This window comes from Pezoporus occidentalis, unplaced genomic scaffold, assembly GCF_034315485.1.
Source record: "Pezoporus occidentalis ecotype Australia unplaced genomic scaffold, CSIRO_AGI_Poc_V1 ctg74, whole genome shotgun sequence".
In the NCBI taxonomy this organism is placed as follows: Eukaryota; Metazoa; Chordata; class Aves; order Psittaciformes; family Psittacidae; genus Pezoporus; species Pezoporus occidentalis.
Genome location: NW_026916093.1, coordinates 3,292,266 through 3,580,623, shown reverse-complemented (window position 1 = coordinate 3,580,623; position 288,358 = coordinate 3,292,266). Strand labels below are relative to the sequence as shown.

The window sequence follows — 288,358 nt, the reverse complement described above, 5'->3', positions numbered from 1 at the left end:
GCCTGGGCTAAGGTTCTTGTTTCACTCTACTTCATGGTAATGACTTGTAATACAGTAGGGTCATTGATCATTAAACTGGGCTGGATGTTCAAAGGCAGGGTCTCCCTTACACATCATGCAGCCAATGCTACGTGGATTAAGTGGTCCGCACTAATTACACAAGGAGCTCAAATAGGAAATCCCAGTCCTCCAGGAATTCCAGAAGTCATCATGGCCTAGTGAGAGGGCAAAGATTTTGGAATGTCACCAGAAGAGGAGGTGCTGTGTGCTGAAGAGGCCTCACCACGTAATGAACTGTCAGAAAGGGAAAAGCAACGTGCCCTGTTTACTGATGGGTCCTGCTGTGGTGTGGGAAAGTATTGGAGATGGAAGGCTGCTGTATGGAGTCCCCCGCAACAATTTGCAGAAACTGTTGAAGGAGAGGGTGAATGGAGCCAGTTTGTAGAGGTGAAAGCCATCCAGCTGGCCTTGGACATTGCTGAACAAGAAAAATGGCTCTTTACAACACAGGAGTTTTTTTCAGCTGAACTGTTTCTTAGCTGGGTGTGTATATATGTCTGTATATGGATTAGATAAAAAGCGGTGGTACATTTTAAACTATGTGATCTGAGCATGACCTGAATGGTATGGAATAAGGGGTCGATACTGTCCTGGGTTCAGCAGTAGCAGTCATTTTACTCCTTAGTAGCTGGTGCAGTGCTGTGTTCTGCCTTTACTCTGAGAACAATGCTGATAACACTCCCATGCTTTCTAGGTTAGGTAAAAGCTTGTCATTTGAACTCACCTACAGACAGTTATTGTGATGGGGACTTTAATACTCAGATATTGAGTTACTACTTGCTTTGCTTTCATTCATGTGTATTAGAACTTCATTACAATTCTTGTGGAATTTTTTAATTAATAATTTTACTTTTCCGCCAAGTGGTACTAAAACCCCAACTCTGTGCATCCCACTAGCATTCTATCATCTATTTTATTGCTTGGTAATCACAAAGGAAATTATTGGACTTGTTTTCAAGGGAGTAAATGCAGCATTTTCTGTGGTTCTTTGTAGATCTATTTCCTCTGTGTGCAAATTATATAAGCACACTCATTGCATGATTTTGAGGGATGGAATAAAGAGTATTGCTGAGTAAGTATAAAAATGCAGGCTTCACATCTGTATGATTAAGTGGGAAAACCTGTTTCTGAAGCTATGAGTATGAATCCTCTGCCATCTTCTACAATATGCCCAGAAAGCTTTATTGATTTGGAAGCAAAGTGCAGGTCAGGAAATCTCAAAAAGAAAAAAAAAAACACTGTTGCATTTGTTATTACTCTTCTCTTTCCTTCATCTTCTCAATATATTACTGAAAATTGAAAATAAGCTTCTAATATGTAGAGCAAAAGGAAACTTATTTTCTATATGGTGAATGATAGCAGGACAACATTTACTGTGTTATTCCTCTGTAAAGTTTTTAAGGCAAGAATACTGTAAAGCTAATAAATACTGAGCTATATGTCTCTGTTCATAAAAAATCTGGAAATTCCAAATTTAAGATTCCTGCCATGATATCAATTGGCTATGATTTTACATTTCCTTGAAAGATGCTTAGGATGTGCTTACAATTATTTAGGAGTAACCAAACCATTATTACCATTAGATTTGAAACAGAAAAAAAAATATGTATATTATTTGAGCTCAGAAAAATGGCAATAACAGCTGATGCGAAACCATATTGCTCCAATACTTGCATAAAAAATTGGGTATATTTTTCCGTTGTTTTCAAAACAAATTACCCTTGATTTGAATAAAAACAGTTTACATTAAATGACGGGCTGATAATACTGATAGCAATAGTAACAAACACTAGCAAAACACTCCTTTAGGGATAGTATCGTTCTCATGAAGAGATGTAAAAATGTGTTAGGAAGGAAGAGGAGGTGAAAGGAACAACGGAAGAGATATGTAAAATAAAAGCACATTTACGCATTTGAAAATGACAGCTACCTTTTTGAATGAAGCCATGAGTAAGAGGTGATACGAACAAAATTTTCCCGATGAAAGATTACTGCCGGAAAAAGAGTCTTCATGTAGCACAAGCTCCCTATAGTGTACATTTGTTATCCTACAGTATGTCTATAGCAATGTGTCTGCAATAATTTCACTAATAGATTTTTGTTTCCTGGAGTGACTGAAGATGTCTTAGCAGGAATTAGGCAAGACAGTGTGTTCAAGGGCACTGCTGTGACCCTTTCCATGTTGCCGGTGCACAGCCTTCCACTGGGAAGGAGTAAACAGGCCATGAGGCTCTGGTGGGTCTGTAGGTCTGGGCAGGAACTCCCTGTGGACTTAATTTCCAAGTAATTAAATCTGCCAGTTTAGGATGACTTTGCCCTATTGTTTCAGGAATTCAAAAATTATTGTGCTACTGTGAAACTATTTTAATATTTTATCAATAATTAATGCATATTAGGCCTTAAATAGAAAATATTTATAAGGAATAAATGGTGTTAAATTAAGAATCATAATTTCCAGTAATTTCTCCTTTTTATTAATATTTAGAGGATTTCTTCTCTAATCCTTTTTAATAGATTATTCTGCTTGGGGCTGCTGTTTCAATAGTGCTCCATTCTTGGCCTTGTCATTTTAGTTCCTCATTTAATTTATATATTAAAAATTCAGTAGGTTTAATGCTCTAGTTTCTCATTGTTTTAATTAAAATGGAAAATGTGTCCCTTTGTATACCACTTCGAGTCCTGAATATCCAAGACATTTCAGGCAGCCTTAAAGAAATCTTTTTATAAGACTTTCTTTTTTCTGTGTTGCTCCTTAAGATAAAGGCTAAGACAGGTATGCTGATAAACTTTCTTGGACTGAATGTTGAATCTGTTAGAAGTGTAATGATCAATAATAAACAAACCGCTTTACCAAAGCATCTCCAAGTTTTCATTTCCTCTTAAATTAACCCAACCCACTGATTTCAGTGGATTTTTTGAACAGATCTTCAAATTTGCTTGCATTTTTTATGGCACAGATTGCAGGTTACAGAGTTTAAAAAGTCTCTGCATTCCAAAGTTGTTCCTAATGCTGTTGAGCTATATGAAACCCTCCATTTCTGGTAGCGGTATTACGTCTTCACAGCGCCTGCTGCCTCCAGGTGGGAAGCCCTGGTTTAAGTCCAGTAAAATCAAAAGAAAGAGCGATGTTAGATTTCTGGAGACTCAGGTCAGAACCTGTGGGACCAGCAAATCTGTTTGCCTGTGGAGTGCTCAGAAAACCCTGTCACAGAGGCTGGTTGCAGTTTTTATTTCCATTCAAACCTTTAACAAATCAAGTCTGAAAGGCAGAAACTACTTCCAATTCAAAGAGGTACTAAAATGATCAACTTCAGTCAGGTAATCTAGCACTAGGTCAAAAGCCCTCAGGGAAATATTTACATTTTGCCAGTTTACTCCTCAGAAGAATGGCTTTAGAGATATGCTTTGTATATATATAAGATGAAATATATATATATTTAACTGAAGGAAACACTGATGCAGGAGCTGAAGCTAAGGATTTAATCAGAGCATTGCTAGAGGCTGCAGTGCCCAATCTGCTCAGAAATCAGTATCTATACTCTCAGTTATATTAGAAAAATGTTTACTTCTTCACCTGACCAAGTTATTAATTTATATATGCTGTATTGTCTGATTTTTTTTAAGTTAATGATTTGTGGGGAGGGTAGCCTAATTTACTTTGAAATCCCTTAATGCTGCACAATTTTGCCGTTACTGATTATTTTGTGTGTATATAGTACCACTCACATACATCAAGATGCTCGCCACAGAGGATTTAATATGCCCTGTACATAGGAGAGCGATGCACTTCTTTGCTAAAACACAGCCATCAGCAGGGCAGCGTGTAGTAGCAACCTTTGATTGCTGGTGCTACTGATTTCAGATCAAGAGGTGAACAGGAGAATTCACCTGGGGTATCAGGTGAATTTAAGTAGGTGAAATGCAATCATCCGTGTAGAAATATGATCAGGATACCAGCATTAAACCCCAGTCTGGTGAAAAGCACTGTAGGATTTCTAACGACCATGAGTCAGATAATGTTTTCTTATTCCGAGGACAAAACCTCTATTAGCAGAGTGCCTCCTGCCACTTGTTGCAACGTTAGTTTAGTACAGACCCGTAGGGAGGAGTGTCATCTCCTGTGGTGTCACCATCACCACAGCTGCTGCCTGCTCAGAGAGGGGAAGTGTGTGGCAGGAGACATGGCTCATGGGATGGAGGGGGGCTGCTGCCATGTGTCTTCCTTAATGGATGAACATGTTTCCTGGTGGGAGCATGCTAGAGCATCCAGCTGTCCCCAGAGGTCTCCCATCCACAGATTGACCCGCCTCTGCTTCATTTGCCTAATGAGAACTGATGAGATCGTGGCTCAAGGTGGTTGGCTACAAAACACACATTAAACATGTCACTGCAGGTGATTCTTCCACTATATAAATTGACAGTGTAAGATTAGCTGGTGTTGTGTTGGAAATGTATTAACATTTGAAGCAGTTTGCTCGAATTAGAAGTCTTGAGAGGATTACAATTACTTTCCTTCTTCTCTGTGAGGTTTGCTGCTACCTTTTGTGCCTTGTAATGAGAAGACTTATAAACTAAAGGAAGATGTTGTCCAGAATCTTATGGGGAGCCATATTCCTCTTTTAGGTTTACAAGCCTGTATGGGTAAGGGAGAAGCAGCAAATGGGGGGGGGAATAGAAACCCACTGTCTTTTCAAGTTTGACAGCATACACTGAAGCACAGAAGTGGGTTAGTGGGGAGGCATAAAGGTCACGGCCCTGGGAACTGACACGCATCGGCAATGCTCAGAATTACACAGGACTTGGGTAAGAGTCTTTTGTTTCCTATTCACTCAGTGAAAGGTGATGCAGATAGAATAACAATAGAAGGCATCATCTCAATCAGGGAGTTGGAAGCATGTAACCTTTTCTGATTTGGATTCTGTGTCCTTCTGGGTGCAAGCTGGCAGTCAGGAAAGAACAATGTGTGCTAGTGCAACAGGTTGAGGATACGCACCTTTTTCTTCATAACTGCATCTACTACATTAGGAACCTGCAGTCTGTCTCATTCCTCACATAAATGACTCTCAGACAGCCTTATAATAGTAAAGAGTTACTAGTTAGTTTTAACATGATGTGTGTGGAGTGGTACCAGAATTGGCGCAGAATTAAGGGAGGTGAAGGTGAGATTGAGTATGCCCTCAGCAAGTTTGCCAATGACACCAAGCTGTGTGGTTTGGTTGATAGACTGGAGGGAATGCCATCCAGAGGGACCTTGACACACTTGTGAGGTGGGCTGATGCCAACCTCACAACGTTTAACCATGCCAAGTGCAAGGTCCTACACCTGGTTCGGAGCAATCTCAGGCACAGCTACAGGTTGGGCAGAGAAGAGATTCAGAGCAGCCTTGCGGAGAAGTACTTGGGGGTGTTGGTTGATGAGAAAATGAACATGAGCCGGCTTCAGTGTGCGCTTGTTGCCCAGAAAGCCAACTGCATCCTGGGCTGCATCAAAAGGAGCGTGACCAGCAGGTCGAAGGAGGTGATCCTGCCCCTCTACTCTGCTCTTGTGAGACCTCACCTGGAGTATTGTGTGCAGTGCTGGTGTCCTCAACATAAAAAGGACATGGAACTGTTGGAACAAGTCCAGAGAAGGGCCATGAGGATGATCAGGGAGCACCTCCCGCATGAAGACAGGCTGAGAAAGTTGGGGCTGTTCAGCCTGTAGAAGAGAAGGCTGCTTGGAGACCTCATAGCTGCCTTCCAGTATCTGAAGGGGGCCTATAGGGATGCTGGAGAGGGACTCTTCATTAGAGACCGTAGTGATAGGGCAAGGGGTAATGGGTTAAAACTTAAACAGGGGAAGTTTAGATTGGATATAAGGTGGAAATTCTTTCCTGTTAGGGTGGTGAGGCACTGAAATGGGTTGCCCAGGGAGGTTGTGAATGCTCCATCCCTGGCAGTGTTCAAGACAGGTTGGACGAGGCCTTGGGTGATGTGGTTTAGTGTGAGGCATCCTTGCCCATGGCAGGGGGGTTGGAACTTGGTGATCTTAAGGTCCTTTCCAACCCTAACTATTCTATGATTCTATGATTCTATTCTAAGGCAGAAAATCAGGAGGTGGACAAGTGAAGCCCCCTGGATGGTGAGTTTAGGACAGAAAACTGGGAGGCAGTTAAGCAGCCACAAAAAGGCAAAATGGAAGGGAGAAAATAATGACTAATACCACCTGGGGAAAACTAAGTGGTCTATTAGGAAGTAACCCTTGGGCCTTTCAGCCCAGGAGAGAAGGGTGATATAAAGGAGGTGATCTGTAGATTAAGTGTGAGCAGCAAGGAAATCAGAAGGAACTGAGAACTAGGCTCAGGAGTCTGATCTGGAAACAGTGAAGTAAAATGCAGATTATGCAAGGATCTTGCCTGCTGTGTGGAAGCAGATATACCATTGCATATTTTTCTCCAGATCAGAGGCTGCTTTAAATTAAAGGTGTCAGAAGACAGCCTGCTCCTGACAGATCCATCCTTGAGTTATACCAGCATAAGAGTAATCTTTTATCTAAATAAGAAAAAATGGACCCATTCCCATTAGGACTCTTTGTAGCCTCTGGTCAGTTTGTGGACCTTACTTCTGGCAGACAGCATGACATTTCACCTGATCTTCACCCTCTTCTCCCGCAATGTCTAGCTTGCCTGTATTTCTAATCCTTTAGCTCCTTTAGGTAACACTGGCTGCATAAAAGCTTCCAACAGGTACTCATTCGAGGGTGTCCAATATATATGTGCCACATCTGAACCCAGTTATTTTGGTTCACAATTATTTTATCTAAGTGACAGTTCACCTGCTAACAATGTCTACAGTTTCAAAGCTCCTGTAGTTCATTGCTTAAGGGCTACATTTCCTGTAGTTGATAAAGAAGGAAAAGCATCTATGAGATCAAAATACAGGATCAACATTTACTGAATATAGCGCAGGTATGACAAAAGGAGAATTTGATAATTTTGGAAGTTATAATGTATCCTCACTGGTGGGGGGATTTAGTTACCAATGGCAATAACCTACCCAAAGTGCTCAGGGAACTAATATTTACCAATCACTAATAATTTGGTTTTATAAATATGTTGGGTTTTGATTTTTCTCACCCATCAATAAATTGAACTAGACATTACTAAAAATATGTTAATCCAGTCCTGAAATAATTTCATTTAATTACAAGCAATAACTCTATTACATTATGTGACATTATTAAATTTATGTTGATCTTTTAGTGTTGATCTTTTGTCATTTTTTAATCTATATAACAACAAAAAAGTTTTAATGTTAATTTATGTGGTCTATCACTAAATATATAAAATAAACCCTGTAGTCCACAAAGGTCATATTGTCAAATATCCTGTAATGTGCTTTATGGTAACCTCTAAGAAAAAAGCAATTAAAGCCAGTTCATGAAACAGGAGCAGTTCAGAGAGAAACATTTCCTAAAAGTAGGAACGCTAAGTCTACTATAACAACCTAGAACTTTTGAGGAAGGATGGGAAGCAATTTTGTTCAAGTTTATAATAAAATCCAGAGCAGAAAGACAATGTCAGAGACAGATAACATTTCTAAGCAAGAAACTCCTGTGAACAAGTCAATATTTGTACTATATAATCAAAATGGAGTGAAGCACTTTCTATGCACAGGTCTGAGCAGATAAATGGCTCAAAATTAGGATCAAAGGAAGTATTCCTCATTTTAATCATGCATGAGCTTGGAAACTAGCTGTACTTATTTAAACAGACGTTCCTTACAATTATCTCTTTTTTAGTATAAAACTGATTTGAGTTTGAGGTTGTTGTTGCTGGGTTTTGGCTTTGGGGTTCTTTTTTAGAAATCAGTTTAGCTGTTTTAATATTGTAAGTAAAAATGCCTTAATAACATTGGATAAACCAAAAGAAGTAGCATAATGAGACGCCTCTATTTCCATTACAGGTTACAAATAGATGGAATGCTTCCAAGCATGGATGAATGGAACAAATGATTTATCAACTAGATAATATAACTTGCTGTATCTAAAACCAGAAACATGTGAAGGGAGAGCAATATTTTCAGGCAATATTTTCCTTTTTTGTTATTTTTCTTCCCTCACTTGCCTTTAGTACAGCTTGCAGTACTAAATACTGCTGTATATAAAAAAGATCCTCTACATATTTCCCTGACCAACTGGCAGACAATTTGCAAGCCATTTTCTATCTATGACTTATCTTCATGCCTACAAAAGAGATATCCCCAGGACATGATCTGGCATATAGACTCTGCTTTATGCAGCTATACCCTGTAGACTCTAAGATACATCAATGTCCTGGTGAACTCACCTGTAATAATTGGGTAAGTCTGATAAATATAGAAGAACCAGGGTGAGGAAAATCAGTGCCCAGGTGACACTCTAGAGTGACGTGCGTGTGTGATCAGTGCTCTATTACTCTTTTTCTCTCTCTCTTTTGAACTATTTTATAATAGAATGTCTTGAGTTAGTCCACAGCATCTTATAACCCCTCTCACTTTCCTCCAATGATTAAGACATTCTTCCTCATCTTTTGGTAGCCGTCTGACCTCTACATTCCTTTATCAGTCAAAATCATTAAGTCTTCATTATCATGGCTAGTCAGAAAAAGACCCTATTTGAATTAATGAGGTTGCCCAAGAACAAGCAACACAGAGGTAGCAGAAAAGGAATTTATTCAGTTCCATCCACTACCCTTGCTGTGTGAAAATAGGTTTCTGCTGTTTTATGATATTCAGGCCTTCTCAGAGCAGCTCTTTGGTGAAATACCAGGGTATACTTGAGCAATATGTGGCTCAGATTCTAATTTTCATTGCAAATTGTAGCACTGGCCACATGGAAATTTCCTTTGTCTGTTCCTTCCCGGAACAGGACAGCATGAAGACATCTTGACTTTCTTGCCCTGGGAATGGAATACTTTTCACTACATATCATAGTGAGTGATTCCATCTCCCCTAACAGTAAGATGAATGAAGGAGGCCTCATGTTATAAACATTTAAGCCAACTTCTTCCCATAAGAAGTTTGGGCTGAAGAAACAAAAAATTAGTTTTTCTTTCCCTCCCCTGAAGTTTTGTGGAAGATGACAGAAATTCAGTCATCTCTCAGATTGCCTGGGGACTACCTTGTTTCTAAAAATCAGAAAGGACTGAGAAAATCATGACCAGAACTGACAGAGAAGGAACCTTAACATATAAAAAGTGCTTTCTTATTCCTGGAAACTATAACTGTATATGTACAGTTATTTATACATATACGATCCTTTGGCTTAAAAAAAGGCATAAGCTTCTCCACTGCAATGAACATTATGCCTGTAATCATTCCTGCCTGTCATCCTCTTGAAATACTGTGCAAGTGCCCTTTTTTTCCCATAAATGTCAAGGATATATATCCTGTATCTGTGTGTTCAGGTTGGAATTTTCCATCCTGGCTGGAAGGTAATGCACGTGCAACTGTTACACCAAAATGTAATGTGGTACCTGACTTCTGCTTGGTGCAGGAGCTGTAGCACGTTGTTCAGTCTTCTCTCCTCATGCAATACAAATGTCATATTCAGGCTGAGGGGTTTGGAAGTAAGGGAACATGGAGATTTCAGCCTTTTTGAGCATAAGGTTGGCAAAAAATGTCATGTTCTTTTTCTCACTTTAAGACTTGAGCAAGTGAATAACTTCCATGCTTTGAAACATGAGATCCACCTTTGCTAGAGAAGAGAATTTGATGCTTTATACCTAACATGCAGTATTTGTTTGCTCTATAGAAAACCAGGTTTACTTCTAAATTCTTGAAAAAAACAAAATGGTTGCAATGAACAAAATTCAGCAAAATTAATGAGACTTTGCAGCTGTTTCCAGATTTTGAAGCCATCATTAGGGAACAGCTACTACCCTGCTTTTGTCATTTATCTCTGGAGTTCCACCTCTGGGTTGCTGACAAATATTCAACCAGCGATGGACATCAAAGCAAGGAAGAAAACTGTCCTTCCTGTGTTTCCCTTAACTTTAAACCGTACTGACAGCTCCAAGGAGAGATGCTGGCTGGTCTGAATACTGTAAGGGTAACACCTGAAGGACACAGGGCCAAGAATTTGGGAAGCTGACTAGACAGAAAGAAAAAACTTGTAGGTGTGAGGGAGACTACAGATCTATAGGCAGGAAGACTGATGCTACCATCAGGCAAAGGAAACTATGGGGACACCAACAGCAGGTGAGGAAACACAGGAATGGGAAACTGATTTTGCCTTGTACTTCAGGGGGTAAACAGATATGGCATGATGGGAAACCTGGATTTAGGTGAACAAAACAACTGTGCTCAGGAGCCACTTGACAATCTGTTTTGTCCTTTTCCATCTTTTCACTGTTGCACAAATGATTGTGTTGTTTGCTTCCCACCATTCTCTCTCCCTCTTTCAGAAATTAAAATGTGGAATTTTTTGTTTTAGGAATAAACTATTTTTTTAAAGGAAGGTTAGCAAGCATTATGTATTTCAGTGTCATTTATGTGGGTAATTTGGAACAGGTATTGTGAAAAGGTTTGTATTTGCAGGACTCCCGTTCTGAAGTAATTGAATGGTGCCAGGGAGAATGCACTTCTCTTTCTCCCTTTCTCACGGAGTCCTTGTGTGATGCTAATCAGAGCAGATTTAGAGAGCGCATAGTAAATAAAGCCTGAACAAAGAGACATATCCTGAGAAGAGGTAAAGAAAGTATTGACTAGTTGCTATGAAGAGTAAAGCGTTTATTGTGTATTCTGAATGGCACAAGTATTGTAGGGAAAATGAAAATCATAGGATTAAAGCCAGTCTTCGAGCAGAGATGTAGCATGACGATTTAAAGCTTCTGGGGCAACTGCAAATGGTGTTTTCCTACGATTTTTTGAAAGCTTGATTTTGAAGCATTAATATTCTCTGAACAGGGGATTTTTGTTTTCACACTATAATCATGTCTATGCTGGCTCAGAAGACACCTTTCTGATGGTAACAGTTCACTCTTCAGATCTTACAGGAAATTGTCCTGGCAGAGAGATCCGAGGTTAATGACTGGTATGAAGCTGTTCCCATCTTCACAGATGAATAAGGAATTAATATTTTTCCACTAGTTGATTTGCTGTCAGATAGATCCCTTTGGTTTAGGAATTTTCTATTTAAGCAATCTTGGAGCGATTTGTTTCTAGCTAAGCCTTAACAGTAAATGCATAAGATACAATATTTGTGCACAGAAACCAGACATTTCAGTTGCTCGAATTGCCGAGGTGAGCAGCTCCAGAGAGGAGCCTTCAAAACCGGAGCGGGGGGAAACACCGCGTCCTACACCCTTAGCTCCGACCAGCGCCTGCCACCGAGGCAGTCCTGAAGCTCTCGCTAGGCTTTTACCGGCAGCCGGCAGCTCCGCGGAGGCGAGCACGGACTCAAAAGGGGCGGGGCCAGGAGGGGTGGCCCAGGGCTAGGGCGCGGCCTGGGAGCTCTGCTCTGGCTGCCCCGGCGGTGGCAAAGCCGGCACCGGACAGAGCCCATGAGAGGGGAGGCTGCAGCGCAGGGCTCGGGGTGCAGAAAGTGCCTGCACCGGTCTGGTGAGGGGAGGGTGCACAGGGGCAGGGCTGCACTCGGTGAGCACTGCTGGAGGCCCTCCTGCAGCAGGGGCTGAGCTGCGGGGCGCTGTCAGAAGCTAAAAAGTGTCGGGGAAGCAGGGCTGCTTGCTGCAGGCTCCAACTGTGCGGGGCCTCAGTCCTCCATCGCAGCTCATGGAGGAAAGAGGAGGGCGTTAACCCAGGAAACTGGGAACAAATAAATAACAACAAAGGAAGGACGAAGAGGACAATTAAAAGCAAGGGGCTTCCTCCTAAACCTGATCACCCCCCCCAGAACGGCTTCAGCTCTGCAGGGGGCTAATGATGAAACTCACACCTGGCCACATGACCAGCCAGCCGATGCACTGGTAAAGAAGATCACTACTGGTGCTGCCAGGAAAAAGCACCGGTTATTGTGGTAGGGGACTCTGCTTTGAAGGGCACAGAGGCACCCATCTGTTGGCCTGACCCAGTCTCAAGGGAGGTGTGTTGCCTACCAGGGGCTCGGATCAGGGATGTTGCAGAGAAGCTGCCTGCTCTACTAAGTTCCACTGACTATTACCCACTTCTAGTGATCCATGTGGGTGTAGGGATATAGACAGCAGTAGTCCAGTGAACATTAAGAAGGCCTACAGAGCCCTGGGAGAGGTGGTTACGGGCTCTGGAGCTCAGATTGTCTTTTCATCAATTCTCCAGGATAAAGGGGAGGACCTTAAAAAGGCTAGGCAGATTTGCCAGCTTAAATGGTTAGAGCAGTGGTGCTGTAGCCAGGGGTTTGGGTATTTTAGATCATGGGACTGAATTTGGGAGGCTAGGTCTACTGGGGGCTGGTGGAGCTGTTTTGGTAGGAGGCTTGCCAGACTGGTCAGGGATGCTTTAAACTAGATCTGTTGGGGGATGGGGTCATCATTCCATCCCAAAACTCCCAGTCAGTTGCCAGCACCTATAATAAATGCTCAGAGCAATGCAGGGTTATTTCAGCCGCTCAGCCAATGAGCTGGCATCATTTGGAGCTCGGCTCAGATGCCTCTATACAAATGCCTGTAGTATGTGTCATGGTGGATCAAACATGGCTGTATTTCTTAAAATACAGCAGTTGAGGGGTTATCTAGCAGTTATCAGAAGGGCATGGAGCTTTTGAAGCAAGTCCATAGGAGGGCTACCAGGGGATGATAAGGAGGCTTGAGCACCTCCCATATGAAGACAGGCTGAGAAAGCTGGGGCTGTTCAGCCTGGAGAAGGCTGCATGGAGACCTCATAGCAGCCTTCCTGTATCTGAAGGAGGCTTATAAGGATGCTGGGGAGGGAATCTCCATTAGGGACTGTAATGATAAGACAAGGGGTGTTGGGTTCAAACTTAAACAGGGGATGTTTAGCTTGGATATAAAGAAGTTCTTTACTGTGAGGGTGATGAAGCACTGGAACAGGTTGCCCAGAGAAGTTGTGAATGCTCCATCCCTGGTGGTGTTCAAGGCAAGGTTGGACAGAGCCTTTGGCAACATGGTCTAGTGTGAGGTGTTCCTGCTCGTGGCAGGGTGTTGGAACTAGATGATCTTAAGGTCCTTTCCAGCCCTAACCATTCTATGATTCTGTGACTCTTAACAGAGCCCTGGACATGGTCTCCCATAGTAGTATTTCAGCTGCCAAAGTGGTAAAAATAGTGTGGACACCTGGAAAACTTGCTGGGCTGCCAAAAGATTATGATCAGTGGTGTGAAGTCCTACTGACAAGTGATTACTAGTGGCATTCCTCAGCAGTTGGTACAGGGGCAAATACTGATTAATGTCTCTATTAATGACCTGAGTGGTGGGAATGATAAATTCTCCTCACGTTTGCAGATGCAAGGACCAATCAATACACTGGAGGTAAGTACTGTCATTCAGAGATATTTCAGTAATCTAGAGAAATGGGCTGACAGAAATATCACAGAGCTCAGTAGTGGCAGACTGAAGAACATAAGGTTATGTGATGATCTAAATGTCACTTTCAACTTCTTTAAATGGATTTATAGAGATGATTGAGCTGGACTTTTGTCAGAGGTTCACAGCAAAAGGGCAAGAGGTAATGAAGAGAGGCTGCAGCAAGGAAAATTGTAATTAGATCTGAGAAGAAAAAAGCTCTTCACTGTGAGGATGGTTAAACACTGGACCAGGTTGCCCGGAATGTTTTGGATTCTCTATTTCCAGAGATAGCTTAAATTTAACTTACTGAAATGGGAGTTGGATGCAGGTGACTCCCAGAGCCTTCCAACCTCATGTATTTAATGATACTGTGAAGAAGAAACAGGTGATCACAGAATTCTAGGACCCAAATTTATAATGTTAGACAAGGCCTGTTAGATGGTCAAATGTGTCAGCTCCCAAGAAGAAAAAGAAGTTATTTCTTGATACATACATAGAGGAGGTGTTAGGTGGACTTTGTTTGTGTGAATGTAGGCCAGAGCTACCACAGTTACTGTCCTCCACAAACTATAGACAGTCTCTTGATCTTTGAAAGACAAATTGTGGCAAAGTAGCACACCACACACACAGTTTAGCTTTATTTGTGAAATATCTTGAGAATGGAGCTCATTCATTATGTCCTGCTGATAAAATAGAATCTGGATCTTTTGAAGGACTTCAGTAGGGAGTGTTAGTAATTCTGACTGAAAATTACATAAATTTGATTGACTTCTGTCCCAGATACTTCTCAAATCTTCTCACTTGGAATATTGTCAAATGTTCCAAAATATTTTCTTTGAAGCATTGCAGTCATTAGAGCAGTTTTTTTCTACGTAGTACATAACCAATATGTAGTCATAATCATTAAGGTAAAACGTAGCCAATTTCTTACATTTGACTATTTTAGTTTTGACTACTGCATGATGGTAATCTTCCACACAGCTGATTTCCTGTATGCTATTCCTATCATTAATGTACAGACAGTTTTGTTGCCATAGACAGGTATAGGAAATTGGACTTTTGAGGTGTTAGTAAAACTATGGTCATCCTAAGGGAAAAGGAAAGAATTCAATCATTTTGAAGAATTTAGGGTGCATTTGTGAGTACGCTGATAATTTTGTTTCATGCTTTGATGTACTCCCTAAGGATTACTGTGATTTTTGCATGCTTCCCATTACCTAACTGTATGTGAGAGCATTTATGGTTATCACAGTCACCAAATCTTTTCCTATTTTAACTGTTGCGATACCAGTTCTCAGGCCAATACATGTAACTGAAATGTGTATGTAGGTATTTGAGAGAATGTTCTGGCAGGTGAGCACATTTTCAGGAGCCCAAGAATCCTATTATAGACTCGCCTCATCCCGTGCTAAGGGGTGGTTTGTGGTATGGAACCTTGTTTACTTTGCTATCACTGTTACTTTCTGTGTTCTCTATGGACATGCAAATGTCAGTTTGAGACACCAAATGTTACCTCCTGCACTTAATCTGGTTAATCGACTCCTTGACTCCCTGAGGGTTGAAACTCCCCTGCTGATTAATGTTAGTGTGCATTTGGCAGTATACAACTGTTTTTATATGTCTGTACCTTAACAAACAAACACAATACTGTTGTCAAGTTGGAATAAACACATGTAGCTTTTTACAGGCTCTGAAGCAAAACCAGACAGGAAGCTAATAGATGGTAACTTTGCAGTAGAGTATTATGGTGACTTGTCCCTCTGCATCACTTTTGGAGTATGCCATGAGACATAAATATTGAGGTAAACTTGCAAAATAAGTTCATTTAAAAGGCATTATATTAATGAAAAAGATCTTGTTTATGCCAATACTATAGTCTGATAGGTCAGTATTACATAAAACCATTGGCTGTCTGTACACTATAAAATGAAGTTGGAGTTAAATATACTCTTCCTAATTTGCTTTGAGAAATGCTATTTGCTTTGAGAAATAGGAAACTATTTGAATAGTTTTCCAGAAAATTCAGCACATGATGCCTTTGATTCTACTCACTGCATAGCTGGAAACCGTTGCTCTAAACATTTTTTTTAAAGAAAGGATGTTTCACTGTGATAATCATTAAAATTACTGAAGAAAGAGGGTTTATGTTCAAAGTTTCTTTTTCAAAGTCAGTCATGACCACAGGAAACTTAACTGATTGTTCAGTTTGTACACGTTAGATGGGCACTGAAAGAAGACTCTTAATTGTCTAATATTTTGTTAGGAACATTGAGATCTATTCTCTCCAAGAGGGATGCAGGACACTACATGGCTCAGGAAACTGGTAATGCAACATCGAGCCTATTATTACACAGTTCACAGCCTCAGATTCAGACATGGTGATGACTGAAAGTCATTACTGTCTGATAACTGCTCCATAAATTTACATCAGAGAGAATGATGATTCCAGTCTGGCTTGTTAAGGGCATCTGTCCACTTAATAAAATCATCTCTGTTATTGGTTTAGATTCCAAAGACTAAGCAGGAATAGAAAACGACCATTCAAGAAAAGATTTGAGAGTGCAGTGGGGCTGTGCAAATAAATACTCACTGCCCTCCTGCCTCCTGGAAGCTTTCTGGAATCCTTAATTGATTCACAGACCTTGGGCACACTTGAAAGCTAAACAAACAAAAGGCAGTTTGCTTAGCTGTTTTCCTTGAGAGAGTCCATGATATTTTCTCACAAACATGAAGATGTTGCATTCAATCACTGATTCCCCATGTGGGGTTGAAATGGGGATCCGTCTCTCCCAGAAGCAATAATTTTCTGATCTAAAACTTAAACATTTCCTGAATCTCACGAGAAAATTTTTCAATCCCACGCTTCCACTGCAGCAGTTTAATGCTTATAGGATTACACCTTCAGTGTGAGACAGTGGTTAGTTCTCTGTTTCAGAGGAAAACAGGACATTTGACAAGATGTCACCGCCATATATTTTAGTACATCTTGTCTTTTGTTCTCTGAATAAGCAGCATGAATGTGATGATTGTATAGATGTGAGCATAAAAAAACTCTCTTATGCAACTATGCTAAAGATAGGTATGAAATTCAGGAATTTAGGTCAGATAATTTTCCATGTATAGAACTAAATTTATGTTAATGGAAAATGAAACAAAATACGCTTTTGTTTTTTTCAGTCAATCATATGCTGTGTGTCTATGGCTATTTCATAAAGTAATCTTTTTTGGTTTGGCAAATGACATGAAGATCTTCTTTATTGTGAAATCAGGTTTGATTTTTTTTCCTCCTTTGCACTGCGTTTCCAAATGAGATTAGACCTCTTATAAACCGATTGTATTCAAAAGTCATTTCATGTAGCAGCTACAGTGAGTATTTTTTTTCACCAATCCTAACAGGTGTGCAAATGGTTGTTGTAATACTAAGTTGCACCTTCTTAAGTTAGTTTCTCTGCTGGTGTAAACTGATGTTGCCCTGTGAAATTCAAAGGTTATGTATGAATTTAGTTACAGGTGTATTAGATCAGAATAGTTCCTTCTGACTGTGCATTATAGGCATAGTCAAACCATTGTAATCAAAAGCTGAGGCAAGAACTAAATAGGAAGGCTACAGTCTAGCACCTTCTTAAGTGAGGAAAGAAATGGTAAATGCAGAATTCAAAAATATATAGTGCTATTTTGGGATTCCTAAGTGTGCGAGTAGTAAAACTGAATTTAGGTACTTGATTTTCCTTGTCCTTACCCTCATATGCCCCCATTTTCCTGTTGCCATGCACACAAACACCCTCAGTTTTGTTATGATGCCTTTTTATAGGACCATTCTTTCAGCCTAATCAAGGAATTGATTTGGGCTAATAAAAAGGCAGTCAGGAAAGGCTTTTGTCATTTTTAAGAGAGAATCCTAATCAGAGCTCTGGCACAGGCTAGCAAACGATTGTGCTAGCACAGTAGGAAGCAAAATGCACCATGAGACAGGGAAAGGAATAATTTAAGCTGCTATTGCCACTAACCACTTCACACTTGAAATGGTAGTTTTAGAGGAGTTCCAGTAAACTGTGTAAGTAAAGTACTGTGGTGTGTTTTCAAGAAGATGCTAAAAGCTGCCCAGCAAAGATTCCAGCAAGTGTAAAAGGAAAAGACAGGTGGATTAATTTATCAGAGATTCAGGTTAAATGGGAAAACTGGTTTGATAGCAGATGTGTACCTTTACTTGGAAACCAGCTACCTGATATTTCCAAGATGCTGTTTCTAAGCTTTAGTGTGTGAGTGAAGAAACTTGACTCATAACCTGACACAAAATAAAAAGCAAAGGATCTGAGAAAGTGGAAGACCAGAGGGATCAGATTTGCTGGCTTTTACCTTGATAGCTTTTTTTGGCAGGTGATAAAGGTGACCTCTGAATTTAAGCAGCCAAGGGGGTGCGCAACCTGAACTAGGGTCAATATCACAGGAGGAAATAAAAGACATGCTCTGCCCCGAGTCTTAACACATAAAATTGAATAAGCCATCAGTTTTATGTAACTGTTTACTCTAGGGTGGAAATTAGTAGTTACCTTAGCAACACTAGTATCACCTGAGACATAGCCATACTGACTCTTGATTTACAGAGATGCATTTACTTTGACAATGTATTAAGTAACCTTTCTGAATGTTTTACTGTGTTCTTATGACAAATGGGATATATTGCAGCCAAGAAAAATGGTTTCTCCAGATTTCAAAACACTGTATGCTGGTCAGAGCCTTACCTGCCATAAATCCAAAAGACTTCATTGCCAATGGAGTAACACTGATTTATTACAATGGAAGAACCAGCTCATCATTTTGAACAGTGCTGTGGTTTATTACCAGTCACTCTTTTTACTTATCAGGTGTGAGGGGATTTGATTTACTTCCCATGTTATTTGCAATATTATGGTCATGAAAATGAGAATGGTTAACAGCTCTTGGTGTTGCCATATCTACTGGGGTAATTGAAATGTGCCTTTACCACTAAATTCAGGATTGGCTTACATTCTCTTCTGTTACTGTATTAAGGACACAACAAAGAAGTTATTACTGAAGGACTGAAAGTTCTGAATTTGGCCCCGCAATACAGCATGGTTCACACTACAAGCTAGTTGAATTATTTAATCCAGTAAGGTTGCCACCAGTCCCAGCTTGCTCACATATATACAACACAGCCATCTTCAAAAGATACATTAAAGTATATTTGATCCTGTTTAAATACTCCAAGGAAGAGCAAGTCTGTCATCTTCCAAGCTAAACTGTTACTGGCTCTCAATACATGGAAACTGCACTTTAATTGGATAGTGAATTTATTGAATTTTTAGCTATTTCAGCTCATGTTGTGGGTGAATTCTATTACTGCAAATATGCGTGTTAGTTTAAGTATAGATACTCTGCAGACACTGGGATGGTTTATACTTAATTCTTCTCCATAGTAAACTAAACAGACTGAATTTAGGTCAATGCCTTTCTCAGTCATTTGGGGGACCTTTCTTAGAACTTTAGTAAAATCTCTCCTTGGAGTGCCGGCACCAAATGGTTTTCATTTTGCCACTTGTAGGTAGCTTGCCCTTAGAGGCAAAAAGACTTTTCTAATTTAGTTTCATCTTCTCATGCCTCCCGGGTCTACAGTTCACTGGGTGCGAGGAGGCTTTGTGCTGAGTTTTATTTTGTTTCTCTGGTATATATATTCTTTTCCAACCTGGAAATCCTGTCCTGGCAAATTTTGAGAACTTGTTCTTTGGCCAGGATTTGCAGGCATGTGTCAGCTGTGTTCTAAATGGAGGATTTTAGCCATACTGGAAATGGCTGAAAGGTACATGCAGAAAGCAGTAACAGCTACCATGTGTTAAAAAATACGAGCATGAGCATGCTGTGGATGGCAAAATAGTACAGAGTAACCCTATTGCTTTCTAAGAATATGAGAATTCTGTGTATAGACTACAAAGGTACAAGACACACACTTGTAAATAGTGGTATGCTGTGAAGTTTCCAAAAAGTGCTGGATTCACTGTGCATTAATTAGGCAATTCCCAAACAATCCACTTGTGCTGCAGTCTTCCCTGAAATTTCAAATTAGCATGATAGGTGTATTCCCATTTTATATAACCAAGGAACAGCTAATCCATTTAACTGCATCAGTGGCACAAGAGCTCATGTCCAAGTTGTTCCCTGCAGTGACTCAGTAGACTTTGATTGGTGTGTTCTGGAACAAACTCTACTACCCTGCAGGGTAAAATCTTCATTCTTTATTACCGAGTACATTTCCTTGTGTTCTGCCATACTAATATGCACTGTTGCTTTGGCAGCATCTGAACCAGTCAATTCACACCTTTCTGTAGAAGAAAATTGGTTTTATTTTTACTTACTATATTTTAAACTTCAATGGATCTGCAGGTATCACTAGGCATCACCTAGACTGCTGATAAAATTACTGAGTAATTTTGGATGACAGATTGATCTCTACTGGACTTTTCCAATAACGTATATATGTCCTATAACCAAATATGATTTTTGGAGATCTACCAGTGATTGAACTCTTCCTCCATCTGTTGTTCCCTGTTATTATTTTTTGTTGTTGTTGTTGTTAAAAATTTTGCCGAGATGAAAGTGGAAAGAAATTAAATGCTTTTAAGAAATGCTGGTTTATTCCATCAATGACATTGTCATATGTGCTAGAGATGTAATCATGCCCAGAAAGAGATAACAGAACTGTATCTTCTAACAAGACCCATTTTTCAGAACTAGCATCAGTTGTATTTTTAACCTGAATTTCTGTTGTTGATGATATAGAATCTTGAGTGATGTGGTTTTTATTTTTGTGTAAGGTTTGAATCAAGACAATGTTTGTTTAGTTTCCCCAGCAATCTCTTTATTAAAACCCTTTCCTAAGATCAAAACTTGATGTTGACTTTCTAAATCCTTTAAAACTTTCTCAGATTGATTCAGACCTTTGACTGAAGCCGAGGTCCTTTCCTTCTGAGGATGAACTCTTCAGCTATTTTCCTTGAAAACATTTACTCCAGTCAGGTCAAAACATACTGTTTTTGAAGGGTGATAGATTCTGCTAGTGCATCATATTCTCCTGGTATGTTAATTATAATTCGTTTTTTCCATCCCTCTATTAAACTTGCTGGTTTTTCCATAGCATTTTATTCCATGTGGAAATTTCCTCTTGCTTTGTACCAGTTATGATTGCAATTGGCAGGAGAATGTTTATTTACCACTACTTTTGATTTTTCTATCAATGGTTAATAACGGTCTGTTTCCTTATCTGATGTTCTTTTTGCTTCCTAATATGCAAAAGATATATATTTTTCTTTCTTTCATACTGGGTACAGGTTTTGGTTTGAGTTTTGATTTTTTACATAAGGCTGTAATCTTGTGTATTGTTGTCTTCTAGAATTAATGTTTTAAAATTAACTTTATGTTAAAATAATGTCAATTCATTCGCAGGCAAATACAAAGATTGATCAAATATTTACTATCTGTATTTTCAGTGGGAATGAGAGGGTTTCGTTCATTAAAATTTTAATAGAATTAATCTGTTGAGTTTGGGGCAATAGAGGGTGTTAGTCATTTCCGGGTCTTGGCTGATTTTTTGGTGTGGGAAAATAGTTTCTATTTCAAAATTAGATTTCTTTTTTTCTTACTGAATTATAGCTATCTTATATTTCTTCTTTCTCTTTTCAGTTTATTTTGCATATGCTGACATAATTTCAGATAAGATCAGTGGTTTTTTTTAGCTTTTATTTATTCTTCATATTTCAATTCTAGAGAATAACTTGTAATACTGAGGTCCTTTGTGATGTATGGAATTTCTGTGATTTGTGGTTTTTTAATAGATGCTCAGAAGATTATTAATGATACAGCATAACCCTGGAGAAATGGTGGGAGCAGGTGAATATCCATTCTCTTGTTTTGGTAAACATATGGAAGACGATTATTTAAATGTGGCTGCTTGGGAGCTGGCTCCCTCTGTTAGAGATCTGACTTGTATTCTTCTCATCGTAAGCTATTTGGACTGGTTTTGAAATGCATGGAATAGATTAATTCCTGTATTTGTTACTGAAGCACTGAGCAAGATGTCTGGTACTGATAATTCTGGCTCTCCTTTAGTTCACATCCTTGGGCCTTCTGGGTAAGTATAGTAGTGTTCTTCACTTTTAATTTCCAGTTAAGATTCATACTGGATGACCATTTACCATATGTTTTTCTTGTACTCTTCATGCTTTCTACTGCACTCAGGTGTTCAACCCACAAATGAGTTTTTATAGCCCTTACACTACAAGATGATACAGCGTGGTGCAGAATTGAGTATATCATTGCTTGAAGCAGATCTTAATGAAGGCCACTTACTTGTTTACATTTCAGAAAATTAAGTGTGCAGAAGTCTTAACAGATGCACATAGAGTAGAAGTTCTCTTGTTCTGAAACATTTCAACTTAGGAACAGTCTTCAGGGCTCACAACTGAACACTGTGCTCTTGAGCTATGGTTCTTGCAGTACCAAGCAGACCCGCATAGGTGCGAAGACTGGAAACTTTCACTTTGAGGTGAAAGTATTGTAGTTTGTAAAAATTATCTTTTCTAGTAAGCTATACTACAGAGCAGCTACCGTGTATTAAAGGTGTCAGGTGTTCAGAGATTAATTCCTGAAACCACAATGAGCTTGCAAATAAACATTGGAGGGGAAAAGCATTCAGTTTAAATGACAGATGAAACACTTTTTTAATTGCCTTGAGAGCAGCAGAAAGTGTCTAGAGAATGGATGATAATGTGAATTCTAGTGCATCTAGCCCTGTAGTGTAGCAAGGGCACAATATAAGTACATGAAATAAGGAAGGTAATGGGTATAATAGAGATATAGAAAAATAAGAAACTAGAAATTTGTTTTTCTAATTGTAAACACATGGATAACAGTAAGAAATCCACATCTGAAAGTAAAGGTTAAAAACTCCTTAGGTGCAGAGGAAGAAAAGCAAACATTTTTTGCATACATTTCAGGACCCTGTGGGTTTTCCCCGTAACAGTTCCCTTTGAATCGCTTCTTCCCTGATAGGAGGAACTAATCTTTATGTTCAGGAGCAGTGCCTGAAGAAATCATTAGGGCAATGAATATTTCAGAAAGAGCATGGGGAGCACTTCAGGGAGAAAGGCATATCAGCAGAAAACCTGTTCTGAGGAAGTTTATGGCAGTTTAAATCATTTCCTGGCCTCTTTTTTCGCATGTGAGAAGATCATTCTATTGGCAGCATACATGCATCAGTTTTGAAAGCTGGATTTTGCCCTCCTGCAAGGGAGAGGGTTTCTGATAGCTGTGCAAGAAATGTATTTCTTACCGTATTTGCTGCAGTAATGCTTGGATTCTGCTTTTGGTTTTGTGACTGGGGTGATGAATGTCCAAAGGGTCAGCATAAAAAGCTAGACCTTGACAATCTGGGGATAAGTAGGGTAAAAATATCCTACAGAGCTGAAAGTTGGTATCTTCCTGCTGATCACATGCTTGTTCTCTTTGCAATTGCATGCTTCTGGAAGGGACACCAGCTCCTTCTCTGCTGAGTACTTATAGAAGTGAAATAAGTTGTTTTCACAGAAAAAAATGTGCACTCTCTCTATGCAAGGTTGGGGCTCAGAGTTCTTGCTGTTTATTCTCTTTGGCCTTGGGACAAAGCTAAAAGGAAAAGGACTATACAATTTTTTTTTCTTCCTGGTCCTTCCTAGTCAGTAAGGAAAACAAGAGGGAGAAGAGGATATAGTCACAGTTTTGCCTGGGGGCTGTCTACTCCATGCAGTCATCAATAGCAGGCTTTGTTTCAGCTCAGTCAGCCCTAAGTGCTGTGCCTGCTGTGGTGGACAAGGCCTCATAAACAGACCTCCAAGTCTCATGTGACTGACAGTGACAATGAAGAGAGTGCTTATTTGATGTTTTGTGTTGTACTATAGCCAAGCTTTCCTTCCTCATGATTTGTGAGCAGTAATTCCCAGTAGGGTTCTCAGTCAGACTGTGGCTGGTATTTTGTAGTCTAGCCAGCAGCTCTGCCCTGCCTGTTTGCAGCTCATGTGTGCATCATAGCACATGGCTCTGTTGTGCACCTTTGTTCCTGGGTAGTAATGAAGATAGGTAAAGGAGGGAGGAAATACAGGTTGGGTGGAGAAGTGATCCATAGCAGCCCTGAGAAGAAGGACTTGAGGGTGTTGAGGTGAGCTGTAAGGAAGAAGTTCTTTGCTGTGAGGGTGGTGTGGCTCTGGGACAGGTTGGCCAAGGAGGTTGTGAATGCTCCATCCATGGCGGTGTTCAAGGCCAGTTTGAATGCGCCTTGGAGCAACCTGGTCTAGTGTGAGGTGTCCCTGCCCATGGCAGGGTGTTGGAACTGGATCATCTTAAGGTGCTTTCCAACCCAAACCATTCTATGATTCTATGAAATAACCAAGCTAATCCTAAATCTGATGGAATATCTTGATCTGGATAAAAACTGTTGTGAGTCAAGCCTGGTGCAATGGTATCCCTGGCTTTAGCCTTTTGGGGCAGAACTGAAGTATGAAATTTCTTCTTCGTGCTAAAATGTCCTCACAAAGATGTACAACTGTACTGGGTTGACCTTGGGCTAGCTGCCAGTCACCCACCCAACTTCTTTCTCATTCCTCCTACTCAACAGGGCAGGGAGAGAAAAATAGGGGGGGATAAAACCTCATAGGCTAAGATAAAGGCAGAGAGATCACTTACCAATTATTGTCACAGGCAAAACAGACTTAATTAATGGGGAAATATTAGTTAATGGGGAAAATTAATTTATTGCCAATTATATTACAGTTAGATAGTGAGAAACAAAGACAAAAGCTAAAGCATCTTTCTTTCACCCCATCCCTTCTTCCCAGGCTCAATCTCATTCCTTCATTCCGCACTCCTCTATCTTTTCCCTCTTCCAAAGCAGTATCACAGTATGCTAGAGATTGGAAGGGACCTCAAAAGATCATCTAGTCCAATCCCCCTGCCGGAGCAGGAACACCTAGATAAGGTTACACAGGAATGTGTCCAGGCGGGTTTTGAATGTCTCCAGGGAAGGAGACTCCACAACCTCCCTGGGCAGCCTGTTCCAGTGTTCCGTCACCCTCACTGAGAAGAAGTTTCTTCTCAAGTTTAAGTGGAACCTCTTGTGTTCCAGTTTGTACCCATTACCCCTTGTCCTATCATTGTTTGCCACTGAGTAGAGCCTGGCTCCACCCTCGTGACACTCCCCCTTTATATATTTATAGACACCAATAAGGTCACCCCTCAGTCTCCTCCAAACTATAGAGACCCAGCTCCCTCAGTCTTTCCTCATAAGGGAGATGCTCCACTCCCTTAATCATCTTCGTTGCCCTGCGCTGGACTCTCTCCAGCAGCTCCCTGTCCTTCTTGAGCTGAGGGGCCCAGAACTGGACACAATATTCCAGATGCGGTCTCACCAGGGCAGAGTAGAGGGGAAGGAGGACCTCTCTCGACCTACTAACCACTCCCCTTCTAATACACCCCAGGATGACATTGGCCTTCTTGGCCACAAGGGCACAGTGTTGGCTCATGGTCATCCTGTCGTCCACTAGGACCCCCAGGTCCCTCTCCCCTACACTGCTCTCTAACAGGTCATTCCCCAACCTATACTGGAACCTGGGGTTGTTCCTGCCCAGATGCAGGACTCTACAGTTTCCCTTGTTATATTTCATCCAGTTATTCCCTGCCCAACTCTCCAGCCTGTCCAGGTCTCGCTGGATGGCAGCACAGCCTTCCGGCGTGTCAGCCACTCCTCCCAGCTTAGTGTCATCAGCAAACTTGCTGATAGTACACTCAATTCCCTCATCTAAATCGTTGATGAATATATTAAATAATACTGGTCCCAGTACTGACCCTTGAGGCACTCCACTAGTTACAGGCCTCCAACTAGACTCCACCCCATAGACCACAACTCTCTGGCTTCTCTCCTTCAGTCAGTTCACAGTCCACCTCACTACTTGATCATCCAGACCACACTTCCTCAATTTAGCTGTGAGGATGCTGTGGGAGACTGTGTCAAATGCTTTGCTGAAGTCAAGGTAGACCACATCCACTGCTCTGCCATCATCCATCCACCGTGTTATTTCCTCATAAAAGGCTAAGAGATTGGTCAAGCATGATTTCCCCCTGGTGAAGCCATGCTGACTGCCCCTCACAACCCTCTTATCCTTGATATGCCTTAAGATGGCACCAAGGATAAGGTGTTCCATCACTTTCCCAGGGATGGAGGTGAGGCTGACCGGTCTATCGTTGCCCGAGTCCTCCTTGCCTTTTGAAGACTGGAGTGACATTTGCTTTCCTCCAGTTCTCAGGCACCTCTCCCGTTTCCCAAGACTTGGTAAAGATGAAGGCGAGTGGTCTAGCAATGACTTCCGCCAGTTCCTTCAGCACCCACGGGTGCATCCCATCTGGACCCATGGATTTATGGATGTCCAGATTGCTCAACTGGTCTCTAACCCATTCCTCATCGACTAAGGCAAACCGCTCCGTTGACCTGACTTCATCTGAGGTCTCAGGGTACAGGGCTCTTCAGGACTGCCTGCAGCAGAGTAGACAGAGACAAAGAAGGCATTCAGTAACTCTGCCATCTCTGTATCTTCTGTCACCAGGGCACCCATCCCGTTCATCAGTGGGCCTACATTGCCTCTGGTGTTAGTTTTATCTGCCATGTATTTGAAAAAGCTCTTTCTGCTGTCCTTGACCCCTCTTGCCAGATTTAATTCTAAGGAGGCCTTAGTCATCCTAGCTGCCTTCCTACATCCTCTAGCAGCAGCCTTATATTCCTCCCAAGTGGAGCCCCTCCTTCCATCACCTGTAAACTCTCCTCTTCCACTTGAGCATACCCAGCAATTCCCTATTTAGCCACGCAGGTTTCCTGGCCCTCTTCCTTGACTTCCTACGTGTCGGGATGCTCCGATCTTGAGCTCGGAAAAAGCAATCCTTGAATGCCAGCCAACTATCTTGGGCCCCTTTACCTTCAAACAGCCTTGCCCATGGGATTTCCCCTAGCAATTGCTTGAAAAGGCCAAAGTTTGCCCTGCTAAAGTCCAGGGTTGCAATTCTACTTGCTATTCTACTGGTGCTACCGCACAAGATCCTGAACTCCACCATCTCGTGGTCGCTGCAACCAAGGCAGCCCTCAACCCTTACTGCTTCGACCAGATCCTCCTCGTTAGTGAGGATGAGATCCAGCAGTGCTCTTCTCACAGTCCAGGAGGAAGTTATCATCCATACACTAGAAGAACCTCCTGGACTGTGGCTGGGTTGCTGAGTGGTCCTTCCAGCAAACATCAGGGAAGTTAAAATCCCCTACGACAACCATGGCCTGTGACTGTGAGGCCGCTCTCAGCTGCCTGTAGAAGGCCTCGTCAACTTCCTCACCCTGATCTGGTGGTCTGTAACAGACACCTACAACAGTATCGCCCCTGCCAGCCTGCCCCTTAATTCTCACCCACAGACTCTCAACTCGCTCATCATCTGTTCCTGGACAGAACTCGGTGCATTGTAGCTGCTCTTGCACATAAAGAGCAACCCCACCACCCCGCCTGGCTGGCCTGTCTTTCCTGAAAAGGACATAGCCCTCCATGACTATATTCCAGTCATGTGAGCTGTCCCACCACGTCTCTGTAATTGCCACCAGATCATAGTCTCCTGACTTAACACAGGTTTCCAACTCCTCCTGCTTATTTCCCATGCTGCGCGCATTGGTGTACAGACATTCCAGGGAGCGAGCTGAGCACACCGATTTCACCCTAGGATTATAGGAGGCCTCCCAATCTTCATCAATTCTGGAGTGCTGCCCCACTGGGGCAAGCCCAGCTACAACCCCATCCCCCTTCGAATCTAGTTTAAAGCTCTCCAAATGAGCCCTGCTGATTTGTGCCCCAGCATCCTTTTGCCTCTGTGAGATAAACCCTTCCCCGCACAGACAGGGCAGCCCCAACCTCCTCTGACATCTGGGAGTTGCTGTCTTCCACACAAGTGTACCATGCCTGCTTGGGATGGAATTAGTTTTCTCCATAGCAGCCTGTATAGTGCTTTATTTATGGAACTGTTTTTATCTTCACCCATGAGTTTTCAGCATTTGTTCTTTGATTCTTCCTCCCATCATACTGAAAGTGTGGGAATGAGTGACTGACTGGTCAGGAGCTTAACTGCTGGCCAGGGTTCTCACCACAGAAAGCCAAGAGCTCACCAAATAGGTGGCCACAGGAGGACAGCAGCTCCCAGCTTCTGCTGAGTTAGAAACTTCTGCTTCATGTATAGATAATGTGCTTGTCACAGCTCAAGGCAGCTTGTGTCACAGATCAGGAGCTCCACAGCCAAAGGCACCTCTCATTACAGGGGAGGGGGAGAGAAGCTGTCTTGAGATGAAACCTCACTAAAAAGGTTTTAAAAGAAATTTAAGCAATGAATAGGAATAAATTGCCAGGGCCAGATGTCATTCACCCATGAATATGAAACTGGTGAACTGCTAACTGTGGTTTGCAGTATATTCTTTGCATCATCCTCGGTACTCAAGGAAAGAAAAGTGGCAAGTATGACAAAAACTTTAAAGAACTGCTCCAGAGCAATACTGGTTATTATAAACAAGTAAATCACATTTCCGTGAGAATAAACTTAGTAGGAGCTATGAAATAAAGAGAATTAATTAGAAGACCCATGAATAAATATGATGCATTGAATGAAAGTCAATAGGTTTTTTGTAAGAGGAAGCCTTTTCTACTCTGTGTGACAGATACAGATGATACAGTCAATGTCATTTACCTAGTTATGAAAAAAAGCCCTGAAAGACAGGGCTTTCTGAAAAATAGGAAATTATCATTAGGAGGTGTCTTTGTTGGCTGATAAATAATTAAGAAGATAGGTTTTATAATGGAAATTCATTATCGGTGAGGTCCCAGATCCTGTGTCTGAGACATATGGTGCTTAATATGCAAGTGTATTTTGAACTTGGAGAAAGGGATGAATTGTGAAGTTAAAGATGATGATACCAAGCCAGCTGTAAGGATGCATTCTGTTCTGAGAAATTAAACAATGCAGTGTCAGGAAGCAGTGTCAATGCCTGCTAAGTAGTAGCTATTTCAAGTTTTATGTATGTTTCTGTATAGGTATGTATATTTACATTTGCAGCCCTGATAAACTCTAGGAGATACCTTAGGTTACTATGAAACTCATAGATTTCTGAGAAGTCAAAAAGCTGCAAGTTACACTACTATGTGTATTTCTAGTATACCAAGAGTTTGAGTGCTGTGAGACATGGCACTTGCCCCATCTCAGAAAGGGAGCATTAGAACTTAAAACAGGATAGGGAGAACAATAAGGCTAATATGGCTTCTACATGAGAAAAGATTTAAAAGACTAAGATTCTTTGTCATGGAAAATAAGTACCTGAAGTAGAGGTATGGTCTAAAAAGTCATTAATTAATGGGGGGGGAAAGATACAGGTAACAATATCTAGTTGTTTTACAAGAAGTAGTGGACATCCATTGAAATTACTTGAAAATAAGATTAAAGCAAGTGACTTTTTTTTCATTAAGCATAACCTGTGGTGAACATCATTGCCACATTTTCTGTGGATGTCTGCATACAAATGAGTTCAAAAAGGACGGGGCACTGATAAATGTTTAACTTTGGGGGTCTGCATTTACCTGTTGTCTTAGAAAATCTATATGCCATAGTCTGCCAGATCTGAATAAATATATCAGCATAAGTATCATAAAGACCAATATAACACTACCTAAACATTTCTTCATAATCTGTCATCTTACAGTCCCTGTCATGATGGAGAAATTCAGAGTTTCTACATTAATTAGTTATTTCTGGTTTTCTGTTTCTATTATTTTAGAGCAAATAAATGAAAATGCAACCCCCATGCAACACACACTGGAACTCCTCAGAGATTAATGCCAAACTTAGTGGAGAATTAAGGAGGAAGCGGAAGAAATAAAATTTAAACCATTTTTTTGTTCAAACTTGTATTAATACAAATATGTCAATCTTTCATTCTTAGTAAATTTTAAACTATTTTGTCTTCAAAGGAATTGATTAAACATTTAAAAACAAATTGCCAGATTAACTAAAACTTTGGTTTCCAATGAAACAATATTTCATCTCGAAAACAGAAAAAAAAAAACCTGTGCTTTTGGTATTTCCTGAATGTTAGATCAGCAAGCACGTCAGTAATCAGTACGAAGACTTGGATGGTTACAGACGTTAAATTTGTCATGTCTACATGCATCTCCAGTTAGTGGTTGGAAGTGTTGAGATGTGGGAAAGAACATTATGGCGTTTCCTTTAGCTGTAACCATCTCTATGAGAAAAGGAAGGTTTGTCTTGAAACATTTTGCCGTATATAATCATTTTGTGTATATAATCCTAATATTATCTATGTATTACATATTATTTTACTACAGTGTATATAATCTTTTTAAAAAAAAAGCAAACCACAAACAAAAAAACAACCAACCCAATTGCTTTATTTAATGGCACATTAATATATTAGTCTTGGGAATGGGAAGAGAATGGGTGAATGTTTCCAAACTAATATAGAAAAGGATAGGATTTCTCACCTGCAAGAAAGACTTGCTGAAGAAGCAACCTAAAGAGGATCTCCCTAGGCAGTAATTACACATCTGTCTGCTTTGCTGTGGTGCCAGGCACCTACAAGAAATCATGTTGAGAGGCTGTATGCTCAGCACTCTTCAGAGCAAACAAGTGCCTAAATACAGCCTTTGGGAACAGAGGTTGATGCAGCTATATTTAAGATTCCTGCCCAAAACGCAGCAGCCTTTGTTAGAAGTTTCTAGCAACATTTGGTCCTGGTGGTGTCTCTCCTGATTATGACTGGGGAAAAGATGTTATATTTTGAAACTTCTGAAAATGAAAATTTTACATTTTCTGAAAAATCTCATTTGTGAAATTGTCATGTCATCTTCCTCTATCTCTCTTTCTGTCTTAGAAACACTTCTCAACCTTTAAGGGCCAAGTGTCTCTACCTTGTGAAGTGTACTTTCAATGTTGCTACTCAAAGTTTAGATCAAGCAGTGCTGCCAAGATACATCTTTCTGCAGCAAGTTCACAGGTCCCAGTGCATTGGAGAATCCAAAAGCTTTGTCTTATGACAGTGTAACTTCAGCAGTATTTTCCTGAATTGAGGATTAAGTTTGCTGAAGCAAAAAAATACTGATCTGTCTGATCTGTTTCAACAGTATCACCAGATGTAAAGATGATTCATCAGTGTTCCTTTCTAATAGTAAATATCTCAAGTGGGCAGTAAAGGATGACCAAATAGAGTATCAGATGGAAAAGAGCAGAAGTTGGAAGGATATTTGCCTTGCTCACTTTGTACTTGACTGTGTGTCTGTGCATTCTAGTCTAGAGTTGCAGGGGTTGCTCGAGCATTTAATTACTTGAATCCCAATGAGCTGAAACTGCTTGGTTCAGGAGATAACATAATAAAAGTATTCTCCTGGGGTGTCTATATCATTTCTTAAGCTCTAGTGACGAGCTAGAAATAGTCACAGATTTTAAGTGTTGCTAATGATTATATTCAAAAAGCATGGAAAACATGCGTCTACGTTTTCTGCTACACCCATGTTCCTCTGGGAACCGCAAAGGAAGGGACTATGGTCTTCCTAGGGAGCTGCTTAATTATCTGGCTGACTAGTCACCAGCTTTGGCCTTAAAGTCCCAAAAGGGGGCAGTCTGGGGCTAAGCCCTCCCATTCCTGTATCGCTGTGTAACTAGGTCAAGAAATGGAAACTGAGTAGCTTCATGTTAGCTCATATTATTCAATGCCTGAAGTAAGAACACAGACTATGGGTGTCTTACCAATACCAAGAAGGATCAGAGTAGCCAAGAGATACTGGGAAAGGGGAAATGTAAAAATAGTACACACTTGGACTGTGTATTTCCTATATATTTGAGGAAAGAGGATGCCTTTCAGCTTGGTGTATGAATGGTGTCACTGGGATATCCTGGTATCCAAGTAAACATGCAGATACCATGTGTCAGTAATTATGAATTACATAAGTCTTACTCAGCTTTGCTATTAAACAGTAATTGTGTCGGGTTTTTGAGTTGTTTCTGTTATTTTTAAACTATTGCTTCCCATGCAGCTTGTGTGAGAAAGTGAGGGTTTTCCATGTAGCAGAAGAAAAAGTGCATGGACTTTGGCTACACATCCAACTAGAGAAAAACATCTCTAAATCCAGATAGTCAGTGACTCATGCAAAATACATCTTGACATTTGAGCATGCAAGATGATTTGTGGGTTGTGGCTTAAACAACTCCCAATTTTCTGTGTCTCTTTATAGAGAAGCCTGTCAAATCTGGAATAGAGTGTGTGATTTGTTTTTATTTCAGTGTAGAAATAGTCTTTTTGATTTTCAGTATGCAGTAGATGAGCACTTGCCAGTGCACATTTGTACACAGCCAAAAAAAGAGAGCATAGTTGGGCCAAATATGAGCAGAACTAGAGTTACAGGCCCTGATTTTTCTCTGCAGCATGACTTATATTGATGTGTTCATGCTGTTAAATGGCATAACTTCATATTTTTACACTAGTTTGAGTAAGCAAAGGTCATACTGTTGGAACCCATATGTTCTGACATAGGTTAGTAGAATAGGAATAAGAATTTTCCCCTAATATATAACTAACTCTCCTCGGGCTTCTACTTAATTATATTCTATGGACTATATAAATACGATCCTTTTGCCAGCTGGGAGATCTTCTGAGCTGCAGCTTGTCAAGCCTTATTTATAGCACAGAATTCTGTCTTTTTAAGTGTTCCATTTTCTGGGATTACCTTCTGCTTAAGATGAAATATGTTTTCAGTGGATTTGCACCTGAAAAGGAAGTGCCTGATAATCAGTGCTAAGTTTGAAGAATGGTAATAAATAACAAAGTAAGCTCTGAATTTTCCTCATGTTGCTTAATTTCTTCTGGGGAGGGAGGGTGGGTAAAAGAAAGCATAATAGGCCCTAGAAGGTTTGGCTGATACTTAATCATATGGCTAAATATCATAATCACACAGAAATGTACTCTTATTCAAGTCATGACACAAATTGTGTCCAGCCATGTGAGAGGAGCTGTTACTGCCTCCCTCCTTTTTCTGCTCCTTAAGTTTTAATTCTAATCAGGATAGGGTCAGGCAGAAAGCAGAGGTTCCCCTTTGCATCCATAAACCATCTGTAGGTTTAGCTGGCTCCACTGAAGGCTGCAACAGAGCTGCCATTGGATGGTACACATATCAATACTCTTACAAGCACTGATTGCTATGTGCAATAGGCACCACAGCTCAAGGAGGCCACCTATTGCCCCTAACCAGTCTCAGACTGGTGCTCCCGGTCTCATATTTTTTCATCAGTTTACAATGCAAATGTCTCAAGTACCAGGAAGTGAGATTATACCCCTCATGCTTCTGATTTTTGGAGTTCTTGGACAAAACTTGTTTCAGACTCTTTGTGTTACAGCACGTATAAGCCGATCCACCAGGTTTTGTACAAGCACGTAGTAAATCACTGTCAGAAGCAGAAAGAAAAAGTTGTGATAAGCCCTACATATTCTGGTTATAATTGCCTCCTAGAGTCAATCCTCTACTGGTAAGTTTTATGTGCTGTTTCTTACTCTGTGTTTAAATTCCTAGGATAACCATGGGTGCCTTTATTTTGGGTAACCCAGTGATTTGATTGTGCTAGTAGCATTGTTTTACTGTCATAGAAGTCTACATGGAGAGTGAGTGGGAGGTCATAATACTGTGCAGTGCAACTTTGCTTTGCGTAATACTTGCCTGTTTCCTTAATATATTCACTTTCATTTCTAGTACTGTTTTAGAAAGACAAATGTCATAATCCATGGATAAGTAAAAGGCTAGACTAATTCTTCATTTCAGTGCTTTCTTAATCTGCACCTTCGTTTAGAGCAGATTGGAGAACTGTTACAGCTGTTACAGCTGTTACAGCTTATCATGTCATAAAGTTACGATTTTAATGGCCATTTATAACTTAAAATATTTTGCAAGGAGTATGTGCTGGTTTTGGCTGAGATAGAGTTATTTTTTTTAAGAGTAGCTTGTATGGAGCTATGTTTTGGATTTGTGCTGTGTTGGTAACACAGCAATGTTTTGTTACTGGTGAGCAGTGTTTACAGAGCCAATGCCTTCTCTACTTTTCACACCACTCCACCAGTGAGTAAGCATAGGAAGTTGGGAGGAGGGCAAAGCCAGGACAGCTGACCCCAAATGACCCAAAGGGTTATTCCATGCCATATGGCATCATGCTCAGCATATAAATACTGAGAGAAGAATAAAAAGGAAGGGGGTATTAGGAGTGATGGGGTTTGTCTTTCTAGGCCACTGTTATGTATGATGGAGCCCTGCTTTCCTGGAGATTGCTGAACCCCTGCCTGCTGGTGGGAAGTGGTGAGTGAATTCCTTGTTTTGCTTTGCTTGCTCGTGTGACTTTTGCGTTACCTGTTGAACTGTCTTTGTCTTAATCCATGAGTTTTCTGTCACTCTGCCAATTCTCTTCCCAGTCCCCCAGAGTGGGGAGTGAGCAGGTGACTGCATGGTGCTTAATTGCAAGCTGGGGTTAAACCTCAACAGAGTAGAAAGAGTGGGTTTGGAATGAAAGAATCCAAAAGTATATTTTAGCACAAGAGAAACTGAAAATGCCCATTTGTCAGGATATTGTTTGTATTGACTCACTTCTCTTTTGGAGAGTCACTAAAAGGAAATATTTTCTTAAAGTTTTCTACTAAAACTTTGACTACTATAATGCCTTTCTGAATGTGTGTATATATATATATATATATATACACACACACACAAAATCCATATACTCTGCTGGGTTTGCGTAAAAAAGTGAGAACTATATTCTTAAGAACCTTCTGCAACTTAGAGTTGCACAGTGAGTAGCACTGTAAATATTAGTAACTCAACACAAAGTCAGCCCATTAATTAGAGAACCCACAAGTTGTTTGCTCTTTATTTCAAGATCAGTTATAGTCACAAATGTTTTGGTATAGTTGTTGGCAACAGCCAGTGTGTAGGACTAGTTTAAACTTGGAATTCACGTTGTGTAACCAACCCTGACTTGCAAAACATGCCTTGCACCTCATAAGAACATGCTTTGATCACAGGCTGATTGTGTGTTGCTAATGAGATTTTATGAAATAAACCCACAATGATTCTATGATGATACCTCAAGAAGTATCAGGAAAAGACTGAAACTTTAATTACAAAATAGCATCAGCAAGTATGGCCAAGTTCTATGTTTATCTCTGCCCCAAAATATATTTGAATGATTAGCAGTAGCTTTAAAAGGTGTTCTCATTTCATGGTCTTGTTAATTCTTTTCTACCAGTTTAGATTTTTTTCTCTGGAACAGAACAATATATTTCTAAAGCACTTGATTTGTATGTACCTGTGATGATGCCAGGTGGTTTTAAACACAAATCGAACTGCAACCTTGACTATGGAAGGTTATGACTGGTTTTGTACTTAGTCTTTGCTTACAGCATCAGCAAATAGCACACCATGGACAGTGCCTGTTCTCTTTTGAATCTGCTTTGGCAAAAAAGGTCTTCACAAAGCATCTGTATTCTCACTTGGTATATTCTGTCAAGAGCTGTATTTAATTTTTTAAGTTGAAGTAATTTTTGCTCTGATTTTAAGACATAAGGCCAAATTTATCCTGAGTGAAATGCCTGTTAAATTTGTTTTACAGTGGATAAGTTTATTTTCTTGTGTCAGGTTTCAGCCTAAAGCAATTGCTTCTGAAAATGTATTTTGTGATGTCTTATATGTGTTTGCAGAAATGTTTCCCCCCTTAAATAATACCAAACAGCTGTGGTACAGCACATACAGTACAATACCTTTAAAACATAGGCTCTGTGGTCTGGAAATATCAATGAACAGTTAATGACAGAACAGTGGAAAAGATGAATTTAGCTCAAAGAATATAATGCTATTCTTCATGTCTCAGACTCACACAAAGTACCGAATCAAATTTTTCCATTATTAGCACTATAAACTTTATACTGATAATATGCACAAAATGATCTTCTTTAATACGCATCAGTCACAGATGTTGTAAACTGAGAAATGGTAGTGCTAATTTTTTTGTGGAGAAAAAGGCTAGTACTTGCTAAGCTGCATTCTTTAATTTCATTTAAGAACGTGGGGTGTTTTTATCCTTTAGGTTTTGTTCTTAAGCTATTTAAAGGGGGGGGACGAAATAGGAAGAAGAAAAGATAGAAATTATTGTACTCCTATCAGATGCTAGGCTAAAAAAATCTCTCAGCTAATTGTTTATAAGATGGACTGCCTACAGGGCTGTAAACTAATTAGAATACAAATCACACCATGTGACAGCATACTTACGACAAAAAGTTGTATCTAACCTTTATTACTAAATGTATTCTGCACTACAGATCAAAATTAACATTTAAATTCGGCCTGCTAACTCGCCTGCCAAAAGCCCAGTTCTTTCTTTTCCAGAACTTTGCACATTCTTATTAAAATGAGAGTTTTTAACACTTTTTCTCCTTTGCTTTCTTCCACTTTTATAATTCTGAGAACTGTTTCTCTTTCATTTAGATGCCAATTACCGTTCTCCTGCTGGTTTAGATGGGATGCAGATAGAATCCTATTATCAAGCATCTACTGATTCTTCATGAATGGCTTTTAACCTGTGTGTTATCCATTCTTATTAGTGCATTCCTCTTAGAGTTTATGTGTAGGGTAGTGAAAGTTATTTATCATGCACCAAAGTCCACAGCTGCAGTTCAGTTTGTGTGCAGACATAGCACTGGGATGATCCTTGTCCTGAGAAACTTACCCTTATTTACTAGAAACTGGTACCTGAATCAAGCAGGTGGTGTATGTGCTTGTAGCCTGGTGCTGCTGTAGCAGGTGACATCCACAGTACAGTTGTGATTAAAAAAAGCTATGTCAGGAAACCCTGATGGAAGACAAAGAATATTAAGGTAGGAGCAATCAAGTGATACTGGTCGAAATCATGGTCATTTCTTTAAAAGTAGTTGTGAGATTTCATTCTTAAGATATCCACTGCCAATTGAGATGCCATAGGTATTCTGCCTCATATAGGCCTGTGGCTTGGAAGGAGTGATGTAGGTGAAAATATGAACCAAGAAAGTAACATCTAGGCTGAGACACCAAGATGACCCAATCAAAGATGTTTTTGTGGCTATAACTCTAGTGACAATGACAGTGGTGTAGGACCCACTCATATTGAGGATGAGATGGATCCACCTACAGAAGGGCCAGATGGCCTTCAGTCTCACTTATGCCATGAGAGTTGCTGTGTATCTATCTTTGAAATCTTTTAAAAGATCAGAGTGTACCAAAGGACTATCCTGAGCTTTGTAACATGTTAGGCTGGCTAAACTTCAGTAATTTTTAAGCGTTGCCAGTCTTTATAGCCAGTGGCCTGTCCTGCTCAGATCTGACTCTTCAACCCAAATAATCAGGTGAGCATTAGAATTTGGATTTGTAGACATACACCCTAGAAAGCTGGCTGCTTTACCTGTGTAAAAAATTAATAGAATTTACATTTTCACTTCTTGTTTTAAAGTTGGGTGGGTTTTTTTGTTTGTTTTTTTTTGAGAGACGACAAAGCAGTGTAAAGATTTTTTTAAACTAAGTGAATATTAACAATGTCCATTTAACCCAGAGGTTAAAGTACTGCATCAGTAGTATGATAGTTGTCATGGTAACATTTGGTTTGTTATTGATTACTTGAGTAAATAGCCTCCAAAATCCTGTTGACAATTTCAGACTGCAAAATAAACCATTTTACTTTGTAGTTCTTATCACATGTATTCATTTATATTGTTCAGTAATTAACAAACTATCAGCCTTTATTTGTAATATTAGAGGTGGTGTTATTGTTTAATCTTGTTAACAATGTGAGAGGAGATCAGTATTCAAAAGTAAGAATGTAATCCACACTGGAGTGATGTCTTTTTATCCTGTTAAAACCATAAATGTAAGCAATGCCCTCAGTATGTCTGTCTTTACCTTGTGCACCCTCAGAGTTATCCACCACATCTCACTGGGCATTCTGGGCTTGGAGTAGTTAAACCTTTTATCCTCCTGGTGGTGATGAAGCTTTTTTCCTTACTATTCTGAGATTTCCTTTTTAAGCTAAAGCTGTTGTGGAAGTTGACATTGAATTGTGTTCATGTTTCACATCTGTTGTGTTCAGTTTGTCCTCGTTCCTAAGACTTGCAGAAGATAGAGTACCTTCTCTCTAATTTATTTTATGGACCTTCCAGTTCTAGACAAGTTCCTCATTGTTGTGTTCCAGAAATATCTCTGAAGGAGAGGAGGTAATGGAAATTGTTATTATTGTGTCAGTGCTCGTCATGCTTCTGCGGCCAAAAATATTTCAAGTTTCTGAAGAACATTTGTTGTAAAAGGCCATCTTATGCCTAATGTCACTATTATGGCACCTATCATTCTGTCATTTTCTGCGTAAGTACAAAGACTTGATGTTTCCAACAGTATTCCTGGAATATGAACAGGCATGCATTTCTTTTGCCTTTTTAAACAAAACCATGTATTTCTGTTGCTGATTAATTTCATCAGCAAAATGAATGTCATTCAAATGGGTTTTGCCACTGAAATGTCTAGTTGCCATTTATGATTATCTTCCTCTTGATTCAAACGATAAATAATGCAAACAGTATCGGGGCATAACAAAGCTTTGCTTTACTCTTTAGCTTCCTCTGCTAATTCTTGGATGCTGATCACCACCTCTGTGTAATCAGTATGATCGTAAAGGACTTGGAGTGTTTTGATTATGTTGCCCTAGCATTTCCTAGATGGGTTTTGGAGGTTTTTATGTTGTTGTGTTTGGTTGGAGTTTTATTTCAGAAAGCTATTTCTCAGAGTGTGATTTGGATAGCAGCAACTTCTGTCATAAAAATTATTTAGATTCTACAGTTTATAAAGAGATTTATTATGTAGATTTTGGGGGTATTTTTGAGGATTACGGGTTGAGAGAAACGAGACACAAATAGAGAACTCTCAACTATTTTATTAATATAGGAAAATACAGAGATACTAACAGATAAAGGATATTTCTGAAGAGTGGATATCTTACCAACCCCAAGGACTCTGTGAGGATGATCAGGAAATCAGCTCTGAGAATCATCAGTGCAGTGCAGGGAGGCAGGCTCTACCATAGCGGGTGTCCCTGCGGAGGCAATGTTGACCTGGATGGCATGAAGTTCTGCTTCCTCACATCGCATGAGGCTCCGTCTTTCATACTGACAAAAATGCACACTCATTCTGATGCAAGGGGCCAGCCTACGTCAGGAGAAGTGGCCAGCAATATCCAAGGGTTGAGACTTTTCTGGGGAGTTCTAAAGTGGACCTTTCCATGTAGGAACCAAACCTGGACTTTTCCCAGGAGCAGCCAAAGCAGGACTCGCCGGGGGAGTAGCCATCATGGACCATTACCTCACGTGTTAGGCTCGCCTAACACAATCAGCTAGTTGGAAAGAAAAATTACACAGAGACATAATTACTAGATATTTGTAAAATGGAGAAGAGACACCTCTACAGTAAGTTGCATTATCACTGTATTAAGTGAATACGACTGGAAATTCTCCCCCCAAAACCTGCATGTGGACATCTATAATGTTTGTTCTCCCATCTGCTATCACTGCAGTTGTCAGAGTCACAAAATGCATACAATATCTCCAGCAATGTCATACCGCTGGCCTACATGTTTGACTTTGTTCTCTTCAGGGTACCTGTCATCTACGAATCAGGCAGCCTGCAGCTTTCACAATCTGGCCGGTTTTGGATCTTGGCAGAACAGTGTGAGAGCAACTTATGCACAGGGGCTACTTGTCATCATCAGCAATGCATAATCTATTATATTTTCAAAGCATCGCAGGTAAGAACAGAATTCATTAATCGATACTTTGAAATGGACATTAAGATACACTTTGGGAGTGTTTCACACAGTACCTTCTATATCTGGACGTATCTGGGAAAAAAACAACCAGCTGACTTCTAGCTCTTCCTAGTTTTTCTCATTAAACCTCAGCATCAATTTTTCGTGGCTAGCAGAAAAGATACTACTTTCAAGCCTTAAGCAAGTCAAGCCCAATTGAAAAATGCAGGACAATGCTACAAAGGACAGGATTTCCTAGTAAATTTCATAAAAGCCAACACTAGTATTATTTGAAAAAAATATTGAAAACCAGCAGCTACTTGTGATTTTGGAAAATGTGTTGCAATTTCGTAAGTAATTCCTACTGTAGATGGGATACGGATATACTGTAGATGGGATATTTCCTACATAAAAAGTATTTAGGTCTAATGCGTAGTTTATATTGTATTAATATTACTGTCAAAGCTTGAAATATATTTACTGCATTTGATAAGGTAATACCAGGCAGTTTGGAACGCATTGGCAAAGCTGGTTAGACAAGTCACAAATATATGTGTAAAGTGAAATAGCTTCCATTTTTTTCCTCTGTGTGAAAGTCTTCATGATGTCAGGATGTAACAAAACTACAAACCAGACTTTATGTAACCCCTTCTTTGACCAAGTGAATCTCCAAATACATAAAGTATGTGTCAGCTCAAGACAAGTTTCCAGCCTTATCTTAGAGCTGCAGTTCTGACTCAGGTACCTGAAACTCTGTGAGCCCAGAATTATTTAATTAACAATGGGTGGAATTAATGCTGCTAAACACTAAGTATGAACAGTTTTAAAATACAAAACCTGAAGGGTTTTGTACAATAAAAATGTTACATGCTTTTTAGGCCACTGTGGTTTGGGTACCTCATTTGTGGGAAAAATTGTATCATTATAAATATGCTTAATACCAGTATAGTTAGTTATTTCAGTGTGGAAATGAGCTTTACTAGTACAAGCTTCTTTGTAACAATTTCATAGCAATTAGAAAATTGAGGAACCCTTTTAATAATACAGATTTGAAAGGCACAGCTTTTTCCAAGCATGCTTGTGAAAAGAACTTTATACAGAAACTGCAGTGAGACTTTTCCTGTACATCACATCAGCCATATACAGAGGTCTGTAGAAAGATTAATTCAGATTCCCTAAGGAATTTAAGTATATAATGATTCCGATGAACATCAGCTGAGATTTTCAAGGATCTTTAACAAGTTAGGTACTTATCTCTCATTGGCTTTATCTATTGAGGGGGGAAACTATTAGACTGTTCTGAGCAGATTTAGCTGCTTAAAAACTCATTGGAATCTGCTTAAAAACTCATTGGAATATTTGCCTTATTTACAGTTAGTGATTGTTATTTGTTTTAAATATATAACAAAAAAACCTATAAAATTGCTGTTAATGACTGCACTAATGCAGTGTTTTTCTAGAAAAATACTTTTCAAAAGTAGCAGTAGCCTGCTACAGCTCATAAGATCGATTTATATGCTTTAAGGAATATCACAGTTATGAAATCATATATGCATTTAATCATTTAATAAATTAAAATATGTAATTAAAAAGAACTGTAGGAGGCATCATCAAAGGTGGGGGCTTGTCTCTGAAACTTGGGCTAAAGTTTTCTATAACACTGAACAAAACAAGCCAGTCTGAGTATGATACTTTTATCTCCAGCATGGAGACTTTGCAAGTAAAAATGGTTTATGTCATGCAGTGATTTAGCTTAGTTCAAAGACCCCCACATTTAGGTTTCTTGCAGAGCTCTACTGCAACCAGAGACTGACAGATGAAACAAGTCTTTTCATTTTTGCTTTATTACCTGCCACAGTAGTCAGTTATACCTGATCATATGAAAACATATCATAATTTTTATTAAAGCCCCTAATTTAATGTCAAGAACTTAACCTTTCCCCATATTATTATTTCCTTCTTTTAGTTTTCTAAGCATATGGTTCTTAACTGTTCCAGTTAAACCTCTCATGTTTTGACTGCAGTTGCCCAGAATAAAATTGACATTTCTCATAAAGATTACATTCATTTATACCTTTTTGAAAAGCTTCTTGAACTTTAGAACTGCCCTCAGCTTTCTGCTATAGATGATTGGTTTCACTTATTTTTGTACTTTTCATTTCTAAGTTTCAAGGCTACAATTAAGTTAGTTTGTTTTACCTTTCTACCAGTCAGAAGCAAACAGGTAACTCATAAAAGATGAGCCAGTCTAATGTATTTATAAACTCTGCAAAAAGCCTGGTATTTGCATTTTATAGATGGAGTCCAATATTTTGATAGATTAAACTTCACCAGACAGCTATAAATGTTGAAGAGGTTAAAGAGAAGAAATCTGAGACCGTTTTCCAGCATGCTTTGTTTAAATATGACAAAAATAATGTCTGCAGACTATATTTGGCTTTCATTTATAACAGTGGGAACCCAGTCACTACTTTTACATGAAGGCAATGAAGATGGAAAATGAAAGGAAAATCACGCATTATATTAAGACCCAATTTGTACACATCAGAATATCCATATGGGTTCCTTTCTTGTCAATCCTTTATCTGTAATTTGCTCCTCATTCATACTTTCAGATTACTCTGTATTTTCCACTTTCAGTGAGCAGGCTTTTTAATTTAATAAGTTAAACTTCCAATTTAACAACTTGCTGCAATAAATTTTGTTAGAGGTAAGAAAAGCAGTTTGCTCGACCAAAAGTCTCCAACTGTTAAAAAAAAAAAGGCCCTACCAATATTTTATGATACTGGCTACAATTCAACTGGTACTTACGGTGAATATAGTCAAGCCTGTTACATGATACTCTCAGTATTTTTCTTATACATATAATCATTAATGCTGTTGGTACATAAGTAAGTCTCACTGGATAGTGATAATCTTCTCTAAATAAGGCAAGATGATGTCTTAAAGCCCACAAAGAATAGTATTTAACATTTTTATCCTCCCAAGGCTATGCAGAGAACAGAAATTTGCGTGTGCTCTCAGACAAATTGTATTAAACCAAATGGGATCTTGAATAAAAATAACATTATTTAAGTTATAAAATGTTCTACTTGAAAATGTGTAATCCAAATGACTTACATTTAGCACTGCCAAGAACAATATCTGCAACTACATTACTGAAATTCTGTTTAAAACTGAATAAAAAACATCAGCACTACTGCATTTATAGAGATCGCATGTTAACTTGTGTGTGTGTGTGTGTGTATGTATGGTTTGTATATATGTATTGTATTCTCATTCTGATGCACAGGACTTTATATGCATAAGAAGCATGGACAAGTAGGACTTCGAGAAGTATTTAAGAAGACGAGAACATGCCAGTTATTTCCAGCAGGAGGTAATAGACTGACATGAGACGTGATTAATAGCTGATACACAGGGTCTGTGGCATACAGCATGCCACATCCATGGGGGGTTTTATTCAAGATTTTATACCAGGTTTTTACTGAAAAATAAAAATATGGCTTTTTTTAGCAATTTGAAAGACTTTTACAAATGTAAAAGAAGATAGAGTTAAGCCAAAGAAGAGTATACAATGAACAGGAGCAGGGATTGTCACAAGGTTGAAATAGGGATATCTCACAAGTTTTGAAATCAGTGGCATCATTTTAATGGAGTTGTATACTTCATGAATTAAACATTATTTCAAAAGTGGTCATTAGTGAACAGCAGTATAAAAGCAAAGAATAAATGAAACTTGTAATATGTATATTTAATATATTGCATAGACATATTCTGTCCTATGTTTCTCACCTATAGCATTACTAAATGCAAACCCATGCAGAATGTAGTTCTCTGGTTACATTTTCTGGGAATTAGAGCCCTGTTTAATGTCAGGTAATGTACAATAAAATTTTTGCAGTGTGTGGCCTTCTAACTTGGCAAGATTCTAGCTGGGTTAAATGAATATCCGAGTATCTTTTCCTGAGCAGCTTCATGGAAGAATTTCAGCATCATTCTTACTCTGCGCATTACCCAGAATTGTTCTGGAAATAGATGTTGATCATTTGAGAAAAGTGTTTTTTAACTGCTACCAATACTAAGGCAATTTCAATAGCTGAATTGCCTCAAATGATACCACACATTCATTTCTATTCATTTTAATTTCTTATCATCAGTCATCTCAGTTATTTTCCAGACAAAAAATATTTTCTTAGATTACTTATTTAAAGCTTTGCAAAGAATCATGGAAAATATCTGCAGCATAAATAACTTAGTGATCATAAGTTTTATAATTAGATAAACTTTTTTCCTTCATTGTGTCCTTTTTCAGGCAATCTGGACCATCTTTAGGACATCAAGTTTCACAGATTGGTTCATGTGTTGCTTCAATGTTCATTTTAATTTTATCATTAATTTGAGACAGTGTAAAAAACATGAGGGGAAAGTGATTACACAATACATTGGTTGTTTCCTTTACAATTTGTCTCTATCTCTTGAAAGAATGGCAAGAATGTATACACAAAATCTCCATACTGTTTTCCAGTCAAGAAATTCTACTTAGTAAATAAATTCACTGGTTTCTACAGGTTATTTTTTATTGTTGTGGTGCTGTTTTAATTGACTTAATGCACAAAATGTCTGGAGGATCAAGGTTTCTGGCTTTAAGCTAGATGTAGCAGAGTAGGAAAGGGCAGGGGACTTTTACATATTAACAAATGATTTGGGCAGTACAGATAGCTTGTCTGCTTATTAGTCATTCTCTGACAAGTCAGAGGTCAAAACTGGAACAAATTTTAAGTGGGGATTTGAATATTTTCCTTAAAATACTGCAAACATTATTTATTGAAAAAATGAGAAATGTGGCAAGGATAAATGCAAGATTGCTATTGGAAGCGAGTACTGTGACTCATTAGCATCATGTAAATTTATTACTTATAGGAACAATGAGTGTAGAGAATCATAGAATCAGAATAGTTAGGGTTGGAAAGGACCTTAAGATCATCTAGTTCCAACCGCTCTGCCATGGGCAGGGACACCTCACACTAAACCATGTCACCCAAGGCTCTGTCCAACCTGGCCTTAAACACCACCAGGGATGGAGCATTCACAACTTCCTTGAGCAACCCATTCCAGTGCCTCATCACCCTCACAGTAAAGAACTTCTTCCTTATATCTAATATATCTTCCCCTGTTTAGGTTTAACCCAGTACCCCTTGTGCTATTGCTACAGTCCCTAATGAAGACTCCCTCCCTAGCATCCTTATAGGTCCCCTTCAGATACTGGAAAGCTGCTATGAGGTCTCCACGCAGCCTTCTCTTCTCCAGGCTGAACAGCTTCAACTTCCTCAGCCTGTCTTCATACAGGAGGTGCTCCAGTCCCCTGATCATCCTCATGGCCCTCTTCCGGACTTGTTCCAACAGTTCCATGTCCTTTTCATGTTGAGGACACCAGAACTGCACACAATACTCCAAGTGAGGTCTCACGAGAGCAGAGTAGAGGGGCAGGATCACCTCCTTTGACCTGCTGGTCACACTCCTTTTGATGCAGCCCAGGATACGGTTGGCTTTCTGGGCTGCAAGCGCACACTGAAGCCAGCTCATGTTCATTTTCTCATCGACCAACACCCCCAAGTCCTTCTCCACAGGCCTGCTCTGAATCTCTTCTCTGCCCTACCTGTAGCTGTGTCTGGGATTGCTCCGACCCAGGTGTAGGACCTTGCACTTGGCATGGTTAAACGTTGTGAGGTTGGCATCAGCCCACCTCACAAGTGTGTCAAGGTCCCTCTGGATGGCATTCCTTCCCTCCAGCGTATCAACTGAACCACACAGCTTGGTGTCATTGGCAAACTTGCTGAGGGCGCACTCAATCCCACTGTCCATGTCAGCGACAAAGATGTTAAACAAGACCGGTCCCAACACCGATCCCTGAGGGACACCACTCGTTACTGGTCTCCAGCTGGACATTGAGCCATTGACCACAACTCTTTGCGTGCGGCCATCCAGACAGTTCTTTACCCACCGAGTGGTCCATCCATCAAATTGATGTCTCTCCAATTTAGAGACAAGGATGTCATGCGGGACAGTGTCAAACACTTTGCACAAGTCCAGGTAGATGACATCAACTGCTCTACCCCTGTCCATCATTTCTGTAGCCCCATCATAGAAGGCCACCAAATTGGTCAGGGAGGATTTCCCCTTAGTGAAGCCATGCTGTCTGTCACCAAGCACCTTGTTGATTTTCATGTGCCTTAGCATGCCTTCCAGGAGAATCTGCTCCAAGATTTTGCCAGGCACAGAGGTGAGACTGACTGGTCTGTAATTCCCTGGGTCATCCATTTTCCCCTTCTTGAAAATGGGGGTTATATTTCCCTTTTTCCAGTCATCGGGAACTTCACCTGACTGCCACGATTTTTCAAATATGATGGCCAGTGGCTTAGCAACTTCATTTGCCAGCTCCTTCAGGACCCACGGATGGATTTCATCAGGTCCCATGGACTTGTGCACGTTCAGATTTTTAAGATGGTCTCAAACCAGATCCTCTCCTACAGTGGGCGCAAGGTCTTCATTCTCACAGTCCCTGCATCTGCCTTCCAAGACTTGGGTGGTGGGGTCAGAGCATTTGCCAGTGAAGACTGAGGCAAAGAAGTCATTGGGAACCTCAGCCTTCTCCAAATCCAGGGTAGCCAGTTCTCCTGAGAGCTTCCGGAGGGCCCACATTGTCCGTAGTCTGTCTTTATTCACAGTGTATCTATAGAATCCCTTCCTGTTATCTTTCACATCCCTTGCCAAGTTTAATTCTAACTGAGCCATAGCTTTCCTAACCTGGTCCCTAGCTTCCTATGTACTTCCTAGGCTGCCTGTCCTTGCTTCCACCTTTTATAAGCTGCTTTTTATCCCTGTAAGTTTCCTCAGGAGCTCCTTATCCATCCAAGGAGGTCTCCTGGCCCTCCTGCTGCACTTCCTTCTGGTTGGGATGCAAAACTCCTGAGCTTGTAGCAGGTGATCCTTGAATATCAACCAAGAGTCTTGGGCCCCCCTGCCCTCTAGGGCTGTATCCCATGGAACCTTCCTAAGCAGGTTCCTGAAGAGCCCAAAGTCTGCTCTTTTGAAGTCCAGGGCAGTGAGCTTGCTGCACGCTCTTCTCACTGTCCTGAGCATCTCGAACACGAGCATCTCATGGTCACTGCAACAAAGGCTGCCCTGGAGCATCACATTTCCAATGAGCCCTTCCCTGTTGGTGAGCACGAGCTCAAGCATGGCACCTCTCCTTGTCAGCTCCTCTATTACTTGCAGAAGGAAGTTGTCTTCCGCACAATCGAGGAACCTCCTGGATTGCTTGTGCTGGGCTGTGCCATCCCTCCAACAGATACCTGGATGGTTGAAGTCACCCATGAGGACAAGGGCCTGTGAGTATGAGGCTGTTCCTCTCTGTCTATGGAGTGCTTCATCCACAGAGTCCTCTTGATCAGGCGGTCTGTAACAGATTCCTACAGTAATGACTCCCATCGCTGTTCTCCCTTTAACCCTGACCCACAAACTCTCTATTGACTGCTCACCTATCCCCAGACAGAGTTCCATACTCTCCAGCCTATCCCTAACATAAAGGGCAACTCCCCGATTTACTGGGCCTGCCTTTTCTAAAGGGCCTGTAACCTTCCATTCCAACACTCCAGTCATAGGAGCCATCCCACCACGTTTTTGTGATACCAGTGATATCATATCCCCATAGACGTGCACACTTCTCTAACTCTTTTTGTTTGTTCCCCATACTACGGGCATTTGTATAGAGGCATCTGAGTCGAGCTCCAAATGAAGCCAGCTCATTGGCTGGAGCAGCTGGAGTATCTCTAGATTGCTCCGAGCATTTATTGTAGGTGCTGGCAACTGACTGGGTGTGTTGGGATGGAATGATGACCCCTTCCCCAACATACCTAGTTTAAAGCTTTCTTTAAACTAGATGATTTGTTTTTTACTTGATGATATGTTTTGTAAACTAGGTGATATGTTTTGGGATTTTTTTGAGATGATATCTTTTTACCTTTCTTAAACTTAAGGTAGTCAACAGTTGATACCTTTTTATTTCCATTAGGAAAATGCATTATGGATCAGTTATCTTCTGATATAATTGAGTGGAATTCATGAAGATGAAGCTGAACATAGTAGGAACAAATCTCAGGCTTTTCTATTGCATTGTCTGTTCCAGCATCTCCTTTCCCCTCTCCCTTCTCCTCTCTTTCCCCCTTCCCTTTGCAGAACTTATTGCTGCTTGTCTCAGTTTCTGCTTTCCTCCTTATTTCTGGATATTTTTGCATACATCTGTTAATGCAGTTGTAAGTATTTGTATGTTGACTTCTGTATGTGTAAACTATCCTAAAATAGTTCCTTGGTCTTCAGTTTTAACTTCTAAGAAACTTTCAGCCTCAAATGTTAGCCTTCTGTTCTTAAAGCTACTATTATAAGAACTGGAATTACCTCAGCTTACTTAAGCTTGAATGAAAGGGTATAGCATGCTGATTGAATTTAAGTAAATCTGCGATGGAAGGAATACCTACACGGAAGGAAAATCAAGGAGAAAAATCTCAACAGTACAGAAACATTCTTGGGAATTAAATTGTAATGTAGTTTTGCTTCAAAATGACTGTTTCAGTTGTTTGTTTTCCATTTTTCAGAATAAATGGTACAATGGTTAAACCACAGAATCCATCAGTTTTGAAGTAATGACAAAATTTAAACTGTCTCATGAAGTAGCTTGCTTTATTGAGTAATTTTGAACTTAGAGTGGCAATTTATAAATTATGCTAAACGTCATGTTGTCAGAACTGCCTTTTCCAAAGTTCCACCAGTATCTTTCTCTCTTGAGAATATCCTCAGGAGAAAATTTAGTCTTAACTTTTTATCTCTTTCTCTTGGCATTGAAACTTCAAACCAATTCATGACTTAGAATCATTTCATTGCCAAAGAGGGATCTTGTAAAATACATTTTGAAAACTCTGAATAGACAGAAGGCTAATTAAATTATCTTTACAATACTAATTCTAAGAATTTCTGCCTTATCTTCCATGAGATTCCTTATGTGATCCTAAAGATGTCAGTCTGGATTAATGCTGTTGCTGTGTGTTCTTCACATTCAGAATTTATGTAGATATTCCACGACTTTAAAAAAGTAGATATTCCACTCTTGTATTATGTAGATATTCCACTCTTGTAAAACCGAGTTGTTTATTGTGGTGGGATGACGTTGGCTAAGGGCAGACACCCACCCAGACACTCTCATTCTCCTTCCTCAACAGGACAGAGAGGAAGAGAGGATGGAAAAGCTCGTGGTTCAAGGTAAGGACAGGACGCACTGATGAGTCACAGGTGAAACATATGAAACTTGGGGAATTTTATTTTTTCATTTCCAGTTAAATTTGAGTTGGATGGTGAGAAATAAGGACAACACAGATACCTTCCCCCTACCCCACCTCTTCTTCCCAGGTTCAACTTCATTTCTTTGATCCCCTCTCCCTACCTTTCCTGCTGAGCAGTACAGAGGGGATAGGGAACTGGGGCTGTGGTTAGTCCGCAAGAGCTCCTCTCTGCTGCTCCTTCCTCCTCACACTTTTCCTCTCCTCCAGCGTAGGCCCTTTCCAAGGCCTGCAGTGCTTCAGGATAAACCTGCTCCAGCTTGGGCTTTCTATGGGCCACAGCTCCTTCAGGGCATGTCCATACATGGGGTCTTCCATGGGTGCAGTGTGGGCATGTGCTCTGTTGGGGTACTCTCCACAGGCTGCTCCAGCACCTGGAGCACTTTCTCCCACTCCTCCTCTCACCTTGGTTGTTTTTCACACTTTTGTTCCTTTCTCTCTCTGTCCAACATTTTCTTCCCTTCCTTAACTATGTTTTCCCAGATGTGCCACCGTGCTCAGCTGTGTCCTGTGGCAGGTCCATTGCGGAGCTGGCTGTGTCTAGGACAGGGCAGCCACTGAACTCTTCTCAGAGAGGCCACTCTGCAGCCCCCCTGCTTCCAGCACCTTGACAGCAAAACACTCAATACATCTGTACATCATCCCTCATCTGTTGCAGCACTCTCAAGGTTTTAAAAATAGGGCCAGCTTCCCCACTTCAAACCTCCTCTTTATTTGCAATCCATCAATAATTTAAAACTGAATCTTAGTGATTAAGCTGGAAATGTGCTCTCTGAAGCTTGTACTCATGGGAAGAGTGGGATTTGCTCCATATGTGACAATCTGGATGAGCTGCATAATATCATTTGCTGTCCCTAACTGGTAGAGGTAACTCCTTATTCTCCTTACTCTGGAAAAAAAACCCAGACATTTATAAGCCTTGTTTTGACCAGCACTCATCACCATTATTTTAAGTGTAATGAAGCTTTTGAGAGTTTATTGGTTGGGCTTTGGGTTCGGTTTTTCTTTTTTGTTTGTTTGGTTTTGTTCTTTATTTGGTTTTGGTTTCATTTAATAAACCCAGCAATGATTGACTTAGCCTTTGATACCCATGAACTCTTATGCTGGACATATGGTAATGAAAATTACATTGTTTTTGTGAATGCTGCATGTCATGCTCTGCTTACTGCTTTTATTCAGCTACTATTTAATGTGGCACCTCCTAGTACAGGCAGCCCAAACTGCGCTCTGAGTATAGGACTGGGCAGGGGAGAGAGGCACATTACAAATAGTATTCCACTGTTGTGCACTGGTGCATAAAGCTTAGTGAGAGTTACAGTAGAGTAATGTCACCTCTCATCCAGGCTTTTGAGAAAGAACTTTGCCTCAACTTGGGGTTGAGAGCTGCTGCCATCTCCAGGGGAAGGAGAATGCACTCTTAAGGGTGAAAGAAGTGGTGTCTGGGCTTTATGCAGCATACCTGTTTTGTTTGGAAATGCATAAGGAAAACTCCATTTACAGGTGAGATTTTGAGTCCCAAAGAGCATAAATGATTTGTGCAAAGTCACACAGCTGAAAGCAGCCACTGTATCTGTAGTCTGTAAAAAACCCCACAGAAACAAAATGAAAACAAAACTAAAAGTGCATTTGCTATTGCAGGATGAATATTACAAACCTGTCCAGCTTTGGACTTAATTTCCATGGTTATTTAAATGTCCTAACACAAGTTTAGACAGTCATTAAACATACAGTTTTGTTTGAATAGGTGTTAAAGTAGGATGAAGTTCAGTGGTGGTTGTTTCCCTGCATTTTGACCCAGACTTGTTTCTAATTGATGAACCCTAGTATTTAAGCAATTTAAAAGCTAATGTTGTTTATATATGTTGGATGCTAATAATTCTGTTCTGTTGTATAAATATATATTTACACTGGGGAATCTTTATGAAGCTGAATTAAAGTCATATGTAAATCATGTCATCGGGGTTAATTTTTGCACATTTTCAAGCTCGTATCAGAAGGGAAGAGTAAAATTGATCATTATGGGTACATAGTGATGAAAAATGGCTAGACACAATAAAGGATAATTTCTTTGGTTTTCAGAGCATAATGGAGTATGAATCATATTTAAAATTAATGGCTGAGAAGACAGATCATGATTTGAATGTCATCAGCAGCTATTTTACTCCTCCCTAGAGCAGCAGCAAGGCTTTTATGAGAGATGAGTTCCTACAAACAAGCCCTTCTAAGCTATCTGAAAGCTCCTTATTTATAACAGAGCTTTAGAAAATGTTTTATTTTTGCTATTTTTCAGTGCTTGGAGTAGGGGGAGCAGACTGGGAGCACTAACTCACTGTCCAACAAGTAACATGCAATCAGTTGTTTGCCAGTAACTTTTTACTGTAACTTTCGGGGGGTGTACTGTTGGCAGCACGTCCTCATTCTCAGATGGTGTGTGGTCCTTCTTTATCCTTTTCTAACTCTGAAATGAAGTTGAAATTACTTTAGCGACTTCTGATATTTTCACTTTTGGGCAGTGCTGTGTTCTTGAGCCTTCATCTGAAGCATGAAACCAGTACTGATGTTCAGCACCCCTGAGGACAGCCCGGACACATCCTGCCTCACCTGTAAGAGCTGCTCTCAGACACATCCTGCCTGCCTGCTCTGCAGGACTTTCTGCCTACCATCCAGACCTAACGTTTGTGCAGTCTGTATACCCTGAAGCCTTTGGGCAGCAGTAGGGCAATGCCTAATGTGAGTGCTTATTATAGCACCACTCTGTTGAGCATTTCTTAATATTTTATTCTTGTATACAGGGAATGCATCACAATGACACTTGTTCAAAATAGCACAATTGGTCAGGGTGGCTTCTGCTCATTAGTGGGAAAGGAAAAAGAGTGGGAAAGGCAATATGCAGTGTCTGTCTGCAGAAAAAAATGGTGCTTGCCCTCAGCATTTTACCCACAAAACAAATGGACCTTGGAGTATGTGCCAGTACTCGTTTTAGTCATTGGAGAAATAGCACAGTGGAGGGGGACATTGTTTCTATTTAATTGAACCTTTAATTTCTGTTATTGTGTACATGTGGTGGGCAGTAAGTGAAGACAAAGTCAACAATGAGTCTTTTTCTACATATATGTAAAATAATTAATGCTTTTTCATTTTCATCATCAGGAACAGTCCAATATTGAAAGTGTCTGCTCTTGGAGATCATGCTTTTAATAAAAGATGAAGCATGCCTTTTGTTTGAAAGGACTCTAGGTAAAAAGACCTTTCCTGACATTCAAACTTCGTGTTTACTAAAGCTGCTACGTACTTTCAGTTCACAGGCTGTCCTTAAGGTGTTGGAGTTATTATAGTGGTGTATTACCTTTCATTCCACCAAATCTCTCATGGCTCATTTGCCGTGCACGATGATATTCTGTGAGATTGTTTTCATTTTTTCAGTAACTTATATCACAGAGTATCCCAGATTTAGCCATATTTCACTGGCAGGCTCCTCTCTCCTTTTCCTTTTGGAATTGCCTCTTAAGGAAGCACTCGTAAAGCATAGCCAGTTAGGATCTCAGTTTAAAGAGCCTGCCAAATTATACTGTTTCAAATCAGCACGAAGGCAGGACCACAGACTGAAAGCAGTCATTGGGATGGCTCATACTTACAAACGGAGATAGGCTCATACTTACAAACGGAGATAGACCAGAAGGGAAACTGTTATGTATAATACCTAAAATAATACTCTGACTTCTGGTTTAGGGCATCATTCTTCATGCTGCACTGTCCAGTTTATAGTCTTGTAATGCCAGAAAAACACTTTCTATTGTATTTGGGAGCTCCTATTCTTTAGCAATATCTAAAAGGCACAGAAGCTATTCTGCTAAAGGTAGATGAAATTTTGTTGAAGAATGTTTCCCTCCTTGTCGTTATGGTATACTGTTTTGCAGGAGCTGAAATTGGTACAGTGAAAGGTAAAGACTCTAATGATCTGTAGCCTGGCAACTACAGCAGTGACCTCAGATTTGGAAAGCACATCCATGCTCAAGTTCTCACTCTGGTAAAAGATTTTTGGGGAGATATATAGATACACATGTGTGTGCACATATGTATATATTTTATATATAGAAAAAAGAACAACAGCAACAAAGTAAAATTAGTCACTCTGTGAGGTATTTTTGTAATCCTAGGACATGGTATCCTGATTACCATGTGGCAGGCTTCTGTCCTCTTAATACTTTCTAAACGAAAAATATTTGAATAGCCCCCTCCCTAAAGTTTTGTGTCATTGCCTCATTGCAAAGAGACTTGATGTGCTTATTTCTGATTTCAATGTGATGAAAGGCTAAATGTCAAAACACTGGAATTTAAAAAGTGTGATTGCTCTCTCTTGATCAGTTATAATGGGTCATTATCCAGTCACTCTACCAGATAGGTTTGTGAAAATGTAGAGTAACTCTCTGTTCCTGATGACTTCTCAGTTATCAGAGCACAAGGACTACAGGAAAATAATTCTCTTTCATATATGGAAGATTAGAAGGGATGGCAATAGTGGGAAGTTCATGGGGGCATGAATAAATGGAAGGCATCCTCTGATGTGGGAAGACAACCAATGGAAGTTGTAATGTATGTAGTCTAAACTGCTGCCTCTAAAAATTGCCTCTAAGCATTGCTGTGTTGTACTTCTCATTTTGTGTAAGATGTACCTGCTACAGCCTTATGCTGTGTAGGAGTGGATCCGATGGTTTAGAGAGGCAACCCAAATTAAGTATGAACAGTTAGTTCCAGTGCTCATGGAAATACATTAGGAAAACATTACACAGAAGCAATAAATTGAGATCCCAGACACGTTTTCCCCCCATTAATGATATTTTAAAATGCAGAAAGCACTTCTGTGAAGCATAAAGGATGGTCAGGGTTAGCTAATGAGGCTGATAGGTACAATGGCTGCATGCTTGATCTGTCTTGGATCCTAATGCTCATTTGGAGATGTCTTATTATTGTGTGGGTGTTAAGTCTGTCCGAGCTCATAATCAATAGATATATGGTCATTCATACTGTTTATGCCTCTGTCTTAGAAAGCTGGAACGGAGTGATCAGGATGTCGTTTGCTAGGTTCATACAGAAAATTTCTCATAGAAAATCTGAGCAAACTAATTGCTGGCATTAACGTGGGAGTTATATGAGCTGTGATAATGATATGGATAATGAAACACTTGCTTCTGGCCATCACTTTATCACCTATGGGGTCAGCAAAGAATTTATTCAACCCTGAGCTGCATTTTATAATTGGCTATTTGTATCTGGGAAGATGTTGGTACTGTATGGTATCTTCAGATATCATTCATTGACTATAAAAAGGCCTCAGTGCATCAGAAGAAACAATGGCGGGGACCCACTGACAAAGTGTGTTGGAAAACAGGGAGTCAAACACCTGTAATTTTCAGTTTCAAAGACACAGAACTCTAAGATTTGGAGGAAGTAGCCTGAACTGGCAGCTTAGCAATAACTTAACAGTTTTATAAAACTGTATCTGCCACATGATGATAACATGACATTGCGTGAGCATCCTGAACTGAGTGGGGTACTGCTTTGCTAATGTAGGGGGTTTTTGGTGACATGACTTCTGGGTATCATGATCCCATTCACATCCCATTAATGAAATTCCCCCTGATGACAGGATGTTAATGAGTCAAGGTCTCATAACTACCTGAAGGTTAATAGAAGGATATTTTTCAGTTATTTGTGAAAAGCTGAATTCAACATGAGACACAGCCACAATTCATTCAGCTTGTGTTTAGATGCCTAGTGAAGCACAGAATTTGGGATTACAATTTTTTGAACTATAGCATATGCAGCAAAAGAGGCACTGTTAGGAATCAGCTCATGCCTTATATTCATCCAGAAAGCAATTGGGCCTGCAGTTCTTTCTCTGTTAGCTGTATAAAAAAATCCCAGGGAGAATATGATTTTAATTTAGCTGGTGTCCTGGTTTTGGCTGGGATAGAGTTAATTTTCATCCTGGTAGCTGGTGCAGTGCTGTGTTTTGGCTTTAGCCTGAGAACAGTGCTGATAACACGCTGATGTTTTTACTTGTTGCTGAGTAACGTTTACCCCAATCAAAGACTTTTCAGTCTCATGCTCTGCCAGGGAGGAGAGGCACGGGAAGCAGGGAGGAAGCAGCGACAGGACACCTGACCCAAACTAGCCAAAGGGGTATTCCATACCACAGCATGTCATGCCCAGTATAGAAACTGTGGGGGGTCACCCGAAGGGACCAGTCGGGTCAGGCTGGGTATCAGTGAGTGAGTGGTGAGCAATTGTACTGTGCACCACTTGTCTGTCTTGGGGTTTATGCCTCTCTGTCTGATAACTCCCTTTTCCTTACTAATATTAGTATTAGTAGCATATTTTACTTTATTTAAATTATTAAACTGTTCTTATCCCAACCTGTGAGGTTACACCTTTTTCCAGTTCTTCTCCCCATTCCCACCAGTGAAGTGCTGCCTGGTACTTAGTTGCCGGCTGGGGTTAAACCTTAATGGCTGGTTTTGTGAAGACTGTTTGACTTGGGCTTAGGTATTCTGAATTTACTATCTCATGGTCATAGGTATCTGGCAGTATCAGTAAGTTAAAATGATGCCCACAGCAAAGAATTTGGCAAATGTCTCCAGTCTCCGGTGCAAGTTATGGCTTAGGAAGACCCAAATCCCTCTTCTTTGGAAAAGGGACAGAAGACCTTTTGTGTAGCTGACTGTAGCCTTTGAGCTGACAAGGGGTATGTTTATCTGCTGTTTCACAACTACAGAGTGCTAGTTCCATTCACAAAAACACATTCCAACAGCCAGTCACCTATAAATGGTGGAAATAAGATACTAATAGCCAAGAAGTGACCACAAATAGCTATACATCATATTGCACTCCTTGTTCAAACAAGAAAGAGGAGCTTACTGGGACTCGTTCATGGTTGACTACCAGCCCCAAGTATTACCATATTTTCACTAAGGCATTTCAGTAGTTCTGGTTCGATGCTTCAGCTATAAGAAAATTACTCAGAATTTTCATCATCTAGACCTAAAATGTGATCAGAAATCTCCCACTCCCTGGTTGCCTATAGTGACATTGCTTTTAGTTGCAAAATCTTCAGTTATCAATTCTTCTCCTGGGCTTACTCCTGGGAGCAGCTATGTTAGTAGCTTCAGTGAAAATAAGGTCAAGATCCAGGTAATGTCCACCCTGGCAAAAAACTCTGGATGCTCAGCAAGCACTCACAGGATTAGATTAGATAGCTGTGGCTACCCTCTTCACTATAGTATTTGTCCTGGACACAGGAGAATGAAGAGATCTTTCATCATTAAGGAAAATTTCATTGCGAAAGGACATATCAGCTTAGGTACAGAAGCAATAAATCAAATCAGGTTTAAGCTATTCCAACTGTTTTTGTTTTTTTTTTTTACCTTAGTTAAAAAAAAAACCAAACAAAACTCAACCAAAACCAACCAATCAAAAACCCCAAACACACAAACCCACTAAAAACCTCAAACCCATAACAGTTATGATTTCTACTTGTGCTTCTTAACATATTGTTGAGAAGCATCCATAGAAATAATAAATTTAAAGAATTCATTTAAATTTAACCTTTCAAATTATTTCTGGCTCCAAAATCACAAGTAAAATTTGGTGAATTATTGTTAAGTTTTTCACTGAAATAGTGAAAAGCAGCAGCATTTTTTTTCCACCCCAAGCTTCTTGAACCAGCAATTTCCCATCATGTTTTAACTTAATAATCTGAAAAGCATTCATCTGCTCTGTTTTTAATCAAGTAAAAAAACTTCAGGGCAGAAACTGTAGCTGCAGCATAACACAGCAGAGGGATATTTGGGTCATTTCTGCTTATAATGACAGCAGAATCACATCTGAAGATCTGTGTAAATGCTAGTCATAGGGTGCGGACCATAACTTTGCTAGGGCTGTGCCATACTACACATGCTGTGTTTTTGTACATTCCTGCAGAACATCCCATACATATTGCATTTCCCTAGTTTCCCCAGGAGCAGATGCACCATCCCACTATGGTTTTTACCTAGGAAAGCAGTATCCAGCGCCAGCCTGCCTTGGCAGAGAGCTGCAGTTCGCTCACTGCCTCCTCCTGGGCACATTTTAAGACAGGGTCACAGCATTCTTATACATGTTGAAGGATTTGCAGTAAACTGGAACTGACACTCCGAGGGGTTGAAACATAAATTTAAACTCAATGACCAGGTGATGAGGCATTCGAAGAAGGAAAGAAAAAACAAGAAGGTTGCTGTAGGTTTGTCCTTCTGTGTGCCGGCTGTCAGACCTCATGGGAATTCTAGGTTAAATTTACTGCCTGAGTCCTTGCTAGGACTGGAGGGAGCAGCATCAGGCAGCTTTTACAATCATGGCTGCTGCACTGATACATTAAAAATATAGGGTTTTTTCTCCTTGTACTTTTGACCTGCAAGACAGGAAACTTCCTGGTCTGGGAATTAAAGCAGCAACGCAGTTTAGATTTCAGTTGTGAGAAATGGGGAATTCTTGATAAGACAAGTGCTGGGTTAAGTATTTGTTTAAAACTAAAACCAACTCGTGAGTATCATCGGCAGCTAAATTGCACCATCTGGAGCAAGAGGCAGATGTAAACATCCTTATTTAAGAATCAGTTTATAAAAAAATAATACAAATGTGTGGAATTAACTTGTTCCTTTTCTGTAGGTGGCAACTTTCATAGGAAATAGATTTGTTAGTTCATAGTATACCTATGTAGCACGTGAAGCTTTGCATAGGGATCTGGAATAGGTATTTCTTTATCATTTTAGATAATAAATCCAGAATAGCTGCTAATGATTAATGGGTGACATTGCTTAAGGACGTCAGACTACCTGACAGGCTGGACAAAGCACAGGCAGATGCTTTAGGCAGGCTGTAAGTAAGACCAGGAATTACAAGCAAGGCAGAGAGGTGACCTTTTCTTGTGGCAGGAACTGCAAGTGTCATCATACACCGCAGTACCACGCATTGCACAAATTAGACTGATCCATAGACAATCTGGTATTCTGGGCCTTTCAGTTGGGCATTCAGAAACTGGGGCACATAAAATTATCAGTCATCTTCTAAATCTTATAGAGAAAGTGGTGTTTTAATGAGAATACAGTCATTTTGTTTTCACAATAGTCATTTGTTGTCTATGATTAATGAAATGGTAATAATCCTTTTTACTGAAAATTGCAGGGCTTGATTCACAAAATGACTGTTATTCATTCAATATTTACAGATGGAAGGAAAGGAGCATATGAAAAACAATTATACATGATCCTCAAAAACTTTTTAAGCTTCATCTAAGGTCGTTCAAAGTGAATATATAAATCTAAACATAAAATATGGCAGTAATCTATGGATATTCATGCAGAAACAGACTAAGATTTAGAGCCTTTTAGGATAAAAAAATAATGAATGAACAAGACTGGTTAATTAAAACTTAACATAAGTTGTGCACTTTTAAAAAGGTCCATCTAATTCACTGCAATTTATTTCCAGATGGAAGGCAGGCATAGGGAAGATTATACACACAGAGAAAAGCTTTAGTGAGACCAAGGCAACCATTAATAGAGCAACCATTAGCAGCACATTTATAGAGCTTCGATGAGGGAAGATCTGTGAAAAGAGGGTGTTTTAAAGAAGCTGCCCACGAAAGAAATAGAGAAAAGTTTAGATTTTGACTATATGGCTGTTTCCTCATGTTACGAACTCTGATTTATTTCCAGAGATATTTTATGGTCTGTACAATTAAAATATAAATGTTCATTATCGTGCCAATCCAAAGCAACCTGCTAGCTTAATTCTTGTGATGTGAGCTAACATGCCAAGAAAGGACAAAATGACTTGTTCTTCAGTGGATCTTTGTCCCTCTTGAACAGCTAGGCAGCATCAGGAAGCGGGATTTGTCACAGACTCTAAAAGTTAGGCCCTGGTAATTCTGCTTGGTGAAATTTAATTTAGATTTAATTAGAGATGGGCTGGAGTCAAGCTACAGGTCTTCAATCAGCTGTTGGTAATACACAAGGGCTAAAAGTAATCTGTTTTATTGGACCTCCCACTTGATAGTGACCCCTGAGAATGTGGGGTTTGGGTTAGCTGCCTCTTGTCACCATGGGCTCTCAAACCAGTGCCTGGGGCAGAATTAGTGCCCCTATCAGCTGGGTGACAAGCATTCATGTGTATGTGAGAAATAGGGGCTGGTGGTCTCCCAGTGCCAGCACTGCTTATGAAAACCCCATGCTTTGGTTTATTTCTCCTAGGTGGGAATGAAACTGGAGGTGAATAACATCCTGTTTGCTCACAGCACTTGTCCAGCTCTTCTCTTGCCTGGATCAGATGCTCCCAGCCTGCACAACCCTGTCACCATGTTTCTAAAACCTCCTGATTGTGGTACCCCTGGCTCAGGGTACTGCCTTGGCATGGCATGCCTGAGGTCTGTGTCCTGCGATCGGGTACTTGGGAGTGGGTACCCACATGCTTGGACAGAGAATTTCAGGTATCAGTGACACCTCTACTTTGGACATAGGTTGTATGCATACCGAACTCCTTTCAGGACCAGCATCTCCATCTACCTTTAGGAATTACATTATCAGCAGTAATACTGAGCAGCTAGAGCCCTGGTCCTGTTTCTAAACTTGGTTTATTACCTAATCCAGCTGCATTTCACTTGGATTTGTGGTAATTATCTTCACACGTCTGAGAATAGAGCCTTTCTCTATTGAGCACCACTAACTCTTTTATTTTTCTTTTCTAACGATTATATTTCTTAGGCTGAGAAAGTTGGGGCTGTTCAGCCTGGAGAAGAGAAGGCTGCGTGGAGACCTCAGAGCAGCTTCCAGTATCTCAAGGGGGCTAGAAGGATGCTGGGGAGGGACTTCATTAGGGACTGTAGTGATAGGACAAGGGGTAATGTGTTCAAACTTAAACAGGGGAAGTTCAGGTTCAAGATAAGGAAGAAGTTCTTCCCTGTGAGGGTGCTGAGGCGCTGGCGCAGGGTGCCCAGAGAAGCTGTGGGTGCCCCAGCCCTGGCAGTACTGAAGGCCAGGTTGAGCACAGGGGCTTGGAGCAACCTGCTGTAGTGGAAGGTGTCCCTGCCCGTGGCAGGGGGATGGAACTGTATGAGCTTTAAGGTCCCTTCCAACCCAAACCATTCTATGAATCTATATTTCATTAAAAATATCATTCTTAAAAAAAAATCTGTGTATTTTCTTACTGTCAGGAAAAAAGCTAAAATTCCTGTAATGAATCAAACCAAAACCGATCAAAATCTGAGGGAAAGAAAAGCTATCAGCTGGGTTAAGAAGGTGGCTTATTTTCAGAATGTTATAAATTACTATTTTTTGCAAACATAAAGTGTCCAGTGCAGCATATCAATAACCTGAAACCTTCTTCTCAGTTGAAAAAGAGAAGCTAAGAAATTGATCTTTCCCCTATGATGTGTTGACATGGCATTGTCTGGTGATCTGAGAATCCTGTAATGGCACTGAGCAGCTCAGGAATGACTGAAGAGCACCTCTGAGCCCAGTATTTTTCCCTGTCAGGCAAGGATACTAGGAGTTTTAAAAGGATTGATCTTGCAATGTTGCTTCTTTCAGCAGTGTCCTGGAGCTTGCATATCTGTAGGCTGCTGGTTGACAGTTGCATTGTTACTTGTGACTATACCTTTTTCATTACATTGAAGAGCTTTGCTACAGATGAGCAGTGTACGCTAATGGCTAAGGAAATGAGACTGTATTGAGAGATAGAACACACCAACAAAATGCATGCTAAATTGCAATGCCATGCTTGTGTTGGTAGCATGTGATGTGTTGAGATTCAGTTCCTGACAAGACAATACAAACAAATGCACTTCAGCATACATGCAGTCACCAAAGTCTTTCACAGCTTGGTCCAGGAGACAGGGCAAGAGGGAGGCTTCTGCAAGGCGTTGGGTTCTCTCCTTGTTTTGCAATTGATTTGCTGTGCAATTTTGTAAGAGTAATTTCACCTTTTTTTCTCTCATTTGCATGTGGACATAATGAAGCACGGTGTTACTTACGACATACAGATAAAGTGCTAAAGTAGTAAGTATGACTGCTGAGGCAGAAGGGTCTTCCAACAATTGTTGCATTTATCTTACACAAACTCCTTTTCAAACAAGTATCTAACCAACAAAAACTAGAATCTACAAACAGTAGACTGTCAGTGATCTGTGACCTGCTGTAACCTGGTGCCATGCACACTATTTAATTAGTGCCACTGAGGAGATTCCACTCAGGGAATACAAATCCAGTCTTCTATTCAGTTCAAGGAGTAGCTATTGAGACTGCAGAAGGGAACAGCAGTACCTTAGAGTACCTCTGACACTTTGGCTTTCATGCCTGCACTCCCAAATCACCCATTTTTGCAAGGAAGAGTAAAAGTAATAACGCTAATAATATTCTTGGGTAGTTCACAAGGTTTGAAAAGGGTTTGGTAACATCGTTACTCTGTCTTGGGAGAGATTAAAGAAATTAAATGTTAGATTCCTAGCCAAGGAATACAGATCCAACAGATACAACCTAGCTGGCACCATTTGGAGGATAAAATGAAGCTATAACTGCTCCACTAAGACTGCTCCACTTGAGTCCTTCTACCACTCTCTAAGCTTCCTCTTGCTCTCCCCCAGATGCAGAGAAATACATGTCGTAAAACTAAAGTATGTAAACATCTCCTTTTCCTGCCAGAAACTGCCAGCTAATTAAACCCAGCAGCTTCCATCCACTCAGCCTTCACAAGGTATCTTGACTCTTGGAGTGGAAGTGTATTTTTATGAAAAAACTACATTTTATCTCTTTGTGAAGAGTTTATTCATGTGTTTAACAAAGGGTAGAAGGGAAAAAGTAAAGAGCACTTGTGATGCAAGTAATCAAGAAATTACATTTCTTGGGTACAAGAATTTCCTAGGAAGTACCACTAGATTTAAACCAGAAATAGTTTTAGAAATAAATAGAAAATAGAAAGCCAAAACATTCAATCATCTATGACCTTTAAGGAAATCCAGATCTCTCTGAACTTAACAGGTCGTCTTTCATACCTGTTGTAAAACTTAAATCTACTCCTGGGTGTAAACTTGCCTATTTAGAACAGCTCTGAACCAGAGCTGAACTAGAGTATACTTGGGAGAAAAGAAGAAAATAAAACCTGAAGAACAGTACTTGCATCATCCATAACATATCTCTAAGATATGTGAACTGCAAGTGAGTGCGGATGTTAACATAGCTTTAAAGTAGGTAACTGGCAATTTAGCTTCAGGAGCTCAACATTAACTAGCTCTGGTTATCAAGCCAGATGCAAGGTGAGTTTTGAACCATGCTGATCTTCACGATACCTTTAGCAGTCAGATGGCAGTAGCTACATAAGGTAATTTAATGCTATCTTCAGTATGTGACTTGGTGGCCGTGTACGCATATTTGCGGACTATGCTGTGCTTTTTACTACTGACATATTGTTAGCTGCTTTCTGAAAGATGGAAATCTCTACCTTAATGCTACTAGCAGGAAGCATTTGTACTGTATTTTGCAGAGCAAAAGGACAACGCTAGCATCTGCTCACCGTAGTCAAGGAGCAGAAGGAAAACCAGTTTAATTTGCAGTGAGGATTTTCAGGGTGCACACTGGTTTACTTGATTTTGTTGAGAACAGCAAGCTGGACTAACACAGGATGAGCAGCCTATGGCTTCCAAGGTGTGTGCACTTGACAACCTGAGTGAACTTTCCACTCCAAGGTTCCCCCATGATTGTTTTGCTGTGGGAAGGCCGGGTAAGAAGTAGGGTAGGTAATGTGAACCTCAGGAGCTTTTGACTTATTACCCCCAGCCTAGCTCACATTATCTCCTAGTAAAGAGGTGAGGCCCAGAGAACACCTTTGCCATTTCCTGTTTGTAAGTGCTTTTAAGAACTTCACACTTCCAGTGACTGTGGTACGTGCATTTGCTTTTGGCAGGGATCTGTTAGCATTAATGATTTGTAGAAAATTACTTTTTCTATGCTAGATAGTTTCTAAAAAATAATATCTTCCCATCTCAAAGGGGGATAAAAAAGGGTCTTTGAAATCACTCAGACAGACACCAAGGACTTGATCCCTGTGTGGATCTGACAGTATGGGAAGATGACTGGAGAGGGAGCTGAAACATCCAGCTTGGCATTTTAACTTGTACTTGCTCCCTCATACTCTGTATTCATGCTCCTCTCCCTGACGGCACACCCTTACTTATCGCTTACCTTAAGCGAAACATGTTGTGCTATATTGAGAAATACATTCCAAAGGCGTTGCAGTGCCTCCTTGGGATGTTGGCTCCTGGTAAGAAGATTCTTTTGTTCACTTGGTTGCTCACAAAGCGTTGTCTGTTTACTCGTAATAGATTCTTCTTCTAGGTAAATGTCTTTTAGCAATCAGAATTAGAAACAAATTGTGTTCAGCTATTCAGACCTTTCAAAGAAAGAACTGAGATTATCAGTCTTATGCCTTTGTATCTTTCCCTGTTTGAAAAGTGGGCTGAAGTACAAATGCTGCACATGCCCACTGCTCTCAAGAATGCAGGAATACTATTTATATATTTTATATATATATTTCAATATATGCTGTAATCTGTGTAATACATGTATCATGTTTGCAGATGTTCCAGTGCTATCAAGACAGTAAATTATATGGTGACAGTTTTTTCCATTTAGCCATTAAATCGCATGAGAGGAAACATTATAAACGTAGATGATTTTTTTCAACAGAGAGTGACAGCTCTTCAGTTATATTCTCACTGCCTTTATCGGGGCTACTCTCATCAGTAAAAGTCCTCCAATGTTTTTGCAGTATGGGGATTGTGTGTCTATGCTGTGTATTCACGATTAGCCATGAGTAGACAGCTATGTGCTAAGAAATTCATTTTGCTTTTTAGTATAAAGCAAGGAAGAACAGAACTTTGGGAAAGAGAGTTTCCCTTATTAAATATTTACCATTTCAGCTCCAGAGTCAAGAAAGGTAAGCTCTGAGTCATTACTTTTTATTTTTAGTATCCAATCTACTTGGAAATGAATGGAATGCAATAACCTTCAAATCCCTTTAGGAGCTGTGAGCTACATAGAATAATTTATTTTAAAAGAACCACAGGGAGGGTGTATCGGGTTTGTGTGGCAAGGCTTTGGTAGTGGGGGGACTATAAGAGTGGCTTCTGCAAGAAGCTGCTAGAGGCTTCCCCTATGTCCAACAGAGCCAATGCCAGCTGGATCCAAGACTGACCCACCAGCGCTGGCCAAGGCCAAGCCTTTCAGGCACAGTGGTAGCACCTCTGGGACAACAGATTTAAAAAGGGGGAAATACTGATGTGCGACAGGAGCCAGAGAGAGGAGTGAGAATACGTGAGAGAAGCAGCTCTGCAGACACCAAGGTCAGTGCAGAAGGAGGGAAGAGGTGCTCCAGTGCCAGAGCAGATTCCCCTGCAGCCCGTGGTGCAAACCCATGATGAGGCAGCTGTGCCCTGCAGCCCATGGAGGTCCATGGCGGAGCAGATTCCACCTTCAGCCCATGGAGGAGCCCACACTGGAGCCAGGGGATGCCTGAAGGATGCTGTGACCCCATGGAAAGCCCAAACTGGATCAGCTACTGGCAGGACCTGTTTTCCCGTGGAGAGAGGAGCTTGCGCTGGAGCAGGTTTGCTTCAGGACTGGTGATACTGCAGGGACCCACACTGGAGCAGTCTGTTCCTGAAGGATGCACCCATGGAAGGGACCCACGCTGGAGAAGTTCCTGAAGAACTGTAGCCTGTGGGAAGGACCCGCATTGGAGGAGTTCAGGGAGGACTGTCTCCTGTGGGAAGGACCCCACGCTGGAGGAGGGGGAGAGTGTAAGGATTCCTCCCCTGAGGAGGAAGGAGCAGCAGAGACAATGTATGATCAACTGACCACAACCCCCACTCTCCATCCCCCTGACCTGCTGGAGAGGAGAAGGTAAAGAGAACTATGGGTGAAGTTGAGCCTGGGAAGAAGGGAGGGGTGGGGGGAAGGTGTTTTAAGATTTGGGTTTATTTTCTTATTATTCGACTCATTTGGTTAGTAATCAAACTGATTTCCTCAAGTCCAGTCTGTTTTGCCTGTGGTGGTAACTGGTAAGTGATCTCTCCCTGTCCTGATCTCAACCCACAAACCTTTCATTCTCGTCTCTCCCCTGTTCAGCTGAGGTGGGGGACATGACAGAGCGGCTTTGGTGGGCACCTGGTGTCCAGCCAGGCTCAGCCCAAGACAGGGGAGTTGGTTGGGAAATGTGAGGCACCTTCTCCCTGTAAATATCCATTTTCTGACTCCACTTTTCCCATATTTGGAATTCTGGAGATAAGGATATGAACTGATTTTTGTTATGTCAATTTAGGATGATCAGCTAACGCAGCAGCAATCATTACAGGATTGTTCGTTTGAAACAAAGATAACATACCACTGATCTGACATACCGCCATCATAAGCATCAGAATACATCAGAGATTGTTAAGGCCACAAGGTAGTGTTTCCATCAGCTATCCAGCTTCTAGCACATGAGAAGTGAAGAGAATCTCATGTATAGTTCCTGCACAAAATGTGTTTCTAGACAAACACAAATACTTTGGTTCATAAAGGCTTCTGACAGTGACAATAAGGCTTTCTGCACCAGATTCTACATTCACTATGTAAATGTTCCGAAAACACAGCTTTCAGAAGCTGGATGTTTCATTTCATTATTCACTCTCACTTGAGATATTTATTAAAACAGTGAGTGGATTCTGGAAGTGAATGAAAGAGATAAGTTATCAGAGAACATTTTTGTGAGAAAACTGAGCCAAAACACACGATAAAATGCTGAAGCATCAATGACCCCATACAGCTTTAAGAAGCTGGGTCTTAGAAATTAATCCAAAAAAGGGAAAAATGGCTAAAGGCTTAATCCAGTGAAACACTATAAAGCATGCCTGTGACTCTCGTGATGTGAGGAGTTTTAGCAAAGGCAATGAGACTGTTAAAAGTTTCAGATGACAAGCATAGGCATGCCTCCAAATGCTTTAGTAGATTGGAATCCAAGTACCTGATCAAAATCATTAACTTTGTTTAGCGAGGAGGTAGGACAGAGCTGAGAAGCTCACTGAAATAAATCACAAACCAGAAAGAATCATTAAGAAAACTTCAACAGTCGTGTTCACGGTACTACCTAAGGATCGACCAGAAATGAGGTTCCCCCTGTGCAACGTAATGCACCCCAGAAAACGCAAGATGCTACTTGCTCCACAGAACATGCAAGCTAAAGAGAACACAGTATCATTTTCATGCAAACACTCTCTTCTATTATTTTATTGTCTTTCTTATTACTTCCTCTTATTTAATTATTGATTATATATATTCATTTATGGTTGTTTCTTCTTCCCAACACAGAAGCCTTTGGTTTGCACTGCTTAGCACCCAAAACTACCACTGAAGACACCAGGGCATACCCCAAGTATTGCAGGTAAGATGTACCACAATATAATTTTAAAGACGGAAGTGCTTCTTTCTGAAGAAGCCAGAGTACATAATTGAACAGAGTTGCCATCATTAAAACACAATTAAGGTTGTGAAGCCCTTGAGCATCTTAAATTGTGGCATGATATAGTATTTATCAGGCTTCAGAACACAAAATCACATCTATGACCATCCAGGCATGTTTTGCTTGCTCTCTAGGTAAGAGTAACTCTCTATCAAAGCTTAATGCAGCTAAACTTACCACTTCTGTACATGACACCTTAATAATTCAGAGGTGAAAGAGTAACGACTAAAGTTGCATAGAAGAGCAAGTCAATGAAGTGCCAAGAAAACACACACACTTAAGCGCTTGTTTAGAAAGATGCTTTATTTTTTTGCTGTTAATGAATAATGGAGCTAATATAAAATCCCGACAGGCATAAACCTATTGAAAACTTTCAGTATTGCAATCTACAGGTGACTTGCAAGCAATAAATTGAACTTTAGTTTTAGGCAAGAAATAATCTTTTAAAATCCAGAAAGAAAGGCAAATGTATCATTCATATGACTAATATCTGAGGCATTTTGAAGGTAAGTTCTCACATTTCCTGTGAGTTTGCATGGGTTTTGTTAAAAGAAAAAGTACAAATGACCTTCAGTTAAAAACTTGGCAACTTTTTCAAATTCTCCTTCTAAATTTAACTTGGGACATGTATGCTTATTAAAATATAATTCATTGCCTGGGAGTCTGGTCTGAAGTACCAGTATCTATCATAAATGCTCGGCAATTTTTCAATGTATCTGCTTTCAGACTTTGGCACAGGATCAGCTTCAATGACTAGGTCAAATTCAGGTGTTGGCAAAGGACATCATGGGCTTTAATGACAGGTTTATGAATCTGCTGGTGAATCTGCTGCGGTTCAAAAGATCTGTTTTTCTCTCGCATTTAGAAGTTGAGTCAGAAATATCTTGTGAACTGTACCTAAATAAGAACAAACACTGCCACCCTTACATGTGGATGGCTGTTAAAAGTGCTGTGCCAGTTTCTGTGTTTTGTTTATCCAGACAGGGAAGACTTTTTGGAAGGGAAACAAATTCAGCCACTGCCATAATTTCCTCCCTGTAAACAGAGCAGATTTTTAACATTAGAAACTCAGTATTATTTAACAGATTTTTTGCATGCTATGATGCTAATTGTTATACTTTCATTTGTCATACGTAGCACATGCATCCAGTAAGGTCTCTGTTGCTCATCAGCCAGTTAGGAGATAAAGACAAACACAATCTGTCTAAGACAATGGAGATCAAATCCAGAATTCCTTCCAAATTTAAAAGTAGAAGCTTTAAAATGGAGAAATTGACCCAGTAGCTCAACAGACTGAGGACTGTGGTTGCTACTGCATTTTAGAGCTGAAGACTCAACTTCCAATGCTACCAACGTAACTACCACAATTTCCAAACAGGAGCTACTGTTCGGAATAATAGAACAGAGAATTGTACCTCTTGTACGCAGTCTGGAAATTGAAAATTTGCTTAGTTGGAAAAGGGGAAAAACATCTCTTAAAATGGTGGAAGATCTTTCTAATTTCTTCCTAATCCTGCCCCTGCTGCTTCTTCAGATAGTTGCTCATGTTCACATTGCCCTACGGAGAGGAGCACAAGCCTCTATTTCTTCCCTCACCGTCTGCCTCCTCAAGTTCAGCCACCAATGTGGGAGTTTTCACAGGCTCTCCAGGCAGTGCTTCCCAGCCCTTGGGGTTAATTCAGAAGGCAGACAGAAAAGCTTCCTGTGTTTGAGATGTACTGGGAGCCGTTTTCAGCCATCTTCAAGGAGCAGCTTGATGGGTGGACAAAGTATATGGGCATATGGGGGGTGTGAAGTGGGGAAATGCCATCTAGACTACAAAACTGAGAAGTGATTGTTTCTGAGGGGGTGTGGAATTGATAATACAGATCCCTTTCCTCTGGGACTGCAATGCAGAAGTTTCTTTGTGCAAAGCTTGGTACTGACATTGAAATTGATGTGTGGCCTTTAGGTAAGTCACTTAATCAATGTGTTTGTAAAATGAGGATAATAACATTTATTTGCCTGCCCGAAAAGGATGTGGCATGGACAGACTAGTTAATGCTGTAAAATGCTATTTATTAATAACTGCAAGTACCAACTCCACTTAAACCCCTCCTTGATTGGTAACTGAAATAGCTGAAGAATAGAATAGAAACCTGAAACATAAAGGTGATAGAGGTCTCAGCTGAAGTGGAGGTGGTTAATCCCCTTCCTTTTCATTGAGCTAATTGTGCTTCAGCTGAGGCAATAAATACATTAAAAGTCTTGACCATATACCTGCTTTTACTCAGAAACAGAATAAGGAGGAGTACTGTGGGATTCACACTTGATTCACTGTGTAACACCCCATTGATAATGGGTCAAGGGAGGAGCTGGGTGCAACACAGGAAAATACATGTTCCAGCCTCTGTTCAGGGAGGCAAGTGCACTCAGGTGCCCCTAGAGCAGGAAGAGCACTGCCAGGTAAGACAGAATTAGATGCATCATTACCATTTTCAGCCCAATTAACATCCTTGCTCTTCAGGATTAAATAAGGCCTGTTTCTTGCCTTTACGTAGGGCAGATTTAAAAAAATAACAAGTCCTGAGGGTGACAAGGATGTATATAATTCTGTAGAGCAGCATGAAGTGGATTAGGAAAGGAAGTGCAGTAAACTGGCTGTCGTGGTTTAAACCCAGTCAGGTAATTCGTTCGCTCACTTCCCCCCCCTTTTCTTGCCCTCCCCCTGCTCTTGGAGGGACGGAGAGGAGAATCGAAAAGAATGCAACTCCCACGGGTTGAGATAAGAACAGTTTAGTAACTAAGGTATAACACAGATCACTACTGCTACCACCAATGATAATAATGATAAAGGAAATAACAAGGGAAGAGAATACATCATCTCACCACCAGCCGACCGATAACTTGCCCCCCCAGCCCGACCAAGCTCTGACCGATACCTCCTCCAACCCTGCCGTCTCCCAGCCCTTCCGGCTAACTCCCCGTTACCTCCTCGGCATGACGTGCTGTGGTATGGAATACCTCTTTGGTCAGTTTGGGTCAGGTGTCCTGTCTCTGCTTCCTCCTGGCTCCCCCTCCTCCCTGGCAGAGCATGAGGCTCACAAAGTCCTTGGCCAAACCAAAACATCCTTGTTATCAGCTCTGTTCCCGAGCTGAAAGTCAAAACACTGCACTGCACCAGCTACCAAGAAGGGGAAAAATGACTGCTACTGCTGAACCCAGGACACTGGCTTACCTATGAGATGTGCCTTGAGAACTCTTCTAAGGCCTCAGCCTGCCACTGCTTTTCCCTCAGGTGTTTCTCTCAGAAGGCAGGAACATAAGGTGGATCCCCTAAGGGGCTGAGAGATCAGGTCTTCCAAAAAGAATTCCTTTTTGCCATCTGTAATGCCTCCAAGATTCCAAACCAATCATGTTTAGTTAATTTGATCCTTCCTTACACTGACTGAGAGCTAACCAGTAGGGTAAATACCTCTGACTTTATTAGAACCTGGGGGGATACCTGCTTCAGGAATATGACATGTAGCTCAGTTTAACTGCTTGATATTTTCAAGATGAATTTGCTTGAAATTAATCAAAGAATCAAGAAGCAGCGAAAGAGACTGTGATTGGTGGTATTTCCAAGAACATATCAAGATTATGGAAATAAAAAAGTTGGAATAGTTAGCTCTGGAGTGACCTACTTTGCCTATCTCTGGACTACAGCCTAGGTTTCCCATTTTCAAGATCTATAATCAAAACTGAGCGCAAACGCAGCCTGGGAAGCAGGCAGGTGGCTAGAGCATCTCCAGAGCAGCAGTGAAAAACAGAACGATAGGTAGTTGGCTGGGAACCTGAGACACTGGCAATACTGGTTGGCATACTGGCAGCAAGTCAGCTTACTTCATGTATTGGAGAGGATAAGCTTTACAGTGAAGTACAGATGCAGAAACATTTTGCCATATTTTGTAAAACAGTTCTAGGAGATATTGTGAGTCACTGCACACAGGTCTGCTACCCAGACAGAAGTGTCATGCAGAGGCAAATCGCTGTTTGGCTTAGTGTGTTAATAAGGTTAGAAACAAAGAAGTGTCTCTTTGGGGCTTGGACGAAAAGTGGTAGCTGTAGCACATTCAAAATAGAATGAAACGTACTGAAATCCAGACATTTAATGGATGCACTTCTGAGAAGGAGACTTAAATACAGAAATAAAGAATACAGGATGCTGTAGGCTTATCAGGTTTAAAGGAAAGCCTCTCAGGGGAGCTCTGCTATGGTAATACATGAGCAGAACCCTGTCACTCAGACTGTGCACTGAAGAGATTAGGTACAGGCAAGGTGCAGCAACTGCTGTCCCGTGGGAGACAGTACTACTGGATGTAAAGGCACTGGCTGACAGTCAGTGAATGGTTAAAAATATTTCTGGGAATGCTCTGTAATTTAATGTTCCTTTCGGGTTTTGATTATCACAGCCTTACAGAAATATCAAATTCTAAATGAGAGAAAAGGCATCTGAACTAGCCATGGCAAAACATCTAGCACTAGCAATGTGCTAAGTGTCCACAGCTAACAGGGATATCATGGAAGTGTTCAAGGCCAGGCTGGACGGGACTTTGAGCAACCTGGTTTAGTGCAAAGTGTCTCTGCCCATGGCAAAGGACTGGAACTGGATGAGCCTTAAGGTCCCTTCCAACCATAACTGTTCTATGAAATTCAGTCAAAACAAGCCAGAGGAACTCAAATTTACAGATACAAATCCTAGTCCCAGACTATCCTTGGATTACCTACAGACCAAAAATAATGCACAAACAAGATTTCAAATTCATAAGAAATATTTTAAACAACTGGAGAAAAAGTTTCTAAATGAATGAATGCTTTGTATTTCCCTTCAGTACTGGAGTGAGTCACAGTTAGTGATTTAAATAATTACATCATATTTTTGGTTATGTTTTCTTGAAAAATTGGCCAAGTTCTTCTATACTTCATCACTTTGTGGTGATGATGACCTGGAGATGCCCATTCTATTGGAAAAATTCTACAGATGGATTGCACTTCTTATCAGGAACAGTGGATCCTTAGGTGGATTTCAGACAAGCACTGTAACTATCCAGTGATCAGCAGCTTCTTGTTTGCCTTCCAACTCTGGCAGTTATCCCCAAGTCACACATTTGGCAGTTCATAAAATCTAGACATCCATCTACATACACTTGAGAGAGTATGAGTATCTTATTTTGGCAGCTGAAAGTAAAGTCATGTAAGGATACATTTATTACTAAGTTCTTAGGGATATATTTCACTCACAGTTCACTGAACTCTGGAAGGTGGGTCAAAAATGATTTTAGATTGAAAAGAAGAAGGCATTGTAGTATATATCTTAAACTGTGGTTACGCAGTGATTCTCTTTGTGTTGGGGCAGAGAATATGGGAAAGGGTAAGAGTGCCTCTGGAAACAAAGATACATAAATCTGGTGATGTACATACAGACCTGGTGATGTACATATTTTCTTCTTCTTTACCTAAGAGTTTTGCATGTGTGTTGTAGGAGGAAAGGAGATTCTTGCCTCTGTGTCTAGGCCACAGATGTCCTTGGTGCTGCTCACCTCAAGTTCTAAGGTTCAAGCACATTGGTAAATTTTCTTACTAAAGTGTTTCCTGCCATTGCAGTGACATTGCTGCAAAGCCAGTGATTCAGCAGAGGATTATATGAAGTCCAGAACAACAGTGGATCACATCATCTGAGCTTACTGACTCAAAATTCCTGTGTTCAATTCAAATTCTCTCTAAAAAGAAATAGATGCTGTTTTGCTTAGAACACAGCCGTATATTTTTACAAACTCTTGTTTCACTTTCTGTGTTTTTAAGTCATTAGACCCAGTTATTCCAGGCAAGCAAATTTTAATCAACAAGAAACTCAGTTTTCATTGATACAGCAGTGAGCTATGTCATTCTGCCAGCAAAGACAGATTCACTGAGTGTTATGGTAATTAATATGTACACTGGAAAAGGGGATTTTCCATCCACCTTTAACGAGCTATTCTTAGCACTAGAAGTATTTCCTAACCCGTGACAGGAGCAGGAGATTTAACCTCACCCTGTCAAACTTAACAGACCAAAAGTGTTACAAGAGGGGGAATTCCAAGTCATCTCAATTATACAGCACCACATGAAATAATTATATTTGGCTACGCTTTAGAAGGGTATGTTCTTGAGGGATAACTTTTATGTACTGCTCCTCCAAACATGACTACGTTCTGACTGTGCTGGTTTTGATTTTTAGGTAGCTCACCCAGCTATAACCTCTGCATATTATCTCTAACTATGAATGACAACCTTGTATTTACAAAGAGACCATGCTCTTGGAAGATTCTTTGCTTCCTTATCTATGGAGGTTTACAATGTAAGACAAAAAAAACACAAAAGCTTTTGTTGAATCTTCTCTAACGTGATGGAAAGGTATCAGAGAAGATTTTATACTTTTTACTAATACTAATATATGATGCAAAGGACTTTTTAAAAAGAATTAAGAGAATTAAAACTCATCAAACCTCTTTCAGTTAATATGCAAACTTGCACTCAAAGCAGTATGTGAAGTACATCAACCTGAAAGACACAATGTACCTGATTCAAATCTCTTGAAAAGACTTGTTTTCATGTTCCTGAGTGTTGAATAGGTTGTAAAATTAATGTAATTAACTACAGAAATGCAGCAGAACCCACCTCACTTCCCCATTATTGTGTCACCATCAAAAGAGGTCTTGAAATTTATGAGAAATTAGTCCCCAACATACAAATGAAATCATGTGAACAAGCAACACAAGTGCTAACAGGTGAAATGCTAAACTTCAGTTTATTCTGAAGATGAAAAACTAGGGCAAGACACATGCCTGATGTTCTACGTTCAACTTGAACAATAGTTCTAGATTTAAGAAAAACAGTAGACTCCAGGTGATAGTATTTCTTACTGTTGGCTTGTTTTAAAATACAAGTATCTATACTTCGTTCTATAGAAAGGAAATTAGAAAAACAAGAAAACAGTTACTGTTATTGGCGGTGTTGTTGGGTTTTTCCTTTTTACACATATGAATACCCATGCTTTATTTTACAGAAAAGGAGTAACTCCTTGTGCATCTCCTCACAAAACCAGGGAAATATTCTGATGACACTTGTATTATGTATTCCACAGTCCTGTCCCTCGACCAACATGAAATGAAATCACAGAAAAAACAGAAAGGCTATCTCATCCATTGGCATGGGGCTCAGTTTTCTTCCGTGTCACCTTAAATTCCTTAAGGATATCAATGCAACGCGACTTATTGTAAAAAGAAGAGAAAAAAATCACATTAAATCAAAGAAGAACTGGACAAGTGATAAGGAGAACATAAATATGCAAGCAAATAAAGCAAGGATAAAAGCCCTAAAAAGAGTATTAAGCTGGAAGATTACAAATTTAATAAAGGCAGTATTTATAGAAACAGAGCTTGCATGGAAATTCCTAAAACATGAAAGGAGAAATCAGATGAAAAGTTTTATTTCAAGCAACGTAATACAACTCCAACACACAGTTCTTCAGAAGTCTTCACGTAAATATTATTCAGAACTGCAAGTAACCCAGCAATTTGGATATAAAAAGGAAAGATCATAGTGTTAATGACTTGTAGTAGTGCTAGAGTGGGTTCAACCTACCAGAGTATACATTCTTCGTAAGCACAGAGACAAGATTAAATGCAAGTCTGCTCAGTTAAAAATACAATGAATATGTGTGGTATCCTTTTCCTAAGAAAAGGCTAACTAATAAAAAATTAATCATGCTTTTTCCTCACTTTCAGGATGTCTAATATATGTTCTCATTAGTCAGTCCTTTTAAACGCTAAGTATATTGGATGACTTAAGACAGATGGATATGCACCGTGAATGTCTTTCAGTGGTATGACTGGGATAACAATTTGATGGTTACAGGAGGTTATGTCCTTGGCACTCGAGGTTTCCTGGGTGACAGGAGAAGTAATCACAGTTCACAGAAATTAGATGTATGTACAAAAAACTAAGCATTGAGGTTGTGAGTATATTTTGAAATGACAACTGATTAAAGAAAAAAGGAAACAGAACACAGAATTTAAAGGATAATTCAAGTTTTTGTCATTATGTAAAACATATAATCTGATATGAAGAGAATTTTGGTGGGTACTGCTAAACTATGTACTTTTCAGTTAGACACACAAGTTATTTAAAGCAAGGGAACCTCAAACATCCTATTTAAAATCACATAGGTAATACTTGCCCTTAAGTTCTGCAGAGAAATATTTTGTGTTCAGATGATGATGGTCCTGATTTAGAGGATGACTCAGCTCCCAGGATGGAAACCTTTGTGAGTTTTTCTTGTGCATGTGTTGAAACAGATCACAACACAGGAGTTACGGATGAGACAACTGAAGGGAGAGCATAGGTCAAGCAGCACCAGATAATTCACAAACTGTAAGAGCAATTCAGTATTTTAACTGTGTGTAGCTGAAACAGGAGAAAGAACAAATAATTCTAACAGTCTGGACAATGACCTTATGAATGGAGAAATCTCTTCATTTGCATAAATTAATCCCTTAACCTCAAGTGCTAAAAAAAACAGATAATGACCAACAGCAAAATGTCAGGAAAGGACTTAGTGTGGTTTGCAAGACTATGTTTTAATGGAGGTAAGATGTGAAAGACTTTGAAAGAGGTGCATCACTGATAGAAAAAGTGTTAAATTTATAGAAGGTTGATATTAAAGCAAAAATATCTATAACAGTATTTTGCCTAGAAAACTGTGCTATGAGAGTTAGTGATGACAAAGTAAATTGCACATGGGTTCAGTATACCTTCTAGTCTATGTATTGTCACTTATCCTACTACAATTGCTCATATTTCAGGTTCTTTGAAGAGAAAGAGCTGGAGTAAAACAAGACATAAAAATACTTGTAATTATTCACCAGGACAGAGATTTAGAATACTTAAATATTTCTATGGCATATTGATCTAGGTACAGCTGGTTAATGTAAGAGAATAGTGCACAGTCAACTGATTTGCTCATGGCTCCATCAGTCATGGATGTAAGACTTTTCATAACCTGTGTCAGAATGTTATCATAAATTTGGCAAATTCTGCAAGACCAGAACAAATTGGAAGAGGTACTGGAGTCAAGTTTTTTATATTCTGTATTTGCAAACTACTAAATTGCAGGCAGACTGTAAAATGTGCCTTTGTACTGCAGCATTATAAATGTTTACTTTGTCTCCCATTTATAGGTGCTTTACTCAAGTAGCTAAGTGACAAATCTGAACAATGCACCAACCTCCAGTTTTATACAGCTCTGCTGAATATGTGTTTTCAGCAGAACTACTATGAATCTGAAAAATCCACCACCGCTTTCTGTGTCTCCTGGATTCTCCACTAAGGAATTACAGTTTTATATTGTTGAAACTACTGATTTTAGTAGAGTTACCATTTGTCTAATAGTGGAATAAAATTGCAGAGGATGGCAGGTATCTGCTGAGAGGCCTGGAATAAACATATTGTTTAATATTCAAACTAGCTGGGAATCAATGACAGGGAAGGAGATGGTGTAAGGAAGAGGTTTAAAAATAAAACTAAACCTACCCAGGAGTGAGGAATTAGAAGCCCCAGCATGAACATCATTGTTCTTGTGAACACCACCAGGAAGACTTAAACCTGTCAACCTCAGGACCTGAAGGCACACTGGAAAGGTGACCATACCATCAGAAAGGTGAGGCTCTTCTTTATTAAGCAGATGATTTGGTGGACTGTTAGTATATTTACTCAGCTAACAGTAAATTCTTGGCACTATCTGTATGTATGGTACACCAGATTGTGAGTATAACAGAAACAAATTAGTGGACAATGTGGGCAAACCAAATCCAACCCCTTTCTAGACGTGTGCACTCTGCTCCTAGAAACATCCATCCTGCTCTCCTTTTTAGCACAAACAGCTGAGCTGAGGGAATAGCATATTCAGCAGGGACGTCATCTTTGAGGTATAGAATCTTGCAAATCAGTCAGCTCCAGCAGTAGCAACTGCCTGCTATGAGTGGATGTGTAACACTGTATGAGCTTTAAAAGGAAGACCGGGACTTTCAAGGTCGTATCAATTAAATGATGGCAAGCCAAAAGAAAGCAGAGGTACATTAGAAGCAGAAGACGTTGTCAGGCTCTGTTCCAAGTTTTGTGCACGGCAGAGGTGGGCAAGCCTTGAGCTAGGAGCAGGGTGCATTTAAGGAGCTGTAGGGGATGTCTTGAACACAAAAACGCGTTTAGTTTTAGGGCCTATAGACACTGGCACAGTATGGAATAAGATAGCAACCCATATGAGGGGAAGTGATTTAGGGGACACTAAAAAGAGTTCATGAGAGAGTATGACTTGTAAAAAGTGTTACTTTCATTGGCATTTACTCTCAAATATCCTTTTTTATCAAAAGGGGAAAGGGACTGACAAAGTAAAAAGAAGCAGAAAAGTAGTCCATGAACTTGTGCAGTGGTAGGAGATAATGTAGTAAGGAAATAGTCAGACCTAGCACAAACACACACACACGGAAACAACATGACAAAGCTGGGGAAGAAATGCAGTACTGCAACAGTATTTTCAGTAAGTCCCCTACCAGATCACTAACTGAATACTGGCATAAGGAAAAAGGCAATTGGCTGCTTAAGCCTCTTTACAGACGCCAAAGCACGACCTATCATTGAGGGTGACCTGCTGTCCTGGTGGAACTATGGGACAAGTGGAAAATGAAGAGCCTGGATGTTGCCCAAGAAGATAATACAATGCAAAAAGACTGAATACCTGGCACAAGCTGTCATCTGTGCAGTGCAGAAGGCTATTCTGATTAAGCTGGCAGAGGAAGAGAATGAAGCTCTAACAAACAAAGAAGCTGAATATTCAAGCAGGAGAAACCAGAACTGCTGTGAGAAGCATGACTGCTGATGCATGATGACCTGCTGCAGGAACTGATTGCACAAATGGGAGAAATATCTGCACCGACTGGCTGGTTAAACTAAAATCAGACTGCCCAGTGATATCAACCACTTCCTGAGTAGGATTAGGTGACTGAATCCAACATCCAGGGAGAATTCTGAGAGATAACAAAAGGTTCAAAGAGATAGCAAAATGGAAGGGTGTTTGAGGAACACTGAGAGTCATCAGCCCTTAAACTATTCTAATGGAACTGGGGTCACATTGACTTGGAAAACGAAAAGCTACCTGTATAATACATGATTATAATTAGTACCTGAAGGTGAAAAATTATGTGTAATTGTAAAGATTGCTACTTGAATTAAAATGTTTAACTCTTTGTTACAAAGGAGAGATAGAATCAAAGCAAAACCAGATGGAGGTTTGCTAAAGTTATCTAATAATAGAAAGTCCTCTAAGTGCTCTAAGAAGAAAAGGTGAATCACAGAGGTATAAAACTATTTCCTATGGAAAACAGTATTGCATACCATACAATCACATATGGGAATGGACTGCATACATTTAAGTGTAGCTTATTGGGACTGTGAAGACTGAACCTTCATTTATTGTTCTGGGGGTATTTTAAGACATGTAAAAAATGGTGGAAATCAGGGTCCCTAAACTGATAAGGTATCAAAATGTTACTTATAATACATAACCTTGCATGATTATTCAACTAGAGCTAATCAGGTAACTTTGGAGATCTACAGCTATCACACTTGAGAGATATGCATTGATGAAGATGGATTATTGAACATGATAGGTGTTTTTCATGGTCTCTTTAGGCAGATTCCAGAAAAACAACAGCTCAAGACATGCATTATATATGTAAGAATATTATCATCCTCTCAGTACTTTAAAGGGACCTATAAGAAAGATGGGTAGAGACTTTTTAGCAGGGCCTGCTGCAACAGGACAAGGAGTGATGGTTTTAAACTAAAAGAGGAGAGATTCAGACTGGACTTGAGGAAGAAATAGTTTACAATGAGGGTGGTAAAATACTGGCACAGGTTGCCCAGAGAGGTGGTGGATGCGCCATCCCTGGAAACATTCAAGGCCAGGCTGGATGTGGTTCTGAGCAACTTGATCTAGTTGAAGATATCTCTGCTTGTTGCAAGACTATTCTGTGATTATGAAATTGCTCCAATCATTGTGCTACTCTCTATGTAGAATTCAGTTATGTTCATATACATTCAGAAATCACTGTGGACTATCTTACAGTGTGTAACATGCCCAGTGACAGGCACATATGCAATGCAAAGATGCAAATTACACCAATGCCTTAAAGGTAAGACTGTGGTCTCTGACGAAACCTGAACTTAGCTTAACAGCCTACTGTTGTAATTTTAGTTGTTATACTAGCTTCAGTGATTGTACAATGGTTATACTTCATTATACCCTCAGACCCTTAAGTGTCACAAAAGACCATGCAGGATAAAATTGTAAATTTCAAGAGCATTCATTAACTCCTGTTAAGAAGCCTTGAGTCACAGGAGAGTTTGTAACATCTTTGCTGGAGCTGTGTAACGATTAGCCTATGTTTAGCAGACCATCTATCAAAGTGGGGAATTTTAGCCTGGTACATGTGATTTTTTGCCACTGCCATTGCTTGCCTAGTGCCTGAGTGACTATTGCTAACCCCATCTGAGCCTGTGTCTGCGAGTGCTGCTGGGGGAAAAGATCTGACAGCCCCAAGCATTTCCTGCATGGCCAACAGCATCCTTAATGTCAACTGCATCTGGGAGAGACTGTTGTGCAGTTGTCAGACTTCAGCTGGGTACCTCAAAATTGAGGAGGGTGACATCCCCCATGAACATCAGGCTGTGTGTGACCTCACAAGGCCAGTGCCTTATCATAGCACATATGACCTCACCTGCCTAAGGAAGACTTAAAACTATCAGCCTCAGGACCTAGAGGCACATTGGAAAGAGGGGAATGTCAAGAGAAAATATGTAGGTGCTAGAAAGTTTTCTGTATAACAAGTTAAATTGCACTATTAAATGAGGGTGGTGTGTTTCAGGGAGGAATGTGAGACTATGCAACCAGCCTTCAAGCACCCTCCTAGGTAAGGTTGCTGATCAGGGATTTTAGGAAAGAAGTGGTGTGAAAGCCAAACTGCTCCTGAAGCTGTGGTATTTCATTGTTAATCCTGAGTGTACTGGATATAAACCATACAATATTTGGCTAGTGTTAATAGGCTGCTTGTTTAATAGCAATATATTGTTATAGAAGCCCACTGCAATAACAGCAGGAATGTTCCTCTGGGACAACTATCCTAGAGAGCTCAAGCTACTTACTTCCTAAATGTTAGAGATAAACATACACTGGTAAGACAGAGGTGACAGTTACCAAGTATTGTGGGTATGGCATTTAGGAGAGAGTCCTAAATGTTTTATATTCTTCTCCCAACACATAAACATATACACAAATACAAGGAAATAGCAGTACTGGCAGTTGTAGAATGTTACTACTGGCAGTAATCACTTTTGAGAAATACATACAGAGGGCACAAATATAACAGTATATACATACAATGTTTAAAAATACTCTATTCCTAAAGTTTCCCCGTATTTTGTATCTGTTAAATGTTTCATAAATTCTTACTTGAAACTACAGACTTTCTGCTAAACTAAACCATTTTTTTTAGTGAGACTCATAATCATTTTCACAAATATTGCTCTAAATCTCCTGATATGTTTTAATTGGTATCACATGTTGAAGTGTCTTGATTACTGTGTAAACAATTGTGGAAGATATTTATATTTTCTGATATTCTATTATACAAAATAAGGACACCAAATCATCATAATATTGCAATGCTGGGAAAGCAAGAAGCAGCTATTATCTAGGACTTTCAGGCTGCTGGAATGTGTTTTCATTTTGCTCTGCATGGTAAGTGCAAATGTCCTTCCCATCAACTGCACTTACTGGAATTTGACAACCCTGAAACTGGGTTTTAGTATTTCAGATTGCACATTAATTTTGATCTTTAAAGACATGTTGTTATTCAAAGCTCCTGATACCAGGACAGGGCAGAGGTTAAGACCTCAAAAGATAGTCTCACTGAATACCCTATATTCCTTTAGAGTACAAAACCCAAAGCCAAAATCAAACACTGACCATTTCTTTTCTCCTATGTGTCTCACTCTGGAGAATCCAAAGACAGGGGTAAATAGTTTGTTTAATCCTCATTCCCAATGTTTGAGCTGCCTGAGAAGGCCACCAAGACAAATGATTTTTTTTTTTTTCCTGGGGGGGCATTTGTATTGGATCTGGATGACAACTGTGCCATGAATTTCTTATGGATTCTGGAACAAGTAATAGTGGTGAGTATAGCTAGCCAATGTGGCAAAATAAGCTAGGGTTTTTTCAAACTTTGAACTCCATTTTGTGTTATGTACTGAATGTGCAGAAACCAGCCCAAAGGTGGGAAGCTTCAAAGTATACCATAACATGCTTAGATGCCTGACACCTCCATGATGGACAGAAGGAATCCCTCAAGAATTCAATTCTTCTGGAATAATGAAACACGAATCTTTCTGAACAGCTGGCTCTGTCCATGGGCATCTCTGTCATCTTTTCAAAATCAGTGCAAATATATGTCATTCAACCTGGAAGCACTGCATGGTAAGATTAACCATTTTTCTTTCTTCAATACTTTCCAGATCTTGAATGTTCTTTAATCCAAAACTTTGATTTCTATTTGAACTTTGTGTACTTAAAAAAATCTAAATTGATGTTACAATAACTATACAGTTACTGCTCAGCATTGCTATGCAACATTTTAAAGTGCACGTAACTTAAGCATGAGCATCCTTTGAAAGACTAATTTAGAGTGGCTTGATAAGACTCTAGCCTCAGTGGTAACTGGGTGCCAGACACATGCCTTATACACCACTCTTACATGATTCACTGCAGTTATTGCAAAGTCCTCCACTTCCTATTTCTACAGGCAGAAGCAGCTGCCAGCTTTGTTTCAATCTCTGACAATGTACAAAGATACATTCAGCTGTTCATACAATATTCAGTTTGAACTGCCATTTTGCCTCCAGGTAGAGGAGTGTCCTGGAGCCAACCTTGTGTTGGCTGGCAGTGTCCTAAGAGCCAACCTTGGCCTTTGAGTCTCAGCTAAATCACTGTGTAACAGATGATCACAATAATATATGCCTTAGTATCTTTGAGTGACAAATCAGGCAGATAACATCATGTCCAAGCTGTGAACTGGAACATGAGTAGGTACAAATAGTATGGTGATCAATTTCCCAGTTCACAATGTTAAATATGGCATTTGGGCTTTGTCTATTATGGGAACAGGGGCTATTTGCAGAATTTAACTTCCTGAAGCTAAAGTTTGCTTGGATGTGAGACTGGACACTGTGTCATTTCTACTTAAAATCTTCCAAGTGAAGGTTAAGGGGTTCCTGTCTTCAGGGAGGTAAAAGTCACAGCTATATTCCTACCATTTACACAGATTGCTAATGCTGACTTATAAATCTCTCATGTTTATAATAGGTAATAGTAGTCCTGTGAACTTGCTTGAGCTTCCTGACTTGGCCTGAGTGACTGACACATTGATAATGTGCACAGTATGATGTGGAAGCAAGGATGAGAAAATGAATTGTTAAACTTTGGTTTAGCCCACGCACTGAAATCACTGCCATGCAAAAAAGTTTTGAGAAGCACAGGTAATTTCAGAAACAGTTTTTCAGTCTCCAATGAGGCTGAAGAAGTGGTGGACACTGGGGAAAAAAAGCAATCGTAATCTGTCACAGCTGGATATGGTAGATAGTTCTGCTACAGCATAGATGCTACTTCTTTCCATAACCAAACAAAACCCACTTGGGCCTCTGGCTGGGGCAACTGCTATAACAAACAGCATGAGTACTGCCCCACTTACTCTTAGGACAGGGAATACTTGTTTCAATCCCTAAGGCAAAAAGGACAAAAGTACTTGGATTTTTCCATGTGTGGTCAGAAACTGCTTCAAGGAAGGAAATATAATGTAGTTAAATGCACACTGCTGATGACACAAATCATTACGGAAACTTTCACTGAAGCCAGTTTTGGGTAAAGTAATAAATGAACTGCTAGTGTTTGTTACACACTGTGCTGTTAGCTATCTGGCAGACAAGAAGGGAAAGCAGCAGTAAAATTCAGAGAAAGCCAGGATAGGGGAGATGAGTTACAAACAGAGGAAAATAATTTAGGAGGTGGTTGTGGAAACAAGGTAAGGTATCTAGGAGCTGAAAAGAGTTTATAAAGTTTATAAACGGAGGCTGAAAAGCATTGAAGAGAGAACTCTAAATAAATGTTCTCACTAGATATCTAAACAAAAGAAAATTGCTGGACCTTAAATAAAAGTGCTAAATGCTGGCCTAGAGGCATGGTCAGGCCAGTGATTAGTTGCCTTGGATATTTGGTAGCCTATCCAAAAATGAGACATGCTGGTATTAGGTAAAAAAATTTCCACAGTGATCTACCTGTGGTATTCAGCATTCATAGCTGCGTTAGGATCAGCTGAATTAATCTTACTTTGTTTAGGGATTCTTTATGTGTCTGGTAAAGCGACATTTTGCTGTACAGACGTGGTGTTTATGAGCACTCATGGATGCCCCTGGAGTCTTGTTTTGCTGAGCTTGTCTGTGAGCACGCCAGCACCCTATGAAACAGTAGCGATATTTATGCCAGCACTCACGATGACACCACATATGTTTGGGGGGATTGGTGGGGTTTTGTGCATGTGTGTGTGTGAAACGCAGAGTTCACCCAGAACCACACACACTGAGAAAGGCTTCAAAGGCACTAAGAAAAACTGGGGACCACTGAGGGCCAGCAGAAGCAGACAGCCTGCTCCTGCCCGTGCTGCCCTGATGGGGAGGCTGACTCCGACGAGCAGAGAACATCTTGCTCCTCACCTCGTTGCCTGCCCAGCCCCTTAGCAGAAGGATTTGAGGGCCACGAGGATGACCAGGGACTGGAGCACCTCCCGTATGAAGACAGTTGGGGCTGTTCAGCCTGGAGAAGAGAAGCTGTATGGAGATCCCAGAGCTGCTTCCAGTATCTGAAGGGGGCCTACAAGGATGCTGGAAAGGGCCTCTTCATGAGGGACTGTAGCAACAGGACAAGGAGTGATGGGTTTAAAGTGAAACGGGAAGTTCAGGTTGGATATAAGGAAGAAGTTCTTTACCATGAGGGTTGGTGAGGCCCTGGCACGGGGTGCCCAGAGAAGCTGTGGCTGCCCCATCCCTGGCAGTGTTTAAGGCCAGGATGGACGGGGCTTGGAGCAACCTGGTCTACTGTGAGGTGCCCCTGCCCGTGGCAAGGGGTTGCAAATGGATGATCGTAAGGGCCTTTCCAACCCAAACCATTCCGTCATCTATGCTGTCGCGTCGCCGCTGGAGCAGCAGCACTCCCTTCCCTCGCCTCACGAGCGGCTGCGCCAGGGCAGCAGCCCCGGCCCGGCCCCTGACACCCAGCTCGGTTCTGAGGGGAACGACTCCCCCGCCCCCATCTCGCGATTCCCCCCCCCGTGAGGGCAGAGCGGCGGGGCTACCAAACCCAACCCCTCACTCGTCCGCGGTAACGGGAGCCCCCCAACACCTCTTTCCCTCAGCTACTGTGGCTGCTGGTGCACCCGGAGCCCCGACACTACCACACCGGGGGGGGGTGCTGGAGGGGAAGCGAAGCACGACGGGCGGGGAGGGGCGGCCCTGGCGGGGTGCCCCGGCCGGTGGGCGGTGCCGGGCGGTGAGAGGCAGGGGGTGCTTCGCCCGCCCGCCCCGGCCCCCCTCCCCGGGTGTATATAGCGGCGGCGCGGGGAAGCTCCTCCGGCCGGCAAGATGGCGGCCGCCGTCTGCGAGAAGTCCCTGCTGCCGCCGAAGCTGCCGCAGCTGCTGGAGCGGGACCCTTACCTGGCCCCCTTCGAGACGGACTTCCAGCGCAGGTACCGGCCCGGCCTACCGGCATAGGCCCGCGCCGCGGGGAGGGGAAGGGAGCGCCGCCTCAGCAGGGCGAGGAGCGGCGGGCGAGCAGGCGGCGACCGCCCGCCTCTGGGGGCGTCGGGGCGGGCGGGGGGAGCGACGGGGCGGGTGGTGTCCCCTCCTCCTCTTTCTTTTCCCCTCCCCATCGCGGCGGGGGCTGTCCCTCAGCCAGTGCCGGGGCGGTTTCGCTCCGGGCCGCGGCGGCGGAGCGGGACTGCGGTGGGGTTTAACGCTGGTCGATACGGCGGAGGTGCCTTCACTGGCGGGGCCTCCTGAGCCTAGTGGGGCGCGCCGTCGCGGGGAGGCCTCCAGGGCGGGTCTCTCGGCCGGCCTCTAGCGCTGTGTGCGGCCGGGCCGTCTCTGTCTGCCCCGACCCGACCCCGGCGGCGGGGGTGAGGGGTCGATGACACCCGTTTATGGGCCGGCCTGGCGCTGGGAGCGACGAGGGGAGTTGGTGACAACGGACAGCCGAGCTGTCCTCGCCAAAAAATAATGCTTTTAGTCCAGCTGTGGTAGACTGTAAATAAACTGCTCCTGAGTCTTCTCTTTCTGGAGAATTTTCCTTTACATACGTTGTCCTGCATCCTCGGTTCGTCAGATGCTCGATCGATGAAATCGCAGAGCGAGCGCTGTGTTGCTTTGGGGTTGCCAGTCTGAGCATCCCGTTATTGTTTTGCCCTCTCGCAGGGAACAGCGGCATCAGCCCTCTGGCCAGGACGGGCAGCGGGTCTGGGTGAGAGCCGGCCAGCAGGCAGAGGCGAGCTGCGTCCTGCAGAGCCAAAGGCTGCTATAAAGCCTCGCTGGCCCATTGAAAATAGGAACTGGAAGTTTTATGGTGCAGCTTCTTGTATGTTGTATTTCACTAGTGGTTTAATCAAAACTGTAGAACTGACCAATACCCTATATTCCAAAAGTCTGTGTATGTGGGAGGGGAAATAGGAGGTCATTTGGATTTTTTAATAATTATTCGGCTTTTTTGGCTTTGCTGTATTACACATATGTTGCTTTTGGCTTAACATTACTGGTTGTCCTGTTGAGATCTGGCAGAGAATAGTGGCGGGGCTAGACCTTGTAAAATGGGATTTAGAATGGAGTAAACAACTAGGCTGATTTACAGAGTATTTTCCCAAACTGTGATCTCTTAATGACAGAATAACTGTGTTAAACAGTGAATTTTGACAAGCTTGTGGTAATGTATGCAGTGTTGTAAACCACCTAATTCTTTTGGTGGGGTGCCAGGGTGTAGGAAGTATAAAGTGGGTGGATCCTGGCTCTTAATAAAGCCATTCAGTAAAACATTCGGGATTCCCAAATGTGCCTGCTATCTAAATAGGCACATTGTGAATAATGGTGTCTGTATTGCTGTGGATAATATGCTCTGCTGAACTCAGTGAGTCTGTAGAATTTTTGTGTACGTCTTGGGCTCAATCATCTTGAGCACAGGACTTCAGATGGTCGTGTTTGCGTCTTGCTTCTTCCTGGCTTTTGAACCTCAAACTGGTCACTTAGCATAGAATTATTGTGGAAACATGTAGAGTAATAATTAGCTTAGAAGACTAAAGGAAAATTTTTGTGATAACCTGAATGTCTCATTCTAAGCCCAAATGACAAGTATGTTCTGTCTTTCATCCTGTGGATGACAGAGTGCCAAGGAGGAAAAGTGCAAGCACAGGGAAATACCTGTTGGTGTCTTGATGCAGTGCTCATCACAGCTTCCGTGGTCTGTGATTCAGTCTGCAATAGCTCCAGGTGCATGTTTGTGTCTGGAGGTCTTGCATCAAGAGTGTCCAGAAGAAAGCAGTTTTGCAGCCTAATTGCTGCTTGTGTGAAGAACAAGTTCCTCTGGGGCCTCCAGTATGTGGGTTTCACTTTTCTCCAGTTCTGGTACTGGAGGAGGTGGGGAACAGCCCTGCACAATTCTGTTCACTGTGTCATGAGCAGTGTAGAGCTGCATGATCTTTGTTCTGGGGTGAAGAATTCTGATGTGTTTAACTGGTCATTGTATGAAGAATTCTGATGTGTTTAACTGGGCATTGTATAAAGGTGGTCCACATGACTGATCCTTTGCTGTGTGTTGTGTTTTTCCTGGCCCCCTTTGGGTGGGAGTTAGAACTGAGTACAGTCAGAGCTGAATACTGTGTATTAATGCAACTACTAATGATACGGCACTTGCATAACTTCAAGTGTAAAGCAAAATAAACCTGGCAAGCTGTCTAGAAGCAGAAATGTATTTAAATGTGTTTACCTTTGAAGTTCTAAGCAAATGCGCAGAGTAAATTTGTGCATATTAATCTTAAATCCTACTGACAGTAAGTTCTGGTGCCTCTGGAAAGGTAGCAATTATTTTAAATGGTGGCCTGTCATTAAGTAACCCAGTGGATCAGTTGTATCCCACACATGGTGTAGGAAAGGCTGTGACAAAGCATTCAGGAATATGTGCTGAAAAGCAAATCTGCTTATTAGGAGTTGATCAACTGTCAACTGCTTGCCATGGCCTCATCATAGGTAGGACTGGAGGAGTAATTCTTTATATGCCTGGGTATTAGCAATTCATTTACTCCTGTAGAGTAGAAAATCTGGGTAGACATAATACCACTCAACTTCTGAACAAGTAACAATCTGTCCATTATTCCTTCTGATACTACTGGTTGGCTTTCTTTAACTTTGCTTCTGATACACTTGTCCAGTGGCATGTTTTGCCACTTGAATATTGTTTAAAGAACAAAGATGCAGGTAGTCTGTCAGTTCAGATGGCTGTGTTGTTCCAGAGGGAGGGGACAGGAGGCAGCTGTAGTGCTTGGCACCCTGTAGCACCAAAAGTGTTTTACTTGCTCAGAGTAGGAAGCTTTGGGAAAGAAGTGAATCAGACTTGATGAAATATAATATATGTGGATACTTTTCCTGTAGTAGTCTAAATGTCTTCTGATTTTGCAGCGATATTGACCTTACTTAATATTAAACAAAATAATTAAGAACTGATGGGAATTTTGTAGCTGTTGACTGTCATACTGTGTTTTGCCTAGAGAAATAAAAATCAGGGATTTTGATAGAAGGGTAAGGATGCTTGAGAAACAAAGCTTTTTAAACATTTGTCTGTGGAGATCCTTATACTGTGCCTTGTGCAGAGTCATTTAAAAATAGTGTTCCCTTTGTCTCAGTATGTTCTTCCTTCAGAAGGGAGGACAGATAAAAAATTTAAGGTCTATTCTTGGTGGTGACATCAGCAAGTTGTTGACTCACCTTTTGGGCTTGAGTCTGTCTGCTGTTTTATCCATAACACCATATTAGCACGGGCAGATTATTGCTAGTGGAAAGTGTTATAACTGTTGTTTTATGACTGTTGTAGGATGAACAGTTAACCTGATTATGATGGCTTATTTACATATTTAAAACAGGGCTATTTCTGGTGTTGGATTGGGTTTCCCAGGACCTTGTTGGGTTGTGCTGAGTCTCTGAGGATGTACTTCCACAGCCTCGTTGGGCAGCCTCTCCCTATGTTTGGCTCCCCTCATTGTGAAAATCTTAATTTTAATACTGTAGTTTCCTTTCCTGCAGCTTCATCCATTGTCTCTGGTATTTATTTATTTATTTTTTTCTGGGTACCTTGCAGGAGAGCTTGGGCTTATTCTTTGTTATGGGCACACTCGCCACCTGCCTTTAGATAGCTTAAGACTGGAAGTAGATATTGGGAGCCTCATGCCTCTTCACATTAGCTTTTTCATATCCAGTCTCAAGAAACTTAGCTCTCTCAGTCCCTACCTGCGTGCCATAGGTAGTAGAGCAGAGACCGGAAACAAGAAGCTGCCTTTCTACAGTGGCCTTAGCTTGTCCTTGCTTGCCAATGCCTTGAGCAAGTGCAGAATGATCTTGCTGGAGTTCACATCCACCTCTCCTACCCTTTGGATGCTTTGATGGAAACAAACTGCTTCTTTAAAGAAGCAATGTTTAAAATGCAATGCTAGGACCTAGATAAGTCCGAAGCATGGAGTGTATGGGCTGCCATAGTTACATGAGTGGCTATTGGGAAGAAGGAGACACTTGGTTGCATTTACTCTTCAGTTCTTTGTCATGCATGGGCATATTATTGCAAATGGTGTTCATGGGGGAAAACGGACATCTGTAATTTTGCCTTTCTCTGAATGCGTGAATTTGACGCTGAGCTGGAGTGGGAGGGTGGGGAGTAGGGGTAGGAGGAAGGGAAGGTGAGGTGGGGAGAAATCCTTTCAGTGTATATATAGTGAACCATTCAGCCTTGACCCAAACACACACTATTTGGCACTTGAAACAAGAATCTCCGTAAAAAAAACAAACGACCAACCAAAACAAACCAACAACAACCAACCAAAAAAACCACAACCTGTCAAAGTGATAGTGTTTGAATAGTTGTCCTGGTTTTAGCTGTAACAGGGTTTTTTTTTTAACTTCCTAGTAACTGGTGCAGTGCTGTGTTTTGGCTTTAGTTGAAAATAATGCTGATAACTCACTGATGTTCTAGTTGTTGCTCAGTAGCACTTAACCCTGATCAAGGACTTTCCAGTCTCATGCCAGTTTCAGTGAGGAGGGGCACGGGAAGCCGGGAGGAAGCAGAGACAGGACACCTGACCCAAACTAGCCAAAGGGGTATTCCATGCCACAGCACATCATGCCCAGTATAGAAACTGGGGGTAGTGACCGAGAAGGGACCAGTCACTGTTTTGGTCAGGCTGGGTATTGGTGGATGGTGAGCAGTTGCATTGGGCATCACTTGTGTTTTGAGATCTTTCATTTCTTCTCATGTTTTTCCTACTGTTATTGTTGGTATTCTTTCTATTAGCACTATATTTTAGCTATAAAGTTGTTCTTATCTCAACCCCTGGGGTTTACATTCTTTCTTTCTGCTTGGGGGAAGGGGGGGGAAGGTGTGGGTGAGTGAGCTGCTGCATGGTGCTGAGTTACTGGCTGGGGTTAAACCACAACAATGGGATATCACTGTGCTGCATTGGTTGACCATCTGTACATGTTTTTCCCCAAGTACTTTGTTAACTCCCAAGTGTTATTTAGGCAACAGACTTTGCATAATTTGATCTGTATTTTTAGTCTTTTACCTCTTAGAACATAATTGGTTCAATTAAAGCCATTAATGCCTGTGGTGTAATTGCATTTTATGGAGTTGCAAACTGGTGTTAGAAAGTGCTGCCCATTAGATTTTTCTAGTATAACAATATGCATGGCTTACTATGTTTTACCAGCCCCTGCAACTGCTTCTGTAATCTACTGACTGTGTAGTCCTTAGTAAAAGCTTTTTTTGAATAATTCAATTTATAGAGTAAGTAAAAAATGTACCAATGCACAGCTTCAGTCTTTATCCTGATAAATGTTTCAAACAGGATACTGATTTGTTCAGCTAGACAAAATACTGGCTGTAATGCTTGGACACAGGTATGGGTTGTGAGAGAGAAGATCCCATTTCTTCTTAAGTGTTGGTGAGGTTTTGCTTGAGAAGACTGGAACATCTACTCAGTGGCTTTATAGCTGGATCAGTTGACAAGGTGTCTGTCAGTTGGGTTTCTAGTAGTGTTCTTAGAGCCCTTCGCTTGTAGAAAAGGGGAATACTGGCCATTCTGTATATCTAGTATGAGATCATGCTGCTCTATGGTTTGGTTTGTTAGGGTTTTTTTCCCCTGTTTTAAAAGCTGCACAGTGGTATGTACTTGACTGAGGTACTGAAAATTGAAAGATGACTGAATAGGAAGGCAGCTGCTGTGGTGTAGTAAGTTTGGGAATGGAAATTGAAGAGTGACCCACCAGCAATCCTAGTTTTAGATGATGATGGGGAGGGTGGAAAGGCTGGAGTAAGATCTGTCACAGAATTAACACAACTACTGTAAGTCATCTGCTAACTCAGAAAAACTGGATTTTCCTTTTCTGTTTTGTTTCATACAGGTTTGTGTTGGGTGTACAAAACTAAGTGACCACGAGCCCCAATGTCATACATTGCTGCATTTTTCCTTTGTTTTCTTGGAGGGGGGGAAGGGTGTTAGGGAGTGTGGGAAGGGTTGGCATCCCGTAAGTCCAGGTGAATTAGTCAGAATTATTTTAGACTCCTACAGAAACTAATACCTGTCAGTTTAATGGAATATATTTTTCTGCATTATGGTAGCGTTTAGAATGCTCTTGTGCATTGGGATTACTAACCCTGACTGCATCACTGAGGACCTTGAAGTTTTGAGTCTGCGAGGAAGGCCAGTATACACCTAGTATATGTGTATCTGGTCATAGTCCTCATCAGAGGATTCAAGTTGGCAACTGTCTTAATAGCAGCTAGCTTTACATAAAGGCAGGAAAGTATTAGGATGTGGGTACTGAATTTTTATTAGCAAGGCAGTTGCCTGTGTATACAAATTAAAGCTAAGTACTGTCTGAAAAACTCCCCCAGCTCTGTTATATGGTGTTAACATGACTGAGGATATTGGATGGGCTCTGAGAATTTGCTCAGAATTTCAAAACAATAGGTTATGTGAACAGGAATCTGGTTACTCTCTCATTATCGCTCATCGTAATAGCGAGGAAAAGCTTTGTCTTGCTGGATAATTTAAATTCAAGTAATTATTTCTTTACTACTTGCAAGCTGTAAAGAAGGCTTTCTTACTATGGAAGACTGTCTTAAACTCACATCCTATCCCATGAAGATGATTTTCTTCCTCTGTTTATTTTAAATATTTATGTAAACACTTTTTCTTTCCTCTCAGTCTCCCTGTTACCTTCTGTTTACTCCCATTGTGCCTTCTCATCCCACCTGTTCCTTCGTCTTCTGTCTTCCACGAAAGAAGCTCTTTTTCACTTGTGCAGTGTCAGATCTAAAACTTCTCACTCATGCATCAGTCTGCTTTGTACTTCTGGAGCTTTGCCTCATACAGTTTTTCATTTGTTTAAAAAGAAAATATCTTAAGGCAATGTGTCAAGTGTAACAAGATCAGGTTTTCATATTTAAAATGTTTAAAACATGAGCTTTCCTCTGGAAAAAAATATTCTGCAAAATTTTTTTTTTGCTATAGTATGGCTGCCTTTTCCCCAGGTATCTGACAATTTGACATTCCTGTAGCACCTCACATTATCAAATCGAAGGCCAATTATTAGTGGTGATAGCTGGCCACGTTGTGAGGAATAGACTTTGTTGCTTAGAGCAACAGTCTGTTTTGCTTCATGTTGCTGTTGGAAGCACCTTACCAATGAATGTTATATAGACTTTATTTGCGGTTAAATTCTAGTGTAAGACCTTGATCTCTCAGATGTGTGAAGACCTGTCAAATGACCCAGATCAACTTGTCCACTTAGGTGAACATCATGAAGCTGTTCCATTAATCTGGATATTTCTAATGCTAAATATATTATAACATACTCTCTTGGTATACTTAAAGGGGGGGAGTGGAGGCAGTAGAATAAGCCTTCCTGACAGTTTCTTTAATCATGCAGCTCCGACTCTGTTGACTGATGTTACTTGAAGGTAGAGATGTCTCCAGTGATTTTTATTTCACACTCTTATCTTTGGAGCTGTTGCTCCGGCATAGTATGCTTCTGTTTCCCTCCTATCCTTGCTGTTCTGGTGTGCTGTGTTGCCTAGCTTTGTGCTACTGTATCGGCACTTGTGCTTAGCATTACAGGAAGAAAGTAACTTCACAGTGGGATATTGAAGTTCCAGTAAAGGCTGGACCTGCTCTCTCCACAGTTGGAGTGCTGCTGCTGAAAGGTTGTGCTAAGCTCAAAAAAGGTAGCCTAGATCTGCAAAAGAAATTGAGTGATGCTCCATCACACAAAATTGACTTTTATGCGTATAGTTCATGGAATAGAAAATGTGGGTTTCAGCCTTTGTTACATGAACTAGTCTTCCATTTGTTGTGTGATCTGTCTCAGTTTGTGTGTTACGCAGCCCTTAGAGGTTGGGATCTGTCCTCCCACTTCTAAGTGTCACTGGCATGAGATGCCAAAGTAAGAGAAGAGGTAGGAGTAGAGAAGTAGAGAAATCCTGCTAACATAATACTTCAGGAGAGTGTGGATTTCAAGTTTATCAGTATTTCTTCTTTAATTCTTCCCACTCAAAACCAAAACAAACCCACTCAAACCCAAAACCTTTTTAGTCAAGAAAAGGCTTATAGGAGTGTGGATAAGCTAACATGCACAAACACAGCTGATAGGTCTTGAATGGTGGTTAATTGCCATCACAAAGGTGATGTGTGACTGGAAGAGACTTACTTTTGTATTTCTGGGCAATGTTGACAGTCTGATCTTTATTTACACTCATTTTCTTTAAGAGGGAGCTGATAGAGAAGGCTCCCTGGGAGACATTATATTGGGACAAGTTAAAATTATCTTGTGGTGCTGATACAAATACATGTGGGTAGTTTATTGCAGTTAATGTGTTTGGGGTCCTTTTTTGACAAAACAGTGCATTAGATGGTTGTTAAACTCTGTGCCCAACTGTGTGTGTGGGGTCAGACTTCTGCTTTGAGGGCACTCTCTTTCCCCTAGTGTGTCACTGATAGGCAGGCTACATGCATGTGGAGGATGTGTACCTCCAGGCTTCCCTGTACTCACGCGTGAGTGTGATGGCATCATCAGATGTAAGGTTTTGGATGTATAAGCATTTGATAATATGCTCTGGAGGAAAGGCAGGATGGTCAGGGGAAACTGTCTGAAAGACTCCTATTAAAATAATGCTGAGTTACTGTATGTTTTAAATGAAAACGTGCTGCGCTACCACAACTATTTAGAAATTGTCCATCTAGAATGAATTCATTGCATAAACTTAGGAGTCACCAGGTCATTTTAGCAGCTTTAGGGGGCATCCTGACTGTACTGTACCTGCTATTCCAGCAAAAAACATATTACAAGTTTAATAAATTGTGTTGCATGTGCCAGGCTTAAGCAGATTCGTTGGGTATTTTATGCTAAAATGCCCTTGGAAATCCCTTTTTATGCAGGCAACTCTTGCTGTTCACGTCATTGTTCGATACCTGTTGTGGTAGATACCCATAGTATAAATGTTCCTGGTTTGGCTGGGATTGGTAAACTGTAAATTAACAAATGCTTTCCATTCTAAGATTTATGCAGCTCATTTTGAGATTAGGAATGTTGCATTGCTTTCAGCAAGCTTTAATTCGTCCTGCACAAACAGTTCTTCTTCCAAATGCCACTCCTCTAGGAAACTGCTGAAGTTGAATAGAGATGTGAAGTGTTGCATGCTGCTTTGGTGTGCCAGCGTTTTTGAGAAAATTTGGGCAGCATGCCGGTTGCAAACACTTGCACAATAGCTTTGTATTGTTACACAACCAGTAGCAATGACTCCACACAGAAGCGTTTGTGAAATCATAGACGCAATAGTTTGTGACAGGAGCTGGGACAGGGGCTTTCCGGAGGTTAGAGCTAAAATCTACCTTTTTTGTGAAGTGGAAATTGGAGAGAACCACTGAAAGTATCACAGTCTGTGTACTTGGTACATAGAGGTGAGAACTTGAGGCAAATAAATACTTTTTGTCAGTTATCAAGTCCTTCTTCAGTTTGTATTTTGATTGGATTTGTCATCTGATGTTACCTCCTCTCTGTCCCACTCTTCTGCACTCACTGTCCTCACCTCCCTAAAACCCTTAACATTCTTACAAATAAAGGAGAAATGGGGAAAAAGCCCTCCTTTGTAAGAAGGGAAGGAACAGATGAAAAAAAGTCATGCTTCACAGGTCTAAGGGACTGTTTAGACTACAGGGGTTTATATGTGTATGTTAAAAGAATGGAGAACAAAGTAAAACTTCTGCATGCTGTATGAGCCAGGAGATTCGTGCACTGTCTGAACAAACATTCCCTCTCTCAGTTGGCATGAACTCGCATGTAGTACCAGTAGAAAAATAAACTTTTCACTGACAAACCCCAAAGGGATGGGGGAGAGACTGCAACAGAGCGTAATGTTTAGATTAGCTACTTTGGGCTGTATCCGTTGTCTAAGCAGCTTTTTCCCTTTCTTAAGAAAGCATATCAAAATAGGCCTTACTCTCTTTTGTCAGGCAGTAAGGGAGAAAGCCTGAAGTGATACAGGGTGTCTAAAAAGGCAGTTAAAGTAGCAGTTTGGTAGTGGTGATGGTATCACAATGGTCCCTCTTTTGTCTGGTCCCTGCCCTCCTTCCTTAAAAAGAGGGTGTAAAAAAAGAGGGAATCCCTGAAGCTTTGGAGGGGAAAGCCTGTGCCTGTGTGATGTTGCCAGTTGATCTTCAGGTAGTTTCTTTGCGCAAAATTAAAGATAGGTGGTTGTATTTTGGCCTTGGGGTGTAAAGGTTTTGATTTGAATGCAAAAGCTAGCTTTTCTTTTGCTGTTCAGCTTCCTCTACAACTTTGGGGGAAAATACATGAGATGTTAAAAAGAATTAATAAAGATATTTATTGCAATATATGTATTTAATGCACAAGTATATATACACATTGAGCTTTTTTGATGAATTTATAGCCAGTGTATGTATGGATCTAGCTTCCATTGGGGTTCCCTGGCAAGTTTATCTATGGCTTATGAATTTGTTGTCTGGATTTATGTCATATTTTATATGACTTTTCTAAGAAGATTTCTTTAATGCTTAATTTTCTAAACATCTGAAAGGTTTTTTCACAATATTGGTGCTTTATTTTAATCCTGTTTGCAACAATTGGAGACTATTTAAGAAAAAAAAATCATCAGGCTCCTAGCAGTCTCTTTTTAAATAGCAGCAAACAGATTTTTAATAGTAATGCTATTGCAGTGTAATTTGTATGTGATTATAGTGATTAGTTCTTTCAGAGAGGAAATGATAACTCTAAATGCTAACAAGTATTATTTATTTGCCTAACTTCTTTGGATTTTCTTTGTATCATCAAAAAATTCTGGACAGAAAAATCTTTTCCTACCTTCTTCTCGCTTGTTATTCTAAAATAAAGAAATGCCTTCATAAATCTGATTTTATTACTTGACCTGAACACTCTAAATGAAGTAAAACTGAAGGCTACCCCTTCATCTCCCTCCCCTGCCCTCATGGTTTTAGATGCCACATAATTTTGATGGTAGATATACATAGACCCTTCTTTGAAAGCTCAAGGTACTGATGGGTACAAATTCTGTTAGCTGGCTTGATGCTTTTTTTCTTTTGAGAAAGAGGCCTTTGATTATAATGTCGGTGTATGAAAGCATAATGTATGAAAATACATATTTCTTTCATGTTGCTAAGGTTGAACTTGGATAAAAAGCTCAAGTTTGCAGGAGGATAAGACTGGTGGAGGTTAGAGATGTTAACTGCCAGACTTACTCTTAGAGTGATAATGCCAGGTTATTATGTGGGGGAATTTAGCTGTGTTGCTTGTACATAAATTCCATCCCTGTGTCCCCAGAACTTGCCATGAAGTGAATGCTGATTCATAGCGAGCATCTTTTCTCTATTTTTAAGATTATTTTTGTTTTCAGAGGCAGATGGATGCATCTTATGGCTCAAGATGGCACATAAGCTAGTTTTAAACTTGTTTTGTCCTCACAGACCAGCATGAGCCACTATAGTTGGTTCTCATGCAGTGGCTGGCTATTCATGCTGATATTCAGGCTTCTCAAGCCCTAAGTGTGAGGTCCAGCAGAGCAGATAGGGCCTGTTCAGTGTCACTAGCTCTTAAATTACATTGCCATCTGCAAGGCTCCTAGTATGGTGTGTTTCAACAGGTTTCATGCATGTATTGTTTAAAATTAAACTGCTTATATTAATTTTTTTCAATCAGATAATAAAAAACCCACAAGTTCCTTGATAGTGATTAAGTTCTTAGTGGCAGGAGAAGACTTAATCTGTAAGTTTCACTATTCAAAAATACCCTTTATTTTCTGAGGAAAGCAGTCTGCTTTATCCATGAGCTGATAACAAGATGAAAAGTAGTGTTCATAGTACAGAAGTTAACGTAGTTCTTGACATCTTTAACAAGTAGAAGGTGTCTGTAGGTTTCACAATTGGTAAAATTAAAAGCAGCACAGTCAATTTGTGTATTGAGATACGTGTTTCCACTAAAACTTGTGAATTCTGGGAATGGTGTGTGTGGGGAAAATGGGGGAAATTAGAAACCACCTCCCCCCAGTCCTGCCAAGTTGTATATGTATACAACAGTATATATCTATAGCGCTAAGGTAATCTTAAGGTAAAATGCAGCTGCTACTTTCAGGATGGGATGTGATTGGCATGCTTGGAATCTACCCTGTGATAGTTCCCCAGGCAACTCTGCAACTCTTGGCATGTGCTAAGAGAAACTGGATGGAATGTGGAGTGGAGAGAAAGCCCGGCAGCCAGGCTGTGTTGTACTCTGCAGGAGCAGGAATGTGAAGGCACCATGTACTGATAAACCTCACAGCAGCTGCCAAACAAGCAAACTCTATTTGTATTTTTAAAAGCAAAATGAGAGAATTTTACACCAGTGGGTTACAAAGTGTGTATGACTAGAGTCACTCAAGCTCCATAGGCATAGAGGTAAAAAAAATTGGAATTTGTGTTACTATGGATTATACTATGGTTGTGTATCATTTAAAGCTTGTTTTTGTAGACAGTACCTTAACATTGGCAATCTCTGAACCTTATCCTGTCACAAACTTGTATTTTGTATAAGAAAAGACTTCAGCTGAAGTCCATTTTCTGTAAGTCTCTGGAGACTTGAATATTTGAAATAAGGGATTTGACTTATTGGGGCCTACAGGGATGCTGGGGAGGGACTTTCATTAGGGACTGTAGTGATAGAACAATGGGTAATGGATTCAAACTGATACAGGGGAAGTTTAGATTGGATGTAAGGAAGAAGTTCTTTACTGTGAGGGTGATGAGGCACTGGAATGGGTTGCCCAAGAAGTTGTGAATGCTCCATCCCTGGTGGTGTTCAAGGCCAGGTTGGAATGGAGTCTTGGTGGCATGGTTTAGTGTGAAGAGTCCCTGCCCATGGCAGGGGGATTGGAACTGGATGATCTTAAGGTCCTTTCCAACACTAGCTGTTCTATGATTCTGTTCTATGATTGTATGACTTGGTGATGCTGTCAGTGCATAGGTTGGTCAAATCACCCTTTGATTTGGTGGGCTGTCCAGTAGGGTCCCCATAATGGAATGCAGATGGGCCACAATGGTCTGATCTTTCCTGTGAAACTGTCAGGCTGATCAAATAGAAAGGGTTTGAGGAAACCCCCCGTGTAATGTGACAGTATTGGCATGTGGGACAAATTTGGACAAGAAGGTGCAAGCACTATGCACAGTCCGTAGACATAAACTGTTGACCAAGTCTAGGATTGGGTCCAGCTGTGCCCAGTCCCTGTAATATCCGATGATCAGCAGGAAAGCAGGGGGGTCCTTTCTGAACCTTGTGACTCAACAGGAAGGTATCTCTAACGTGTCTTCTCCACTGGCCTAAGGTGTCCACCCTTTCTGTGGAAAGGTGTGAAAAGCTTTACTAAAAGATTAGGTACCTGTATAGACCTAATGATTATTCTCAGTTGAAACTTAGCAAATTTGACCTAAATAGCGCTTGAATATAAACTATTAGCACAGACAGTAAACCAGGAATGTTGTTACTGCACAATAACAATGACTGGATTAAAATACTTTTGCCTTCTGAATAGGATCTCTTTTGGACCATGAAGTTATGGACTGAGTATTATAAGATAGTAAGTGATGTCTTTGAGTGTGACTATCACCAGTTGTGTATTTTGGTCAAGGTATATGGTTTTTTTGCTTAACAGTAAATAGCAGAAACAATTACATAAGCAATGAATACACTTTAATACCAGAAGCAAAAATTTGACTGAGCTGTGGGCCTTTGAATTGCAGAACAAGAAGTAAGGCATCACCTTCCATAATGTATTGTCATCAAAGTAGGCACCGGAGGCTTCAGTACTGAGCTTTCAGTTACAGCCATATTGAGCTTTCAGTAACATACTGAGGTTTCAGTAACAGCCATGGTCCACTTTAAGTGGTTTCCAACTTAAATGGAGGTAGCTAGAGTGGTAATTATGTCCATTAAGTGTCATTGTAGAACATTTTGACAATAATGACTTCTGACAGAAACATCTCCCAGACCCTGCAGAGGTAGGAAATGCCAGGTCTGTCAAGACTGATGCTTTTCCACATCCCTCTGAACAGCTTGTTCATCTTCACATAGCAGGAATCAGTGTAGTTTGCTGCAAATCCAGTACCTGTCAGTTAATGTTGTTCAGTTATAACAGTGTTTAGCCAGAAATACTTAGTTCTGGGTTGGATAATCATTGCATTGCTTGTCAGGGAGACCAGAAAAGGGAGGTATTGAAGTAGGAAGTTCATAGAAAGTAGAAAATTTGCACAGAAAGACATCACTAGTATAGCATAACATGTTGGTAGAGTGATTGTCCAGTGAATACAGATCATAGGTGCAAGAGTATGCTTTTGATAATACATATTGTTGCTGGTGCCCACTGTAACACAAACAAAACATGTAGTGATAAATTCCTTGGTCGAATGGCATCTGCACTAAGGACACTTGCAGCAAAAAGGATATGGCTCACCAGTAGCATTAGTATAAACCTGGTTTTAGAGCAATAGTCTTCATGTTTTGAAAGCTTGGAGACAGCTTCTAGGTACTTGTGTCCTCTAGATGTTGTTGTGTCTGACTGAAATACAAACTGACACCATGCTTGTGCAACTTGTGGATTTTAGTAAGAGGAAGCAAATTGGGCTTCCGGTATTTGGCTTTACTGATCACTGTGGGTTGTCAATTTCAGAGGCTGCTCTTGATATTGCTGACTTGTCAGCAGCATATGTATGTAGTTGGCTGTTTAACTGTAAAAATGGCACTGAGATTTCTTCACAGATAGTTTTTCTTAATTTGGTTTGTCTAATGCAAGCAACAACATTTATTCTGTGCTAAGGAAAGTAATGGGTCAGTAGTAAACAACAGTGACTTTTCTATTATTTTTTTTTTACATTTTTCCAAACTTAAGTTTCATCTGTCCAGTCCTTCCTTGTTCAAAAAACCCCATATGTGCTGAGAAAGTCAAGATATTGCCCATATTATGTTTTCTAAGTTTTTCTTGGTCATCTTTACTGAACTTTGTTGGTTGTCTGACAGGAACTTTAAGAAATCCAGGGATTTGTCATAGGAGAGAAGGCTTTCAGACTCTAGAACCTTTCATGATATTTGTTCTGTCAATATTACTCCATAATAGCTGTTGGACAACACAGTGCTTACCATCATGCTTGTTACAGTAGTTAATATAAATTAAATATATACACCTTGTGGAGTTGAACAGGTATATGTTTTAGCCTTTGGTATTCCATAAATCAAGGGCCATAGTGATAATGGCTAGTTGAGAAGAGCCAAGACAATAAAAAACAGAAATTGCTTGTGATGTGTTTTGATGTTTGGGGCTTTGTTTGTTTTTTTTTTTTTTTGTAGTGTTACTCTTGGTATTTCCAGTGAGTGCTGCTAGTTGGAACAAGATGGTGAGACAGAACTGTGATAGAGAAACAGTGACATAAAACCTTGAAATTACTAAAGCAGCTGTTTACGACCTTCTTGGAGTAATTGAAAGCTGACACTTGTTTTCTTCTGGCACAGAGATACATCATTTTGGCCTGATGGCTCCAAACCTAGCTTTGATGTTTTTGATGATGCAAAAGCATAAGTGATGACTGGGAGAGAAAAAATAATAAGCTTTTTTTTGTTGGGGGACCTACAGAATCTGTTTTGCTGAAGTTTTTGGTTCTCAAATGTCAATGCAAAGAAAGTACTCGATCCCCTGCAGCTTGTAAATGACTTCTGGCTTTCTAGACCTTTGTGCAGAATAGACTGATCAAGACTGAAGTTTCATGAACAGCTGTATTGGCGAAGATAGTGAGAGGCAGTTAAAGTCCAGAGTGTTCTGAGTCTCACTGTGATTCATTATGGTGGCTGTCCCCTACAGAAGGGAAGAGGCATTGTAGAAACCTCAGAATTCGGAGTGATAAGAGCTTTCAGCTGGTAATATAAAAATCTAATAATCTGCAAGATATAAACAGGCTGTTTATAAAACAGCAGAGATGACAGTAGTGTTGTACATGTGTTTTGGCAATGAAAGCATCATTTGCTAGGTTAGAGGCTCTGGATTAAGATTTTCCTTTCTCCTGTTATTTCTGTTTATACTCTTTCATCAACTGATCCACTTGTAAACCATGAAAGAAACTGTAAGGAAATTGATGTGCATACAAAGAAAGTGAATGCAAGCGTAGGGGAGGTATATGTGATTGTCAGTAATCTAAGATACATTAGAACACTTTGGTATTTGCAGTAGTTGAGTATTTCTGTCATTATCTGCATTGTTGTTCTTATGCATTTTACCATGTACTTTGGGGGTATTTTAAGCAGAGCAAGTTTCAGTAGATGTAAATTACTAAGTATTCACAGAACAATTCGGGATGGATGTGATCTCTGGATGCTATCTGTGTCCGAGACTCCTGCTCAGAACCACCTCAGTTTTGAATTGGGACTGGATTTTGTTCTCTTAGGTGTCAAACTACGGAGATAAAAAGTCTGCACCCTGTCTAGGGCCCTGGTCCTAAGGGATTTTTTCTCTTCTGATAAAAGGGGTGCCAAGTAGACAATTCTTGTATATGTTTTACACTGAAGTGTCTTATCTTATACCAATTCAGATGACAATTGAAAAAGACTTCTAACTGGCATTAGATGCTAATGTACGTGTAGTCTTGTAGAAGCTAAACAGCGAGTTCAAGTTCTCCAGAAGAAGGAAAGGTTAAGTGTGGAATTTTGTGTGTGTGGGGGGTTATATACAGTTTACAGGTTATAGATTTATTTATGGAATACTAAATACACAGGCTACTCTGATGCAATGAACACATTGTGACAAAACCCATACATGTTAATTCTTTGTGTACCTAACAATATATTTTCTTCTTCCGTGACGCCTCAGAAGTCACTACCAGCTTTATTCTTGATGCCTATCTCATAAATGAAGAGGTTAATTTCCTGACAGAATGTGAACACCTAAAGTTGTTTGCTTATAATTTCTCCTCTCTTATTCCCTTGTGCTGGTTTGTATCAAGTTGACCTCAAATAAGGAGGCTATACTGACTGAAGCTTTGGAACTAAACTCCTGTCCTTCTTGGCTTCAGTTTGTAGGCTTTACTTTGGCAACTCTCCAGGCTGAGAGCTGGAGCTAGTACTGTTTTTCTAGGCTTAGTTCCAATTAGAGATACTACTTTCATGTTGTGTGTGTTTCAGGTGAAAGAAGGGAGAATGAGCACCCAGATTTGTAGATAAATGTATAAATACTTTGTTTTTTTTTTAGTCAAGATTATAGTGCACTGCTTTTTCTATGTTGTACTTTAAAGATAGACAGGTACTTTAAAATACAACTTTTCAAGCAGATCATCCAGTGTAAATTGTCTAAATTCATCTATGAAGAGGAAAAAACATACTAAATAGACATAGGAATGTCATAATGAGGGTGAAAAATTACTAAAAAGGGAAGTGCTATCCAACATAGTCCCTTACTATACTGATCAACCTTTTTGCTCTTTGAGGTTATCCATCTGAAGTGACTGCTTAGTAATAGTAATTTTATATACAAAAGGTTCTGTGTAAATAAAGCTTATGTCAAAATTTGGTATGAAAGACTGTCTAACTTTAGTAGTTAATTTAGAAGGTGCATGTAGTCTTAATCAGACAAGATGAATCTGAAATTGCAAAAATGGATTTTCTCCACCCGATAGACAGCTTGTTCATCTTGTAGTTCTTAACATTTGTCTAATACTAGGAGTTAATGTTCCATGGCCTTTGGAGCCTTCCTGTGGTACTTCCTAAGACTAAGGCTGCAGCTGCGCTTGGGTATGATGCATATCAGGATGACTAACCATGGCAATACCAAGTCTTCTTAAATTTGTGGGGGTTTTCTTTCTTCTCTCCCACCCTGTGAATTGCTGCAAGTGGCTTTGTGTATCCCAAGATACCTTGTCACTTCAGATATTTAAAATTCTGATGTAAACTTCACTATCTTGGTAAGTCTTGAATCATTTATCGTAGGTGACTTGTCTTGCATAATAATGCAGTATTAGTCGATACTCTTGCCTTTCTTTTGTTTACAATTTTCTTTAGTCATATAAATTCAAAACTTTAATCATAAGCTTCCTAATGTTGTGAAAGACAAGTCTCATTATAGACAAGAGACTTAACATGTGCTTGGAGGCTGCAAAGTAATGGTGACTTCTGTGATTATCAGGCTGTCCCTGCCAACATCAAATATGGCTACAATACCATCAGAAGGCAGATGTCTTGGAAGCTCTGTCATATAAGTACTTACGAGCTTTAATAACGTGAAAGTGGGTATGTGGTTGGGATGAATCCAGCAACTGCTGAGTAGTGCTCTTTCTGCAGTTAAGTGCTTAGCAAATTTTTGGCATGGAGCAATTCATGTATTTTTAGTCAGATTAAAGATTGTGTCAAGGAGATACAGTAGCTTAATGTTTTGAAAGAATAGCCAGACTATGTAAAATCTGAACTCTTCTGTTTTCTACAGAGGTTTGAATATTTAGTATAATGCCTTTGAGAATTTGATGCTTATGCTTCTCTTTTTTTTTTTTTTATGTTGTGAATTCGTTAACTTATATTTCTCATCTTTGTACTTCTTCTTACTGAAGTCTGGAAAAAGAGCAGATTTTTAGGTTGTACCTTGAAGTTGCTTGGCCAGACAGTGGGCTGCTGCATACGGCTATTCACAGCAGCAGTCAACAACAGTACGTGCTTTTTGCTTGCTCATCTTCTGTGGGACTAGATGTGATTGCATGGGACTAGTGACAGACATTTAAGCACACAAGTTTTAATTACACTTCTGGTATGCTGAAAATAAATGAAATAAACGCTCTGCACTGTGGACTTTATAAATGTTTGAGTACTTGCTTTCCTTGTTGGTCTTTTCTGCAGTGAAAGCAGTTAAGAAGAATTGAATTTAGAGAAGCTTGTGCTGTAAAGCCAGTGTAGCATTTCTGCTAAGGTGCCTGAACCTGGTGTGGTAGTGTAGAAGGTAAAGTACTCAGTGCTGTGCCTCCTCTCACCCCCAAATCCTTCCAGGTCTTATTTTCTAGTCACTGGAGGTAGTGTTTTCTTCCTTGTACCTGTCTTCCAAAAGGGCAAGTTGTCTTTATCAGCATTAGAGGGAACCCAGCTAGCAGACCGTGCATGCTTGTTGAGCTGAATGTGTGGTCTGTATGAACAGCCCGATGCAGCTACTGAGCCTAAATGGAAAACTCCTTGATCAAACCACTGAGCACTGATTCAAACTGGCATAGTGGTCAGCAGCAAAACCAAAAGTACGCTTTCCTTCCTGGCCCATGTTTAATACTTGTTTATCTATCCTCTACATGCAAGAATCTCACACATGCTTTTCTTTCTTGGAATACTGAAAAATTTTGTCACAATAAAATACAGGGAGGTAGTCTTAAAGTGGGTGACAAGTACTTAAAGGCCAGGGAGAAACCTACATTAGGAGTATATTTTTCTGCATGAGAGAGGGGAAGACAAACCACCTTTTTTTAGGTGGTGTATGAATACATGTGCATTCTGAAAGCAAGGTTAAACTTACAGGATTTAGAGAGTTATTTAATTATGTGGGATTCTGTAGGTTTATGGTCACATTAGACGAGAGAAAAACTGTTACAAGGAGAAAGACTTGGTGCAGTAGTAAGGAAGCCAAGTGTTGCTGTAGGTACCTTTCCCCTAGCCATCTTTAACAGCCTTTTGATGTGGCTATTCATTTAAATCTGTTTGGCAAGGAAACAGCCCTGTACTAATGTAAGGGTTTATTTGTTTGCTAATTGTCAGATGGGAAGATTTTTATTTAACTATCTAATGTAAGTTTCAAATAGTGAACTGTTTGAATATACAAGTCACTGATCTGATCCATTAAATAAGGGTGTTTTAAGTTTCTGGAACATATTTGAGAAGGAGGTAAAGTAAAATATATAGAAATTAGTGATGTTGTTGCTAGAACAGTTATAGAGTTTTCTGTTAAAAAAATCATGTAACTATTTTTACTGCAATGTGCCTGCTTAAGTGGGTCAGGTGGCTAAGGCAGTGAGGAATATCTGGTGTTTTGTTTGAAATAGTCAGGAGGGACTTCTGACCTCAAAGCTTTTTCCTGTTTGGTAGACAATGCTTGCAGCATTACTAGGAACATGGAAGTCAAACTAATGAAGCAGACTTGGAATCAAAATTTAGAATCATAGAATAGTTAGGGCTGGAAAGGACCTGAAGATCATCTAGTTCCAACCTCCTGCCATGGGCAGGGAGAAGACGTTTAGAAAGAAACACATGACTGGTTATGTTTAATGCTGTGGCAAGCTAATAAAAATCCACAACATTCAAAATAGCTTTGAACAGCTAAAATTAAATAGTTACCGAAGTTCAAACTGTCTTGTCATCATGTCCAGAACTTTCGCAACCCAGAGGAGGTCTGTGGACTGGTTCTGACCACGCAAATGGTTGCTTTAGAAATGGTACTCACTGACACTTCCCAGTTAGTGAAGACCTGCAAGAGGTAACAACACTTGACCACCAAGAGGCATGCTATAAATTCTTAAGAAATGCTGTGATTTTTCCCCTAGAGCCTCTTGTATACCTACTGCTGTTTGTGTTATGATTCCAACTTTGTACTAGTGCTGTAGGAATCACCAGCTCTTCCCCAACTAGACCTTGGTATCTATTAACACAAAGATAGTCTGTTGGCTGTGGAATCAAATGGGAATTGATATACTGCTATTTAGAGCTTCATTAAAATAATTCTGGTAAATAAAACATTTGAATAGTTTCCAGATTAAGGTGCTTTTAAGTGTATGTTAATATGAGGAGCAGAAACTTTTCTGGAATGTTCCACTAATAAATACGTGCTTCCCAGAGGAAAAATAAACTGCTTTTAATATGGGGAAGCCCTACAGCTTACAGTTAAATAGTACTGAATAATAAGAAGGATTTTTGTATTGAAATTAAAAATGCATTGGTAAATCAGATGAATTTTTGTCTGTATCATGTCCCCATTACAAATTAATAACAACACTGTTCCTGAAGCTTACCTGATAATGTGATTAATGTTCAGTATTGCATATTCTAGTGTGTTTTAGTAATATAAAAACCTGAATGTTTTTAAAAAAAAACACCACAATTTCAAATTAAAGTAATAAATCAGAGTTACTGAAGTAAGGCCTGCAGTATGCCACAGTCATCCATGGGCACTGAGAGTATGGTATTTTGTCCCACATACTTCGACAGCAAAAGCCTCTTTATCAGTTACTATCTTTCCAGTCACGCTTGTGTTCACGTCTTTGCTACATGCTCTGCTGATTACCTTGGAAAAGGGCAATGCTGTAACTGTTCAACTGACCTTTCAGTTTATTTTCTCTTGTGTAATATGAAACATGAGCTAACACAGTCTTAGTCTACTCATTTAAAGAAAGAAATCTGTCTCTGCATTTCTGTAGCTTTCTGCTCAAATATGATGGATTTTCTCTGTAGTTATGTTAATGCAAAAAGAACTCAACTTAGTTCAGATATCGCCGTAAAGAAACAGATTATTGTAGCTAAAAGTGGGGTTTTAGTGTACAATTAATACATAATTTAGACTATTTTGCAGTGGGATAGGGAGACAATGACTATTAAATGCAGAAATCTGATGTATCAGATGTGTAAAACTACATAAATGAATTATACTACTGATAAACTTTTTTCCTTATATACAGAGAAAAAAAACCCATACATAATTCCCATGATTTTGTTATTGCTGTTTTGTTTAGACTTTTCCCTCATGACAGGGAAGCTTGAGTGCTTTGGCAGATAGAGTATCCATAGGTGGGCTGTTCCAGGAAGCTGTTAACACAGCTCAGTATCATAATGGTTTTGAGGGTGGATGTGTTTTTTTGGGGGGTAACTTTTAATTTTAAAGAAGTAACTATATAGATATATATCAGTAGAGGGGAAGAGCTGGCCTTCTTGTAGCGAGTGTTAATAGTTATGTATATTCTCTTTTCACCTCTCTAGGTTCAGTTGATGTCTCTTAAGTAGTTTGCTAGGCTTCTGATGGAAAGAAATTGCCTTTTGCTCCTTCTAAACACTAGTAATTTGTTATACTTATCCTGTAAGGTGCATCCATGTGTTTTTAATAAACTGAAGGAGCTGATACATGAACAAATGTTCTAAATGATAGATATTGTGGGGAAAGGTGGCCTTAGAAAAGGGGTTGGCTTAGATAAATCAGTGGAGCAATTATTACTGAATGATTGTATTAAGTTTATATTTGATACATCTTGTGATCGCTTCTGCATTAGTTCTGAATTGAGGGATGTATGTTAGGATGATGGCAAAAACATTACTGTTGTCAAATGCTGGTGAAGCCACTAAATTATCCTAATGTTTAAAGCAGAGAAGAGGCTTGATTATAGTCCCTTGTATTGTGCGGAAGGCACAGTGCCACAGCTTAAGTCAGCAAAAAATCTTCTTGCTAAAATATTGCTGAAGGGTATTTATATTCATTAGACTTCATAGGTCTTTACACCTCTGTTAGAAATAGCAACCACTGGTAGAATGTCAAGAAAAGCTTTGTAGCTTCCCTTTGTTTTCTTCCAGGTTTATTTTGTCATGCTCCTATGTACTAGACTGCATGTTGTTGTTAGGACTTGACTTACATGTCATTGCACTTCAAATTATGTTGAAAAACATTGACCTGTTACTTGTCCTGTATCATCAACTTGTAACAGAGCAAGTGATCACTCATTCATTGTCCCCAAGCAAGTATTTCTTAAAATAAGATATTGCATTTAGTTTGAGATGCAGAGCAACATGGAGTGTTGCAACTCCATACTGAAATCATGGAACATCCAAAGAGAGTTGGGAGTTACTCGTTATCTGCATAGTAGAGAAAAGGCTTTTGAAGTTTTTGCCTTTCTTGCTTATTCTTATAATTTCTCTGGGTGGTCTTTTTATTAGCTAGTAATAAAGTACTTTTTCAGTACAAGTCAGAAATGGTTTTAACTGTGTTAGTACCTTATTGGAATAACTATCCACAAATTATTTGGATAACAATTTTATTACACCTGAAAGGAACTTAATATCATTGGACAACCCACAGAATCCTTAGTTTTCAGCTGAAAATGTGTGTTTAATTGCCTCTGACTTGGGAGAGAGGCAAAGTTCTTGTGTAGTGAAAAACTTACTAGAGCAGCTAGAACCTATGGGAAATTCAGATTTAGCCAGGCAGACTTCTCAAGACTGTGATGTCAGAAACATGTAACATCTTACTTTTTACATGCATAAAAAGCATTTCTGGATGCCTGTAAACATCAGCCCCTGCTATCTTGTACTCCTAGAGCATAATTCTCACAATTATTCTAACACTTCAAGGTTATATTCATTCTGGTGTTACTTAATCTATATAAATGTACATTAAAAAGATTACCTGAATGCGAGAGGGCTTCTCTATGCAGAATGTGCAAGTCAGTCATCTAAAACTAAAGAGGTGATACAAGTTAAAATACATTAGATCTGCTGTTCTGCTTGAGATTTACTGAGCCTTTACTTACTGTTGTATAATACTCCGAATAGTCAAATCAAAACTGACTAACAGGAGGTGGAAAAAAGAATGAAACAAAATCAAAACAGAAGCCTTGATTTTATTTTTTTTTTTTCACTAATGACAAATGAAGTTGAAGCAACTGCAAGCAGGAATTTGCTTTTGTCCCCGAATTGTAGTTCAGTGTGGTCTGATGCATTTGATTTGTTGGACTGCAGAAATTTGCTTTAGGAAGAGCTTCATCCATCCTACTCCTGTCTTCCTTCAGTCCATTCCCTTAAGCAGCTGAATGATGACTGACTGAGTGGGTAACTAATTACAGAGTAAAGGAGAAGATGAGTATCAAGGACTCTGTAATCTGACCAGGGACTCTGCACTGGCTTTGGTGTTAGTGAAAGTATAACTGCACCTTCCAAGTGATAGCAGCAGTATTAAAGGTGACTTGTGAATGGCCCCATGCTCTTTATTTTGAAATACCTAGAGGTCTTGTATCTTCATTTTCAATTTATATTTTCATCTTTTCTTTTTTTTTTCCTTCTTTCAAGTCGTAAATGTCACAGAAGGAATAGAAATGGGCATTATTAGTGATGATTGATTGTCTGGTTTGATATTGCCACATGTTCTTTCTTTGACTATCTTGAGAGAAATTAATTCTATTGTGGCTTTCCAGGGAATCTTAGAGTACAGCACAGTCTTTGTCAGATACCTTACAGCTGTGCTTCATGAGGTGGCAATTATCACTTCTGAGATTTATGTGTGGTGGTTAAAGATACACATTGCACTTAGTGGACTGTGCTGTGGAGATCAAAAAGCTCCCAGTCCTGATCCAGAGAGCCTGGACCGTGTGGCTCTGTGTAGCTGTATCAGATGAAATTTAGAGGCAGGAATACCTATTTGTAATCAGGCTCTATGAAATGCCATCGTGTGCTGTCTGTTGAATCTGACCTAGTTACTCTGAGGGTTGTGGCAGACCACAGGGGAGTCTGGTTTTGTAACATGGTTCTCTGAGCAGATTTCACTGCTGCAGATGAACATGGCTGACTAGGTGCAAAGTGGTAAGGGCTGCTTAAGTACAGAAATTTGACCAAAGTGTCATTACATCTTAAGGTTCAAACAGTTCTTCCTTTTCTGTAGCTGTTGAGCTTTCTTAAAGATGTGGTTGGTGTTTACATGTTCAGTGTAGACATTTAGAGGGTAGCTGTCACTGCTAGTTGATGATAGCTTTGCAAGATTTTGGACATCATTCTGTAAAGAATGGGTTGCTGGTGATATCAGGGGAACTACAGCTCTTGAGCCTTTCTTGGTATATAATTCAAAACCAGCTGTTAATCTCTTGTCACATTCCTGCAGTAGACTATCAGAACTAAAATGAGCAATTTCCAATTCCTTATCTTCTAAATTTCAAAAACATGGCTTTATTTGAATAATATGTTACTGTAGGAAAATAAACTTTTAAAAATTGTGACTGTTTATTCCTTGTCCTATAGACAGTATAAACAGTATTACATTGGTGAATGTGTGGTACATCTACACTGATTATTATTTTTTGGGGGACATTGGACTAGATCTCCAGAGGTCCCTTCCTACCCTAAGAAATGTGTGATTCTCTGATTCTGTGACTTTGTTTTGATTTTTTTCGTTTTTTTTTTTCCTGACCCTTTTGATTGTTCCTAGGAATTGTAAGCTAGAGCATAGCTACACCTTAACAGGGGATGGTTTGACAGTCTCTCCATATCAGTTGGTGAATATGATTTCCATCCTGCTCCACCTCTGGCTTCCTGCACTGTCACAGTAAGCTTCATTCAACAACTCTGAACATAGCATGCAATCGCAGTGTTGTTTCAGGGATGTGATGGTTTAAATTCTTCTTTTCAGGATGTACAAATGCTTTAAAATCAAAACCCCTCAACTAAAAATGCCCAGAGAGTCAGCAGGGCCCTGTTCTTTACCTCTGAGTACTATAACTGGAAAGCTGAAGGAGAATTTCAGGTCAGTGTAATTTTGGAACAGGGTGATGGTATGTTAGCCCTCAAGGAGAGCCGCTGTGCGGGGATGTTGGGAAGATCCTAAGATTGCAAAGCTCTGTACCAGTTTTCCAGTCATAAGTTGGGGGGGGACCCGAAGCGTTTTTGAAAATGGAGTTCAGAAATCTCACTAAGTTTATGAATAGTGTTGTTCATGATATGTCTGTGATGGCACAAGACAGGATTTGATGGCCTCTTGGCCTCTTCACTTGCCTGTTCGCTGTTTTATTGTAATGTTGATACAGCTGCTTCTGTGGCAGGGAACAGTGGGAGGCTGGCAGTAAGAGGCAGCATTCCCCTAAGAGGCTTTAGGATTAAGCTGATAAGTAGATAAGTGATATCTCAAAATCTAAACCAGTTTTGCTTAAGGCTCGCTGTTTAAATGAGGAAGGGGATAAACCAAACCATTTTCCCCTTTCTGTTATTTTAGTCTTTCCAATGCCTACATTGGAAGAAGTGTAAAAAAACATAATGGATGTAGCTGAGAGTTTTATTTTCGTTGGACTCTGGCTTTATTTTTAACCTTGAAACTACTGTAAATGTTTGTTTAATGCAAAGAGGGAGGATTTGGCCATGGAATACCAAGTATTAGGGGCATTCCTCTTTACATCCTTTTTCCTTTGATACCTGCAGAATTTGGCTTTCATATGGTCAGAGGTACCATTGGCATTAATACTGGGCCAATACTGTAGAACTAAATTATGGCACAAAAGCTGATTTGGACAAAAAAAAAACCTAAGAGATGAATAGCTCCTGAAATCAGTATCATAAGCAGAAAAGGGACTAAAATGAAGAATTTCAGTGCTGACACCACAGGTCTTAAAACAAGCTGGTGGTTCTGTAAACTGCAATAACTAAACTTTATAAAGAGGTATGAGAATGGGCATAAAAATGTCTTGAAATTTTGCAGCTCTCTTTGATTTCAACACTAGACTGATGAAATGAAGGTATCTTGCATGCTTCTAAGGTCTTTGTGGGTATACTAGTTTCTGTTTAAATTCCTGTGATGCTTAAGAAAACTCAAGTTTATCTGGTTAAATCTAAGTTTAAAGTATTAGAATACCTTTTTTTTTTGTTCTACAAAGTGGCCAGGAAGGAGTTAATACCTCTGGTTGCTTGGAAGAATAAAAGACCTGAAGGCTTTATATGAACCCTAATTCAGTATCCTGACCTACCATCATACTTCTTTAGTAGTCTGCCAAAAGCCTTATATCATTAAGGCAGTTGGCTTTGCGGAGGCTTAAATTTCTTTTATCCTCCATACTGAGGCTACTAATTTTACCATATGCCTTAGACGTTTTTTAAGGGGATCAATAGCTGAACAGAGGCAGTGGTTGATAGGAACTGCAGCATCAGGAGAGTTTTTTTTTATATCATGGTTACCAAATAAATAGAACATTCTTTGGGCAAGAGCTGTATGGCTTTGCATTGAACTGAAAGACTTGAGGCCATCTTTTTTCTGATGATTGTATACTTCTACTGTATACGTTTTAGATCTCTAGGTATTCTTAAGACAAAATATTTGAGGGTCTTTTAGTGGTGGAAGTGTGAGGAGTAAGTGCTCACCTGAAATGTCAACCCTTGAAGTGGCTAATGACAGTATTGCGTCTACTCCTTCTCTATGAAGGCTTTTTTATTGGCAAGATACTTTCTGCATAGCCATTATACTAATTCATGTTTGATGTTTTAATCCTCCTACTATGGAAAGTCAGCCAATTCCTACACTTCTGTTGTAAGGCTTTAAACAAAGCTGCATATAAAGCATGGGATTTAAAGCAATGCTGTGTTACAAATTATGAATGTAACAATACGAAAAGCCTGTCATGACCCTGTTTCAAATGATGTTACCAGTACTTCACAATGACATAGTAGTGGAAAAAATGCTGGTGTAAAAGTGCGATTCTGTTACCAAATGTCTTGTTTGAAGCTGGGTGTATGTGTATTTGGGGAAAGGCTTGCTTTCTAGTAAGTCTGAAGAAAACAGCTTCAGTATTTTACTTCTAAAATCCATTGCTCTGTTAACATAGGTAAGGTGAATGGATATGGGACTTGCATCGAAAAGCCTGCTTTTACATAAGAACTCCAGGAGTTAAGGAATACAGTGAAAGCAGGCCCCTTCTGCTGCCCGCACTTGTCACATGTGTGTTGTACCTGCATGTGGTAAGGGACTTAATGTACAACTTTTTCCAGTTACTTGAGACCCCTGTACCTGATGTTACGTGGGTCCTGTTGTTGCTCTATTTTTTTTTGTCTCAGAGGTAATGGTTGTACTTGTTAAGGTACACCTGGCTGTGGTTTTTACCTTGTAATCCTCTTCAGTGTCAACTTTAATGCAGGGAAGTGGAAAAATGTTACGGTTTTGCAGTCATTCATTAAGCTGTGAAGACTTGAAATGTGTGAAAGAAGGCATCAGCCTTTTGTCCTGTCTTGCAGCTCTGGATGCTGTTGCTGACTATGTTCACATGTCCAGAATTTTACAAGGTTGTCTCACTTTTGAAGTGTCCCAAGTGTCCAGGGTCTGTCTGACTATATATATGTCATACAAGTATAGATGCGTAACTGAACATGACATAACTTTCAGTCTTAACAATGTCATGTCTCTGTCTCTTCTTTTAACACTTGCATGCTCTTAGTGAACAATATATATCTTTGGAACAAAAATGTTTTTCCTGTCATTTTACGTGTAATCTTGGAGTTTCAGTCTGGTGGATCAAAAAAGTCTTTCACAGTCTTCAGCAGCATAGAAATGAAAGCTAAAATTGCTGTGAAAGCAAAACCTTAAGTTTCCTAAATCTGATTATGAGCATGCACTCAATTCTTTCCTTTAAAGCAGCAGCAAGATACAGAACTATGCTTCTGCTGTTTTACAAGACCTTCTATGACAGGTAACCTTGTTCTGTGTCCACATGAGTTTCATCTCCTGAGATTAGTTTTCAGAATAGTTTACGGCATAAGTAATTGATCCATTTCAGAAGCTGCTGGGGTTTCTTTTTTTGTGAACTTTGTGCAAACTACAGTTCTATATTTGATAATTTCAGGAGGTGGTTGAAAAACCCCAAACTGATTGACTTCTAGATTATCATTTAAAAACAGCTATGGAGACCCATTGTTGTTTAACAAGTCATGACTTCTGCAACGATAATGCAACAGTAATACCTAAACTAACTTGCTCTATCACTAAGACGTTACTGTAATAATGTTTTACATTCCTGATGAGCAGCTTCTCTAATCTGCTCTCTTCCTTGGCCTCCCCATCCTTCACAATAAATGATTTTTATTGAGCATGTAATTTTGCTCACCACTATTGCGAAGTAAGCAAAAAGAGTAGGTTTGTTTTGTGTTTGTTTTTTTTAACAGTAATACTCATGATGATTTCACATATTAATTATCACGATCTCTGTTTCATGGTCTCAGTGTTTGCTTAAACTTTGAATTTACTGAAAGGCAAAAATTAACCAGTGGATGTACTCTTACTGCTTTTATAACAAGAATCTAGAGCTTACAAGGTGTTTATTACTATCAGTGTTTTTTTTTTTTTGTAAAGACATAAATCACAAAATTGCTTTCTGAAAGTCCATTTTCATCCCTTCCACCCCATAAACACACTCTCAAATCCTGCATTTGTTTGCTGCTTATTTCTTTGGAATGAGATAAATGGGCTTGATTCCCCTTTGCTAGGGAGAACTTGTCGAGGAAAGGCAGTGGGCCATGAACATGTGTGTGCCTCTAGGTTATGTATTTCATCCTTTTTCTTTTCTCTTTAGAGGTTTCAGTTCTCCTCTGTGACCTGCTGTTCCTCTCTGTTAATAAATGTATCATTTCCTTCCTCTGCATCTTTCAGAGATTTGTATGACTAACTTGTGCTTAAGGATGAATTTTACGATTTTGTCCTGAATGTGGGAAATGCCTCATCCAGCCAAAGATGTTCTTAAAACTGTTGAAAATGTCTTTTTAAAAAGTACAGGGAGAAAAAGATTAATTTTAAGTAGATAACCTACTCCAAAACACCTTTATTTTAAGTGTGTCAAACTCAATTGCTTCAGTTAGATCTTCTCAGGAGTTACAACAGCTTCCTACAGTGTACACAGAAGGGTTTCTGCTTCAGCTGCAGTGGAACTAGTTAAAAATAATGCATGTGGCATGCAGCAATTTTGAAACAGCTTATGTATGGCTGAGCAGTATGGATTTGCAGATACTACTGTCAGCTTGTTTGATGTAACCTATATATATTAAAGTAAGGCTTAAAATTTGAAAGCTATACAAATCAAAAAGCTCCCCCCCCCCCGAAGAACTGTTCAAGAATGGAGTAATTTTGCCTTTACCAAATGCCATATACTGAGCTTTTGAGGCTGTTTGTGACTGCTCAGTGTTTCTGTATTTAAACATTATTTATATAAATCTTTCTGTGATTGCAGTTGGTTAAAACTTAAGTCAGTCATCCGGGTTTATGTATATATATAATACTCTTACACTTGGAAATCTGATAAAATACTCTCCCTCAAGCACTATAAATGAAACTGAGCCGTAGTAGTTAGTAATGCACTTCTGAGGACTATACCCATGAGCAAGTTCTAAAGGAATGATGCGGGTGGATGGGCAAGAAGTTGTTAAGTGTATTTGCTATAGTGTATCCTGGGGCATTTTCAAATCTTGATGATTTTAAAGGTGAGCATCAATCTTCCTAATAAAGACTTGCTGGGAAATTAACCTTAAAAGTAGTCATAGTACTTGAAATTAGCATAGGTAGTGTTATTTTACCTTAACCAGTAAATAGGCATTTTAATCTTATACTTTGAACTAATAAAGGGCCAATTCTAAGACATAACTTTAAAACAAATTCGAGTGCAGTGTCCAAGTTCTGACACTGCAAGTGGCTGCCTCCTTTTTACTAAAAAAGCATTATCCCGTAGTGCTGTTTTGCTTCTTTCCTGTAGCTATTTCCTTTTTCAAAATGCAGTAAGTGTAATGAGGCAGGCAAGTTGTCCTTGATGGGATTCTTATTAGTGTTTAACATTTTGGAAGTCTCCTTTCCATTTATGGGGAATATAAACTCATTTCTGATTTACCTTGGGGATGCCTTACTTTAAAACCCCATATGGGCAGCATTAATTAAATGCTTAACTAAAGCTTTTAGCTGTGCTTCTTCACATAGTAGCTCTCATCTTGGGAGACAAAGCTGACCCTCTTGTGTGTATCGTCCACCTGATATGTGTTTCTTGAACTGATGGGAACTTCTTTGTGAAAAACATGGCAAAACATCACGAATTTTACTAGCAAATTTTTACATGAGAGGTTTAAGGCATTTCAGGCCCTACTGGGATAAGTAGGGTATGGTCTCTGTAATTACTTTCATCAAGTGGTAATTTTGTTTTTCAAATCACTGAAGTGTCAGGTGGCTGCAGAGTCTTGCTGATGGCCTCTCTAAAGAGGTTGCATAAGGAGCTGCTTTCTGCAAGTATTAGGCTAGCGTTAGTTTCTCCATCCTTACATGCTGTACTGCAAACTTTTCAGTGTCTTGAGATTGTCTGTTAAAACTGGCTGTGAGAGGTGTAGAAGGCTTATGCAATTCTTCCTAGGAGGTCTTTGTGCTGCATTAATAACATGGAAGAAAAAGTTCTAGGCTGTTCTGAGTGTGAAGTTCTCCTGTTGTGTAGTAATACTATGATTTCTTGACTGCCAATCAGGAGTTGTAGTCTGAGTGTGAACTGTTCCCGTAGAAGAGAGAAAATACAGACAAATGTGATGATTGCAGATTTGCACTGTGTAGCAACCACGGAGAAGTTGTGTGGTTGGTATTTATTACGTTTCTCTAGTTCTGTAGGGGGCAGTGAATCTGATATTGTAGCCTGAAGATATAGTCTGACAGTTTGTCTCACTGAATGTTTCTGGTTTTAATGTTCTTATACTTTTTAATGTAAGATACTAAACTTTCTACAAATGTATTTTTTTCATTGACAGATATTTTCTGTTTTATAATCACTTGAAGAACATTGAGGAAAATGAAGGTGGCCTTGATAAGTTTTCCAAGAGTTACAAAACCTTTGGAGTTAACCAACTGGCAGATGGTGGAATATATTGCAAAGAGTGGGCACCGGGAGCAGAAGCAGTGTTTCTCGCAGGTGACTTCAGTAAGTATTTTTAGGGTTATTTCTTCTCTCCTGCACTATGATTTAGATCAATATCCTCTTGCCTTAAAGACAATTTTGTAGCAATGATGAAATTCTTGTAGTGAAAATGTATGTCATAGCTTAAACTAGTAATATTTCATTTCACATCACAGTAGCCTAAGAATGTACATGTTTGTATTGCGTTGCTTGCATTATGCATATATGTATTTTAATACCCACAAGGCAATTACTTGTATAAAGGATCTAGCCTGATCACACTGCAACTTCAGGCTGTGTCTAAACTACCTGGGGTTCTTCCTGAAGCTCTGCAGTTAGGCTTCTATAAACCTGTGTACCAAGGAGAAATAACAGGAATAATTTGCTTTATCTGCTTTCTGCTTTTACTGGTGCTGTCCAAGGGTCAAGGCCTTTAAGAAATGCCACTCATCATGAGATTGTAGACAAAAGTCCTGCTGAAAAATGGTAACATGTAATCAAACTAAATACTTCTAAAAGAGTATGTGGTGCTCTGTTTTGAGGGGAGGAGGAGGAAGGATGTTGGCAGAACAGGAAGGTGGCAGGATTACATGGAGGAATTTCATTGCTTACTCGGAGAACCAAGAATATGATTCACTGAACTTGAGACAAAAATGTAAATTTACTCCTTATTTTGGAAGTAAATAAGGAGCAATTACACTGCAACAGTGTTCTGCAAATTCTTAAATGGAAGTGACATGCATTTTTCCTCTGAAGTCCTGCAATACCAGTTTCACTCTCTCCTTTTTGTTTGGGGTCATGGGGGATCTAGTTCTGTTTTTCTGTTTGAACTCTCTGTCCCTTCTTTAGGATTAGGTATTAGTCCATCAGGATACTAGGAATTCCATTGCTGACTCTTACTGAACTGAGACATTCTCTGTGAAATAGTTTGGTTCATTTAACTGCATTTCAGAGCTATGCAGTGTTATTTATCCAACTTTTCTTTTGTAGAAATACTGGTCTGGTGTATGTTCAGTCAGTGTATTTATATTACAAAAACTATGAATTGCCAATTTGAGGTAACTAACTTTGTGTTTAAGCAGAAGTATTTAAATGTTGAGTTTTACTTCTTTCTTACCTTGCCTTTGTTTGAGGAAACTATGGAAGAACAAACTCTGTATTTAAGGAAGTAACAAACTTGAAATTGTATGTGCATGTGTAACTTTAAACTGATGAGACTTTTTACGTATGCCATTAGTTGTAGTATCTAGTGGTGTTTTCTAAAGTACCGTAGTTCAGCATCTGTAATACGTGTGCAGTAATAAAGAAACAAATGGGCTATCTTGGCAGTGTGCTTCAGATCCATTAAGATTACTCTCAGTGCTTTGTAACAGTCTGGTTTAATACTGTTTTTCCATAGTCGTAAGATCAATACACTTATAAATGGAATAAGCAAAAGCAAATATTTATATATTCACATTATGCTTCAGTTTTCAGAGTCATAAAATGCATCTATTGTAGTTGCCAGAAAACTGTGTTCTTGCTTTCTGTTGAAGAACTCAGTGGGAGGGTCTGTGTCCACTATTCACTGTGATAATTTGAATTTACAGACTATTATTTTCTAAAAGAGCTTGGGTTTGATGCATGCAGAAGACGAACATAAAAGTTAGTGCACTACTGTTTTCAGCCATGGTCCTGTTTGATAGAGGTAACCTAGTGACCGATCGAGTAGCTTTTCTTGAAATACTTCCTGTCTTTTTATTGAACTAAACATTGATAAAATAGGTTATTGTAGCACTCGAATTTTAATGTGGGGATGAAATGTCCTCTTATTCACAACTGAATAATGAATCATGAGTATAGTTCACCTACTGCTAATAATAATGATTTCAGCCATCACTACTGACTGCAGGACATCTAGATGAGGGTATTTTAATACTTTATATGTGTAAACTACACAGAAAACTCTCGTCCTTATCTTTCTTCTACTTGCTACAACCCCCTCATTGCTCATGGGATTTATGTGGTGGATGTAAGTCTTCAACTTGTGTTGACACTACAAGTGTTGAGTAGTTTAACTTGGAATACATTTATTTTAAATACGTACTTTAATCGATGGCCATTTTAAAACCAGACTTTTAATGACATTATTGTCTAGTATTTTAAAAAGAGGGTATAACTTGCAAATTGACTTAGTAGGTTGGTGGAGGAAGTAAACATATCATAGAATCATAGAATCCCACTGTGGAAGGGACCCCAAGGATTGTGTGGTCCAACCTTTCATGGCAAAGCAAGATTTGGCTGGATGAAAGGGTCTAGATCGCAAGTGTCCAATGTTAGGGAATCCACCACTATGCTGGGGAGACTTTTATAATGGCTGAGTGTTCTTGCTGTGAAAAATTTGTCTTGTGTCCAGTTGGAATCTCCCAAGAATTAATTTGTACGTATTACCCCGTGTCATTTCCATATGACTCCTTGTAAAAAAGGCAGTCTCCATCTTCTTCGTAGCCACCATTTACATACTGGAGTATGGTGATAAGGTCTTCCCTAAAACTTCTTTTCTCAAAGCTGAACAACCCTAGTTCTCTAACTCCTTTCTTACATGGCATGCTTCTCAGTCCTTCCTTTATGGCCCTTCTCTGGACCCACTCCAGCCTTTCCACATCTTTTTTTGAAGAGTGGGGACCAAAACTGAACACAGTATTTCAGGTGTGGCCTGACAAGCGCTGAGTAGAATATCTATACCAGAATACAGTAGCTAAAAACTGGAATGGTTTTCTGAACTCTATTTCCTTTAAAATATTTCATGTAATACATCATATGAAGTAGAAATTTAGGACTAATATCTTAGAGTGGTTGTGTCTGCATGTAATGAAATGTGGCAGTAAGAAGTTAAAAAACCCACTAAAAAGTAGTTCTCTCTAATGTGGAAAACCTGTTTGTCCTGTATCATATTAATCAGTCATAGCAAAGTATTCATTCCCAAAGGGAAAGGTGGCATACTTGGAAAGCCTAGAGGAATTGAAGATTGTCATTCAATTCAGATGAGCTTTAATAATATTCTGATGAGAAATTGGGTCGTAGACTCCTAAGATTCAGATTCAGGTTGCTACAGATATGTTTAATTAAAACTGAATCCCTTTAACCTTTCTTTAAGTATTCAAACAGGTTAAAGTCTGAAGCTAAATTTATGATTGTATTGTATTTAAATTGAATATCAGGATTGATTTTAATAATAATTTTTTCATGAAACTTTTTATAAGGAGAATTGTAATTGGACTATGTGAGGGTAAGATGGGAATTTTAAACAAGGAAACAAACATGGAACTTTAATGACAGCAGATCTTTAGGTTTTAAATTGAAATGTGATGGTATGTAATGTAAAAATAGTCAATTCATGCTTTGTATTTTAGTTCTTTTATAAGGAGATTCAATTTCTCAGTATTTTTGTGCCTCATTCTGCGACACTTTTAATGAATGGCATAGCTCCTAGTTATAGAATAATTGCTAGTATCACTGTGCATTCTGGAAGAAAAGTAGAATCCAGTACAAATCTGTACTTGGATTCAAGAATGAGAAACATCAATTCAGGAAAATCCCAATACTTTCAGAGTTCTTTAACGTCTTTAAAACTCCATAATTGGAGAGAAGAAAGTATTGTATCTGTTTGTGTTCTGGTATGATGCTTTACGCCATCTGAGAAGTGTTAAATGAACATCCAAAACCGTAAAGATTTGTCAGTTAGTACCTTTAGCATCTCGGTGAATCAAGTTTATGAGGCAATTAGCTGAATTTCTGATACTAGAGGCAGTATTAACAGTGTAGCTACCTTAAAATGTCTCAGTAGTAACACACTGAATATTTTACTTGCATGCTGTCTTGCTGAGGAACTTGGTGTCTACTGGCAATTTATTGCTAATTTAAAATCAACTATTCCAAAATAAGTCACTGAACTGCAACTTCTGAGGATAAACCACAGAATTTGTTTGGGAATTAGAATACTTCAAATTGTGTTTAGCTGTGCAGAGACTCAGTAGGTTATCTGTAAGCAATATTATAATTAAAACAGGAAAACCCCCAAACACGCAAAACCCCTCAACACTACTGGCTTTAAGACACTTGAAGGAGTAAAGTATGTACATGCTAATTTGGAGGTCAGTATTTAATACAATACTGTCATATTTGTGGTTTCTGGCCTTTAGTTCTCTTTTTTTCTTTTCTCTGTCTTCCTTTCCCTCCTTCCCAGCTAACAGTAGATCTAAAATATTGAGTACTCTGGAATGTCTGTTTTCTGCTTTCTTTTTCTTGCACTAGTGGGAAAGGCTTCAGCTGAAGGTAGAAGGATGGTGGGCTGGTTGGTTTTGGGAGGAGGTTTATTTATTATTTAAGCTCTGACAGGTTTCTTCACAGTGAAGAAAGGGGAATTTATGCCACCAGCCCTCATAATTTTGGTATCTGACAGCTGACTGGAAACTTTTCATAGTAGGAACTCTCCCTCCCCCAGACTTGACTCAAATTTGTACTGAAATGCAGTCTAGAGGCTAGTGTGATATGATACCAGACTTCTCGCTACTTTCTTCAAAGGTTTGTACAGACAAATACCTAGATTTCATGAGTAAGATCAGACAGTGCTATACTTCTGTGGCTGCAGACTAGTGAAGGCAGTAGGCTGAAGTATAAGCTGCTATTAATGTCCCGGGAGACTTCCAATCTGAGAAGTAATGGCATGTGTTCTTATGTCAGTGTTTGAGCTGTTTAGCCACTTTTTAAGTGGATTATGTTAACAACCCTGCTGTTGAGCTGTTGGCCAGGAGGAAGACATAATTGGCCACTCTGTAGAACAGTATAGTGTCATTAGAGAATCTCTCCGTTTGTGTCCCAAGCAAATGATATAAAGGTATTTTGTGAGGTAGTGGGAGTTTGATGCCTCTCCCCTTGTGTGAACTGCTATTTGTGTGGTATCTTTTTCTCAAGGAAGCTGTGTGAATCCTTGCTGGACTTCATTTTCTGGGCAGTTTTCAGTAGTTACAACATTTACACTGGAACATGTAAATGATCTGGTCATTATGCAAGGAGTATTCCTCCACTGTCTCCCCTGTAAGAAGCAAGAGGAGTGTTAATTTCTGATATGAAACTTTAAGATAGCCATGAGCTTCACAGCTGTACAGCTATAGATTTATCAATGTTAAAACAAAACTAGGCAGTGGAACAAGTCACTTAGTTTGATTAAGCTGAAAGTATTGCATTTGAATTGAGTTTTAATGTTAGGTGGTAGAATCCAAGCCATTATATCTTAAAAGTGAGTTCTAGATTAAAGCTCAATACGTGATTCTCTGGCATGCCAAGGGTGCATTTCCAAGCAACGAGTTCCCTTGTGCCTCATGTTTCTGAGGTAGGATGTTAGGGCCTGAACTTTCATATAGAAGCTTTTTTCTCTGTGTATGGCTTATGGGTTTTCTGTGATGGTGTCCTTGTTTCCAAAAACCTATTGGAGCTGATTACGCTAAAAACCTATTGAAGCTGAACTTCTTCTGCTGGTAATCTTATCAGCCTTTTTCTGTTTGTAGCTACTGACAAAGTTTTTGAAGTCCCTGTTCTCAAGCTGGAGATGCTTTATATTTTCAACTTATGAATAGTCTGCTATTCAGTGTTTGGCTGGTTGGGGATTGTTTTGGTTTGGTTGGGTTTGTGGTTTTTGTTAATTGTGGGGTTTTTTTCCAGTTTTTTTTTTTTGTCTTGCTTGTTTTCTGATTTTGGTTGGTTGGGTTTGTTTTTTTTTTTTCTGAAGGTTTTCTGGCTATCTTTTGCCAAAAACTCTGAAAACCAAGCAGTAAAACAAAAAGAAGCCTAAGCTGCTTCCTCCTTGAAGTCAGCCTTCAGTTGAAGAAGGCTTCTTCAGGGGAAGAAGGTGGAAAGAGCTGGTAGTAATTCACATAAGGAGGGCTTGACTATCATAAACAAGTTCCTTAAAGCAGTCTTCCTGCAACTCAGGATGTCTGTTACTTTTTCATCTTTCTTCTGTTTTCCCATTTTTGCCTGAATTTATTTCAGACGCCTCAGCTGTTTGCAATTTACATTCCCTGAAATGAAATAAATGTAGAATCATAGAAGAGTTTGAATTGGAAGGCGTCTTAAAGTCTCATCTAGTTGCAGTCCCCCTGGCCACAGGCAGGGACACCTTCCACTAGACCAGGTTGCTCAAAGCCCGATCCAACCTGGCCTTGAACACGAGATATTTCTACTGGCTTGTCTAGGATGTGAGGTTTTAAATCTACATTAAGCATTACTTTTCAGCCATTGATTTTTGTACCACCATGTGTTTGTGATATTAAAATCAGCAGTGTTTTTTGGGGAGGAGGATGTTTACTTTGATCAGAGGGGAAGTAGGAATAATTTAATCATGGTGAAATTGGAATTGGAGTATGGTTTCCTAGTGAAAGTCTTACACATTTTATTGAAACTCTCTTAAATGTGTATGGTGATATCAGATATCACAGTGTTTGTGTATGTTCTCACTGAAGTTTATTCTGGGAAAGATGTAACAGTGTTAATACCTTTGAATTGTACTTCGATATATTTTAAGATAAGTACTTAATAATTTTTCTTATACTGCAGATGGCTGGAATCCATTTTCTCATCCGTATAAGAAGATGGAATATGGGAAGTGGGAGTTAATCATTCCACCTGGACAAGATGGTTGTCCTCTTGTGCCCCATGGATCAAGGCTAAAGGTGTTGGTTTTAGACTTATTCTGTCAAATTCTTGTAACCCTTCTTACTCAGTTGTCCTGTTTTCTTTTAAATACTTTAATCACCTTTTAATTGTTCTAAGAAGCAGAATCAGTTTATCTGCTTGTGCAGATTGACCTCGGTGAGTGAAACCATTAACATCTAACTCTTTGTGATGCCTAAGAACAGGCAGAAGTTACTGAAATGTGGATGATCTTTAAAGGTCCCTTCTAACCTAAACCATTCTATGATTCTGTAATTTGTGTAATCGTAGTAATATATTTTCAGGGCTCCCATCAACTAAACTAGCATGCTATAAAAATCCTAATTTTTATGCTGAAAATCAGCTTAGGTAAACAGGAAATTTGCTGAAACAGAGATATGCATAATGCTCTGGAAATGCTTTCTTTTGATATGTATGAAATTATGGGTGAAACTTTGTAGTAATTGTTCAAGGATAAGAGAGCTGTGTTATAGACCAGGAAAGAAGACAGTTGTCTGCAACTCTTAACACAGTGATTATGCAGTAATGTATGAGACTGCAAGATGGTTACTTAATATTTTTTGTTTTTGAGGTGTAAATAGGTTAGATTTTTTGATTGTTGCTAAATTTACCTTTTGTATCTACAAAGCAACTGATCTCACCTACTGTAGGATATTCTCTGTTTAGCATAGAGATAAGAGGTGTGAATGATGAGGAGTAATGATAGTTATAAAGATAATAGCAAAGAGCAGATACTCTTAAACATGTTTGGAATAATTTAAGATGATTTTTTGTGCCTCTTGCTATATAAACACTGGTCATATCTCATAATTTTGAAGCACAGTTCTTATAGTACCTTTACCATTCATTTTCTTTGAAATATAAACTCCATAAAGCAAAGATTCATTGTGCATAATTTGTTCAGTATGCAGAGTTTTCAGCTACTGATCACTCTCGGTACTGATGCACTGGTAAGATGATTTGCTGTGGTTCTGTCGTTGCTCTGAGTCTTCTGAAAAGCCATCAGTCTCCTGCTGGCAGAGCAGAATGTGACTTTGTTTTCCTCTCTTTGACTTATTTTAGTATTTATTATTTAGGCTCTTTCACGCTTTAATTGTGCTTTTACGTGGTCAATTTGAAACAAAGATGTATGTAGTTGTCACTGCCAAACAGACTCATGAAGCTGGACTGTTCTGTTTGCCTGTGAGAGGTTTGCTTATTTATGTAAGTTCAAAGATTTAGAAACTTGATTCCAAGTGTAATGATCATTAATGATTTCATCCGTACGGAACTGCTCCCAAGCCTTTCTTCCCAAGGGCTTCCCAAGCCCTATAACTTCACTAATAAGCTTTCCTGACACTTTGGTTTGTTTCCATGGTGCTTACACAACTGAATCTAACACATTGCAATGTTTAGTTTCAATGTATTTAGATGGTATAACTAATATGGTGAGAACTCTCCAGTTTAAGGTAGATCTAAAATGGTTTATCTGTCACAAAACCTGGAATGAGGTTGCAGTATTCTCATGCAACCTATGCAACCTATTCTCATGCAGTATTCTCATGCTGGAGAGGGATGGTTCACTGGGGACTGTAGTGATGGGACAAGGGGTAATGGGTTAAAACTTAAACAGAGGAAGTTAAGATTGGATATAAGGAAGAAGTTCTTTACTGTAAGGGTGGTGAGGTACCGGAATGGGTTGCCCAGGGAAGTTGTGAATGCTCCATCCCTGGCAGTGTTCAAGGCCAGGTTGGACAGAGCCTTGGGTGACATGGTTTAGTGTGAGGTGTCCCTGCCATGGCAGGGGGGGGTTGGAACTGGATGACCTTAAGGTCCTTTCCAACCCTAACTATTCTATGATTCTATTCCATGTGGTAAGCATGTACATTACCCTCATGCTATGGCTGCTCATTTTTTCCTCTCTCATTCTACTAATGTGTTCAGAAAATTACTGCTTTTTAAGTTTTCCTCAACTGCATGGTTCTGGTGGTTCACAAATGTGTGTACTTTTTTGGCAACACAAGGATTTTGTGGCAGAGCATAGTTTTGTCAAGGTCCCTCTGGATGGCATTCCTTCCCTCCAGCGTATCAACTGAATCACACAGCTTGGTGTCATCGGCAAACTCGCCGAGGGCGCACTCAATCCCACTGTCCATGTCAGCGACAAAGATGTTGAACAAGACCGGTCCCAACACTGATCCCTGAGGGACACCACTCGTTACTGGTCTCCAGCTGGACATTGAGCCATTGACCACAACTCTTTGTGTGCGGCCATCCAGCCAGTTCTTTACCCACCGAGTCGTCCATCCATCAAATTGATGTCTCTCCAATTTAGAGACAAGGATGTCGTGTGGGACAGTGTCAAACACTGTGCACAAGTCCAGGTAGCTGACATCAACTGCTCTGTCCCTGTCCATCAGTTCGGTAGCCCCATCATAGAAGGCCACCAAATTGGTCAGGCAGGATTTCCCCTTAGTGAAGCCATGCTGGCTGTCACCAAGCACCTTGTTGTTTTTCATGTGCCTTAGCATGCCTTCCAGGAGAATCTGCTCCAAGATTTTGCCAGGCACAGAGGTGAGACTGACTGGTCTGTAGTTCCCTGGGTCATCCATTTTCCCCTTCGTGAAAATGGGGGTTATTTTTTCCCCTTTTCCAGTAGTCTGGAAATTCACCTGACCACCATAATTTTTCAAATACGATGGACTTTGTTCATGTAGAAGCTGAGAGTATTTAGTTGTCTGTAGATGGGAATCACTATGCAGATTGTAGACCTAACATTTAAATACAGAGGGGCTGTTGTCTGTAAGCACTAGACTAGGCAACAAAGTATTTCTTTTCAGTAGTGAAGGTAGTCCCCTTTTTGTTTTAATAAGGAATGATATGAAAATAACAGGTTTTAAAGCTGCTTTTTACCAATATTATTCTTAAATATGTAAGTTAAAATAGTCAACTTCAGACATTTATGCAGTGATTTGATTAATCTCCCTGGGGGAAAAAGTCTCCTCCAGAAGGCCCTTATCTTTATCTTCCATCTCCACTGTTTTCATCTTTAGCTCTATGCAAGTGAATGCCAAGTTCTGAAACGGTGACAGGGTCATTCCTTTTAAATAAGTAATTTCTAAGCCAGAATGGGAAATGGATGGAGTGTGTCTGGTGACACTAATTTAGATCAGGTCACAAAATACTTTTGTAGGAAAATGGATGAGGATCAGAGGTCAACCATTCGCCTGTTTTCAATAGTAGTGGACTGTCTACTACAGCTCTTCAGGCAGTCTTCTCATAAGTAAATACAAACATTGAAGAAAGTGAGTAATTAAAAAAGCTGCTATAGATCTTCTGATAACATTTCTCTGTGAAGGAATGGATGCTTATGACAGTTGAATGACTCCCTTGTGAATTATGACATCCATCTATAAGATGTTACCTGCTAGAACAGGGTATTTTATTTTTCTCCCATGGATCAGTTGGAGTTTAGAGTGAGTGAAGTGAAAAAATACAGTTGCTGCTATGACTGTGTAGTGTTTGGTTTTCTTTTTTCTGCCTAAACTTCTGGCAGATGTCCTAAACTGAGTACAGATTAAAAAACAAACACCAAAAAAAAACACACCCCAAACCAGACTTTGTGCTTTTAATGAATTAACTCACTTTACCCCTGTTTCATTATTCTAATGGGTGTAGTTATAATGATGGTTTCTTTAACTGTTAGCATGCTTGTCATTCTAACAGTGATGACAGTTGGGGGTGGGTGTCCTTCTCTCATGGTTGAAAATAACTGAATTCTTCCTTTATTGTCAGAGTATTCTTAATTAGATTTCCACAATATAGAACAAGGTTTTAGGGAAAATTAGCGTGGGTAGGCTTCTTCAGCAAGTCTTGTCATGTGCTGTCATGTGCATACAGGAGCAATGTTCCACTGTTCTTTTACTGTTTATTTAGAAATGAGTTTTACAACTGCTTAAAAATGCCTGCAAATTGAGTTTTCACTGAAGTCCATAACGTGCTAATTTTGAAATGGCATCAGTGGAGTTTAAGTGTGGAGACAGTATGGTAAAAATTGAGATCTTAGTGTCTGCACTGGGGACTTGTTTAATATTCTTGATAGGAATACGAGGGAACAATACAGGAAATGCAGATTAATCATGGTTAGAAACACCTAAAAGTACATTTTGTATCCATGGGGTGCTGGGAAGAGCAAAGTTAGTTATAAAGAATATTATTAAAACTTAATCCTTAGAGTTTTTACTACTCTATCCTGTGCTTCATAGTAGATCTGCATGCTCTGGTGGTAACTCGCAAACCCTGAAAAGGAATCAAATATGGTGAGCAGGTAGGTTAATTAGTGTCAGTGAACCACTGTTAGTAAAATTCATCAGGTGTAATTACTGTCACTGATGAAGTAGATGGTGTTGCAGCTGACCCTACTGATCAGGAAGTCCAGCAGCATAGTATCAGACTGGCTTTGAGTTCAGGTCTCATGCGCTTCAAGCAGTCTGCAGTCAAAACGTGAAGGTGTTTTTTAATGAGAATGCGAAAACCTGGGGAACTTTAATAATGGGATAATAGGATAGCAGTTAAGATTCTAGGTATAGAAGTGTTTCAGTGGCATAAGATGTAAATGGAATCATAAAATGCCTAGTTGGAGGGGAGCTCAAGGATCATCTGGTCCAGTCTTTCTTGGCAAAAGCCATAGGCTAGCCAAGATAGCCCAGCACCCTGTCCACTGAATTTTAAGTGTCCAGTGTTGGGGAATCCACCACTTCCTTGGGACATAATTCCTGTGACTGTTCTCAATATGAAATATGTTATGTGCAGTTAGACAACTTTTATAAAGGGAGCCCCAGGTACCACTAGCAGAGGAATAAAACTTTATTTCAATGGGAAGCTTCCTGAGGAAGTGTTCACTGGTTTCTTATATTAACAAATATAATCACTTTTAATATTTTTTTTTGTCTTCACCTTAGCTGGGGGTTAGGCAGTATCCTTGCTCATAGTCTGTTAACTTCCATGTCACTTAAATTTCATGTCTTAAAACAGTGTACTGGCTGGAAAGAAAAGTAAAAATCACCAGGTGTGCTAAGTTGAACAGGTAATGAAATAAGTGTTCTGCAGCATCATGGTAGGTAACCTGCGTGCAAGAAGAGCAGATGTGTCATTCCTGGCATTTTGAATTTTAGGGAACAGGACTTAAGTCATCTGGCATATACATTTCTAGGTAACGATGGTGCTGAGTAGGAAGTAAAGAACTAGTTAAATCTGTGGCAATACCCTTCATGTTTCATTGCTTGATTGTAAGCCATGACCCTTCAGCACATTACCATAGACTAATCTGGGTTACAGATTAGGTTGGCTAGTAGGAAGAATTGTTATTTTATTGGGAGGTAAATGGTCTCTTGACTTTGCCTGTCTGGATTTGTTAAACAATGTGCAACTACTTGTGGATTCATAGGAGAGGTTGTAGCAGCGATGAAGCATTGTAATGCAGTGGACTTTTGCTCTGGAGACCTTTTCTGCAGACTGAGCTCAGCACTTCAAAATATCCTCATTCAGCTACTTTGGCAGGCTTAGTTCTCTTGTGACTGCAAGATTGCACAAGTCTTTAGTAGACGGTTTTGCTATTTAAAGATACTTTCCTTTGAATTTATCCACACAGAAGACTACTGGCTTCAATTAATAGTTGGTGTCTGTTAAAGCAAAACGTGGGGAGTTTTTGGAGGAAAAGGGAGAGAGATTTTAAAGAAGGGGTCTTGAAAAGGAATTTGAAGTCTTAGAGTGCATATTAAATATATATGAGCATGGCTCTCTTTTTTTAGGGGAATTGTTTTGAAGATAGGCTCCCTTATTAGGTAAAGCCTCTGACACTCTTCGGTGTAACTTACTGGTATGTACTTTCTAATTTTCAGCTGTATGAGTCTGCAATGTTCAGAGAAGATTATAGGTCAAGGAGAAACTGGAAAATAAGCTTTGGATTTTTTCCACACCTTGGATGTCAAGTCTTGTCAGATAGTATCTGTACTGGCAACACAGCCAACATCAGAGCTAAGAAGGAATTCCCTGAGTCATTATGATAAAGCATTCAAGGGATGTTACTTTAGAATGTCACAGAGCAGTTAAGTTAATGACCCTAACAAGATACGGAGAGGGTCAAGTGAGCTCATCCATGGCAGATGACCTCAGGACATAAGGAGCACATACATGATGATTCTCTTCACTTTTTTTTATTCTAATATGTTAGATACTCTTGAGCTGTTGAGCAAGGAGAGTACAGAAGAGGGGGCTGTGGGCTACCCCCATTATAAGAAGACATTATAATGGAGTATGTTAAAGGAAGTGGAGGGTGTTGAGCATAATCTGCCTCATCCCCAAATGACGTTTCACTGTCAGTTTGCAACAGCTGTGAGTGGGAGCATCAAAAAGCAAGCATGCTATTCCATAGCTACCCAAGTGCAAGGTGCATTATGCAGCTGTTGTCCTTTATACAAACACTTAATAGTTGAGGATAAGTAATACTTAATGCTTGGTTGCCCCTATTACATACTTCAGCAGCTTCTTTTCTACTTGACATGGCTTGAAACAACTCTAATAAGTTACACTTATTGTGTGTAATGTGCTTGATTATTATGGTTGCTTTTCAAACCCTAAGCCTCTCAGTTATGTAATACATATATGAATGCTTTTCTATTATGCTTACAAATTTTTATAGTCCTTGAGCTACATCACTGTTATAGTAACTTGATTCTGGTTAAGTCACAATAAGGGGGAAAAGTATTCCTTGAACTCTGTATTTTAGATTCCTTTGACTTACTAATTTGACTTTTAAAACTTTGATCAAAACTTAGCTTCTAGACTGACAGAGAAGCTTGAATGCTATCCTGCAGCATTCAACCTGTGGTGGTTCCCTGTAGTAAAAATAAACTTGTTATCCCTCAATAATGCCACCTTTGTGCAGCTAACACTTATAAAGCCCATTGTTACTTCCTTTGGAAATTAATGCGCTTTTAGGGTAATTAATTGAAATGTTGTCTTTATACTTGTGCCTGTTGAAATCTACTAGGAATGTTTCTGTGTGGTATTGCTTTCATTTTTAACAACCCTCCTATGGTTTCCTGGATTTTAACAGTTTGATTTTACTATTGTATTTTTATCTCTATCTACATAGGTATGTATTTTTGTAATACTAGGCTACTGTCTCCGTTTTCTGATTTTTCTATTTTAATATTCAGATAGATATAATGGATAATATAGTATTTTCTATATTTTTATTAGTGTTTTCTGATTTATGTTAGTTTTCAAAGAGAAGCATGGGAATGGAAAATAGAGCAGAAGGTTTCCTTTTTAATCTGATATAGTAAAGTAGCTAAACACATTCTTAGGTTCTTCACTCCAATTGAAATGCATAATTCGCAAATGGAGCTATGTCTCCCTCTTTTGGAAGATTAAGGCATGACTTCATGCCTTTTGCTGCTTTTATATCTTGATTTTTATCTTTTATTATAGTTTATTTTCTTTCCCGAGGGGAAAGAAGGTGGAATTGTGAACAAATATTACGTGTCCCTAATAAGTTTAGAATCTAAAAGCTGATATTGTGATACATTTACAGCTAAATAATCTGCACAGCAAATAAACCCCTCTCCCAATGGTTTCTGAAGCACACAGATTCCTCCCTTTGTTAAACATATAAACCACCTGAGAAGTATTAGTGTGTCCAGTACCTCAATACTTTTTCAATATTTGATTTGAATGCTTGTCCCTTTAATAGAAATAGATTTCTTTGCCAGAAATTTGCTTGTAAGAAAAAAACAACCAAACAAACTCTACAACTTTGTCTCGGCTGACTTAATTTTGAGAGTAATCTGAATCTCTTGAAGAAATAGAAGATGGAGAAAGGGAGAGTTGGCATAATGTGACTCCAGTGTTCTGTTGCTTTTTCTTTCCAGTTAACCGGTTTGCAGTTTAGGAAGGAGAACAGTTTGGCAGAAGCAGCATACTGTCCATTATTTCAGAAACTTCTTTTCAAGGTTTATACTCAATTAGCTTGTTAGGAAATAAAACCAGTGACTGTAAGCACCTTAATAGATACGCTTGATTTCTTCTGGGTGTTTTGGAGCGGTAGTAATAGAGCATGGTAAAGTCTTTCAGTGGAAGGTAAGTACTGGAAAAATCACCTGTTTTCCATGCTTCACCCTGCACTGATTTAGGTGGAGGGTACTTCCTCCTGGCTATGGGAAGCTGAAGTTTGGAGCAATTTATGATCCCTTTTCCTCCTTGCTGCTTCTTCTGAGCTTTGTTAGGCGGGGCAGTGCAGTAGCAAGCAGAGTAAGGCACTAGTGAAGAAGCAGTGTTTGCTTCTTCATTCTTTACTTCCTATTTCTGAGGCTATTAAAGAGGGAAGTGTTTTGTCTGGTCTCTAAAAATCTGTCAGGTTGAATGAGACGATTCCAGAATAAAGCTCTTGTTTTGGGATAGAATAGCATTGGTTTTGTCAGGCTTTTGTATTTTCACCTAAATCTTTAATGCAAACTGTACCATGCAAAGAAGCCTGAATTCTGATCCTGGGTTCTGCAGCAGGTTGCATTATCTTACTGCAAAGTGTTCTGTTGCAGCAGAACAACATTACCTTTAGACTAGTGCTTCTCTTACAAGCCAGTATGACCTGTAGGAAGAGAATGGTAATAGTTGCAGTGTGGTTTCCTCTGTGTGAGTGGGGGAGACAGGGGTGGTGGGATTATATTTACTTTCATAAATGGGCTCATCTGTCAGTCATCTGCCAGTCATCTCTGGCAAAAGATCATCAGAACTGTGTTTTCTATCCTGGGTGCTAAACTGAGGTATGCTTTGTGGGAGAAAAGTACACAGCTGAGGTGTACAGGAAGAAAGATATTTTCAGCTGATAGTAAAACTTCTCAGTTTCTGTAGCAACTTGAGGTTGAGAAAATGGTGAATGGTTTAAGAAGAAACAGACGTGATCTTGCAGCAGGATTGTTTTGGTGACTTGAATGCAGGAACTGTCTTTGAAGCTGAGCTGCATTTAGGAAATCGAATCTAAGACCAGGTTTTCTTACAGCAGCAATGTGTCCTGAGTGAGCTTTGGACAGATTAATTGGTTCAGCTCCTTTTGTATTCTTGTACATCTGTAGTGCTTTCTCTGGGTTACCTTATATTTGCAAAAGTAAAAAGGTAAACTTTTCTTTGTCTACAGTGTATATTACACCAAAAACCATCTCAGTGTACCAGCAGTTGTTTTCCTTCCCTGTGCACTCCTACAGCTGAGGGGGGGGGAAACACTTTGATGTTTAATTTCTAATAAATTTCATGCAATGGAAAAAAAACCTGGTTTCAGTATTGCAACATCTCACATAAACTTCCTGGACTTGCTAAGGCCTAATCCTGCCATGCTGTTAGGTTTTGGGTTGACCTCTACTTTCAAATCAGATGCATGTTACTGAGATGAGGAGGTGTTTCCACCCATGTTCTTGTGGCTTTTACACTTGGATAATTGTGTTTCAGAAATGAATAACTATGAAGCTAATGAAATACTATAAATTGTAAAATATTGAAATAATAACTTATTGCCCTTATAGAAATAACAAGTCACTGACATTTCCACGTTTTTATTAAAGCTAGTCCACTCTCTCATTATGTTAGCTATTGTTGGTTTGATGGCCAATTTAATTTCATCGTTGTATTAAAAGCCACGTACACCAACAATCATTCCAAGTGCTTTCAAGCTATTAAAGTAATGAAATAATAATACAGTGTTTCAGACCAGTTCATTGGTTTGCTCATATTCGTCAGCTATCTAGTTATCTCCTCCTCATTTTCCTTTTCCCAACCCAAATATAAATGACAAACCACTATGTGACAAATGTCCTAAACTGCAAAAATACCAGTCTTAATTTTTTATTCTTAAAAAAAAAGTCCTGCAGATGCTAGTTTTAAATGAAAATAAAAAAAAAGGAACTATCAAGACAGCATGGCTTCTTTTTGTAATTCTTATTTCTGACCCTGCATCATCATCATCAGTGGAAATAGACCAGACAACTTACAGGAAGACATCATAATTGAATTCAGTGCTCATGCATGGAATTACAGTCTGCTTTAGATGCAGGAATTGAAAGCTAAAAGAGTGGATGCTGAGCAGAGAAACTGTCTGATCTTATATGTAACCGTCATTTGAATTTTTCTTCCACACTGTTCTGAAGATCCGTGTATGTCTGCAGTAGAAAATGAGGTAACCAAATGGAGGTGATGGGAAGAAGAGATGAAAGTAGGCAGACACAAAAAGAAAGGGGATGTTAATAAACATATGAATTTCAACTGTGATATTTTGTGGCCTGTTATTGCTCAGTTTCATCTGTCATAACAATAGCACAACCATCTTAAGCCCTGTTTTACACATGGGTTTGCACTTTGGCCACAAATACAAATTTAAACAAACTTTTACAGTTGTGTAGACTTGCAAAACTTTCAGACTTTTGATTGGTATAGATAACTTATAGTGTGGCTTCTGTCTATAAAAGGCCAAGAAAATTCATTGAGTCACAGTAGGTTGGAAGTTGCCTGAATATAAGTCCCAAGTTTTCCTTTAAATGCCCTGAGGCATCTAGAAGAAGTTGGCAGGTGTGCTGTAGATGACATGGAAGACCCATGCTGTTTTGGAAGGTCAGAAGAGTAGGATACCCAAGAGCCTCAAAAATTGAGGCCTCTGAATCTCGCTTGTCCTGTATTGGAAGAACCATTAAATTAAATTAAACCTGTTTCAGCTTCTGAATTGTTTCAGTGTCTTATTGCCTTTTCTGTATGACACTACACTGCCCTCAGAATGATGGTTGCTCCTTAAATCTTATAAATGGCTTTTGAGAGTTTTAAGCATCATCAAAACAGACCCATAAACACTGTACTTGTTTTTATCCTACAGCTTACTCCCCATTTCATAATTTCCCTTTATTCTAGTGAGAGAGACGTGGAATATATTGTCACTTGATACCAGTGTTTTGCAAGTTTTATGTCCTGCTTTGTCTTCCAGCAGTCCAGCACTTTGAAAATTGGAATGCACTTTTGCACACCAGCTTTTACATGCCTTCAAAGCCAGCCATTGTTGGCTATGTGTTTGCTCTTATCACAGCCACATATTTCGGTTTTCTAGTGATTTCTTTTCAGATCTCAAAATTCCTAATTCGAAACTAATCACTTCAGCAGCATTGATGCCTTAAACCTTGGGTTACCCAGACATGTTTTCACAGTGTTGGGTGTACTCATCTTTGAAATCCACTCACTAATTACAGCTGTTTTGGATGCTAAACTTCAAGTGTGCTTCAGGTAGGAATCTTGAAAATACACCCAACATCCCTATAATGTAAAATGTAGACAAGAGACGTTTCTTACCTTTACATGTAAAAGACAAGCAGCTTGGGTTAAGCTCTTCACTTTGTATTGTTTTACAATAGTACTTACATGAATTGTGTATCTGTGCCATGTCCATTTTTAGAGTAAGTTTTGATGCCAGATTTTGAAGGATGTTTTCATTCTGTCTTTGGCACTTGCTTATTTGCATGTGAGCATTTACTTAGCATAGTGGTTCTTCACTTGGAAGAGAGAATCATGTGACATTCAAAGCTCATCAGTCGTTTTGAGGTTTAATGGACATCATGATTTTATATATGTTCTTTAGAGAAGATTAAGTAGAATAATGTAAACTCTTCTATAAAATGTTAATGAACTAAGTGCTCTTAGTCTGTGCATCATAAGTTTTAAGAATTTGAAATGAGTGGAGAAAAAAAAGGCAAATTTGGAGCAAAAGTACAGTATCTGCTAGATAGACTTAGGTGCTTTGTCAAAAGGGCTATGTAATGACTATACTGAGTACTCTTTATGCATATATAACCTGTAGCAGCAGGTGCACAGTACACATTGCAGCTACTTTTTATATCTGAACACTTCAGAGAAAGGACCACAAGTAATAGTCTGGGGTTAATGGAGCAAGAGTTGTTTACCTTTCTTTCAGTTTTAGGTTTGTGCTTTATGTTACTGCTTTTATTACAGCTTTTATTTATTTGCAATTACTTCAAGAAATGTCAAAGCGAAAACAAGAATGAAAGCTCTTGGACCACTTCCATTATTTATTTTTGTCAGCTGTGGGCTGAATTGCTATTTTTTGGGGTGCCATTCAACTTTTAGCAGGTTTTCTTCTTTTTTTTGCTCATGCCTCAGCTAAGCATGATGGTGTGGGAGTTCTCTCTCAAGGAACATTAGAAAATACTATCTGAAGTCTTTCTGCTAGTAACTTACCTTTTTACAATATCAGGAGAGAGGAATAAGTTGGCTGATTATAGATCTCGATAGTAAGGAAAGATTCAGTAAATGGGATTCACATACAATTAAGAAAAGGTTTTAGAAAGCATAATAAATGAGAATTTGAAATTGTGAGGGATCGCTTGATAGAGGTCTTAAGGAAACTGTTAATTATGCTCATGTAAACCGGAGAAGAACAGGATTCAACTTCACCAGAATTAGTGTAATAATGATACAAATTTAGATTAAGTACCTTATATTTCTTAAAATGTGTATCCCCTCATAAGCCTCTGCAGTATAAATTGCACTAGAATGTTAGTAAAAGAGGAATGGTGACTTGGGTATCTAGGTATGATTATGATATGCAATAATTACCTTATTTGTGCAATGGGTAAATTGGGACAAATTAATAGAACAAGTAATAGCACTATCAGGAGTGTGATATCAGAAAGAAGAGATAAATATTATTATTTTAAGAGTAACTTGCAAATTGTAAATGCTGTCAGCCAGGAGTATCTTCATAATGTTTATGTAATTTGCAGAAATACCCTTTTGGCCAGCTTTGTTAACATAGTGAACAGAATAAATTTTTCATGCAGTTGTACAGTGTTCTAAACAACTTTTTCTCCACTTTTACTAATTAGGTGGTCTGTATTTGTTTTATATATTCTTAGTCCTCTTCTATTATAACCAGTTTTGAGTTGTTAGAGTTATAGTAATATGTACTGAGGGACAGAGCAGTCATACTTCCTTGCGTTACCAACTTCCATTAAACCACTGCATATACATATTTTTATCTTGCATTGTGTGGTTGGGTTAAGGATACAGATAATGAATCAAAATAAAGGAAACCACTTGCCACAGGTGAAAAGACAATTTATTGATAATGGTCTCTTTCTAGAGTAAGTGTTAGGAACGGAGAGCAAAGAAAAGTCACCTTGTTAATAAAAAAGGGGGGGGGGGGGAAGCTTAAATCTGCCCCTTTTCATGTGAAGCTATTCATACATATATATATATATCTCTTCCCCAAACCCCCGACAACCAAACCTGAAAAACAGCCATCAGCTTCTTAACAAAAGGGGAATGAAGAATTTCAGGACTTTACTTGCTTGTACATTTCTTGGGTTTAAATTTGCTAACTTTCTGTGGTTTATGTTAATGACAGCCAAAACACTGGGCAGAACCAGTGTGATGCTGTTCCTTTCACACCGAGGAAGTGGGGAGGTGCAGTGTAGGGAGTTAAGTGAGATGGAGCAGGTTTCTTTCTGCATGTCAACAAGAAAGGACTAACAATGACTGGCTTCATACAATTACTGCATCACTTATAATAGGAGGAATACTGATAATGATTAAGTCACCTTCAAATGTTGGGCAACCTGCATTAGCATGGCATCAGACAGAGGCCTGGTAGATTTTCCCATGGCGTACACGTGTGACAGAACATGTTCACATGGGAATTTCTTACTGGAGTTTTAAGACAAAGGCAAGGCCATATGGGTGATGTAGTTGCTGGTACCAAGGGGGAGCTGCTGCCAGGTCCCTCTGTTATGGCTGAGGTTGTCCTGCACCCAAGGGATATGTGCAGCACAGCATGGACCTGTTGTCACCAGCTTCTAAATGTGCAGCGCTCTCACAGTCAGCAGCACAACCTTTTCCAGCCCTTGATTCTCAGCCCTTTCCCAGAGGTATTTTACAAGTTACAGAATGCATTAATTACTCAGTAGAGCAGCAGCTCCTCAAATACAATGTCTTCTGCAGGGTCCCCATACAACATTAACCTAGAAATTGTTTCAGTTTTCCTCTTGTACAAAGTTACAATATTCCAAAAGTGCTCCTAGGTTTTTGTTTGCTCACTCTTTCTGGTGAAGTTTTATGAGGTTTTTGAAGGAATTGAAAGGAATGGTCCTTGTTAATCTCTCATTATAAAATAGAGAAAACCAAATATGGAAAATAGAACAGCTAACACTATTTTGTCATTAGAACAATGAAGGCATCCAGAGGATCAGGAAGGCAGCAAAACGAAACCCAGCAATTTAAATTTTACTCTCTTCCTTCTTCTTGACCTGAAAAGTGTCCTGTGCTTTTTGTGTTGATCTGCAGTTCTGGTTGATGTGATATTGGTTAAGACTCATAGAAAAGAAGAGGGAATTAAGATACTAAAATTGGTTTACCTGGATTGTTTGCCAAGTAAACAAATCACAGTTCTTATCTTGATGGCATTACACTGTCTATATGGTGCCATATATCTATTTAGATTTATAAGAACTTGGCAGGGAAATAGCAATGACTGCCTAAATTAGGGAACCTAAAAGTAATCCATTTGAGAAGGCTGTTTCTCACATTACTTATGTGAAGCTTATATATATCATCACTTTTCACCTCATGCTCATGAACATCACTCTTGTGTCTGATATGCCTGATTTGCCATCCCTTTGCAAATCATCTGTGAACAGCGTCATTCTTTATTGACTTGAATTGTATTGTATATTTGTGTGTTCTTTAAATTAAATTTCTCTGTACTTTTTCATTCTCTGCTATAGTTTACAAAGGAAGTTTTATATGAATTATGTGTGACTGCATGCATATGTTTGGGTTGTTCTATAGGTGGTGATTCGCGCTCAAAATGGTGATCTCCTTTATCGTATTTCACCTTGGGCAAGATACGTAGTGCGTGATGAAGACAAAGTGAATTACGATTGGGTGCACTGGAATCCACCACAGTCATATATAGTAAGGCTCAATTATTATTTTCAAAAGATGTATAAAACAGTGTATCCTGTCACCTTTGTATCCTTGCCTGGAATAAAAAAGAGTTGTTCCATAAAAAGAAGGTAGCAAACTAATTAAAATAGCTACCTGAGAAGTGAATGGTTGTTGTTCATGCCTTTGACAGAATGAAGTTACTTTAATGAAGGATATTTTGAAGCTACTCTTTCAGTCTTCTGTAGAGTATATAATAAAAATTGTTACCCATTGAAGTGGTTTTTTAAACTTAGCTTTCCATATACTAGGCAAGCTCAATAAGTATTCCAAGACTAGGTGGCCCTTCCTGGTCCAGAGGAGAGCAGGGAATTACTAGAATTGGGTTTGAATTAGTTGCAAATACAAAGTTCAGTACTGCAATAGTAAGTCAATGTTGTATGAAGTCAGGAAAAACTTTCAAAAGTAAGGTGCTCATATTCCAGTCAAATCCTAGTTTCTTCTTATTGGGAAAATCCATTTATTGATTTTTAAAAACTGTCTTAATTCTCATGGACTGCTATAAAGCTGAAACTCTTCACATGATATATGAAAAATATCCTAGGAGAACATTCAGAAACTGTAGACTGCCTACTTTTTTGGTGTTTTTTTCTAAAAAGTGGTATTCAGTGCTCTGTATTAGAGGTGCTGTAGCATCCATTTTGAGTTAAATTTTAGAACCTACCTCAAATTATGAAGCATCTGCTTGACAAAGAAAGGGTAACACACATGGAAAAGCTCTTAAAATCATGATTGCAGTAACTTTCTTATTTAAGTGTATAGTTCATATGACTTAATGACCTACCCTGTATCTATGATGCTCTGTGACACCTGGATCCTCTGTAAGAGAAGAAATGGCAAGGTAATGGGAGATGCAGTGATCTGTAATGGCCTAGAGTGAAAAGGAGGCAAAGACATTTAGGGTGCAGACAATGCCTTACTGAGATAAGTCAGAAAAAACATTGAAGTCTTTTTAATAATAGGAGAGGTGCGCAGTTGATGTAAACTACAGGGAACAAAACCAGAACTTCTTGCTCTTCACATTGTCCTTTTAGTTTCTGTTCCATGTATATGTGTGTTTTTACCGGTTTTGCTCTAACTTTTCAAAATCAAGTGTAAGCTCTTGTTCAAGTGTAAGGAGGAGGTTTTGTGATGAACTTCAGTGGCCTTTGTATTCTTTAAATATTTTTCACCCATTTAGAAATAGTGTGTAGTCACCTACAGACTTTGGGTATGGTCTTGTTTTGTTTTATTTTTCATCCCAAGTAATTGGAACAGAGATGTTTTAGTGCTGTGGAACTGTTTTCTTTAGGGCTAAAATATTTATAAGTTTTATTTGAAAAAGGCAGAGCAACTCTGAGTACCTGCAGAAAGCAAGTATGCTTGAAAAATAACCTATCTGCCTGTTGTTGACTTGTATTTTCAAACAAGCTTCACAGTTATTCAGAAGCACTTTAGCACAATGAGTGCTCTAACTTTGTATACCTCAGTGTAATTTAAGAAGGGTAGAAGAAAAGTATTGAGTCATGAATGTCCAGTTTCTTGTTCGTGAAGAATTTTAATTTGAACTAGACACTTACTTTAACAGTTGAGAATGTGTAATTATTTGTAATGTTTGTGCTCTTAGAAGAAAAAGAAAACAAACCTAAAATTGTTTTTCATCTCATGCAAATTATGATTGTGACAACACTTCCAAGCTGTTCCTAACAACAACTGTTTTCTTTTGCCTTATAGCATAAGCATCCTTCCCCCAAGAGATTAAAAAGCCTAAGAATCTATGAATCTCATGTGGGGATTGCTTCCCCAGAAGGGAAAGTAGCTTCTTATAAAAATTTCACATACAATGTACTACCTAGGATAAAGGATCTTGGTAAGTAATAGCAGACAACGTCCTTTTTATTTTTATTAGAAAATGTATTTGTCAAATGTCTATAGGTTTTTTGCGTTTTCAGATTACATGCTATTGTTGTGGATTAAACCCAGTCAGGCAACTCGTTCACTCACTCCTCCCCTTCTTTCCCTCCCCCTGCTCTCGGAGGGACGGAGAGGAGAATCGAAAAGAATGCAACTCTCACAGGTTGAGATAAAAACAGTTTAGTAACTAAGGTATAACACAAATCACTGCTGCTACCACCAATAATAACAATGATAAAGGAAATAACAAGGGAAGACAATACAACACCTCACCACCAGCCGACCGATAACTTGCCCCCCCCAGCCCGACCAAGCACCGACCCATACCTCCTCCAACCCTGCAGTCTCCCAGCCCTTCTGGGTAACTCCCAGTTACATCCTGGGCATGATGTGCTGTGGTATGGAATACCTCTTTGGCTAGCTGGGGTCAGGTGTCCTGTCTCTGCTTCCTCCCGGCTTCCCCTCCTCCCTGGCAAAGCATGAGGCTCACAAAGTCCTTGGCCAAACCAAACCATCATTGTTATCAGCTCTGTTCCTGAGCCAAAAGTCAAAACACTGCACTGCACCAGCTACCAAGAAAGAGAAAAATGACTGCTACTGCTGAACCCAGGACAACTATACAAACAGATGTTTAAGGCAGCAAAAATTAAAAGCAAGTGAAATGTACAGAGAATAAACAAAGACAGAAATAGGGTATGTGAATCTAAACCCATTACACAGTTTAAGTAAAATATGATTGCGAAAGGCTTGATAAATATTTCAGGGCAGTTTGCTTTTGGCATGGTTTACTTTCAGCTTGAAAAAGGACCCATTTTTTTGGAGACAGTCTTCAGAAAATCCTGTGTTCTTAATTGGTTCTACTAATGTAAATCTTGATTCTAAGGAAAGACAAAGAACTATTCAGATAGAAAGGACTATCCTTTCTGTTGGCTAGAATGAGTGTGCTGGATTTTTTTATCCCTGAACAGCTGCTATGAAACATCAGAACACAGAAACTTTAAATGTGACAAATCCTCTTTTCTAAAAGAACTTCCAGTATATTGGAGGGGGTGTGTGAACCAGCTGGGATGATTATGTCAGGAAGCATAGGAAAGCTGTTTACCTCGATTTCTAATTGGTGATTATTTTTTTCCTGTGGTGTTTTTGCACTGTTTCTGTAATGGACAATATTAGAACTTGCTGTGACGAAATATGCTTTGATACACTCAACTATAAAATAATTGTGACGTCCATAGCTGAGACCTCTGTGGGATGGTAGTTGTGCTTATGTGTAGAATTACTTATTTCTTTACTAGAGTTCCTGAAGAAATCATACCTTTTTCTTGCAGGTTTACATGTTGAGTCAGTGTCTCACAAAATGTGTCTTTCCCTTTCAATAAAGTTGAGCTTGCAGGTGAGATGTAGTTTGCGTGTCTGGAAGCCCTCAACAAAAAGTAGATCTGGATTCCATGTTATGTACCTGTGACCTCTCCCTTACTGCTGAAGAATTTCAGTGGTTCCAGGAGGTTAATAGGTTTAACAGAATTATGAAAGCTTTCTGCTTTATGGGCAGATTTTTCTCTGGGAAGGAGAAATGACATGAAAGGCTGACACACCACTAAAATAAAAGCAGTATCAAATTTAGGTAGGGCGTACAGAGATGATAGATAACATTAATTCTTATTTACATGATGTAAACACTAAGTTTTGGGTGTTTGTGTTTTTAAGATTCTTTTTTGGAATGTTTTACTGGTTAATTCAAGCTTAAAGAGATCAGTATTTAAAACTGATATTAGTTGGTAGAAATATGTGCATGACAAATAGCAAAATAAATAGCAAGCAAATCAAATGAGATTAATTTGATGCTATGTTGCTGTTTATAAAAATGCTGTAAATAACAGTAAGTGCAATGAGCCTGAATTATAAAATAGCAATGAATTTGACACATTGCTGAACTCATGCCAACTGTCTGCTAAGAACTCTTCTGTAGCTGTGAAATTGAAAACCAAAACCAGTAACAATAAAAAAAAACCCCACTGGTATCTTGTCTGAACTAAAGACTGAAGATTTTGGTGAAACTAAAAAAAGAGGAGTGGTGGTGGTGGGAGTTTCAACAGAGACTGTAGATTAAACCTGAAGTTTATCTTTTGCTGATAGTCCTTGCTTGCTAGCTGTCAGGGGCTCTTACTCACTGATATTAAAGATAGCTTTAGTTAAGATGTGTGGGGATTTCTGTGCCTTCACCATTAGCATGTTGGTTTCTCTTTAGATTTCCCTCTCTTAATACTGCACTGAACTCCTAGGTAATACATGAGGCAGCGTGTCCCTGACCCTCTTGCAGTAACTAGGTTCTTTGGTAAAATCGGAACAAAAAGACATGACTTTTTGTGTTTTGTCTTTTCTGAAAGTCTCTTATAGAGGGGGAATATAATCATTAAATTTTGAAAGAAAAGTGTTTCTGAAGTGGTAAAAAAAGATTGCATAAGGTATATCTAGCACATGCAGCCAGTGACTACCCCCATACCCTCTCACTGCAAGTAAAATGGAGGTTCAGCACATGCAGGTGGGCATAGTTAAAATTCTGAGGTTATATTAAGATTGTATTTGAGTATTATTTACTGCTTTCTAAATCTGAGAGATTGAGTACGCTTAGCTATATGTAGACCATTTGACAAATCAACTGTTACATTTGTATTGGAAGATCATGTAGGTATAAACTACTAATTTCTTCTTGAAAGAGACCAAGTTTTAATCATTACAGTTGGAAGCAGCTAAAATGAGAGAAGACTGGAATGGATATGTTACAGGTGTTGAATCCTCTGTTAACCATCCTTAAGGCAGGGATTTGTTTTACTCTATTTCTATAGGATATAACTGTGTCCAGCTGATGGCTATTATGGAACATGCATACTATGCCAGTTTTGGTTATCAGGTCACAAGCTTCTTCGCAGCATCAAGGTAGGTTTAAGTACTTCAGCATCTTCTCTGTTCTTTTAGTTTACATCCTGACTCCATACATCCATCAAAATCAGTATGCTTGTATGTGTGTGTTTACAAGTAAGTATGTAATGGAAAGAGAAAGTAATGACTGAGGTATTTGCTCTAGCTTCCTCTTAAATCTGAATTCAGTTCGCCATAGTGATCAGCTGTTCTGTGAAATACTTCATATAGGGTACAATAGAAAGGCTGTAACTTCATCTGTCCTACCATATTCCAGCTAATCCACCTTCATCAGTCTTTATGCTTGGCTTTTGTGTTGCAATCTTCTTGGCAGTAACAAACACAATATGTAAGTCACTCTTACGATAAAACAGAACTGTACACTATTTGTTAGTGATAGACTTCATTAAAATCATGCCTTTGTGTGTTCTGTGGGAACAGTAGCAGACAGTTCTTAGATTTGAGGCCTAGAGTGAAAATGTATTCAGTTAATTGTTAAGAAAATGATGATAAACCTTGAATGTTGTGATTTTTGTATTAATATATGTGTTCTTGTCCCTTAAGAAGTAAGGAAGTGTCCGACCTTAAATAGAAGCCTTAACTTTTATCAGCTATCTTTTGTACTGTATTTGATGTATTAACAGATTAAAATGGAAGAATAAAACCTTGAAACTATTTCTGCAAAACATTGTGTGCATAACTTTTATAACTAAAAATTGTTTATATACCAGGTTATAATAACTATTACTTAAGAGGCTGAAAAAATAACCTGCATACAACTGGAAACTAGGTGAGGAAGAACTGCTGACCTCGATGCAATTTATAAGTAATGTTCAATATTGTCAGCTTAAGTTCAGATTGAACCACTCATAATATGATGTGTTTTCATGTTGGTAGCCGTTATGGAACTCCAGATGACCTGAAAGAAATGATCGATGTTGCTCACTCAATGGGCATCACTGTTCTGCTCGATGTCGTGCACAGTCATGCATCCAAAAACTCTGAAGACGGTCTCAACAAATTTGATGGTACGGATTCTTGTTTCTTCCATTCCGGTCCTAAAGGAACTCACCAGCTCTGGGACAGCAGGCTCTTTGACTATGCAAAGTAAGTAGAAAATGTCACTTCAGGTGTGCTAGTTGTTACTGTTTCTTACCAGTTCTGTTAAAACTGCACTATTTGCCAAATTGGAGAAGTTATTTGGCTTGTTCAGTAGTTTCTGTATGCTAAGTTAATTTCCTAACTTTGCTAAATACTTAAAACCTAACATAATGTAATAGCATTTAGATTTTTTTTTCTTAATGACTACATACATACATGTTGTATACCATGTGCATTGGATGTATTCTATAATCATATCACTTTAATTGACTTTTGTTTTTTAAAGAGGTTCAATATTTTATGTATAGATATATATTAAATATGAAATGTTCCTACATAAATATTTAATGATATAGTATAAATGAATTTGAATTGCCATATATTTTCATATTTACACTATAGATATAAATATATTTTATATATAAAAAATGAGGTATAAGAAAAGCTGAAAACACTTGTAAGCTCTGGAATTTTATTGTCAAACTGTGAGATTTTTTGAAATGTACCAAAAGTTTTGTCCCAGGGCAACAAACTCCATTCCATAGTTTGGTTAACAGTTAATACAGAGCAGGGGTCATTTCCAGTTGGCAGTTTTAGGGACACGGTGCACAATTAACTAACTAGTGGTGATGGCTTGACTTGGCGAACAAAGGTTTGGGAAGGGCTTTATCCATGCTTACTACAGGCGTGCTGATGATTAAAAAGGCCAAATCTGGTTGCAGAAAGCACAGCAAGAGGTCTCCTTGGGTTGTATAGGTGAGGCACAATTCTTTCTACATTGTCTTTTCTCCTCAAGACTAATTCTGCATGTGTTCTCAAAGGAGACAACAGTGTTATGTATGGTGTGTTTCCAAGTTTCCTGATTGGAGGCCAAGGTGGATCACTGATGGTAGTCAATATGCCCAAGGCTGAGGTACTGTTTCAGGGAGTCCTTATATCTCCTCTTTGGGGCACTTCTCTTGTGGCAGTCCGTGGCGAGTTCACCATAAAACGCAGTCTTAGGGAGTCGGTGATCCTCCATCCTGGAGACGTGCCCTGCCCAGCGCAGCTGCAGTTTCAGCAGTATGGCCTCGACACTAGTGACCCCTGCCTGTTCAAGGACAGTAACATTTGACACATAGTCAGTCCAGTGGATGTTTAGAATTGTATGGAGGCAATGCTGATGGAAGCGTTCAGGAGTCCCAGGTGATGGCAGTAGATAACCCATGATTCAGACCCATATAAAAGAGTAGACAGTACAATGGCTCTGTAGACACTAATGCTTGTACTTTCCTTCAGGTGTTTATTCCAGACTCTTTTATATTAATTAAACCATTAATGTGTTAAACCATGTGTTAATGTCTGGTGATGATTAGCATTTAACATTGTTTACTGTGTATTCTCTGAGGCATTGGGAGTGAGGGGATTTATCTTGTATGCTGAATATTTTGTGGTTTAAATGGAGAAATGGATGCTGGCAACCAGTTTATTTTGGTCTCCTCCCATTTTTCCTACCTTTTCCCACATTTGTTTCTCCCTGAACCACCCTAGATTCCTCCTGTTCCTTGTCTGTGTTTCTTCCACTAAACATCCCACAATAAATTTTACACCACCCCAGAATCTTCTTGAAACTTTTCTTAATAAATTCTGTAGTGTCAGTAATCTCTTATTCCATGATAAATTTGCCTTTCTGCCCCTTGAGATGCATGGTAATCTTCTTTGCCTTTCTTACCAACTACAAAGTTCTGGTTTAACCCTTTCAAGGTTACACTGGAGTGGTTCCTTTGGTAGCTTATCACTCAGCTACTGTAGAGTTCTGGTCTCCTGCTAGTTTCTTTGCAGTGTTAGGTTTTGTGTGCTCTTAAGTTCAATTTACTGGTTTCCCCCTGGTTTTTTTTCTCTCACTTGCACTGAATTGCCATTAACTGGATATGTTTATGTTGCAGATGTCAAACCTTTGTGTATTTATTTAATTGCCAAAAAAGATTTGTCTTCTTGTACTCATAGACTGTGTTCTTGAGGATGACAGTTTCATAGCTTATGGAGGTTGGAACTGTTTAAGAAAGTCACTATTGCAGAAGTAACATGTAGCATAGGTCAACTGTTTAATGGAAACTCTTGCACATAACTCACAAGTCAATTAAACTGAGTGACCAATGTAATAAGTGAGTTACACACTGTTACTTAATAGGATGAGCTGCTCTTTATTTTTATTTGGAACAATTTAACTGATGAATTAAGGGAGCTTTTTTGAATTGTGATTTTAATTATTATAACAAATGTATTTTAGTATGTCTAATGATTTCCTCTTTGAGTTGCTTCCTATTAATCTTTAAGTTCATCTTCAATTGTTTCAGATAATCTTAAAGCTTTAATATAATACAGCGGTATTTCACACTTTATTTCATTTTATGGTTATGTATAATCAACAAGTGTGTAGTACCGACTTCTCTAGTGAGAAAATAAATTGCATGGAATTACGAACTTTTCTCTGTTCCAAGCAGAGAAAGCTTCTTGCTGCTGGGAAGGAAAGTGGTGCTGGTATTGAGTGTTGTGGTAGAATTTAAGTTAAACAGCACACTCCTTTCTAGGTAGTAATGGCAATGTTAAGCATTTACTCAGAACTGAAGAACTTCCTACATGGGTCTGTTCGATCAGTGATCTGTGCCTTGTACTTGTCTGGGAGGGACGCTGCTGCATAATTACTTTTCATCCTATCTGATTGGAATAGATGCCAGACTGAATGCTGGAAAGGAGGTGTGGGAAGAGCTGTGAGGAAGAGAGATTAGGAAATAGCAAAGACCAGAGAAATCGAATCTATGCTCCACTGATGAGTAAAAATAATGGGGTTCCTCGTATGTCATTCCGTATCTCCTGCCCTCTAGTGAAATGCAACAACAAATCTGGGTTTCCTTTTTTAAACTTTTGTGGAAATCTGACCTTCTACTGCAAACACGGGAGGTTGTGCAGTGAACTGGTTTTAGTCATTAAGGGCTTCTTTGGTCATGATACCTGAAACACTAAATAGTCTCTGTCTGATTAGAGACAAAGTTTAAGGCTTAAAAATGTAACAGCCTTGTTTATTCTAAGATGTTCAGAAATGATTTAAAAAATTACCTGATTGTTTGGTTTTTTGTTTGTTGGTTTGGGGTTTTTAACCCCCCTCTTTTTGTGTGTCCAGGTCTCAAACAAAATTGGAAAAGAATCGGAACTGACATTTCATTGAAGATTTTACCTTTTTAGGCTTGATTGACATAGCTGCTAATTTCCATAGCAGTAAACAAGCAGCTCTAGTCAGAAAGAGGGGAGTATTAAAATCTGTGAGAGACTCGAGTTGCTTGCAGAAGTTCAAAGTTTGCTGCAAATATATGATAGCAAACACAGTCTATTGAACGGTATACAGAGAAGCTTGCTTTCTGAGACAAATCTCTTCAGCTTGCACAGCCTTCTTTTCCTGTACAGTGCTTGTACTAAATCCCTTTATTTCTGTAGTGGGAAGAACTGTTAAAGCTACAGGTACTTAAACGTCAAATACAAAGAATGCTCAATTTACTTTGGAATTGAGAAAAACTAATTCTCTGCCATGAAGGAGATTAAGAAACAATTGCTTTATCAGTGTAGTCTGTCTGCGTGTTCTTTGAAAGCCAAGATGCAAGTAAATTTGTCTCACAGCATTTGCAAGATTATTCAGTTGTCTGGGAAGGGGACTGAGTACTCGCTATAACCGAAGGTGGCAAGAGATCTCTATCCACACACACAAAAAAACAGGACTATATCCATGGTGTATTTTGAGTACTGTATTTTTAATAACGTTTATGTAAGGAGAGAGTAGCTCCAAGAAAAGCAATAGTAAACTGTTCCAGGGACAGCTTGGATGGTGTATCTCGCACCATAGTGCAACTTAAGAAGATGAGGCATGTTTTGTGTTATGGACTTCGAGACAACACTTCATGAGCAGTAGAATTTTGTTGGTTTTACCCCATGCTCCTACAAGTGTTGTACAAACAGTGAACTTTCTGGTAAATATTAAAATCGTAAAAAAGTTATACTGTTCAAGGTGGTGTCACAGGAGAATAAAACCTCAATTTCAGTAAAATGAGAATTTGGAGGTAAAAAAATGGATTGCTAAAAAGATATTTTCTGTTTAGCTTCTTTCAAGACAATTACTGTAAACTCTGCTTTAAAGAAAGAGGAAAAACCCAATTCAGAAATAAATTTCACTTTCATAACTTTGGCATGTTTTTCTGTAATCTGGAACTGGGCAGTTTTTTTCCTCAAACTTCTTAATCTGCCAAGTCTTCCTCTCCCTCATGTACCTCCCCTCCTGGTTGTGTCCGTGCCCATCCTTCCTGTCCCCCTCAGCAGCCAACTCAAACACAACCACAAAGCTGGAGTGAGCATTGCAGCTTATTTCAAGAATACTTTTAAAAAACAAACTTTTATATCCTTTCTCTGTATTTCCTATCCCTGAATTCATGAAAGGGAAATGCTCTAAGGTAAAAGGGATGCTCCAGACCTGTAGTCTTGCTGGCACTACCTGGTTAATTCTGTGGTAAATTGAAGTGCCCTCTCTGTACTATAATCCTGTTTAAGATAGCTCACTCAAAGTATGTGTAAGCACATGTAAGTAAGGATTCTGCTTGTAATTAATTTCCCCCAAGCTAAGTATAACAATTTTTCCTTCCTCAAATTGTATTCTAAGACTATTCAGCTGCCAAGTTCATTATAAGTTGTGCTGTAGACCCAGGAGACCAGGTGGGATCACAACTGGAGTGGTTGATTGTGTTTTGATTTAGATTAATTTCTCTACCATAGCAAATGTGTATAACATAATAATTAGCCAAAACAATTTAAAAAGAATTGAGAACAAGATATCACCTATCAAAGATAAGTTGTTGTTTTGCACTACATAATTAAAATCTGTAACTGATGCTGCCTTTCTAGGATTATTGAGATCTGAGAGTATTGTTTTGATTTTTTTTTTTTTTTTTTTAAGGCTCTGTATTCCTCTTTTCTCATTAGGCTTTGTTAGATTCTGTGCTTTCTTGTTCCAGTTCCAAGAGGCAATAAGTAAACTGGTACCTTTCTGTGAGCCTTTATCAATAACAGTAGAAGTAAAACTTGCAGTTTTTAATACTGTGACCCTATTCACATGAGCACTTAGCCAAAATTCGAAGCTGTTGCTCTACTTAAGAGAAAACTTGGGCACAAGAGTCAGAGGCTGCTTTACCTTCCAGTTTTAATTATGAAATCCTGCTTCCTTGAATGCAGCAGTGTGATCAGCAAAAGATGACCTTCATTGCAAGGTTCTGGGGCCATCAAACATCCCTGGCATCTCTTCTGAGGCATCTCTTGAGGCCCTGCCAGTGCGTTTTTTAGGGTGGATTTTGTATGTCCATGCTTGGGTGATTCTGTGGAGGCACCAAATCGTAACTAGTGGGGATTTTTTGGTCTGTCCACCTCTAGATTTTCTCTTGTATGTGTTGGTGATACTTTCTGTTTGGGAAATTAAAGCTTGTAAGTGTGGAAGAGGAAATGAAATTAGAATCATAGAATAGTTAGGCTTAATTCATGAAACTAAGCTGTGTAATGGGAGAAATCTTTTCTTTAGTCTTTTCTTTCTCCTTCAGTTTTATGAAGTCTCCAGTGACATCCATACCAAATGTGCTCTGAAATGCTATAGGTAGTGTTCAGAGTGCAAACATTGTGTGGCACAAGCCACGGTTTATATCAGGGCAACAAATGTCATGCTGGTCATTTGCTGCCTAAGCAGATGTTCTCTCCCTCTTGGTCTTCTGAACTGTTGGTGAAGCAGCTGATTGTAGCTCAGTGTGCTACCTTTATTTCAGTTTCTGTTAAAGTGGGTTATAAACTACTGTAGTTCAGAAACTGCTTTTAGCCCTGCCATCAGTGCAGCAGAAATTGGGAAACTGTCAGGTGCTGAAGCATGTGTTTCAGTTTATGGTTTAGGTGGCCTATCTTCCAGTTTGCCCCTCAGGCCTTAGGTGACCCACACCACTCCGATCTTCCCCATCCTGTTGTCCAGCCTCACATAGATGTCTTGGGCTCTCTCTTGCGACTAAAATGTCACAGTACACCTACGTTAGGATGCTGAGAAGATGGCCTTTTCTGCCACCCAGTGTTTACATCCTGCAGAGATTTAATGTTATTCTGTATGGGGGGAAAAAGGTCCACTAATGTCAATACATAGTAATTCACTACTTTGCGATGTGACTTCTTAAAGGCTGGTTGATCGTCTAACATCTTCAGCAGCCCCTATTAAGGTCAGTATTTATTTTTTCCTTAAACAGCTGCTCTTCACCTGATTTTTTTTGCCATTCTTCTGATTGCTAACTTTCCCAGTCCTTAGCTGCCACTGTTGTAATATATTAGTAGGTGGAATGAATTGGGAAAGACCTCTTTAAGAGGTTAGTGTTTGTTTAGTAGGGTACCTGTCTGGGATCATAATTCCCTTAACATTGCTGTTCAGAGAATGTGTGTGGGGGTGCTTAAGTTGTTTGCAGTGTTTAACGCTAAGTACCTGTGGAAGCAGAAACTTGTTGCCTTATGTGGGAGCTTTGCCATGGTTTGTACCACTTTTCAGGAAGAAATGGATACACTGCTACTCTATAACACTTGCATATTTAGTATTTTAGATTGGTAGAACTTGATGCTTGAGTGCTGTGGTGTTAAAGATTATTGTTCCTTGACTAATGCACTTAAGTTGGCACATCAGTATGAGCTGCAAAATGCAGGTAACTTCTGTGTGTTCTTACTGTCCATTTCGTTGTTTTGTTCACATGTGTTTTACAGAGTGCTAAGAGGGTGTACTTGACTGCAAACCATTGCTTATTAGTTAACACTACACAAAGGATAGGTAGGATTTGAAAACTACTAGTACACTCATAGGTTCCAATAAGACACCTGAAGAGTCGCTGTTGGCCAGGCAAACATTGGTCAGCTGGGAGAAAGGAGGCTGCCAAGACTTGTAACAGACCCTTGATTGGAGCTGGGTTACCCTCTTCAGACTGTGGGTTTCTTCTGGTTTTCTACCTTTCCATGTTCCTCTTTATGAGTCTTTGAGCTGGTAACAAACCTATCTTTGTCTGTAACTTAATCTTTCTTATTTGCATAGCTCTAATCTAAAGACTTTGCAGCTAAGTGGTTTGCTGAGCTGAGCAAACTCAACTAAGCAATTTCCTTAGAGGTTAAAGCTATACAGTTTTTTGGACACAGCTCATCCTCCCATCAGGAGGGAAGGGAGAGGAAAATGTGGCAGGGGAAAATTACCAAAGAATTAATGTATTGTACACAAAGCAGTTGACTTCCCAGAGTGTACTGTTCTTGTCTGCAGCTTCTGAGGATTTAGTCAAGTACAGGTGGTATTCTTGCAACTCCATTTATGCAGTAGTAATGACATCCAGTGGCATCTCATGTTTGTCACAGATATATGTTTGTTGGGGGGATAGATACCTTGCCCATAATTCCAGGTAGATTAAAGGTAATGCAGCGATAGTTGTTAGTGAGCTAGGTTCTCCTTCATTAGAATTTTTGAATTTTGTTGACTCTATGGTAATTACAGCAGCAGCGGGGATGTAAGTTGTTTCATGATGTAAAACCTTCACTTGTGCTGATTTTAATGAATATCCTGCCAGTCTTCCTTCACTACATTATTTTAGGAAGCTCTGTATTTAGAGATCCCCATAATATTCATTGGAATTATTGGAATTGCCTGCCAAAGAGTGTTTTTTTTTTAATGACTGTTGAAAGAAAGCACTTATTGTGATGTAGTAATGAGATGATGAATTGTTTTTTTATGTTTTTAGCAGTCTGCTTTAAATAGACTGGACATTGAGGAAGACTGTAAAGACATAAAATTACTTTATAAAACATTATAGTTTAAGACTTTCAGTGTCTGTGAAAATTCTTGTTTCTTTGGTTTTTCTCTCCTCTTTTTAGTGATCCTTGTGGCTGTTAGCAAGTAAGCACTTCCAAGAATGGGGACGATAAATTGCTTTTCTTGAAGGGAATGAATACTGGAAGCATTGACAGAAGGGATGATATATTGGAATTTACTGCAATATAATCAGAATGACTAAAATAATAATAGTGCAAAAAAAAGTCATATATTATGGATGCAACCTTATAGTAGATGCAGTCTAGGCCTGCTGTGGAATTGCTTAATTTTGTTAATTAAGCATTCATCTAGAAGGTTAATTGTTTTATTGCACTGTGCTTCAGTTGATATAACAGAAGGTGTGGCTTTAAATCCGCAGACACTCTAAAACTCAGAGCTTCAGGTACATCCTGGTTTTGGCTGGGATAGAGTTAAATTTCTTCCTAGTAGCTGGTGCAGTGCTGTGTTTTGGCTGTAGCCTGACAACAGTGCTGATAACACACCAGTGTTTTAGTTGTTGCTGTAGCACTTACCCTAAAGAGTAGGATGGGAAGGGGTGTGTGTGCTGAGTTACTGGCTGGGGTTAAACCACAACTATGTAAGAATATGTGTTAGCACTCTTTTTGAAGTGTCCAGTTTCCCATATTAACCTCCAACGTGGCAATCACAGCTTTGTGTGATTGGCTGCACAAAAAGTGGTATGTATCATAGTAAAGCAATAGATTTATATGTGAAGAAAAGGCACAGAATAAAAATACAGCCAATTGTTCTAAATTTTGTCAGGTAGCGTATTTTGAAATACAGAGGTCACGGCTTGTAGCCAATTAAATTCAATCATATCTTGAGTAGATACAGTCGCTCTTACCTGAAGTTGATTATGGTATTTCAGTAAAGGTCTAAAATCAGAAGAGATTCAACGCACTGTAGGGAATTAATCCCCATCAGTCTAAATGTAATAATAATCTTGCGTTTAGTAATCCACACTCAAACTGACAACTTTCACAGCATTCTTACATGAGGTTTATATAAGTAGTGTATGTTGTAAGTAGAAGATTGTGGGGAAAGGGTTTTAAAGAAACTTTGCAAGTGAAATGGGGAATGTTGCCTTTCTTTTAATAGGGTTTCATCCGAAGAAGTTCTAGGTTGGGAGAAAAGTAGGCATCTTACTGCTTATTGCAGGGAAGGAAGATGGGATCATTAACACAACTGTAGGTTTGGTTTTTTTTTCTGATTCTGTTGTGTATATGTTGTATAATACACAGATTCACTTGAAATCCGTTTTTGGAAAGCTCATTGTAGAGAAGAAAATTGATAACAACAGGGGACAAAATGACTAACAGCCATATCTACAAATTAGAAAACAATAGACTATCAAAATGCTTTATCTATTTCCAGAAGTGAGCAGCATACTTATGGCCAGCAGATCAGAAATGATCTGCAAATAATCATATTGATCTGTTATATTACTTTCAATTTTGAAAGAGATGCCGTATTTTCTTGAGTAGTGTTATTTCATGGGCTAGCATAAAGACTGAGTTTCTGTCCATAGAAGATGGTTGAAACTGAAGATGGAAGTCAACACATCTAACAGAGCAGGCCAGCCTGCTGCTTCAGGTGGTGTCTGTCCTACCAGATTGCTTCCTAGCTGTAGCCATTGGCTGTCATTTTGAATGGGACTGTGTTGGTGAACCTGCATTAAAATTCAGGGAGGATCTATAATACTCACTCAGCTTTATCTGGATGTTCTCTTTAGGGTTATTTAAATGCCAAAATTACTTTGAAACTAATGAGTTGTTAAGATAAATTTCATTTGAGTTCTCACAGAATTAATTCATGCAGTTTTAATGAAGATACTGAAACTGGTTCTGTAGTGATCACATTATAATAGTAATGGATGGATTTGGTGTAGCTTTTGCTGATTTTTCTTCTAGGTTCTGTTCTGACTGATTCAGGACAAGTCTGAAGAACTGAAATAGTGTATCCTGTCAAATATGTCTTAATGAATAAGGAAAATATTGTATGAACAGCTTTATCCTGGGAACAAAGCAAATTGTTCTAAACCAGGTTTGGAAAAAAGAGTTCAACTTTCTTATTTTGAAAAAGCATATTACACTAAATTTGCTTGGTTGCTTTTTTCCATGTGTTTGTTTTGGTCAGTGTCCTGAGTTCAGCTACAACAGTTACTTTTCTCCTTCTTAGTAGCTGGTGCACTGTTGCGTTTTTGACTTTAGTCTGAGAACAATGGGCTTATACCACAACAGTCAGTTCCCTGTAGAAAAGGTGGCTTCGTAGAATTCTGTATAGTTTGCCATGAGAACTGCAGTCGAATCATCTGTTTGTCCTGGTTCCTCCCTGTATCTTCTCTTTAACAAAGAGGCTGACTATTTACCTTATATTTTTATATATGTGTATTACAGTTCCTTGTAATCTCTTGAGAATTTTTATGAAGTTTAGAAACAAATTCATCACCACAGAGAGAATCATTATCAGTTTATCTAAACTGACATAAAAGTTCTTTCTAAGTTGTTCTACACAATTGATTTAGTTTGGAATAAAGGAAGTAAGTGTACAAGTTATACTCTGTAGACCTTACTGTTCTTGTTTTCTTCAATTTAATTATTGTTCAGTAAGTCCTGTCAAATGTAGTTATAGGGATAGCTACATATCAACAGATAAGCACAAGAATGAAAAAGCACATCCGTATAATAAGTCATTGCTATGAACTGTCATAATTTTCTTCTGTAGGAGACATCTCAGTCTGTTCAAGGGAAGAGCTGAGAGTTAAGTTTTCTGGAGAAATGTTAAGTAATAGTGTGGTGGGTTGTATATATGTATAACTAGACATTGCAATAAAGCTATGGGAAAAAACATAAGTTTTTGTTTCATTTATTATGACAACACATTAGAATGGTAAATAATTAGAAAAGATAATAGAATTGTTCATTCAAAAGAAACTTTTACATATACTTCGTTGTTTCATGTACCAAGGTTGTCTAAAAGAATGACCTTTTGCAGTTCTAAAAGTAGTCATAGCTATGAGCCAAAACTAATTCTTATTCTGAATTATGTAATTTAGAATAGATGGATTTCTTTTTTTAAGTTATTTAGTTTGAAATAGATTAAGTTTGGGCATTCAGGAGCAAGGGCTTAAAGTTGGTGTTTAAATTAAGGAAATAAATAGCACAAGTTTGCAAATTGCCAGATGTACAGATGGCGTTATGGAGAACAAGGATAGGTAAAATTCCTCTTTTGTTGTTGAAATTTAGCTCTCAGCATTAGATTCCCTAAATACTTCCTATATTCAAAGGATTGGTGAATCTGAGTAATTGGAGTCAGCCAAACACTGAAGGAGTTTGGGGGGGGTGGACATCCCAAGGATTTCCACTGCTTTTTCTCCCCTGTCTTTGGGTTTGAATGTTTAGTGTTTGTTTCTCTAGATTTTTTGGCTTTTTTCACTCTCCTGTAATCTGAAATTCTGTATTTCTCTTCCTGCAAAATGGAAATAAGTATTTAAACCAAAGCATATGTAGTAGTTGGAGCTTATGACCATTCTGGGGTTGATGCTTAAACCCCAAAGATTATTTACAAAGGGAATGCTTGGAAAAGAAACAAGAAGGCAACTACAAAACACTAAAGCTTGCATTACCGATGTTTTTGGGCTTCCTTTACCACCACCTTTCTGGATGAGTGCACTGGAAAAGATGAAAATTTACTTTGACTATGCTATAAGAAATTCCAAGTTCAGAGGAAACTGAAAGTCTATAAGGAAATTAATAAATGGCAGGAACATTAAGCTGGATGCTATTTCTGATGCCTATCCAATGCTGGTTAGCAAAGCTAGTGGCTTACAGAAAGTAGTAAGAAATAGCATTCTTATAAACTAATCAAGTGTGTACTGGAAAGAATGAATGTTCTGCAAGTTGTATTTACAGTTACTTTTAGCACAGGACCATTATCATTCAGATTTGGAAAAACAGGAAAGATTGATTAGAAAGAATGTCTTCACCAAGTACAAGGTATGAGAACTTGTTAGACTCTGAACTCTCAATATACAGGAGATCAAACTTGTTTTAAAATATTGTGGAGAATCTTTGCTTATCTTTATTTGTGTTTTATCCTGGCCTTGACAACAAAATTTGCTTTTCACAAGGTTATGAGGTTTTGACTTCAGTCTTGCATTTTTATTAGAAGTTGCCATCATTCTGCTACCTTTTAAGCCAGAATCAGTAATAGTTGCACTGAAATATGGTCTGAAATAGATAACTGTAGTAGGAACAGTTGCTTTAATTTTAGTTGAAAACCATGGCATTTCATAGAAAAATCTTGCTGTTAAATACATATTTCCAGAGTATTAATTATACTGGTAGATTAATACATCCAAATGGAGATCAGTAACAAGTGGCATCTCTCAGGATTCCATATTGGGACTGGTACCTTTTAATATCTGTGTTAATGACATAGTGGGATTTGAGTGCACCCTTAGCAAGTTTGCAGATGTCACCAGGCTGAGTGGTGCAGTTGATTTAGTTGAGAAAAGGGATGCCATCCAGAAGGACCTTGACAAGGCTGAGGGAGTGTGCCCATGTGAACCTCAGCAGGTTCAACAAGGCCAAGTTGCAAGGTCCTGCATCTGGGTTGGGGCAATCCCCAGTATCAACACAGGCTGTGGAATGAACTGAGTGCCGCCGTGTGGAGAAAGACTTGGGAATAGTACTGGTGGATGAAGAATTGGACAGGAACTAGCTATGTCCACTTGCAGTCCAGAAAGCCAGTCATATCCTGGGCTGTGTAAAAAGAAACATGAACAGTAGGTTGGGGTAGGTGATTTGCATCTGCCTACTCTGCTCTTGTGATACCCCACCTGGAGTACTTCATCCAGTTCTGAGGTCCCCAGCACTAGATAGACATGGACTTTTTAGAACGGGTCCAGAGGAGGGCCACAAAAATGATCAGAGGGATGGAACAACTCTCCTATGAAGAAAGACTGAGGAAGCTGGGGTTGTTTAGCCTGAAGGAGGCACTGGGGAGACCTTTTTATGGCCTTTCAGTATTTAAAGGGGCTTATAAGGAAGGCAGACCTTAAATAAAAACATAAGTGACAGGATAAAGGGCAGTGGTTTTAAACTGAAGGAGGGTAGACACAGTTCGGATATAACCAAGAAAATCTTAATAAGGATGGTAAGGTGCTGGCACAGGGTGCGCGGAAGTGTTGCAGATGCTCCATCACTGGCAGTGTTTGAGGCCAGGTTGGACCAGGCTTTGAACAACCTGCTGTAGTGAAAGGTGTCCCTGCCCATGGCAGAGGGTTGGAACTGGATGATCTTCAAGGTCCCTTCAACCTAAACCATTCTGTGGTTCCGTTAATGATATACAAGTTATAGCTCGGTAATTGGATGTTTTTCAGCAATGTAAGTTGATTTTAAACTACCATCAAAACATGCTTTTGCCTTGACTTGTGAATTTCCACTTTGACTTGAAAATGTAAATGCAGTACTCAAAGCTTTTTGGGTGTGGAGGAGTGTTTTGTTTTCAAACAGTTCTTCAAATAATCTGTAGACAGTAGTATATACTTTTTATAATTTAATATAAGGACATGATTAATTCTGAGTGTTTTCAAGATACCATATGAAGTGGGACTACAACAGAATATATTTTGGCACAGTATCTTTCCTACGTGTCTTTGGTGGAACTTGTAAACTTGGTGGCTGTAGAAAGACAGTGGGTATGTTAAAACATGTTCAGATCATAAAAGGTTTTAAAATATGTGCTTAATTCTTATAGAATCATAGATAAAGCAAAGTGTAGCTGTGAATGAATAGAAAAATTACATTGTAGCTATTTCGCCATTCCGAGTAATAATCTTGCTACGCATTATACACTAAACAAAGTTACTGTAACAATATATTATAAATGTGCTTATTGTTCTTGTATTAATCTTCATGAAGTGCAAATTATATAGCTGAAACAACAGCATGTACTATGAAATCGAGATTAAAAACAATGTGTCTTTGAACACAAACGTTTTCAGTTTTCTTACATGAAAAAGCATTTTTTTTTTTAACATAGAAAGCAGTACAGTTTCTCAACTCTATTTGGCATAGCATAAGGTAACCTAGTATCTTTCTTTAATTACATTCCTGATGAACGCAACTTTGCGCAGTTCAGCAAATTGAGAAATACTGTACTGTGCTTAAGAATGGATTCTTATTTAGTATGAATCCTGTACTTCAGATCATCTGTGCTGTTCTGTGCGAATGCAACAGCTTTGCATTTTGTGCTTGCTGAAAGATAATAGGGCCTGATGCATGTGTAAATTGGTTTTGCCAGATGGCTGCTTACCTCTGCAGTCATTTTCTGAATCTTGTGCTAGGGATCATACAAGGCAGTCCTTCAGTCTCTGAGCCTTCCACTGGAAATCTCCTTTTTCTGTGAAGGTAATGATTCCTTGTACAAAGTTTTCTGCCCTTCATGTTGATGTCTGTCATTCAACTGAGCAGTCCTGTCCCATGGTTCCAAAAAGAACATTCTGGACTGTATCCAGAACAATTGTTTATGCTGAGTGTAAAATCTGGAAGTGTGAGAGGAAAGTTCAGGATAAAGGTCTGTTTAAGATTGTGAGTCACCTGATATGTAATGGTTTGTTGACTGTTTATACCCTACATTTAGACTTACTTTGAAAGCACCCCCAGTGTTGAATAGGGCTCTGAAATGTTTGAGATCTCAGTTCAATTACTGAAGTCATGAATTGCGTTAAATTGCATGCCGAATCCTGACAGTAAATTTTAAAAGTGGGATTTAGTTGCATGTCATAGAACAATAAATGATGTTTGTTAAATTGCAGGGTTGATTATGTGACTAAACAAATGTAGTGTTTGCCAATAAGTTTATTTTGGGAGAAAAGAAGTTTAAATGTTCTCAAAGATTTTTATTTTATTAGTGTCTAATCTACTTTGGTAGAGCATGAGTGGTATGAGGGCTCATGTTATCCAAAGCATAGCTGGAACCCATGTGGGCTTTGTCAGCACTTTAAAGGGGTTTTGTAACTTTATTTTTGAGACATTCTCCATGTTTAAAATGTGTGTCCTGGAGGCTCTGTTAAAAACTGCAGGTGATTGTCTCCAGTGCTCATATTTCTTTTGTATTTACTTAAGGAAGCCCTCTGAGCAAAAAGCATCAAGAATATTAAAGTTCATTACAGTAAGTACCTATCTGCTTTGCCTCCAAGGATGTTCTTGTATTTTGCAGGACATAGTCTTTACTGAGTAATACTTGAATTATTGCTTCCATTTTTATGGCAAATAACTGAATGCTTTATTTGATAGTATTTCATTTACTCTTGCTGGGTGTAGATAGGACTAGGCTGAAAAAATCTAAGTCTAGAGCACTGCTACTTACTATTGTCCATAGTTTGTTTGAGGAGAAAATTTATCTTTTGTGCCGATTTGATTTCAGTAAAATCATGTGAATATATTATGGATATATTTGCTTTCAGTAAAGATGTGAATAAACACGTTTAATTCATTGGCAAAATTAAGTAGAGCTAATTGCATCTTTCCAAAACATTGATTGTATATCTAAACACTTGAAAACTGGGGAATTCAGAGAAAACAGCTTTCTGACCCATGCAGCTGAATGTTGCCTTTTCTGGGTTGAGCTCAAGTCTGATACGCACCGAGGAAAACTTGCCTTTTTGTGTGCAAGCCTTCTTAACAGTATTCAGGTAGCTCTGACTTATTTGGTGTGTGCTTGTGTCTCTGGGTACACTAGGTATAGCTTTGCTGATCTGGAATTAGTATGGGCAGACAATCAGTGTTCAGTGTTTGCAGTGGAGTTCACACAGTGCATGACTGGGGATGTTCCTATTTGCGTTCACTAGTGCTTGAGAGGAATTGGCTGCTAAGGACACACAGTAGTGTGTCCCTGGGACCAGTCATAGTGACTTTAGGAGAACCAGCAAGGAGAAATAGTTAACCTTCCCACTGCCCCCAAGAAAGTGTTAGGCTGTTTATCACCTTTTACCTAGCACAGGAACCTCCTGAAGGACCTTACTGTATAGTGCTGCTTTGCACCAGCAGCTGAAGCAGAATTTTGAGAGGAAAAAAAAAAGTAACTATTTTGGGGGGGATTTTAGAACAACTGCTTGTATTTGAATAAAGGATATGCCTATTTCTAAGAAATAATTTTCCTGAAGTAATTACTGAATATGAATCCAGTCTGATAAATGCATATTGCTATTATATTGTTTACAGCATAGTGAGTGAAAGTGTGTTTTCTCCCTGCATAATACTGGACTTCTGGGGATTGGGATTAATGTGTCCAGAAGGGGTATTGTGTGGCATGGTACTCTAGAACTGCAATTTTAACTAGAATGGAAAATCCTCTGCATCTTCAAAGATGCTGCTGTTGTTTAGTCCTAAAAAAAAATTAAAAGCTGTAGTTAAATATTTTAACTACTATTAAATTGGGAATTCCTTGTTATTTTATTTTTATTTATTAGTATTTAGAATTTTAGTACTTTGTATTTATTCACTATTAATTCTCAGAGTATCAATGATTATTGGTTATCACAAAATACATGCTATAATAACCAGTATTCTGCTTATTAGAGTTTTTTAAATAGGAAAGTATGTGTGTGTGTATATATATTTTTGTCAGTTGCTTCTGCAGAATTGGAGCTTTGCCTGTGAAAAGGGCACTATAGAAATAATTGGGCACCACAGAAATAATTGTGCAGTCCTACATGCAATTAATGTACCAGTATTAACTTTTATGTTGACTGATAGAAACCAGTGTCATTTAGTTTGGGAAAGGACTTGAGATCTTCACTGAACAGATGCTTCTGAATTTGGAAATAATACTTCTTTGACTGCTCATGACTTGTTCTCTATACTGCTTTAATAATTAAGGGCCTTTTTCCTGAAGGTTGGCCTTGAAATTCTGCAACACTGCTGAGCCTTTCCACTTTAATTCATGGAATAGGATGTTAATGCTTAAGCAAAGATGTATTCTGCAGCAAGTATTGATAAAAGTATCCATTATTTTTAACTGTTACAGGAAACTTTTAGTCTTACAGTGGACTTTTAACAAGTCACATCCACTTTGCATGACATTTTTCAACTCACTGTGACAAGATAAATTGAGAATGATGTATCTTCCTGTAGCTCTTTAAGTCCTTGAGGGCTGGTTAGTTTGGGTTTTTTTTTCTTTTCATTATCTCTTCAGGTAGTGAAACTTTCCATAGGGCCATGGTGTTGGCTGTGAATTCAGGACAGTGTTACAGCAGTGTTTTGCAATCACAGGTCATATTGAGACCCCATCGTAATTACTGATCTAGTGTTTCAGACTTTTGTAAGGACTGCATTCCCTTTTTGCCTCAGGGTAGACTGTGTATCTCAGTTTAAAACACTTGCTGTGTTCTGGTGCAGCCTCTGCTCTTCTCTGAGATTCAGTAAGAGGGAGATTGTCTAGGACAGATGCAAATGGGTTGATGTTTGGCAAGTTGGGCAACTTAGCAGTGCTTCAGGGGAATGTTGTCCCTGTACCTCCTGAGGTTAAGATTTGGTATGCTTTCAAATGTCTGCCTTTTAGTACTCAGCTTTGCTTATCTTTTTTGATTTTAGATACGTGTTCTTCATCCTTATTCATTTACTTCCTTATAGTTCAGATTCTTTCATGTGTTCTTAATGTAGAGCTTTCTTCCCTTACTGATGTCAGTGTACTGTTTGCTCATGCATGAACCTGAGCAGGCAAATAATTTTAAAGTTTTTATTGCATAGCAATTATGATTTGTCAAAGCCTTTTATCCTCCTCCAGTGACCTGTGTGCTTTCTTCTTCAGTAGTCGGTCCTCTTTGTTCCATGGTTGGGTCCTGAGAGTTTGCAATGTCAGTCAGGTTTTCTCAAGTGAGGACTTTTCCTTAGCTGTAAAGGGAGTTGGCCACAAAGTTTTTAACACAAGCTGTCTTAATTGTTGATTGAAACTTTCTTAATGTTTTCACTGTCATCCTGAACCTTAAAGAAAGATAAAACTTGGGGATCTGTAATGCACTGTTACTTGTTATTTAATGCTTTTTTATTCAAAAGGTCATTTAAAAGCTAAAGCTGCTTTGCGGACCAAGGATCAAAGGTTAAAAGTCTTTTCGTTTGGCACTGTCAACATCTTTGCTCTATCTCAGTATGTAAATTATCTACTTTCAGTGTTATGAATTCTATATAGGTAGAAAAGCAAACATAATCTGATCAAGTGAAACAGAAAAGTCATGCTGTGGATCCATTTCTTTTTAAAACAAAACCTCACAATGCAGAGAACAGAGGTAAAGTGATAAGCAGTTGATCGGAAGCAGTAAGTAGGGAAGAAGACAGTGGGGTGGTAATTAAGATATTTGATAAATTTGAGAAAAAAGCTCAGGGAACTAGATGTAAGGCTAATATTTATTTTAAATTCAGAGGCTTCAGTAAAAAAAAAACAAACACTTTCTGTATCCTTGATATGACTGAAAGAAGTTCAGAGAAATCTTTAGTGATCCAAGCTCCCTGTTCACGAAGTCAAGAGCCAGTAGCAGTGGGAGACTTGGGGAATTATCCCCATTAGCTCACCCAAGAAAATGTAGTTATGAATAACATCTTTCCAAGATTTGTCTGTAAAGATATACTGCTATTGCCAGTGTTAATTTCAAGCCTTATTCATGTACCAGATTGTGATGCAGAGCAAGAGGTCTTAAAACTTACTCATCTAGCCTGGAAGTTCTCTCCAGATCACCTCCCCCAGATCACCTTTACAGTGCAGTGGTTTGAACTGCTTAACAAAAGGGATTGTGACCAGTGGGTTGTCTTTTGGGTCAGTTGTTTATAGTGGGGGTGTAAAAAAAAAAAAAATCAATTTAAATCATATTAATTTATTTTAATTATATCCAAAATACTTTGGTGCTGTGAAGAAAAATTCAAGAACACTGCAATAATGTTGCAGCCATTCTGAAAACTTTTACCAGCTAAATTCTCCTGCAGCTGGAAGCTGGAGAGGACTCTGTCCTCAGGAATTTGTCAGTAATCTTCTGTTTGCTTATAATGTTAAATATTCGGTGCATGCTAAACTGAAAGCTTTAGCCTCCTCCTCATTTACTGATATCTACTAATGAGTATAACTTGTTTTCAGAATAAACTTTTTCCTTTAAATGTATTTTGTGTCCAAATATTAACATTGATATTGCGGAAATTGGACAGATTGTTTCTTTTCTGGCTCTATAAGATGCATTCATGCAGTGCACATTCCAAAATGCTAGGTCCAGAAAAAGTAGCACTCTACATCGATGCAGAGACAAAAGGTTGATTCACTGCTTCTGTCTTTTCTTGGGATTGATACAAGAGAATTTGCTGCAGATCTCTTCTGCTCATAGATTATCATATGCCCCAGAAGGATAGCTCTTTTTTTGTTTGTTGCCTGTAAAGTTCATTTTGCAGGCATGATGCAGCTTGGATCACTAAGCAAAAGCTCTTTTGGTCTCTTAATGACTGTCTTGACTTTCTGTTGACTGATAGAGATGTGTATGTTCCCATAGAATGGCATTTGGTGTAATTAGGAGTGTAGGTATCGAGGGCAATCTAGCAATCTCATTCAGGATTGTCCCTTGGTTAAAAAGTGGGAACCTACTGCACTGCTTTGACTTTTCAGTCCCTTATTACTAGAGGTGGCTTTGGGCCTTGGCAATGATATTACCTAGAAGAAGAGAGGAACTACTTCTCTGTGTAAGTAAAGGAGGTTGCAATACAGAGAGTTTATTCTTTTTGTTATTTTCCAAACAGGGGTAAGACTGATTACCGTTTTGTATCACTCTGTTCAGAGTGCATCTAAATAATAGGCAAACTGGTCTATGGTGGTTAACAGCAGTGAAAGAAGCAAACAAAACCATCTCTGTGTTAGGTATGGATGCTAAGTTCATAAAATAACTTGTACCAGATTCACTGGAAGTTAAAGAAACTCGTGCTCAATCTGATAGCTTTATGTTCAACAGTCCATTGGTGGCATTTAAGTCAGATGTTGAAATGTCTGGGGATAATGTGAAATATTACATCTTAGCAATTCAGTGCTGCTACTATGTGTGAAGTTAAACACTCAGAATTGAAAACGGGTAAATCATCATAGACAAGGTCAGCAGTTCCACTCATTTACTATAATACATAATAATAAATGCAGTTCCTTATGATCAACATTGATATGGTTCAAGAATTGCAGCTTCAAACTGCTTTAGGTACAGCCAATATTATTATTTAGCCCATAGTGACAAAAGTAACTGATTTAAATGCATTACTTGCTCACATTTAAGTATTTTGTATTCAACATGGATTGGATTTTAGAATTCTTACAGTAAATTATTATTTTGCTTTTTTTATTAGTATAGGAGGGGAAAAAAGCAAATAATGAGTGTTAGAAGCAATTCACAGAGTTTCTGCTGACCTAGTAAAAGTTGTTAAATTTCTCATCATTTTGTGAAACCAGCTCATCTAGCTAGAAATGCTCATTTTACTTCTTCAAACGAGAAGTCTTTTCTTAATGTGAAAGCCCCAAGGGGGGAAGTTGGCCCCAAAGGGGAGAAATAACAGCAAGACTTCTGTGCAAAGACCTCTTGTTTTGAACAACGTCTGAGTGAATTCTGATTTACTTAAAATTCTTACAGTGTAAGTCTCTCTGTTCCTTAATGATAATACAGCATATATTTTTCCTCTCTTAGATCATTCATGCAGTGAAAGAACTTTCTCAATTTTATGTTATGCAAAAATGTGAGAGAATGTTAGGATATAATTTAAGATATGGCTTTTGCCCAAAAGAAATTACTTTCTTAATGAATGCTATCCTGTTTCCATGTCTGTCTGTAAAATTATGAGAATATACTTCTTTTAGAAATGTTTCTGAATTATTGCTCCTGGGGTGGATGTATTTCAATTACGCTGTGATTTTGGCCTCTACTGGCGTGCTGCAAAGTTGTTTGTTGCTTCTGTCAGCTTCTATTTCTAATGCTGCTGCTTCTGTAAACAAATTGGGTTGGATGAAATCATGAACCTCTGTAAGGTTTGTGTGATTTGCATGTTTCAAAACAACAGTTTTTCTGGCTTGTGTGTCAGAACTGTGGAGTTCTGTCTGTAAAAGTCAGTGTATTTGCTAGTTGACATCCTTCCTAGAAATTATCCTAAACCTGAATTTTACCAAGTTTAGACTAGAATCAGAATTAATATGTTTGTTTATTGATTTATTTACAATCTTCTCTCCCATGTGCAATCAGATGGTTGGAAAACATCTGCTGCTCCTACTCAGGTTTTTGATCTCATCAATTTGCTAACTAATCTTTTCGTTCAACAAATTCATCTTGTTTGTTCGTCACCATCCTCGCTTTTTTGTGTAAAACTCATTACAATTTATTTTCATGCTGGTCCTCCATCTTTTCCAAAGACCAGTCTTCAGTGCCAACAATGGTGGAAAAAATAACATTTGTTACCTATTTTGAGACTCCTATGTGTGTTTTACAAGTGCATAAATCCTCTTCACCGTCTTAAGAACTTTAAGGTTAGGATGTCAAGTAACCTGTAATGAGGAGAAATATCTTTTAAATCTGGCTGGGGCTTGTAGCAATTAATCTACACTTTGTATGTGCATTGTCTTAATTGTGTGAGACTGTAGTTCTATTGCAGTACAGCTGCTGTTTTGACTTCAATCACAGTGTTTAGCTTGCAGCAAATAGTTTCCTGAAACTTTGATGATGGGTCAGAAAGAGATCCAGTGAGTGTTTTCACAAAGTCATGTTTTTGCGACCAGCTTGCCAGTTCATAGGACCTCTCATACCTTTCTGTTCCTTTCAATATCAGAGGATTCTCATTGCAAATCATTTCAGCTGAGAAATCATAAATATATAAAAGGCTCTGTGGACAAGCTTCTGGGATCTTGCTAGTATAGTGTTGTCTTGTAAACTGGGTGATTTGGGGCGAGGTGGGGAAACATGGGGATGGAACAAAAAAATCTTGGCAAGTAATGCATGCCCAGAAAAGGCATTGAATGGAGGCAATTCACATTGAACTGAATTGCATTTCCTAAATTTGGAGGTTTTGATTTGGTAATATTTCTGTCTTTATATGCACACATGGATGTCTGTGTGCAATACATGCAAAGAAAAGGAGAAATACTATAATCCTGTTGGAGTAAAGAAGAATTGGCTATTTGGTGAGATCAGGATTTATCAGCTTTATAGTATGTCCAAAGCATCCCATCTTTTCATGTGATAAAGCATCCCTCATAAGAAAGTATTTTTGGAGGAAGGAAGTAAGGCAGAGACTTTTATTTTATTTTTTGTCAAAATGAGTTTATTCCTTGTGTCATAGTTGACTCATGAGTCTGCTGTCTCCAGCATCTGTTAAGGTGAAACATAGAGAGGGTCTCCTTCACTGCCTTATGCCAACTACATGCATAGGTAAATTGTGAGTGATGCTGACCAATGTGCTTTGTGCTAGGTGTACCCCTTCTGTCTGCCCCACCAGAGAGTGATTGGCGAGACCTTGCATGCAGCTGCATCACTTGAATTCCTCTCTGAACAAAAACTTGGGAGTAAGTGGGGTTGTTTTGTGTTATCTTGGGAAGTTGATCAGAGAGAAATAATATTGGCCGGTGTCGAAGATGACATGGGCAAAAAAAGCTTCACTACCTCTGATTGAGATGGGTGAGCTCTTTGGAGTCAGAGCTTGCAGGAGATGCACCTGAGGCAGCCTGTTCTGAGGGTAGTGGTGCAGAGGAATGAACAGTAGAAACAAGATGTGGGTGTCTTTTGAAGCTCCCGAGACCAATATCCTTGGAGAGGAATTGATGGATAGTTAGAAAACTGTTCCTGAAAGTGTTTTGTTCTTAAATACAAATTTTGTTCATAAATGCCTTCATATGCTTACTCACTTTGGAACCTCTTTTGTAGTTTTGATTTCATGTCTGCGCTTCGTTTGTGTGTGCATTATATCCTATTCCTGTTATTTCAAACTCCTCAATTTCCATAAGTTGGTTTCCTCCTTAAATGTGTAAATTTGCAACACAGTAGGAGATTTGATAAATTACTGTGGATGTGTGATTTGTAAATAACGGGGGGAGGCAGTGGGGGACAACAGCTTTTTAACTTCTGTTATGCCAAGAAAGAGCTGTAAATCCATAAAATCTTGGGGACAAAACTTGCCTATTTATTTTTCTTATCATTTCTATGTCTTTTCTAACAGTATAACCATCTTTAGGGAACCAAAGGAAAAGTAGAGTGGCAAGTGTGAGTATTAGAATATAGCGTAAGTGTTCAAACACTAACGTGTTAGTCTGTATAGATAGTTGTCAATTTCTCCTAATCCCCTATCTGCAATATTGAAATTAGTGCAGTAAAAGATAAAGATTTAAGTAAACTTTTTAGGGAAAGGATAATGAAGAATGGGGAATTCATTAAAATGGTAAAATGTCCAGTACAATTAGTCCAGTACTACCATATGTGCAAGTGGGGAGCCTGGTAATGGTATAAGGAACTCTAGTTGATCCCAAGGTTTCTCAAGCTTATAAAATATATTCATGTTATTTCAGCTGGGAAGTTTTGAGATTCCTTCTATCTAATTTGAGAATGTGGATTGAAGACTATCGCTTTGATGGATTCCGGTTTGATGGTGTTACATCTATGTTGTATCACCATCATGGGATTGGTAAGTAATTTAATCAGCTCTAATCACAGCAGTCCTGTTGCACTTCAGTTGCTGTGGAAATTGTGCTATGAAATTCACTGAATGCACCAAAAATTCCAGATTTGCTAATACCTTGTTGTGCTGCTGTATGGATAGATCTGGAATTATGAACAAAACTGGTGCTTATAAAACTGCATATTGCAAAATATCTATTTTTTTTTTTAAGTGACTGTAGCCTTTAAAACTTCCTGTTTTATTAGGCACAGGATTCAGTGGAGATTACAATGAATATTTTGGCCTACATGTGGATGAAGATGCTTTGTGTTACCTAATGCTGGCCAACCACATGATTAAATTCTTGCATCCAGAATGCATAACCATAGCAGAGGTAAGATCAGAATTTGCCACCCTCAATCATATTAATATTGATTGCTTTGGGCTGTGAATTTCCTGTTAATTATCAAGTCACTATTCAAGGAGTGACATAGGCTGAGAAATTTTAATTAGTGGACAGACTTTGCCTTATGGGGAAAAGCAGCTGGAATATGCACTTTGGGAATATTCTTTGCATTAATGAATCATTAATTAATGTAGGGATTTCTTTTATCTCTTTGAACTTGTAATAAGATTTGTTTTTATTTGTCTGTTGCTTTTGCCTGATTGCCATTTGTCAGTAGTGATTCATGGTACTAAAGATACTAAGTACTAAAGTACTAAGCAGCCTTAGTGTGGTTTTGCCTATTTGGAATTATATTGGCATAATTGACAATTTCCCTCTGAAAGAAATGCAGTAAATTTATACATGTTGAATGTGTACGCTAATTTAAATGTACTATTCAGTTTCTCCAGGTTTCTGAGGGAGTAAATAGACTAATTACTCGAGTTGATTGATATCAGTTAAATTTTTGTGACTGAAAAATATTATTGTTGGCACATGGAATTTTTGATAGTATGAAACAACGAGCAGTGAAGTTCTAAGAATAGGTGCATTTTCACTGATACCTTCTTGATCTAAATGAAAAACCATGTAAACCTTGAGTATTTTTCTGTTACTATGTTTAACTAATCCTTTTTGTTTAAAAGGGAAAGTTGCAGCTGTCTGATGTCATTAGGGTCTGTATGAATGTCTAAAAAAATTTTTTTGTGTGCTTGAGTTCCCTGTTCATCTTCAGAAACCAAAATATTCCTTAACTTAATTTTGTACTTAGGGTAAAGTTTTATATTATAGACAATCACTGCTAAAAGCTTAATGACAAGCTAGCAAAAACATCATCTGATGAACAATCACTAGTAAACTTGAGATGTTTTTGTTGAGCTGTTGGCTTGTTTGAAGTGAAATTTGTTCCATTTTCTAGGTAGTTTTAGATTATGAGCGTTCCTACCAATGGAATTCTGAGTTCAGTCTGCTTGTATTACCTGGGCCAAGAATTCATTTTTAGCAAAATATGACTTCAGTTTCTCTTGCTTGAGTTGGAAACTGCTGCTGTTTCAATACATCATTTTCTGCCTGGGGGAGTCGCTGCATGAAGTACAGAATTGATTAATGTGCTGCATGGTTAAAAGAGAATTTTGGAAGGAGAAAACTATTGACATAATTGAAAATTATAAAAGGCAGTGAAGGATGTCTGCTTGCCTATAATGATGACTGAATGAGTGCCACATGAGAAGAATGCTTTTGTCTAGCCATAACTAATTATAATATATTCCTTAATTAACTGATTTTTTTTTTTACAGCTTGTTAATATTCTGTATATTCACTGTCTTATTAATTTCTAAGTTTTTAGGTATTACTGACTATATGCTTATTTTTCATTTTGGCCTTCAAAATAAAGCTGTGATTAAAGTTTTGTATAATAAGAACTAAAACTGTTAAAACTGCATCATGCCTGAAGTACTGGAAAAACAAAGAGGCAAAAAAACCCTACTGCTGAGCTTTCTGGGTTGTTTTTATATGCATCGCATTTCAAACTAAGGTCTGAGCAAATGCTTAGACATTCACTGTTTACATTTGGTGGAAAATAGACTGAACAAACTACTGCTGATTTATTTATTATTTTTTAATTGCTCAAGTAAAATCTGTAGTTAGGTAAAAATAGTACTAAATTTTGATTTTTACTTCCCAAAAGTCTGACTTTCAAATAATGACTGAAGTAGGGGGGGGCTACTTAAATCTCAGCCTCAGACCTTGTCCAGGTAGACATCATAGCATCACAGAGAAGACCTTTTGTTTCAGATCATCTTGTCCTGAAAGATGGACACCATTAGTCTGTGTTTATCTTTTCTGATTGGTTCAGGAGAGCTACTGAGCTTGCTCTTATAATATCTGAAAGTTGGGAAAGAATTTTTGCTTCATTATTTGGTATCCACAGCATGTGGAATGTGGATGCAGTTTTCTGTGTGATCTAAGGACTGCTGAGTAAAGGGGGATAATAGCCTCCTTTGATCTCCTGGCTTTGCTGTTCATCCTGCCAGTGCTGCTGCTGGCCATCACTGCTGCCAGAGCAGGCTGCTGGCTGTCGCTCAGCTTGCTGCCAGCTCAGAGCCCCAGGGCCTTCCCCACAAAGCTGTTCCCCAGCCTGTATGGGTGCAGGCCTTTGTCTGAGGGGCAGGATTTGAATATTGCCCTTGCTCTGGAATTCCTGAGCTTGCTGTTGATCTATTCCTGCAGCCAGTCAGGGTCCCTCTGGATCCTGTCCCCAAGGTGCCATTCATGAGCTTCATGCAGATGTGGTCAGTCTCCTCACTTACGTCAGTATGAGGTGTCTGTGTCTATATGCATGTATGCATATGTATGTTTAATTTCAAGCACAAACATTTTTTCACTAGTCTAATACAGCAGTTGGGTTGAAAACTGGATTGAATCCAGAAAACCAGAATGAGCTTCCTAATTAAGCCCTATTTCTAGTCAGAATTTAATTCCATAAATCCTCCAGTGTAGGCACAAGAGGTTTATATTCATCCATAAGCATTGTGGTAGCATGGCTTCTCCCTGGCAGAAGTGAATAAAATTGAGCACTGATATATATTTTGTAATTATTGGAGATCTGCATTTTCTCTACAGATAAGCCCACTTCGGAAAAAGGGTGTTATATGCCATAATTAAATGAAAACAATAGTCAAATAACTAATATAATAACTTTTATTTTCAAATTTAAGAATGATCAGCCTCCATCAATGTGAAACTGGAAAATCATGCAGTAAGAGCATGTCATTCTCCAGGGCTAACTGGATCAATAGTTTGGGTTTATGCAGTTAGGAAAACAGGAGAGATTGTATTTTTCTTTCTTACTGAACTGTATATTCATCCTTTTATTTTTATGTCATTCTTTATGCAGAATATCAATAAACAAAATGAAGGTTTAATTTGTCTTTTGTTGACTACATTCGGCTTGCTATTGATTACGTGGAGCTCAAGAGAACTAATTATTTCAAATTCTGCATCTACTGAGGTCTCTTCTCCTTCAAATACCTACTTTATTAAAATACTGTGTAGTAGAGTATTTGGTGAGGAAAGCCATAATGCTTTTCCCTTTAACATTTGCATTCAAACAGCAAATCTGTGTATAGTAATCACTCACTGTTGTGGGGTTTATAACCTTTTTTTCCCCTCCCTTAAACAGGTCGGTCCGTGAAGCTGTTTATAGTTTACAGAGTGTTTGCATAGAAGTATTATTGTATGGTGGAAAATCTGAACTACCAATTGCAATGCTGTGCAAATTATGTTGTGTGGGGTTGTTTTTTTTAAAGGATGTTTCTGGAATGCCAGCTCTTTGTCGTCCTGTTGCAGAGGGAGGAGGGGGTTTTGATTATCGACTAGCCATGGCTATTCCAGATAAGTGGATACAGGTGAGACTCTATCTGTGCGCTACTTCTGGATCCTACTCCCAAATTTTACTCTCTTCTGTTAATGTCCTATTAAAATAAATTCTGACAGGCTTGAGCACAGGTATTACTGGCTGAAATGAGAGCTGTCAAATATCATGTAGGCATTAGAAGATGAGTAAGTTCAGTGGCTGTTCTTTGCATTCTAGCTGATAACTTCTTTGTACAATACACTAGACTCAATTTTGTTTGAAGTAACCTGTATCTCTCAAGAGCTGTACAATGTCGAGTCTATATAGAATGCAAACAGGTAGATAATAAGCTAACTATATGCCTATAAAATACTTTAAAAATAAGCCCACCTTCAAAACATGCAGCAAACCCTCCTGAAACCGGGCATAGTAATTGTATTGAATATAGAGGTGAATGTTTAACCAAAGCAAATGTAAGTGAATTATCCAAACACCACCAATTGGTACAGTGGGGTTACAAAAAGGATAATAAAAAGCTGTAAATGCTCTTGATGGACAATAATATACTTACAAGCAATTACGATAAGGATTTAAACCACCTTTCCCTTAATTCAGGGAATCACAAGAAAACGGATAAATGATCTCAAAAGGCTTTTACTGATGTTTTAGAGAATGTTTTTCAGTCAAGTAGAAGATTGCATCCAAATCCCTCTGGCTATCATGATGATTTGAAAATGATAAACATTTTATATGAGCACTAATGCTTCAATAAATGTAGTGAGTGGCCTAAAATAAAAAGCAAATTAACTTATCTTTAGTGTCTTTCACTTTTCTAACTAGAAGTTGGAGGTCCGATTGAAAAATAATTCTTCTTTTCATTCAGGAGACAAACTTGCCAGCTTCTTCAGCCAGGACAGCATTGTTAAACTTTGGAGTGTGTAATTTATATCCTGGAATGAGGACTAGTAATATGAGGCTCCTGTTTTTGTAGTAGTAAGAAACACCTTGTGGTGATGGCTTTTCACCTTCAACATCCTTACACTTTAGGACAGGCAAAAGTGAACAGTTTTCTAGACAGGCCAAATGCAATTGGGTGAGTTAGTATTACTAAAAAGAAAGACTGTAGGATTTTATAAGGGCAAAAGATGGATAATCTAATTTAGCAATCTCTGATATGGTCTGCTTATTCTAATTTTCAGTACTTGGAGAGGAAATGTACCTGTCCTGCCCAAAGTTCTGTTTTTTCACCAGAGATAAATGTCTTCTGGCCTAAGCATGTACTTAATGTGGGACAGCAGGTGTATGCTGGGCACGCTGATGGGATGTTGAGTGTAAATTCAGCTATGATAGTCTTAGGCTGTTTCCCAGCAGACCCCAGTTATTTAGGAATGTGTTGGTTGTACAAGAGCCTAAGGTGGTGCAGGCAGAAAGCTCCTAGCTAAGGTAACTGTAAATAAGCAACCACAACTGAAGACCTTGAGGGAGAGAAAGAGGTGTAGTTTATTATCACATTTCTTAAGGCAACAATACAACTGAAATTATGGGAATGGAAGATCTTAGAAACAGAGTCTATCAGCTGTTGTCAAACTGTCCTAGACGGATGGCTTTCATTTCCCACCAGCTTTTAAGTATGTACGTGTTAATAGCAAGTTTTCTAGGCAACTTCCTAAAAGCAGTTTTAAATTTGAAGGATCTCCAGGGTTCCATAAACTAATTTTGAGGGATCTGTAAAAGTAAGGTAAGCTGTTCATCATAACAGTGGCTCTATTAGTTCAGATTAAAGGTAGATATTGTGCATATTATGGTGCTGCATAGGGATCTAGGAAAAAAAAAAAGGCTGTTTAGGAGTACCTGGCCAGTTACATTCAGAATGTTAAATTTTACAGCATTGTATCAGCCATCTTGGTGTTACTAACATTTTGCCACTTTGATTTTTATGTCTATATATTTTTGTGTTTGTATTTAAATTGTAGTGATCAGTGGAGATCTATGCAAAAAATAGAAAAAAGAAAGGACTTAACACTGAAATTGAACTGGATTTAGAAGAGGGAGAAAATAGTGTTGTATGAGGCAGAAAATTCCTATTGATGTGATTCGGTTGCTGAAACTCCGGAGCTGGCATGGCAAAAAATGTAAAGCTTGTTGCGTATTACAAAGCTTTGGCATTGAAACTGTGGTTTGGAGCAGACTGAATTCACAGATCCAGGGGAACATGCAAGGTCCCTGTGCTAAGCACCTTCTCATGTTGTGTACTTCATGGCAGTAGTGTAGCTCTGTCTTGGAGTGGTTCATTCTCCACCACAGAGCCCAGTGATTGATCTGTAGTAAGAAGCTGCCATATGCCAGGGTTGCTTGAAATACAAGAACTTCTTCCAATATCATATGTATGCAGGTGTGTGCCACGTATTTCTTCCCAGAGCTTTTTTGCAGCTCCTTGCCTTCCATATCGGAAGATTCACCTAAAAAATGTTGTCCATGCATATATATGGAAGTACAAGATAAACAAAGTGTTCTAGTTAATATATTTATGTAGTGGAATTCAAAAGAAAAAAATCTCTTTAGATGATCAGAGAAAGTTTGTCACTTTAAAACTTGGGAATAGGAGAAGTTAAAGTATTACAGTTTACAATCCCCTGGAAATTTCTGTGCCAAGACAATAAATAATGTGGTTTTAGTTAAAACAGTCCTGAACCCAGGGCACTTTTTGATGACCTTTCCTTTATTTCTACAGATAATTAAGGAGCTGAAAGATGAAGACTGGAATATGGGCAATATTGTGCATACATTAACAAACAGACGGTATGAAGAAAAATACATTGCATATGCAGAGAGTCACGACCAGGTATTTTATCTATTTGTTTATTTATATATATCAAGTAAAATAGAGGTTTAGAGGTTTGGTGGGTTTTGTGTTTTGAAAATGAGGCTAGAGTTGAGGAGGATTGGCAACAATTTCAGAATACATCTTGAGTACTTGGTTTTCGCTGGTTTCTTTTGTGTGTGTTTGTTATGATCCTTATTTTTAATAAAAGAATTCTACTTGGTGGTGGTGGTTTTAGTTTTGTTGTTAAAAACAAGTCCTAACTTCTTGTTTTGCCTGCCTATCATAGGACATAGGAAGGCATATAATCCATACTTCTGAAAATAAAGTAAGCTGGACCACTGTTTGTATAATAAGCACAAAAAATGTCACTGAATCCGTGTTTGTGACTGTTGTCTTCCCCGTCAAGAAAACCCTCTCTGAAAGGATTGCAGACATCTTTTCAGATCTAAATGAAATATTCTCTAACAGTTTGGTTCAACCGTAATTGTAACGGTTCTATATGTGCGACAATGAAAAAACAAAGATGAGTTTGGGTGACACTCATGGTTGTTTCTGGAGAATCAGACATCACATTGGTTGAGAATTTGAAAATTAGGATCTAAAAAAAAAAACAAAAACCATTTTCTAATAAAAAGTTTAAATAACCTACCTTCAGCTCTTTCCTCTACATAAGAGATTTGTATCCTATTTTCTATACCTTCTATAATAAAAGTCAACAGAAATTTCCAAAAGGCCTTTATTTTAAAGAGAGAATTCTGAGTTTATTGGCTTCATTTTATCTACCTATTAAGATTCTTATCTCAGAGATTGTTACACAGTGTTCACTTAAGATGTATGAGAAAAGTCCCAATCCTGGTAAAGGATTTCAGGTAGTACTGGAAATGAATTTTGTCCCATGATTATTTGCTTTTACAAAAGCTCATTCTTCATCCTAAAGCATGACATACAACGTTACTGTTGCTGTTCTTTTATTTCACGCTGGATGTTATCAGTTGAGTTGTTTTCCATATCACTGTGTATTTTTGTTTAGAATCTTGTACATGGGAAGAAATTCTATTTATTTTGAATTAAACAAAGTACACCAGATTGATATGTGAAAAGTAGGGCAGAGAAAAAAAAATGGGAGTGAGGTAAAATTCAGCCTGAAGATACTTAAAGTAATGCATGTGAGGGGCTGAAACAATTCTAGCTTCCTGGCTAGGAGTTAATACCAGTCGGAATACAAGGCCTCATGGTTATGGGAAGTGTGTGAAAATAGCAGCTCAATGCTAATAGCTGTCAAAAAAAACCCAGATACAGTACTGGAATTATTATGAATGGAGTGGAGAGCAAAGCAAATATCAGTATGCTAAGGTAGTCTTTCATGGCCTGTGTGCATCTTGAATGTTGGAGGCAGATTTGGTCCTGTATCTTAAAGGATATACAGCATAACTGGAAAAAATGCTGCGAGAGAGTTGGTGAGGATAATCGCAAGTGTGGCTTGGTTTTCATAAGAAGAAAACTAAGTAGGCCAAGACTCTTCAGGGTTGCAAAGAGATCTTTGAAGGGGGAAGGATGGTGGTTTATGAAGTCATGGCTGGCATACAAAACGTGAATAGGGACATTTACCTTCTCTTCTAGTGGAAAGATTAAGGGCTAACAAATGGCACATTCCTGAGTCCAGAGAAAGGTTGTTCCTTGCAGTCTTAAGTCTTGCCGTTCTCACGTAGGAATATTATTATTTAAGATTATTTTTTTTTTTACTGGTGGGAATCGTCTATATATGCTGTTACGTTGTTAGTCAGAAAACTAAAAGATGATGGTGCTTTTCAGCTAGACCTCTTTACAACTCATCTGTCTCTCTGGAATCTAGTGAGTTTTCATGCTTGAGAATAAAATGAGAATTGGGCTAATGAAACAAAAGTTAGCTATTTAAATACAAACACTCCAAAATGTTTTTAACTGCCTGCATGCTAATATATTTGAAATAATCCTTTCTACATAGCATTTGTGTGGCTTTTCTCAAGTAATGGTAAGCACTAGCTAGTTATCAATTCAGGCATTGATTTTAGACGGAGTTACTAGTTTGTTTTTTCTCTTGTGTGAAGTTAAAGAAAACCACTCACATTCTTGATTGCATGCTAATGAATGCTTCATATTCACTCTCCATCTCTAAATCAGGAGTGTTGTTAGTAATCCCAGGAATGTTCCTTAAAATGTTTGTTTCCTCATTTCCTGTGTTTTCTATAAAAAAATCCACAATGGTTGGTGACTTCTGGCTGATTTGAGTTGACGCTAACATTTCACATTTGATATCTGTAGACGAACAGGTTCTCAGAAGTAATTGTGCAGTTTGATCCCATCAGGTGACATGTAGGATCACAACAGAGGTTATGGTGTTACTAGCTTATTGATCATATACTCACACTCCTGTCGGTGCAGGCAGCCCCAGTAACCATGCAAAGGGTTGCAAAGGGGAAACAGCTGGTTGGGTCTGGCATGCAGGTGAGGCTTAGCTCAGAGATGTACCTGCCTCGGTTCACATACTTGCTCTTTTTGGCAGCAGGTTATCAACCCATGTAATTACACATCACACAATACCAAGTTGCAGTAATCGACTTCTCACTAGTCTTCTGAGTCCTCCCCTTATGATACAGTGTGCCTGTTAGAAACACTTCCAGTATACCTAAGGGTTTTCTTTCTCTTTAAACTGTTACAGGCACTCGTTGGTGATAAGACATTGGCGTTTCGACTGATGGATGCAGAGATGTATACAAACATGAGTGTGCTCTCACCCCTTACTGCAGTTATTGATCGTGGAATACAGCTTCATAAAATGATTCGTCTCATTACTCATGCACTTGGAGGAGAGAGCTATCTGAACTTCATGGGTAAGTAATCTTAGGAACAAGTCTTTCATTTTCTCGTCTACAGAACACTTGGCAGGGAAATAAAATGATCTGTCATCATCTTACATCTACAGTACTTAATCACAATGCTGAAGTTTGGAGCGTAAGTGCTTTTGTGAAGAGTTAGTACAAAAGGTAGTAGCTTTGTTTTTCCGTCTGTAAGATGCATTATAAGACAAGAAAGTAAAATCATTGTGGTTCTTAATTGTAATAGAAATAAATTTTAAAAATACGGTAAGCTGTAGTTCATGTTACTCTGATTTACAACTTGGACTAGTATTTTAATAGCTGTTCTGCAAGTTTGTCAGGTGGCAAGCCTTGCCTCACACAGCTGGGTTGTCTTTCATCTCTATTCTCTGTTCTCCTAAACTTGTAACAGTGAATTTACTAAAGATAGCCCCATGCTTATTTCAGCTATTAATTGTTAGGAATTAATCTATAAATGACTTATATTTCATAGCTTCTCAGTGACGAGCAGGGGCTTAATGAGGTAGGCAAGGGCAAATCATAGAGATAGGAGGCACATTGAAGCATAGAATTAGCAGGAGTTAGCAATACCTTTTCTTATTGTTCATAAGCTGTAAAATACAACTGTTGCATTGCTTGCTAACACTATTACTACAAGAATGTGCAATAGTTGGACTCATTAATCAGCAAGTTATAGTCCCATATAGTCATTTTAAAAGTTGAATGTTTTTCTTAAGTTTTATTCAAAATGCTGAAGCTATTTATGTTCAGTGCTCTTTACCACATTGACATTCCTTAGTTTCTTTGCAAAATAATCCTTACTTGATAGTAAAAATCGCAATTCTGTAATGTGGTGTGACAAGTGTTGTATAGCAGTTTCTTGGGGAAGAAGGGCTGAAAGCATGCAGCAGATAACCATCTTGGTTTTCTGACAATGAAACACCTGAAAATTAGAGATGTTCTTAGCTTAATATTGCCTTCAACTTTTATTGTTAAATGTTTTGTATTATTAAGTTAAAGGGGATTGTTGGATGGATATTGCCTTTCTTGCATAACAGTATATTTTAAAATATAAATAAAAGGAGAACATTAACAAGATGATTGTGGCATTTGATATAAGCATGTCTGTACTGGTACATGTTTTCTTCCTTGGTATTAGAAGAGCATTCAAATATTGTGTTTATGGGTTTTCTTAAAAGGAATTAAAGCAGCTTCAGAACAGAAAAAATCAGTATATGGTATACTAGTAAAACTGTTTGTTTGGTTTTTTTTTCCCCCATAAAATGCAGCCATGCTTCCCAAGAGTAAATAAGAGTTAATGAAATAAATATTTATGAAGTGTGTAGCTGGGCACTAAAATATGCAAGGTCTGATGTATGTGGTTCCATTCAAACTAGTGATGCTACAATAAGAAGCTGGTGTTTAAAGAATACGCCAGCTGAACTGCAGATGTTTCTGCCCCACATTGACTTGTCAAGGTTAGAAAAGTTATCAGTAATTCAGTGTGGCATGTTAAATCCAATGTGTCAATGCAGGTTGGTTGGTTAATTCGTATTATGCATCCTCGAGTACTGCAAATGTTTCTGTAACTGTGTTATAGTTTGCTATATGTAAAAGATTGAAAGCTTGTAAAAATGATGGAGGAGAAAATGTAGGAATTCAGAATGCTTGCAGTCTGGTGTAATTAAAATGCATGTTACAGCGTGCTATGTAGTTAAGCAAATAAAGTAATAAAGTAGTTCTTCAACTTTCAGCTTTGAGTGAGTGCTGAAGATGAGGAAGAAAAGCCTGTGGGTTGAGGGAGGAGTGGAAATCTTCTTTCACAGTACCTAGAGAAGGCACTCCAGGTGCCTCTGTGCTTGCCTATGCTCTTCTATAAATATCTTGTTCTTTATTTTTCTGGAGGGAAAAAGACACCAAAGCAACATGCTGCTTTCTCAGTGCTTTGCTCACCTTGAAGGAAAACAAATCACCCTTCTGATAAGGAAGATACGAGGAGTGCAAATCTGTGTTCTCAAATGTATCTTAGATTTTTCTCTTTGAAGATCTGGAATAATATTTAAATATACCTGTGTCATAGTATCATTTTGTCCTCAATACATGCAAGCAGATTTCTCTCGAGAGAAGTTGTGACACATTGAACACCAAACGCTGATACTGCCTTCCTCTCATCTTTCTCGCTTTTCACACTGGATGGTTCTTTGTCTTTCTTACAGTTATCTGTAAGAAACCACTGCAAAAATCCGGCAAATGTTCTTATTTTTCATGTTTCTGGATGTTTAATTTTCACTGAAGACTTTTATTTTCCTTCCCAATTGCTTATATTCCACTGTAGGCAATCGATGTATTCAAACTTAGGTGTGGATAGGAAAGTTTTGTCATTTCAGTTAATTGATTTCCTTGTAACACAAACCATTAAGAACACTCTTTCCTCTGGTCTGTGTTTCAGTTTTCCATGCGGCTTTGCAGCTAATCTCTGGGGCTTCATGTGCCCATCTAGCATGGAAGACTTAACCTAGAAAGGGGAAAACTCCATGTGCTTGGTTGAAAATGAAAATGATAAACATCATGCTGTAGTGAATGAACACTCTGGAAGGATAGTTTGTTTAATAGCAATTGTAAAAAAATACCAGTTGTTTTGAAACTTGTTCTATGTTTGAAGCCTCTGCTTTCAAAGTAGGTAGGGAGCAACAGTCCTAATGTAGCTGTAGTTTATTTAACCCAACTGCTGTTTTAGACAGAGATTTTAATACTGTGACTGGATGTTACGGGTTAGAAGATGTCGCAGGGCTTCAGGAAATCGCAAAGATTACAGGTTCTTCTACACAGAAGCAGAAGCTATAGTAGGGACACAGCTAGTGCTTCTCTAAGATTCTGCCCCAAGTAGTACACTATTGTCTGAACATAAATGGCACTTAAAGCCCCAAACATTCATAGTGTGTGCCTGTGTTAAATAGTGGAAATAATTTATTTTTTGGTTTACATTGGAAATAGTATGGAAAAGAACCTCAAGTATTTTTGTTTGCAGTGATGGTAATAATACATATCTATTATTTTATATATTATATATTATATATATATTCTAAAACCAGAAATGTACATGGAAAAATATTTGGAGACTTTGATCTTACCCTCTCTAATATGAGGATTTGAAACCAAATCCAAAATAAACCTCTGTATTTGACTAAAATTCTTTAAGGTAGATCTAACCCCCTACAAAATAACAAAAAGGCTTATGATTTTGAGTCTACTTCCTCTATTGCTAAACAAGGCTAATAGAAGTTGTTATAAGGTATCTAGAATACTACAAGAATCTTCCCATCTCACCTTGAGAATGAAGCAGTCACTGTTGTTACCCACTGGATGATAGTTAACTTCAGTGTAAAGACTGTCACGTATTTCCTGAAAACAATAGTTGAACTTACCACTATAAAACTACTCATACTGTACATCCCTTCATTTTCCTTTGGCTTCATTTTTCATCCTGTCCCTGTAGAAAACTGTAATTGTTACTTTCCTTTAAATGTTATTTTTCTATTCTCTTGCTCCTTGCCCTGTTTTCCCTGTACTTTAGGGAAAACCTGCAGAATGCAAGAGCTGTGCCAGTTCTTCAGTGAACTTACTTCCATGTTCTCTGCGTAGTTTGGAAGATACATGTGTTTGTCTAGATTTAGACAAGCAATGGCAGCTGCTTTCTTGCCTAGAATAGATATAATATCCAGTTTGGGGGGCCTTAAATAGCATTTTTGGTCCTTGGCATCCTTCATGGCACATTTACTCGTTTATGCCACTGTAGTATATTGCTTTTCAACTTGCTAACTAACATTTTCTTGCTTTCTTCTTCAATTGAAATTGGCTTAAACTCAAATCTATTGATTTAAATGGAGATTAGTTCCTACATGAACCTCTAGCACTATTTTTCATGACTTTTCAACAGCAAAACAACTCTTAATTAGGCCTCCAGAGACCAAGTCTCTCTCCCTGCAAAACAACTTTTTTTATATATGTAGAAGCTAGAAAGTGATTTGCACTGGAACATTTTTTGCAATCATGACCATTGACTGATGGTGTTACCATGTGGGTTGACATTTACGTCTGTTTCACTAATATCAAATTTATCTGTAAGACTTCATTTTCCTACTTGTTAGTTCATTTACACAGTACTTTAATTTCTCTATGCTCAGGGGTTTTCTGGATGCATTGAAACAGTTTATTTCTCTAATGGTTTGGTAGGATGAGACCTTGTTCTGTCTTTGGCCTTAATAATGACGTAAAATAAAAATGCTCTATATCATCTATTACTTTAAGCATTTCAGAGAGAGAAATATAGGTATTTTTCATTTATTTACTTACTTTTAAACTAAGATTTTGTAACATAAGGCTTTTGACAATATCTTGACAAACAAGGAAAGGAATGGTGAAAAACTATTAGTAGCACCAATATCAAGGTGGGAAATACGCATAGAATTTAAAAACATTTGAAATAAAAATGATACAACATAACTTACAATCTAACTGGTAATGTTACTTAGAATCTGAAATATTACTTTTATTGATACCTATTCTTGATAAAAAAGAAATGTTATTAAACCAAGGATATTTAGCTTAAACCTAAAGGGGTTTTGTTTTCTTGGACATGTAGGAAATGGATCACCCTGAATTTTTAAACTTTCTCATGCTTATTACTTGTTTGCACTGGTTACAGTGTGGCTTTTTAGACAATAACCTAAAAAATGGCCTTGAAGGAGTAAATGCTCTTTAAAGTAGTTCCCTTGAGCCAACTCCTTTTGGTAAACAACCTTGAAGTGCTCAGTTGGTAAAGACTGGAATAGAATAGGTAGTTTGAAATTGTATGATATGCTTACCTAGTATACTTGTCCCATGTGCTTTCTGTGCTGCCAGTTCTGCCAGGTAGTTTAATTTTATGGCAGTCTGACAGTAAAAATTACCTTAATTTTAAGGTAGAAAACAAGAAGTGTATAATCTGAAATCGTACCTGCAGTTTGTTAAGCCTTTTTGTTCTCTAGTAATAGAATGCCTACAGCTCTGTTGTATGCCCCCAATCACAACTTGGGGGAGGCTATTGCAGGATGAAGATAATCAAAATATATAGATTAGGCTCCATTAGTTGCTTCAAGAGTCTCTTCCGGAAGGTCTAGAGGTGCAAATTCTTAATATTTGTTGTTCATTTAGGGCTGATCAAAACGATCTTCATTTCTACCCTACTCAAAACATAGGGGGACTGGGAGAAAAGCAGTTAAAGGGAAAGACCGTCTTATAATTTAAAACTAAACAAGACACATGAACCTGTCTAATCCCACCTTCTCTTCACAAATTAAGTACATCCAAATACTACAAATCACTTGTGAGAGTTGATTGTAATTCCTCTGTCATAGGGTAGGGAAGAAAGCTCCATACATCTGTATATGTCATTTGCATACATAAAGAAAATAGCTGCTAGCAGCAGTCTATGTATGTGATAGTGAGTTGATGTTCACATTATGTGTTCTCAAGTCAGGAATCTGGAAATGTAACTCTTGGTAGTCAACAGCATCCTCAGAACTGCTCAGGAATCAATGGTTGCTCTGTGTTCATGGTAAATCCAAGTAGGATTTTACAGGGTAGGAGAGAGAGTAGTCTGAATTGGGGTAGTTGTTATTTTTTCTTTTGGAGTAATGTTGATGTTTCCTTAGTTTATTCCTAAATCTTAGGTCTGCATGCTGTCTGCATGCTATCAGGTCTGCATTTGGATAACCAAAAAATAATAATCATTTGTCTTTTTCAGAGTAGGCTTGTTTTGTTTTCCCTTTTTTGTACCTTCTTCAATAAATTCATGTAATAACAATGTAGTTTTCATGTAGAATTTAGCTTCTGCCTTGTCACAAAGCAGAGTAATAACGTCTATTTTCTAGTTAAGCAACATTGCTAATGGCATGTTAGTAGTTTTCTGAATGCCAGATGTCTGCAGAAATGCTCTACCTGATTAAATCTGTGCAAGAACTTAGTATGTAAGAGCAGGGAAAAAGGGTAAGAATGCCCCATTCAGACACTGTGGTTAATGTTGTTTATGTTAAAGCTTTTGTCTTCTTTCTCCTGTACTGTTCTGCTGAGTGTAGTTCATACACTTTTGATGCTGATAAATTATAAACATTTGTTTTGTTACTTATTTCTGAAAACCCCCAATGTTGGAAAAAAAGCTTTAGTAGCCTCTTGCTACACCCAGCTGCTTTTTACTTTTGCTCTTTGCAGTCTGTCTGTACGTGGCTGAAAGAAAAATCTTATCTATTTTGTCCCAAACAGTCTACCTGAAAGCAAAAATATTTCTTCCAGATTATACTTTGTAGGCTGGCTTCTAAAGTGAGAGAGAGGGGTGAAATGAACTGTGTTTTCATTTACATCACAGTCAAGTAATTAAGCAACACAAAGCTGTAGTGAGATGGTGTAAGAGCATGCATAAGAATCTGTTAATCAGCAACCCTGCCTTTGGCAGTGTATTGTTCTTTCTGAGACTGCTTTCTGGCAATGCAGAACAAAATAGAATTAAACCCCACATGCTACTCAGTAAGGTTGTTTTGAGACATGGCTGAGTAGGTGACATTTTGTATTAGTAAAGTCTGAATAATAGATCCTTAGGCATACATTCCAATTTGGATTTTAATGTGTGCAGTTGTGGTAATTTGAAATGAGTTCATCTCAGTAGTGTCATTAATTCCCCAAATCAATTTAGTTTAAACTGAGATAACACTTTATGATGACATTGGAATAAAAAGATTTCTTTATGAGATCAAGAACCTATTATTTTCACAAGCACTGTTTGGTAGCTTAAAATCTGCTCAATGTCTTAATTTTCTGAGGCCATCAATCCAATGCTCACTCAGAAAACAACACTTAAAGACCAATGCAAATTCAAGTACAGAGGCAAGATATTTTCTATTCAAGTTTTCAAAAGAAGTGGTAAAGTCTGTGGAGTAAAGCCTATTAAAGCATCATTTATAAATGGTGATCTCCCTTCTTAGAAGTCTTCTGAGGTCTTCAGTTTGAAATTTAAAACTATGCAGGCTTCAAATGTCATTGGAATTTATCACTGCAAGTGATAGGCTACATGATTTGATTTGGAATACATTTCTATTGCAATTTGTTATAACCTTGTTGAGGTCTACAAAAAGAAAATCTGAGAGCTCTCTTAATCCATGTCAAGAGATTTAATGGATAAAAGGCATTTATATAGTAGCAGTCATTGAGAGGCAGCTATGTATTGGTGTTGGAGGGAAGAAACCTGTGCGAGGTAGAAGGCAGACCAGAAGAGTACAAGGGTGAGGAAGGCAGGAAATCAGGTTGGTACTGGAGTGGAGCTGCAGGCTCCATTAACCCACAACAGTCAGTTTATCATTCCCGCTAAAAAGATGCATTCCTGTACATAATTCAGGGTAAATTATTTCTGTAAGCTCATGGAAATCGATAAAACCACAGTGAAAATGAGGTATTTTATGAAGTTTTACTTCAGAGTTAAGTATTATGAGGTTAATCTTGTGTATGAATCTGGAGCTGATTTTAGTAAGCTCCCAAGAAGGGAGAGGAGGAATTTACAGTGGAGTAAATTAGAAAGGGAGTTTAGGAAGAAGATGAAGTTAGTTTTGGCTGAAAAGAAAAGTAATACTGTTAGACTTAATTTTTCTATTCTTTTTTATTTTGTGAATAGTGCTCATACCTTTTGAGTGGGAATGTTGACTATAAAATACTGCTTCTTTCTTAATGTATTTTGTAAAGTTGCAAGCCGGGAAGAATAACAGCACAAGTGACTAACAGCTCAAGGAGAACAAAGGATTATTCACACAACCAAGAGTGCTAGTGCAGCCTTTGTATGGCCAGAAGCCTAGGACTTTTGCTCAATCAGAATAGTTATTTTGATCTCTTTGGAATTCAGAGCAGATCTGGCAAGCAAAGTATCTGCAATGAATAGCTTCTTAAGTAGCATTTTTTAGGAAGGTTATTTAAAAACACTTCAGTAATCCACTCCTGATGTAAGAGTCAGTCTGTGGAGTATGAAACATCTCCCTTAAACTCATTATTATTTCTTTTCAGGCTATTAATACAAAGTGCTTCAGGAAACCCTGGGTCATCTGGATGGTTATATTGTAGGTCAGCTCCTTTTGCAGCCTAATTTCACAATCTTTATCTTCATAATGAAGAAATGTATGTTCTTATTTCAGAATATTAATGCTAAGAAAGAGATCTGAAAGAGAACATTACTCTGTTTTAATGTACAATGTTGGATGGGCACCATGATTGCCACCATTTTTCTTGTACTCCTTACATTTGTGAAAAGTACAAACTTTGTGGCTGTTGTGACCCATACTTTTTACTAATTGATATCCTGAAGTAAGACCACCGTTTTATTTTTCTCTTCCTATAGATTTCTGTATATGTGTCTTTTGTGCATGTGTTCTCCCTAGGAATGGGGGAATACATGTCTATGACTTTTTAAAAACAAATGAACCTTAGCCCAGGCTGAGCTTTTCTTTGATATTTTTTTTTGTGATCGGTTTTTAGTTCACAATGGCTTCCACCATCTTAGAAAGTGAGGAATTCTACATAATATTACTTGAAGGGAAAAGTGCAGGAGGCTGAACATGGATGGACTTCTGTAGCTCAAATGTTTTCTGTAGTTTAAGCAAGCGTAGTGGGAGTGCTAGTATCTATAGATACCAAAATACTATGTAAATATATATTTTATTTTCAAGACTTCTTCAGTTGTCTTATTGTGCTTTTTCCCTCCTTGTGTTCTGTTTATCATAGAATCATAGAATGGTTTGGGTTAGAAATGACCTTAAGATGATCTAGTTCAAACCCCCCTGCCATGGGCAGGGACACCTCACCCTGACCAGTCTGTCTTTGAACACTGCCAGGGATGGAGCATTTACCATTTCTTTGGGCAACCTGTTCCAGTGCCTCACCATCCTCACAGTAAAGAACTTCTTCCTTATGTCTAACCTGAACTTCCCGTTTCAGTTACTGTAACCTAGTAAGCACTTCTGAAACTATGCTGTGTGACAATATTATGTTTGAAATAACAGGTTACCTTTTCTTAAATTTTATCTCTGTGTGGGCCTTACATGCACTTTCTTGCTTTAATGCATGTCATACTTGGTGTTAAAGCATTGATTTACACAGATCAGAGAAATAAAACATGATCTAGAACAAAGTAATTGGAGGTGCTGTTTGGGGTAGTTCTTGTTCCTGCCTGCAGGTGCTTTGCAAAGGAGAAATTGGAAGTTTAGCCGCATCAGTCTCTGTTTTTAAGTTCCATTTTGTTTCTGGCTTTGTCATGAGGGTTGATACATTCTTCCCTTCCCCAGTTTAGTCCTGAGTTTTGGAAGGTTTGCTATAAACTGCTATGCCTTTTTTTGTCAAACTTAATAACAAGTATTCAAAGGCCATAAGTTGATAAGTATGCCAAAATACTGATGTGTTAATTTCAGTAGATGTAGAGAAAACTTACCTTATTTGTGCAGAATTCTCTGGTAATTTGTTTCGTTTGGAGAGGGGAAAAAAAAAAGGCAAAATCAGTAATGCTATACTCTGGTCCCAGTGCTGGCTGTGACTAGACTTAGAAATATAGGAAGCTATTTATTGATATCCTGCCTTCCTAATTATGGGAAGGGGGGGGGGGGCTCTCTTGATTAAAAATGGGCAAGCAGGGAGTCTCTTAGTTTAAAATAGTCTTAATTTCCCAGAGTTTAACGTAGACATAGTTGAAGTTTTCAGAAAAATCGTGAAAGTCCCTTTTTATATTTACTAGTTGCATTTCTGTTTATAGGCCAAAAATATTGTACTTTTAATTTTTCATTTCCTATGAAGGCTATTGCTTGGTTTGAATAAGAACACAGGAATGAATCCATTGCTTATCTCTGAAAACTTAAATGCAGGAAGAGGCCTGTAGAAATAAATAAAATTTATCTTAGTAAAGGAGCTGCCTACATGTTATATACTCTTGGTAAGGTTTTGATTTGCAGTGTCTTCTGTTGTATGACTATGTTGAAAATACTGAGAGACTAGGCATTTTAGAACAAGGCAGAGAAAAAGCATGATCTGTGACTGAAAGCTTATGTTCCACTTGTCCTCAGTGCCTAACTGTAAATGTGGAAATGCTTGTGCTAGAAGTACTTCTGCAAGGAATATATATTGAAAAAGCGTGTAGAAAGCAGTCGTGAGTATATTGGGTTTAGAAGTTGCATGTTTCTTTGGGAAAGAAGATTTTATTTTCATCTCCCGGTTTACAAGGGGATGATGTGAGCTGTATCCAAGATACCAAGAGGCTAGGCTTAGCGACATGAGTTTTTACTAGTCTTGTGGTACAGCCCTGTCTCTCTGTTGGGCCCTCCCACTATTGCAATGCACTATCAGGTTTTCAATGGATGTGTTTTCTGACCAAAAAAAATGTTCCCATTACGATTTAAAAAAGAAAACAAATAATGAAATAAGCTACCATCATAGCATGGCTGTGTGAAAGAATGGAACGAAACAGAAGAGAATGAAGTATAATACTGGAATTTATTTTTTTTTTTTGCAGAAAAGAGTGTATTTCCCTTTGCTTCAGAGGGTTGTTTTCCCTTTTCTTTGTTAAAGAAGATCCATGCAAAGCATTTATCACTTCAGTGAATTTATTTTTTGTTAATAAAAAGGTCAAAGGAACGAAAAATCATTACTGAGTAATATTTCATATGTCCAATTCAAAATGTCTTTGTGCAAGTAATCTCTAATGGTTTCTTGTCTCTGTTTTGTGTTTTGCATTTATCACTTTGCATTTCCATACAGCATTGCCAGAGGGGGAGAAGAGAAATCATCTCAGCGTTTGTACATATTTGGCTTTACTCAAATAGTTGGAACATACTTTTCTGACGTCAAAGTTTACTTTTTCCTTCGATAAAGCATTTTTGTCTTAAAGGCATGAAAAGCATTATGTGCTTCCTAATATGGTTGCAATACATTTTCAGCTTGGAACCTAAGAAAGCTGTATAACTCTTTTGTATCCAGTGCAATGACAGCATGAAACATAGTGCTCTGAATACATACATATTTCAGTGAAATAGAATGCTATTTTTGGAAATAATGTTTTAGAATAATTAATGAATACTTGCATACAAAATAAATTCTAGCAATTAATGTGTTAGAGAAAGGAGCAGTAAATGTTAAGGTGTTCTTTTAGTAAAAGAATCCTCAAGGAAAAGAAGTTGGAGGTGGCTACTTAAATGAGATTGCTTATAATATTTGATACAGCCAGTTTGGAAGGATTTGTTTCAAAACTTGAAAAAAAATTAAAATTTTATCATGTTTTAAGCAGCTGTAATGTAATCTAGAAGTAACTTCGGCTCTGATTCTCATTTATCAGTGTAAATTTATTTTGTGTCTATTAACTTGTTGTCACAAGGAAAACCTAAAATGATTAGTTATGTCTTGAAAGGCTTACAGATTTGTTCTGCTTTCAGCTGATTCAGGTCTTAGGGCTAATTTAAATGTGTTTCAAGCATAAGATGAATACTGTCATGTTTGCATCTGCATAGATAGCAAATTGTTGAATTTCAAACTCCGAAGGGATAGCTGTAATCTGCAAATGAAGAGGCACAATATAATGGAGTGAAGAGAGGGGATAGCTTGCAGCAAATCTGTGTCTTGGAAACCGAATCTCATAGTTTGGCAGTGCTAGACCATTCATTTACAGCTATTTACTTGTTTCCTAACTTCCTTTGGACGGAGCTGATTGAGGAAAATGTGCGTTAAGTTAGACAACTAGTCTTGCTTCATGATAGCTTCCTTTCTTCCGGAAACAACTCTAGACAAAAGTTAGCATTCTGATCTATGAAGACACTTGTTTGGAGTCCATGTAACATTCCCAGTTGCCACATGGATGCACCATCCAAAATACAACTCTTCTCCTACCTGTATCACCAAGCCAAGAAAATGAGCACTGGATCGATTGCCAGTGAATGCTACCAGATGGAGTTGGATAGATTTCTTTTTAGTATTCCAATTTCATCTTTTCTCACATTCAGGAAGTATCTAGAGTTGTAAAAACCGTACTTTTCCATTCCATCGTGTATATGCCAGTCACTTCAGGCAGGTCACTTTGCTCACTCTTAATATCTCAGTTTCTAACCTAACTATATACTCAGAGATCATCTTCTTGTCAATATAAATGCAGCTAAAGATACCAAAATGCATAGCTTTGGCTATCCTGTTGGCTTTGGGTGAAGAATAACATAGACCGAACAGTGTCTTCCTTCATAAAAGTTGGTGCCATGAAGCTCTTCTGAGGCTTTTTTAAATAATAAACAACAAGAAACAAAACAAGAGCCATCACCAGTAGACTGAAGTCTAGCAGGTATCTAGATTGGCATGTGTATTATGCCCATCATCAGGAAATGCTGGAGTACATTAGTGGGTCTTGGACTTCCTACTTATTTGAGCAATTTTCTATACTAAAATCTGAAAATTGGTAGATGAAATACGAAATTGGCAGAAGCTATACCTGATGACACTCTTGAGTACCTCTTAAAAGCTCTTTATCAAAAGACACATTACTAGGCCAAAAATGGCCAAAAATCTCTCTAGTCTTTCTGCCTGTAGTGAGAATGATTACCTGTAGGAAGGGGAACAGAACAATGCCACTTACGCCACTGCATCTTGTGAATCTTCTGATGTCTTAAAACTGTTCCTTTAAGACATTCCTCATTGAGAAGAGGAGGAGAATGTGGAAGATTAACTAAACATGCAGAAAGGGCATTTTCTGCTACAACTGATTTTTCAAAGAAATTCAACTTTCAGGTTCAGTCTGGTTTGCTTCCCTATTTTGTTTTAAATTTCAACACATACCTTGTTTTAAGCCTTTTCTTTCAGTATCACAAGCTTCGGATTGTTTTTTTTTTTTCTCTTGTGTCCCCACATGCAAAGAAAAAATAGGATGAAGTCTTCACTAGGCAGTTATTCTCTAATCTGACAGATTTTGGAGGCTGTATTACAAATTACTTCCTACTTGTAGCGAAGCTGTCACCAGTACCCATTCTCTTAAGTTCTCCTTCTATCTGAGGGGCAAAGTTTTGCTTCAGCTTCCAAAGCTATTGCCTGCTGGGCAATTGCCTACCAGCTTTATTTAAACCTGCTAACTGGTTTTAATTTTTTCCTATATTTTCTCTTTTCCTGTATTTTTTTCCTTTTACCTATTTCCCAGTTGTGTTGACACTGGTTTGACTTACAGGCGAGTCAAGACTATCTTTAATTACCCTTGTAAATCTAATCCATCAATTCATAAGGATACTTCTAACAGGCTGCCCTAGCCTTTGCAGTAGTTGCAGTCTCCACATGCAGGCCCATGCTGGCAACACAGTCCTCAGTTGCTCACACAAGCAACAGCTTCATGAAGTTGCTATGTCTGTGCTGTACAAAATGATTTGATTTGGAGTTTTTATGTCATAGTCTGAATGCATGGCATCAGAAGTACTCAGTGTCTGATGTAATTAATTGTGTAGAGTATAGAGGTAATGCTTTTCAGTGACTTGTTCTTAATGACAGCCTATCTTTATGCTATTCTGGTGTTGTAAACAGTCATTAAATATTTTAATAATATGTAAGCATTATGTTGCTTTATAACTTCCTTTATTCACATTACAGTGTAAAAAGAAAAAGGTGGTTCAAGGATCAAGTTTAAGATACTTTAAAATCAAATTTTGTAACATTTCCATGCATATATATGCATACATGCATAGTATCGTTGTGAAGCAATTGCAAATCTAGGCTAAATTTTGAGAGCTGATGTCGTGAGTGTTCCAAGACTTAATACTTTTGTGGAAGCAGCATATATCAATGATTTTAAATTAATGCTGATGTTTAACATCATGGAGGTGCAGTGACCCATCTGACAGGCTCATTGTGTCCTGCAGAAAGTTCAGAAGACTTTCTGAGAGTGAGACCTGGTCCCTATTTCAGTGAGAGGGAGAGAAAACATCAGGGTAGTTACTGCCTTGAATCAGTCAGAATTACAGCATTGGAGGGCTTTGCTCATTAGTACATATCTTTTGTGCACCTTCATTAGTAGAACTCATTTACAAACAGGCAAGGCATTTCAATCTGCACCATACCTTTTCTGTTCCACAACTGGAAAGTTAATATACTGATTGATAGTCATAAGTAGTTCAGTTGATGATGAGGCAGATGTGGCTCTTCTTAACCTGCCCTTTTGTAGCAGGGCAAAGTAGCAGAGGCTGATTACCTGAGTACTGATTTCTGACTGTTCTTTCTGAACAAAACTTGCAAGTGTCAATATCCATTTCCACAGAGCAAAAAACACCCCGAGCCCCAAAACCAAATGAAACCCCAATACAAATAACCTTGTCTTTAGGCATCCTGGCTATGACTGACTGCAGTGAGCGAAGATCTTGCAACAGATTATGCTGTCACCATACAGTTGTTATGCCAACACTTTGAAATATGCTAAAACTAATAAACTTCACTTAGAAAAATGGCTTTCAAGTGTCTTGTTAAGAGTCTTAAATGAACCAGTCACCTTCTTTCATTTCATATATAACTATCTTAAACCAACAAAAACCACAGAACAACGAAAAAACCCAACACAATAAATATCCCCCACAAAACAAAACCCCCTTAAAGATAACAATGGATAACTTGAAAGGGAGAAAAAGACTCAAACAATGAATACACAAAGTAGATAAATAGATGGGGGATGTCCTTCTGATATCTACTTTAATTATGTTTAGACCAAAATAAATAGTTACCACTGAGGTTGCTACTTTTGAAACATACTATGCAAAGCAGAGGTTCATTCCTTGAAATACCAGTATATTTCACAGCTTTCCAAATTAAGATCAAACATCAAATTCCTGTGAGGTGAAAAAGAAAAGAATTATTTCCATTTGATAGAATTTAAACTGTTTATAGTGATGTTTTAATCGCTTTATTTACTAGTAAGCAGAAGGAAAATGAATCAGAATGTAAATGTACTATTTAATTTGGCATAGTGCAAATGCAAATTTGAACCTCTTTCCTTCTCAGGTTGCTCAGAATACACTCCCACAAGGAAATTTTGGCAGGTTTTTATTTTTCTAGTTTACATTGCCAGGTTTGACTTCTGTTAGTGTCATTCTTTAACCACTTAAATCTGTTGTCTGATTAATGAGAATCCCTATCTGAACTAGTGTTAGATAGGTTTTTTTTTTTTTCAAACAGCAACATGCTTTATCTCGAGTTATTAGATAAAAATTCCTTCTAAGACACCAGAAAATTGTATTGAAACACTGTTGGTGTGAGAGGAAATGCTGTAAGATAATGCCTAAATCTCTGATGTGTTGTGATTTGGGTTTGGCAGTTTTGCTTCGTCTTAAAATAGAGCTAGCATTGAACCAATGTTTGTGTTAGTAACTAGACACAGATCTTTCTGTTCTTTTCCAAGACAATATCTTGTGCAGAGTTGTTCTGTTCAGTGCTTGAAGTGTGACTGTGGGGGACAAATAAGAGCAATGTCACTCTTTTCCCAGTGACATGTTGCAATTTTGTGGGTCAACAGCTGTGCTTGGAGGCCTCGCAGCAGTTTCTGCTGATTGCTGCAGGCAGTCCAAGTGGGCTAGGCTGGACTTATGCAGAGTTACTTATCTCCCTACAAGGCAGCATGGGGCAGCTGATAAGCAATATCTTAAAGCTGTAGGGAGGCAGTGACTGCCGGCTCAGAGTTTCAATTGGATTTTTGCCTCTCAATCCCTGTGACCGGCAGGGTAGTCCAATCTCAGCTAGCCCTAAATTCAGCAGGGGCCTCTACCACTCCTGATGCAGCATCTTGGCCTTTTTTATAACCCATTTTTTTCTGGCTCTGGTTCAGCCTTTACTCTCTCCATTCTTCGCACACTGCTGTTGGGTTAAATAAATTCAGTCACACAACCTAGCTATCCACTGGTAAACTCAAGCATACATATTTGTGATATATTTTGGGCCCTTTTGTCTTTTATAGCTCATGTAGTGTATTGCTGTCTGGAAATGGTTTAGTATGAGTATTTGGAAGTGGCAGTATGACACATTCAGTTTCACTTGTTGCACACACTTGGAGTCCTTTATCTACACATACAATTCTTTTAATGAATCTTCTTATCTGATGTATCCCATCTACTTTAATAGCTGTATAGGAAAGCAGACTGGGCAACTGCGAAATTCTATCTCAGGGTTGTTTTAAACTGTTAGTAAAGCATATGACTCTCAAAATGTGGATTATGTATTTTATTTTTCCCAGCATGTTGGAATTTTACAGATGGCTAATATTTTATTCATCCCCCAGCAGTAGCCCTGAAGCAAAGGGGATCGTTGGCCAATCTTTTTTTAGTGTCAGTAGCTGGCATTTCTTTTCATCTGCTTTGTCTATATTAAAAAAAAAAAAACAAAACAAAGCCACAAAAAAACCACAGCGCAAACAAAACAAGCCCCAACCAATGACAAACAAACCTGATCTAAACTTAAATCCTCAGTGCATGATTATTTAGCATCACCCTCCTACGTTCTTTTGCTGCGAGGTAAAAGTACAATAACAATTTAAGTGTCTTCCTGCTAAGTAGTGGAATTGAAGTAATTGTGCTGAACAGTAGGAATGCTGGATTTTGCCAGGGCTGTGCTTTTTGTCAGCTCACTGAGGCAAGTCTACTTCTTGAAATAAAATATGTTGAGAGAACTCTGTAAAAGAAACCTGGCTTTAAAATGTTTCCAACTCTTCCCATTTTGGAAGGCTTTCTGTATGCTGAAACACTGCTAATATGCAATTCTGGGTTATAACATTTGCCTTTCTTCTCAAAAATGGGCTTGGATTTACGAGCTGTGCACTACGCATTTTCATAGAGTCATAGAATAGTTAGGGTTAGAAAGGACCTTAAGATCATCCAGTTCCAACCCCCCTGCCATGGGCAGGGACACCTCACACTAAGCCATCTCACCCGAGGCTTTGTCCAGCCTGGCCTTGAACACTACCAGGGATGGAGCATTCGCAACTTCCCTGGGCAACCTATTCTAGTGCCTCACCACCCTAATAGGAAAGAACTTCCCATGTTTTAACCTGTTACCCCTCGTCCTATCACTGCAGTCCCTAATGAAGAGTCCCTCCCCAGCATCCCTATTGCCCCCCTTCAGATACTGGAAGGCTGCTATGAGGTCTCCATGCAGCCTTCTCTTTTCCAGGCTGAACAGCCCCAACTTTCTCAGCCTGTCTTCATACAGGAGGTGCTCCAGTCCCCTGATCATCCTCGTGGCCCTTCTCTGGACTTGTTCCAACAGTTCCATGACCTTGACCTTGTTATGCTGAGGACACCAGAACTGCACACAATACTCCAAGTGAGGTCTCTTGAGCAGAGTAAAGGGGCTGGATCACCTCCTTCAACCTGCTGGTCGTACTCCTTTTGATGCAGCCCAGGATACGGTTGGCTTTCTGGGCTGCAAGCGCACACTGCCTGCTCATGTTCATTTTCTCATTGACCAACACCCCCAAGTCCTTCTCTGCAGGGCTGCTCTGAATCTCTTCTCTGCTCAACCTGTAGCTGTGCCTGGGATTGCTCCGACCCAGGTGTAGGACCTTGCACTTGGCATGGTTAAACTTCATAAGGTTGGCATGAGCCCACCTCACAAGCGTGTCAAGGTCCCTCTGGATGGCATTCCTTCCCTCCAGGGTATCAACCGAACCACACAGCTTGGTGTCATCAGCAAACTTGCTGAGGGCGCACTAAATCCCACTGTCCATGTCAGTGACAATGATGTTAAACAAGATTGGTCCCAACACCGATCCCTGAGGGACCCCACTCGTTACTGGCCTCCAGCCGGACATTGAGCCATTGACCACAACTCTTTGTGTGCAGCCATCCAGCCAGTTCTTTATCCACCGAGTGGTCCATCCATCAAATTGATGTCTCTCCTATTTAGAGACAAGGATGTCGTGTGGGACAGTGTCGAACACTTTGCACAAGTCCAGGTAGATGACATCAACTGCTCTACCCCTGTCCATCAGTTCTGTAGCCCCATCATAGAAGGCCACCAAATTGGTCAGGCAGGATTTCCCCTTAGTGAAGCCATGCTGGCTGTCACCAAGCACCTTGTTGATTTTCATGTGCCTTAGCATGCCTTCCAGGAGAACCTGCTCCAAGATTTTGCCAGGCACAGAGGTGAGACTGACTGCTCTGTAATTCCCTGGGTCATCCATTTTCCCCTTCTTGAAAATGGGGGTTATAATAAGGAGCTCCTGAGGAAAATTCAAATGAAAAAAAGAGGCTTATAGTAAGTGGAAGCAAGGGCAGGCAGCCTGGGAAGAGTACACGTGTGTTGTCTGGGAAGCTAGGGACCAGGTTAGGAAAGCAAGGCCCAGTTAGAATTAAACTTGGCTAGGGATATTAAGGATAACAGGAAGGGATTCTGCAGGTGCATAGCAAATAAAAAATTATGTTGGAGTGCTGTTGTCAAACTCCATAGTAGTTAAAACACTGAAAGGGACATTTTGAAAATAGGTCTGTATCTTACTGATCTGTGTTTTTGGAACAGTATGTAGTTGGGAGATGTGATTATGTTCATAAGCCTCTCTGATGTATGTTGCTATAATGTTTAATTGCCAAGTTAGGAACCTGTGAGGATCTTAATGCAAGAAATTTCTTATCAAATATGATATATGCCTTATTTTGGAATCATTTTACTGTTTTTTCCTCAGGTGAAGGTCTCTGCTAACATTAAGATTTTCTGCATGAGTGTGTTGCAAGTTTATATAAAACTCTGTACTCCTCTTATTTCTATAAACTCTTATTTTTAATTTTCTTTTCTCCAAGGATTCAGAAAAGGCCTGTGAGCTTTACAGCTTATCTAAAAGATTAAGCTATGTCCAGACCTAATTATACGGGGGTTGCATTTGCTCACAGCAGATCAGTTAAGTATATGTTCATCAGAACTGAGCTAGACTGTAAAACCTGGGTTGTTTAAGCACAGAAAGTTCATATTGCTGGCATCTATCACAAATACGTCAGATTTTACTCTTGTCCTTTGGGAGCTCTGCGCATCTTCCTTGCTTGTTCCATCTCTCAGAGCAAAGTGTGGCACTAGGACATGTCACATTATATAGAAAGTCCTGCTAAGGACCATGCTCACAAACAGTCTTTTCTGACTCCAGGGTAATTTTGTAAGTAAAGCAGGTCTTTGCAGGAATAGTATCAATGAATACAATCAGAGAATGTAAAGTAAGCTTCTTGAGTAAGGGCTGTCACAACACTGCTGCCTTGTGTTTGAAATGCAGGCCATGGTTTCAGCTTGGCTACCCTCATATTAATTTAGAAGTACCTTTGAAAACAACGGTGATAATCTACCAATCAATGGAGTCTTCTATAGGGAGACTGTTATGAACTGGGAACGATGCAGAACAGGACTAGATCACATGCAGTGCACCTAGCTCTGTAGCTGGTTTTCTGCTGAAGTTAACAATTTTTTCTGTTTGTTCCAACTTAGTCTTAAGCAAATATCCTTGCATATCTGAAGTACTGCTTGAGTTAGGTATTAGTTACACCTAATATTTCAGCTGTTGCGTAGAATTGTGTTTAGAATCAAATAGACAATTTGATTACATTTTTATATCAACTTATTTTTATATATTGTTTATATATAGATTTGCATATATGTAATTTCACAGTGGTGAGACATTACAGTAACAGGTTGCTTTGAAACAGCGCCAAGTCCTGCAAACAGAATACTGCTTGTACCTTCAAAAATCACAAATCACCTAACGTTCAGAATACAAATAGCTGTTTGCTTAAAGACACCAAAACATGCCCAGTATGTGAACTTAGAAATACTTTTGATTGGGTTTTTTTTACGTCAGAAGAGTCTTACATTGGCAGCCACTGCCTTGAGACTAAGTGTATCAGAGGTAAGTCTCTGGGCTCACTCTTTGAGGAAAAGGTGGTGTAGCTAGCAGTATGAGGCTGTGCCTTTTCAAAGACTTGGAATAAGCACATAATTCTGGTTTTGGAAATACTGTAGTAAATGCCCAAGCCCATTGCAAACAACGGCAAATAATACTTAAAATTGTGAAGGTCTTGATGGCTTTCAAAACCAAATGTGTTTTAGGAAGGGTAGGAATACATTGTCAGCATAGCAGTGTTGAACCAGCCTCAGGTAGAGGGCAGGAGACAGCTGGCAGAAGAAAGATTTAATGTAGGCTCAAAGTAGCGATAAATCATTTTAGGAGGAATCTTGCGAATCATAGTAACATAGGTAAGAAGTGGTTCAGAGCTGCAACCAGAGGAATTCTCTGATGGCAGAATTGACCTGTTTCAAGAAAGCAAGACAAGGGGATCTCATTAATACATATAAATATCTCAAAGGCAGGTGCCAGGGGGATGGTGCCAGACTCTTTTCAGTGGTACCCAGTGATAGGATGAGGAGCAGTAGCCATAAACTAAAACACAAGAAGTTTCACCTCAACATGAGGGAGAACTTGTTTATGTTGAAGGTGTCGGACAACTCGAACAGGCTAACCAGGGAGGTTGTGGAGTCTCCCTCTCTAGAGATATTCCAAACCTGCCAGGGTGCGTTCCTGTGTGACCTGCTCTGTGTGGCCCTGCCTTGACAGGGGGTTTGGACTGAATGATCTCCAGAGGTCCTTTCCACCCCAGTCATTCTGTGATTTTCCTTTCTGTTTACTTGTTTGAAATACTGTATAGAATTATGTGAAGACTTAGTGCTGTGTTAGTATTTGTTAATCAAAGTATAAGGCTTTATTTTCTTTGGAAGTGTTACAGCATTTTAAAAGTTGAAGGTTTCACCGTTAGTATCTTTGAATGTGGCTTCATTAATATATATTGAAGAGTCCTAACATCTGTCACTTGGGCTGTTTAGGAAGTTTTCTGTTTCAAATAAATGAGGTATTTAACAGCTCCGTTTGTATTAAGCTAGTATGGAGGAGTTTGGAGAAGTGTCTGACACTGTATAGTCTTGCACAAAACTGTGTTTCCAGGCATCTTTGTTCCTTGCCAGCTTTGACATCTATTGTAGTCCTCTCTGTAGTGTAATAAGCTTCTGGTGAATGCCCAGACTCCAAAGGTGATCTGGTAATTTTCTATTTATTATTATTTTTGTATTTATGATCTGCTTTTTTAAATAGGCCAAACTTTTAATTTCAAATTTTCTTATTTTGTGCTGTTAACAAATGCATAATTAATTTTAAATAGATTTGTTCCTATTGCAAGAACAGAATATTATTAAACTTTCATTTTTGATGTATATCATATGAAAAGCTTTAACTTTTATGTGTATCAAACATTATTCTAGTGGTCTCTCTCTTCAGTTTACATTTTCTTTCTCTTTTAGTAACATAATCCTTTATATACTGTTTCAAAATTAAAGGATGCAATTCTGGACTCACTGACACCAGTAAGAAAAATGCTGTTTATTGAATATATTATGACAAAAGTTTTGCCATCTTCATGTGACCTCATCCTTTTCCAGTTCAGTCCTTGATTCACTTTTTAAGCCCATTATCCTGTCAGTCATGGTACCAGTCTCTGGTCAGTACCCCACACGGAAAGATTTAGCTGCAACTTCTTTCATGACATCTTCTATTTAGGAAAGTTTCCTGTCATAGGTTTTGTATGTCTTAGCTGGGTCTTGTTTTTACTGGGTCTGGTTTTAGTTGTGTCATATTTTTGACATTTTTCTTTTCAACCTTTTCAATGTGCTGTGGAATATTTCTGCTCCTAAATATTTTAGTGAGCTCTTGGAAGCGGTTAAGTAAATAATGTATTCTGTGTATGGACACACAGAGCATAGTAGAAATGTCACAGTATCCACGTCAGTCTCATTTTTACCAAGATGCAGCTAATATGAAACAGCAGAATGGGAATTGTTTCAGTGTTATTGCAATGAAAATAATTCATATTGTTACTCATTTTTTTTGAAAGACTGTCTCTGAGCATGGAGTAAATTTTAAATCTGAAATATATTATTCTACACTGGGGGAGGAGTGTTGAACTGTAAACTTTCAGGACTGAAAGTTTCTAAGAGTAGGTTAGTAAAATAACCCATCCACTCAGGGTCCCTTCTAGCCCAGATAACTGATCATGGTACTCTTTAAGTAAGTATGAACTGCAGAAACTCAAAGTTTCCTCACTAAAGCATCAGAGGGAAAACATTCCTCTGCCCCTAGGAATTGAATACTGTTGTCAGTGACATTGCTAGTATTTCATTGAATACTCTTTTGATGGAACACTACAAATAACAAATGAAGAGAATATTTATTCCAGATAAATGTTTTGTATGTGTAAATACAGTTCTACTAAATATAGACATGCTGGAACAACCATCATGCACTCTGCTTCTGTTGAAAAGTAAATCATAGTAAAGCAGAGCCATGGTTTGCCCAGTTTGTCTGGCTGTTCCTCTGTGTAAGTAAGCTCCTCCACCATCCAGCCTTTCCTAATACAGGTTTAGAGGTTGTGCTTCTGTGAAGAATCACTTATTTTCTTGTTACTTGGCTGGGTTGAGGTTTTGTATGGTGTGATAACTCCAACTTTTTAACATCAGTAGGAAATAAGTGAAGACAGGACAGCTTTGATAGGAAGGGGGAATGAGAAAGAAGCAAGATAACTGGTGTGCTACAACCTGTATTAATTATACTTAATTTCAAATACTTTGAAGAGAGGGCACAACTGTGCTTAAGTGTTAACAAAATTTCACCTGAAACATAAGACAGCAAGAGCTTTGGGGTAACCAAGCTAGCTGCTCTTACGATATGATATGTGAGAATGCATCAGCTGGCTAAGAACTGTTTAAGGGATGTTGTTTAAGATGGAACTATAAGGGAATGTATTGGTTTCAGAATCTATGAGCAAGTACAGACATCTTAACCAGCTCCTGCTTTGCTTTAAATTACAGTAGTTCTCCCCCAGAAGCCTACTAGATAAGCCAGACACAGCCCTTGGAATTACGCAAAGGCAAACTACGGTGTCAGCTGTATCATTTTAATAGCTTATGAATTTAATAGAGATGAAGTAAAATGTATTTCACCAAAGTTTGAGGTGGGGGTTTATTTCTTTCATTTATATTATATTTTACAGCAGTATTTACCTCTTGAATTCAATTGAAATTTTCAGGAATTACTTTTCCAGTTTAAAACGAAGATGTATGAGAGAGAAGAATGTACCATAACTGGGAGAAATGTCTTTTAACAGGATTTCTGTTCCTCCTTTATTTGTTTAATATGATCTGTTAGGAATGGAGTACAATAAATATGATTTGAGGAGAGTATTTTAGAAATACTTACCACTGAACTTTAGAAGAGCTGTGATCAGCTAAATATGTTATAGAAAAAGCTAGTTAAATATTGCAGGTTGCAGTATGTGTACAAAAAAAAAAAGAGATCCTTTGATAGAGAGGAAAAACTTCATGACACTTATTCTCAGGTGAAGATTAGCCCTATCTGGGCTTGACAGCCTGTGTACCAAGCAATAGCGTGATGTGATTTGAAATGGCTGGTATATTAAAATAGGAAAATCAGAGTACTGGACCTTTTAACAGTAATATAAAATTAGTACAGTATCTTGCAAAAGCACAGACTCAGCAAGCATTTGTCGGCTTCTGTAATAAAGAAAGAGAAATTGTGAAGCCTCTTGAATGTAAACAAAGTCTCTATCACAATATTTGCTTTCCTGGGTTATTTGTTCATGTGCCTGTTTGCCTTAATGACTGAAGGAAAAGTAAAGCTAATCTGTTTGCTTTAAAAAAGGTATTTATTGTAAGTGAGGTATATTCCAAAGGTACCTATTTTGGAGGAGAAAAGGTCAGTAAGCAGTAAATGACTTTTTATAAAAGTATAAAAAGTAATAAAATATTAGTGATGAGTACAGCTTCTAAAGTCAACATTTTCCTGCTGAGCAGTGTTGTACAACTTTCTATTGCCAAAAGCTGTGTCATGAATAATGTGTTTATATGCACACCAATTTTCATGGGTTTGTCAATATTTTTTATGCTGTACTTAATTCTTTCTGCTGTGAGAAACTACGTGGTCATTTCTTGGGGAGTAAGAATAGAAACCAATTTTCAGAGTTCTTGAAATGTTTTGAGTTTGATTTGAAGCACTTATAGACATATAAGTAAAGGATGGAGGGTCATTTGCAGAATCTCCAGGATCATCACAAACAAGTCTCAAACTTTTTGAATCCATAAGCGGTTTCTCTGTGACCAGTACTGGGGCTTCTTTTAGTATAGAAGTCTCAAAAGGAGAGATGGAATGTGTATTGTCCCAGTTAAGGTTTTGCCAGAGCTGATATTCCCCAACACACTAATCTTATTTTATGAGATGGTTATGTATAAACTGTCACAACTACCAGTAGTTATCAAAAGGCAAAAAGCTGTGGTTCGTAAATCTAAAGATAACACTGTGTAAAATTCATTTTTGGTTATCTTGAAGAAGGGGTTTATGTGATCTATTTATTTCATTTCTTCATATCTTCTTCCAAAATCTATGATTAATTGTTGAAATTGGAGATAGTATTGCAGTCTGATCCTTAGGATGTTGTGGAGGCCCACCATCATCATTTTCTTCTGGATTTCTCAAGGCAGAGGGGGAGGCTTAAAGCCTCAGCAGGAGAATATCTGCTGTTTAAAAGCTTGGATATTCAGATAATAGGTAGGACATTTGAAAGGGCTAACTACCTAGGCTGACTGTGAAAATGCAGTACAGGCTTCCATGTTAGCTTTAGGAGTATAGTCTGTAAGTGGAGTGGGCATTGTCATGGCCTAAAAAAAATGGAGCCTGTGGACTATATTAAGAGGAAACATTGTTTATGATTCTTGTATTCTTTGGTCCTTTTCTAGGCACTTGTTTTTAGCCACTGTTAGAAAAGGGCAACTGAATAGACATAAAATTCTGATTCAACAGGTTTTACTGGTATATTAAGAAACAGGCCTGGAACATCATACCTACGTAGTGTTAAAGCTATACTTCCAAACGGTTTGCTGTGAGAAGTTGAGATTGAGAAGTACTAAAGAAAAGAGGGGCTGTAAAAGCAGAAAATATTGTTATAATAGAAGCCTTTATTTAGTGCTATTTAAATTAAATCAATATTATTCTGGTGGAAGAAACTACATTTCCAGATAAACTGTAAGATTTCTTCTTGGAGCAACAAGTCAGACATGCCAGGGAATTCGTTGAAATTCTGTCCTGGAGCTTCCCTGGATCTTCTAGTCAGCTGCTGTGGATAGAGTACTGTATCCCTGGTGCGATCTAGGATCATTTTAAGGTCTCAGTACTTTCCTGTCTGGGATAGATTAGAGGTGTGCTTGTGGTTTTTCATGGTTGTTATCACACCAGAGGAGGGGCATTCTTTGATCCTTTAATACAGGCAAGGTTAACCATCCCCTCTCTTCTCCAGTAGAAGATATGGAAGATCAGAGTTTCAAAGCAAACATGGTATTTATTCTGATTTTTGTCTTATCATAGACTGGAAGAAGACAGTATTGAGTATTTTAAAATAATGGGAGAAAATGCTTCTGTCGCAGAGCTGGCTTTGCCAAGATCTCTCGTTTTACCATTACCTCATGCATGAGATTTCCTCTAGCCTGTGTTTTTTGCAAGAAATACAGTAGAATTGTTTGCCTGAATTTGGTTTTGGGTTGTCTTTTTTTTTTTTTTGTCTTTTCAGGACCAACATATCATTGCATACCAGTGCTAGAGAAATTAGAAAAACGTATTTGTTGTACTGATGACAAAATTAAATAAAAGCTTGTAATGAAGATCATCCTCTCGTAATTTAAAGGCAGTATTGCTTCTTACTTGTTTTTAGTAGTATGAATGTTAAGAAGAATATCTGGTACAAACATGAGTAAATACAAAGTATCAAAATTGCTCAATATCCAAAAACTTTCGCAACTAGGGTAAAGGAGGATTAATTCTTTGAAATATTCATATTTTTGAAATAACAAGAAATATGTGCTAGCTAGATCTGACTTAACATTGATTCTGTTTATAATCTGCAGATTATAAACAGATTATATTATTATTTAGGCTGAGAAAGTTGGGGCTGTTCAGCCTGGAGAAGAGGAGGCTGTGTGGAGACCTCAGAGCAGCCTTCCAGGATCTGAAGGGGGCCTATAGGGATGCCTGGGAGGGACTCTTCTTTAGGGACTATAGTGACAGGACAAGGGGTAACAGGTTAAAATTTAAACAGGGAAGTTTAGATTGGATATTAGGAAGAAATTCTGTCCTGCTAGGGTGGTGAAGCACTGGAATGGGTTGCCCAGGGAAGTTGTGAATGCTCCATCCCTGCCAGTGTTCAAGACCAGGTTGGACGAAGCCGTGGGTGAGATGGTTTAGTGTGAGGTGTCCCTCCCCATGGCAGGGGGGTTGAAACTGAATGATCTAAAGGTCCTTTCCAACCTTAACTATTCTGTGATTCTATGATTGTTGCATTGTCATCATTGCTCTCAAAAGTAGTGAAGTTAAATTCAAATCAGTTACAACTCCTGGATGAGTTGGTTATCTGGGTGGTGTAAATTGGTGTAATGTTACTTATTTTGTTAGAAATACGTTAAGGCGGAACTGTTGAAACATTGTCCCAATGTGTCCAGTCCCCAGTCATCAGTGTTAAACAGGGTCTTTTCGTAGTATTTTAGATCATTTAAAAACTTGTTCAGCCTTATACACCAAATTAAACTTCTTACCTTTGATGTATAAAATAAACTACTTGCTTTAACTGCTTTTAAAGTATTTAATGTCATACTTAATTCAAAATGCAAACAGAACAAAATAACAGACATCTCTTGACACTGCCTGCTGCATCTTTTAAATGTGCTTTCAGTTCTGCTTAGCCTAATTTCTTGAGAGAGAATTGCTAGTAGAGATGTCTAAAGAAGAGAGATCAAGAAAACTTTCATGACCTGTGGGGTGCAGCTTCAAAGCTGTCATCATCAGCCTAACTACTTTGCAGTATAAATGCATTTCTAGCCTAATAAACAAGTGTGATGTAAATCTTCATTATAGCAGTAGGAAGTTAATTTATTTGTTGGAATTGTGATCTTCAAATCTTGTACATAGTAAAGTGAAGTTGTCCAATATGTGCCATATGTAGGAAATAACAAACGAGTTAATTCCTAGATAAAATTAGTATGCATTGCACTTCCATGAGTTGTCTTTGTTTTGTTTCTCTGATCAAAATTTCAGTTAATTTCAGCTTTGTTCTCCTCCACATTAGTTCCATTGTCTTGATTTGCATCATTCGTAGCAGCTGGATTCTTGTCAATCTGTAGTTTGGACCTTTACATCAAACAGCAAATTAATTGCAGGAAAAGAAATCCCAATAGTACTACTATGTTTAGAGGCTTTCGCAGTTATCAAGAAACGAATGTTGCTGATTCTTGTCAGAAGTGTGAAGTTGAACATGGGGAAGGAGGCAGCAGATGCTTCATGGGTACCATTAGTTATCTTTTGAAATAAGTGTTGGTCAGCTACTGGTACCTTCCTTTTCCTAGGCCTGCCCCTCAATTGTTGTGAAGTTAGATTAGGAAACAATAGCAATTAAGGGAAAAAAAAATTAGTGACGTGTGGTTTTGTTAAAAGATGCATAGCCTTATGTGTGCAAAGCACACTCTGGAGTTTATCAGAAGGCCTGCTTGCATCCTAAGTCCTAGTTCCTTTTCCCTCTGCCACATCTTAAAAACATAACCAAAGATACCTCCTTAGCTTTGTTCTGTCAGTATTTATGAACTCATCTTTTCCTTTTTTGAAAGAGAAATGAAGGGACCCTTTTAAAATCAAGCAGCACATACAAAAAGCTCATGAGTGTGTTGTGCAGAAGATGCCCGTATAAAGTTGTTTGAAGGCAAGCAGTTGGTGTTTAGACTGTCAACGTGCTTTTTAGACATCAGCAAATAATTTAGTCTTCGATCTACCTGCTGCACTATGTTAAATTCCTTTTTTTTCTTAATGAACAGCAGCAATGGCTAGAACAATAAATTACATTGCTTCTGTGTTTTGCTGCACTTCTGTTGTTCCTTAAAGAGACAGACAAACATCCAACAAAATACAGCATTCAAACAACTGGTGCAGAAACAGGCAAAGCAAGCGGAGACAGGGCAGTTGGTACACGGTATGAACACAAAGGAGATATTATAGAACCATAGAATAGTTAGGGTTGGAAAGGACCTTAAGATCATCTAGTTCCACCCCCCCTGCCATGGACAGGGACACCTAACACTAAGCCATGTCACCCAAGGCTCTGTCCAACCTGACTTTGAACACTGGCAGGGCTGGAGCATTCACAGCTTCCCTGGGCAATCCATTCCAGTGCCTCACCACCCTTACAGTAAAGAACTTCTTCCTTATATCCAGTCTAAACTTCCCCTGTTTAACAGTGAAATACTCTATTGAAATGATGAGCTATTTTAGTCTAATTTATTCACTATCTTGTATTGCTTATTTTCCCTGGTTTTCTGTTTTTCCTACCTAATAAGTACAGTTTCCTTGGCTGTCTTTTTGAGATACATATCTCTGACTTTCTGATGTTTTTTGCTATGTTTAACTGAACTATCTCATGTAGTCTGTCTTTTCAATAGTGTGCAGATCACAAAAGAAAGTATACTTTTCCCAGCTCTTAAAGAGGCTGTTGAATTGGTTAGATACAGTGTCTGTCTGTAGCAGTATCTTCTCTCATTTTCCCTGCTGTATGGTTAGCGCAGTTTAAGAGCTGAAGTCCAGCATTATTCCAAGGTCATTTTCAGAGTCCTGCTGTGACTCTGATTCTTTTATATTTGTTTCTGCTTTTGAGCTGAATATGAAATTTAGTGATTCATCTTTTGAACGGGAAATTTAATTTACAACTTGTCAGGGTGTTTACAAAACGGATACGCTGTGAAGGATTCTCCTGAAAATGGACACTGCTGTGAAGGGTTCTCCTTAATATGTATTCAGCCTTTCTGTTTTGTTCTCTGTTTATTTCTTTGCTCCTGTGAAGCATGGAAATACACAAAAGTCACTTCAAATTCATAGCTGTCGCTGCTGACCATATCCTCCAGGCTTTTCAGGCAGCAAGTCAGCAGGAGGTGGCTGCACATGCAGGGTGTCCATCCAGGAAACAACGCTTGCCTTCTCTCAGCATCCTTGTCCCTTCATCTGCCTGCAAACTCCAGTTTATTGACAAAAATTGAGTAAATGGTCAGAAATGTAGAAATGGTCAGAATCATTTTGTTTTTAAATTAGAAACCCTCTTCAATTTTATCACATTACCTCCCCTACATACTTCCAGGTACAGCGCTTGTTGTCTCTGTTTTACGGTGCATATGTGTTCTGTGTAATCTCTATGTAATGTCTGTGATGAATCAACTATTGCAGGGTTTGAAACGTTTAACTTTCAAGGTACTTAACCCTTTTTAATCCTGTGTAGAATGAATAGCCCAAAATGACTGAGAGTATGTTAAGTGGCATGTTATAGTGCGAGTTATAACCATTAAGCCTGCTTGGATTTGTCTCAAACTGTAATAATGGCAGTATATAAAACAAGACATGTTTAGATGTATGGAAGTAATTTAAAATACTGAGTCCCAAAGGAGGGGGTTCTTTGAATCTGCAGCTTTCACAGCTGAGATTTTCTTCTGTAAGTGAAACTAAGCTTTTTCTTGATTAAATTACATCTTTTTCCCTACTTGTTTTTACTGGAGTGTGATCCAAATCTGAATAAACCTATTCCTTGTCTTAATATGTATTCAGTAGTTGTGTGGGCTAGTATGAGACTGGCAAACTTGTGAAGCATTACAGTTCTATAAAAACCACATTGCAATACAATGGCATCTACAGGCAAGCAAAGGAGCATGAACCTCTGGCCACACAGAGGAACCCTGTGCTCAAAACATGCTTCATCCCAGCCTGAAATGTGTCCCTGATGCTTATGCCACTGAGTATTATGTCTGGGAAAGGAGCTCCCCTTGCAAGGTCGCTGAATTGACATATACTGTTAGATCCCTGGGTTGTCGCACCCTTTAAGTCACTTGTTTTCAGTATCAGTTACTGAATGCATCATCATTAACCATCCTGCTTTACTCTCTGTGATCTAGCCTGCTACTTGAACTAAGATGCCTTTTTGAATTTTTCTCAGAAGTGAAGAACTGAAATTCAAGTAATCCTTTTGAATAGTTATTTTTATGCCATTGGAAACAATGACAATGGCACTTATAGCCAGCATAAAAAGTGATTGAAGTTCAGCCAACTGGTCTTTTGATTGTTTGAAGTTTAATTGATAAAAAGAGAAATTTCTCTGTGAGTGGTAACTCTGGTTCTGTTAAATGCTCAAAACCACTGGGTATCTACTGATAAAGTGATGGTTTTAGGTTTTTTAATGACTCTAAAATTTGTACCTTGGGTGACTCAGTTTCTGCTGCTGTTATTAATGGGTGGGAATGAAAATATTTTTGGCGTGGCATGGTAGCATAGAGGTTCTAATTCATTTACCACTTTTATACTTCCCCTGCAGTCCACGAATATTTTACTGTGGTAGTTTTATTGGCCAAACAAACCTGTTAGCAAGCGTGAAAGTTTAGAGAGATATTTTAATAAAAAAATGACCAATTTATATATCCGGAATTATTCTTTGGAATTTAAAACTTGCAGAAAGAAAATATATTTTCATGTATTTTAATTTTGCAGTTTTAGTGTACTTTTAGCATGTGAATTTATGGATCCTGTATATTTTTAACTGCAGGTAATGAATTTGGACATCCAGAATGGCTTGACTTCCCCAGAATAGGGAACAATGAGAGCTACCACTATGCCAGAAGACAGTTTAATCTTACTGAGGATCATCTTCTTCGCTATAGATTCCTAAATGCATTTGATAGAGATATGAATAAATTGGAGGAAAGGTTTGGATGGCTTGCATCTCCCCCGGTAAGCTATAAATACTAAATGGTAAGTTTTTAGTCACCAGCTACCTACATGTTCAGAATAACAATACCAAATTTGCATGCAGAAATTTTATACAGCACTTTATTATGCACTATGTAATGCCCAACCGTATATTTCAAGTTGTCAAAATATGTAACTGAAATATCTTCCACAGATAATAGAAATCTGAAGCAAGTCTCCTTTTAGCTTCATAGAAGGCTCTTTTCCTATTATTTTTGCTGTTTTTATTTAGTAACTGAGGATCGGATAAAACAGACTATAAATTTGTCTGTAATCCAATCCAGGGATTGCTTTGATAAAGCATAAATTGTTCTGACTATTTGCTTCATATAAATAAATACTCGGTTACTGAGAAAGCACTTTCAGTACAGTGTAACTTACACTCTCTTGGTCTTCAAACTGTCACTTTTGTGTTTCCCTTTTTTGCCCACATGCTGCACTGTACTTTTTATAAAAGCAGCTCAATTATTACAATTTCTCAGTTTAATTATTTCATACTAGTCATAATTCACTTGCAAGAACTTTTTAAATTGATGTCTAGTTATTTGTTAATAGCTTTTGTGAATAGAACAAAGGTGGTATGTGCAGCAGTTTAATGTGGCTTATCAAAGGCATCTCTCACACAGATTTAAAAACCAAACAAAGCCCTCATACCCAGTGCTTCATTTTCTACATTACTAACAGTAGATGTAGTGCAGATCCCCATAACAAGTATATCGGAAGATTCGATATGATAAAAGGAATCCATTTTTTGCTCAAGTGTGATGAAAAGACCACCATACAAATATTGAGCAGGAATTTTTCATGTGCTGTATACTGAACATGCTTCTTCCTCTTTAATTTTACATTACCTTGTAACAAGTAAGCTATAGTTTAGTAATCAAAAATATTATGTGACATTACATAGGTAAACAATTTCAGTTTGCATGTTAATGCCTTTATGTTGCTTGAATCTTTGTTTTACTTGAAGTATAGAAATAGTGGTGGTGTTTTTTTCCTTATTAATTCAGTTAGAAATTAACTATTTTATAAAGTTGATTTTTATTTTTATTTTTCTTTCCTAGGCCTATGTGAGTGAAAAACATGAAGCCAACAAAGTCATAGCATTTGAGAGAGCTGGTCTCCTATTTGTTTTCAACTTCCATCCCTATCAAAGTTACGTGGACTACAGAGTGGGTATTGCAGATCCAGGAAAATATCCTTTTCCTTATTGTTTTGCTTGTACAGAAAAGCTCTAGAAGTTGAACACTAATTTTATTTCTATTTTCTAATATGAATGCAAACTGTAGTTAAAAGTTGAGAAACCGCTTATGTCATCAGTGTAATCTTGCTTTCTTAGTGTACAGCAAAAGAAAATGTAGAGATTTGCCCTCTTCAGAAGAGATCATTTTGTAGAAACCAAAAGTAAAAATCTCAATTTAAGGACTACAAGTTCAGGTTCCCTTCTGATGCCTTGTTTTTCTGGAATTAGGTTGAGGCATGAAAAAGTAAGTAGCTCTTAGCTCTTAAATAAAGTACAGAAAGTGACCACAGTAGGATAAGGCTGTGCATGCAGTCACACAGGAAAATGCATTAACATTAGGCTGTACAATTTCTGTTTTATAATTGTGTGGACTGAGAATGTGTTCTTACCTCAGACGAGGAGTAAGTGTTTAGCCTTGAATGATGGACTGGGTTTGCATTTTTGTCCAAGTTCTTAGCATTGAGCGAGATGCAAAACATTGATGCTAACTTGCCAGAGGAATTTAATTTGCCCCAATTCAGTCTATTTCCAGTCCTTTGACAAACTTGTGGCAGTTTAAAGCAGTGCAGTTCCGGTTTTGACCTACTCTTTTTATTTATGAGCAATTTCAGGGATATATTGGCATATCTCAATTGCTTCAGTTCAGTGTATTGCTGTATCTCCTGAGGACTGCTGAATCAACCTACAGGGGAATGGATTCTGATTTGGAAACAGCAGGTCAAGCCCACCTTCTTCAGTGCCTTCTGCTGTGTGCTGCTACTGGAACCCATGGAAAAAGTAGAATGGGCAGTAAATTGGAGTAGGAAAACTTTAATCTGGTGGTGTGAGATATACCAACACTTCGCTGCCATAGCCTTTGAGTATTCACCTTTCTAAATGGAAGCTTTGAAATTCTTTGCATTCTGCAGATGGAAAAGATGGAAGTTCAGTGTTAAGGACTACAGCATGTAACGTTAACTAGTGTGACTTTTTTTCTCCGATGCTTATACAAATACACTTAAATACAATCCACTTTTTGTTGTTCAGTTTCTGCCTTTCTTTTTCAAAGATGTTCAGAAATGTTTAAGAAATATTTTTTGTAAAAAAAACCTCAGAATTTCACTCTTAAGAACTTTTGTCTCATTTTCTCTTTTCGACAGCACAGCTTTATTAGGCTTGTATTTATCTACGATTAATATGAGGCAGTTTTTCTAGCTTCATTTTCTGGTTTGTGCTAAACTAATTGAATACCTAAGCATTGTTTTTCTGGGTAAGTACTCCACACGTATTGTTAAAAAAATTCTACTCCTTGGTACTTGCAGCTAGAGGTGAGAATAATCTGTACTCAGGACTTCTGAAACTCTTTGGGCTTTCTTTATGCTCGTGGAAATATTTTTATGACCATTTTGTTGAAAAAATATTTAATATAAGCAGTTGAAATGTCAGGGCTCCAAATCTTTCAGTCATTTCAGAAACATTGCCTGTATCTATTTTACTCCACCAGAATGTCCTTTCACCTCGTACATTAGGCATTTACTATTTGTGTAGAATCCTGAGCACACTGCTCCTGTTTCAGCTGAAGCTGCTCTGTAGTAGCTCTTCTGCAGCAAACTGCAAAATCTGCTTTTCACTAGTTTTACTTTGTAAATCAAGGCTTAGTTGGGTTTCAGTAAGTTGATCTGCTGCTAATTCACTGGACATTGAAACAGCTTTTGTGGTTCTTTGTCCTCAGTGTGTGACATGTTCCACTGCTTTTGGTGGGAGTGGAGGGCTCTAGATGCTGCTGCTGTTTTCTATGATAATGTAGCACACCTTCACTTCTGCTGAGAACCCTGTTCATGTTCTTAAGGAAGTGTCTGTCCCCTTTTACCATATTGTGCTGTTTGCAGCTCTGAGGAAGAGTTCGCAACTCTGAGAGGAGTAATTTTCTTAATTTAGTGTTCTCACTTGGGAGTCACAAATGTAGAATCTTGCCATATATCACCGTTTCAACAGCCTTCCCATGTTCATTTATTGTGTGGCCGTTTGGTGCATGAAGCAGGGGAAATTCTGGAAAACCCTCTGTGAGGGAAGTGTTCCCAACTGGCTCTCAGCCTCATTGAACCTTGGATATTTAAGCTTGAAGGTAGAAACCTTTTCTTCTTTCCAGTGGTTCAGATTCTGAAGATATAAATCATTCTGAATAATATACATACTGAGGCAGACATATTGTAAGTTCTGGTTCATAGAATTGGGCATGTTTGAACAGAGACTTTAACTGCCCCAAATTTATAGTTTTAGATTACAAAAGCAGATTTGAAGTGTCTTAATCAGACTTCACTGAAAATTTAGGAAGTTGCAGTTGATTGTTGAAATGAAAATTATACTTCTTAAGATGTTGCACATAAAGAGGAGAAAATACAGGAGTGAAAAAGGCAAGGCATGTTTAACTTGGCTCAAAATTCTTTGATTTGGTTCTTAAGCATCTTTATTTGCATTTCTCTTTAGCTTTAAAAAAAGTCTCATTTATATTAATTAAGATCTCTCTTTATCTGGGAAGCTTATTTATTATGTAAATGGAAAAGGTCACTATGTGCTCATCCATGTGATGACCTTGGATGAACATGAAGAATTGGGAAGAGCGTCAAGTAAGACAGTGTACCCTGATGCCTAAACCATGAATATCTCTCTTCTGTTTAGTACCTGTTGTTAGCAAAGTCCTTGGACAGTAAGTTGGCCATAAACACCTTGAACATACCTAAACTTTTCATTTCTATTCTGTCTAGGAGAAAGCTAAGCAGTACCGTTTCTACCAATTGTTTTCTCAATATCTTTTCATTGATAACAAAGACAGAAGCTCTCCATTATCCCATTCCTCTGTGTAGAAGTTTCTTCTAACCCAAGGAATATCCCAGAGCTGTGGAACTACCAAGTGTAGTAGAGAACTGCTGAAATCTTAGTAATAGCTGGTATGTGATGTGCTTATATGTTTATCATCATAATCAACTATCTTCAGGAAAATTCATCATAACTAAACTAGATACACCTAATGCTTTGGCATTAGACTGCAGAAGATGCAGGTAGTCACTGAAACACTTCTCTGAAACAGCTCAAAAGCAGAGTCATTACAGCAGTTTCTTAAGCATCCTCAGCTGAGTAGTGGTAATGAATTGTATGCCTGGATTTAAGTGACAGCACATTTGAATTACTGCAGCATGTGGTGAAAGAGACTAACTAAAATTGCTTTTCTCACAGGTCCATGTGTATATTTGTGATTCTCTTTGTAGCAGCACACCCTAAAAAATTCTCTATGCTATTCATATCTCCTGTGGTTGCAAGATTAAAAGGCAAAAGATAGCATGTGTGTGACAGTGCTGTTCAGATTTAGATCTGCCTATTTTCTGTATTGTTGGTAAGCTGTTAGCAGTAAACAGGGGCTAACTTGCACTATTTCTGTAATCTTTCTAAGACTGGTAAAAATGAGAGTGAAAAAGAAAAGGCTGGCATGATTTTTAGAGCATGAAGGAGATGAGGCTTGTTTTGGTACTTCAATTCTAGAAGGATTTGGTTTTATTTTTAGAACTGAAAGTTGAGGGTTTGAAGTATGTTATCAGCCAAGCAAGTCCATAGGAAGTCCACTTTATACTTCACCTAACTAGGAAAGTTCTGGGTTTTCTGCATTCAGTTCTTTTTGACATGTAGTCTTTCTTGGCTGAGATTTCGAAGCTGCTAATCAAGAATAGCTGATTTGAACAGTACTTTGCATCAGGCAAGCAAACAGAAATATCTCTTCAGTTTTCATACTGCAGCTCAGTCTTCTGGAGTAGTCAGTCATTGAAACAATGACGAACTAGTTGTAATATCATTTTAAATGAAGCATATCCTAAAATTAAGAACCACTGTTGCTCTCCTTCTTGCTTTCAGCATCCTAACTCCCTGCGAGCAGTTTTTGTGTGTTTTTTTTTTTAATCCATTAGACTCTTTTACTGTTGTCTAGTTTTTGTTGTAATTGTTGTCCTGAATTAGAGTCATGAATTTTATGTATAATTTCATAATGGAACCTTTTAACCTGAGATTTTAAAAAAGTGTCCTATAACTGCGAAATATGGTCATGTGACATTAATCTTCAGAACAACTTCTCCACTTTAAAAGGAATTTTTTACAATCCCTTTTGAACTTAAACATGATGCAGAAGTACTTAAAAACAAAAGCTTACTGTTACTCTTGAGATTTTTAAGAAATTTGGTGCATTTTTCATTAGATACTCATAGGCTGTTACTGTATAAGCCTGAAGAGCAGATTGCTATGATGATAAAATTTTTAATACAAAAGAATTTAATCTGAACGATGTCGGGAACTGTGGGAAATGGGATGATCATTTTACTACCTCGCTTTGTTTGTTTAGTGGATTGAGTTAGTCAAATTAGTGTGTGTAAAACTTGTCATTAAATTTGCCTTTATTAAGTGGATGGCTTTGGCCTATCAGTATATTGTAGCAATATATATATCATAAAAGTCATATATAACTTCTTGGATATGTTATCAGGTATGTTAAGCTACAGAACTTCTTGCCTCTCTAGCTTGTTTTTGTAGGCAGTCCAGTCCTCTGTTATGATCTCATTGAAAATGTTCTTCTTTCAGTTGTTCTTTATTTCTAGGCTTTTGGTGTAGCAGATCTAATTGCACTTTAATAAGAGAAGTGGTACTCACTAAACATTACAGTCCATCTGATCCCACTTGATTTGGAAGGTCTTTTTCTGAACAGCCAGGCAGTCAGTAGTTATATGAAGAATCACAGCCAGGTTGGAGTGAGATTTTCTCTCAGTCTTACAAATTATGTATAAAAAAAGTACGTAAAGAGTTTTTCAGACTCCTTACAGTCTTCCCTCTTAGTTTCATTGACATTTGGTTACTCCATTCTACATCTTGTTCTTCGAAGATCATGTACCCTAATGTGAAGTATTCAAGGACTGAGACCTTATTTTTTTATGTGAGCATGGAAGTCCGTAAATGTTGTTGAGCAGCATGAATCTCTGCTGTCTTTTCTCTGTTTCTGTCTTGACATTTCACATTGTCATACACTGCTAAAGTGCAAGCAGGAAAAAAATGTCGGGGGGGGGGGGGGGGGGGCGCGGTTACTTTGTAACAAATACTGCCATTTTTACATAGCATAACATAGCAAAGCATTGTAATGCTAGAGTGAATGAATACCACAGTTGTACATTTATGAATGTAAGGTGATGCTTGAAGTCAGAGTTGTCCATAAGCAAACCGCTGGGTAAGACCTGAGGTATCACAAGTATTGTCATCAAAATGCTGTAAAAAGTATATATTAAAAAAAACCAAAATATTAATTCAGGCTCTCTGACATTTGCAACCTGCACCTAGAGCTTCTAATGAGCAAATAAGGTTGTTTGAATGAGTCAGTGGTATGTGACTGCTGAAGGCAAAGACACTGCTTTGCAGGCTGCTTTGAAGTGCAGTTATGTAAGTGTCCCTGACTGTTAGAATTCAGGAGGTATCTGGCATATGGAGACAAAGGACTTAATTTAGGATCAGCCAAATGCTAAGTTCTGGCAAGGTAGTTGGTATGTTAAGGTTAATAGGTGTGAATACGAAATATAGCATGCTTACATGGGAATGCATCTTTGATCTGTATACGAAAAGACACAGCTTTCCAGCAGTGGGTCTGGGTAACTATTAGAGTAGCAAATGCTATTGCATAATTTCTGTGCCACTATGTGAGGGAGAAAGGAAAACATCTCTATGCTCATGCTGGAATTTTACTTCATAAATTATGCTCTTTCAGAAGCCTCTTCATGAGAAATAGGCAGCTTACCTAACATATTATTTCTGCTTCAGTTTTGAGACAGATGAATAATCGTCATGTAGGTCAGCTGTCTCTAGTTCTCTGATTGGAGATAAAAGTTCGAATGTTAACAGGGAAACCATTCATAAGTTTCCATTTTTGTGTCTGGGTTTGTTTTTTTTTTAATACTGCCTAGGCCCTTCTGTGGGGTTGTGGTTGATTCCAAGGCTTGTCTGCAGTAAAAATTCAACATGGAAAACTTCTTTCCTCTGTTCAAAAGGAGCGTGCCTGAAAGGAGTGAGAGAAAACAGGAAAAGGGGCTTAAAGATTTAAGTCTTTCCTCTTCCATAAAATCCCGTGCCAATTTTTGTTAAACAGTTTTTCTGCAATGTTAGAAGTGTCATTAAAAATAAGCTATCTGTATATATCCACCCCCTGTTTTTTTTAACCAGGCTTGTTGTCTTGGCACGAAACTAAACCAGCGTTTCATGTTCATGATTACCAACCGATATGGATTTACTTATCTCTAAACTTACATTTTGTTTAAGCAAAAAGCACCTATATTTGGTTGAAGCAAAAAGGTGCAGTACCTTCCCTTCTCCTCAATACTGTGCCGTGATTTAAGTACTCAATGGCTTCAACTATCATCTAAATATCCAGAGCTAAAGGTCATCATCCAGAGGATTTCCAATATGCTTGTTCTTAATTGTAGGTTGACCCCTTAGTCTTCTCCAAAATAAGGAGTGTGTGGAGAGGGAGAAGAGAGGTACTCCTTTAATTTAATTTATTTCTTTCAGTGAAATTGAACTGTTGAGAACAAAAGGGCCTGACCACCTCAAACTCTTTTTATGTCCTCCTTGCAGCTGTACTTTCCTTCATCTTCCCTGCATGTATGGTGCATTTAATGACTGAGTTCCTGTTTTCCTTAATGTGTCTTAATAGCATATACTTTGTCCCTTTAGCTTCTGTATTATTGTCTCGGTATTCTTTTATGCCCAACTTGAAAATCTGGTTTCCACTTTATTTAGGCTTCTTTCTAGGATATGAAGTGAATGAAAAGTTCATCAATTAGTCCTATTGATCTGTGGCTGTATTTTTTGTTCTCTGCATCTTAATAGTTCATAAATTATGCTTGTGCCCATAGCTTTTTACAAAATCTGTGTCTTCAAGAATTTGGTTTTCTTTGGAATCCTTTCTTTTTTGATCTATCTTGAGAATAATGTTTGTCAATTCCGCAGCTGTTTGTGTGCCTGGCTTTCCTTTTTCTCAATTTGTTGTCTTAGATTGTTGCAAAGATCTCTTATTTTACAGGTAGTGTTTTGGCAACGAAAAATGCTGCCAGGACAGCTTACCTGTTCCTGCTTTTTGTAGGGTGAATATATTCCTTTGGCACTGGCTCATTACTGTTGTCTTTGACTTCTGAAACCAGCTTGTGCCTTTGTACATGAAAGTTTTTTGTCATCTTGATTGTCATCCTGGTGACTTCTCCATCTGGGCACTTTTTCCAACAGCTACACCAGGCAATGAATAGGATTCTCTGCCAGGTGTCTTTTGCTGTTGGGAAAATGTAGATCATGGTGCCAGTAAATCCAATCTAAAATCTGGAGTATCCATTGGGCATGGGGATTATTGCAGGTTTGGTGCTATTTTCCTACAGGTCTAATAGCAGAGATCTTGCCTTTCCTAAAGAGAAAGTTGTCCTCGGTGCTGACATCACGTAAGTGTTGGAACAGGTTGCCCAGAAAGCTTGTGCAGGCTCCATCTTTTTCAGTTTTTAAGAACCTACTGAGTAAAGCTCTGAGCAGTGTGGTCTGACCCTGTAGATGACATACAGAGGTCTCCCAGACTGAGCTATTGTTGTTTCCACCCCTATGATCCCATGCTACGACTTGTGATCCTTGTCCTTTGTCCTTCAGACTTGCTTATGATACTGTGCCCTATGCTTCTGTGGGTAGACTGCCATGGTAAGTGAAAGTCACCTTACTTGCCTAGGTGAGCTCTCTTCTTTCATTGACTAGCAAATTTTTAGCAGTGGCTTTTCTAACTAGCAGCTTTTTGTGTTGTTTCTATTTAAAAAGTTATTAAAGATGAGTAAATGTTTAAAAACCAAACAAAGCAAACCCACAACACCCCCACATCCCCCCCCCCCCCAAAAAAAAACCAAACCCTTTCACATCCACAAAAAAAAAATCGGCTCAGAACTGTGAACCAAGTCATGGTAAGGGTTGATGAGGAGGAGTGTTGCTCTGTCAAGAAGAATGCAAGGAGAGTGCACTCTCGAGCCCATCATAAATATTAAGGTAGAATCACCCTCTGATTTCCCTTGTCTCTCACACTGAACCTGAGAATCCAGTGAATACATGAAGTAGTGAGAAGTTCAGTATGTGTTTTCTGTCTGTGTGGCAGCTGTACCACTAAAAGTAAGCCTCAGTTCTGTGACTGACTCTTCACTCCCAGTTGAATCTGTACGTCTAAGCATACAAGGGGTGATTCACTTATGGTCAATAAAATTGCACTTTTAAAGCAGTGCACTTGACTTTTTAATATATTGTATCTCTGATTCTGTATGCAGTCAGATTCAGTTTTGAAGGAAAGGTGGTGAATTAACTCATTCTGTGAACTACCCTGAATTGAATTGAATTGATTTAAGGTTTTTTTTTCCTTAAAATAACGCTAGGCTGCATTTTTAAGATGAGCAAACAGATACACACAGAGCCCTACTTAGTAAATATAGTAAGTTCTCTGAAGTGAAACCAGGGAGGGTTTCTATTCTGTATCCTGAGACAGATTCACCTAGGGAAAATTAGCATATCTTACATATCTGAATGTCTGGTTGTACCTGAAAAAAGAGAAAAATGTGCCTAAGTAAAGAAAAAATATGTAATTTCAGATAATATTTCTTCCACTGGTGTACTTTAGGACACTTGCTTTTCTGATGGTGATTGATAACTATGAAACCTTCAATTAAAATGTGAAGCCTACATCTGAACTTCATATTTTGCCTTGTGTAGTTTCCAATTTTAAATTGCTGAAGTACAAAAAAAAACCTCAGGAGATGCTATTTTTGTGTTTAATTTTCCAAATCAAAGTAGTACAAGGAAATCTTGGTGCGTTAATGATAGGTTTCTAATCCACACTTCCTAAGGATTGCTCCTTCGTAATTTGTAGTCTTCTAAATTATTGACTTAGAGTGACTTTTTTAATGAGCAAAGTTGGAAGGACTTGTATATTCAGCTGGTAAATTCTGGTGTGAGTTATTCTACATTGCTTTGCCAGTTTATTCAGCTTAACCTCTGAGAATCCATTTATTACAGTACTGAAGATCTTTCAGACGTAGGCTGTTTGAGTGCTAATTGCTAAAACAGGACTAAAGAGAAATGCTGGTATAATACTTGAAAGCTGGCCTTTGATTTTCATCTAGGATGGGCAAAAATATTTTCCAGGACTTTGAGGGTTGGATTTGACAAAATACATCCACACATGAAAGACTTTATTTAGAAGTTTTTATCTTAAAGCCATTACTGTACATGTAGCTTATAAATGAGCTATGCTGAGAAGCTGTTTAACTCTCAGCATGGTGGAGTCAGCCTTGGTTTGGCCACTACAGTGGCCAGTTCTTTAACATTAACATTGCAGTGACTGGTCACTCCATCATTTTATTTGCATGTTCTGCTGTCACCATTCCTGCTTAATGTTTATGCAAGAAGTAAAATATGAAAACATGCTGCTTTCACCAGTGTGTGTGTGTGTGTATGTGTATATGTATGTATTTAACTTCTAGAAGAAAGTATATAGAACATTTAGGCAGACATGGATTTAGAATTTTTTTAGTTCATTTAAAATCTGGGATTTTATTCTGCATTTGGGGGTTTATGTTTTAATTCTTCCTTGAATAGTGCCTGAACTGTTTTAATTCAGTGTCTTGTTTCAATAATGATAGAAATTCTCAGCACTTTGCTATTACACAGCACTGCTAATGATTGAGGGGGAAAAATGTTCTCTTTTAGTCTACTCTTTCATAACTTGTCATCAAAAGATGAAAGCCTTCCTGTGATACCTGTTCCTGGATTAGATTGCCAGGTCAGAATTGATAATTTTTTAACTTTTTTAAAACAACTTTTTCAACTTTTTCCCCAAAAGATTTTACTTTGTCTCCATTTCTCCATGTTTAAAAAGCTCTCATTTTCTGTAACATGTAGTATAAGATCTCATGTGGAGGGTGCAAACTGGCTGTTGTTGAAGGAATTCTGGAGCCTCTTTGTCTTCAAAAATCCCCAACCAATGAATTTCAGGCTGGAGTGGAGAGGGAATTATTCTGAATTTGTACATGGTGTGTCAAATGCCATAGTTAAATATCTCTTGGTTTTTGTACAGCTTTTACTAATATACTTTGAATAATAAGTAAATAGATGAAAGTGTCTAATGAGATGCAGGCTTCTTAAGAAGAGATAGTCTTTTGTATGCTGTGTGCAACTATCACAGCATATATACTGTAGCTGCTTCTGTAGAGGATTTCCCCTTAGGAAATGTTGAAAAAGGCTTTAGGGAAAAGTTGTTTGATTTATACAAATAAACAAAAAACACCCAGAGATTTATCTGCACACCCAGAACGAAGCATCCAAGGTTACCTTTAGCCATTACTTCTGCAAGTAAATCTTTTAATCCATGTAGATGTAATGAGAATGAGTAAATTTAATCTTGTCATACGGTTATAATATCTATCTGGATTAGGCATGGAATCATGCCAGTGTTACTGTCAATGCCATTATGACTGACTCAGGACAACCAGCTGATCCCAAGACTGCTTGAAGAACCAAAAAGCTTTTTAAAAGTGTGTTCCCATGTTTTCTGTTGCCCAGATTTCTTTCTTTTGGCTTAAATTCACTTTCTGAACGTTTCTGTATACGAACAGAAATTCTTTCAGCACAACCTTTTATCCTTTTTGGTCTATACTTTGTCCCATCAGTATTGCCAGAACTATATCCTTCTGCTTTTAGCCAAGAAACAGTAGGAAGGGATAAAAATGAAATCATTATTAGGTGTTCTTTTGTATACCGAGAAGCGCACTAAGAAAATGAGAGCTCACTTACATGCAAGTTAAAACTAAATATTTACATACACACCCATGCTCTAGTTGAATGCCTGGAAAGCACCAGGTAACCAGAAATATGGATGCTTAAACATTTTGTACAATAAAATCAAAACTATAATGGCTTAAAGCAGGTTATGAAAAGATGAAGGTAAAATCATCACGACCACGTACAATCTTTTTGTGTAAGTTTGGTTACCCTTCCTACATGTCCAGTCTTGCTCAGTTTTGTCCGCACTTCCTAACTTCATCAGTAACCTGTCACATAGGCACTGTCTGTAATATGGCTGTCATACAGAATACAGAAATCCCAATGTACTCAGTATTTGAATGTATTTGATTTGTTGTAGATGTTCATCTGAGTCAAACCAGACAATGCAGAAAAGGGTGGTTTCTTTATAAATACTCAGTATGCCTTACATCATTTTACATCTGGTCAGTAGAAATTCTTATCTGCTCTTCTGCAAAGCTGGACCATCACCCCCACAAGTAGCATTTGGATTCTTTTTATCAATAGTAAGGGTTGAGGAACAAAATACAAATTATCCTATTTTATGATTTGCATTTAGTTAGTGATGCTTTGTGTGTCATTAAACCTGCATAAGATTAAATAAAAAATTATGTTAAAAGACATATTTTGAAACATCGTAAAAGGATATTAATTCAGTAATTAATGTGGTAGATAATAACAGCCTTTCCATTTCCAGCTCTATCTGTACAAGAGTTCATTGCTTTTGCTGCTCTCCTTCACTGTAGTGGTTAGGAAATTTAGTCACAGCATCAGACTGAACAGAAAATGGGTTTGTTTTGGGTTGTTTTTATTTCAGTCAGAGTGCAGGTTAGTATTTCCAGTGCTTTATATTGCTAGAGAGCACTACTAGACATACTTTTATGGCCTGGATTAAGGAAATGGGATAAATTGCTTTAAAATTAGCGTAGCTATAACAATTTCATTTGATGTAAATAGTTTTAGGGGAATCATTAAAGATGTCAGGGCTTTCAGCAACTCTGATAAATTATTAAATTTAATGTATAGAGTGGATTGCAGGAGCAAAGAGTGAAATGCTTGAGGGAGACGTTCCCCTACCATGTTAATGAAATATACAGTGGAATAGCAGCAGCCATTGCTGATGCTGGGTTTGAAAGGGCACTGGAGAGAGTAACTAATGTTGTAGTTTGTGTTTTGTATGTTGTACATGACAACAAATGGTAATTTGAATTTCTTTATGAAATGGGGGAGGATGTAGTGCACATATAAAACATTAGGACTAAATCTGGCAGTGTAATTGTTCCCAAAGGTAACAAAGACAAAGATTTTGCTCGAGAATATGGTGATCTGTTGTTTCTCCCTTTGAGCACCTGCCCTCTAGTAATCACCAGCTAACTTGGCAGTTCAGGACCTTTCTCTCATTTTGCTGCAAATACCTGTGGGGAAGGGATTACTTACTTAACATTAGTGATTTGGTAGCTAATTGACAGCTTTGTTTTTTTCCTCATATGCATCTATTTTTCTTCTTTGCCTTCTGTTAGCAAAACGTGTGCAATCTTCTAAACTGAAATATACTTCTAAACTGAGTAGATTTCCAGTTAGTTTTAGTTTAGGCTACTTTTTGTGTTGCATACACTTCAGTCTTTCTTATTGCTAGAGATTTAAAATTGAAAGACTTGATGGTTGGGAAATTCCCTAAACTCATCTGATAGAGTAGTGTAAAAAGACTTAAATAAAGAAACAATTCTGTTAATATTAAGATCCTTAGAGTTTTTAGCAGGACTGTTTTCAAAAGGCTGAGCAAACACAAACCCAAGAATAGTTTAAGGACCACTGACCTGAAAGACTGTTGCTTGGCTCTTCCCTAATCCTATTAAATACAAGTTCTAGTAAAATAAGATTCTCGCATGGTTTAAAATGAAGGAAGCACATTGTGGGTTAAAGAGCACTGTTATTTCTCTCTATATACGTTTTGAGTGGTGGGGAGTGGAGATTGAGGTCTTCTGTTGTACTACAGGAGGTAAAAGGATGCTTTAGTTATGTCCAAAAGAGAAATTCAAAGATTCTGAAATAATTCTAAAGTTAAAATATTCTATTTGTTGTTGTCCCAAATAAGAAGAAATTTAGTTTTGAATATGTATGAGTTCTTCTTTTTCTCATTTGTTTCCTTACGTTTTCTGATTTTCTTCTTGAAACATTATTTTATATTTTATTTTTTGCTATATCTCCTTGAATCCTTCTAAGTATCTGTACAATTATTCCAATTTGTTGTTACACTTTGTTAAAACAGCTCACCCCATTTTAACAATTGCATTCAGAATGTTTGTCTCTTACAAGGACTTCTAGTAAATATAAGCTTTCTGTTGTTCCTCTGTACTACAATAATTCCAACTCTTCTGAAAAAATCCCTACGGAATTGTGGGGTTTTCTGCTCTAAAGTTATATCCTCTTCTCATTAATACTTGATCAGATTCTGGCAGACTATAAAATACTGCTAAACATCAGTTGATTTTGACAGTCACAATTATATAACTTCTTAAAAGCAATTCAGACCCACTCATTTTGTTTAGTGGTACATTTTAATCCAGTTTATCACATAAGATACTATGCATATATAAAATAGCCATTCCTTGAAGATTCCAAAAGAGTCTGGAAGGTACTTTCTTTACTAGAAGTCACTATGCTAAAACCAAATTTTCTATACAGCTTCTATATGTTTCTTTTATTTTTCCACTCTTAAGTGTTCTTAGATATTTCTTAATGATTATTTTTGCTTTCTAATGAGTATACTGGCATGAATAATGTTGCAGCAGTTCTTAAAAGTTTTCAGCTCTGATTGATTTTCCCTTTCAAAGTAAGTTGGGATAGTTCCTTAATAGTCATTTTTTAAGTATAAAATCCTTCTGGATTCTGATGATGGAGAATATGGAGGGCATCAAAGGCTGGACCACAGTACAGAGTACTTCTCTGAAGAATATCCTCATAATTATCGACCTAATTCACTTATGGTAAGTAAGATTTCTTTGTTTCATCTGGATATTTTTTTTCTGAGACAAATATGGATTCTATTCTAAGAGAATTTGGAGGGTGGTATTTTCTGAAATTAGCCTTTGTGTCAATACAGTAGAGATGACAATGTTAAGTTTTGATTATGGCCTATAATGTTAACTGATATTTCTCTTTTGACATTGCATTTAAATTTGCATGCTTTCCTGAAGTATCTGGCACAGAGAGTTCCTTGCCAACAGGCATGAAAACCTTCTGATGTGCTTTTGCATTATCATTTTTAATATCATTTGCTTTATTTTCATGTCTGAGAGACTCCATCTACATGCTTGCTTTGTTATTTAAAGCTCTGTAGAAACTGAATCTCATGTTGCTTTCTTAAAATTATTTGCTCAATTCCACAAACATGAATTAAAGCAAGTCATCCATTTCCCAACTGTTTTTCTTCTCAGATTACAGAAAAACTTTGCAAAATGTCAGACCTTCTCTGTTCACATCAAGAGGTTCAAGAATTTCCAGTCCTAAAGTGTTATGAATAACAGATAAGCACTTTCCCACAGATGAAGTGGGAGGTATATCCTTGTGTGTAGGCCCCCTTTAGATATCAGAAGGCTTTTGCAAGGTCTTCCCTGAGCATTCTCTTCTCCAGGCAGAACACGCCCAACTCTCTCAGCCCGTCTTAATAGAAGTGCTTTAGCCTTCTAATATATCTAATACATCTGTGTATGCCTTTCTTACTCTGTTTCGTTGTATTCAGGGTGTTGGCATTTCTCTCATTAGCTTGTTTGAAAACAGTTTCCTTACATGACATAATTCTTGTGCTTTCATCATGCTTGTAAAGGATCTCGGGACTTTTTTTTTAAGTACCTGTGTGTCACAATGACTTCATAGTGTGGCTAAGTATCTATGCTCATTTGCACACAAAGAAACCAAGGCTCTAAGGTTTCATTGCTGAAGGTTATTTAGCAAATTAATGCTTCTAGAATTCTTGCTTTCTGTGTCCAATTCAAATACCTTGGTTTGATGATTGGAGAGCATCGTAATTATCTACCAGTAGTTTAACTTTTGCAAGCCAATTTAACTGTAATATGGAATGTGTATTTCATTTAGACTCTTAGATGGTTTGCACCAGTCACTCGAGACAGAAGAAAATGTGACAAAATGTGAAGATGCAGTTTGCTAAGAGCATGTGGAAGATAAGGCATGTGACAAGCAAAGCAGCAAATGCACTTTTACAGCATAGGCTGTGGCATGACAGTGACACTGTTGGGTCAGAAAGAAAGCTGGCAGCATGGGTCACGTTACCTTTCTTGCATATCCTTCAGCAATCCAATTCATAGACCACCTTCAGCCAACACCCCAGAAGATGCCACAAATTCTACATAGAAGTAAAATGCTAGTAAAGGACACCAAGTAAAAGACACCTATGAAGCCATCACAATAAAGACATAATGGTCCTTTTCCTACTATTTAACAGTTACTTTATTCTCTTTCGATGATGCATGAGATATGAGTTTCTTGTTACAAAAATTTTAGTTCCTCCTCCACCACAAACTTCAAACAAGTATTTTTTTGATGACAGATGCACCTCCCTTAAAGTGTGTCAGCAAAATGTGCCGAGAGGGCTATGACAAAACAAAATCACATGCAATAATTCTGCTGCTCAAGTCAAGCTTAAATAGCGCACAAATATGTTACAAAAATAGAAGATTAGGTGTGACATTATTCATTTTAGAACCATCACCTAATAAAACAAATGTTCAAAGTGACATTGCAAAATGAGAAGAAGTGAGATACGAAATTCCTGGAGCAAAGAATCCTGGATGAAGAGGGAGCTTTGTAAGCAGTGTAAAGTAGGCATTTCACTGTAAAATTTTGTTGATAAACAGATGATTCAGGTTTGTTTAGTAATGCTGTAGAGGGCCGGATTTCAAACTCATCAGACATACCTTGAAAACTCCATAGAAAAAACGTCCTTTGTAATATGAATAATTTAAATCGTAATTTTAATCTAATTTCTCCATTTCACTGCTTGCTCTGTTTTGTAATTTAACAAATATATGAAATGTACATAACATTCCACATAATCAGACTTCCTCATAACAAGCTGTTAACCACTTTGTCATTGTGAAAATAGACTTTTCCCTGCAGTTTTATTTCTGTTTACATCTGTATGTGGTTTTCTTATAATAGGGGGGAGAAGGTTGAGGTCCATTTTATAAAAGCTGTGTGCTTTTACAACCCTTCTATAACCTTTTAGTTTTGTTTATATTTTACCATCTCTTTGCAAGATGTAAATTAAGTGCTCCACACACATTTCAACTCATGTCAAATCCTGGTGCCCCTTTATGTACCAAGTCATTTCTTGATACCTTATTTACTGGTTGTAGTTGGATGTGAAGTTTAAATTCCAGGTGGGAGGGGAAAAAAAATAACCATTTTTAATAACACTTGTAATTTGAGATATTTTGTCAGTATTTTCTAAGGCATCCAAATTGAATTTTACTGTAAAATGGAACTAAAGATCAATGTGTGTCCCAGTAACTTTCATATTTCTGTACCACACCGAAAGTTAGAATTTATATGAAAACGGTGGGATTTATACTTTGATACTTTATACCCCAACTGAACTGATTAATAAGCAGGAATATTGCAGTGTGTTGTGTCATTGGCAAAGTAGTATGCAGTTTACTGGAAAATGTAATTGTTTAACACATTTCAGCTTTTTTACTTTTTCTGTAGTTCTTTCTAGTTAGTTGAAAAACAAATAGATGTCAAAGCATTCCTTTCCCCCGTCCCCAGTATAGCTTTTTTTGATTCTCTATTTTGACATCTACTGACATAGTCTTTTCACATTAAATGAAATTGAAATTATATATAGCTTATTTTAAGAACATCCTTATTACTGGGTCTGGGTTTTAACCTTGACCTTAACGTATGTTATTCAATGTCAAAGTGCAACTTCCTGCTTCCTTGAGTCTATTGACAAATTAAAATACTTTCATCCTCTGAGATGATCTAAAAGCTTTTAGTGACCTTAGCTTTGAAAATCCTCATTTGAATAACTTTCATGATAAGGACTTATGTATTGAATTTTAAAGGACTGACGTAGTCTTTAACTGTTTTCTCTCCTGACATGCACAGATATACAGGTTATATGAAGGTATATATGTAGCTAGAAGATGAACTGTTTTAACTAGGGGACTCGTTAAGACTTTAATACCAGCAAGGCCTTTTCTTATTTTTACCTCTTGATGATTAAGACTTAAGAATTCATTTGCTTGTATTCATTGATTGTTTGACTTCTTAAAGCCACAAGCAAGTGTAATGATTCTAAAGTTATCCTGTTAATAATTTTCTTTCATCCTGTCTTCTATTTTAGTTAACTTTGACAGGGGGTTCTGTTGTCTTTCTAAAATACTCTTTCTTAACCTGAAAAAAGATTGCAGAACATAATAGAGAAGAAATTTTGAGATACAGCCTGTGTAGTACATGGATGTCTTTTGCATAAATGAAGCAAGACAGTCTGAGAAATTATTTTCTGCATATTCATGCTATACAGCTGTAAATTGAAAAGCAACCTGGAAGGCAGAACTTCACATTATTTTGAGCATACCTTCTTTCTCATATGCAATATCTAGCAAAATAAAAACCCAAGTATCTGAGGTTTTGTGTAACAGATTAGTCAGAAAGCAAAAATATCTTGTATTTTATGCATTGATGGTTAATTATATTCTCAGAATAGTCAGTGCCTGACAATTAGTAGTGATACAGAGACAAGAGGTTGTCTAAAGCCCTCATTTTAATTAAAAGTTTGGGATAATGTTGGCACAGACTCTTGTGACATTGCCTTCTGTATCTACCAGCTGCAATATGCGCTACCAGATATTTTTCTGCAGTGCCTGATCTAGCTCTGAGTTCTAGTAATTCTCCCATCTGTTTCAAAATGACCTTGAAATGATTTTTAGGGCCTGGTGTTTTCCAGCCCTGAAAGTGGGATGAAGAGTAGTTCATTGCAGTTCCAGCCAATTTCAGTTGTGCTTGCACCTGGTACTGAATCTAGTCTGACAGATCTGAAAGTAGCAGTTGTCATTTGCAGAACTTCTTGCTTGTGAGCTTTTAGAGATGTTTGGAGATTGCTGTGTATTGTAGTCCTCTCCCAAAATACATAATGTGAGATTTCTACTCATAGCTGCTGTTGTTGAGAAGTGATTTCTCTATTTGGTATTCCAGCATTCTTCTTAGCTTTTATAATATATTATTTCTTGAAATTATCTGAATATTTACAGGGAAAAAGTATAAGGAGTAAGCATTTGTATGGCTGAAAACTGTCTTATGTTCAACAAGTATGAGTTGGTTTTAACCTGTTTGTGAGATAGCCTGCATGAATGTGTGTGTGCACTGTGTATGTTGGTGGAAAATACGTTGATTGAATTTTTTTTTGTCTCTGTATTAGACTGGCTGTGCTATTTTAGGCTAGAAGCCTTGATCTATGTGGGATTTGCCTAGTTTCAGAGAGTGTAAGTGCCTCATAGTTTAAATGGACATGCAGTATGAAAAGGTCAGAGGTGATAACAAAAACCAATTTTGTATGTATTTGACCTATAAACATGGCTCCATAATCCTCTGTTAGCACATCTGCCTGTGAAGTTAGCCACAGTTATTCCATTTCACTCCTGCTGACTACTGCACTGAGGAAAAAAAAGACTCTCAGTTGATAATTTGATGACTAAATGTTTGAATGTTAACTTTGTCAAAAACTTGTATTTACAGCTGAGTCATCCTAACTTTGTCCCAAACAGATCTGATTTTCTCCCTTCCCCATACTTTATTCCCCATCAGAAAAGGCTTCATGAGTCTTACTATGTGTGGTTTTAGATCTCTTCATGGTTTCTTAAAAACAGTGGAGCTTGTGTGTGACACCCTCCTGGGCCTTAAGGAAGAAGCAATTGGTTTAGAAAGCAGAGGGACAGTTCACTGAGATATGTGAAGCTCTTAGTAACGTGGTATGACCTCATAGCTGATCCTGCTTTCAGCAGGGAGTGGGGGCCTCCAAAGGCTGTTTCCAATGTGGATGAGCCTGGTGGGGAGGAGTGGAGTGTAGGATGAACACAGAAAGCTTGAAACAGAAGACGGATTCAGAGGACAATTTAGTTGAATGATAGTCAAAACAGGCTAGCTATGAATGTATTCTCTTTAGTGTTCTGTACTTTGGGATTTCACTTCTGTCTAGGTTCGTCAAGTGAGGCTTGTCGAATGGTGAAGGAGACATGACTGGGATAAAACTTACAATCAGAAAAAGCAGGTTAGAAGAGTAGGGATCAGTAGAACTGAGGCTGGTAATTGAAAGTATGTAATGCAGCAACAGTATGTGAAAGGGAAAAGGGAAGACAAGAATAAACTTCTGAGACACTCCTAAGGTACAGAAAAACATCAAAAGTGATCTGTCTTAATAATGTTACTATGTTAATATTACTGATGAATACCTAGGTTTCCTGTGATGATTTTAATCAGGATATGTCTGTATACTCTTACTATACTTATCTATCTGTAAACAGATCTCTGTCTCAGGCCATGTTTTGTGTATATAAAAACTAGCTAGAGATGATGAACAGTGGCAAAAGGTGATTCTACAAGTATACTAATAGAAAAAGCAACTTAAGAAAAAATGCAAGTTCTTTGACAAAAGGAGGAATCAAACCTGTGATGGGCACTATACACAGTACAGGAGTATTCAATGCCTTTTTTCCTTTTTTTTTCTTTACCTCAAGTGTCCAAGAGCAAAGCCTGCTCTCAGACCCTTTTGTGTGCCAGTACACTATTGTAAAAGTGGCAGAGCAATGAGTTAGGGACATCTTTAAGACACTGTGTATAAATGGGATATGCTCAGACCCTTGTAAAGATTTCAGTGATGTGATTGCAAGGCTTCTGACTGTCATCTGTGAAAAATCATAGTGGTAAGGGGAAATTTCTGACAACTAAATAATGGCACTAAAAGGAAAGCTGAGGGATCTGTAGACCTGTCAGCCTCTCACCTCAGCCCCTTGAGAAGTTAACAACTACCTCCTCTTGGAATCCATATCCAAATGAGTGGATTGTATGTGATGGGTCAGTCAGAAAGCCAGCATGGATTAAGCAAAGGCGAAACATGCATGATGAACCTGATTGCCTTCTGTGATGAAATGACTCTGGCTGTGTGCATGAGGTTGCTACAGTCAATGCAGTAAGACTTTCAGCTTTGTTTCCTACAATGTTCTTAAGTAGGAGCTGAGGAAATACAGCCTGAATAAGAGGATTGCTGGGTGGGTTAAAAGCTGGATGGGCTGCTGCAGTTTCAGTAGTCAGAGGCTCAGTGTTCTGGTTGTCGTAGCTGTTAACTGTTACCAAGGAGAGTGTCCTTGGAACTGCTGCCAGGGCTGATACTGTTTTGGAGTCTTCAGTAGCGACTGGAATGATGAGACAGAGTGTGCCCTCAGCAGATTTGTAGGTGACAGTGAATTTGAGTGAATGGTTGATAAATTGCATATTAGAAGTCCAGTCTAGACACATATTGATAAATTAGAGGATTTAGCCAACAGAAACTTAACAAAAATTAATGAAGAAAAGTTCTGTAAGGTAATCCCATGCATTAGTAAAGATTAGAAACCAACTTGCTGCGTAGTAGCCTAACTTAAAAGGACTAGGGTTATGGGTTATGCTGGATACTAAGATGAATGGAATGGAGTTTGTCACAGACAAATGTCATAACATGTCCAAGCAGATATCTTAATGCATTTCAGTGTGTTGGAATTCTCTTTAAAACTCGTTATTGTAATTTGGACCGAAGTAACGTAGAACAAGGGGGGGGGGGGAATCCATGGTACTTTACCTGGGATATGCAAAAAACAAACCTGTGGCTGCCATATTTTTCAGTATTTAAGGAGGACAGAACTGGGTAATACAATAGAAGCATGGCTGTTTCAATGTCTGCAGATGTGAGCCTTTTACTGTATGCTATTGCACATTTATTTCCATAATGTTAAGTGTTTTGATACGAATCAGAACAATGCATTAAAATATTATCGGCAAGTAGAGTTCTTAATCTAAACAAGAGATATCAAATATGCCTGGTGTTACAAATTAATTAGCTTTTAGCTAAGGATCATCCATATTTTCATTTATTTGAAGGTTTCTGGACTCACAGTAAGATGCTTGCATTCCAACTTACCCTGTTACTAATGGATTCATGACTTTTGTTTTTAATTGCACTGCACTATTTGGTGGCAGATTGTAGCATATGGATGGCACACAGTCTATTGCACTCATGAAAAGGATAGGGAAGATAAAATTAAATTAATGAGGATATGTTACTACAAGAGCAATAGATCAGTTGAGAGGTGCTGAATTAAAAAGAGTAATATTGGAGTTGAAAGGGAAATCTGGGCTGAGGAAGCTGAAAACCCTGCTGGGATCCTGGGCAGATAGTCTTCCCGACTTCACCTTATCTGGGTAAAGACAAGGAATCTTTCCAACCTTCTTGGTCCCTCTTCCTCAGACAAATGTTCTGTGTTCTGTCTATCTAAACAAATAATAAAGCATATGCACTGTAGTATTTCTGGAAATTCTGTTGAGTGAGGAGGAAGGAATAATGCTGATACGTTTGTAACAAGAATTACCTGATACTTGTGTAGTATTTTTCCATTTAAAAAATTGTTTAGCACAGGAACAAATAATTACGAATATTTAATAAATATTAATATATTTAATCAATAATTAATATTTATTCATTGTTCATGCCTTAATCATTGCTTCTTGGAGTTTTATTTCAGCCTTGATCTAGCAAGAAGCCCATCAAGGAAAAAAAACACTAAAACGCATGTTTAATTTGCCTGAATAAGGAAAAAAGAAGTGACTAAAGTAATAAGCTGGCAGTTGCAACTTGTCATGGCAAACAGAAAACACATCTCTCATCAGTCTAAATGCAATAATTTGTACAATTGTTATATTCTGATAGGAGTGGGATGTTTCCACACTGCTGTCAGATTCTTAGCTGATATAAATTGACCTCAAATGTACTCCTCCTAGGATCTGACATGTTATTGACCAGAATATAATTGAGAATTGCTGGGTCTTGTACTAATGTTAATTTTTGTTCCCTGTAATGTACACATTCCTTCTTAGAAAAAAAGATTTGTTTATTCTTTCTCTCCTCTCACTTCATCAGGTAAACCCAGAGCACTGAATTTCTTAGTACACAATTTAAAAATCCCTCCTTTTTATGTTCTGAGCTAGTTGACTTCATTAAGTATTTCCTCTCCTGCACATTTGTAAATGCTATTTATCACTGAAACCTTAGGGGAAGTCACTGTTTGCTGCCTTTCAAGAAGTACTGGACATAGCTCCGTCTGGTTCAGTGATCAGCTGTTCTTTTTTTTTTTTCTCCTTTTCCTAAAGCTTTTTGCTTTATTGCTTTGTTTTGTTTAGAGAACTATGAAAGCCTTTCATTCCATAAGGCTCTAGTTAGCAGATTACATAGCTGAAATTGCAGAATATTAGACATTCCACAGAGATGAAGGGTAGTCTAAAAGAGCATGTTGTCAGAATGAAGCCAGTAATCTTCAATCTTGTGTTACCTTTTATAATTGCATTTATATTGACATGTTCAGCAAACACATTCATATGCTTGACAATTGATGGAGTACCATGTATCAAGGTAATTGGTAGATAGTACATATCAGTCTTGTTTTCAGATTGTGACTCCACTCTGCTTGGAAGGAATGTCATGCAAAATGTATTGCCACAAGTTCTTTTGTAATCTATGAGGAGTCTTTTGATTATGTATGTTTGTTTTTTTCATTGCTAATCGGAAGAAAAGGCTAAGAAAAGTGCTATAATTTAATGGTGAATTTTGAATCTGCCTAGTTTTGAGAATGAGTTTTATTGCTCAGACACTGGAACCCATAGATGCTGAGAGTGAGAAGAACACATTGCTGTGTCATATGGCCGGTACTTGCCTGTAAGAAATGACATCATAGACCTTGGGGAAACTTTAATTCACAGCAAAAGACTGTTGCAAAACTTTGCCATTTATCATTGTACGGTCTGTTGACGGGGATATCCTCGGGTTTTTGCAAGTGGTCATTGTAAGTCACATGAGGCCCTCTACTGGTAGTCATTTTAAAATAGATCAAGGTAAGATTTAAAAAATGTTAAAAGAAAGATGAAAGATTGCAATGAAGCTGTCTTAAACTTCTAGGTTATCTCGTGTAGTTCAATTGTTGTGGATTAAGCAATCAGTAGTCACTCTTTAAATGTGATTGATATGATCCACGGTATTGCACAAACGACAATTTTTAGCAGTTAAAATATTTCATGTGTGTATTTTTCACATACTGTCATTTAGAAACCGTGTTCTGTGATGAAGGGTTTTTTTCAGCTATTCTTGTTCTTGTCATGTTTTTACTAGGTGTACATTCCAAGCAGAGTGGCTATCGTGCTTCAGAATGTGGATGTCCCAAAAGGAAGCTCTCTGTAACTGTCACTGAAGAAGCAAGTCTTAGAAGAAGTGCTGATATCCTGGGCTTGCACTAAGCATAACAAAACTTTCTGAAACTGAGTATAGTAATATTGGGTGTTTAAAATGTAAGATTAATATTCACATGTAATTGCAGAGTTCTTGACTTGCTAGAACCTCTTGAGGAAATATTACAAAAGAGAAAGGAAAACATGGGGTTTGTAGTTCTAGTAGTACAAAATTACACTTCAGATATTGTGAAGCAGCAGGTATTCTCAATTAAATTTTTGTTTACAGAAGAGTGATCCTGCTCTGAAGTTTGTAATTTCTTGTAAGCCTCATTTTGATAGTGAATTCAAATGTTCATTATATATTAATGCTTCTTACTAAAAGTAAGTAGTTTGCTTAAATAAAATAGAAGTTTTTGGCTAAAAGGCAGCCTTAACGGTTTGAGGGACCTAATTTTGAGGCTCCTCTTCTTCAGTGAAGTCCAACATGGAATTAGAAATGTTTATGCAAATAGATGAGAAGGTCCTCTGAGAGTATAGTACTTTGCCATTGTTTTATTTAACTAAAATTGCACAAAAAATGCTGAACAGCAAAATGGGCAGGTCAATTGACTGGTGACCTGCTGATGCTATTGTGTGTGTTGCTTATTTGCTCCTAATCAAATCACTTAGTCTGTGTATTTCACTTGCTGCAGCTGGAAAAAGAGATGACTATTTTATATAGTTGACTAAAATGTTCAGTGAAAAGAGTGTTTTGTTCATACTTCAATGATACCACCACACTGGAAGATGTATTGAAAATGTAATTCTTCCTATTGCATTTATTTCACTAATGTCAGGACCTTGCAATACTGATTTCACTATTTCCAGAAGCTGCCTTTCAGCTTGGAACATGATGATGTTCTTGCACTTTTATAACTTTTTGACACATTGCTTCTCATGAAGAAGCAGTCTCAAAATACGGTGATCAAACTAAGGTGGGTTTTTTTCGATAAAATCAAGGTGGTTCATTATTGAAGTGCTGCTAAGATTATTTAAGTGAGTTCCTTCATGAGCTGAAACTTTTTGTAAAGAGTAAGATTTTGTATATTTGAAAATATATTGCAGAGTCTTCTGGAAAATTAATACCAAATTAATGAGACATGCTTTATTTTGTTCCATTTATTTAAAAAAACATATTGGAATTGGTTCTGAAATGAATGTCTTTTGTACAAATCTGAATTTTCTAACTTTTAAAGTAGCCAAAGAGGAAGATGTCCGTGACCATTTCTAAGTCATAATTTTACCCAGTTTCCTATGTGAACCATTGTGTAAATTACTGAATAGTTGCACCAATACTGAAAATGTCTTCACAGTTCTTGGAATGCTTACTTGTGGCTTACCTCTTAAGCAAAATAAATGATGGAATAATGCAGCATGATACAAAACAGTCTTTTGCAGAGTTCTCACTGAAAGGACTTTAGGAACATCCCCAGTCTGCTATGTTGTGTGACAAAGAAGTTTATATTCCAGTCATGACACTGTTTAGGATCATGCTTCATTTTCCTCTACACCAGTTTGATCATTGTTTGGTAGTGAGCTAATAAAAGCATTCCCGTTACACTAAGACTTTAAAGAGAAGATACTGAACTGTTTTAGCAACTGGAACTGATTCTTTTTTCCCCCTAGATTGTTTTCTTATAGTGAAATAACGAGCAACTTCTAATACATGTTATATTTACATTGTATTGATCTAATATGTTTATAGGGTGGTTTGTTTTTTTCCTGGCACCAGTTCCAGGTTTCAAACTGTAATGCAAGGCAAGTGTCTGTGTCAAACCCGTTTTTCAAGAGAAGGAATAAATGTATGATGTGAAGTACAAACTGAGTAACAAATTACATGCAAAATAAACTCTGAGGAGGATAAAGCAAATGCATGTATGGTTTCATTGCTTATGTTGCAAAAGGATTGTATGGTACTGTTAACACTGGAGGAGAGTATTAAATTTTGCTCCATCTTGGTCAGAAACAGTCTGATGAGATTGGAAGAATATTTGTCCTATGCACATTTTTCTTTTATGTAGTGACAGATTAAGAAAAGCAGGCTACAAGGTTTCCAAGATGAGCACATAAGTATAGGAAGCATTATAATTAGGGCTTTTTTGGAGTCCACCTCTACATTCTAACAGTGGATGTGCTCCTTGGCTAGAAAATTTTCCCTTGCAATACCCATGGAAAGACAATTTCTTCCTCCTGCTCTTTGAATTCTGATGGGTTATAAAGAGGAATTCAGTTACTGCCATTTCTCTTGTCTAGCATCACACTCAAATGGCAAAACTTCAGCCAAGGTTCTCCCTTACTGTTATGTACTGAGGCTTGTAGCTGCCTGTCACCATGACTGGTTGAAGCTTCAGACGTGTTTGAGAAGCACATGAGCTCCAGGGTGTTTTTACTTGAATGCACCCTAATCAGCACTCTTCAGTCAAACATGATAGCGTACCTCTGTCACAGAAGTAAATTAAGTGGTCCATGGTGGTTTATGCCTGGCACAAAGCTCTCCACAGAGATTTGGACATCATGGAAGAACTCTTTTTAAAGATAATATCTCTTAGTGTAAAGGACTGATAAGTATTTATATTCATACACTAAGGAAGATATACTTGTCACTTGAAATTTCGAGTACTGGTAATTCTTGGTAGCTCTGGGCCCAGAAATTGTTGCTCCACAGCCTCTCACAGTCAATGAGAATTCAAGTTCATCCTCACCTTTATCTAAAGATTCAGGCTGACTTTCCCTCCATCTTGCATCGTGTGTGCTGAATGAGTTTTGTACTGAATAATTCAAGTTCTTCTCCAGACCAGGTTTTCTTAATGATAACATGCAGGCATCCATCAAACTCGTGTATTCTATGAGAAATAAGTTTTGATTTCCTTGCTGATTTCCTCCCACAATTCAAACCTTACTGTCCCAAGCTTTATTTTGAAGATAAATGGAGTGGTTCTTTCAGCTTGGTGAGTACTTTTGGAAAACATATTTTAATAGAAAAGCTGTTTGACCTTTCTGTTGTTTTCTCATAAGAAATTTGTCTTGCTTGTTATGTTCAGGTTAGCAAAGAGTTTGTTAACCACGTGCTCTAGAAGATGGGAGTGTGGTGCAGCTAATCCTCTGACAAAGGGAGACCAGGTATATGAACAGTAAGATACCAGACTAGGTGAGCGATTGTATGGTACTCAGATGTAAGGCAAGGTGTTATGTTTCCATATTCATCTGTCAGCCACAGTCCAGATCTCAAAAGTAACTTTGCTTTTTAAGTAGCGAAAGGTGAGGGCCAACTGAATGAATGGCAGAAATTGAATTCCTTTTAACTTAAATAAATGTGTGGATATGTTGAGCTCTGTGATCTGCCTTTTGCACCATAATTTAACTTTCTGATCAATTACTCAGCATTTAAGAGTTTCCTCATTGACTAATATTTCCAAACTGGTCCTGTTGTCATTGCTGGAGGACTGCTACAGAGATGGAGCAGTACTTTGTATATTTTCATGCATCATTCTGTAGCTAGGATCCAAGTTTCATAAAAGTCAGCCTAAAAATGGCATCTCCATAACAATTAATGGGAAGTTTTTTTGCCAAGGAAGGCTGCATGCGTGTGTGTTTTCACACCTCATAGGAAATGGTGTGGGTGTTTTGAAAGGGATGAGGGACAGCGGTTATTTGCTGTAATGGAGAGCTGTCTCTTACGCTCAATATATGTTTTAATTCTGTCTAGATTTTGAGATTATTTAGAGTTGTATCCAAATTCTTGAGGAGAGAAATGGCATCTTTCTGAACATTTTATGAACATTTTAAAAAAGGAAAACTCCAAAGTTTTGGTCATGTTTGCCTTTACTTATAGAGAGAATGAGGGGGGTTGGGTCCTTTTTCTTGCAATATTTCCTTTATGTAGGCTTTTTCATTTTTGCTTTACCTAAAAATAAGTTTCAGAAGTACTGATAGGCTGTCATATGACTGCTGTTATTAAAAAGAATTGTACACATTGTTGGGTAAAAATAACTCCAGTTGAATACGTTAAAAATACCCTGCTTATGGAAAGGTAGAAACAAAAGCTAATGATGATTCATTAGCTGAGACAAATCATGTTTTTCATGCCTGTGAATACAATATGTAAACTGTAAACATAAATAACTCTTGGATATTCATGGTAAATTAAAGCTTAAAATTAATTAAGAAAAAGCATAAGAACTTGCAGGCATTGAAATAATATCTCACCTTAGTTGATAGTTTTGCGTATTTACAGAGCTATTCTTAACCCTAAAAACAATATCTGAATGTTTAATTGAACTAGCTTGGAAACTGTCTTCTAAAGTTAGGACAAAGACAATAATTTTGCAGCATGTTAAAGGAAGATTAAAGTTGATACAGCACTAATCACCCATGCCATTGAACTCCAAGATAATCTTCAGCATTGTTAAAAGCTAAGAGGGAACTCCCTCCAAACTTACTTGTTTCTTGTGACTCTGACTCACAAATCACAATTTAAATGTATAGAGCAAGGACAGTCAAAGATTCTATGATGTAAATTGAATGCTTTGAATATTTAGTCTTTGCTCAGAGTATGAGGCTTATGACAAAATAGATACAGTGCATTTAGGAAGAAAGGTGGGTCTGCAAATACTGAAGAAACTGGGAGGGACACTTCATTAGGGACTGTAGTGATAGGACAAGGGGTGATGGGTTCAAACTGAAACAGAGGAAGTTCAGGAAGAAGTTCTTTACTGTAAGGGTGGTGAAGCACTGGAATGGGTTGCCCAGGGAAGCTGTGAATGCTCCATCCCTGGAGGTGTTTAGGCCAGGTTGGACAGAGCCCTGGGTGATGGTTTAGTGTGAGGTGTCCCTGCCCATGGCAGGGGGGTTGGAACTGAATGATCTTAAGGTTCTTTCCAACCCTAACCATTCTATGATTCTATAAATGCTATAATATTGTAGTGTTTTCCTCATAACAGTTTTTGTTCTGCTACTTTGCAGTAGTCTGCTTGAGTCTTTGTAGCAAAGAAACCAACTCTGGTCTATTTTCTGTGCTCTTTACTGGAGACAGAGACTGGGGACAAGCAGTTAGCTGTTCTGCTGTACTGGCTCTGGCTGGGATGGAGAGAGCAATCTTCATAGCACCCCTGTGGGTTTGTGCCTAAAATAGTGTTGAGAACGTGTCGATGCTTCGGCTGTTGCTGTGTGGAGGCCTTCTGTTTCCTACTCAGTCCCCCACTCACGCCCTGGCTGGACATCTGCCTGCTGATGGGAAGTCATGAATGAATTCCTATTTCTGCTTTGCTTGCACGCACAGCTTTTGCTTTCCCTGTTGAAGAATTATCTCGATCCACAAGTCTTCTCAGCTTCCTTCTATTTCCTCCCCATCCTGGAGGAGAGGGCAGTGAGCAAGCAGCTTGTGAGGGTGCTTGGCTGTTTGCTGAGATCAGCCTATCATCTCCACCAAAAGCTGAGCAAGCTGTCCACTTCAGGAGGATACTGGCTAGCAAGATGGAAGTAGATGAAGTAATTTGAAGGAAAAAGTAGAAGTAGATCCCAACCTTGCTTATTTGCCTTTCACAAAATACTGAGTGTATCTTGTGTTGACTTGGGTTGTAGAGCAAGATGACTGGAGTAGATTAATTATCCTGCTGTTCAGTATCACCTATGTGAATGATCAGGCAAAGTCTATATTTTCAGCCTATTTCATGATAAAAGCTCTTGGAGAAGTTGTTTTTTTACTAGTAGCAGAACATGATTATTGCTGTAGAAAACTGTAAAAATACGTCTCTACTTCAAAATTTTTAATAAATTCCTTCATAAAATTATTCACTTTTGAAAGGGGAGGGAGGGACACAGACTTTTATCAGACTACCCTCTGGTACAGTAAAGTTATGGAAAATTAACTGAAATGAAAACCCGATCTTTAGAATGTATGAGATTTTAACCTCTGCTCTTGTACAAAGCTCCTTTCAGGTATTGAGTGCTGCTTTTGTTGTTTGGGTGTTTTTTTTTCTCTTTGTTCATTACAGTGGTATTAGACCAAATGCAACAATTTGAGTCTTTCTTTATTTTGTAACCGGTGTAAACAGGAGTTATGAATGTTTGAGTCTTCAGGAACAAGTTGGGGTTAGCTTTGGTTTGGGGTTTCAAGGGTAGAGATAACAGGGGAGGCGTAAGGTGTTGGTGGTTTTGTTAAATGCCACTTACATTCCTGCCTTTGCAATTCCACTGATCATTCTAAATGTTTGACTGTGGCATGTTTTTGTCAGACAACAGCTAATCCTGTCTGGCAGTAATAAAAAGCTCATCTTTAGACTAGCATGAGAAAGCCAGTTATGTAAACACATCATGTCCAAAACCTGAGATGTTTTTTCTATCCAGGATTGTTTCTCTGAAGGAACTAGTGTTGAGCAATTCATGAAATGGAGCACAAATGCAATATGGCATAGAGAACAGGGGGGTTGTGCCAAAAACTGTTTTCCCCAAGGCAAAAAATATTCTGAGATTTCAAACATGGGATTTTTTCATGAAAATATTGGATTATGACAAGTGAGCATTCTCATAGGAAGATATTTGTCAAAAAACTCTCCAAAACAGTTCTATAAAAATAAGAATACTAAACAAAATCTGTGCTTGGAATACATGCAGAGCATGGACGCTAACAGCTCTAACCATGTTAGTATAAGGCAGCTTTCATTAAATCCATTGCCTGTGTGAATCCCTGTATCATTCTTCTGAAAATAAGAAACTTCCTTTTAATGAGCATGTAAAGCAGTAGGGGTATAGGGTTAGCTTTCCATAGGCCCCCTTTGGCTTCTAAAACTCAAATAAGCTGTGTAACTTCTGCCTGCTGCATGTTAGGCAGGGTTGGCAGGCAGTGATTTGGCCAAGCTGGTGGCCTCAGCATCTTATTTCCCAGATGGGTTGAGCTTTCCTACTTGTGGTCCTTCCACAAATGGCAGTGATGCCACGTGAGTAACCTCCTGGGTCTATGAGCCTCTGTTCCTTAAACTTACTGGACGAGTGTAATAGAATACATTATATTCATGGGTTAACACAGTGGTCACTTGTCCTTTGTAGCAAAGACCTGTTTCTTGAAAATTCCCCAAGGAATCATTTCATTCAGTAATGTGATGAAGTGTTTTAAACCAAGTTGAGCATGGTTTGCCTAACTGGGGATAGCTGGTAGGAAGTGATAATGAAAAAATCAGATAGATTTAATGCAATTTTAGGGTTTTTCCTTTTTTTTTTTTTTTTTTGTCTTTCCCTGTGGATGTAATGTTATCAGTGGTGGTTAATGCATCTCTAGAAATGCTATCACCAAGCATGCACACACATAGTAAAGGGAACATAAAACCATATTAACATATAGCTAGAAATCAGCTAAAGACAGCTATTCGTCGTGCATTAACACACACACACAAAATCTAATTATCCATCTCTCTGCTGGGTTTAAGTACTGCCAGAGTGGAGGGAGGCGAGTCCTGCTCTTCATCACTACACAGTTACTCTTTTCCAGAAATCTTCCTGTTATTTCTGGTACAAAACATGAAAGGAGCAAATATCCTGGAGTTATGCATCTGCTGCTGCTCTCATCAGGAGATTCTTGCCTTGCAGTGTGTACTCATTATAGTGGTTGATTGTAATTTTCCCATTTAAACTTGAGTGGTGATGCACACCTTGTTATGTAAAACACTGGGCAAGGTTGTTTAAACATGAAAGGTAATTGCTGATGTTTCATTGACAGTAACTCATAGGTAGACATTCCTATGACTAATTAAATGCACTGACCTTTAATATTATACAGCCTTGATAGGTTTCAAGCCATGATATGCTTTGATGCGAGGCATAGCTTTAAACCTGTCCTGTCTGCTTTTGCCTTTTTTCCGAGTGAATGTTCCTGTTTATTTTGGACATTGGAGGCAGGTGACTGGTGCGCTTGTGTTCCCTATGGAGTCCTGACACCTTGCAGGGCTCCGTCGTGCTTAGTCTTGCAGCAGTTTTCTGTCTATTACATCAAATCATACGGACCTTCAGAGCAGCCCTTGTGTCCTTATCCCTTCCTATTTCTCTCCTCCCACCACCCGTGAATGTGGGTATGTTGATGCAGGTATTTGCAAGGGGTTTGACCCATTGAAAGATCTGTTAAGGCCAAATCTCATGGGTGCTTGGAGATGGGACTGCGGCACAAATAGATGTGCTGGCCTGTGTTTTCCTTTATCTTTAAAGGTCATGAGAGGCCAAGCTTTTAACTCCTAACTTTCCCAGATTTTAGATATTGTGTCACCCTAATTCGGTGACACCTTTTCAGGGTTGTCCCTGACCTGAAACAATTGGTAGTAATGTTTCAGCCATTGCTTTCACAGGAATTACTGTAGCAATACAGATGTAAGCTGCAGAGATGTGCAAATGAACCATCTTCAGCTTCTTAAAACTGCTCCTCTGTATCGTCTGCTGTGCAACGCTTGCACGTTGCTGGTAGGGAACTGTGTCTGAGCATGACCTTCGAAGTCTGTTTCGTTTGTGCCACATACATCTCTACTCTGAAAAGCCAATATTTGGCAGATGACTTGTCCAGGATTTGAGAGAATCACTCCACAACTCACCAGGTACAGCTTTTGCATTGGGGATAGCAAAACAAAGTACGAGGGTATGATGGACTTCTGAAGACAACACCACCTGCTGAGGTTGCTTTGTTGCCCAGTGGAAGAGTCAGACTTGATGTGAACTCTGCTGCAACCTGCTGTGGTCTGGTACAATCAAATCAACCCTCTTTCAAGGGAGCCTTATCCATCCATACCATTACACCAGTACTACACATGCTCCACATGTACACAAGTACAGCATTGAGAATTCAGATGACAGAATGACCAAGGTAAACAAGGATATAAATCCTCAAGCACAAAACATACATAAGCACGCAAAAAATTACTGCTTCTTACAGGAAATGATTGGATGCTCATCTTGACTTTCAGAATGGCAGCTGCTGGCAGAAATGCAAGCACCAGCAGCAGGTGGTATCTGAGTGACAATCCTGCTGAAGGTGAAGCCAGGTTTGCCTGGGGACGGACTGCACATGATCACGGAATCTGTGTGGAGCAGGGAGGGAATAAGTATCCAGATATATCCGGTAGCTATCTGCAGTGAAGCTGTTCTCTTGCTTTTACATCTTCTTTTGATGAATCTCTTGGTCACAGAAATTTGAGTAATTGGGCTTTACTTTTTAAGCACATGTTCTGCAGTATTTTATACCCGCTGCTATTTCTTCTCTGCATTTCTAAGTCTCACCATTAGCAACAGCATCCTACCGCTGTGCGGTATTTCAGCAAATTATTCTGCTTAATTAACCAGGTGATATGTGCTATTACTGCATGACATTTTTTCTAGCAGTGTTACCTAAAAGGCCTGAACCTCTTAGAAGTGATGACAGTAAAGTGGTAGTGGAGTTCACAAAGACAAATGTGCTGCAGATGGTTTGGTGTCTGCAAGTCTGTGCCTATAGCAAAGATTTGGGAGAAGCAGTACACAGTCGCCCAATGGTCTCCACTTACCATGTGCTAACTCAGTTCCCAGAGCATTTTGGGAACAAAAAAGTAGATTCTTTAGAGGAGCTAAACACGTCTGTTTCCCAAAAGCACTCCAAATGTCCATTGGTGTGTAATTTGTTTAGACCCCAATGTTTCCATGCATGGCCTCCACCCACTGCAAGGACTTCCCATATGCAACAAATAAATCTTCCTTTCAGAAGCTTAAAATTACATATGGAGGTAAGACTTTTTAGCATAGGAGATGAGACTGCATCTAATTCAGAGTATGCATGTAGTAGCAGAGTGAGGAGCTCAGCAGCAGCCCTTTGATCTGCTCCTAAAATATTTGCTAATGTAGACGTAGCATAATATGCCAGTCCTATTATTTCTGCATTTGCAAGGCTTTACTGTTGTCAGCCCATATTCCTGGTTTTGAGCCCTGTTCTTTATGTAACACTGCAAACCCAATAGAAGATGCAGAAATGTTTCTGAAAGTGTTAACATGGAACTGATGTTGTGAATGTGCAGTTGTTTTTACAGTCATCTTAATGTCACCATTATGGCATAATAACAAACAGCCTTTAGTCATTGTCCTTCTGACTGCTAAGGCAAATAATGTGCTTGTGTAACGTAACAGAAACTGCAGACAGTGGCAAAGTCTTTAATATCTAATTTGCTAAACCCTATTTTGCACTTTTTCATCTGAAATGCAGATTTAGAAATTGAAGTAGTGTACATAACTTTTCAGTGCACAAAATCATCCCCAACAGGATTATCTGGATGCAGCTGGAGTTTGGTTGGGGGATTTTTTTAGCTGTCTTCTCTCTTCATGTGCCAGCAGATTTTAAAAAGTTAAGTTTTATGTTGGGGGTTTGGTTTTTTTGCTGTGATTTTTGGGGGTAGGGGGATATTTCTTAATTTAGCAGCACATAGTGAAACAGTTAACTCCCCCCCTGCAACCTAAAGACTGTTCCAGTTCCAGTCAGCTGCATCTGGGGGGGTTGCCATTCCCATTGGTGCAGCAATAAGCTCAAAATAGGGAATTCGTTCTCAGTCCTCGTTGAGTTTGGTGCTTCCTTGTGCCACAAGCATTCTGTTCATCATTTGCATCCCCAACAAAAGCACAGGAGAAGTAAAAGGGATAGTGTACCACTTTACTGATAGGGATCTGTCAGACAGGAGATCTGTTTCAGGATATATGTTATAGTACTTTGCTCATACAAGGATTCACTGCTTCCAGATCTTGTGATGCGTTTGTGTTACTAAACTCTTCCTTATTTAATTGCAGTCAAGAAAAGCCCACCTGTGAGTTAGATGGGATAAACACTGCCCTTGATGCCCTTCACATGCTTATTTACTGCTCTGTTTGATCATTGTTCCGTAATGTTGCATGCTTTAGCAAATGGGATACTTGGGTGTCATGTCATATCATACGTTAAAGGCACAGCAAAGGTGCCCATAAGAAGTCATACTGTGCTTTTCACCATGTCAGCCCTCTTTCTAGCTTTGCAGCAGCTCTCCAGATGGAGCTTCAGAGCCAGCTGGTTCTTGCCTGGCTAGCCACACACACCCATCCTTGGATCCAGAGTTGGGCAAAAGTGTATTTCTGGAGTAGGTAACCTGTGGCCTCCAGCTGCTACCCATGCCAAGTCACTGGAAGCGTATATTGCCCAAGCATCAGGTGGCTGCAGGATGAGGATTACCCCAGAAGTCACAGGGAAAAAATTAACATCCTCCCTCACCCTTGCTGGTGACTGATGGGTGGCAAGGAGAAATGTGGGTATGTTTTGTTGCTATATTCTGCCAATTTTAAGTGCTTATGAGGAAAATAGCATCACAGCACAAGGAAGTCACGAAGGCTGTGCTGGGTGCTGTCACCCCGCTGTCCTGGCCTGCTCCAGCTGAAGGCAGCACAAGTGGGCCATGGCAGAAGAGAGCTTCTGGGTATTTCCAGGGCACTGCAAGCTTTCTGCCTTCTCTTCCCTGGTCTTGCGTTGACACAGCATGAACTGCTGCAGGGGAAACAGGTTGGTCTTCCAGTTGGCCAGTGCATGTGATCTTTAATACTAAACGACAAGATGATGTATACCAGTATATATGCAGTTATTGCTATTCAAAGGATGTGTTTGCTTCATATACTGGGGTGTATAGCTAGTGTGTTCTCTGGCACTGCATGTGAGACCTTGCTTGATTTCCCCAAGATTAACACTTTTCCTATGTAAGTACACTAAATGTGCCTACAGTAGATATCCATGCACTGTGCTGAAATGAGATATACCTTTATGTCCAAATATTAGTCAACATAAACAAAAATTAATTTCATTTAAATGTAAGGTAAATCATAAAGTTTATCCATACGTGTTTGTTAATCCAAAGCCTATGCAAATGTTTGTAGCCCTCTTCTAGGCACAAAAGTCAAGTTTATGGAAGGATGTGCAGGAGGAAAAGTTAGTATTATTTTCTGTGAGAAAACTGCAGGCAAGGGTTAATACTGTCATGGTTACAGTGGTCCCATGAATCTGACAGTTATAGAGGCACATCAGCAGAATAACAGCAGTTCAGTAATTCGTTCTTACTGTTATTGTAAGGAATCTCAGACACAAACTTCTCCAACACAGCGTCAGGTTGTGGCCTTGCTGAGTGTAGACTATAACATAGTAGGCAGAAAATATAGACTTCGAATAAAAGTAATCCCTGTTTATGTATTCAGTTGATACCACAGAAAGCAAACATTACTTGTAAATGGAGCTTAACCTCCATTAAAGCTTAAAGAAAATTTATCTTGAAAACTTGAAGAGGGCTAAGCAGAAGTATGAAAGCTATCATTCCCATTCCAGTCCTCCAGGAAGAGTCATCCTTCAGTCTGCATAAAAACCCAGCAATAACTAAAATGACTTTTCTAAGTAGAGCTCAGTGTCTTGTCTCTGGGTGAATAACTGAATTTATTAGGTTATGCAGCACACCAGTAATGTACAAATATTTAAAGATCCTATTAACAGTTTTTATCTTTTGTTAACAGTGCTTTGTGATACTTGAAACACTTCATTTGACCTAAAATAATGAGATTAATTTTGAAACAGGACAGAACTGATGGACTGGCTTTGCCAAGTGTCAATCGTGGAGGATTAGAGATCTCAGTGTGATACAGAGCTAGGAGTAAAATGACTGTCGTCTTACAGAGCGGTGCTGAGGTTGGTGTGAAATACCCAAATTCTTGTTGGGTCAGAAGAACATTGTGATTCTCTGCCCTCGTCATTAGTACACCCATGTGGGAGGTGAGATATCTGGGGTACGATTTCCAGTCCCTACAAATTTGTTGGTCATGTGTGCCAACAAAGCAGTGGTTAGTACAGCAGGGCAGCTGGTGCTCCAGAGGCATCTCTTTCTGTCGGTCATGGTACCCATCAGACAGATGAGCAGCCAAGGTCATGCCTCAGGTGCGGAGCAAGATGGAAGCTGGGTTCCTTACCCTGCAATGGCCTTGGCTTCCCATTTGGCTTCCAGATGACATAGCTTGACTCAAGTGTGTAGCTGGTTTACATCTCTGACTTCGCAATGCCATGACCCAAAGTGCAAATGGTAGTAGAGCACTGATTTTGCCCTGTGACTTGCAATAGTTGGCACTACTATTGCATCCCTTGTCCCCCCCTTTGTAAGAGCTGTCCAGTAGCCCACCTGCACATCCATGCCCCTCAAAGGAGCATGCTATCCTGTCTCTGCTGTTAGTTTGGCTAAACAAACTGCGTGATAATGCTGGACAGCATTGGTTTTTGCTGTTAAGCAGGGTGTTCTCCACAAAAAATGTTTGCATATTTTTGTTCACATATTGTGCATATATTGCATATATGTGCAATGTGTTTGAGTGTATGTAATATGTGTCTGCTCACAAATGTATCCTTTTAATTCTTCTACTTGAGTGCAGGAAGATGGAGTCAAATAAATATTGATGCAATTCTTTTTTAGGGTCAGGAACAGGTTATTTTTGTGTGTCTGAACACATGTAACAAAGACATTCTGGTTTCCTTATGAAATTCCTAGACCTTTCTGCAAAATAAATCAATTAAAAAAACTTTCTTAATATGCAATCGATCGGGTTATTTACAAAGATTTTTTATTCAAGAACAGGAGGAAAAAGCTGATCATTCTGCTGGGAAATAGTACTAATGAGCCTTCTTTATAGGCCCTGCACTTACTAAGGAAAATATACAGACAGGAAGATAAAAAATGGATGCATATTTCTTTCAGATTACGATTTATTTAAATACCAAGTGAAACTGTTGTCCTGACAACTTGCTAAAGCAGCCATTGAGTGTGTAATCTTGGATGCTGTAGTTTAAGTAGTTTCAAAGCCACTTGTTTTTTCAGTACTTTCTATTGAATCTTCCATTGAATTAGCTTCCCTTAAGCAAGCGAATGTAGTCCATCAGGAATGTTCTGGGATCACAAATTCTAGGTCAGTTGGTGCCCCCAACACAAAAGGGATGGGGACCTGCTTGAGTGTGTCCAGAGGAGGCCATGAAGATGCTCTGAGGTCTGGAGCAACTCTGCTATGAAGACAGGATGAGGGAGTTGGGCTTGCTCAGCCTGGAGAAGAGAAGGCTCCAGGGAGACCTTAGGGCAGCTTCCAGTACCTAAAGGGGCTACAAGAAACCTGGAGAGGAGCTTTGGACAATGGCCTGTAGGGACAAGAGAAGAGGTAATGGCTTCAACCCACCAGAGGGGAGATTGAGATGAGTGAGCTCTTCGGCAGAAGCTCTTCCCTGTGAGGGTGCTGAGGCGCTGGCACAGGTTGCCCAGAGAAGCTGTGGCTGCCCCATCCCTGGCAGTGTTCAAGGCCAGGTTGGACACAGGGGCTTTGAGCAACCTGCTCTAGTGGAAGGTGTCCCTGCCCGTGGCAGGGGGTTGGAACTGAATGAGCTTTAAGGTCCCTTCCAACCAGTCCATGATTCTATGAAACAGTTTGAGTCCCTGCAGATCCTGATGTATGTATCAGTCAATGATCATCTCATAAGAACAGATAATGATGGCAGTTTTGCTTACTTTGCCTTCACCATTCTTAGTACTTTTGCTGTATTGCCAATCTGCTGTGTTGCGATTTACCTAGTTATTTTATTGCAAGCTCTCTCTGCAAAAGTCACTGCAAGTGCTGTGCCTGTTGTTTGGTAATGTTTGATAGCCACTACAGCTAAATTCCCCAAGTCTGTATTTCTTGTGTTTTGGCTGTGGTATCTACACACTCAGATACTTGCTCAGTGCCTTGGCCTTTTCCTTTTAGCATAATGCAGCCTTGGCCTAAGGAACTTTTTCGTGCTTTCTCATCTGGTAATTACTTCAGGAGACGAAAGGAGGGGACAGGATCATGCTGAAGTCAATAAGCAAAGTGAACAAGTCTGCTTGTGGTATAAGCCACTGCAAAACAATTCACGTTACATGCTGTGTGTCAATGAGGTGCTGCAATATCCCATGACTTCTCTTTGGCCAGCCTAAAAAGCAATTTAAGCATACAATCATAGAATATTTAGGGTTGGAAAGGACCTTAAGATCATCCAGTTCCAACCCCCCTGCCATGGACAGGGACACCTCACACTAAACCATCTCACCCAAGGCTCTGTCCAACCTGGCCTTGAACACCGCCAGGGATGGAGCATTCACAACTTCCCTGGGCAACGCATTCCGGTACCTCACCACCCTCACAGTAAAGAGCTCCCTCCTTTTATCTAATATAACTTCCCCTGCTTAAGGTTGACCCTGTTACCCCTTGGCCTGTCACTACAGTCCTCAACGAAGAGTCTCTCCCCAGCATCCTTATAGGTCCCCTTCAGATACTGGAAGGCTGCTTAACTGTGGGATGCCACTGAGGTAAAAGCTTTAAAGAAAAGAAACAAATAAACAAACAACCAAGAGGAATTACTCTGTAGTGAATGCTGCAAAATCTCATTTAAGGTCGATGAAAGAAGTCACAATACTGTCAGTTACTGCTAAATCCAACCCATGCCGTTTATTTTCTTGCTCCTTTTTGCTTACAGCTTGTCAATTATAAATATGTTTTTCCCCTTAATTATTGTCAAGTGCAAACCCTTTTATGCTCTCCTGATTTATATATCTATTTTTAAATTACATTTTGAAAGACTGTGGTGCTTATGATGAGAGTTAAACACATTTCAAATCTTAATAGCCTGTTTTTATATTATGCTGCTTGAAATTCAATTGTGCTTAAGGGATGGGGAGGAGGGGACTAAAATTAATGGGTTCCTCTTGAAGAAGCAGAAAAAACTATTCATTTTCGATAAAAGATCTTTTGATAATTTACTCTTCTTGATTTATCTCATCTTCCACATTAATTTGTTTCTAATTCTTTTCTCTTGCCTTCTGAGGTTTTCTGAGCTTCAGTAGCAACTCTGAGACGGTTGGATTGATGGGCTACAAATATTAACATTTTTGAACTCAAAGAAAAAGAAGCTTAAACACTTGAGCTAACAAGCAATATAACCTTCCCATAATAAACTAGAAATTCAGCTTGACTGTGCCTTGATATAAGATTCTGGAAATTGATTATTTAGTTCATTTACTCCATGTCCTTGCTACACTAGGATAGCTCCAGAATGCAGATTCATTTTAGTGAATTGAGGAGTCTTCTGAATAAGTATTGCTACTTTTTTTTCTTTCTTTTATGCTAGCATTTATAGGCTACTGCTGACAATAATGTTTTAGGCATGCTACCATTAATAGGCTCCTATGTACTGTTGACAGTAAGGTTTTGGGCTATATCAGCCTCTACTTCCCTCTAACTTTTTTCAGGGCTGCTCTTTCCTCGGATGTTACCAGTACATACTCCCTAAATCTCTTTAGAAGAACATTCTGTGTAAACTTACCAATGTTATTACATGCTAACGAGGCATTCCTAGTGAAACTATTTTTATCTCATTTGCAGGCTGCTGGTATGCTTTCAGAATAAATTATGCTGGTCAGAATTAGAAATCCTTATAGGACAGACATACAGATATGTTATTTAATATAGAGTCAAGATATTACTTCTGTACTACAGTGATTCTAGGAACCTAACATGCTACTTGCTGCAAACACCGAGAGATCAAAGTAATTAAAAGAGCAAAGGAAAGGAGGAAAAAAGAGAGTAATCATTTCACTAGTACTGATGCACTGAACTGCACCTAGGCCTCTGTTTTGATAGGCAAGTCCTTCAATGCAGATTATAATACCTTTGCCATGAGCTTGTGTCCTCCTATCCTAAAGAACTTCCCCACTGCCGGCCCCATTCTTTCTTCCGTTGTTTTCATCCACCCCATTCTCTCCTTGCACACTCTTGTGCATGCACATTTCTCTGCTTCCATCTCTCTCTGAGCCAATTTTCCTGGATTGGGCACCAAAACAAAAGGAGGCAATGCCCAAACAGCACTAATCGGTGTCAAAATATCCACCGAGACTGACCGATGATAGTCTAGATCAGGTGGTTGCAAGAAGCGGTTTTAGTTGAGATACAGTGTGTGCTTTCATGGATGATGGATCACATTTTATCCTGAGAGATACATACACACACATATATATATATAAAATAAGCATTTTTTCCCTTTACTAATCTGTTGTGTTTGTCTGCGTTAGCAGCAATGTAGCACAAATCGAGATTCAATAAGAACACTTTTTGTCTTCACTAAGAAAGATTGCTTTATGTTCAAGAACACTGAATATCCATTCTGTAGCAACATATATCTGATTGATAGCTTTTATTAAATTTATCTTGTGTTGAATCTCAAAGTGACATTTTCATGCTATACTTTTATTTTTTCTCTAGTGTATTTTAATTCTTTGTTGTATTCTAATTAATAAATTATCAAACTTCTGTTGAGGACTGCCTGCTCTATTTGTTCTGTTTGCTATGAAATAATGTATTACCTGGTGTCGTGGTTTAAACCCAGTCAGGTAATTCGTTCGCTCACTTCCCCCCCTTTTCTTGCCCTCCCCCTGCTCTCGGAGGGACGGAGAGGAGAATCGAAAAGAATGCAACTCCCACGGGTTGAGATAAGAACAGTTTAGTAACTAAGGTATAACACAGATCACTACTGCTACCACCAATGATAACAATGATAAAGGAAATAACAAGGGAAGAGAATACATCATCTCACCACCAGCCGACCGATAACTCGCCCCCCCGAGCCCGACCAAGCTCCGACCGATACCTCCTCCAATCCTCCGGTCTCCCAGCCCTTCTGGGTAACTCTCAGTTCCATCCTGGGCATGACGTGCTGTGCTATGGAATACCTCTTTGGTCAGTTTGGGTCAGGTGTCCTGTCTCTGCTTCCTCCCGGCTTCCCCTCCTCCCTGGCAGACCATGAGGCTCACAAAGTCCTTGGCCAAACCAAAACATCCTTGTTATCAGCTCTGTTCCCGAGCTGAAAGTCAAAACACTGCACTGCACCAGCTACCAAGAAGGAGAAACATGACTGCTACTGCTGAACCCAGGACATTATCCACCCCTTATTCCATACCATTCACTTCATGCTCAGATCCCATATTTTCAATATACCATCACTCTTATCTTAGTGCATGGACCAGTCCCTATAAAGCTGCTGCGTCCATCTGGTCCATGATGTCAGGCTCCATCTCTTGTAACAGTCTTCCAGAGCAGGAGAGGCTGTGTGCAGTGTTCACACTCGTGAATAACGTGGGCAATAGTGTCCATTGCTAAGTCCACCCCTCGATCATGAGTCCATCTCTATGTTGCATCTCTGCTCTGATGGCCTGAAGTGCCATGGGCCCACCAGGCTTAAAATAATTCACTGTCCCCTTCAGCAGTTTCTGCAGCTTGTTGCTGGGGACTCCATACAGCTGCCTTCCATCTCCAATGCTTCCAAAGCACTGGAGGGGCCCAGTGGACTAGATACTTGCCCATACTGTCACACACACCCTGACACTCCTGGCTGTCCAGCCTTGGGGAAAACCTCTTGGTCCCCCTGTATTGTCGTCTAACCCCAGACAAGACCCAAACCTGACACTGCTTAACTTTTGAGATCAGACAAAATGGTTGTGGGTAGAACACAGCCTGTGTGTGTGCCAACATGCTGATCCCCATCACAATCAGCAGGCAGGTCCCAAGGATACCCAAAGGCCATTCAGAACCTTCAGAACTCTCAGTTGATGCTGCTGTACTTGTCACTGGGGCTGGTGTAGCTGCTGTACTTGTCACTGGGGCTGGTGTAGCTGCTGTGCTTGCCGGCTCTCCCACCGCCAGCTTCTCTTTTCCTGAGTCCAGCTCTTCCTCCTCTGCCTTGCTGGGAAATGCTGCGTGGTCTCCTGCATCCTCCTGGGGCTCGGCGGGCGGCTTCCGGGAAATGCTCTCGGCCGTCGCGGGGCTCGGCTCCTCCGCGGGGCTCGGCTCCTCCGCCGCCTTCTCCCGCTGCTCTGCAGCCGCCTCCTTCCGCTGCTCGACCACCCCGACCTCCTCCACCGGCAGCCGTCCCCTCGCGGCCTCCGGCCCCGCTCCCGCCGCCGCTTGGTCCCCGGGGCCGCTCTCCCGGGCCGCTTCAGCAGCCGCCGGCTCCCGGGGCCGCTCCCCCTCGGCTCCCCGCGGCCTCACGAAGATGGAGGCGAGGGCGAGAGCCAGGACGGTGAAGAGCAGCCGGACGGCCAGGTACAAGTCCACGGCCACGTCCGTCCCGCCCTGCTGCTGGAGCCCGCCCGTATTACAAGCCATTGCCATAAAGCACAGTGAGACAAGAACCTTAGCCCAGGCCCCATACTTGATAAACACTATCACAGCAAATACCGGCTCTAAGTAATGTACTGCATTCTGAAACTGTGAGATCAACAAGAACAACTCTGAGAGCCAATAAATCGTCATTGTGACGAGTGACTGTTAATCTGGTCAGATCTGTCGTTATCTCAACCCTTCGTGCCCCACGTTGGGCGCCAGAAAGAACTGTCGTGGTTTAAACCCAGTCAGGTAATTCGTTCGCTCACTTCCCCCCCTTTCTTGCCCTCCCCCTGCTCTCGGAGGGACGGAGAGGAGAATCGAAAAGAATGCAACTCCCACGGGTTGAGATAAGAACAGTTTAGTAACTAAGGTATAACACAAATCACTACTGCTACCACCAATGATAATAATGATAAAGGAAATAACAAGGGAAGAGAATACATCATCTCACCACCAGCCGACCGATAACTCGCCCCCCTCAGCCCGACCAAGCTCCGACCGATACCTCCTCCAACCCTCCGGTCTCCCAGCCCTTCCAGCTAACTCCCAGTTACACCCTGGGCATGACGTGCTGTGGTATGGAATACCTCTTTGGTCAGTTTGGGTCAGGTGTCCTGTCTCTGCTTCCTCCCGGCTTCCCCTCCTCCCTGGCAGAGCATGAGGCTCACAAAGTCCTTGGCCAAACCAAACCATCATTGTTATCAGCTCTGTTCCCGAGCTGAAAGTCAAAACATTGCACTGCACCAGCTACCAAGAAGGGGAAAAATGACTGCTACTGCTGAACCCAGGACACCTGGTCTTTGTTCTTCAGCCTTATAAGGCTTTTAGATGTTGTAAGCTAGCATTAAGAGAATTGTATGTGTACTGGGAAAATGTTAATGTGTGTACAAGCTGTAACCTTTGAAAGATCCTGATTTTCAGCAACCTATGAGTGCTTGGGCAACAGCACTTTTCAAGTTGCATATATGGCATACCCATCTTTAACATCATATTGGCTGGTCAGCATAGATGGTGAATTTGGTTTTGAACAATTAACATTTAATATAAAGCCCAGCTTAATTTACGTTCTTTTCTGTAATCTGATGCTTTAAGTCTGTTATTTATATACAAATATTTTTAAAGCTTTACTACTCAAAACCAGATAAGATTTATTTTATTTAATAATGATCTCTAAATTTGTGTAGCTTTTATTTAAGGCAGTTTGAGAAAGTGTATCTTTGTCCCCTTCCTAGGTGCTTGTACTCTTCAAATGTTGACTATTTCATTAATACACACTCACTCTTTTCCACACTGCTTTTTAGTCAATTCTTAGCCAAATAGCACATTTGCAGTGATTTTTGTGCTTCCTTGTTAATTTGTTCGGGAGGAATCACCAACGATGATCCAATTTTCTGAGCTTCTTTAGTTGGTTGGAGCTATCTATGGCATTTAAAGCACCTGTCCTGGATTGTAGGCTTTTCCGGTATACCCTGTGATTAAAGTACTTAGTATAAATTTAAAGGAGGAAAAAAGCAGCCTTTTTTAGGCTCAGCTCTTGCATTTTAATTCATTACTCCATTTCTGCTCCTCAAGGGAAGATACGAGTTTTGCAGCTTCCTCTGGAATGTCAGTGTCCTGAGGCTGCTCCAAGGAACCAGGGGAATGCCCGTCACTGTGGCTGAGCATGTGGCAAACCCTACTCAAAGCCTGTGCGACAGGCTCTGCTCACGGATGTTCCCACATTCAGAAGGTTGTTGTGCCTTTGACCACAGCTGGAGTTGAAGGGGCTTTTCAGACCACAACACATAGCTTTGGTAAGGTAACTTTCCCTGTAAACATCCAGGCAGTGAATGCATCTCCTGGAAGACTGGTGTTGTTTTCACAGGGAAAAGGGGGGAATAAAGGGGGGAGGGAGGTTAGGAATCCCCCCATGGCTTAACCTTAGGTTGAAGTACCAGCTAGATCATCCACACCATATCACCACCACTGCCATATCATCAGCACACATTTTTGTCTTGCTTAAACCACTGCTACATCACTGAGCTTGTATTTTTGTTACCAATTGCATGCCCTGATGTATCTGTGCCTGACAATAAGTGCTTCAAGTTGTCTGTAACAGTGTAGTAGACAGGACTGCCAGATAAAGTTTGAATACGCTTGGGTGTTATTTTTCAGTGGCTTTTGCTAAATGGTCAGAGTTTAAAGAACTTTTAGATGAAACATAAGCATAGACAAATATCAGCTCCCCTGGCTCAGGTGCTCATTTTTGTCTGCTGAGCTAGAGCCTTTTGACAGCTCTCTAGATGCTGCCTGTATATTGTCAGCAGGAGTACTGAAGGGTTTGGTAGATCAGTAAAACTATGCTAACTAAATTCATATTTGACTGGAATTTTTGCAGGTCTTTAAAACCTCTACAATGTTATGTCATCTATTATGTCTGCTCACATAGTGAAATCCATTCTAATTGATGAAATGGACAGTAAACTAGTTGGGAATAGGTTTTGGCTCGCGTGCTTTACTTACTATAAATCTTCATAGGCTAAATCTTCATAGTGATGGGGAGAAGCAGATCTATTGCTCATTATACTGATAGGGAAGGAATCAACACTTTGTTAAGCCTCAGACAATATTGGTAGATAAAGTTACAACATTCTCCCACTTACTTAAGGGAAGAGGGGAGGTATGAAGATGTATGTGGTTTTGAACAGATAGACTCTCTTTTTGCTTCCCCAGTGGCTTCAATTTCCAGGTGAAGCTGCCTGCCTCAAAGAGAGATTGCCTAATTCTGAAATATAAGCACAACTGAATAATCAGAAAGTCATATTCATCAGCCATTGTTTGGCTTCAGTAAAAGTTATTGTTTCTAGGCTTAATAAAAGAGAGTAATGCATTTTAAACTAAGTTCTTCTCTCACAAATGTAGGCAATCCAAGGGATTTCTGAACAATTTCTAGTTGTACAGTGTGTTAGCAAGGGCTGTGTTCGAGCTTAATGTCAGGAGTCGAGTTGGAGGAAAGCAGTGAAATGGTAAACAACAAAAGACTCAAATAGCAGATGAAAAGGGTGTGTCAAAAGGGCACGAATTGGCTAGATCTGGATCTTACTGTTTTGAAAAGCATATTGAGTTCTACAAATGTTTCTCTCATACAATTTTAATGAGCACAAGTAATCAGGATGATTTTCAGTCTCAGTTGGAAGTATGGCAACATTGTGCTTTACTTCAATAGGTGTACTGGGTTTAAAAAAACAAGTTGGGTGCAATAAATGCCCTATACAAGCATGGGCTATAAAGAGGCAATCTTTATCTTGCCCAGTGAAATCTACAGACTGAAAATGCAACCTTTTCACCTCCAGTTCAGCTTTGCCATTCTTCTAAAAAGCCCTGAAAAAGAGACATCTATTTTCAGAATAGAAAATATTTGCATTGTGACGATTGCAGCAATTTTCTTAAAGCTTTAGAATAATCTCTGGGGTTTTTTTTTAATCTTCTTATTTTCTTTTTATAATACTCATTTTCTAGTTTCTTGCAGTTTTAATTTGAGGGAGAGTTATTTAAAGAGCTGTATCTTAAGGTTTGAGGGTTCTTTTTCTTCTGTGTATTTACAGGGTTGCTGCTTTAGTTTCTAAGAGGTGGTGGTTAGGGGTTTCATTGCACTTAATTACTAGTGGGGAAAGCAGCATCTGAAACATCAGAATAGCATTTGTTCCCTACGCGATCATCTGTTCCTGCTGTTTATGCTTCACCTGGATACCTAATCTTTTTAGCAGTGCAGAAGATTATGTAGCTACAGACAAGAGATTATGGCTCCAGGTGAGGGATAAGCAGTTGATCAAATGAATGAAGAAGAAAAAGAGATTGTTCCAATGCAAATATCCCCCGCTAATTAGGGCTAGGGAGAAGAACTGAGAAGAAATATGATTAGGATTCTCTCAATAGGACTTTTCAAGGGAGAATGCCTTAAAGTTTTCATAAGGAATTAAAGTCACAAAAAATTCTTCAGGACACTGGTGTATGTCTACAGTTAGTACCACACTCTTGTGCTGGTTTTGTGGACGTTTTTCCTCTCACTTGTTATAAATGTGTTTGTTTTAATCTTCCTTTTCATGAGGAATTTCATGAGGTCACAAGCTAAGGATCAGGAGGACGGATCTGTCAAGGATGCGTGGTCAATGTTTTCCATGGCTTGTGGAAGTACACATGACCAGTTCATTTTGTGGTTAGTATCACTTATATGTCTAAATAGTATTTTTCCTGGCAAACATTAAGAGAGGTAATAACACAGCGAAAATCTTCCTCGCTGCAGCGTCACCCTTCTCAGACATGAAAACGTTGGAGCCTACAGTAGCAGCCAGTCCAGTCAGGTCCATACGTTTAATACTTTATTATTTAATACTTTATATGTTTAATACTTATCCGTTTAATACTTAATTCTTAGTGTATTCTATGTTCTGACTTGTCCACCAAAAAGCTTTCATGTCTTCTATGAAACAGAGTCAACTAAGATACTAGTTATTTAAACAGTACCAGAGCTACTCCTTTTCCCCCCATCCCACCTGCTGAGAGCAGCACATCAGAGCACAGACAGTTTTCTACTGGTCTTTCCTGGGACCTGTGGGTGCTACTTCAATCCACAATTTGCATTATTTCCAGTCATCCATCTTATCTGTCTTTCCTTTCCATACTCTTTGCAGAAGGCTGTGAGCACAGCTGGAAATTGCTGGATTTTATTAAAGTTAATCCAGTTTGAAAATGCATGCTTAAATTTACCTTAGTGTTTGGACTTCTACAAAGTGATCAAATGCATCCTGGGTTCAGCAGTAGCAGTCATTTTTCTCCTTCTTGGTAGCTGGTGCAGTGCAGTGTTTTGACTTTCAGCTCGGGAACAGAGCTGATAACAATGATGGTTTGGTTTGGCCAAGGACTTTGTGAGCCTCATGCTCTGCCAGGGAGGAGGGGAAGCCGGGAGGAAGCAGAGACAGGACACCTGACCCAAACTGACCAAAGAGGTATTCCATACCACAGCACGTCATGCCCAGGATGGAACTGAGAGTTACCCAGAAGGGCTGGGAGACTGCGGGCTTGGAGGAGGTATGGGTCGGTGCTTGGTCGGGCTGGGGGGGGCGAGTTATCGGTCGGCTGGTGGTGAGATGATGTATTCTCTTCCCTTGTTATTTCCTTTATCATTGTTATTATTGGTAGTAGCAGCAGTGATTTGTGTTATACCTTAGTTACCGGACTGCTCTTATCTCAACCCATGGGAGTTGCATTCTTTTTGATTCTCCTCTCCGTCCCTCTGGGAGTAGGGGGAGGGAAAGAAGGGGGGAGTGAGTGAACGAGTTACCTGACTGGGTTTAAACCACCACAACCTGCTATTTTATTCCTGTGTGCTGGTGTTTGTTTTCCCATTGGAAAACTGTAACCAAAATGGAAAAGTACTTTACACTGATGCAAATGCCAGACAGAGGGTGACATGGCTGCTCCAGTCTCCTACTGATGAACTGGTACAGCTAAGAAGAAAATCCAGTTGTCCGCTCCTGACTGCATGCCCTGGCCCATGCTGCTTTCACTGCTCCTTGAAGATGATTTCTCTGTGCTTTTCACTTTTCTTGAAAAGTAAAGAAACACCACCAATAAACCATGGCTTAAAGACAGTAGGTGGGGTAAGTAAATAGGGAAAAGACCAATTTATTGTGTGAGCTATGCTGTAGACTCAGTAAATCTCAGAAACTGTTTCCAAATGTGCATGTTCAAGACTCAATTAAATGCAGGTAATTAAAAGCTCTTTCACAAAACTGACAAGAAGAAACCTCTCTGCCTGTGGAGACATTCCTTCTGAAAAAGAATTACCAGTTCCCAGAAATGTTTGAGATTAAAACAGAGTTGCTAAGTATTTTCATAATATGCTTTAAGAAAAGTACTCTGATTTACTTGTGACAGGAATACTATTTTATGATCCTGCACTCCTATTCAAGCTAACAATAGAATTCTGCATAGAATTCATGTTCTGCAGAAAAAAAAGAGATAAAAGAAATGCAAAAAGTGGTTTGACTTTGTGGATGATTTAAAGTTTTGCCACCTAGCTGAGCTGTTTGTGAAAGTGTAAAACTATGAACTGCATTACATGATAGTAGAGAAAATAATAACTTGCAATTTAACTAGGTGGCCCATACGTGCTAATTTGTCCTTGGGAAAAACTATGTGGATGAGAATACTGAAGTATTTCAATCTGAGAGTCGCTCTAGTAATAATCATATACATTAACAGGTGTCTGCAGTATATATCTAATTAGTTGACTGTTGCACAATACTAGTCTTTTCCAGCTCTTGAAGTCAGCCAGTAATTATAGCAGAAAAGTGCTAAGGACTTTTAAGTTGTAATTTATAATTATTTCTCATAATTTAAAAGGCTTGTTCCAACAATATTTTGCTTCAGTTTACTGCCTGGGACTCTCGCAATAATTAAAAGTAAAATGGTGGAAAATGATTTATATTTCACATCACAGAGATACTAGTGGGAAACAGATATGTTTTAATAAGAGTAACAACAAAGAAGACAAGAGTTTCTCTAAAAATAAGAACTATCCTTCTATTGAGATATGCTGTCCTGGGTTCAGCAGTAGCAGTCATTTTTCCCCTTCTTAGTAGCTGCTGCAGTGCTGTGTTTTGACTTTCAGCGTGGGAACAGCGCTGATAACACCGATGTTTTTAGTTGTTGCTCAGTAATGTTTACTCTGACCAAGGACTTTCTGAGTCTCATGCTCTGCCAGGGAGGAGGGGAAGCTGGGAGGAAGCAGAGACAGGACACCTGACCCAAACTAACCAAAGAGGTATTGCATAGCACAGCACGTCATGCCCAGGATACAGAACTGGGGGCAGTTACCCAGAAGGGCGAGATCACTGCCGGGGTAGGGCTGGGTATCGGTCAGCAGGTGGTGAGCGGTTGTGTTCTCTTCCCTTGTTATTTCCCTCATCATCATTATTCTTGGTGGTAGCAGCAGTGATTTGTGTTATACCTTAGTTACCGGACTGTTCTTATCTCAACCCGTGGGAGTTACATTCTTTTGATTCTCCTCCTCATCCCTCCGGGAGTGGAGGGTGGGGGGAGGAAGCGGGGGAGTGACCGAGCAAGCTGTGTGCCTGGGCTTAAACCATGACATACGTGAAAAACTTAAAATACAGAGCTTTAAATCAAAATTGCAACCATCAAATTTAATTATGAAAGACTGCAGGTTACAAGAATAATTGGAAGGTTTTAGATAGCACTTGTACATAAACAGCAGTTCTCAAGATGCTTTACAGGTGGAAAGGAAAAGGAGCAAAGCAAAGAAGTGACTTTCCAAGGTCATGGGTGATGGCAATGCTGCAAATAGATGACCAAAATCAGGCTCTTTTTTGAACAAAAAGGCAGATGTGCTTTCATCTCTCTCATCCACTGACGCTGACTTCTGATACCTTTATGTCCCTCCCATGTTAAGCACACTTGAGCCAAACTGTTCTCATCACTTTAACTGGCATGGTAGCACAGCCGGTCACAACCTCTGCTAGTTCAAAGTAGTACAAGATTTGGGGAGAACACTTTTACTGGGACAACTTCAGTATAATCGGTGAAGCTATACTATTTATTTTCCACCAGACCCACTAAACCTTATGTTATGTGAGTACTGATCATCCTAGATGCTAATTTTAATTCACAAGCTTCCTAATGGTAATTCTGATTGCTGTACCACATAACCTGTCAGTCCCATGGGCATAAAGAAAGGAGCCAACAGCAAAGCTCTTTGAGTTTCTGCAGTTCACCTTACACTGGTCTTTTGGAGGTTAGGGGACCTGCTTATCAAAGGTGCTTTTGAGCTGCCAACAGAGACTTTTTCCCCCTGTATTTTGTGCCCTAATACATTTAAATGTTTCTCAATATTTCAGTTCTCTGACCTCAAGGAAATACTTCAGAGACCTTTGATATGCAGCCTGCAAGCCCAACATCCAGTCTGTTCACTATTTCTTCTATGTTATTTTTCCCACTTTAGTGCATGAAGTATGGAGTCCACTATCTTCTGGCAAGCAATTGATTTTAGCAACATTTCTTGATTATCCCTCTACGTATTTCTCTTCACTGTGTCCCCTGGGTTTCTACATGAGCATAGGTATCTTGTATATGATGGCTGAGAAAGTTACTGCCCTCAGCTGCATAGCATAGCATAAATAACTTCAGTGTAAATCAGCAACTATTTCCATTTATACTGCAGTTCTGCACTGTAAACTACGGTGGTTCAAGGTCTGGCTGGCAATCTGCTGAAACATCTTTACAGTGATGGCAGGGCTGTTGTGAGCTGTCCAAAACGACCGCATCCAGCTTGTAGTTAAATCCTCTTGTGTTACTGTTATATTCTTTACTCAATGAATCAACAGTACTTTTTTCTCTTTTCCATACTGCCACATTTATTATGGAATTACTGTGGTTATTTGAGGAGCAACATCTGAGATTCTAATGACTTCTTCTGGAATGGTGGGACACATGCAGAATATAGCAGGAGTTTTCTGTCCAACAATATTTGGTATCTGGAGGAAGCAGACTAATGTTACTTGCTATTGCTGGCTGTCATGCTGTATACATCTGGCACCTTAGAGCAATTGCTTTGGATTAGAGATGGCATGCAAAGGAAAAATGGTACTTCATCATATAGTAAGACAGCGCTTCACAACAGCCCTTTGAACCAGTTCATTTGTTCTAGTCACTGGCTGTGAGTAGTGTGGCTTTATCAGGTACATGCAGGCATTAAAAAGAAAACAGAATAAAAAAAAAAAGCCTACTTATGCTCAAGATCATGCAGGTTTGGTCGATGGGCCAGTTCTGCAATGTCCAAATTGCATTATGAACATTTGTTTGTCCATGCAGTTATCTGTTCACCAGTGTGCTTGCTCTAGTAACCAGAAACCATGGTCACTCTTTGTATAAACCTAGACACAATTGTTTTATTCTTCTGCAATGTGCTTTGTCTTTGTTTTGTTTCTCCAAGTGGCTGCTGCACACTGAGCAGCTTAAGCTTCCATTATCTGTGAAAAGCAGCAGTTATCTATAAAAATGAAACTGTATTTGCCTTATTGGCAGCACAGGAGACCGAAAATCTAATGCCCTGGTTTGCTGGAGCATTTTGGCATTCACATCATGAGGCCTGTATCATCCATTAGCTTTTACAAGTTAATACTCTTGGTATTTATTCTGGATCTTGAATATTTCAGTTTTACTTAGGAAATATAAGATAAAGCCAACAGGAGTGTTTTGAGTGTTCTGATTTATTTTATTTTACTTTTTATTTTACTTTACTTCACTTTTTATTTTTCTTTCTTTTCTTTTTTGTTTTCTTTTCTGTTTTCTCTTTTTTTTTTCTTTTCTTCACTTTTCTTTACTTTACTTTTATTAACCAAACTGAGCTGAATTTCACACTTTGCAATTTGTACTTACTTAAGTAGCAAAATCCCCTCAGCTGTTTGTTTGAACTGATGGCAAAAAAAGTTCTTGTGGAATGTTAAAGGGTAAGTAGGATGATTTGCAGGAGCAAGTATAGAACGGATAAAATTTACTAGTTTATTGTGCATCTAGTTTTCTTTCTTAGATCAATCGCAGAGGTTGCCACCATAATTTATCCTTTTTGCCTCTATGCATACATGAACACTTTTACAATAGACGGGAAGGTTTTGTCCACTTAAGAAATGGCATAATTAGATGTGCGTTTCTGTTCTGTCTTACCAAAACGACTCAGGTTTTAGAGTTTTCTTGTGTGTACTTTACCTTTTATCTGTGAACAGCTAATAATGAAAGAGAACACTTTACATGAATCATGCATGTTATTAATTTTGCAGAAATAATTCTCCACTCTTTGTGGTGTATTCTCCTGAAGGTGTCTGCTTGAATCTGTGACCTCTCCTTTGCAATCCTGTCTGCTACAGCTGAGTTCAGTTACTGAGTCCTTCCCTGCTACAAGGAGGTACAAGAGGTAACAGGCATGAAACAGATATTCTCCAGAGCCTTGGAGGAAAGGGGAGGGAAATAATATAAAGAAAAGGTGGATAATAGATTAGGTTTTTTTCCATTATAAACATATATATTTTAAAAAGCTTCCTTAGTGACATTTTTACTTTTGAAATATTCATATTGCACTGATGCAGTGTGATTGTATTTAGGGCTGTCTTTCATTAACCATTCTCGCCTCAATTGTCTACAGCTTCTTCAGCTAGATCCCTTTTGTTTTGCTGTGTTCCATGGTTGACTTCCGAGCAGAAATGAGATTTCTGAGAGGAAAATAAAGGTAGTCAGCTCTGGATTTTTCCATATGCTTTGAATGAGGAAAGCTGTCAATATGCCATTTAATGGATGATGTAGTATTTGATTTTTAGATCTTAAGAAAGACAGGTGTAAATCCAGTACCTTTGCTAGATTTACATGCTGAACACATTTGACTTTTACTTGTTTTCTTTGCTAATTAATGCAAATCTGCTGCCATTTTTCATATTGTGAAGTGGGTCTGAAAATGGGCTAGAGAAGTATTTCATTTTTAGACCTCCAGTCTCATCTAGACCTCTACCTTCAGCTGAGATCAATCATCCTGTGAATAAATCTCAGTTTCTCTGCTGACTATAATAAAAGTCTAGTTGACTAGCTGTCACATATCCATCTATGTTATAGATGACTGTAGGCAGCCAGATGACTCTTAATCTGACTTCAGGGAAGTGCTGAAACCTTCCTTTGCCTTGCTGTGTCAGTGTGCATGAAAAGAAATGTTTGACTTCTAATGCACACTTAGAGACTGCAGGGAACATGAATGGTGTATATATATATGTGCATGTATATGTGTATATATATTTGTATTTATATATACATATATAATAGATGTGTGGGTCCAGATTGTTTTTAAGCAAAATACTAGGAATTAAGTCTTTGGTTACTTTAAAAACAATTATGCAGTTGTTTACAGTAACCATATTTAGAGTCAACAAGCACATTGTAATGTTTTAGTTAGCTTCAGCCTTCAAGATATTGGTTGGCAGTTGTGCCTTATGAGTTCAGATTGGTTCAGGAGTTTAACAAAGTGAAATGGGTCTCAATTTTCAGAAATCAGCCATGAAAGACTCATGAAATTAATGTGCCTGATTTTACTTTTGATTGATTGGATGTTTTTCCGTTTTGTAAACAGAGGAAAGAAGGTCCTCATAATAACCTAGAAGTAGCAGCAAGAATCAAGTACTTTCAATGGTATTAAATCCCTCAGTATTAATCCTTTAAGCACCCTCCATCAGATTGGGAAGTTGATCTAACCTTTGCTGTCGGTATCTTTCAGCCAACCTTGCGCTATGGAAATAAATGAGCTGAGCAGGGATGGTGTTGCAGACTTACTATTTATTTAGAATTCCTGCAGTATGTGCTATCTTATTCCAGTCTCACAGCTGCTTTTAAGTTTATTTGGGATTTTTTGTACTGTGGAGTCTTTGTATTTAAAGGGGAAAAAATTTAAAACTATGAATGTTATTTTCACTGTTCCCAAAATATTTAAGCTTATTATTTCAAACCAAACTCTCAATTTTTTTTGATGACTTGGAATTATCATTATAGAGGAAATCTGTATCTTTGTTATCCTCTCAAAAATTTAAAGATCCTTTGCCTCACAGTCCAATAAATGGTTTTGTATCCTACCTAAATGTTCTAAAATTAGAGGACAGAAAGAGTGAAATGCAGCAATGAGTTTTGGCAGTTGTCTTCGACCTTTTCTGCACAGCCAAAACAAGTGCTCTTTAACCTTTTTTTGTGATGGATGAGGTTCCTGCCTTTTTCATGTCCCAGAATATGTGTTATAGGATATCAGGAGTTATGTAGCTCCTCTAGCTCTGATGATACTTTGAGACATATACTTTAAAGCATAAAAGCATGGAAAATGGGGCAAAAGTGTAAGAGTGCAGTTCCCAGAGTAACTGTCTTGGTACTGAAAGGCCTGTAAATGCACTTTTATCTAGGCTTGATTCAGCTTTCATTGCATGCTAAATGTGGCTGGAGGAAGAGAAAGCACTGAGAGGGTTCCCCAGACCTGGGGTACATACCCCTTGTTTTACGATGTGAAGGTTGAAGTTTTAATTGATCCTCTGCCTGAGGAATGCAGACGCTTGCCTGTCCTTTCCCATGAAGATATCCTGATTGTAGAGCTGGAGGCTAGATTGGCCAAGTCTTTAGAAAGAGTGAAGTCCCATAATAAGGCCATTCCCTGAGTGAAGGGAGGACTGAAGATTGATCCATGCTTCCCGAATCAAGTGCAAAGCCCAGTGCAATCCTAATTACTGCACAGCTATGACACATTCATCATTACTCTTCCCCATCCACTGCCTCTGCTTAGTTTTTCACAAGACAAAAAGCAAGCTGAGAATACCAGCCCTGTCACTGCAATCCTGCTCTAGAGGGACGAAGGCATGGTGATGCTTATTTATTTAGTCTATAAATGAAATGCACTGCTCTTGGGTTGTTATAAAAAGTAAAATAGTGGCACAAGTTCCACTTCTATTTCTAGCTGTTTTTAAGAGGAAAATTGTAAGTTGCCTGCATGTGCTGAAATGGTTCCCAAGTCCTTTAGGACTGGGGATTCTGTCTTCACAAAAACAATACAGACCACATAAAGACACCTGAGAAAGATGACCTCTTAGACACTTTTCCACATTTCCTTCTAGATAGTTTAGATTATTTTTGAATAATACGGAAACAGAGTGCTTAAAATAGGGCATCTGTAAATTTTGTGGGGGGATGTGGGTGCCAAAAAGCCATCCATCGCCATGTTTTAGTACTCTCTAGATGTGGACTGCAGTGACAATGCTCACATTCTCAGCTTCCTTTTTGTCTTCTGAATTATTTTAGTAGAGCCAGTGGATAAGAATGAGTAATTATGGAGGTGTCATAGCAGCACCATAATTAGGATTGCATTGAGATTTGCAGTTACATTTTATGCCTAATGCTCCCCTGCTGTCCCCCATCAGTGAAACACATTTGAAGTACAGCTACAATTAAACCATCATAAAACAAAGTACACAACCAGACAAAATGATTAAAAGGAACCTGAATCCATGTGTTCTTAGAGCAAAACGACTTTCTTATGACATTGGTTGTTCTTGTTATATGTTGTAAATTTCCAAGCACTTCAATTCAGTAATTTTCCCCTCTGTCCCTCTATTAATATTATAGTATGTGTCACCTTGCACCCTATTATTTGTCCAATTGCAATATAGCCTCATCCAATATGACACAAAAGAACTATAAATAATCTTGGCTCTCTTTATGCTTGAATAGTTCAACATGCCTGGGATGCCTAGGCACAGTTTGTGAACACAGCTATATAATAATCCATGGGATATAAAGCCAGTTCTCTTTTTGAAACATACATTAGGGTTTGTTTTCTTTAGCTTAGATATTCACATCAGTGCTGTTTTCCAGGAAGCAGGCAGAACATGAATGAAAAAGTCTCACTGTGCTGTTGAAGCCCAGAGCACCTGCAAAAATCTGCTGGAGTTTGCAATAACCCCAGGGTATTTTTGGCTTGTTCTTCTTTTATATAGCATTTGTTATTTTCCTTTTTCCTATGGTATTCTGAATAAGGCATGCAGTAGCATCCACCTGCTAGAATACAGGCAAGAGGGCATATATGGCTTAATTTGGGGGGTTAAAAAAACTGGAAAAAGCACTTACTGAATCAAACATAAGTAATGATTCAGGGGTTTTAGGTTAGGTTTTCAAGTCTGCCTATCTCATATCTACTTTCCTAAACAAGGCATGAAGGGCTGCCTCAATGCAGTTATTATTAGGTAGCTTTGTGTGGGTCAGGATCTTTAAGGCAATTAAATATTTGGGAGTTGCCTGGGAAGGCTTTTTATGTTGGTTTTTTCCAAGCAATTAGGACTTAGCAGGAAAAGGAGGAAGGGAGGAGCATGGTGGCTGAGAGGAGGGAGTACAAGAGGTGACTGGGGAGGCACCGTAAAGTCAAGCAGAGGGGAGAAGGCAGCCTATGTATGCAGAGAAGGCAAGTTGTGTGGTGACAATCTGGGAACAGTCAGCACATGGCTGTGTGCAGCCCTCAGTCCACTGCACTGATAAGGGCTTGCAAGCAGAGCCAGCATGAGGGATCCAGCACTGTTCAGCAGGAAATCCGAGTGGGCATAAGATGACACTGTGTCCTAGAGAGCCTGTACTAGCATTGATTTTCTGTGACTCAGGGAGCCCCAGATAGCCATGATCTTGGACAAAAGGGGGATGAACCATGCAGTAATCACATTGTTTGGGTCTAGGGTTCATGTGCTGAATTGGCACAGAAAAGTCTCAGTTTATATGTGTTTGCGTGTGTGTGTATATAGACATATAAATGTGTTTGGAGACTGTCACTTTGTTTCATGGCAGTGATGATATTCGGCATCTCTTTGACTTGCCCTTTTCCAGACATATTGCCTTACCACTAGGATCTAATTCTGCAAAGTGAGTAAGTGAGTAGCACTGAAAGACAGGTTATAGCCAAATGTCCCCCATGTATTTGGCTCCATGTAGCCATAACAAAGAATCTGTGCTGTACAGGAATTTGTATTTGGTGATCTAATGGGACTGACATTTGGGGGTCTACTACAGATGAATGCAGCATTCTGATGTAATGCAAAGCAGGGATCCTAGCAGCAAGTTTCCATTTTGTTTCCTAGATTTTCTGCATGTAAAATCATCCCGAGATCTGCTCCAGATAAACTATTCAAAGTTAGTGAAGTTCTTATTTATAAAGAACTTACTGACTTCAGGAGGAAAACAGGTTACCATAATTTTTGTGGGCACATGCCTGTTCCAGAGAATATTTTAATGCCTGGAAATATTGTTGCTGTTGTTTTCCCAAGAGCTTGCGATGCGCTTCAGCCAGAGAAATACATTTTATTCCTGGAACATTTGTAATAAATGAAATGTTATTTATTCTATTTTTGCTACACTTTGCACTACAAAAGCACGAATATCTTTTAATAACTCATTAAACTGACAGTCATTACAGTAGATTAATTCAAAAACATTGGTGAAAACACTGTAAACTGCGCTGAGGCCAAAATGCGTGTAATCATAAAAGTTTACTAAAGTGTGCCATCTAGAGGGCTTCGACAGAGCAGAAATAACACTTGAAGGTCTTCAGAGAAACGTCACAGGAGTGTCATCTCTGTAAGTATTTTGTCTTAACTGCACATAATCTTAGTTAAAACTCAGCTTTCTGCATGAAACTATGGGCTGATGGTGTGCATGTCTTAACTGTTCACAGGGAATAAACTGAGGTTATTTTCATCATTTTTCTGATGAAAAAAAACAGTTTAAAATGGACTTGCAGTTCATAGGTTAGAATCTGTATATTTCGTGTACACAGTAAGACTTTCAGTTTTCATTGTCTTCATCTTTTTGACATAGAACAGTAAGAAGACTTTTCAATGGTGCTGCATAATAAATATTTGCATCATCTTTATTGCAAAGAGAAATAAATGGATCAAAGCCATAGGCAGATGTCCTCTTGTGAATATAGATGATTGAAAATCTAAAATATGAGGGATGAGTGCACAGTAATAATTTTTGCTCCTAGGGCCTGCCTGCACTGAAACGGGTACTGAAAGATTTTAATATTGAAAGTAAAGAAACTTATATGTCTGAAAAGCAAAAAGGAAAAAAATACAGAGTAACAGAAATAGTGTTTGTGAGGTTCATTTGGTAGGAAGGAATTCTGTAATAATCCTATATGATAATAAAAACATCTTCTCACATACACATTTTTCCCCTCCATCAAAAGATCTATAATCCTTAGTTTGCTTGTTCATCAGCTCTTGTCAGGATTGAAATGAGCATTCCATTTATGTGGCAGGACTGTAGTCATATCGCTTTAAAACCTGGGAGAATGGGTTTTGGAATGCATTTTGCATGATTGAATACAGCAGGAGTGCCAAGTAAATGTTACATTTTGAATTTGAATTGAATAATGCTTGTGATCCAGGGCTTTTTTAGTACAAAGCAGATCTTGAACCTTTGTGTCTGATGAGAAAATAATAATATTATAGCACATATCCTACTCTGACTTCCAGAAATATCTGCTGGGATACCTTTTAGATTGCAGTTTTCTCATCTCAACTTCCTAGGTAAAACTTGAGTTTATACCCTGTAGCTCCTGTTGGTGCATTTCTGGAGGCAAGGGAAGGAGAGAGAATAGGAAGTGGAACCATTCAAAACAAGCCTTGTTTTGAGGACTGAGGATTTAAAATGGCACAAAAGTGTGTGCGTGTCAAATTCCTTTGTATGTTTAAGATGGAAAGGTACAAGTTTGGTCCATTTACATCTTCCAGAGTTGAACAGGAGCAAGAAGTCCACCAGGAATCTCCCCATTTAAACACAGAGCGGTTATGCAGGGATATGTAGGGATCTGTCTCAGGCAACTTGGAGTTTCAATTCAAGTTCTAGATGTGACTAACTGTGAACTGCTTTTACCTTTTCCTGACTCAAAAACCAGGAAAGATTGCTCGTGAAAGGGTTTTCTCCATATCTTCTTTTCTTTCTCATTTTGACCTCACTATAAATTATGTAGTTGAGTACACCTGCTATTGAGAAAGAACTAAATATTACATTCTGATAACAAACATAGAGTCGAGTCTGTGACAGAAATCATAGCTGAAAGAAAAGAAGATTTTTCAGTGTGCCTTTGTAGGGGGAAATGAAAAGTCTCTTGCACTTTCTGGAGAATCGGAATTAGGCACCAGGGGCAGTTGTTTAAGCCTGGAATTCCCTCAAGAGACAAATCAGTCTGAAAGACAGTAAGGAATAAAGCAGAGAGAAGCCTGGGTTTCCAGCAGACTCCAAGGCTTTCTGAGCATGGAAGTAGGATTTGGTCCGTCCTAACTAAAGAAAGAAGCTGGTCTGCCTTATTTGTATTGTAATGAAGCATAAGGTTAGATGATGTTACATATGTGTACTGGCTTTCTTTTTATTAATTATTCTCTCATATCTTGCTTCATTTATTACTTCAGCAGACCAGCATTACAAAAGCTGCTGGTCACAGGTCCTCGAAAGCAGCTGGCACAGAGGTAATTTCAGAGAGTCAGGGAATGATGTTCAGCCTCCGGTGGAATTGCATGTCTGGATGTGCACTTAAAGAGCCTGGGAAGGAGCAGAGCTGCAATCAGCTCCTCAACCTAGATAGTGCTGCTAACAAGTAATTAAAACTTGATCCCCTCCTCCATCTTCCCCTGCCTTGTTCCCCATCTACCTTTAAAATAACTTAAAAAATGGGTTATGAATATTAACCTTTCTGTTGCTACAGAAATGCAACATGCGGTGGTGGATTAATAATTAAAATCAGGAAACTAAGAGCACAAGCACACAAGGGAGTCAGCAGCAGTAATGTTATTGAAACAGCCAATTTAAGAGTCATAATTTCTCAAATAATTTAAATGTTAACTTTTAAGATGACCTATAAAAGATCAAACAGCATATAAATCATCAGCAACTGCACTGACTTTTTGCATCACTGGAAGTTTATAATCAGTCCATTTCTCTGTCTCTCTGTGTTTGGAGAAAGAGCAAAGCCTCATAAGTTCAGAAAGCTTCTTAAAGGTGGAGTACACAAATAAATGAGATTTGAGCACTTCAAGTAGCATTGCAGTCAGAGGAGATGAGGTGAGGAAGATAAGTGGTTAGGTGCTCTGTGCAGCTTCAGTTAGGTTTTTACCTATAATCAGGCCTGCCCTAGTATAAAGGTAGTCCGAGTGTCTTTGTGTTATATTATAGGCACTGGAATGAAGCCATTTAGGTAGTGTAAGCACTGGGAATTGCTACCCTTGTTCTAAAACTGTGGTTTATTTTTTTAACCCATTTTTTTTTGTTGTTATTCTACTTTTTGTTTTACCCTCGTTCTCTTTATGTCTCCTAACAGTTGAGGAGAGCATCTTAGTCTGATCCCTGCTGGCATTCTCCCATGACGAGTTTCTCTCTAAACCTAAACCTGCTGCTGGCTTTTAGACCTTGGGAAAATCTCCTGTGGGACGTGTATGTCACAAAGAGGGTTCTCAACAAAGCCAATTAGTCCACACAAAAAGTAGTTTTAGTCTTACTGCATGCTTCTGGTTTGTGCAAAGTAAACATGAACGTCTGAGCCAGGCTTTTCCTCAATTCTAGCTCTGAAGCTGCATCCATGGTATTTCCTGGTGAGAGCTCATAAAGCTGTTGTTGATCTTCTTTCTTTTTCTTCTTTTTATTTTTTTGTTTGTTTTAATCCTGATTAAAATCCCCATTATGGTTTATTTCTTTTCTCTCTTCAGTTTTCCAGCTGCTGACCCTTTGAATACCTGTTCGCACTGAAAGGCCACTAGATGTGCTCCAGAGGAAGCCTGCTGAAATTTCGGAACACTGCTGCTTCTCAGTGAGGGCAGAACACACTCTCAGGTGTTGATCTCAATAATAAGGAGCTGCTATCGTTAATAGTGACAAACAATGAGAAAGGCATTAAATCTTGGGGATCTAAACCTGAAAAGATGAGGAATAAAAAGCTTTCATGCAGTGATTTTTATTCCACACATGTTAAACAAGAAATCCTTGTACCTTCTCCTGCAATACCTCCTTCTGGGTACCCACAGGAACAAGAAACCAGGGGAGCTGGTGTTTCACCATGAAGCTCTGAAGCGTTCATGAATTTTAAATTAATGTAGTAATCTTTGCCTTCACAAGAAGTGCAGAAAATGGCTTATTTGTCAGTTGAAAGGTATTTCCTCTGCCTTTTTCCCTGTCCAAATGGTCTTGCTGTTGTCATATTGATTAAAAGTAACTATCCATTTTCTTACCTGAGGTAAGTCCCTATTGTTAGAGAAATGAGGGGCAGCAGTGCACAGCGTTTTGTCTGTAGCTTTTCTAACTGGGACTCTGCCTCTGTGCTAGAGGTCCTTTTGATTTTCAGCACTCCAGGAAGCTGGCTTGATTTAAATCATAACCTTGGAATTAAAATGTGTATGTGTGTGGGGAAAGGTTTTTTAAGCAGTTTGGGTTTTACAAGAACTTATAATGGAAAATAAAACCTTGAAATTTCTTTTTCTCTCTTCCTCATTTGTATGGTTAATCTGATGGCAAAAGTATTAACGCTCCAAACTCTAGCCTTTCAAATTTAAAGCCTGTTGTCTTTTCCCACTGCCATGCCATGCTTGGTAATTCCATATGTTGCAGTAGCATCCAGAAGCTATCATGATCAAAGCCTTGCAATGCACTTTGCTGTACAGTAAAATTGGAAGACACAGTTTTCACACTCTTTAAAGTCCCTGTCCTTCATTACCTTTTGGAGGTAATTTAATATGTGGTTTACAACATTAACTGTTCAGCTATGTTCATATATCATCTCTCATCCATCTCCCCCTCAACCAACCATCATTAACTGTTTGAACTCCTATGGGTATGAGAGTAAAGATCAGGAAATGCTTAAATGAATTAAATAGTACAGTGTGAAGAAAACATGGAAATGTGAATTTTGGAAACTTCATTGGTAGTAATTTAAATAAATCCTTGAATTCTTTCCTCCTACTTCTGGGTGCCCCTGATTGTCCTGCTTTCACCTTTCTGCTCTCCCTTCTCTTCCTGTGCTGTATAGTTTCTCCTCACCCTGTTAGTCTGCTATACCCTCGTTTCTATACAGTGTATTTTTTCTTCCCGTTTCCAGCACTAGGTATGTTTCCTCCCCTTGAGCACTTTCATTTCCCTCTTCATTGCTTCCCCCACTTGCCTTAGACTTTCAATCACCATTTCATAGCAATGGTCTCTGAACCTCCCCATGCTTACAACGCTGTACCTGCCTTGGAAAGAAAAACACATTACTTGATTCATTTTAGAAATGATTTTACAACATGTCAAGATAAAAAGGCCTGGGGATATAAACAAGCTCAGAAATATTCCAAGATCAGGTAGACATAATTAGAACACAGACTGTTGATTAGACTGTTTCATTTTGCAACAATGCGAGTTTAATCATGTTGGAAATTGGTTACGGGGTTTCTGGTGGAGATTAGGTATTTCTATCGCATTTTGGTCTCCTTTAATTACACAAATAAATACTGGTTGTTTACTTTTGGGGGGCTTTTTTTTTGTCAGTGTGCAGACAGTAGCTAACCCAGTTGCTCGGCAGCCACATTTAAGTGCAACCCTCCTCCCTACAGCACCAGCTGGAAGAGGACAGGAGAGGTCAGTGCCCTTTTTCTTTCACGAGAAGATTACTCTGTTACCTGCTTCCTGATTCCTCTGTCTCCCTGATCAAAGCTCTCTTCCCTTCTGTTTGAAATCCCAGACACCAAAGTAGAAGTTACTGTGTCCTGTTCAGGCTATACAGAAACGCTCTGCTTGAGCAAAACCACAAAGAGAGCATCTGAACTGCTGAAGGGTAAGTACAGGGCTCCGTTGCAGCATAGTGCACTGAGAGGGGGTCAGAGCTGAGCCTGGCTGTCATAACATCTCCTACCAAAGCAACGCGGAGATCTGTAGAGATGCCTCAGGTGCTATATTGCCTTCCTAATGTGATGACAGCACCTGAGTTTAAATGACCTTTCCTGCACTCTGTAGTGCTGTGGTGGAGGAGCAGCCCCCAGCTCTTCTGCACACAGTGATGCTCACGTCTGTTCTCCAGTGCAGATGCACACACACGGGTGCACTGTGCCTTTTCATATATTTTTATACATATATACACATATGTAGTGCTAGGCTGCCAAAAATATGTAAATAGCTTTCACATGGGAATCAGCAGACAACATCTCAGCATTTCTACTTCCCTTGGCTTATGAGGCTGCAGACTCACTGAAGTAAAAGAAGTTGCCTTCTTTCTTGGCAGTGTGCATTACCTCCCTGTTGGTTTTTGTGGGGTCCCTGCTATGTGTGACACTGCTGATTTCCTGGGGTAGCGTTGCAGAGCTGTCAGTCCCTTGCCTTTACTGCCACAGAGCAGCACATATGGCAATGGGAGATGGGCATTCTATGAAGGCAGTCCCAGACCGCCATTCCTGCAGGTCAGGTTTTATATTATGGACATATCAAGGTCAAGGTTGAGATATAAATGCTTCTCCCAGGCTTCTGCATGCATTGAGAGACCTTGTTGTCCTTCAGTACAACAGAGGAAGTTTCTGTGACCCCAGTAGACTGAATGTACCATGCTGGGCCTGTAAGCTTATGGGAAACCAAAAATCATTGTTTTCCCACGAGCCTCCCACCTTTTAAGCTTCCCATGTTGACCTAGTCAGATTATTCACACGCTGCCTGGTCTCCCACCCTTGTACAATTTATATGGCATCTAATCCACCCATAGGCTGAGCAGATACCAATTCTGTGGCTTTAATAATGTATTATTTAATATACAATAACTATTCTCCCATAATTATTTCCTGATTGAAGATACCTTTTTTTTCTGGTTTTTTGTTTTTTTTTTTTTACTTCCTAGCTCCACTGGGCTATGTCAAATACATCTTTGGTGATGCAGGTCTACAAGCAGTCTGCTTCAAAAATTGTAGGTACACATTATCTTGTGGGCATTTAGCACAGTTTCCAACATTAATGTTCCCATAATTCATCCACAATGGATAACCTAACACACAATTCTGTATTATTGAGGTTTAGAACTCTGCATTTACCTGCAAGACTCAATTCTATAGAGTAAACTTTAAGCATTGTTTTTAACAGAACTTTTTTCCTACAACAGAAGTCTGTTAAACTTCATGTGTAAAGAGCAATCTTTCTGTATGCCAGCCAGCATTCCACATAAAGGTGTAGGACATGTTAAAAGCCAGTGCCTCTGTGTATATATCCAGACAGCAATATTGTCATCTTGTGCTTTTATTTTTGCAGGGAAGGGAGAGTAGTATGACAGGGCTAAAGGGTTTTGTGTCTCTTTCCCCTGTGGATTGAATTCGGAAACTTAATTCTAAGGGGTACACTGCTGGATTCGCCTTCTGAGAAAAAGATCTGTTCTTAAAAATAGGTCAGTATGGCGAGCAAACAAAAGGAAAATATTGAGAAGGAAATGGAAAAATAAATTGTGTGATACTGAGACAAGGGGGGGCACAAAATCACAAAATGGAATATATAAACCTTTAGAATTAGTTTTAAGTAATGTTAAGTTTGATGGCTTTGTAACAGTAGCAGTGGAAAATTACTGAGGTGCATGATACATAATAAAAAAAGTAGAGTACAGCTAGAGAACATACTGAGAATTCTTGTACAAGATAAATCATTAGAGTTGACATAGTTTTAAGAAAAACAGTCTCGAAGAATAGGACACAGGGATAAGGAGTATCTGGGAACGGCAGGTGTCCAGGATGGGCTACAGTTAAACTAACTGATAAGTAGGAGGACAGGAGGATTATTATGCCTCTAGTGCTAACAAACCAGTTAAGCTGGTATGTGCATTGTGCATCTACTGCATGTACTTTGAAGGCTGGCAGAAGTGATGAAGATTGTTGGAAGAAGTAAACAACCCTCAGAGACCACCACCACAATTTTGTATGCATGCAGGGAACTTTCTAGAAAGTACTGTAATCCTGAATATGTATGTATGCCCACATCATGAATACGTATGCATGCCCACTGGCTATATAAGGACAGCTTGTGTAGCAATATGGAGACACACATTAGGAGGAGCTAGCCCCTGTGTCCCCCGGCGCTGCAATAAAGAATACCTGCTTGTCAGCTTGAAAACTTTGTTGACAAGTTTGTTCCTGGAGATTTGTCTGAATCAATACCAAGAAGATGTTGATGAGAAGTCCAGAGAAAGAGATGGTATTAGAAAGATAAGGGCAGTATTCAAATATGCAAATTTGCAACACATAAAGACCTATAGATCAAAATAGAGGATACTTTAATAAGAAAATAAAAATATTGGTGAGACATGAATGAAGAATGTGGTCCTCATAAGGACAGCTCTATCATTTTTTCTATTAGGCGGTGAATGTTCAGCCATGCTCCCTCACTTCTTTTTCTTACTGAAGGTTTTCTGTGGCAATACTGCTTTCCTTTCAACCAAACCACTGTTCCCTTGGTCACCTATAGCTCCAGAAGCAGCATCAAAATTTTCTGTAGCTCACAAGCCTTTATAAGTAAAGTTACTTCTCAGAAAGAGGAGTCTTAAATTCCTGGAGGAAACACTTCATGAGGACAAACGGGCTTTGTGAACCAAAGAAAATAATGTGAGGTTCACAAAATCTCCAGCTTAACAAAGTTTCCCCCACTTCTAGCTCACCTGGGCTTTGAAGAGACCAGTCAGGCAAAGTTGTTCAAATCTGATGCTGGGAAAACTAAAAATGGAAACTAAAAAGGAGAAGCATTTCTCTGTGCCACAGTGAATACCAGGACATATTTGATAACACACACTTACTGTAAGTGTGATAAACCATTTTTTAGCATATTGTTCTATATTATCCCTGAATAATAGCTAGCAATTCTTTGGCAGTGTAATTCATAAAGGCAAAATAATACATAAAAGTTGTAGAATACAGAAGAGATGAATAAAGGGAGTAGATTCCATTTGAGGTCCATGGGAAGGAAACACATTCAGATACCAAAGAAAGATCCTTCTGCCTATTCACAAAGGTCGGTATGTTTCACTGTCTTTGCACTTCTGAAATTAAATTCTCATCACTCTGAGTGATGCTTTGCCTTGGCCAAAATCAGCAGAATACAGAATTTCACAATCTCTGAGATTAATTTGGATTTTTTTAACCCATTCACGCTTGGGATAAAAGCACTGAGAGAGGGGTGTAAACTCTCTTGTAGGATAAATTGTTCTCTTCTCAAGGTCTTAGTTACCTGAAACCCATTTCTTTATTAAATGAGTCTGGCTCATGGAGGTGACAGTGAGTGACCAGGTACCTCTGTCTCTTTAGTATCATTCAGCAGTCTCTGGTCACAGACTTACGGTGTCGTCCAGGAATAAAAGTTCTGTGTGTAAAGGATCATGGAGGATGGTTCATAGCATGAGATCAGTTCCCTTAGAAGCAAAGAAGGCCCACTGTGGCCAGAGTGTTAGGACAGATTATTTACAATAGCCTATTCGGATGAAGCACACTGACAAGTCATTTCCTATCCGCCCTCCGTTCTGAGAGGTGGTTGCACTTTCTGAGCAGGAGTCAGGAAGCTGAAGCTCTTAATTATCATTCAACGTTATTAAACAGTAATAACAATGTTCTGTGGTTCTACACAATTTTTAGTCCAGTTGTGTCAAAATGCAAGACTATCACTACTGAGAGCACACCATGTATCCCTGAGACAGAAAATTGGTGTTTTTATTTTAGTGATGCAGATGATGAACCAGGACATGGTAATCTATCTGTTGCAAGAACAAATGCAGGAGGAACATGGCAACAGCAGAAATGTTAACAAGATTCTTCTGTTGTAATCAAAAGATGGTATTTCCAGCAGACCAACGACTAGACTCTAAGAGTGGATCTGAAAGCAAAGATGTACAATGATTATACTGATTTCTTCTCCCTTGCCATAGGCTTAATGTTATTTAATGATTATTTTACATTGGTGCCCCAGTGCTCTGTTCTGCTAGGCTCCTTGCACACAATTAAAAAAGAAGCATAGGTTATAGACTGCACTTCATCTGTTATAACTTTAAAATCACCAGAATTTCCATGGGGAGGCAAAAAAAAAGTAGGAAAAGCAAATTGAATGTCTGTATATCAGCCAGAACACTGCATTTGGGGATTGTTTCCAATGGTCTTCTAGAGAGATACAATATACTGTGTGTACCATTTATTAATAAATGACAAAGAAATACACAAAAGTAGACTAATGATTTTGTCATTATTGCCATTAGTCCATTCCAAGCTTGCCTGCAATGCAAACTGTACAGAAAAGAGAAGGGAAGATTGACTCTTTTTTTCTTTTACATTTTTAACTTTCTTCTTTTTTTTTTTGACACGTGAGGTAAATGTGCTGAACAGTAAATCCCAACCTGACAGATTTCATCAGGTCTCTGTATAACAAGCATTGTCTTTCAATCCTAAAATGTCAACACTCTGTAAACCTTTTCAGTGTTCCCTCCTGTTCTCTAAACCCTTTAGAAACCCATTATAATTTTAAGAAGATTTTTCTTTCTTACAGGTACTGCACAGAGAGAGACGGTAAAACCAATTCCTTTTTTTCCAGGATGTGGTAACCTGAAGTAATTTCCAGAGCACTTGAACTGAAACTTTTATGAAGGATATACACTCATTTGCCCCCTAACAGGAAAAAAATGTGGACGTATAAGTAAGTTGCTAGAGATAAATAAATACCCATAAATGTGGTCATGTTACTTTAAATATTTGTAGTACATTAAAGGAAGTAAATAAGACTACAATTTTCACTGCAGCAGCCAACAGCTGGCTGGCTTTAAATCTTAGTGGAAACAACATTTCTAGATGCTCAGAGCCTCCACTATTCCATTTCAGCTAAAGGCAGGATTACTTTAGCTGTATTATATCCTCCGTCTCATTTCCAGCCCTATTGCACCAATTATGCAGCCTGGAAGCTTACAGAGGCTTATATTGAGTTTCTGATTGATATAAGAAAGTAGTCTATATTCTGTGTGATAAAAATAGTCATTAATTACTGAGATTTGTAAACTGCTTAGCATCCTTCTTAATATGGTACATCAGGCAGTTTACTGCATTCTATAGCTAATCACCAAGAAAAGAGAGGAGAAAAATACATTGTGAACAATACGATTTTTCCTAGTTAGAATTGAATGCTGGAGTTAGAGGCATGTACAGAAAAGGCTTAGCCATTTCAGTATGAATTTACTTTTCAGAGGCTTCTTTGTTTGTGTCTTTAAAATCAATTAAATGTTGATGTTGAAGGCAGCCCCTTGTGCAGGGTTCACCAATAGAATCAAATGCCTTCCATAATCTTCAGTGCTGTGATTGCATAGAAACAAAGAAACCTTATTTAATTGGAAATGATATTTTCAAGTAGGAGGGTGCCAGAGTGAACTAACAAAAGTCATTTTAGACTACTTAAAAGGACAAAAAAAAAACCCAAAGAATTGTTAAATTTTATACACATATAAATAATACACCAACAAGTCCAAATATGAACTGGCTAATTATCATTCATCTGGTTTTGAGCTTTCATACAATAAAAAACAACTGATCAATAATAATCAAAAAAAAACTATTCAAATCTGCTTTTATATCCCTAAACTTCATATCCTAAATCAGCCAGTCAGAATAGACCAATTGAATCACTTCAGCTTTCACAGTTTGGTTTTTGTTTTTTTCTTTTTTAAGAGCAGTGTTCAGTCTATTAAAGAAAAACTAATTTAACCTCAGTGATTTTTAAACATTTATTACTGCTTAATTTTTCTCCATTTTGAAAAGTGTCTATTTTCAGTTTTTTCTTGATTCTCCTGAGACAGATGATTTACTTACTGAAGCAATTGTTTTTAAGTTTTTTATGGCTTGATTACTACAGCACACAAGTGCCTCCCTGTGCAAAATTCATCCACATAAAACACTTGCCTATCTAGCTGGGATACAATACTCTTCAAGTCAGTCTGGAAACACGTAGGCAAGGAAACTGGAGACTTATCCAATACTGACATCAAGAAGCCCTGTGCTCGTAAGTTACATGCCTCAGCCACACACCAAGTTTACCTAAAGGATGAGACTTTGTCATGAGTATTCCTATGCCCCATGTGGTGATGAAGCCAGGCAAGTTGATGGCACTGGTGGGCAGCGTGGTCAGTGGCTGGAGGGTGGAGGGCACTGGGGCTGTGCGCTGAACTGCAGCATGGAGCTGCCTCACAATTTAGGGTCAGTATGAGCAGAGCACATCTATGCTGCACCCAGCTAATGCTTGTGTTTGCAGATGATAGTCTATGATAATTTCATTCAGCTTCTAAGAAGAAAAAAACAAGTATGTGATTTACCCAAGGGAAAGCCCTCTGGGTTTACACTAAGAAGGAGAAGCACTGAGTTGTTAATCCTAATCTAGTTTCTCTATGGTGCTGATGGAAATAATGGTGTCTATATGTATTAGTACTGGCCCAATAAATATAACATCAGTTTTAAAACCTTCTTCTGGATTGCATCCTTATATCGGTATAACTGCAAAAGCACTATCAGAAGGTAAATTTTACAACGGAATTAGTTAATGTGGATTAATTGGCAATCCACTGGACAAACTGAAAGTAGAGCCAGACTCCAAACCAAACCAGCAGTTAAGAGCAAGATGTTTAGAGATACTGAATCACAGCAGAGGTTTCACCTGTTCCAGAGCCACAGCAGACTGCAGCCATGGAGAATCATTAGCAAATCAGCATTCATTGCTCACTGCAAAGTCCTTCAGGAGCAAAATGAAAACAGAATCCAAAACTCATGTGAGATGTAAACTCTGGAAAACTGAATTTATGGATAATTCCTTTGATCACCATGCTGGAAGTAACTGCTATGACTGAACAACAGATTTAAGAATAAAAAGGGCTGTATTTACATACTACTGCACCCCTTAAGGCCCCAATTGTGAAATTGTGAACTGAACTGTACTTAGGACACAGATGTGTGCACTCCTCATAGCTTCCAAATAATGTTCCCTAACTGACAAAAGATACCCTATTTTTTTCACAATCAACTCATTTTAGGAAAGATATATTTTCAAATATGTCATCTCAGCCTGCCTTTATAATATTTTCTTTTCACTTCCCTCCTCTTAACAGTAATGACAGGACCAAACAGGATCTTACTGATCAATTTCTGAATTTGTCCATGCCCCTTTAGGTTTGTACCTCCAATATGATAGAGGGATCCAAGAGCTGGATGTGGATCTTGAGCTTCTGTGAGCAGGTAGAGGTAGATAAATCCAGCATGGCAATTTTGAAATGTGTCATACACAAGGGACATGAAAAGAGGTAAGGCCTTTCATATTTTTTTATCATTTTTAATGAAGAGTAAACTTAGCACTTTAAAGATGTGAGGAAAATCTCATGCTGAGAAAGGTATCTGCATGACTAGCTACTCTTTATTTTCTCCCTCTATGTATTCTCATCTTTTAAATTATATCCAGTGTTTTTCCTGACCTTCATGTCTTTTGCAAGCAAACAATCACTACTCATGGTATTTTCTATCAGGTTTGTTTGCCGTCACATATTTGTTCTAAAATTACAGTTCTCATCCAGTTTTAACTTTGTTTTCCTTGTCACTGATGGTGTTACAGATTATGTCATGACTGTGCACCAGAAGTATTTACAATGCTGTGGAAAGGAGCTTATTAAAAATCACATCCTTACTTCATTCTTTCATAATATTCCTTTATTTAATTTTAATATGAAATGGGATACCCTGCAATGCAGGTTTTGTAGCTTTTATACACTAATTTACTCTTGATAGTTTTTTTTCCCAGTTTAATGCAACAAGATAATTGTACTGACTGTGCTATGGTGAGTGAAAAAAAGATTAGGGTATGTAGCATTCCAGTGTTTTTGACAGCGTGATGTATTGCAACTTGAATGTACAAGTCCTTTCAGTGTTATTCTCTCTTGCTCATTAAAACTAAGAACAAGGTTTAGAAATCTGACACTACTTTTCTTGACTACTTTTAAGGAAGAGCAGAAATAAGCTGTTTGCACTGGTGACACAGATCCCATTCACATGTTCATACTTGTGACCTAAGGGCTAATTTCTTCTCTCAGTTTCATTCTCATTTTCAGGCTGAGACTGAAGGAAAATGAGGATGGAGATGGCCAAGTGGCACCTCCAATATCTGTGAAATCAGATGACTTAGTGTTCTCTGCTGACTACCAAGTAAGGGCAATATCTGGCTCTGTAATGATTATTTCTGTGGGATGCAAGCCTAGGAGGAGGAATTGCAAGTTATTGTGTCTGGTGGAGAAGAGATCAGGTCCAGTAATTTTTGTCCAATATGACCTGTGAGCGCACCCCACAGTGCAGCCTGGGCTCCCTGTCACCAGCTCTTGTCCAGTTTGAAAGATTTCTTTTCTGTCGAAACAGATGGGGGAACAAGAGATTTGGGTTACATCTGGCTTCTTTCCTTGGGAGATGATGTTGTAAAGTGCAAACTTCTATTTGGGGCCCCAAAAGTCCCTTTAGAGTTAGCCATCAGGATGCAATGAAACAGCATCCTTGATGGGGTTTCTGCTAATGTGTTGAGTGCTGTGCAGATGCTTAAAAAATAGGTAATTTGCTTCATAGCAACTCCTTTCCTCTGTTTATGGAAGTATATTTTGGGCTTTGGTAGGATTTAGATCACGTTCTTCCTCTTCCCCACAATTCACTATGGAAACAGGGCAGGAAACTTCATACCAGAGGGAGGAATGCGTCACGCAGCATAACAGTCCTGGAAAGAAAAGACCCTGTCAAGTGCCCAAACACTGTATGCACTTTTAGTTCCTAAATGGGGAAAAACAAGTTACAATAATTCTGCCGTGTGCCTGAAGATCTCTGGGTTGACAGTTGCCTGTGTCATTCATATAGCTACATAGGCATAAAGATCTCATTAGGAGCATGGTAGTTCAACATAACACAGTGAAAGGTGGACTGTCATTCCTGCAGGTAAATGTCTCAATAAGTCAACCTGACTTTTGTACTCTAATATCTGCTGTATACCAGCCAAACCAACCTTTTAGATTTAATAGGACAGCCTCTCGACTTCGTGAAAGTTGCAGTTCACTGGGCATTATTCCAGAAAGCATCCATTTCCAGCACTGAAATGACTTTCAGGATCAAACCATGCTTTGCATCTCTGGTTTTCACTAAGATGATGCTGTATCCATTACCCTATCAAAACTAAAGGTGAAGGAGAAGTGGCTTTTCTCTCTCTTTTAATCATCACTGTTGAGAGTTGCAGTTATAAGGACAGTTCCAAGTGGCAAATTTTCACATTATGGAGTACTGTGAGAATCATAGAACTGCCTGAGTCTGATATGGGATATTTTAAATAAAGTGTTTTGTGAAAAACATAAGCCAAAGTTGTCTATCCACTGTGCCAGCTTAATATCTAGAAGCAAAATTAAAGTGTCCTTAGAAGGTTATGTCTTTTAGTGTAGGTGCAATATTTAGAGTCTAGTAAAGGATTATAGGGCTCAACAAACTAAATGCTAAAGCATCTTTGTTGTGAAGTAGAGAGCGCATTGCTGTAGACTACTTGGAGCAGAAACCTTTGTGTTTTCCCCTCAAGGCTGTGTATAGTTAGGGTTTAAGTTCAGCTTAAAGCTGGGCAAATAATAGGAAAAATGAATACAAATATTTGGGATTATTTGGAAAATGAAACAGCTGGCCATATTTTCCTGCCTTTTTTTTTTTTTCTGTTTAATGAAATCTCTTCACAAATATTTATATTCATGGGAGTAAAATTCTATTTGTACAAAAGTTTATGAGAAAAAGATTTTTAGGTTGGAAGCTGAACTCTGTAGTCTAGCAAATCTATTCAAGGCAAAAACAAAGTACTAGATTTTTTGTTTTCCAATTAAATTTGTTAGAAGGCACTTTTCTCTCTATTTCCCTGCTCCTTTTCTCTTCTCTAGGTAAAACTCAGAGTACAAATGAGCCACGATACTAGAATATTAGGAGAAATTTCTTCACTGAAAGGCTTGTCAAGCACTGGAAAAGGCTGCCCAGGGAAGTGGTGGAGTCACCATCTCTGGAGTTACTTAAAAGATGTCTAGATGTAGTCTTAGGGACATGGTTTAGTGGTGGACTTGGTGGTGCTAGGTTAGTGGTTGGACTTGATGATCTTAAAAGTCTTCCAACCTGAATGATTCTATGGAACCCAGTTACTTGCTGTCTCAACTATCACCATTATGTATCTCTATATATCAGTTCAGTACTCCATACAGCAATTCAATATCTCCAATAATGAGACCTCTGTAACATTTTAATTTTTAGAAAAATAATTAAAGAAAACTCCATGTAGATCAGATATTTAACAGTGCCATTGTAAAAAATATTTTATATCCTTGCCAGGGTGACTGTTGATCTATCTTCATTATGTTTTGTGTACACTGTCTTTCTTTCTGTCTACCCATTAGACACTTCTTCCCAGCCAGAACTATCTGTTGTGCTGAGAAGGACATGGTGTTGATAACAATTTGAATCTTGTCCTTCAAAATCTAAACAAGATCTAGGAGAACCTGTTCAAAAAAATTCCCTCCCTCTTCCTGCACATCCCCCTGCCATTGCTGTTTTCTGTCACTTGTGTGCAGATGATTATCCGCTAGTGAATAAGGAAGATACATCAAGAAGAAGAGTCTTTCTTTGAATTAAGCAAATCTTCACTGAAAAACACTGTTCCAGAAGTTAAGCAAGAAGATATTATTCTTGTAATGCTTATGTGTACTTCCCTTTAATTTAGTGCAGTCAATCAGCTAGTTTGTCGCAGCAGTCCTAGTGAAGAGCAGTGAATGGTAAGACTCTGAAGACCAAAACATTCCCGAATGCTGTTTATATGCAAACAAAGGGCTGCTGCACCAGGCTGACAGAGGAGTCAGTGAGATTGATTCTGCCCTTAGACTGCAGTATCTGACTATCTGAGCCATAGCAGCAAGCAAGCCTGCGTTAAACATAGATTTCTCTTGGACACGGTGTTAGACAGCTTTGGTCAGCTCACCAGGTATCCCCATTAAAAGTTACCTTACTGAGTAGTCATGATGGGGCCAGGAATATGTGTGGCCAGCCAGGAACTGCCAAAAGCATTGTCATGGTATGTCCAGGCATCTCATTGCACAGCCCCATATCAGCTGAAGCAGAAACCTTTGAAGTAGACTGGGCTCCAAGTGACACAGCCACATATTCTTGCAGTGAGAGAGAGTCTGAACATTATGGATTACAGCTAACTAACTTAGAATGATCCAGAATGTCTGGCCAGAGATATATAAAGGGGCACAGAAAAAGACAGTTCTGGAATATCTTGAAAAGAAAAACACAAACCCCTCAAACTTTTTAATCCATTAACCTGGCTTCCCTTAGCTGCTTTTTCTTCAGTGTTTTTCCTCTATGCATATACTTAAATATAATGAAGTGTATCATCAAGAAAGGGAAGAGCGGAAACATCCCAAGGTGACCTATGGCAATATTAATTCTCTAAGCACAATTTTCAAGCATGTCATAGGCCAAACGCTGCTGACATAATATCTCCAAAAAATTACAGGCTGCAGTCAGATTCATAAAAATAAAAGTATGTTTGAGAACAATTCATTTACTTAATTGTTTGCTCCATGTAGCCTATATACTGGGCGAATAGCAGTAGCAAATGTATAGTTCACATGACACTTAAGAGGTAGTGGCTTCCTTCAGTAGTAATGAGAACATCTTGACTGGTAGTGAACAGAGAAGAAAGTGTAGCCGAATTAACACTGAGAATGTGTTTCACAAATGTAGTAGTATTGAACCTATTACAACATTGGTATTTGGCTAAATTCTTTCATTGGCTAATAATCAGACATAATTCTAGAAGCAATCAGGTCACTTAAAAGCAAGTCCTCTGGTATTTTCAGGTGGATGTAATGTTTTCATTCTCTTATTTCATCTGGCTATCGAGCAAGTGATGCATTCTCCTGAAGGGAAGCAGCATTGCATGAAAAGGTGTGGTATATTTTGATATACAATCCAGCCCTTTAACTCATCTACATTTTGTGGGTATTTTTTTTAATAATTAAACGTCTGTGTAATTCTTAACTACTTAAATTTTATTCAGATTAAGTATTACTCTTTGCAACTAATATTCAGTATGTGCATCTGGAAAACAACAGGGGGTAGTAAAATTGATTGCAAACCTAATATTCCTCTGGCCAGGACAGCCTCAAGCTACAAAGCAGTTGCAGTTAACTTGCTAGAATCAGACAGCTTTTCTGCTTTGTCAAGAGTCTCTAGCTCTGCATTATAAAATCCTGAACTGCATTTCAAATGCTTTGCTGAAAAAAGCATTCAGTGTTCTGTTATTTAAAAAGCAAGGGAATAATCCTATTCCTTTCACCTGAAAACATCCTGGGAAATTGTGGGGAGTTCCTTGGAGAACCTTCCCCATTCTCATTCTACAAATGCACCTAGCTATTGAGTTCAGTGGCGTGTGGATTCTCAGGTACTTCTGTGTTTCTGCACACACCTTTAAAAAGCTTTCCTTTATGCTGATTCCCAAAATTTGTGCCTTGCTTACTATAGCTGGCAGCGAGCATAGAGCATATGTAAGGTGTTTCCATTCTTTATTTTGAACCCAGCTTTGTCCCCTGTCATGCTGCTACCTGTAGCAGAATGCACTAGGGGACAATGAGCGCTGAGAGGGGTTGAGTGTCTTAGAGGTTGAGATGCAAAATCTCCACCTAGATAATGAAAACTGCTGTTGATGGTGATTACACCTTTGAGCAATTGACCTTATGTCTTCCAAGTCAGTTTAAGATGCAGCTGTATAAAAAGACTGCTTTAAGCATATTACCTGCAGAGGGCTTTTTTTGTTGCTGAGCAATGAGGAGGAGGAGAAGCTTCATGAAAGTATCATGTGTTGCCAATATTTTTATGCATAATAAGTGCTAGTCCAGCTTGAGGATTGTTTCATTTTCTATTCTTTCCTGAGGCAGCTTCTCAACTTGCTGGAAAGCTATATTTGTCTGCTTGGACAGGAAATAATTATGATGACATCCTTTCCAGCACTAATGGCCCAGAGTGAAGGGTAGAGGGGGGTGTGTAAAAAGCTAGTGTGGGGGGGGGGGGAATATTGTGATTTTTACTAGCAATTAACAAGAGGAAAGATTAAAACATTTGCTTAGTAACATGACTGGTCTATTGTGTTTTTTCTTACTTGAAGCCCTGATATGTGACTCCTAATGAAAGCCTATTGGGTTTAGGCACACTTAAGTCTTAGCCTTCAGTGTATCTCTTAGAATTATAAAGTAGATGTGTGTATGTTCCCAGCCTGCTTTGCCTCGTTGTAATTCCTACAATACTTGGTTCCTTATCTTTAAATCATTTCTGAAATCGATGGTGTCAAGCTTCTCTGGCTTCACATAATCCAATATGTTTTAAAAAATGATTTTTCTTGCCATCTTATTCTTCCTGCCTTGCTTCTGCATCTTCCATTGACTTTAATTAAGCTTTCCTTGGGCTTGTGACCTTGGTGAGCTTTTAAAAATAAAGTGAACTGACTTGCAAGGTGATTTTTCCCAATCTTTTTGTAGCCCTGATGGAAATTCACTTTATGTGGTATTTGAAAATATAGGCTGTTCATTTGGGACATTGTATGTGCACAGAGCAGCAACAGGGAGAAATCTCAGCATCCTAATTACTACATTGTAGTAAATAGCTCATTTTTCTATAATTTCTACTTTAATTTTTCTACCCCTTTAGGACCTAACTATACACTGTTGTTTTTTAATAGAAAGATAGAGAAGATTTGTTCTTTCAGAGAGGCAGTGTCGAAAGAAAAGCTTAAAAAAACCCCAGAGTGCAGAGTAGGAGTTGTTTTGAAATGCCTAGAGATTCTCAATATGCTTGTTATCTTCCTTACCATTTTTTTTCCCAATAATGTCTCAGAATAGATGGGTAGAAGTAGATGACTCTTCCTAACTCCTTTTATAATTACGTTTGGCTGGCTTCTGTCAAAGGTCTGAATAGTAGCTCTTGTCCTGATTTTCACTGCTATGGAATCTACATATAAATCACTGCACACTGTCATACGCTGGAAGGTTGAATATGAAATACCCCTAAAGCCGACATTATAGATATGAGATCTACAGATAGTCTTACATAGAGAATGACTAAATGGAGCTAAAACTTGAAAGGATTTTTTTGTGTGTGTGTTTTAGCTTGGTTTATTCTTTCTTACTTGGAATAAATCTTTTTGTTAGCTTCTGTGCCTTGTGGATGGTAAGGAATGCACAACCCCACACAGAGCTTTATGCAGCTTTATAATCACTTGCCTTTGCAGAGGCTTCTCTTCCTGTGTTCTTCAGGGAGCTAGTAGCTGGTAGACTGTGTGTGACCTGCCCAATCCTACCCCTTTAGTAAAAATCACATCATGCTGCAGCACCCACTCAGGTCAAGTAAGGAAGGCAGTATTACACACAGAGCAAACTCAGAGTAGAAAAATATAAAAAAGCTTTTATAGGCATTACATAATGTAAAAATAACACAATAGAAATCTTATTCAAGACTATCATTTTAGCATTAGGTTGAGGTAAATGTTATGTTGAAGACAACAGTGTGCCTTGACCTAATGATGTATAGTAGTACAACTCCTCATTCTTGCTAAAAAAATATTTGGAATCAGTCTTCTTAAAACACTCAGCTCCTTTCTTTTGAAAATAATAATAAAAAAATGCAATCTCTTCAAGTAGATTATGCTGAATGTTAGCAAAGACTAAGCATTGAACCTGACATATGTTAAATTTAGCAATCTTTTTAGATAATGGTGCTTTTAAAACTCTCCTAATTCCTAGTATTTCTGAAGACATATTCTAGCATGAGGTAGTTTTCCACTGTATACAAGGCCTTTAAATGAGGTTGTGAACAATGTCAGATTTATTTAGATGCCTTAGTATATAGCCAGCACTGCATCAGATCCCTGCTGCATGCAGTACTCATCCATATTCTGGTTTTAGAACCAGAAATGGTATATCAGTTCAGCAAAGTGTGATACCTTCCTAACACAGCTGCAATGTTTGAAATACAAGAGCTCTGCACAGGTATGGACTGTGCTTGGAATGAGGTTGGGTGCTTCCGATGTACTGCTGCAGGGCTCTCTATGGACGTAGCCTCACTGAATCAGAGGGGATGACTCACCACTGTGAAATTAGGCATGTGACTTCACATACTGCTAGATCAAGGCATAACCCTGATTTTAAAGAGCACTGATTTAGTCATTTAGGTCAAATTTAATGTCAGGTATTAAAAATGTCATAAAATTATTATCAGCAATTCCTTGCCATCTATAAAAAGTGAATTTCAAATAGCTATGACATGAAAGTCATACCAGCCTGCTTTCTTTTCTCTTTTTAATCCATTAGAGTCAGTCTATTTTCCCATTATGTTTAAGAAAAAAGTTAGAAAAAGCTTGCTGAGAACAGACAGGTTGCAGATTATTTTTCAGATGATTTTTTTTTCGTCAGGAAGCACATCTTGGTGTTTAAAAATGTGTTTGAATGATTTTCTGCTTCACTTGTGCAGCCTTCACTAGGACTACATGCAAGCTTTGAGGCTTTTAAATCGACCTGTACTGAAAGATATGAGAGGATTTAGGAATAGGAGAGGCACTCCTCAGAAGAGGCTGGACCATTGGACAACATGGATACTGTGTTTATAACTGGAGAGGCGCTATGCGCTTCTCCAGCTGTGTGGGGACATGAAGTTATCTAACACTCTATCCAAGCAGATAGTATTGCTGTCACAGAGTCTGTTGCATTCGGTTCATTCCGCTTTTAAGAAAAAAATACCTTCTTTTCATAAGGCTTTAATTAATTCATAGACACATTTTACAGACTGGGTGTCTTTGGGGATGTTGGAATTCTTTGCCTGGGCTAAGAGACACAGAGATGCAAAAGTTTTCTTAGACTTACTGAAGATGAAGGCAAGCCCTTAAACATCTGAGCATAGACTGATGTTAGATTTGACGAAGCTGGTAGATAAGAGTGAGACTTTTTGTGTGTGTGTGTGTCATAATCTTAAAGGTGTACAGTATCAGCAAGAAACTCTCGGGCAATTTTATTTGGGTATCTGAAACCCAGCATCTCTTAAGCAACTTTAAGATAAATTACTGCTTTTATAGTCCTCTTTGGAAT

At 38.9% G+C, this 288,358-nt stretch overlaps 1 protein-coding gene and 1 long non-coding RNA gene across 2 annotated transcripts; both read left to right on the top strand.

The window, feature by feature from the left end:
- The first annotated feature begins 80,375 nt into the window (after positions 1 to 80,375).
- LOC134155135 (uncharacterized) lies at positions 80,376 to 81,055 on the top strand. Its single transcript, XR_009961436.1, has 2 exons — positions 80,376 to 80,763; positions 80,850 to 81,055. It is a non-coding gene; the product is annotated as an uncharacterized LOC134155135 (long non-coding RNA).
- Positions 81,056 to 84,108: 3,053 nt separating this feature from the next.
- On the top strand, positions 84,109 to 232,432 carry GBE1 (1,4-alpha-glucan branching enzyme 1). Its single transcript, XM_062601996.1, has 16 exons — positions 84,109 to 84,380; positions 115,975 to 116,144; positions 122,715 to 122,830; positions 137,703 to 137,828; positions 139,572 to 139,707; positions 142,598 to 142,688; positions 143,568 to 143,777; positions 167,230 to 167,345; positions 167,585 to 167,712; positions 171,072 to 171,170; positions 173,850 to 173,960; positions 176,641 to 176,812; positions 207,550 to 207,734; positions 208,817 to 208,947; positions 222,731 to 222,848; positions 232,292 to 232,432. Exons 1-16 carry the CDS (start codon positions 84,277 to 84,279, stop codon positions 232,358 to 232,360), a joined length of 2,082 nt encoding a protein of 693 aa, XP_062457980.1. The 5' UTR covers positions 84,109 to 84,276; the 3' UTR covers positions 232,361 to 232,432.
- Positions 232,433 to 288,358: the final 55,926 nt, after the last annotated feature.

Bases quoted from the DNA above. Each gene is read 5' to 3' on its own strand.
- GBE1 (XM_062601996.1), top strand. From the start codon at position 84,277: ATGGCGGCCGCCGTCTGCGAGAAGTCCCTGCTGCCGCCGAAGCTGCCG. The intron at 142,689-143,567 runs GTAGGTTTAAGT...TCATGTTGGTAG, and splicing joins AGCTTCTTCGCAGCATCAAG to CCGTTATGGAACTCCAGATG. The intron at 143,778-167,229 runs GTAAGTAGAAAA...ATGTTATTTCAG, and splicing joins AGGCTCTTTGACTATGCAAA to CTGGGAAGTTTTGAGATTCC.